The sequence below is a fragment of the Sus scrofa genome, chromosome 8 (genome assembly GCF_000003025.6).
Source record: "Sus scrofa isolate TJ Tabasco breed Duroc chromosome 8, Sscrofa11.1, whole genome shotgun sequence".
Taxonomy (NCBI): Eukaryota; Metazoa; Chordata; class Mammalia; order Artiodactyla; family Suidae; genus Sus; species Sus scrofa.
This window is the reverse complement of record NC_010450.4, coordinates 132,027,146-132,300,267: the sequence shown is the minus strand read 5'-3', so window position 1 is coordinate 132,300,267 and position 273,122 is coordinate 132,027,146. Positions and strand designations below refer to the sequence as shown.

The 273,122-nt window shown below is 40.4% G+C and overlaps 2 protein-coding genes across 2 annotated transcripts; one reads left to right on the top strand and one right to left on the bottom strand.

The window, feature by feature from the left end:
- Positions 1,976–52,988, bottom strand: LOC106504776 (collagen alpha-1(I) chain-like). The gene is made up of 5 exons (XM_021100555.1): positions 52,968–52,988; positions 50,261–51,427; positions 45,368–45,442; positions 32,731–32,834; positions 1,976–2,301 (listed from the first exon to the last, which is right to left on the bottom strand). Exons 1-2 carry the CDS (start codon positions 52,986–52,988, stop codon positions 50,360–50,362), a joined length of 1,089 nt encoding a protein of 362 aa, XP_020956214.1. The 3' UTR covers positions 1,976–2,301; positions 32,731–32,834; positions 45,368–45,442; positions 50,261–50,359.
- Positions 99,843–265,098, top strand: PTPN13 (protein tyrosine phosphatase, non-receptor type 13). The gene is given in 49 exon segments (XM_013979051.2): positions 99,843–99,962; positions 120,038–120,216; positions 135,017–135,082; positions 137,242–137,427; positions 141,512–141,599; positions 155,101–155,664; positions 169,429–169,524; positions 169,910–170,003; positions 176,703–176,922; positions 182,485–182,559; positions 182,676–182,850; positions 184,218–184,313; positions 184,316–184,370; positions 184,610–184,748; positions 185,896–186,048; positions 189,928–190,110; positions 193,924–194,086; positions 198,668–199,085; positions 199,223–199,320; positions 201,216–201,272; positions 212,825–212,914; positions 213,716–213,823; positions 214,228–214,359; positions 215,929–216,392; positions 217,435–217,566; positions 218,794–218,887; positions 219,736–219,821; positions 220,493–220,655; positions 222,692–222,906; positions 223,019–223,117; positions 225,322–225,517; positions 225,520–225,685; positions 227,298–227,481; positions 228,862–229,020; positions 229,853–230,024; positions 230,122–230,332; positions 233,934–234,004; positions 235,833–235,894; positions 239,022–239,115; positions 239,816–239,953; positions 240,047–240,135; positions 245,814–245,869; positions 249,134–249,237; positions 251,460–251,608; positions 253,811–253,901; positions 256,813–257,150; positions 258,859–259,074; positions 260,304–260,366; positions 264,396–265,098. Coding segments are annotated over 49 exon segments (7,458 nt in total). The 5' UTR covers positions 99,843–99,847; the 3' UTR covers positions 264,492–265,098.

Here is a 273,122-nt window from a genome sequence, read left to right as displayed (position 1 = left end):
GATGGACTCCAAGCCACAGCTGTAACCTACACCACAGCTGCAGCAATGCCGGATCCTTAATCCACTGCACCAAGCTAGGGAGCGATCCCGCACTGCCACAAAGACAACACAAGATCCTAACCCACTGTGCCACCGCAGGGACTCTTCTTATATCCATGTCTTGCAACTTCCTCTGGGAATCTGCTTCCTCTTTTTACACACGTCTGAGTCCCTTGTGAGGACAAGTCCCCATACACCAGAGTGAAGGACAGCCCGAGACTCCCCACCATGTCTCAGGAGACTTCGAATTCTCAAGGCTCTAAAGAAAACAGAAGCCTTGGAGCCCTTAATTCTGAACAGTAAAAATCTACCACCCTTTTTTCTGTTCATCTTCATTTCTAATCTAAGGATGGAAAATAGAGTGGAAATGGACGGGGTAACCTTTTCTAAGAAAAACGTGGTCTTTTTAAAGGCGAAAAAGAGAAGTAAAATTTGAATGCAGAAAGGATACAAATAAGCACACTTGCAACCTTGGCAAGTACATTAAGGGGAGTGTAAAGGGAATTAGACTGCGTGGGAGTCAGGCTCAGTCCAAAGAAAACAGGCCCGGGAATGTTTCAAGACCGGATCTAAAGAGAACGAGTGAGTCACTAAGCAGAGAAAGGAAAAAACAGAAAACACCAGAAGATACCGTCATTCCAGTGAAAGAAACCCTATAGCCAGCAGTGAGGAAGTTTAAGGGGTAGAAACGTTGTTTAAAGACAAGCAAAGAGGGAGAAATAGCGATTTGTCTTTTTGCCAAATTCAGTGCTGCCAGTGGGGAGGAAAAAGAATGGGGAATGTGGGAGGGATTGAGGAATTCTAATAAGAAAGTTATCTCCCCCAAAGAATGCCGGAGAAGAGGTGGTTTTTTTGTTTTTGGGTTTTTTTTTTCCATGAGAGATTAAGTCATTATTCTTAAATAGCCCAAAAGGTCATGCCTTGCCTTTTTGGAGCTTATAATTGCTGAGTAGAAGAATTTTTTTCTAATATGAAGTAGGGAGCAAGAGGTTATACAGAAAGGATAAAGATCCCTAAATTAAAAATAAGAAGGCACTTAAACAGTTTATAGTTTAAAAAAATTTTATGTATGTGAAAAACTCCTGACTGCAGACAAGGCTGAGACTATGGACTGCATCACAGTTAGCTAACCGTGCCAATTATTCTTACTGAAAATGAAGGATGGGAAGCCGCAAATGTCTTCTAAATAGTCCTTTATCGTTCTCTCCTAAGTTACTTCAAGTCACAAATACAGTTTTAATTCAGTGAATCAACGCATCACCTACTTAACGTTCTCCACGTTCAATTCTATCATCAAAATTAGGGAGCAATGCAAGCTAATTTAATAAACAAAGAAAATACAAATAAAATAAAATGTAGCCACTTTGAGAGAACTATAGTTCCCTATTTTAAAAAAGCAAGCAAACAAACAAACAAAACTTCTATTTTGTTGCCAGTGGGGATTTCTGGTAGTGGGTTTATCTGATAAGCTTCAGAAACAACAGTTCTATTGAACTGCCAGAAAGGAAGTTGTTCTGACCAGATTGCTTCCTGTGGTGAACAAAGGGCTTTTGCTGACATGGCAACTTCATGGTTATAGAGACTAGCCTGCAAATTTCGTCCTTCCAAAGTGAAAGTTGTTGATGTTGTTGTTTAATTTCACTCTCTCAAGAGGTAACAAAATCTTTAGACTTGCTTCCTAAATAACAAATGTTACAAAGCCCAGGGGTATTTCATGTGAAGAATAAGAACACAGGGCAAAGCCGGCACAGCCAAGCATGCAGAGTTTTTGAAAAGTACCAGAATTTGTTTACCTGAAGACTTCTTAAGGTGCAGAACCGATGTTTCAGGTTAAAAGGCTGCGTCTTGAAAATGCAGGCATGAAAAAGCAGGATGCTGCTCTGTCCTGGCCTTCATCTCTCTCCCCTCGTGCTTGGCGTAGAAGGCATCACTGGTAAGACAGAAGAAAAGGGGCTGCTTGTGTGAGGCTCAAGGAAGTCCTGAAGCAGGTGGGCTCTCCTTTGGGCACTTTCTCCGCAAAGGAGACCCCTCTCTCTGAGTGGTTGAGGCCAGGATGAGAAGACCTCCGAGGAATTCCTACAATATCGTCGAGGTTGCTGTCCAGTGGCGCAGGGCAGGTGTGTGTGGTAGAGGAAGAGAAAGCAAGGACCCCTTGGGAGGAGGCCTCTAGATGAAAAGCTACAGGCTCGCTGCACTTCCCGTGGCGGGACATCGGGGAGAAGACACGAAGGTCAGGAAGGAGCTTAACGGCGCTGATGGACCCTAAGGAGAAGAGAGGTGGTTATGGGAAGAAGGAAAGCAGCTTAGCACTTCAAACCTTTGTTCCACTTCAACTCTGACGAGGGACGTTTTGCCTCGGTGCCTAAATATACCCAAATAGAAGAAGCACCAACTTCAGATTTAAAAAAAAGTCATACATCAGACATACATTAGAGAATACCTATATCCCTCTTCCTTTGAAAATAAAAGCAAACCGCTACAACAGAACTGGTTACATAATTTCCAGTGCAAAATGAAAATCCAGAGCTCAAAACTTATTAAGGATTTCAAAAAGTTATCATTGTGGCTCAGCAGGTTCAGAACCTGACACAGTGTCCTGTGGGTTCAATCCGGGCCTCTCTCGGTGGGGTGAGGTTGCCATAAATTGCAGCTCAGATCTGGTGTTGCTGTGGCTGTGGTGTAGACTGGCAGCCAAAGCTCCAACTGGACCCCTAGCCAAATTTCAAGAAGGCAACAGCAGACCAGTAAGCCCGGCAAGGGACCCTTCTGAGTCCTGGTCCTGTGTGACTGCCCAGGATACTCAGTCATCCACGAAGCTCTTGCTGGCTCGCAGTTAAGATCAGATTTGGGCGGGTTCAATAAAGCACTCAGTGGGGAGGAATCCCAGATGTAACTCTTACTGTAAAAATTCAAGAGGGAGCTTGATTACTGAAATCTGACCGGTTACCCTCCGCTTTTCTCTGAGCTATGACAGGGTCTAGATGCTACTTCCAATTCTAGTATTTTACTATCCCACCAGGACACAACCTGTACACTGTGAGTAATGAGAGCTCAGAAGGACATGATGTACACCTCTCAGAAATGGAAAAGACTGGATGGAGTTCCTGGCGTGGCTCAGTGGTAACAAACCCGACAAGGATCCATGAGGACACGGGTTTGATCCCCGGCCTTGCCTAGTGAGCTAAAGGATCCGGAATTGCCATGAGCTGTGGTGTAGGTGGCAGACACGGCTTGGATCCTGTGTTGCTGTGGCTCTGGCTGTGGCTGTAACCGGCAGCAGCAGCTCCAATTTGATCCCTAGCCTGGGAACTTGTATATGCCACACAAATGGCCCTAAAAAGCAAAAAAGAAAGAGAGAGAGAGAGAGAGAGAGAGAGAGAGAGAGAGAGAGAGAGAGAAAGAAAGAAAGAAAGAAAGAAAGAAAGAAAGAAAGAAAGAAAGAAAGAAAGAAAGAAAGAAAGAAAGAAAGAAAGAAAGGAAGGAAGGAAGGAAGGAAGGAAGGAAGGAAGGAAGAAAGGAAGGAAGGAAGGAAGGAAGAAATGGGAAAGGCTGAAAATATGTTCTGCACAGTTTTAGTTCTTTTTAAATACCTGTATATTCTTGTAACACGGTGAGGCCCAATGAAACTTATGCTTTCACTGTTATGGGTTAGTGATTTCGGTTCTAGAGCAAAGTGATAATACCACTGGTAATTCACTATGTCTTATTTCATATAAAACTAAAATACAAGTATAAATGCTAACGTTGTATTTGAAAATTTAAAAATCAGTGAAACTATATTTAATACATTTAAAATACAAGTTTATAAATATAAAAGATCAGATAAAAATAAAATTTATAATACAAATGTTAAACATTTATTATCATTGTGATAAAAATTTTCCATAGATAAAATTATTCAAAATATTTTAAGTGTACTAAACACTATGTTCAAATTAAGATAATTGATATAACCATGAAAAATCAGAAATGAAGCACACATTTTCAATAAAAGGCAGTATAAAACCAAAAGCATCAATTACATCATGATTAATCCTTGAGCAAAATTTTTTTCATTTTTTAAAAAAGTTTTATTGAAGTAGAGTTGATTGCAATGCTGTGATAATTTCTGCTGTGCAACAAAGTGATTCAGTTAATATATATAGACACATTCATTCTTTTTCAGATTCTTTTCCCACATAGATTATCACAGAACACCGGGGAGAGTTCCCTGTGCTACAGAGCAGGTCCCTGTTGGTCAGTCATTCCACACACCTCAGGGTGCATGTGCTGATCCCAAACCCCCCGTCCATCCCTCTCCCCACCATTCCCTTTGGTAATCATAAGCGTGTTTTCAAAGTCCGTGAGTCTTCCTGTTCTGCAAATAAGTTCTTTTGTATCCTTTTTCAGATTCTACAGACAAGTGATATCATAGGACGTTTGTCTTTCACTGTCTAACTTCATCAGGATGATAACCTCTAGGTCCATCCATGTTGCTGCAAATGGCACTCTTTCATCTTTCTCAATGGCTGAGTACTATTTCATAGTGTTGATGTACCACTTCTTCTAATCCATCCCTCTGTTGATGGCTATTGTAAATAATGCTGCAGCGAACATTGCAGAGTATGTATCTTTTCAAATTACGGTTTTCTACAGATAGATGCCCAGTTGTGGGATTGCTGGATCATATGGTGGTTCTAGTTTTAGTTGTTTTGAGGAAACTCCATACTGTTTTCCACAGTGGTTGCACCAGTTTATATTCCCACCAACAGCATAAGCGGGTTCCCTTATCTCCATACCCTCTCCAGCATTTATTATTTATAGACTTTTTGATGATGGCCAGTCTGGCTGGTGTAAGGTGGTACCTCAGAGTAGTTTTGATTTGTATTTCTCTAATAACTAATGATGTTGAGCATCTTTTCATGTGTTTTTTTGGCCATCTGTATGTCTTCTTTGGTGAAATGTCTATTTAGATCTTCTGCCTATTTTTTGATTGGCTTGTTTGTTTGTTCGACATTGAGCTGCATGAGTCTTTGGTGTATTTGGGAGATTAATCCCTTGTCAATCACTTCATTTGCAAATATTTTCTCCCATTCTGTGGCTTTCTTTTCATTTTTTGTTTGTTTGTTTGTTTGCTTTTATGGTTTCCTTTACTGTGCAAAAAACTTTTAAGTTTAATTAGGTCATATTTGTTTATTTTTTTTATTTTCAGTATTCTAGGAGGTGTACTGTTTATGTGGGAAGAGGAGTGTACAGTGCAGACACGGGCTGTACTCCAATAAATTCTATAACAACACAGCTCTTGATTTGTATCTAGTTATATGGCTACTTGAAATAAAAGCTACAGTTTTTATTTTTGTTTTTATCTTTTGAGGGCCACACCTGCGGCATAAGGAGGTTCCCAGGCTAGGGGTCTAATTGGAGCTGTTGCTGCCGGCTATACCACAGCCACGGCAATGCCAGATCAGAGCCGAGTCTGCCACCTACACCACAGCTCAAGGCAACGCCGAACTCTTAACCCACTGGGCGAGGCCAGGGATCGAACCCACAACCTCATGGTTGCTAGTCAGATCTGTTTCCCCTGCACCATGATGGGAACTCCTAAAAGCTCCATTTTTCAACCTCCCCTGTAATTAAGTACATGGTCTTCAAGTCACATGACTAAATTCTGACCAAAAGGATGTCGATAAAAGTAGTATACACGTTTCCAAGAAGTAACCTTAAAGGGAAAAGATGTACCTTCTCTTTCCTTGTCTTCCTCCCTGCCAGGGGGAATGCAGACTTGATGAACGGAGCTGCATCAGCTATTCTGGACTAAGAAGTGACCTTGTAAATGGCAGTCATGCAGAAGCAGCATGGTCTCTGACACTGTAAAGTATTATATCATTCCTGGGCCTCCTAACGCTAGACCTGTACTCTTTCATCCGGTACTCCTTAGCCATATGTGACTACCGAGCATTTGAAGTATAGATAGTCCTAACAGAGCTGTAAGTAGAAAATGCATATCAGGGAGTTCCCGTCGTGGCGCAGTGGTTAACGAATCTGACTAGGGACCATGAGGTTGCGGGTTTGATCCCTGGCCTTGTTCAGTCGGTTAAGGATCCGGCATTGCCGTGAGCTGTGGTGTAGGTGGCAGAGGAGGCTCGGATTTGGCATTGCTGTGGCTGGGGTGTAGGCCGGCGGCTACAGCTCCAATTAGACCCCTAGCCTGGGAACCTCCATATGCCACGAAAGCAACCCAAGAAAATGGCAAAAAGACGAAAAAAAGAAAATTCATATCAGACTTTGAAGACAGAATGCAAAAAAAAGAGTGTAATAAATTTATATTAATTACACGTCCAATTATAACATTTTGGATATGTTGAGTGAATAAAATATATTAAAATTAATTACAACTGGAGTTCCTGTCATGGCTCAGTGGTTAACGAACCCAACTAGCATCCATGAGGACGCAGGTTCAATCCCTGACCTTACTCAGTGGGTTAAGGATCCAGCATTACCGTGAGCTGTGGTGTAGACTGCAGACGAGGCTCAAATCCCGCATTGCTGTGGCTCTGGCGTAGGCCAGTGGCTACAGCTCAGATTGGATCCCTAGCCTGGGAACCTCCATATGCCACAGGTAGACAAAAAGACCAAAAAAAAAAAAAAATTAATTACATCTGATTCTTTTTACCTTTTTAAAATGGCTATGAGAAAATTTTAATTACCTACATGACTTGCATTGTATTTCTACTGGAGAGCCCAGTACTAAAATTTTACATAGGCAAAAAAGAAAAAAAAAGAAAAAAAAAAGGAGTTCCCATCATGGCTCAGTGCTTAACAAATCCAACTAGGTGCCATGAGGTTTCAGGTTCGATCCCTGGCCTCGCTCAGTGGGTTAAGGATCTGGCATTGCCGTGAGCTGTGGTGTAGGTCACAGACGTGGCTCGGATCCTGCATTGCTGTGGCTGTGGTGCAGGCTGGCGGCTACAGTTCCGATTAGACCCCTGGCCTGGGAACTTCCATATGCCATGGGTGCAGCCCTGGAAAAAGACAAAAAGACAAAAAAAAAATTTTTTTTTACATAGGAAAAATCTTCTTTCTTAAGCCCTTGTTATTTTGGATTTTCTATCACTCATGGTTGAACTTAATCTTAACAAATTATCTAAAAACACATTTTTAAAAATCCTATCTCAAGTCTCAGACCTCTCATCTGAATTCCAGCTATATATCCTCAAGTGTCTACTTAAAATTTCCCCTTAGCTATTTCAAAGGCATTTCGAACCTACAGGTCTCAGACTGACTTCACGATCTTTTCGTACATACACCCACAGTCAAGCAAGTTTCTCTTCCACCGTCACCTCAGTGAAGTCACTACCATCCATTAGGTCATGCCAGGGAACAGCCATCTTTCCTTCAGCCAGCCAACCCAGGCCACCGTGAAGTCCTCGAAACTGAATCAAATCCAAAGCACCTTTCTAGTAGCCTGCGTTACTCCACTACCAGGGCCACCGCTCTAGTCTTAGCTATCTTCCTTTCTCCTCTGGTCTGCCAAGCTGGTCTCATCCAGCCTGGCCTCCTTCCAACTTATTTTTCATGCTGCCACCAGAACGTTCTTTTCAAAAGCTTCATCTGGTCACATAAGCCTCAGGATTTAATTCTTTCGTCGGCGTCTTATTGGTCTTAAGCCCAAGCTCCATGAAAAGGACTAGAAAACTCTACATCGTCTGGACCACGCATCCCTTACTGTCTGTGTTCCTGCCGTGGGGAATGTGCCATGTCCCCTCACGTCAGGGGGCCTCTGCCTGTGCTGCTCTCCCCATCTCGAATCCCGTCTATGGGTGACTCCCGGTCACACTCTGGAAATCAGGAGAAATTTTTCTGACCTGCAGTACAGGTTAGTTTTCATTACATGGTCTCACAAAAATTATATTACTCTTAGACTTCAATTGCAGTTTATAACTATATAGTCACCTTATGTATTTACTCATGTCTGACTATGAAAATTGCAGTTGTGCCTGTTCTGGTTCTCCACTGCATCGTCAGTGCCTAGCACAATTTCTGGCCAAAAACAGATAATAAACATTGATGAAAAGAATTAATGCGTTTGTATTTATTATTTATTTATTCATTCATTTATTTGGTTTTGGTCTTTTTAGGGCCACAACCATGGCATGTGGAAGTTCCCAGGCTAGGAGCAAATTGGAGCTGCAGCTGCCAGCCTACACCACAGCCACAGCAACGTGGGATCCGAGCCGCGTCCACGACCTACACAACAGCTCATGGCAACACTGGATCCTTAACCTACTGAGCAAGGCCAGGGATTTGAACCTACATCCTCATGGATACTAGTCAGTCATTTCCACTGAGCCACAGCAGGAACTCTGAGTTCATATTTATTATTTTCATTTGTAAGTATTCTATTTGAAATATATGGGATATAATATGAATCGGAAGCAGTATATCATGGCACTTTAAGTTCATTTAAATAAAATACTTTCCTCGAAACCCATATCCTATCAAAGAAGAGCACATTAAAAGAAAGAAACATATATATATATTAGACATATTACACCCTAAAAGTCAGGCTTCTCAGAACTTCTCAGAGCAGAAAAGAAATAAACCCCACAAGTGATCCGTGAGCTCTCATGTGTCATTCCCAGCACCTTTCGACGCCAGCTTTCCAGTCACAACTTTACCACCATCTTCACGGACAAAAATTCCTCTCCATGTAATTAAGAGACATAGTCCTCACAAACATTCTGAGCTTGGGCCGAAAGTGAACTGGCTCATTCGGGCCTCAAGGACACACAGGTACCACTGAGTCTTAACCTCACGGTGAGATCAGTGGCATTGAAGAATGACGGCGCACGGTCTGCGGGCAGCCTGGGAGAAGGGCTTAGCCCCCCACTGCCCCAGGCATATAGAGGTTCCCCGGCGAGGGGTCGAATTAGAGTTACAGCTGCCGGCCTACACCACAGCCACAGCAACACAGGATCCCTGACCCGCTGAGCGAGGCCAGGGATGGAACCCCCATCCTCCTGGATACTAGTCAGATTTCTTTCTGCTGTGCCACAGTGGGAACTCCTAGATCTACAGGAGTCTTTTTTTTTTTTTTTTTTTTGTCGTTTTTTAGGGCCACACTCACAGCACATGGAGGTTCCCAGGGGTCAAGTCCGAGCTGTAGCTACTGGCCTACACCACAGCCACAGCAACACCAGATCCAAGCCACATCTGCCACCTATACCACAGCTCACAGCAATGCCAACTCCTTAACCCACTGAGCGAGGCCAGAGATCAAACCTGCGTCCTCATGGACACTAGTCGGGTTCGTTAACCACTGAGCCACAAGGGGAACTCCAGAGCTACAAGATTCTTACATCTATTGTTCACACTCATTTTAAAAGTCATTTATTAATTTAATAAGTTGATTCATTTTTATTGAATTATAGTTGATGTACAATATTATATTAGTCTCAAATGTACAATATAGTGATCCAATAGCTTTATAAATTATACTCTATTTAAAGTTATTATAAAACACTGGTTATATTCCCTGTGCTATAAGATATATCCCTGTAGCTTACTCACTTCATATGTGGTAGTTTGTATCTCTAAGCCCCTTACCTGTCTTGCACTTAGCCCCCTTCCTTCTCCCTAAAGGTAAAAACACTAGTTTATTCTCTTTATGAATTTGTTTTTGTTTTGTTATATTCCTTCATTTTATTGTTTTGAGTCCAGATTTAGATTTAAATATAGGTGAAAACTTATATTTGTTTTTCTCGGCCAATTTTATTATTTTACTAAGCATAATATGTTGTGATTTTAGAAACTGCCTGTATTCAATGCATAATTGTAATTAAGCTTATATCATAAACAGTAAGTGAAATTTTGTTTAAAAAAATTATTCCTGATTTTGAATTAGTATTCAAGTTGGCAAAATATCTACTTCAAAAATAGCATTCACAGGGAGTTCCCGTCATGGCACAGCAGAAACAAATCTGACTAGTATCCATGGGATGCAGGTTCCATCCCTGGCCTCGCTCAGCGGGTTAAGGATCCAGCATTGCCATGAGCTGTGGTGTAGGTCGCAGATGCGGCTTGGATCTGGTGTTGCTGTGGCTGTGGCGTAGGCCTTCAGCAGTAGCTCCAGTTTGACCCCTAGCCTGGGAACCTCCATATGCCGTGGGTGCGGCCCTAAAAAGAAAAAAAAAAAAAAATAGCATTCAAAAAATATTTCCCAAATATTCTCTTGCAACTCTTTGCTACAGTAACACTTTGGGCCTGAATTTTATTTTCAGAGGTTTAAAGACATATTTTTATTTCTGCTGAATTTTGTCCCTAGAGAAGACCTATTATTAAAAAATAATTTTAGGGGATTCAATTGTATCTTAAAAGCAAATAAACAGAAGAAAATAAAAAACACCAAAAGGGAGGGTTTAAGAGAGGGAGGAAGGAAAAAAATACTTAGAACCTGCTCATTGGGAAACAGTTCTCCATGGATGTCTCACATTTCAAGCAAGCAAAGGAAGTGACTTCTCACCCCCTCCTCCACCCCCCCACCCTCCCCCACATTATCTTTTCAAGGATATTTGTATAGAGAACAACCCTGAAAGACAGAAGGAGTACTACCTCTTTAGAGCAGAGGGCAGGTTTGTTTGCTGTTCAGCACAATTAAGATAATGTTTCCCTCCAGGGCAAAGGTTGGGCAGTTTGCTTGAGCCCCCTTATATGATTGGGGGTTCCTAAGCCCAGGGTCCCTCAGCTGTGATGCAAACCTACTGTTTGTGTAGCACTTACCCAGGCCACTGTACGTTACCTCCCTAAGATTTGTGGGGGACACAAATGACATCAACATGAAGCTCATGCTCCCTAACGTGCTACGAGTAATAAAGTCCTTTTCCCCTGACCTAGGAGTCTCGTGTCTTTTGCCAGCACTCACAAATGTGGCAGCTAACTTGACACACCTGGTGCAAGAATGGGATACGGACAGATACAGCTTTCTGGTAGAGAAAGGACAAGGGAGCCTAAGGACTGGACTATGGTTTAAGAGAAGACTCCCCAGGACCCGGTCAGCAGTGAAGCTCTTGCCCAAGCAGCAGACAAGGGCCGATGGGAGTCGGGGGGAGAAGTCTCCCACTGTCCTACTTGTTTGTGTTTACAGGCTAGGTGGCAAGAGGCCAAATTGAAATAAATCACCTAAATGTCACTCACCCTCCTCTGCGAGGGAAGAGAAAGGGTCTGAATCCCCAGAGGAACTCCCACTGTGGCTGACTAGGATCCATGAGGATGTGGGTTCGATCCCTGGCCTCGCTCAGTAGGTTAAGGATCCGGTGTTGCCGTGAGCTGTGGTGTAGGTCACAGACTCGGTCCAGGTCCCTCATGGCTGTGGCTGTGGCAGAGGCCGGGAGCCATAGCTCCAATTCAACCCTGTGGACTCAAGTTTGGCCCTTGCCATGGGCCTCTACATGGAGTAAAACAAGAGCCGCTGCAGCGGGCCGATCTGCAGCACCCCCTGAGTGGGGCTCAGGGTGGAGACCAGGAGTGAGGCCCTCTGTGCTCTGGGAAAACTGGAAGTACAGGCCTTCAGATAGTCAGATATTTTCAGGAGACTTTATGAGCCCAATTCTTGCATCTCCACATATCTAGAAAAACGCTAAAATACGTCAGTGATGACTAATGTCTGTGACCCAGCCTGAGAGCCTCCATACGCCAAGGGTGCAGTCCGAAAGAAAGAGAGAGAGAGAGAGAGAAAGAAAGAAAGAGAGAGAGAGAGAAAGAAAGAAAGGGGGGAGAGAAAAAGAGAAAGAAAAGAAAAGAAAAGAAAAGAAAGAAAGAAAGAGAGAGAGAGAAAGAAAGAAGGGAGGGAGGGAGGAAGGAAAGGAAGGAAGGAAGGAAGGAAGGAAGGAAGGAAGAAAGAAAGAAAGAAAGAAAGGAAGGAAGGAAGGGGGGAGAGAGAGAAAGAGAAAGAAAGAAGGAAGGAAGGAAGGAAAGAAAGAAAGAAAGAAAGAGAGAGAGAAAGAAAGAAAGAAAGAAAGGAGGAGGAGGGAGAAAGGAAGGAAGGAAGGAAGGAAGAAGGAAGAAAGAAAGAAAGAAAGAAAGAAGGGAGGGAGGGAGGAAGGAAAGGAAGGAAGAAAGAAAGAGAAAGAAAGAAGGAAAGGGGGGAGAGAGAAAGAGAAAGAAAGAAAGAGAGAGAGAAAGAAAAAGAAAGAAAGGAAGAGGGGGAGGGAGAGAGAAAAAGAAAGAGAGAGAAAGAAAAAGAAAGAAAGAAAGAAAGAAAGAAAGAAGGAAAGAAAGAAAGAAAGAAAGAAAAAGAAAGAAGGAAAGAGGGGGAGGGAGAGAGAAAAAGAAAGAGAGAGAAAGAAAAAGAAAGAAAGAGAAAAAGAAAGAAAGAAGGAAGGAAGGAAAAGAAAGAAAGAAAGAAGGAAGGAAAAGAAAGGGAGGAAGGGGTTGAAAATGAATGAGGGACACAGTCTTCAGTGCTGATGTTTCCACAGTTTCGTTTTTGGTGACTTTCCCTTCTACACTTTCAGGTATATGAGTTCATTCACATTCTAGAAGCTATTTTGTATGTTCATGGTTCCCAAGTCATATTTCCAGTTCCATTCTATCTTCAAGTTCTAGACCAGCTGTTTCAAACATTTGTCAAGTTGGCTATCCCACAGACACTTCAACTTATTAAAAAAAAAAAAAAACCCTGAAATGGGAGTTCCCTGGTGGCCTCCGAAGGATTCAGCACTGTTACTGCTGTGCTGTAAGTTTGGTCCTTGGCCCAGGAACGTCCACAACTGAAATATTTGCATCTTTTTCAATATTCCCTCCTTTCCCATCATGCTTAATAGAATCAACATCTTCAATCTCTCAAGTTAAAAAACTGCATCTGGAGTTCCTCTTCTTAACCGTCTCTATCCAAATCCCATCTACTTCCTCTCAGAAAAATATTCAAAGTATGGCCATTACTCCCCATTTCCACTGCCACTAATTAATTCAAGCTTTTCTGATTTCTACCCTAGGCTAGTGACACAGTGCCTGATCTGCGCTCTTCCCCATCAATCTCTCCTGCAACCATTTTACGCTCGTGCCGTAATTATCTTCTTAACAAACAAATATGATTATACCTTTCCCTTTGTTTAACCATTTCCCCAGAATTTCCACTAGTTGCTCTATAAAAGCCAGGTTCCTTTGGGTATGGTGCCTTTATGATGTAACCCCAATATACTGTTCCAATTTTATTTCCTTCCATGCTCTACCACAACCCCAAGCTCCAAACCACAGTGAACGTCTCACATGTCTTTTCAAAACTCTGTGCCTTTGTACATTTTGTTCTCTTTGCCTGAAATGCCCTTTCTTCCTCTTCTTTACCATAAACATACATGGCAACGTCCCATTCTGTCTTCAAGAGCATCAAGAGCTCCCCAACTCTACTGAGCCACCCCTGACAGCCCCAATACGTGCCACAGCACTTATGTCTGTGTATTCAATGTGTTTCCTCGTACGTTTGTCGCTTTCACTAGACTGAATTCTTTAAGAGCAAGGATCAGAGGTTTTTCATTTTTGAGTCCTGAATACCTAAGAAGAATGTCTTCAAAAGGGCTGAATAAATGCTTATTTATTGGCTTAATAATAATTTCTTATGTCACGCAAGCATCCAATGAATGCCTCAGCCTAGAATCAATTCTTGAGCAACCAAATGCTGGTATTTTCCATACTTTCCATACTCTCTGCAACATGCATTGTACTCTCTGAACTCTTCATTCCTTGACTACTTTCATTTAGGTTATTTACATAAACATAATAAACTATCACGTGGGGGAAGACACATTTAAATTGTAATTCCTTCTTAAAAGTTTAAGTATGACGAAGGAAAATACAGAAGCTATAAGTTAAATTCAAGAAGAGAAACATGTATGAATTATCCTTGTACCCCTTGGGGTCATGAAAAATCAAGACTATGATAATTTGACTAGATACAAATGTATTACTAATCACATCATGCCTTATAAAATCCAGACCTTCACTAATAAAAACAAAAGAGTTTAGGGAGTTCCCTTCATGGCTCAGTGGTTGACAAACCCAACTAGCATCCATGAGGATTTGGGTTCAATCCCTGGCCTCGTTCAGTGGGTTAAGGATCCGGTATTATCGTGAGCTGGGTAGAGGTTGCAGACGCGGCTTGAATCTGGCCTTGCTGTGGCTGTGGTGTAGGCCGGTGGCTACAGCTCTGATTTGACGATTCGACTCCTAGCCTGGGAACTTCCATATGCCGTGGGTGCGGCCCTAAAAAGCAAAATAAATAAATAAATAAATAAATAAATAAATAAAAATTACATTCTGTTCAGAGTGTGGATTGCATTTGTTGCATTTGTTTGGGCCGTAGCATTTTATAGTCTACTGTATTACATCTGGTCATTTTATCAAACTGATGAGACACATCCTGTGCTGCCTCTTGAGGACAGAGAGCTTTTGCTTATCCACCCTCCTCCTCCTCAGGTGAAACACTCTGAGTATGCCTTTGTTAAACTGTCTTAAATGGAATGCTTAGTTTTTCTTTACAAAGTCCTGGATGATATTCTAATAAACATTGTCCGATTGTCTAATGAAATATAACAGGCAGACATCGAAAAGAATAAAAAAGACTTGCTTTTACTCTTGCGTAATATGTAGCAAAAAAAACAGAGAAACATTTTTAGATACTCTTTGGGCAGAGGAATCTGCAAAGTAATTGCTGACTCAGTCATTGGAGATGAAAACAGCTTATTTCTGTCAACTAAAAGAGATAGTATGTAACAGGCCCAGGGAAAGGAGGAATATTTTTATTTCACAGAATACAGAACTGTGATTGCAAAAAGAATCAGATGCTGAGCCAAACAAAAATATGGTATTTCTTTATTACGGAGCCTTTTAAGTATCGAGACGCAAAAAAAAAATAATAATAACTAAACCGAAAGATAACTTGGACAATACCTCCTCATGTCTGAAAATCCTTGAAATTTTAAATTTAACAATGTGAAAATGAAAACCATTTTTGTTACACTAGCGAGAAAATCTAGTTATAAGCTGTCCTTACCATTTCATGCTCAGTCAGTACTCAGCTATAACCTCCATGACTTTTATTTTTTTCTAGTGGGCTGGGTAGTGAAACCCATAAGATTCGCCCTCTGGGACAGAGCCATTTTAAACACAGCACTTTGCCCACTTATCAGACACAAGACAGCACTGAATCATACATCTTCCAGCCAAAATTAAGCTGGTTAACTGCATAGCTATCAACCTTGACAGTTAATATTTACCTTCAAAATTTGGAATAAAGGATAAGTGTATATTAACAACAACAAAAAATTATATGAAGTGGACCATTAATGAAATTGCAACTGGAGAGAAACTAAATCTTTTTTTCCTTTTAATGGCAACAGTAAATGTTTTAAGATACACAACTTGTTTTCCAGTCTGTCTTTTTCCTGACCACAACCAGCATAGGATATAATAATTCTAAAATAACAACCTCCTAAGTTATGTTATTGTAGAGTAGTTTTACAGCCCAACCCAAAGCAAAATAAACATCAGTAATGAATTGTTCCCATGAGCTGGCCTAAGGAAAGACTGTCACTAAAAACTCATACTACATTTTTAAATGCCTAAGAAAGAGAGAACTCTGAGGTATAGCAGTTTCATTGCTAATTTATGTCATCCAAGATTCATCCAATTGAGAATTATTTAATTAGGAAATAATACCTCAAGAATCTATTGACTCTGGTTGTTATCATTTACAAACTACTGATAAACTTAGTGGTATTTCAAAGGGTGAAACTGTTCATTTACTTAGCACTACCTATTAGTTTACCAATTAGGTATGAGACACTATTTTGTTTCATCTAAAAGTAGGCAACAATTTTTTTCTCCTATTACAGAACATAGAGGTAACTGATTCATCACAGGGTTTTGTTTTCATGTTACTCATGTGGCATCTAAGAAACTCAACATGTGATGGGGAAGGGGGTACATAGGAGTCATATTTCTGAAAATAAAAATGCTATTTTCAAATTCTCTTTCTGTTGGTTCCTAAACTTGGGCATTTAGAGAAGAGTATTTCCTTTAAAGACTCTTCCTATTTCTGACTAAATGTCAGAATTTAATATTATTTTTATTCAAAGCTGAATCATTGTTACCTTGATGCTAAATGGTGGTTAACATTCAATGTTTCGTTCGTTCATGTATCCCCAAGAAGCTCTTCCAGATTTGGTCATTCTTGGGATTAGCTTATTGATGACATACAGAGGTAAAACAAAAAGCAAATGAAATATTGTTTAAAATTCTAACTGGCTAGGAGTTCCCGTTGTGGCTCAGTGGTTAATGAATCCGACTAGGAACCATGAGGTTGCGGGTTCGGTCCCTGCCCTTGCTCAGTGGGTTAAGGATCCGGTGTTGCCGTGAGCTGTGGTGTAGGTCGCAGACGTGGCTCGGATCCCGCGTTGCTGTGGCTCTGGCGTAGGCCAGTGGCTACAGCTCTGATTCGATCCCTAGCCTGGGAACCTCCATATGCTGCGGGTGCAGCCCAAGAAATGGCAAAAAGGCAAAAAATTAATTAATTAATAAAAATAAAAAAATAAAAATTCTAACTGGCTATAATAACTTTTTCCAAACTAGTATTCTCTTCAATTCTTTGCTTAGCCTAGGTTGAAAAATTAAATGTAGAACACCTAAATAAAACATACTTACGGGTCTACTCATAAATTCAAGTTACATAAATCTAGGAAAGTATATTCTTGTTTCAGAATTCTTATTTCAAAGTTCAGATACTTCAGAATTTTGTCAACAATAAATGCCTTTTGGAGTTCCCATTGTGGAAACGAATCCGACTAGGAACCATGAGGTTTCGGGTTCCATCCCTGGCCTTGCACAGTGGGTTAAAGATCCAGCATTGAGGCGAGTTGTGGGGTAGATCACAGACGCGGCTGGGATCCCCCATTGCTGCGGCTGTGGTGTAGGCCGGCGGCTACAGCTCCGATTTGACCCCTAGCCTGCGAACCTCCATATGCCGCGGGTGTGGCCCCCAAAAAACAAAAAAGACAAACAAAACAAAACAAAACAAAAAACAATAAATGCCTTTTAATTTCCATCAACTGCAAAACACTTAGTATATAGTGTCTTTCATCTTTGGCTTTTGAAACTCTTTATGGGCCTTAATTAATTCTCACCACACCCCTCTGAGACAGGTTGGTATTTTTACCCCTTTTATAGTTGAGAAAATGAAGACAAAAAGAGATTAGGATGAGATCTGCCCAGTGACACAGAATAAATCAGGGACTCAATTTAGTGCAACTACTATAAAACTCCTTACAGATAACCACGCTGTTGGCCTCTTCTTTTCTCCTCTAGCAGAATCAGTATCCAGGAGGTCCTCTTGTGGCTCAGTGGTTAATGAACCCAACTAGTATCCAGGAGGACTTGGGTTCAATCCCTGGCCTCCTGGACACTATTCCAGTGGGTTAAGGTTCTGGCATTGCTGTGAACTGTGGTGAAGGTTGCAGACATGGCTTGGATCCCTCGTGGCTGTGGCTGTGGTGTAGGCCAGCAGCTATAGCTCCGATTCAACTCCTAGCCTGAGAATTTCTATATGCCTCAGGTGCAGCCCTAAAAAAACAAAAGGCAAAAAACCAAAAAAAGAACCAATGTCCACAGAAAAAGTTTCTCACTCTGTAACACATTTACGTTGAATTACTTTCTCATTCTGAAAAATTTACATTGCATTTTTGAAGGTTTTATTTTATTGCTTTCTTTTTGCTATAAAATGTACTTTTGACATTTTACAACTAAATGCACAATGTACTCTGAGAAAATTATAGAGTATGCCTTACTTACAATGACTTAACAAAACTTTCAGGAAATGTCTAGCATACAGTTTGGATCACTTATAGGGATATTTTAGAGTCCACAGAGGCCATTCACCCAGAAATCTTTACGGTAATATTATTATGATACAACCTCACGAAGTGACTCACATTGGCTTGTTCAGGCTTGTGCTCTTTGTGAACTGAAGACCTGCCATAAACCCAGTCATGACTGGTTTTTCTGACTACTGCACGATGCCTCACACTGACCGTGAAGGGAAGTCTGGGTATCATTTCTCTAGTAGGGTCAGTGAAAAACGGGTGCTATTGAAGTGAAATGAAAAAAAAAAAAAAAAAAAAGAAACTTTTTTCCTTCCTTTTTTCTTGAGACATTCCAAAAATTTATTTTCAGGCTTAACCAAATCCAATAGCTTTTCTTTCTTTCTTTCTTCTTTTTTGCTTTTTTTAGGGCTGCACCAGCGGCATATGGAAGTTCCTAGGCTAGGGGTGGAATCGGAGCTACAGCTGCCCTCCTACACCACAGCCACAGCAACGCCAGATCGGAGTCTTGTCTGCGACCTACACCACAGCTCATGGCAACGCCAGATCCTTAACCTACTGAGCAAGGCCGGGATTTGAACCCACATCCTCACGGATACTAGTCAGATTTGTTTCCGCTGCACCACAACAGGAACTCCCAGCTTTGCTTTTCTATTGCTTACATGACTATAATCTCTTATTAAAGAGATAATGACCATCTTTAAAAAAAAAATGTTTTGTCTAGATGGAAATGCTCATTGGGAGATATCTCTATTATTAGATTTATTCCAAGTTTGGTTTGCCTATGCTGTGTGGTTTTCTTACAATGTCCTCCTACTCCGTTAAATCAGATCAGATCATGCTACCAACAAATGGTCTCCCTCTCTTCACATTCTTTCTGCTTTCCCCTGCTCTACATTGGATAATTTGTATAAAATACAATGTAATGATTTACTGTTGAGGAAAAAGTAAAGAAAGGAATGGCAAAAGCACACCATTTAAATTAGAAACTTTTGAAACTACACTATTCAAATATTTCATGCTTCACCTTTCATGCCTATTCACTTTCTTTGGATTAAACCACCAATGTTTAAGTTCAGGATATTCTTAGTCATATTATTACAGCAGTAAACTTTTTTTTTTTTTTTTTTTGTCTTTTTGCTTTTTCTAGGGTTGTTCCCGTGGCGTATGGAGGTTCCCAGGCTAGGGGTCAAATCAGAGCTGTAGCCACCGGCCTACACCACAGCCACAGCAATGCAGGATCTGAGCCGTGTCTCCAACCTACACCACAGCTCATGGCAATGACAGATCCTCAACCCACTGAGCAAGGCCAGGGATTGAACCTGCAACCTCGTGGTTCCTAGTCAGATTCATTAACCACTGTGCCACAACGAGAACTCCTGCAGCAGTAAACTTTTCATTTTAAAATTCTGCTATACTAAATTAAGTCACAGAAGTTACAGTTCACCATATTGGGAAAAGGAAAATAGCAAGAGTTTTCGATATGAATGAATAATTTACACCAAGGCTCAGGTTTGATAGAGCTCTACTGTTAGCAAATCTCAATTGCTGTATATTCGAAATGTTTTTTCAAATTCCACAGTGTGTGCCCATACAGTTTGGACATGTTATAAAATAAGAGTTTCCTCTTAAAATAGAAATATTTTCTATTTTCCTCAAATGGGGTCTTTCAAAAGAAGGACACATCTTCTTTCAATATTTATTGCAACTTATAATGGAATTCTTATTCTGAGGTTTGGATAGAATCAGTTATACGTACTTGTCATATACTCCCAAATATTTATTTTAGAGAAGAGTTGATAAATCTGCCTGCTCTATCTGGTAGTTTAACTAGGTCAATTTTACCATTTGGAGCTAAGCACCATTCATCACCCTTATCTCTCTAACAGCTAATCTGAAGGAGTTAAGTAGTAATATATTGGCATTCCTCTTTTTAACTGATGCAACAAGTATTACAAAACAGAAAAAAAAACAAAAGAACTGTGCAATAATCCTTACTGGTTTGCTGGTCGAAAGCCTGGTAAACTATTTTCAGAACAAAACAAAGAGACTTAAAAACATTTTCATACAGTGAGTGGATTCTTTCCTGGGCAGGACTGAGACATCTCAGAGTACATGTAATGAGCTATACAAGGAATGAGGCCTTTTGCTGTTACAGAGTTCAGGTCAGAAACAGAGCAAAGCACCTTAAATTCTTCTCCCACTTAGTAAAAGCTCTGCTCGATTGCCTAGGTGACTGTCTGTTGCTGTGTATCATGAATTTTTATGATATAATATGAATAATACAATGCCCATCAGGAGTGGTAGTCATATTGCTAATAATCATTCTATCATGCCTTTATAAACCAGACTCACATGTGCTCCAGGCATATGAGTTCAGTTTCAAAAGCTCTTTCATTTTTTGCTGAGAGCAATTCACCGAAACCTCCTCCCTCTTTTCAAGAATCAACTCTTCATTGTTGCTTCTCTTTTGATTCACAGTGGATGAAAAACTGTTCGAATATTACTGAGGTCTGTTTTTTATTAGAAAACTAACTGTGCTGAAAAAAACGTAGATAGATTAATTAGTAGCTTATGCAAAATAAAATTTCTTGAGAGTTGACAATATGACAGTGGATGAAGAAGACAATAAAGGAAGACATTTATTCTTCATAAAACATTTCTCTGTGTCAAACAATGCACTGGGCACTGGGGAGACAAGACACAGACACAATCCTTGCTCTCAGAAACGGACCATCTGGTGAGATGAAATAGAAATGGTTTCTGCCTTTGCAGTTCATGATGAGCCATTCATTTTTCCCTTATTCTTACATTTATTACCCTAGTTTGGACACTTTTCACTTCCTGCTTAGATCACTCTAATTGTCTTCTCTAAAAAGACGCTAAAATGACTCAGCCTCTGCTAAATCTCCCCATTTGATCCTTCCTGGATTGACTATTCATTCGACCTTCTATTTTGATTATATCCCTACAGGATTATGTAATCTTGCTCAGAAACCTTAAGAATTAATGCCTTTTGCATAGTTTTAATTTCTTAGTCTAGCCTCAATGCTTCTAAAATCAGATGCCAATCTACTCATCAGTTTTAACTACTGCAATATCCCCACGCATACTGCAAGTTAAACTATATATCAAATCCCATTCCCTATATGACACATACTTTCTCATATACCTTGGATAACACTGTTCCTTTGTTTAAATTCCCTCTGTTGAAATTCTAGCCATCTAAGGTCAAGTTCATGTGCCACTTCTTCCATAAAGCCTACCCAGAATTCCTCCAGCTGAACTACTCACACGCCCTTCCTCTCTCTCTCTCTCTCTCTCTCTCATTTAAATGTTTTCACTTCTTTAATTGCACCAGTCAAATACTTATGGCACCAGTCAAATACTATCTTGTATTGTTATGTTTACTTCTGCTTTCCTTACAAGCACATAACCCCCCCAACACATAACTCTCGGCATGTGTCATTCAGAGCGAGTGCTTAGTACATATGTGTGCGATGCTGAATGAACACAGTGGGAGGAACAAGTGTGCAGAGATGAGAGCAAATACACTGATGGAGATGAACGTCACAGAAAGCTCCGTAAAAATAAAAGAAGTGGAGCTTAGATTTAATGCTGAAAGTAATTTTACGCACAATTGTATGTTGATTTATAGTTACAAGAAACTTCCAATTTCGTTTTTGGTTTTGTTTGTTTGCTTGTTTTTTAGGGCCACACCTTCGACATATGGAAGTTCCCAGGCTAGGAGTTGAATCGGAGCTACAGCTGCCGACCACAGCATCAGGCACAGCAATGCAGGATGCAAACCACATCTATGACCTACACCACAGCTCACAGCAACGCTGGATCCTTAACCCACTGAGTGAGGCCAGGGATCAAACTTGCATCCTCATGGCTACTAGTTGGGTTCACTACCACTGAGCTACAATGAGAACTCCTTTTTTTTTTGAAACTTCCAATTTTTCACATGAACACTTTATTCATTTATAAAATATGGGGAGAGGGGCAAAAAAAAAAATGTTGAAGTCAATAGATAAAATCATTGTAAAAACTTCAGGAAAAAGAGGAAACTCAGAAAAATCTAAAAGAGAACTTGTTTAGGCAGTGGCATTACTGGTACTCAGGCAATTAAAAGACCAGATTTTATGTGCTAAAATAGCGATTTACTTTTTGTCCTCTATGTTTATGGTGTCCCTGCGGTAAGCAGGCCCATCTGGGCTGCGAGTATCTTTTCTGATTATTTGATACATACAACTGCTTCCTCTGGCTCACACAGCTTTAATGTGCACAGTCTCCTGATCACTGAAAGGTCCTGGATGCACAATGTTTTGAAAAAGACACACGAGGAGGAACAAGGAAAGGGACTGTGACTGTTGGAAGCAGGACGGGGGTCGCCTCCCCCCAGAGCAGCGTGCTTGCTTCTCCTTGGCAGCCTCTCTCCCTGTCTCCCTTAAAATGTAATACTGGATTCACAGGAACGCTAGCTGACCGCAGAAAGAAGAGTTCCTGTTGCGGCTTAGTGGGTTAAGAGCACGACTGGTATCCATGAGGCTATGGGTTCCATCCCTGGCCTCGCTCAGTGGAAGTGCTGAGATGCCACCAACTGCGTCGCACTCCCCCGGCCCCCTCTGCAGTGAAGAGACCTCTGCAGGCAGGAGCTGTGGGGCGGGACGCTGCCCCTCTCCCGCCACTTGGAAGGGGAACAGGCAAATGTTCTTCAGGCTGGATTTGGGCCACCAAGCTCTGAACAGGGTGAATTTCCAGTAGGGCAAGATAGGCTTGGGGAGGAATTCTTCATGCACTCAAGGTCAAACGACTCCGGAGGATAACAAGGGAGTATTCGCCTAGGCCTGCGGAACAATCTGCGCTTATTCAAGCCAGAGATAGTGGGCGAGGTTCAAGGGCCTCCCACACTGGAAAGTGTGCTTAATGATCTGGCACCCTGCGAACTGAGCCAGACTGGCGGGAGGAAGTCTACACCTACAAATGTGCTTCTGTGAGAACTCCTCTTACACTTCCCGCTCCTGTTAAGAATGCAACTGGCCTTACATGTGGCAACCACAAGGCTCCCAGTTCACTCAGAAGATGAGGTGGTGGCCAGAAGGGAAGATGGGTCAGCCTCCTACTGCACACCAACACCACACCGGTCAGCTCAAACGCCTCTATGCACAGCTTTGTCTTTTAATAACTCAGTGCAAATGTGTAGTGATGAAATCCAAAGTGTATTTTCAAATTATCACATATAACTCATTCCCCACTTTGCTCAGAAGAGCAAACCTATGTTAAAATACACTAAAAGGTTTAATTCCCAGCATTTCTATCACTCTGCAATGATATTAAAAGAGTGGACCAGATACAAAAATCTTAAATGTATACTAGAGAAATATTTCCTGGAGTTCCCATCACAGCTCAGCTGAAATGAATCTGACTAGTATCCATGAAGGTCTGGGTTCAATCCCTGGCCTCGCTCAGTGGGTTAAGGATCCAGCATGGCCATGAGCGGTGGTGGAGGTTGCAGATGAGGCTCAGATCTGGCGTTGCTGTGGCTGTTAGGTTCCCAGGCTTAGGTTCCATATGCCTCGGGTGCGGACCTAAAAAGACAAAAAAAAAAAAAAAAAAATTCCCTAACACTACGATATACTATAAAGATGCTCTCAGACATGCAGATTTTCTCTGAAAGCCAGCTTCCTTCAGCTCATCCACAACATCATAACTGATCCCCAAATGGAGGCATCGTTGAAGCACTGAAAGATCTTCAAGTTCCTTTTGAAACACTGGAGAGAAAATGCGTTCAGCATTTTGAAAACCAACTCTAAATAAAGCGCAATGAAACACAAATACACGGATGTAGCATTTGATGCAGTGCATACTGTGCAGCGCACGTGATCCCGTTTTCCGGGCTCGAGCCCAGGCGTAGATAGGATTCAGCTTGCTGACTTGTCACCTCTGCCACCCTCGTCTTCCTGTTCAAATCTCTCGGACATTAAACGTTCAAGCTCCTTCATTTGGTCTCTCTCCTCACATTCCTCCCTACGGTTTCAAATGCGTTCCGGCGACTTCCTTACTCAAAACTCCTGCTCCAGATAAACTGGTCCGTTTATTGCTTCCTGAGCACGTCACTCTCCGCCTTGGTGGATCTGCTCCAGCCCTTCCCCGCTGTGTTACCGCTTCTCCAGGGCCTTCCCTGAGCGTGCCGTTTAGGGGCCACCTCATCCAGAAACCCTTGCCGGCTCCTCTGCACCCTCAGACCCGCACAGACTCCGGCCCCGCGCAAGACCCCTGCCAGGCCTTCCTCCGACAAGGGCCCCCCGACCACCTTTCCGTCTGTACTTCATGCCCATCCATCGCTGTAACGCCTGTATTCATCCCTCTTCCCAAGGTCGAGGATCAGTCTTCCCTCCCTTCTTTTTAGGCCCCGCCCTGAGGCATATGCAAGTTCCAGGCTAGGGGTCGAATCGGAGCCACAGCCCAAGCCATGAATGAGACCGGCACCGGCGCCACAGCTCACGGCACCACCAGATCCTTAACCCACTCAGCGAGGCCAGGAACCAAACCCGCAACCTCATGGATACCAGTTACGTTCTTAACCCGCTGAGCCACAGAGGGAACCCTTTACCGTCTACTTCTATCCCTAGAAACGAAAGCTAAAGAGTACTCAGCAATGCTGTTGCTGATAATGTCGATGTGATGGTAACAGGTCTGTGGAAAACAGGGACTAGGGTAGAACCTCCTAGGAAACTGTTGGCCACAAAAACATGAAAACATCCTGTTCCTTTGCCAGATTCACCAGGTATAACAGCGACTCATACCACGTTTTTTCCAATAATCACCTATTTCCTCATTTCTTCATGGTAATTACATTCATTTTGGTATCCATCTTATGTTTTTATTTTTTATCTTTTATTTTTTTATTTTTATGTTTTGTCTTTTGTCTTTCGAGGGCCGCACTCGCGGCATATGGAGGTTCCCAGGCTAGGGGTCCAATCAGAGCTACAGCTGCCGGCCTGCACCACAGCCACAGCAATGCAGGATCTAGGGATTTTATTTAAATTGCAGTCAGATTTGTAATGTTTTTCCCCCTAAATAATTTCCTTAACTATACCAGCCCATGCAGGTTTATTTCACCTCTGAGTTTTCTGAAAATTGATCATTCTTAGAGTAGACAAGAGACATATATACCTGAGAATGTACTGTACTCCTTTGAAAACCTGCTATAGTGGAGAATTAGAATTCCTTAAGTCTAGTCGTGGCTCTACCGCCATGTCACTTTCCTATCAGTAAAACGGGAATAAGAACAGCAATTCTCTACTTATTGTATATTAGATAATAAATATGAGATCGCACACATGGCATCTAAAAGAAAGGATACAAAAGGAACTCACTTACCGAACAGAAAGACTTACAGGCTTTGAAAACAAATTTATGGTTACAAAAGCGGACAGGTGGTAGGGAGGGATGGACTGAGGGTTTGGAACTGAAATACGCACACTGAGGTCTATGGAATGACTGGCCTATGGGAGACCTGCTCTGTAGCGCAGGGATCTCTACCCAGTATTCTGTGATAACCTATGTGGGGAAAGAATCTGAAAGAGAATGGATGTGTGCATACGGAATCACTCTGTTGTATAGCAGAAATTATCACAACACTGTAAATCATATACTGTACTTCAATAAAACTTAAAGAAATAAAAAAATAATAAATTAAATGCATCCCATGTATGTAGACAGTAGGGGCTGTATACTTTCCATGTTACAGTGAAAATGATTTTAGCATGACTTTCCTATCCTTGATTAAATATATTTGATGATGGTTTAAAAAAAAGTTTGTGTGTTGAAAAAAATTGTACTCAATTATTATTATCTTATTTTGTCAATAAAAATCATTACAATTTGTTTTCTCTCTTATTATTTAAGTACCCATGTAATATCTTTGTATTTGCATCTTGGCCTGAAAACTTAAAATATTTACCAAGTGTAAATTTTAGAGAAAAAGTATGCAACTTGAATCAGAGCTGTAGTCACCAGCCTCCACCACAGCCATAGCAAATCGGGACCCCAGCCACATCTGTGACCAACACCACAGCTCACGGCAATGCTGTATCCTTAACCCACTGAACGAGGCCAGGGATTGAACCCACCTCTTCATGGATATCAGTCAGGTTCGTTAACATCTGAACACGACGGGAACTCCTCACTGTTCATTTTTTAAAGTTGCATTATTTTATACAAAATGTGTAAATAATTTTTTTAGTGGTAGAAGTTTGTAGAAAATAAAAGGAATTAAGTAAGTCTTTGCAGTGACATCCACATTTTAAACATTTATTTTCAGTAACAGACAGTGAATAGAACACATGCATATATTTATCCCTTCTCTCTCACAAAACACCACAAAAATAATGGCAGGGAAGGAATGTTTAAAGATATAAAACCTCAGGCGTTCCCATTGTGGCTCAGCAGAAACGAACCCAATTTGCATCCAGGACGACGCAGGTTTGATCCCTGGCCTCACTCAGTCGGTTAGGGATCCAGTGTTGCGGTGAGCTGTGGTGTAGGTCACAGATGCAGCTCAGATCTGGCATTGCGGTGGCTGTGGTGTAGGCCAGCGGCTACAGCTCCAATTGACCCCTAGCCTGGGAACCTCCATATGCCGTAGATGTGGCCCTAAAAAGACAAATACATATAAAACATCAAAGAAAAGAAAAGCTGAAGAGAAAACGGCAGAGCGAACTGTCAAAAATACGTTGGACTATGGAAAGCATAGACACAAGTAAGCAGTAAATGATTTCTTAGCTGACCAAGAGCAGCTGAAAGGTAAGCACCTGTAGCGGGGAACATGAAGAAGCAAACTCATTTCGCAAAACCTTGGAAGGTCTCAAAAACTGGTGGTGCCATCGGAGTCACAAATAGGACGTTTGGTTAAAAGCCTCAATAAGAAACAGGCCCTCCCCTCTACTCCCCAGCTCTCAAGAACCTCATGAAGCAAGGGGACCACCTTCCCCCACTCAACTGAAGATGAAAGGTTTTTTTTCTTTGAAGCTTTTGAACCAGAGGGACACTGATAATGGCTAGCGTGCCATGCCAAAAACAGGGGACTTAAATTAAAAACCTGTACTCTGAATATGAGAACTAACTTGTTCTCCCACTTAGCTCCGAGATCAATGTCCATAGCACTCTGAGATATCTGGATGCATATCTCCTGACAACCCTTCACTGAAACCCAACGAATGCTTTTTTGGTCATATAGCAAATGTATAATTTAAGTGCATAATTTTTTTTTTTTTTTTTTTTTTTTTTTTTTTTTGCTGCATCTGAGGCATGTGAAGATTCCTGGGCCAGGGATCCAATCCATGCCACAGCAACAACCCAAGCCATAGCAATGACAATGCCAGATTCTCAACCCACTCAGCCACCAGGGAACTCCTCTTCTTCCATTCTTTCCTGGTTCAGGGTTGCTATGTCCTAAGGAATCTTCTGCTAAACAAAGGTCACAAGGATTTTCTATGAAGTTTTTTCTAGGAATTTTGAAAGGTTTCACATTTTGGCCTACGACCCATTGCAAGGTAGTCTTTTTTTTTTTTTTTTTTTTTGCTTTTTAGGGCCTACCTGAGGCCTATGGAAGTTCCCAAGCTGGGGGTCAAATTGGAGCTGCAGCTGCCGGTCTATACCACAGCCATAGCAATGCCAGACCTGAGTCACATCTGTGACCTACACCACAGCTCACAGCAACAATGGATGCTTAAACCCACTGAGCAAGGCCTGGAATCAAACCTGCATCCTCAGGGATACTAGCTGGGTTTGTTAACCACTGAGCCACAATAGGAACTCCCAAGGTAATTTTTTTATATAGTGGAGGTTAAGTTTTAGGTTCTGTTTTTTGCATGCAATGTTCAATTGTTCAGCACCATTTTTTTTTGTGAATGATTTTTATTTTTTCCATTATAGTTGGTTTATAGTGTTCTGTCAATTTTCTACTGTACAGCAAAGTGACCCAGTCACACACACATACATTCTCTTTCTCACATTATCCTCCATCATGTTCCATCACAAATGACTAGACATAGTTCTCAGTGCTATATAGCAGGATCTCATTGTTTATCCATTCCAAAGGCAATAGTTTGCAACTATTAACCCCAAATTCCCAGTCCATCCTACTCCCTCCCCCTCCCCCTTGGCAACCACAAATCTATTCTCCAAGTCCATGAGTTTCTTTTCTGTGGAAAGGTTCATTTGTGCCATATATTAGATCCTGGATATAAGTGACGTCATATGGTATTTGTCTTTCTCTTTCTACTTACTTCACTTAGTATGAAAGTCTCTAGTTCCATCCAGGTTGCTGCAAATGGCATTATTTTGTTCATTTTTATGGCTGAGTAGTATTCCATTGTGTATATATATCACATCTTCTTAATCCATTCATCTGTTGATGGACATTTAGGTTGTTTCCATGTCTTGGCTATTGTGAATACTGTTGCAATGAACATATGGGTGCATGTGTCTTTTTCAAGAAAAGTTCTGTCCATATATACACTCAAGAGTGGTCATATGGGAGTTCTATATTTAGTTTTCCGAGGTACCTTCATACTGATTTCCATAGTGGTTGTACCAATTGACATTCCCACCAACAGTGTAGGAGGGTTCCCTTTTCTCCACACTCTCTCCAGCATTTGTAATTTGTGGACTTAGTGATGGCCATTCTGACAGGTGTGAGGTGGTACCTCATAGTGGTTTTGATTTGCATTTGTCTAATAATCAGTGATGTTGAGGAATTTTTCATGTACTTGTTGGCCATTCAGCACCATTTGCAGAAGTGTTTCTGCACCATGAAATTACCCTGTCATCTTTATTGAAAACTATTTGACCATGGATATGTGGGCATCTTAATGTGCTTGCTTTATTTGTATGTCTATCCTTAAACCACACTGTCTTGAACACTGTGGTTTTAAGTCTTGAAATCAGGTAGTATGAAACTTTCCACTTTGCTTTTCTGTTTCAAAATAATTTTGCTTTGCATTTCCAAATAAATTTTGGATTATGCCTGACAATTACTACCCAAAAAGTTGCCTCGATTTTTATTTGAATTGGATCAAGTCTACAGACAAACCTGAGATGAATTTACATCTTAAAAAGACCAAGTCTTTAAATCCATGAACATGGTTTACCTCTCCACGTATTAGGTCTTCTTTCAGTTTTCTCACCAATGTTTTACACTTTTCAGTGTATATGTCTTCCACAATTTTCTTAGATTTATCTATAATATCCATATTTTGATGCTGTCGTGATATTTTTTAATGATCTGATTTCTAATCGGTCATGCAAATATACAGAAATATAATTGATTTTGTATCCTGTAACTCAGCTAAACACATTCATTAATTTTATTTATTTTTTTTTTATTTTTGTCTTTTTGTCCTTTTCAGGGCCACACCTGTGCCATATGGAGGTTCCCAGGCTAGGGGGTGAATCGGAACTACAGCTGCCGGCCTACACCAAAGCCACAGCAACGCCAGATCCAAGCCATGTCTGTGACCTACACCACAGCTCAAGGCAACGCCAGATCCTTAATCCACTGAGCAAGGCCCGCTCAAGGGATGGAACCTGCAACCTCATGGTTCCTAGTCGGATTCATTTCCACTGCGCCATAATGGGAACGCCAGCATTCATTAATTTTAGATTTTTCTGTGACTTTTTGTGTTTGGGGAGAGACAATAATACCCTCTGAAAATAACAACATTTTTTTTTGTTTTTTGGGGTTTTTTTGTGTGTGTTTTTGCCATTTCTTGGGCCGCTCCCGTGGCATATGGAGGTTCCCAGGCTAGGGGTCTAATCAGAGCTGTAGCTGCCGGCGTATGCCACAGCCACAGCAATGTGGGATCCGAGCCGCATCTGCGACCTACACCACAGCTCACGGCAATGTCGGATCCTTAACCCACTGAGCAAGGCCAGGGATCGAACCCGAAACCTCATGGATTTCCTAACTGGATTCTTTAACTACTGCGCCATGACGGGAACTCCAATAACGATAGTTTTATTTCTTCCTTTCTATTCTGTATGCCTTTTATCTATTTTCTTGCCTTACCGCTCTGACCAGCATACAATACTTAACAAAAATATCTGAGCATACACTTTCTCTTAGTTCCTGATCTTAGGAGGAAGTAAACATCTTTCCCCATTAAGTATGATGCTAGCTCTATTTTTTCCTAGTTTATTAAGTTGAGAACATTATCTTCATAACTTGTTAAGTGTTTTTATTTTTAAATCATGAATGGATGTTACATTTTCTCAAGCTCTATTTCATATAATAAGATGATCATATGGGTTTTCTTTTTGTCTGTTAACAAGATGAATTACATTGATTGCTTTTCAAATTGCAAGCCAACTATGCATTTTTGGAATAATCCCCACTTGATTATGATGTAGTAATTCACTCTTAAACATAAAAGGATAGATGAGGAACACAAAACTTCTTTTTTCTTTTTTTTCTTTTTTCTTTTTTTAGGGCTGCACCAGTGGCATACCGAAGTTCCCAGGCTAGAAGTCGAACTGGAGCTACAGCTGCCAACCTACACTGCAGCCACTGTAACTCAGGATCCAAGTTATGTCTGCAACCTACACCAAAGCTCACAGCAACACTGGATTCCCAACCTACTGAGTGACGCCAGGGATTGAACCTGTATCCTCATGGATACTAGTTGGATTCGTTTCCACTGAGCCATGTCAGGAACTCCAGGCTCATAAGACACATGAGGGGGCTCTAATGTGAAAAACAAGAGCAAAATAAATGGGGAAAAGGACACTTGGAGGAAAGAGTGTAAAAACGAACAGAGAAAATATTCAAAAGTATCACTAGGACCTTCTGAGAGATGAGAAAATACCCTAGGAAAAATAACATTACACTGTATTTTTTTAAAGAAGTTTTCAAAGAACTAAGGGATCCTATAGTTAAAAATGAAAAACAAAAGGGAGTTCTCTCGTGGTGCAGCAGCTTAAGGATCAGCATTGTCGCTGCACTGGTTTGGGTCAATGCTGTGAGACAGGTTCGATCCCTGACCTGGGAACTTCCACATGCCATGGGTGTAGCCAAAAAAAATTTTTTTAATTTTTTAATTAAAAACATAAAAGGAATTAAATGCAGGAGTTCCTTGGTGGCTCAGTGGGTTAAGGATCTGGTATTGTCATTGCTGCGGCTCAGGTCACTGCTGTGGCTTGAGTTTGATCCCTGCTCTGGGAACTTCTGCATGCCATAGGCATATTCCCCACCCCCACCCCTATTTTTTTAAAGTAAATAAATTTTAAAAAAAAGAAGAAATGGTACTGAAATTTTTTCCAGAAAACAGAAGAAAAAAGAGAAAGAGAAAAATATTAAGGGCGAGGAGGACAGGGGAGAACATTAGAAAATTAGAGGTCCAGGAGTTCCCACCGTGGCGCAGGGGTTAACGAATCTGACTAGGAACCATGAGGTTGTGGGTTCCATCCCTGGCCTCACTCAGTGGGTTAAGGATCTGGTGTTGCCATGAGCTGTGGTGTAGGTTGTAGATGTGGCTTGGATCCCACACTGCTGTGGCTCTGGTTGTCGGCCGGCAGCTACAGCTCCGAGTCGACGCCTAGGCTGGGAACCTCCATATGCCGCAGGTGCAGCCCTGGAAAAGGCATAAAACAAAACCGTAGGAGAAAACTAGAGGTCCAGCAGGTGACTGATGACAACTCCACAAAGAGAGAGCAGAGATATTGAGGGGTCAGGGAAAGAGGCAGAGATATTAATGGAGTTACGTTACAAGAAAATTTCCCAAACTAAAAAGCCTGAATTTCCAGTATCATCATTCCAATAATAATGAGGTTAAAAGACCTATATTATGTGGTCACTGTGAAATTTCAGAGAACTATGGACAAAATTGACAAAAAATCCCAAATGGTCTGCTGAAGAGAAACAACTCACATACAAAGACTCCAAGACTGGAACAACCTCAAACTTTACAACTACACCCCCGAGAGTTCAGAGACAATGGAACAACGCCTTTAACATTCTGGGAGGAAATAATTTCCAACATTACATTTAGAATGAATACATTTTTAGACATTCACAGGGTCTACTGGAGAATATATTCCATTAAATCAAAACAGTAAACTAGAAAGAAAAAGGCAAAAGATCCAGAAATAGGGGATCGAATCCACCATAAAGATAAGAGGTATCTGAAGACAATGAAACCGCACTGCTATCTACACAGCAGGTCTAGAGAGAAGAACATCCACACTGGAGCCGGAGAACAGAAAGCTCCGGGAAGAATGTTTTCGAAGGGGCGGAATTTTTTTTTTTTTTTTTTAATTTGAAGGTAACCTGAGTTTTATTGTAGAAAATGAACAACAATTCATAGATAATGTAAAATTACTTTAAGTTTTAAAATAATGAACGATTTGTCATTCCTGGAGTTTCCGTTGTGCCTTAGCGGTTACAAACCGACTGGGGTACATGAGGGCCGTGAGCTGTGGTGTAGGTCTCACACGCGGCTCGGATCTCCTGTGGCTGTGGCTGTGGTGCTGACCGGCAGCTGCAGCTCCGATTCGACCCCTAGCTTGTGAATTTCCATAGGCCATGGGTGTGGCCCTAAAAAGCAAAACACCGAAAAAACCAATTTGTCATCCATTGAGGCCAGACATACTAAATAACTTATGTTTTAAATTACGACCATCTTTAAAAAAACAAAATGTCTTGAAATAGTTGTCACAAGGCATTAATTAGCACATGCAGGGATTATAAGATAAAGTGTGAAATTAACCAAGCAACTTTTAAAGTTGTTCTATCAATTAGAAATTAAAATCTTTAGCGTGTTTCATTTTCATCTCTCACCATCATTGTTGCATAGTCCTTGTAATGAACCGAATTCGATGCTGGATCAATGGCAGCAGAATTCTTCCACTTCCTTTCAGTCATATACTTGGATCAGTTCTTCCCTAGAAATAAACCCACATTTAACCAGATCCAGTATCTCAAAAGCTTGAAGAAGACTAACTTCTGGAATCGGCCTGTGTCCCCTTTCCCATAACAGAACTTCAGTTACCACTGGCCCAATTTTTCAAATCAAATGAATCCAGTGGGTCGCCCTTAACCTCTGCCTTCTTTTACCTCTGAGTCAGATCACGTCACTCTCCACAAAATTTGTCAATTTGCCAAATGTGTCTAACTTTATTAACAGCAAATTTAATAGACAGTTTAGGGAAATTCAGCTACATAGAATACTGACCAGAAAAACAAACAACAAAAAAGGAGTTCCTGTTGCGGCGCAGCGGAAACGAATCCTACTAGGATCCATGAGGTTTCGGGTTTGATCCCTGGCTTTGCTCAGTGGGTTAAGGATCCGGTGTTGCCTTGAGCTGTGGTGTAGGTCACAGACACGGCTTGGATTCTGCGTTGCTGTGGCTGTGGTGTAGGCCGGCAGCTGAGTTCCAATTCACCCCCTAGCCTGGGAACCTCCATATGCTGCAAGTGCAGCCCTAAAAAGCAAAAAAAAAAAAAAAAAGAGGCATTTACTCTAGGAAGAAAAGAAAATAGTACAAGAAAATGAATATACTGAATTTAAAATATACTAATACACTTTGTGGCTCAGTTTTCAGCGATCACATGGTCATAACCATTATAAAGGTTGAATATTGAATATTGCCATAAACAGAAATTATAATAATTACAGGGAAAATGGGAGGAATGGAAGTCCAAAGAAAGACGAAAAATTTTAATGTAATTGCATTTATTTAGCAAATGTTTAGAGAATACTTCCTATATGCTAGGTAGTAAATGCGTCACAAATGCTAGTCATTCAATCCTCAAATTGGCTCTAGAAGTTGGTACTGTTATTAATTCCAATTTGCTGGTGAAGGAATGAAGTCACAGAAAACTTAGCTAACTTCCCCAAGATCTGCGGCTCTCAACTGGAGATGATTTTGTCCCTTCAGGGGAAAATGCTTGAAGACATTTTTAGTTGTTACAGGTAGGGTAGAGGTGCTACTAGCATCTTATGGGTGGAGACAGGGATACTGCTACACATCCTACAATGCACAGAAGCGCTCCCCACAACAAAAAATTATCTGGCACAAAATGTCAATTATACCTTTAAAAATACCACCCCAGGTGAACAGAAATGGTGAGTGGTGGAGCTGGAATTTGAATCCTAGCAGCTCTTGCCACCTTACTACACTGCCTGTCAGTAGTAGCCCAAGGATGTTATTTAGAAACACGAAGGTTAATATCAGAAGAAAGAGCTGGAAAAGTTGAAAGTAGCTGCCTCTATGGAGAGATAACCTGGGGTAGGGAATAAAGGCCAGTAGAATATTTTTAGTGTGGAGTTTGTTGTTGGTTTTGGTTCTTGCTGGGTTTTTTTGTTTTTTGTTTTTGTCTTTTTTTTTTTTTTTTTTTTTTTTTGCCATTTCTTGGGCCGCTCCCACGGCACATGGAGGTTCCCAAGCTACGGGGTCTAATCGGAGCTGTAGCCACCAGCCTACGCCAGAGCCACAGCAACGCAGGATCCGAGCCTCGTCTGTGACCTACACCACAGCTCACAGCAACACCAGATCCTTAACCCACTGAGCGAGGCCAGGGACCGAACCCTCAATCACATGGTTCTTAGTCGGATTCGTTAACCACTGCACCACGACGGGAATTCCGGTTGTTCTTTTAAAAGACCTAAGCTACTTGGACTATATTTATTTTTAAATGTTAAACACATTATGAACATTCAAATCACAGACTAACTTTAGCTTAATAATTGTTTCTTATGTTTTGGAAGTGTTTAGTAATAAGCAGTTTATGAGTTGTCTCAATAAATTTTTGTTGAATGAATGAAAAGGAGGAAAAATATATTCATGAAGGACAGAATATATACAGAAAGAGAATTTTCATCTTAACTGACATCTTACATATCAAGTTCCAGCTTGCAACATAATGAAACATTTCAAACAGAAAATCCTGAAGGTCCAGATTCCTAATGGAAAAGCTATTTCAAACCTTATTATAAGCAAACAAGAAAAAATAGCTTTACTAGATAATGATAGATTATCGACTCTATCATTACATATACAAAGCATCCACAATAGAGGAACAATGAAGTTATTAAAAACAAAACAAAACAAAACACTGAAAGCAAGTGAAATAAGGATGACACTGCTATTCTTTGCCTTTTGTCTTTTTAGGGCCACACCCACGGCACATGGAGGTTCCCAGGCTAGGGGTCTAATCCCAACTGTAGCCACCAGCCTACGCCACAGCCATGCCAGATCCGAACCATGTCTGTGACCTACACCACAGCTCATGGCAACGTCGGATCCTTAACCCACTGAGTGAGGCCAGGGATCGAACCTTCGTCCTCATGGATGCTAGTCAGGTTCGTTAACCACTGATACACAACGGGAACTCCAAGGAAAATATTTTTAAAGTCGAATATACACTTTCTATGTTTTTAGGATTTTTTTTTTTTTTTTTTTGGCCATGAGCACAGCATGTGAAAAGTTCCTAGGCCAGGGATCAAGCCCATGCCACAGCTGCGACCCAAACCACAGCAGTGACAACACCAGATCCCTAACCCACTGCGCCACCAGGGATTTCCTAGAATGGTTTTAAAAGTTACTAGTTAAGACAATTCAATGAAAATATGTACTTTAACAAATGGTATGTTTGGAAACAAAGTCATAATGAGATCTAACAATATTCCTTCTATAAAAGTAAAAACAAATCAGTGGTTTTAAATTGGCTAAATTTTATATATCACTTTCTTTACAGCTAAGTAGTCATTACGTAAAATTTCAATAATACTATGCTTTATCAAAGATTTTAATTTCTAACATTAAAAAATTATTCTGGGTATAGTCAAAGATCAAAAAACAAATGCTAAAAAAAAAAACAAAAACAAATGCTAAAAGCTTAAGTTAAGCACACAGAAAGCAAATCTTTTTCAATAGGATTTTAATGGGAAGCTAAAGAGCTTAGAATTGTGTAAATAAATCCTTCCACCACTCTTTCCACCATCTATCTCCCATCCCCAACCACATGCGACCCGAACAGCCCAGCAGGAAACGTAGTTCTTGGAGTGGCACGCCGAATGGGGACTCGGTGAAGGACAGAAAGGAAAACACGGTACGTGACAACCACCCAGCACGAAACGCAGAAATATCCTCCGTTCACACTGCTTTTCACAGGCTCATCCAGCCTGGAACTGGGAAACCCAAGGAGAGAGTTTCTCTGTGGCTCTTCTAAGTCTTCCCAAGAGCAAAGACTATTCTGTATTCACAGGAAAACCACTATTCTCTGGTCAATGGTATGTGAATGAATGGTTTTCTATTCCAATACAAATTAATTATGTTTGTATACCACATATGCTAAATTCATTGGCCCCTTTTATTTCAAGTGAGAAAAGAAACTTTTGAACATAGAGAGATGACCTAGCAGACAGTGAGATGTCGCTGCACTAGGTCTGAATTTCTTAAGGCACATGGATATACTCTTGTCTCAAAAGTGTACAGAAAGAGGGGAAGATGAGCTACACGACTCAAAAAGGGGAAAGAAAAGACTTCAACACATGTAAAATAATTAGAAGAAATAAGTATGTATTGAATAAATATTATAAACAAAGAATTTGCCCCTTCCCACTTTCCAGAGGTTAAAAAATAATAATGGGTTATCAAAAACATGAAAAAAATGTCAAATATAGATTATATCAGCTCTCTAGTTAAGGAGTTCTGTTGTGGCTCAGCGGGAAGGAACCCGACCAGCATCCATGAGGACCTGGATACAATCCCTGGCCTCGCTCAGTGGGTTAAGTATCAGGTGTTGAGGTTGACATGAGCTGTGGTGTAGGTCACAGAGGCGGCTAGGATCCAGTATTGCTGCAGCATAGGCCACAGCTGCAGCTCCAATTCAACCCCCAGCCTGGGAACTTCCGAATGCTGCATGTGTGGCCCTAAAAAAAAGGAAAAAAAAGAAAAGTAAATTAAGATTCTTCCATGAAAATTATGTATATTTATGAACAGGAAATTTGAAAAAAGCAAAGAGAAAATGTACTTTATCAAAACTCCATCAATCATATCCAATTCCCCAAGTAGGTGTTCTTTCTGAACAAATGTGTACATTCATCTTGCTCAGTTTTGCACAGCCAATTTATCTTTCTTTGGGTTGTCATTTGTGTATGTGTGCTTTTAGGTGAAGATGAGATGTAAGAATTCGAAATTCTTTATACAATCTATATCCATGTATCTTTGAAAAGTCTATCAACTTTTATTTATTTTTATTTACTTTTTTCACAGCCACACCCGTCGCATATGGAAGTTCCCAGGCTAGGAGCTGAACTGAAGTTGCAACTGCTGGCCCACCCCACAGCCACAGCCACAGCCACACCTGATCCAGGCCCATCTGCAACCTATGCTGCAGTTTGTGGCAATGCTCGATCCTTAACCCACTGAGCGAGGCCAGGGATAGAACCCACATCCTCATGGACACTATGTCAGGTCCTTAACTTGCTGAGACACCACAGGAACCCCTCAATTTTTAAAAACATTATTAATAGGAATAAAAGCACAGCATAACAGTTGAACTGAATGTTCTTGTATGTTATTAGTTGGCACTGATGGGTTCTAGAAATTATGAAATATGGTTAAGTCACTCACTGAAGTAGCATGTGAACCAAATGACTGGCAGAACTGATGCCCAAATAAGAATTTATTTTCTGGAGTTCCCGTTGTAACGCAGTGGAAACGAATCCGACTAGGAACCATGGAGTTGCGGGTCTGATCCCTGGCCTTGCTAGTGGGTTAAGGATCCAATGTTGCCATGAGCTGTGGTGTAGGTCAAAGATGCGGCGTGAATCTGGTGTTGCTGTGGCTCTGCCATAGGCCGGCAGCGACAGCTCCGATTAGGCCCCTGGCCTGGGAACCTCCATATGCTTCGGGTGCGGCCCCAAGAAGACAAAAAAGACAAAATAAAAAAATAGAATTTATTTTCTGTTAAAATATGATTAATCAGGAGTCTAGTATAATAGGAATCCTCAGGAGCATCATCTTAAATCAGCAGATTTTTTTTCCTTTCTCTTCAAAAATACAAGAAACACTTATCATCTGTGAAAATTCAATAGTAAACATCAAATCCATTTATGAAAAAACAGAAAAGATAAGCCAAAAGTAATCTCTAGGTCTTTTTTTTTTTTTTTTCTTTTTAGGGCCACACCATTGGCATATGGAAGTTATCAGACTAGGTGCCAAATCAGAGCTGCAACTGCTGGCCTACACCGCAGCCAGAGCAACGAGGGATCCAAGCCACGTCTGCGACCTACACCACAGCTCACGGCAACACCAGATCCTTAACCCACTGAGTGGGGCCAGGGATCTAACCTGAATCCTCATGGATGTAGTCGGATTCTTTTCAACGGAGCCACAACGGGCACTCCCTAGCTCTTTTAAAAGCCAAAAACAATCTCTTTTAGGAAGAAGAAACTTAAATGTCCATAGCAAAATAGCTCATACCTATTTATTTATGTTATTGGAATTGTAAAATTGTCTTTTCTTTCTTCCTTTCTTCCTTTCTTCCTTCCTTCCTTCCTTTCTTTCTTTGCTTTTTAGGGCCACATCCACTGCATATAGGAGGTCCCCAGGCTAGGGGTTGAATCGAAGCTACAGCTGCCAGCCTACACCACAGCCACAGCAACGCAGGATCTGAGCCACGTCTGCAGCAGATACCACAGCTCATACATGAGGATCCAGCAACACTGGATCCTTAACCCACTGAGGGAAGCCAGGGATGGAACCTGACACCTCATGGTTCCTAGTCAGATTGGTTTCTGTTGCACCACAACGAGAACTCCAAAATTATGTTATTTTCAAGGGCTGGATGCCATATTATAATAGAAATATATGATTTTCAGAGAAAATTATAATAGTAGAATGAAACATACAAAATTAAGCAACACCTTTGCACATACAATGTAAATATCATTAAGACTTCGGTTTTACCAAAACTATAAAACCTTAATTTCATTCATGATCAGATCAAATTAATTACCCTGGCTCTTTGTTTTCCACTCCCAAATGGGCCTTTTGTGCCTTAAAGCTGTTATGTTTTACTTGGCTTAATCTATAACTAGAGCCAAACTGAAATAATCATCTGTGTCATCTAAAAAAAAAAAATTCTACAACATTGTGGGGAAGAGAGAGGCAGTGGCCTGGCACTGATAACCACCACCAGAAATTGGAAACTAAACCAGTGGACCCTGAAAGGCAGTAATTTGATAGACATTTTCTATAGAAACTGAGAAACCAAGAATACTATACATAAAATTTAATCTCTTTCATAGAATTTTTGCATTTTAGTTGATAACTTACATTTATATTTTGATTCTACTACTGGGGTTGTAATCGGCATGTTATTAATACAATTGTTGAGCTGGTATAAAAATTAATATATTATTTTATGAAAATATTACTATAATACAAATAATTCATTTAAAATTTGCTTTAAATTGAAGTAGCTCAGAAAGTTTTGCTTATTCACTTTAAGATTCATGGAAAAACTCATTGTTACTACATTTCCACGACTTGTTCGCCCTACTCTCACCACCCACTGAGCACTAACTCTGCCTGTGGTACCTCCATGCTGGGGATGCTAAAGCAGCAGACACTGATGGCTGCCTTCATAAACCAATATCCATCTCCAAACCCTGTTTCCCACACTTGTCTTCTCTGGAGGCTAGAAAAGCTTGGTTCTCGCTTCCCGTTTTCTTTGTGTAAGGAGGACACAAGATCTTGCCCGTAATACATAGATGAAAGAGTACTAGAGCAAAGTCTTTTGGGAAAAGATTTTAATATTCTGTGTGTGTGTGTGTGTGTGTGTGTGTGTGTGTGTGTGTGCGTGCAAAAGGAAAAAGCAAAGGCTGGCCCCACTCTTTTCCATCCTTCTTTTGGTCTTTAACGAGGATCATAGTCCGGAGTTGCGGCAGTCCTCTTAGGACCAGAAGAGGAAAGCCAAGAGAATGGCAGTGACGCTGGCGTAGACAGCAGAAGCAGTTGCTTACCACCTGGTTTCTCATGTGAGAAAAAGAACCTGTTTTGTTGTTGTTGTTGTTGCTGTTTTGCGTTGTTTTGTTTTGTTTTTTTAGGGCTGCACCCACGGCATATGGAGGTTCCCAGGCTTGGGGTCTAATTGGAGCTATAGCCTCCAGCCTACACCACAGCCACAGAAACACGGGATCCAGCTAGCTCCAACCTACACCACAGCTCACAGCAACATTGGATCCTTTACCCACTGAGCGAGGCCAGGGATCAAACCTACATCCTCATGGATACTAGTTGGGCTTGTTACTGCTGAGCCATGTCAGGAACTCCAAAAATAACCCAGTTTGTTGAAGTCACTTCTTATCAGATAGTCTATTACTTGGAGATGATAGCCTTTTTGATGCGTTGCCCTCAAAGAGTTCACATTTTACTAAGAAACAGCATGTCAGATGCCCAAAATAAGTAAGTGTGCTTTAACTATGAGATATCTCCCCCTTATCTTAATTCAAGAGAATGATGCTGATGCTCACTGCATTGTCCTGCGAAAGTCTGACTTTCAGAGTCTGGATGTTTGCTGGTGGCCTCTCCGAGCACCTATCTGAAGAGTTTAGCGCACACGTGCCTCTCCTTTTGGCTGAAGGGAAGGAGCAGTGTTGTGTGAGTGCATGGATGCGCAGGGTGATGACAGCTCAGAGAAAGGCACGGCGCGATGACGACACCCCTTCACTTCCATCCCCATAACATAGTTAATTTCATCACAGACACTGTGATATAAAGAATACCAACAGTGCTGCTTCAAGAACCAGGTGACAAAATCTAGCACAGAGGTGGCCTTGCTTCTGCAGTTGAGCCAGCCCAGTTCTGCTTATTGGTGGGCAGCTTCAGGAGCACTGAGAGACAGTCCTTTTGACACCAGCACCGATTCCCTTACCAAGAATTTCTGCAAGAGTGGAGGGACAAGCTCCCTGCTGCAAGGGATGTAAGAGTTCGACTTGCAGGAGGTTTGGGGACAAGAACAAAGACAAACCTTACGGAGCACTTATGAACTACCCCGCAGAGAATCCTACAAATATGGGAAGTAGATGAGAGTTTTTAGGAGTCTGGGGGCCCAGTGAGAGCAGAAGGGGCTAAATTTGTACCATTAACATCATAGGAATCCAATCCATAGCCCAAGCTGGTGAGAGGTTTTTTTTCCGCTGGCCTGGGCCACAGCCACAGCAACACCAGATCCGAGCTGCGTCTGCTACCTACACCACAGCTCATGGCAGTGCTGGCTCCTCAACCCACTGAGTGAGGCCAGGAGTCGAACCCTCATTCTCATGGTTCCTAGTCGGGTTTGTTAACCGCTGAGCCACTATGGGAACTCCTGGTAAGAGTTTTAAAGACTGATTTTGGCAAACAGGTTTTAGCTAACAGACAACTTTTCGAAAGCTTTGTGATTTGGAGTATATCTCTGATCGAAGGCAAAAAAGTTCATTCTTCTTTGAGTTCATATTAATGGCAGAGTTTTGTACTTGTCTTGAAAGAGTAAAAAAGCTTATTTTCCTCTCCATACTCCAAGATTACATGAGCAATATGAACACATATCTATTCTATTTGCCGTCCCATTTCGCTTTCCTTCCCTCAGTAGCGGAGAATAAAGACATCAACCAACACTCAAAAAAGACTCATATTTTCTGAACGCTGTTGCAAGAGAATACTGTGCTAAGCACTATGTGGGGATTTTTGAAAATAAAACGCAAGTACTGTTAAGTGACCTGCACTTGGTCAAACCACGAGATTAACTAATGCTGCTCCACTTCGTCTATAAAACACATAGACTGATGCTCGGACCTTTTAATGCTTACTCATGGGCTATACCATAGCCCAGCTCTGTACATTTATCCTTCCTGCTGCTGAGTTCTCATCACCAAGAGCCATTCATTCCCTCATTAGGAGTGTCTGAATGCCTTCAATGGGATAAGCACCATTCTAAGAGCCAGGGGCACAGCAGTGAATAAAGCAGACAGAAATCCCGCCCTTATGAGGCTTACATAAAAAGCAATTGTTCTCATTTTCTAAACTCTTAATACAAGTTATTCTTGCTAGTGTACTTAGGTAATTTTTGTTTGTTTGTTTGTTCTGAGGTAGACCAACAGCTTTATTGAAAGGTCAGAGCAAAGGTCCCACCCCCACACCCTACCCCAGTCCTGGCAGCGTCGGCGTCAGGCTCTGAGCATCCAGGCCTCCTGTAGGCCCTAATTTAATTTTTATATACTTTATTAAGTATAAGTGTAAAAAATATTTCCCCATTGAAAATAAAGTTGAAATTTTTATAACATTAATATTTATCACTTTACATGAATACTGTACTGAAAGCCCAATGAAGCTGAAATTTTGAAATGGTCAAAGTGGTAAATTTTATGTGATGTATATTTTATCACAATTTAAAAAAAAAATGAGTTGAATGGGGAGCTCCCATCGTGGCGCAGTGGTTAACAAATCTGACTAGGAACCATGAGGTTGCAGGTTCGATCCCTGGCCTTGCTCCATGGGTTAAGGATCTGGCGTTGCCATGAGCTGTGGTGTAGGTCGCAGACGTGGTTGGATCCGAGTTGCTGTGGCTCTGGTGCAGGCCGGTGGCTATAGCTCCAATTCGGTCCCTAGCCTGGGAACTTCCATATGCTGAGGGAGCGGCCCTAGAAAAGGCAAAAAGACCAAAAAAAAAAGAGTTGAATGCTACAGAAAGACAAATTACTGCCATAAATTACCAGAAGCAAGAAAACTGGATTATACAAATATAGAAAGACTCCAAAGTCACATTATTTCACAAGAGTCCTCAGGTTCTATGTTTCTTTAATAAAAAAGAAAACAGAAAATTATAGATTTTGCATATGGGAAGGATTTACATTAAAAAAAAAAAAAAAAAAAGATAACCTAGAACTCTAATATTCATGGCCAGAAAGGCCTTGGCCCAGCATCAAAGGATTTGCTAATGAAAGTGTAGTCCAAAGTCTTTAGTAAAAGCTAGATGCTTGGAGTTCCTGTCGTGGCTCAGTGGCTAACGAATCCAACTAGGAACCATGAGGTTGCAGGTTCGGTCCCTGCCCTTGCTCAGTGGGTTAAGGATCCGGCGTTGCCGTGAGCTGTGGTGTAGGTTGCAGACGCGGCTTGGATCCTGAGTTGCTGTGGCTCTGGCGTAGGCCGGTGGCTACAGCTCTGATTAGACCCCTGGCCTGGGAACCTCTATATGCCGCAGGAGTGGCCCAAGAAATTGCAAAAAGAAAAAAAAAAAAAGCTAGATGCTTAAGTTATGTATATATAATTTTTTAGAGTTCCCTACTTTAACTTTTTAGATGAACTAAAGGATCTCTCAGCTTCAACTTTCCTCTTTTCATGTGGTTGTGAAGCGGGGCAGGCTCAAGGCTTCTCCCATTTTTATAAGTCTGGATTTGGCCCTAAACTGATAATCCATTAATAGGACTATTTTCCTCCTAAGTTTGCTATGAGACTTCACAGGGGAAAATGAAAAATCAACACCGTCAACTTTTCTAAGAAACGTTTTACAAAGTGATGCTTTGCTTTATTAAACATTCCAATTCCACCTAACAAAGCCTGTAATGATCAACCTTCTTGCACAGCAGTTCACGCTCATCAGTGTGAAATCGCCCTCTTTAGAACAGAACATAAACGAGAAAACTTAACTTCTTATTTGGTTTCCATTTCTGGGAACACTTAAAAAAAAAAATCGAGATTAACAGTCATGAACCCTTAAGGCACGTCCTTAGGGGTCAGATTTAGATGACAGCATATTCACATTAAATTACCTTGTGTATGTTCAGACATGGCTAAGTTTCAAAAAAGCAGGAGGATTGTGGTTATTTGCCATACTCCCTTCAACCAAAGGGAAGCGGCAGTTACATAACTTGCCAGGACAGGTAGCAGAAATGAGTCAGAGACAGGACCAGCCCCAGTAAAAATTGTGAATTAGGCGGTTTGACTGCAGGGCCACACCCCTGCAGTACCACAAACGCTTCTCTGGTCCCCTCCCTTGGTATCAGCAGCCCGGAGGGTCAGCCTCACGCCACATACCTCTTCCCCACCAAATTCCAGTCTCTGTCTCCGTCTCCTCCACTCACACCGAAACTAGCTCCCCTTCATTCCTCCGCCTCCTTCGTTAATTAAAATTTACCTCTCCAGTATCTCTCAGCCTCAGGGTTTACAGTGACAGCTACCTAATCTGATAAATCAATCACGCTAATGGGCAAAGAGGGAAAGCTGGAAGGGAAAACGAATTCAACTTCAGCCTTCTAAAGTTACCACCCTGCAGTTTAACTCATTAGTGACCGAGAGATGCGGCATTCGGGGGAGAGAAATATCGGGGGTCAGGGAGAGCCATAAAAGCTCCTGGCAAATCAAGCAGGCGTCCACGAAGGCTTAGAGCCTAGCATGGTGCCAGCCCTAATCAGAGCAACGCATGAGCCCTGGTCGGCTTGGAGGCAGAAGGCAGACGTGGAAAACAGCTGGCAGAATCTGGTTGGCAAAGGAACATAGAAGTTACAGGAGCACCACAATTAAATTTTTCTGACTTAATCTTTTGCAGGATTAGCTAGCCCCTGGTACCAAATAAATATTTCCTGAAGTTTCTCTTCAGAATGAAAGAGATTATTTAAAATTTCTTTCTCATTAAGTCTAAAACACGAATTCCAAAAATCCATACAGTTCTTGTTGCTGCTGTTGTTTGACTTTTTAAAATAGTGCTTTAAAGTTTACAAATAGTTTCCATTTGCATATTTCATTTAATCATATTGAATAGTGAACAGATATTACGGGTTATTATGTGTGGAACATATTAGCTCTTATTTCTTTCTTGTTTTTTGTCATTTCTAGGGCCACGCCCGCGGCATAGGGAGGTTCCCAGGCTAGGGGTCGAATTGGAGCTACAGCTGCCGGCCTACACCAGAGCCACAGCAACACGGGATCCGAGCCGTGTCTGCGACCTACACCACAGCTCACGGCAACGCCAGATCCTTAACCCACTGAGCGAGGCCAAGGATCGAACCCGCAACCTCATGGTTCTTAGTCAGATTTGTTAACCACTGAGCCACAACGGGAACTCCTCTTGTTATTTCTTTCAAACCTCTTCGGAAAATGAGGCTCACAGAAATTAGGAGACTTGCCAGATTTGTACTTAGGTCTCCTCACTGTACTGAGCTACCAGGATGCCTCTCAACGTTTAGAGTTATCTTTGCCACTGCTGCCATGTAACTCTCCATCCCAAGGGAACTCTCACATTTTAAAGAGAATTCAGCTACTGCCAAAAGAAAATAACCTGCTTATTTAACGGACCTGAGGTTAACTGTGGTCCCGTCTGGTTTCTCTCGCCACATTTTTCCCTAGCTAATTCTTGATTCACTTGGAAGTGTTAGTACTACCTCGCAAAGTCTTCCTTCAGCACCGTCAAGAATTTGTGCTCCAATTACCTGCTCATGTTTTGGTAGATTACTCATCTTGCTTCTGCTTCTCAGCTGGGCAAAGTTCCCATCACAGTCCTTACTCTGTAAGCAAGAAAGGATAATATGTTTCTGGGCTTAAAGGGGGGAAAAACACGAACATAGTTGATACAAGCCAAAACACACATATTTCAAATTGAGATGAACACAAGAAGCCAGCTGGGAAAACACTGCTATTTACAGGTTTAGATTAGCCTAGAATTCATTTCAACCTCTGAGGTAAAAAGTGGTATTTCAAAATCGCTGGCATTTAAAGGACACAAGGTCAATATTTTGGAGGAATATAAACCCCTTTCTGAATTTATTGAAACATATAGATGCTTTCTGCAGAAAAATGCACAAAACACACATACTTGGAATATAGTCTCAAGGAGACTGTGATGGGGTGATCCAAAGTTTCCACAAAGAAAATTCCTTAGAGTGGGACACAAGGATGTTCCCAAAGTGATGAACACTTTGAAGCACAAGGGCCATGTGGAAACCCAGGTAAATTTCTATACGGTCAGCTGTCTGGTCTCTCTCTTGTCAGCAGTGATAATCTATGCTGAACTTTTTGTTTGTTTTTTTTAATAGAAGCTAGCAAAAGAGAAATAATTTTTAGTCTTTAAGAGAAAAACCACCTATGCTAGTCTCTGAATTAGCACTGTCCAATAGGACTGTCCACAGGACGTTCTACCAGATGTAAATGTTCCATATCTGTGCAGCTCCAATGGGGAGCCACCAGCCACGTGTGGGAAGTGAGCCTTGAAATGTGGCTAGTGGGGCTGAGGAAGTGAATTTAAAATAATTAAAAGTTAATGAACACACAAATTTTTTTTCTCGGGATGAAAACTTTTAGGATCTACTCTCTCAGCAACTTGCAAATACACAATAGAGTATTATTAACCATAGTCCCTATGCTGTATGTTACATTTACTTTATAGCTGGAACTCTTGTCTTTTTTAACCCCCTTGGCCTTTTATACAAAAGCAATGATGTGCTTGTTGTAAAGATTTTAAATAAAAACATTTCAGAAACGCAATGTTTTCTTTATTTCTAATCCTCAGAGAAACCACTGTTAACACCATAAATATTAACATATCATCATACATAGATATATATGTACTTTTGAACAGAAATCAGATCAATATGTGCGGCCACCTGATTTTATGCTAGCTAATATATGTGGATGACCATACTTCATTTAATCATCCTACCATTATGGACATTTGTTTTTATTTTTATGACTACCAACAATACTGCAAAGAATATTCTTTTTTTTTTTTTTTGGTCTTTTTAGAGCCACATCTGCAGCATATGGAAGTTTCCAGGCTAGGGGTTGAATCAGAGCTGTAGCTGCCGGCCACAGCCACAGCCACGCCAGATTGCAGCCACATCTGTGAACCGCACCTCAGCTCAGAGCAATGCCGGATCCTTAGCACACTGAAGAAGGCCAGGCATCAAACCCGAGTCTTCATGGATACTAGTTGGGTTCGTTACCTCTGAGCCACCACAGGAACTACAAGAATATTCTTAATTATGTGTGTAAAATTCTATAAATTTTACAAAGTGGATAAATGTCCAAAATGGAATAACTGCAAGGGTATAAACATTAGTAAATTATGAAAGACACTGCAACTGTATTCCCAAATGGAATAAGCCAACCAATAATCCCACCAACAATGATGAAACCATATCTATTTCACATATTTTCACCAATATCAGATAACATCTTTAAAAATATTTTTCCAATAGCTATAAGTAACTCATTTTTATTTTTTTCTTTATATAGTACTTTTACTTCAAATATTCGTTGCTTGAAATCATCACAACATCGCAAATCAACTATACTTCAATAAAACTTTAAAAAATGAAAACAATTCATTGCTTTTCTGCACTTCTTTTATTTTTATTTCTCTATAGATGATTCACTGATATTTCACTGATATTTTTATTCTCTACAGATCATTTGCATTTTGTGTAGTAAAAATTTACAAAAATTCTTGGAGTTCCCATCATGACTCGGCAGTTAATGAACCTGACTAGTATCCATGAGGACATGGGTTTGATCTCTGGCCTTGCTCAGTGTGTTAAGGATCCAGCGTTGTGGTGGTTGCAGTGAGCTGTGATATAGGTTGAAGACTCGGCTTGGATCCCAGGTTGCTGTGGCTGTGGTGTAAGCCGGCAGCTACAGCTCCGATTCAACCCCTATCCTGAGATCCTCCATATGCCAAGGGTGTGGATCTAAAAAAAGAAAAAAAAAAAAAATTTACAAATTCTTTTAAGGTTTTTAGGAGACAAATGGGTAGCTGCTGCTACTACCGAAATAAGTCCCATATGGATCAAAGAATGAAATGTGAAAGCCATAAAAGTTCCAGAGGAAAACATGGGATAATATTTTTGCTAACAGAAAATAGAATGGCTTGGAAGCACACACAAAAAGCTGCTCGTAAGAGAATGTAAACTATACCTGTAATGTGATAGCATTTCATATCTATTAGATCAAAAAAGTTTGATGTTGTGTTGGTGAGGGTGTAAAGAAACAATGCATTATCGGAGTTCCCATCCTGGTGCAGCGGAAATGAATCTGACTAGGAACCATGAGGTTGTGGGTTCGATCCCTGGCCTTGCTCTGGGTTAAGGATCCCGCATTGCTGTGCCTGTGGCGTAGGCCAGCGGCTACAGCTCTGATTAGACCCCTGGCCTGGGAACCTCCATACCCTGCAGGTCCAGCCCTGAAAAGACAAAAAGAAAGAAGAAACAATGCATTATTAAACTTTCCATCTGTATTAGGATAACTGTACCTTGTATTACTTTGCAGTTTTGTGTATCAAAATGTAAAATGCTACTCTAACTCATCTTTTATTGCTTCTAAATTGCTTTTTTGATTGATCTTTGGAGTTTTTATATAATTGCAAACAAATGACAATTCTGACACTTTCAGCATTTAATTTCTTATCTCTACTCCATACCTAATTCCACTGGCTATCATTTCCTTACATGGTATAATGGTGGGCAATTATGGCTTTGTTCCCCACTCAGAATAATTATCGTCTTTCATTATACAGCAAGTTTCTGGCTTTGATATAAAATATGCGTTTTAAAAAGTTTTTTATTAAGGAATTAAAGTTTATTAAAATGGTGGATTTTACAAAACCCTTTTCAGTATCAACAGAGACACTGACACAGTTTTTCTCCAACTATATGAATAAATTTTCTATTATTAAATCATTCTAATATGCCTGGCATAATTCCTCTTAACTTTGGCATATCATTTGTAGTGCAGTACTAAGTTCTATTTGTTCACATTGTATTTTAATTTTATATTATATCCTAAAGGAGATTAACCTGTAGATTCTCTTCTGTGCACTTTTTATCAGGTTTTGTTATCGAAGCCGTTTATTTAAAAACCAGCCTTTCAACTCATACAAAACAGAAAGATTTCTGGGGAAAAAGCCTTGAGGGCAACCACCTAAAATAACCTTAATGCAAAACAAAACAAAACAGCTCACCACTCTGTGGTTTGTCTACTTTGGTAAAAACTTCCAACACTATACTCTGTATCATCTGTCTGACATGAATTCACAAGTTATTCCAAATATCCTATGTGTTGCTTTTCTTTCTGATAAATATAGGGAAATTTCTTTCAGTGGCAAACAGAGGCAGATGTTTCATGAAGGTTTTTATTCTCATAAAACTACCTCTCCCTCTCTACCTCACTACTCTGATACTTGAACCAGAACATTTAAAAACTGCTATTTCAGAAAATGGGGGAAGAACTGGGGAAAATGCCCCAATCCTTCACGTCCATCTCTAGTTCAACTGGACTGGTCTTCTCACTGTTATGTCCATTCACCACTCTATTCCTGCTGCTGCACTTCGGTTTTCTGTCCTTTCCTTCAGATGCCTTTCCTCATCTTCGCTTCATTCATCCCACTCCCTACCCCTCAAAGCCCACTTGAAATTCCTTTCCTCCTTAATCTGCCGAATCCAGCCCATTTTACATACCCCAGATTTGCTCGCACGGACTATTACGTGCCAGTGTTTGGCTGTACATTCTAGCTATAATCTCAAATTGTTTCAAGAACTTTCTTTCTTAGGCTCTGTGGTTATCGCCTGGAGGTCAGGGCCCTTCAAATTCTGCTGAGCATTTTCTATTGTATTTAGCGCTGTAAGGAATCACACTTGTGCATGTCTGCAGGTCATATTTGACTGAACACATCCACCAAGTCATTCATTTAGTAAATGAGATGATGAAAATTCAAGTGCTGGCCAAAGGTAAATCACTACTATCAATTCCCTCACTCATCACATAGGCACAGCAGCTTCAGGGGCTGGGGGACCTAGAATTGCAGTTCTAACTTTGCCTCAGATCGCTACCTTTTGGAACCTGCCATGAAGTTTAGAATCACCTAGGGCTCAAAACCAGGGGTCCAGGACTAAATTAACCCCCAGGCCTTTGTACCAGGTTTATCTTACACTTTTGAGGAAAAAAACCTCAAACTTTGGAGACTCACATGAGTTTCCATTTGGTAATTTCCAAGATACCATTTGCTCGTGGATTCAGTAAGACCTCCTTGTAAATTGTGGAAACCCCAATCTTTGAGCTTGCAGGAGGGTCATCGCTGCTAGGACACACCTTTGCCAAGCGGTCACTGCAGTCCTATATGGAAAAATGGAGGTTCTTCGTTTTATTCCACTATGTCAAACCTTTCGCTTAAATCTTTAACTTTAGGATTACCCTAACTTGACAAGTAAAACCACCAGACTTTACCCACTTTTTTCAAAAATATGAGAGTGTGAGTTTTTCCGAGGGCATGTGGGGCTGACCCAGTGCTGCCACCCCATCTTTGAAGATCGCTTTACAAGGGTGGGAAGACTTACCGAGCTGTTTTCGTTGACCCCGCCATTTCCAAGCTACTACACTGCTGCAGGGAGCTGGCACGGCCCTGCTCCTTCCCTCCCATTCTTCTCCTCTCCCTTTCAGAGCCCAAATCCGCCCGGTGAGAACAGGGAAACGAGGCTGGAGGCAAGGCAGGGCACGGGGGGAGGGCCATGCGGACTGACCGAGGAAGGGCGAGAGGGAGTTTTTCCTCTCTGCCTCGCACGCCCCAGGGCCCTCAACTTCTGTTTCTGAAGTTGCAAGTGCGGCGGCGGTCGGGGGGCGTTTTCCCCTCCGCCTAAAATCAGGAGTCCACCCCGCCGGGGCAGGAACGCTGCTGCGTGGCGGTCAACCTGAGCGCCCGGCAAGCCTGAAGAACGCGAAAAGCCAGGCCCCAGGCACCCGTTGTCATGGGAACCCGGGCGCCCGTCTCCCGGGCGACCTCGTTCCTCGTGAGGGGCCGGGGCTGCAGGGCCGTCGGGCCAATGAGGCGGAGCGGCCGGAGATCCTCGGTCTCCCCAGGCGTCCCGGGAGGGTTGATGGACAGGAATTGGGGCGGGGCCTGCGCGGCGGCCTGAGGTGGAGCCCGAGAGGGGCGAGGAGCTGCGGCCGCCGCGGCGCGGCGAGGGTGACACACCATGGTTGCGGCCCCGAGAGACGGTCGTGCCGGTGAGCAGTCCCTGGCTCCCCGGTCTGCCTCGGCCGCCTCGGCAGCGCACGGGGCCGGCTGCAGGAGCTGAGCCGCCCGCGCCGGCGGGCTTTGGCGAAGCCTTTGGGGACGCGCAGAGCCGCGGAGGGCGGAGAGGTTGCGCGAGCGCACGCGGGTCGGGCGGTCCGCCGGGGTCGCGGCTGGAGGGGCGTTTCGGAGGCGTGGACGAGGAGGAGATGCTGCTCCTCTTCTCCCCCTCCCCAGGCTCCTTCTCCAGCTCCTTCGGCCCACGCCCGCAGCCGCTTGGGGAAGAAGAGGTGGTGGCTCCCCGCGCCCGCGGCCCGCCCCGACGCCGCGTCCCCGCAGCCCTCGCCCCGCGCCCCCGTAGCAGGACCGGCTCTCCGGACCAGCGGGTAAGGACGGGAGCTGCCCTGGGCTCCGGGCTGGGTGTGCAGAAAAGTGCAAAGCAAAGTACACCGCGCCCGCTCTCTTCCTCCCCTCTTTGCTTTTGCTCGAGCCCCTAACGTCGACTCCGCTCTTGCTCTTGTGGAAGGAACTTTTCTGGGGTTTGAGTGTTTTGTTGGGGTGGGATGGGGTGGGGCGGCCGGGGCGGGGAGGGATGCGATGAAGTTGGATTGCGAATTCCGCGGAGGAAAGCCGGATTCTTGGGAATTAAACCCCAGAGGAGGACTGAGAGATTGCGGGGTAATGAGAGTGACATTGCCCCATCGTGCTACTGCAGATCTGCTCTGTGCGTGCTTAGGGAAGGGCTCCCGGAGTCTGTTTCTAATTTCTGTAAATGATTGTGGACATGGTGTGGTTAGAGGCCGCCCAGAAGAATGTGTATATGTAAGGGCTCGGAGAAGAGGGGGTGGGGGGGTGGGGAAGAGGGCAGGCAGAGACACTGCCTGATGCAAGCTCTTTCATTGCTTTTTTTCTGCGTGCTGGAGTTAACCACCCCTCGCCTTCGCTCATTACACAATACTGTAGCTCGGAAAGCTGAAGTTTGGTAAAGGCAAAAAAGTTTTCACTAAAGTTTCATTTCTCCCCGTCGTCTCTGTATTGGAGAAAGGGAGCGGGAACAGATATTACCACTAAAATATTACGTTTTCATTGGCCGTACACGTTTGATCGACACCTCCACACGCTTCCAGCTAATCTCTTCCACAGCCTTGTGTCATTTTCGTTTAATTGCATCTTAGAAATAAACGCGGTGACTTCATTGGGAACTGCCTGGAGCCGAGTTTACCTCTCAGAAAATGGGGCAATCGGGTTTGTTTTCAAGGCGGGGACCTAAACAAAATGTAGGACACCTGATCTGTGGGTCGAAGGGCGCAGGTAACTAGTTAGACATTTTAAAATTGAGCTTTCCAGAGTTTACTAAAGGATGGGAGGGGGGATAGAATTAGAAGTCCTTGTTTTATGAAACAGGCTTTGGTATTTTCCCAACGTCTTGGTTACTGGGTTGGCAGGGTCAGCGTGAAAACATGCTTTATGCTCATTGGCTGCTTGCATTGGTGCTAGGCTACAAATTATTTCTTCTGTTAATATCATTAGGAGTATTATTTATTAAGTTCATGCATGTGTTGATTCAGTAAATTCCTACAGAGGCAAATCATCTGCTTTGTGGCCCAATCCTAATTTCATTATACTTTTTTCAGAATAACTTTGTGTTCTAACTTTGATGTTCTAGAGGCTTTGTGGGAGTATGTGGGGGAGAGATGGTAGGATGGAAACTAGAATTAAAAATAGAAAAATAACTAGGATTAGTTATTAAGAAAAGGAACTAATCTGTAGTGTCTTTCACTTTTGTAAGTGTTTTTTTTTTTTTACAGTATTATGTAAATTTGTCTTTGAATTTACATTTTTCCCACCAAAACTTTTACTTGCTTGTAAAGCCTGCTTACTTTTTGGGGAGTGATTACCAACGTCTAAAAATATTTGTAAACAGCTTCAACTTTTCATGTCACAAGTAACATATGTATACAAACCCTTAAAACCATGGCAGTCTAAAGCATGGATTTTGATACTCTGATGAGGTCAAAAGTTGTAAAACTTACTTTGTGTTTTTCTGGAGGCATGCCTCCTATGCAGGAAGTAAACAGACTTGCTTAATCAGTTGTTTTTGGTAGATAATAGGTATCAATCTTGAAATGAGTATTTTTTAATTATTAAAAAACGGTCTAATCTTTGCCTTATTGTACTTTTAATAGGTTAAGGAGTGGATGAGAGGCCTTGCAGCTTCTCCTCTATCAGTTGAGGTTTTTGGTTTTGGTTTTGGTTTTGGTTTTTTTTTTTTTTTGGCTGCACCCACCTGAGGCATATGGGAGTTCCTGGGCCAGGGAACTCATCTGAGCCAGCAGCTGTGACCTGCACCACAGCTGTGGCAATGATGGATGCTTCTTAACCCGCTGTGCCAGGTCGGGATCGCATCCGTGCTGCTAAAGAGACCATGCCGGATTCTTAACATGCTGTACCACAGCAGGAACTCCAAGCATGTCTTTTTCTAGCTCATCTTATTGTCCAGCCCAAACGTATAGAGAAGGGGACTCCTGGGGACAAGCCCTGCTTCTGCTTCCTCTTTTTTTTTTGACAGGAGTTGGTAATTTTTAAATAATCTACAAGACTTCTCTGTGGTATAATAAATTGTGATTAATACCAGTTGAAATAGAAAGGAAATGCTACCATGCTCCAAGCCAGTGCATTTAAGAGATATTCCTGTTGAAGTTCCCATTGTGGCTCAGTGGAAACAAATCTAACTGGCATCCATGAGGACGCAGGTTCAATCCCTGGCCTCGTTCAGTGAGTTAGGGATCCAGCGTTGTTGCCGTGAGCTGTGACGAAGGTCACAGATGTGGCTCGGATCTGGTGTTGCTGTGGCTACAGCTCCGATTCAACCCCTAGCCTGGGAACCTCCACATGCCACAGGTGTGGCCCTAAAAAGACACACACACGCAGAGGTATTCCTGTCAACATGGTCCTGTTTTGGAATATGCTTTGGGAGAAGTCTGTGCCGTGAATTAGTACAGTGAGTTTTCTGCTGTCAGGCCTCTGATGTAACCAGGTGTGACTCATTTGAGTGTATGTCCCTTTAAAATGTCAGGCACCTGAAAAAGGAGAAGGCTGCTGGGTCTCAGGATAGAAGGATTAGCACTGATGGGAAGGGTCAGGGTCTGTTGCTCTGAATTTCCCTTTTTTTCCTCTGAGAACTTTCCTTAATTTGAAAATTAAGATGGGTTGAACGAGCCAATGGATTGAAAAAGCTTTGAATGAGTAAATTCATATAGAGCATTCCATGGTCTACGTTAAAGTTAGATGGTCACTGTAAATAGGTCACATCAAAACCGTGGTCCGTAAACTCTTCCGGGAAGAGGAATTCCAGTAATCTTGTGAGTCTAGGGGGCAAAATAAAAACATCTTTAAGACCCCTGTCTTATTCCTCTTTAGTGTCAGGCTCTGTGAATAAGCATCCTGTTCTGTCCTGTCCAAAGAATGTATGACTATAGCTAACAGATTGTGAGGCGGTAAGAGACCAATTGTTTAACTTGGGATAGAAAGGCAGCAACTCTTAAATGCTCTAGTGTAGAGGCTGGTATGGATTTTGAACCACAGACATGTTTTTCTCAGGGTTTGCTCTCAGGTGCTCAGGAAATACAGGAACAGGAACTGGTTTAAGCACCTGTTGAAGCGTGTTTGCCATGTCCTGTGCTCCACCACCGAATCTTGCTTTTTCTTTATTTTTCTTTCTTTGATTCCAGTGTGAAAATTGCCTGAAACAAACTTCCTCAGAAAGAATTCTGTTGGATTATAAAGAATGTGGACTTCACTGTCTGAGAAACATGTGTCCAAATTCTAGAGAATGTCTTTAAATTTACTTTCCACATCCGTAAATAATTTAATAGTATTCAACTCCCGAGGTATTTTGAGGATGAAATTAAATAATAGACACAATAGTGGCAGGGGCAAGCTGATACGCAGTATTTGGGGTATTTCCTTCCTTTCTAATCTCTTTGACATAATTCAATGACATTCAATAAGAGCAAAAAATAATGGTTGGACCCCCAAATCATTCCTGAATGTTCAGAGCATGTAACTCACAATAGCCCTCAGGAGTTTGGGCTTGAATCTGGGTTGTTGCAAGGCCGTCTTTGCCTAACAGCAAAGGAGTGTCCTTGGTGGCGTACTGCATCTATCCTTAATACACAGTTTCTTATTTTCTTTCTAATTTAGTGATACTCTGACTGCGTGTTAGAATCACCTGGGTAGCTTTTAAAAATCTTTATGCTGGGAGTCGATTCAGACCAGTTAAACCAGAATCTTGGGCAGTGAGACCCAGACACCCATGTTTTTAGAAGCTCCCTAAGAAATGACAACATAGAGCCAACTTGTCTGCCGATATTCTAGTCCTCTCTAGAAGGCGAGTATGGAAAATTTGATCCCACAATTGCCACAACATTTTTTTTGCTTTTTGGGGCCACAACCATGGCATATGAACATTCCCAAGCCAGGGGTTGAATTGGAGCTTCGGCTGCTGGCCTACACCACAGCCACAGCAATGCCAGATCTTAACCCACTGAGCAAGGCCAGAGATCAAACCCAGGTCCTCATGGATGCTAGTCGGATGCAGTTTCTGCTGCACCGCAACGGGAATTTCCTGCAGAAATACTTTTACGTTGTACTATGTATGGTCCTTTCCTCTACATAAATCATAAGACTTTTTAAAAAATAAACTTAGGTCTCCGAAGCACCTAAGTATGTGCCCATCTAAGGGTTTTCACTATTCGAATCAGAATTTCAGGTATAAATATTTCCCTCCAGTTCTTGAGAGCCCCACTCATGGTTAAATTTAAATTAATTGCATGAGCTACAGCTTAAAATTCAGATCCTTATTCTCACCACCCACATTTTAAGTGCTCAGTAACCGCTTGTGGCTAGTAGCTACTGTATCAAACAGCTGGGATATAGAACATTTTTCTCATCATGGAGAGTTCTGTTTTACCTAGAGTTTTGAATTTTCTATTCCAATTTCTCATCCTCTAAAATGATACATATATATATATATGATATATCATTTCCTTCAGATTTATTATTTAAAATATATAATAGTTATTTTGATAGGTTTTTGTTTTGTCTTGTCGGCCCCGCCCATGGCATCGAACCTGTGCCAACAGCAGTTTAAGTGAAGAGAAATACCACATTTTTTATGCCTGTGTTACCACTTTCCACAAAGTCTTATACCTTGTTGTGAAATTTTCCTTTTCAGAGCTGAGAGTGGCCTAATGTGTATTATTTATATCAGTATGCTCTGAATCTAATCACCAGCTCAGTTGCCCTTGTGTGGTACCACAGTTTCAGGAAATAGGGCAAGTTGTCATTTCAGTTTAAGTATTGGAATTTGATTCAAGGTTTTTCTATCTGGGGAAGGTTTTTTTTTTTTTTTTTTTTTTTGTCCTTCCTTTCTTTTACAAATGGAGACTTTGTTGTCATGTGATATGATTGAATTTTCCAACCAAAAACCATCTTGCTAATTTTAACGTGAACATAGAGATGCATGAGCGAATTCATTTTTTCCCCACAAGAAAGCATCTCTTTCAACAAAAATGAGGTTCTTAAACAGTTTGAGATAGTTGAAAGCTACCACTATGTCATGAATTTTTCTGATGTTTGTCTTATTAACTATTTGTCAACTAGTGATGCACAGCTTTGAAGAAACCATGCAAGCAGTTAGCCATGCACCTTAGCCTGTACCATTCAGCATGTCTAAAAAAAAAAAAAAAATCAGAGTTTTCTTTTTTTTTTTTTTTTTTTTTTTTTCTGGCTGCCCCATGGCCTATGGGACTCCTGGGCCAGGGATCAGATCCAAGCTGCAGGCTCGACCTAAGTGACAGCTGCAGCAACGCTGGATCCTTAACTCACTGCGCTGGACCTGGGATCGATCCTGCATCCGAGATCCCAAGACACTGACATCCCATTGCACCGCAGCAGGAATTCCAAATCAGGGTTTTTTGGTATTGGTTTAATGTGTTCTGAGTAGAAAAACACTAAAATAGGTAGAAACAGAAACAGTATTTTTTATTTATTTATTTGTTTTTTATGACCGTACCTGCGGCATGTGGAATTTCCCAGGCTAGGGGTTGAACTGGAACTGCAGCTGCCAGCCTACACCACAGCCACAGCAACATGGGATCTGAGCTGCGTCTGTGACCTACAGCAACACTGGATCCTTAACCCACTGAGCAGGCAGGGATCAAACCCGCAGCCTAACGGATCCTAGTCCGGCTCACTACCCATGAGCCATGACGCAATTCCCTCTACAAATTATTTTTATTTTTTTATTATTTTTTTTCACAAATTATTTTAATTAAAAGTATTCCAGGAGTTCCCGTCGTGGTACAGCAGAAACGAATCCGACTAGGAACCATGAGGTTGCGGGTTCGATCCCTGGCCTCACTCAGTGGGTTAAGGATCCAGCATTGCTGTGGCTGTGGTGTAGGCCGACAGCTGTAGCTCCAATTAGACCCCTAACCTGGGAACCTCCAAGTGCTGCGGGTGCAGCCCTAAAAGGACAAAAGACAAAAAAAAAAAGTATTCCTGCTTTATTTTTTCTTGTTGGTAGATGGTGCATTTCTTTTTGTATAAGCACATGCTTTTCTACCTACAGTTCAGACACATGTGCATCCAGAATGTTGAGAGTTATTTTATTGAAAGGGTATCTGATAAATGTTTTGTATATAGTATCATTTTCATCTTTTAATTTATTTCTTCTCATGTACATATGGAACAAAATTGAAACATTCTTGTCAAATAATTTTTTTGTATGTTAAAGTACATTTGATTTACAATGTTGTGCCAATTTCTTCTGTACAACAAAGTGACTCAGTCATATGTATATATGAGTATATATATAAATATATATATTTATATATTCTTTTTTTTTTTTTTTTTTTTTTTTTTAGCTTTTTAGGGCTGTACGCACAGCATATGGAAGTTCCCAGGCTAGGGGTTAAATCAAAGCTGTAGCTGCTGGCTTACACCACAGCCACAGCAATGCCAGATCCAAGCTGTGTCTGAGACCTTCACCACAGCTCATGGCAACACCAGATCCTTAACCCACTGAGCGAGGCCAGGGATTGAACCCACAAGCTCATGGTTCCTAGTCGGATTCATTTCTGCTGCGCCACAACAGGAACTCCCATTCTTTTTCTCATATTATCTTCCCTCATGTTCTATCCCAGAAATTATTCATGTTAGAGTGATTATTTAATCTGAAAATGTGTTTAAAATATTTAATTTTTTTTTTTTTGGAAGAAAGACAAAGCCTGGGAATTTTTTTAAAAAAGAGAACCCTTTTAAGAAACTTAGCTTTATTTAAGTATTACTTAAGCACTTTTTCCAGAAAAGTGTAATTTTTAAAATAGACATTTAAACTAAGGGATTATTTATTTTAGGTCTTAGTGTAGTCAAGTATCTCTTCTGAAAACTATATGTTGAAGTGAAAAGAAATAATCAGTATTTTGACACAGAAGTTCCCCTTATTGTAAGGGTTTGATTGATAAGTTCATTCCCTCAGTGTCTTTCATATTCTTGGGTTGTGCTGAGATGTAATATGATGGGGTTATTTTGAGCATAATGTTGATTAAATTCATTCTTCATACAGTCTGTTTTGATTTTACTCTGATGCGAGTTTCTGCTCTGCTGGTTTCTACACATAAAGGGATGAGCCTTAGGCAGTGATTCACCTGTAATATACGTCGTGTTCTAAGTACCATATGAAAATTTACAAAAGGTAAAATGTATTTTCATAGCTGGACCTCATGAAAGCTAAATAGATGTTTTATTAAAAAAAAACTGATCAATGATATATCAATTCAAAATAAGAACCTCTTAGATAAAAAAGCAACTGAAAGTTTTAAAAACATATAATACATATAATTTAGTTTAGAAATATTGCATTATCAAATCTAAACTAGCTAATACTGTGATGTGGTTATATGCCATTCAGTTTAGTTGAGTCAGAACTTTGAAGTTCTGGCACTACTGTGTATAGAAGTAGGTATATAGAAATGAATAGTAAGTAGGACATGTGCTATTATATAGTACCTGACAGTATTGCTATTCCAGTTATAATTCAACATACCCTTCACTGTTCATGGTTATGTAATTCTTATTGTTACAATGAAAAAAATCTACACTATATTATTTTCCATTATTAAAATTTAATGGGAATTTCCTTCAGTTTTTCTTTTTATTAATAATTCCTTCAGTTTTTAAATGAAGGAAATGTCTTAATGTGATCACAGACTATATCACAGTTATTGTGTAACTGAAAACCAGAGCTTTATTTTTAAAATAAGATTTCATCTGAATCTTTCTCTATGTTTGTTAGTATATCAAGATCTCATGTAACTTCAAAGGTGCTATAAGATAGTATTGAGACACTGGAATTTAATTGAAAATGGATGATAACTATTATTCCACCTATAGGGATATTAAAGAATCACTATTGGTGAACCAAGCCAGTTGAGTGTTTTTCTTGTAGCTGTGATGATGAATGTGGGCTGACCTAACCACATTCTGATGCCAGCCCCCTTTTTAATTGCTCTTTATTCAGTCAGTGTACTTTGAATTCCTGTCCTCTGCCAGGCACTCTACTAGACACCGGTGATACACAGGGCATATTTCCAAGAGGGCAGATAAATGGAATAGTCTGTGGCCGCATATCTTTAATCATCTGAGCTCATGTCAAGTAAATTAATCCATTGACAGGATATATAGACACAGACTATAGGTAAAAAATAATCTGTAGAAAATTTACAAACACTTGGATAATGATCTGAATATGTATGAATTGTTTTTGAAATGAAAAATGACTATAAAGGGAGTGATTTTTAAAATATAATTGTAAATGTAATTAGAAAGGAGAGTCTCAGAAATGTCTTTGCTAATACTTGGTTTGAGGACCAGAATATGTATCTCCCCAAAGTGTCTATTTTGAAAGTTAGCACTCTCATGGGAGTTCCTGTTGTGGCGCAGCGGAAACGAATCCGACTAGAACCACGAGGTTGAGGGTTCAATCCCTGGCCTTGCTCAGTGGGTTAAGGATCTGGCGTTGCTGTGAGCTGTGGTGTAGGTCAAAGACTCGGCTCGGATCCTGCATTGCTGTGGCTCTGGCGTAGGCCGGTGGCTACAGCTCTGATTTGACCCCTAGCCTGGAAACCTCCATATGCCGCAGGTACAGCCCTAAAAATACAAAAGACCAAAAAAAAAAAAAAAAAAAAAAAAAAAGAAAGAAAGCACTCTCAGATACACAAATTCTAGTACATTTAAATGTACATGTTCACAGTGTCACAGAGATATTACTTAATATTTGTGAGTCTTATGTTGCCATGCCTCTAGGAGTGTTTTGTAACATAACCTAAAATCTTTAGTAAGTACTTGTCCACATTTATTCTTATATTGTACACACTTGTAGAACCTTTAAATATACTAATAGACCTTGTGAATCTCCAAGATGATAATGTATACACTTATCCCTCGTATTCTCCAGAGGATTGGTTCCAGGACCTCTGTGGATGTAAAATGCATGCATACTCAAGTCCTTATATAAAATGATGCCGTATTTGCCTGTTACCTACCCACATCCTCCCACATACTTTAAATCATCTCTAGGTTACTTATAATATCTAATACAATGTAAATACTATGTAAATAGTTATAAATGCAGTGTAACTGCCATGTAAATAGTTGCCAGCATGCAGCAAATTCAATTCTTGCTTTTTACGTACTTTCTGGAATTTTTTTTCCCCACTATTTTCCATCCAAGCTTGGTTACAGAGGGCCAGCTATCTATCATTTCCATTTATTTGACAATTTAACTTCAGAATTTATAGTATATCTCTTCGCATCTCTCGTAACGGGGCACTGATCTGGGAAATAAGCTTGGTGCTTGTCCTCTCCACGACCACTGCAATGAATTATTTGCTTTGCTTCTTCCAATTAGAAATTGCACTGGGCTGTTAGGAAAAGAGACCTAGCATAATTATGACCTAAAGAAGATAAGGACTTACTTTTCTCTAACATAAAGTCCAGGCATACTACTCCAGAGGTTGTATGGCTGTTTCCAGACATGGCAATGAACCCAGACGTCTTTTTTTCTTCTTCACCTTTTGCTTCATGGCTTTCATCCTGAGATGGTCTCATCGGTGTGAAGTGGCTGCTAGCATTCTATTGAAAATTGTCCTTCAAGTCAGACAGAACATGGGAGAGGTGGGGGTGATGGCAAAAAAGGAAGTGCCTTCCCACTGAGTCAGATCTTTTTAAAGAATTTTCTTGAAAGCCTTATCTGGTGAGTTTATATTGGTAAACCATATGTTAAGGAATGCTGGGAATTGTAATTTTTTGCTGGGCACTTGGCTGTCCCCAAACTAGCTGAACACTGTAGATACTGAGCTCCAGTTACTGTTTTTGTAGACCTCCTAACATCTGGTCTCTGTTTCCAGTTTAATGGAAATTTTTTCCCTTTCATCTTGTACTTTATTTTTTCAGTTAATTTTTTTTAATTTTTTTTTACATTTTTAATTTTATTTTTGTCTTTTTAGGGCCACACCCATAGCATATGGAGGTTCCATGCTAGGGGTTGAAACATTTTTGAAATTAAAGTACAGTTGTGCCAATTTCTGCTGCATAGCAAAATGACCCAGTCATACACACACACACACACACACACACACACACACACACACACACATTTCTTTTTCTTATATCATCTTCCATCATGGTCTGTTCCAAGAGACTGGATATAGTTCCCTGTGCTATACAGTGGGACCTCATTGCTTATCCATTGTAAAAGTAATAACTTATATTTACTAACCCCAAACACCCAGTCCATCCCACTCTCTCCCTCAGTTGAATAGAATTTGGGTGCAGTACATATGGATAAATTATAGAACCTATGCTAGGCTTTGGAGGGCGAAGGGGAGCTTGGTTTTATTGACTTACCACTTGATAGCTAAACACATAAGTTATGCTAATTAAAGTGCCTTGACATAGAAGATAATTAAGAAACTGGACTTAAGGAATTCCTGTCATGGCTCAGCAGAAACAAATCCGACTGGTATCCATAAGGATGCAGGTTTGCTCCCTGGCCTTGCTCAGTGGGTTAAAGATCTGGCGCTGCTGTGAGCTGTGGTGTAGGTTGCAGACTCAGCTCAGATCTGGTGTTGCTGTGGCTATGACATAGGCTGGCAGCTATAGCTCCAATTTGACCCCTAGCCTGGGAACCTCGATATGCTGCGGGTATGGCCCTAAAAAAAGAAAAGAAAGAAAGAAAAAAGAAACTGGACTTTCTCTCTGTGGAGTCTGGTTCACAGCCATTAAGATTATTTAGTACTGTGACAGTCAACTGATCTATGACAAAGGAGGTAGGAATATATAATGGACAAAAGACAGCCCCTTCAATGAGTGGTGCTGGAAAAACTGGACAGCTACATGTAAAAGAATGAAATTAGAACACTTCCTAACACCATACACAAACATAAACTCAAAATGGAGTAAAGACCTAAATATAAAACCAGATACTATAAAACTCTTAGAGGAAAACATAGGCCAATCACTCTCTGACATAGACCACAGCAGCATCTTCTCAGATCTGCCTCCTAGAGTAATGACAGTAAAACCAAAAATAAACAAATGGGACTTAGTTAAACTTAAAAGTTTCTGCACAGCACAGGAAACTGTAAACAAAACAAAAAGACAACCCACAGAGTGGGAGAAAATATTTGCAAATGAAGTGACTGAGAAGGGATTAATCTCCAACATTTATGAACACCTTCTGCAGCTCAATAACAACAACAAAAAAACCATCAAAAAATGGGCAGAAGATCTAAGCAGACATTTCTCCAAACAAGACATACAGATGGCCAAAAAACATATGAAAAGATGTTCAACGTCACTCATTATTAGAGAAATGCACATCATAACCACTATGAGGTACCACCTTACACCAGCCAGAATGGCCATCATCCTAAAGTCTACAAACGATCAGTGCTGGAGAGGGTGTGGTGAAAAAGGAACACTAGTACACTGTTGGTGGGATTGTAAATGGGTGCAACCATTTGGAAAGCAGTATGGCGATTCCTCAGAAAACTAAACATAGAACTACCATTTGATCCAGCAATCCCACTCCTGGGCATCTATCCAGAGAAAACCATGACTCGCAAAGATGCCTGTACTCCAGTGTTCATTGCAGCACTATTTGCAATAGCCAAGACATGGAAACGACCTAAATGTCCATCGACAGAGGAGTGGATCAAGAAGATGTGGTACATATACACAATGGAATATTACTCAGCCATTAAAAGGAAAGAAATAATGGCATTTTTAGCAACACGGATGGACCTAGAAATTATGCTAAGTGAAGTCAGATGGTGAGACACCAACATCAAATGCTATCACTTACATGTAGAATCTAAAAAAAGGGCACAATGAACTTCTTTGCAGAGCAGATACTGACTCACAGACTTTGAAAAACTTAATTTCCAAATGAGACAGGTTGGGGGGTGGGGGGATGCTCTGGGGGTTTGGGATGGAAATGCTATAAAATTTGGTTGTGATGATCATTGTACAACTAAATGTATAAATGTAATAAAATTCATCGAGTAATAAATAATACCATTAAAAAGATTATTTAGTACTTTGCATTGTTTGATACTTAAGTCCTTGTAATAAATATGTATCATTCATAAAATTTAAAGAATTTGACCTACCATTGAAATATTGAGTTATTGTCAATCTTTGAAAAGACAAGAAAAAGTGGTATACTTATGTCCTTGCTTAAGTGTTTTGCTTTTATGAAAACTAAATCTAGGCGTGTCATGGTTTGTTATTCACATTGAAATAAATCTGTACTCGGGAGTTCCCCTTGTGGCTCAGTGGTTAACGAATCTGACTAGGAACCATAAGGTTGCAGGTTGGATCCCTGGCCTCGCTCAGTGGGTTAAGGATATGGCCGTTGCCATGAGCTGTGGTGTAGGTCGCAGATGTGGCTCTGATCCCAAGTTGCTGGGGCTCTGGCGTAGGCCGGCGGCTACAGCTCTGATTCTACCCCTAGCCTGGGATCCTTCATATGCTGCAGGTACCCTGGAAAAAGACAAAAAAAAAGAAAGAAAGAAATCTGGACTCAATGCAGTAAGTCGAAAGAGCACAGATCTTAAATTGAGATAGTCTTTAGTTTACATTTTAGCTCTTTTGTTAATTAGAGTCTTACTGGATAAGTAATTGAATCTCTGTGTCTGATATGTAAGTGGAAATAATAATATCTAATTCGTAAGGTTCCATGAGCTTTATTCCTGTGTCATTACACATATAAAATGCTTGGGCACAGTCCATGGGTTCAGTTTGTAAGAATTCTGTACCTTTCACTTTCCTTTTCATCTATGTAAATTGGGCAACGTAGCAACCTAAGAAATATTAATTATACTGAGAAAAAAGCTTGGCTTATCTTTTTATTCACCCAGATTTTAGCCTATCTAGTGTATTATTTATTTATTTATTTATGTCAGGGTTTGAACCCGCAACCTCGCGGTTCCTAGTCGGATTCGTTCCCATTGTGCCACCGCGGGAACTCCCAAGCCTATCGAGTATGTTGTTTTGATTATTCACTGATGATGCTTTGGTTATCAGATATTTTATGTGTAAGATCTTTTTAGACATAGTAGCTATAAGTAGATTACTTTAAAACTAAAATGGTTGACATCTTAAAGGAAATAAAGTGGACAGCTCTGCCATGCCTCCTTGAATATGTGAAAAATATGGAAATTTGTAGAAAAAAACCCTACATATTTAATTGACTATAGTTAAACTAGCAACAATTAAACATATTTTACAAGTAATATAAGTTAATTTTTGTTGTGATGTCTTTTATTTCTCATCTAAGCAAAGTTACAGTATAAAGTGTTTGACTGCTCTATGTTGAGAATTCTTTTGTGTATATTGAGAAATACTAAAAAATAAAAGGAAAATGGTTCCTACCCAAAAACCTTAAAATCTGGAGTTCCCATTGTAGCTCAGCAGGTTAAGAACCTGACGTAGTGTCCGTGAGGATCTAGGTTCAACCCCTGGGCTTGCTCAGTGGATTGAGGACCTGGCATTACAGCAAGCTGCAGCATAAGTCATAAATGTGGCTTGGTTCTGGCGTTGCTGTGGCTGTGGTGTAGGTCTGTGGCTCCACTTCAACCCCTAGCCTGAAAACTTCCATATGCTGCAGGTGTGACCTTAAAAGGGGGGGGGTAGAGGAGAAAACATCTTAAAATCTAGGTTTAAAAGAAAATGCAAATAAGAAAGTTAGGAAACCATTATATGTTACAAAACAATGAATAAGGAGTTCCCTTGTGGTTCAGTGGGTTAAGGATTTAGCATTGTCACTGCTATGGCACAGTTTCAGTCCCTGTCGCAGGAACTCCTGCCTGCTTCAGGCATGGCCAAGAAAATAAAATATTAGGAGTTCCTATTGTTACTCAGCAGGTTAAGAACCTGACTAGTATCTGTGAGGATGTGGGTTCAATCCCTGGCCTCTCTCAGTGGGTTAAAGGATCTGGTGGTGCCTCAAGCTGCAGTGTAGGTCACAGCCGTGGCTTGGATCCTGAGTTGCTGTGGGCTGTGGTTTATTTTCCAAAACTTTAGAAAAGAAACAGTAAATGCAGTAAAAGTTTTAAGGAAGAAAATGTGGCTTAATCAAAGGATTCAGTTGGGGAGAGCTTGAACTATCTTGAAGACATTATGAGATGTCCAGAAACAAGCATGGTGTATCACAGAGCAGAGTAAAAGGTAGAGTGAGTCAGTCAATTCAGGAGAAAGGAGGTGGTAAAAGAAGTGCTGGAGATGCCTGTGAGAGTGAGAAGAATGGGGGGGACAGAGAAGGAAGTGTCAAAAGAATGAAAGAGCTACGAAAGTGTGATGTCAAAGACAGTGCATCAGGAGAGTTTGTCAAGGGTGTGTCGCCAATAGCTGCAGATGCCTCGGGAGCCCCAGCAAGATGCTGAAAGAGCAGAAGAAAAAGGACCGTGTGATCACTAGAATGTTAATGCCTTCAAAACAACCATCTTACTATACTGATGAGAAAAATGGGAATGGAAGTGGTGGGTGGTATTTGGTGTCAAAATTGGTGAAATTTCGGGAGATTTGGATGATCTGGGAGATTTTATCGGTCAGAAAAAAATGTCTTTGTAAGATTGAAAATGGCAAAAGAAAAGATTCTATGAGATTAAGAGGTTTAAAATTCCAGAAGGAGTGAAAGAGAGTCATTTTTTATGAGGCTCTGGCTGGATGGAAAGGAATGAGCCCTAGGTAGAGTGTTAGCTTTAGTCAGGAAGAGAACAGCTGTTTCTGTAAAATTGAAGGGAATGTTACAAAGGTAGATGTAGACCCGTTGATGAATAGAAGTGAAAATAGGGTTCTGTAAGAGAATTTATACTTAACGCAGTTATCTTCAGAAAGTGTTGTCAGAAGAGGCAAGCTTATCTGCTTTTCAGTATGATTTGGTAGTGCTGAGAAGTGGAAGTATGAAGAGAAATGTAAATGCTAGAAATAAATCGTTGTTGGGAATGTGATGGGAGATGGATGGAGGATGTATAGGCCTTATCACCTTGAAGTTGAAAATGAAGTGTAGGGTATAGGGGCCGTTAGAATCTTCAGGAGTCAAATAAAACATGGGGCGTAGAGTAATGAAGAACTCAGAGCAAGGCTGGGAAGATTGGTTGAACTAGGAAGTGATTTTACTCAGCATTTTCTGAATTTGCTCAAGAAGCCAACTTTTGATGGAATCAAAGATATTTATCATTTGCCACTGTCTGCCGCTTGTTCGAACAAGCTGACTCTGGGCAAAGTGTGTGTGGTGTTCGTTCTGTTCAAAGTGCTATGTGAATTAGTTACTGCTTGGTCTACAGATTAGTCACTGAATCTGGAATTGGGGATTGTATTTAAAGGAGCCATCTAAACTATAAATACAGAAGAAGCGTTTAAAAAATCTCATCCTGTTGTTCAATATTGTGTCATACTAGTGGGGTTTTTTGTTACTTAGTGTGACTTTACTGTCAGCCTTTATACTTATTTTATTGTCATGCTATCACTAGGATTCAAAATTACAAAGTAAATGGGAATCTCTTTTGTAAATTGCCCTGGCATTATACTTGGCAGATATCAACCCCTAAAATTTTTTGAAACTCTAATTTCCATCTTTAATGCAAATGTTTTATCTACTTTACCACGTGTGATGTAACAAGTAGAATTCAAAAATATGTTTAATATTTTACCAATTCCCGCCTTTATTTATTTAGTGAAATTTTTTTTGGCTGTGCCTGAGGCATGTGGAAGTTTCCAGGCCAGAGATCGAACCCAGGCCACAGCAGCAACCTGACAGTCATGGATTCTTAACCCACTGTGCCACAAGGGAGCTCCTTGATTTATTTTTAATTCTCAAAATAGCATATTACAAAACTTCTCATCTATCTGCACATACTTGGTTGATGGCCTAAAGTCACCTGATTGTTAGGTAATAGCAAAATTCAGTGTAGGCCTCTAAAACTAGTGTCTTAGCTGGCCAGATCATCTAAAGGATTAATTACCATTGCCTTAATTAGTAAACTATACACAATGGTGGCTGGTATGTTTTCCTTTTCTGCTTTTTATATTACCAAATAGTTCTAAGAAAAAGAAGTCTGGTGGAAATAATGTTACTGTAGCTTATAAACTATTCCTGGTTTGCTTGGATAGCACCTTTTAAATATATTTGACCTTCTAATCATGTGAAGAACACTTAAGAATTTCTTAACTGTCTCAAAAGAAAGCGTCAATGGTATATGCTGTAAGTAGCAAAATTCATGTTTATGATACCTTTAAAACTATTAAATATATATTTTTTCTCTTTTTTGGCCACCCCATGGTATATTCCGGGCCAGGAATCAGATCTGAGCTGTATTCATGACCTAAGCTGCAGCTGCGGCAATGCCGGATCCTTAACCCACTGTGTGGGGATCGAACTTGGGACCCTGTGCTCCTATTGCACCATAGCAGAAACTCCGAAACAATTAATATTTTAGAAAGCTATTTAAATCCTCATTTACTGTCCTAATGAGGGACATCAAAAGGGTTTTCATATCTCCATGTTGTGACAGCTCATTAGACTGAACAGTATTTTAAAAGCTAGTTATATGATGCAACAGTTTGTAAATATGTACCTGTGGCCTCGTAAGCTATAGATAAAGGCAATAATTTAAACACAAACCACACATATGTGTTTACGGTCTCTTTCAAATACCTAAAGGAATAGTGAAAATGGTTGTAATAACAAGATGCTGTTTGTATATTTACTGTGTGCGAGGTACTGTTTTAAGAATGTAAACTAGAAAATTATTTCTCTTTACAATCTGTGAGATAGACGTTATTTTACAGATGGGAAAACTGAGGCTCAGAGAGGCTTAATGAGTTGCCGTAGGTCACACCACTGGTTGGCGATGAAGCAGGAATTTTGAATCCAGGTCTGACTCCAAAGTCAATTATCTTAACCATAACTTCTCATATGAGGAGTATCTTTTAAAACAAGCACTTTCGAGGAGAAGCAGGAAATCGCTTCAGCTTGCATAGAAAATACGAGAGAAAACTCGGGAGTCTGCACTGGCTTCTGAGTTGAGGAAGTTGGATCTGAGCTTTGACCCCATTCTCCTAACGCAGTGCATGTGCTCTGCAGCCGCCCGCCCCGCCCCAGGCCTCCTCCCACTCTCCTGTGGTTTTCCAGCATCCAAGTTCCTACAGACTGTTGAGTAAAGACAAAGAAGTATCCTTTTGGAAATCTTTTAAGAATGTTTAAATGCTCATCACTGCCTGGTTTGTAACGGTATAAAATCGGAAACAACAGTTTACAGGGGAGGAATGCTTTAAGGTTTTCTAAATCCTTATGATGGAATTTTGTGACCATCAAAAATTAGGTTGACAAGAGGTTGTTTTATAACATGAAAATAGAATGTTTAATAGGAAAAAGATAAAGCTTGGTAAACAAAGCATGATAATAGCCATAGTTTTTGTTTTGCCTTGCTTTTTATAAAAACTTTTAATGTTAAAAAGCCCAGAAAAAAACCTAAAAATGCCTCAAGTGATATATGAGGAAAAACAACGTGTTTTAGGAGTAGAAGTATTAGATTGTAAAGAATTCATGAATTCTTCTAACGTGTAGAATTTATTCTGTTGAGAAATAGATTATGATGTTTTGCCTGAAGGTTTTTGTTTTTTGTTTTTGTTTGTTTGTTTGTTTTTTAGTAAGGAAGGGGCTTACTGATTGTAATACACTAAATTATTTTATCCAATGCTTTTTTTTCTTCTTCTTCTTTTTAGGGCTGCACCCATGGCATCTGGAAGTTCCCAGGCTAGGGGTTGAATCGGAGCTACAGCTGCCAGCCTATGCCACAGCCCCAGCAATGCAGGATCCAAGCCGTGTCTGTGACCTACACCACAGATCACGGCAATGCCAGATCTTCATGGCCAGGGGCTGAACCTGCATCCTCGTGATTACTAGTCGGGTTTGTGACCACTGAGCCACAAGGGGAACTCCTTTTAGCCGGTGCTTTAGAAAACCTAGAGCATGTAGTTGAGGTTGGGTTACTTTTCACAGGGATGTTTAATATCGATAATGCACACTTACAAAATGTTCTGTTTAGTAAAAAATTAATTCCTCAAAACTGCTTTAAGGTAGATACTAATCTCCATTTTTTTCAAATAAGGAAACCGAGATTAATTTGCCCAAAGTAATTATAGATAATTAATTGGAAGAGCCAGCATTTTGAATCTAAGTAATCTGATCCCAGTGCCTATGTACTTAATTGTTACACACTAGATAATTTTTTTTTCACGCTAGATAATTTTAATGGTGAAAATCATTTGTAGCTTTAGTTCAAGGTTAGAAGAAATGATCTTATTAAGGTATGGTCATTAAGAATAGTTTATGATCAACTCTCCATTCTATTCGTAGTGCATTTAAAAATTGTCCTTTGGTTTGGTTGGCAGCTGTATTTACAGAGCCCCGACTTGTTGGTAACTGCCAACAAAGTTTCTTTTATTCTCCTTTGAATCCACTCTTTCAGTGGGCTGCATGCTTTGTATGTGGTGGTATAAAAGTCGGAGAAGAGTATCCCCGAAAGCTTCTAAATTTTAGTTGATCGTACGGTTTTAAAATTTCTAAATTCACTCACAATATAAATTGGTTGGCATTTGTTCTTAGTTGGGGAAGTGGAATTTATGTCCTTGAATATTTTGAAACAAAACCTCTGTTACCCTTTCCCCTTAACCATCCTCACGTCCTTTTTTTTTCCCCCCCCCTTAAGACTATACCATTCTCATGCAAATGGTTAGGTGATCATGAAGTTCTTTCATCAAGTAAACAGTTTCATTGCCCATTGACTTAAATTATGATAGCAGGTAAAGGTTGTTTTATTATTTTTAAGTATCTTAATTTTTAGAAGAGGTAAAACATCTCTGTTGCACAGGATTGAAAAGTACAAAAATTGAAAGGCAAGTCCTTCCTCTCTTCCTATCTCTGGGTCCCCTCCTGGGGGCTCTTCTTAGCCTTCATTTTCAGTGATGTCACCAGAGGCAGGTCAAAATATTAATAAATGATGTGCCAGACTGATGTTTTAGTATTCCCTAATGGGAAGCTTGACATGTTAGTCTCTTAGTATGCTCAAAAGTTCTTTGCTTTCGGAAATAATTTACACAAAGTCTTCTTGTTCTCTATATTAAATAATACATCTTTATTTTTCTGGCTTTCTCCCCCACCCCAGTTCAAATCACCTCATTGGTCAAACATTTCTCACACTTTTGACCTGTTAAACTCCATTGTTTTATTACTGTTAGAAATCTGTCAGTAGTAAAAGGAAACTTAAATGTCTTACCATTAATATAGGGTTTTGTTTGTTGAGAATTTTCTTTTAACTGAGGTTGATAAATATTCAGTACAGCTGAAGCTGGATCATTTGACACTTGGAAGGGGAACTTAGATCTATTTCTCTTCTCCTATTGAGCGCTGAGTTAGAAAGAAACCCCAATATATAGAAATTTTTGGTATATAGAAACTTCGTGCATAGCAACTTTTTTAGGTTTTTTTATTTTTTTCTATTATAGTTGATTTACATTGTTCTGTCAGTTTCTGTTGTACAGCAAAGTGACCCAGTCATACACACACACACACACACACATTATTTTTCTCACATTATCTTCCATCGCATTCCATCACAAGTAACTAGATATAGTTCACAATAATTTTTTTTAACAGGCTTGCTCTTCTGGTGTTCTTGGTTTAAGCGTGAAAACTAAAGACTAAATATGGAATTACTCTTACTGTATACCAAAAGTTCATATTTTTTTTAACTGCTTAAGTGAGTGCATTGGGAGGAAAAGTGTGTCAGAGCATAATTTTCTAATAACACCGTTTTAGCTCTCTGTAATTATGTCTCCTTATATGTGAACCTTTTGAAACATAGGCAGAGGTAGGGTAGATTGTAGTTTCCAAATGTGAGCTGTCTTTGGATTATCTATGAATTGGTTAAAAAGAAACCTTTTGAGATACTTTCTGGACCCCTAGGAATCTATAGTTTTATTTTTTATTTGTCTTTTTAGGGACGCAGCCACGGCATATGGAGGTTCCCAAGCTAGGGGTCGAATCAGATCTGTAGCCGCCGGCTTATGCTGGAGCCATAGCAGCACGGGATCTGAGCCACCTCTGCCACCCACACAGCTCAGGGCAATGCCAGATCCTTAACCCCCTGAGCGAGGCCAGGGATCAGACCCACATCCTCATGGATGCTAGTCAGGTTCGTTAACCACTGAGCCATGATGGGAACTCCAGGAATCTATAGTTTTAAAATGTGGCCCCACATACAGCTTTCCTACAACTGGTAGAAAATAATACACTTTTCATTGTATCTTTCTAGCAATCTGCTACCCACTTTCAGTGCTGCTATAGCTCCTGTTTTCACAAGATTTTCGTATGAAATCTCTCCAATTTGTGAATCTTTCAAATTTCTAAATACCGGCCACAAATTCACACTTTTGTGTGGGGAAAAAAAAAAAAAAAAGGCACGTGGGCCATTCCTCTGTGGGCCAAACACAACATGTCTGCAGGACATGTAAAGCCCATGGGCCACCAGTATGCAGCCTGTTTATCTTAACTACCTTGATTATCTTAACTACCTCACCTTGACTAATGTGCCATATTTTGTTTATTAAGGAGCAATAATGAAGGAGTTCCCCTTGTGGCACAGTGGTTAAAGAATCCGATTAGGAACCGTGAGGTTGCAGGTTTGATCCCTGGCCTGTCCCAGTGGGTTAAGGATCCGGTGTGGCTGTGAGCTGTGGTGTAGGTCGCAGACTCAGCTTGGATCTGGCATTGCTGTGGCTCTGGTGTAGGCCAACAGCTGTAGCTCCGGTTAGACCCATAGCCTGGGAACCTCCATATGCCATGGGTGCAGCCCTAAAAAGACAAAAAAAAAAAAAAAAAAAAAAAAGGAATAATAATGATGAAAATGTTTCCAGCTGTCTGCCTTGATTAGTATTTCACTTTAGCATATCAATTGGATGATAAGGATTTTTGTGTAGGAATAAAGGAAAGAACAACACTATTCCTAAAATACGTAGAAGACAATGTCTGCTGTGAAAATGTATCAGACATGGTTTCCATGATTTTTTTTAGCAAAATTTTACTCTTATTGCATTTATTTCTTTCTCAAAGTCTATCGTTCTTTCTATTTCCCATCTGCACATTCAGTATCTCCACACTACCCCCATGAATGTTCTTTTCATTTGCAAAAGTTATCAAAGAAAAATCCTTCATATAAAAACTGTGTAGAATGAAAATCACATGACTTACTTAGCTGCGCAAACTTCTAGACATTCTTCCCCGTAGCCTTAAACTTCCTTAGCCTCAGTACTATTTCATTCAAATGCGCTTTTTACACAGAAGAATGACTGCCTTTAAGGCAGTTAGTGAAAAGACTCACACAGAAATAATCAAAAGGACAGCCTCATAACCATGTAAGATTTGACCCCAGTGCATCAGAGGGATGAGAGAACTGAGATGCCATTTACAGTGGCTCATTGCAGAGAAGTAAACATGATAAACTAGTGAAACTTCCTCTTCTGGCCAAATGGATAACAGAGACGAGATTTATCCCTCAGTCCGCAATAACGAAAAAACAGACAAATATTGGAAACACCAGTTAAGACAGTGGACAGCAGGCCCTGAAAAACAGTGATGTCCCTGAGAGACGGAACAAGGTGAACCTCATGACTCTCAGCTGACTGACTTGCGAGATTTCTGGGCTGTGAGGCAAGGTATGGGAAACCAGGTGGCAAGTGGTAGACACCCTGAATTCAGGACGTAGTGCCGAAAATCTAGGGAGACTAAGTAAGGCAGCTGGAGGTAATAGGCAGAGTGGTGGAGACGTGAGAGTTGCAGAGAGAGAGAACCTGGAGATTCTCGGGTCCACTCTGAGTATTCAGCTGGGTTCTCAATGTGTGTGAGGAAACCTCCTGAGCTGGAGAGGAACCATACCAAAGGATTAGAGGGAACAGTACTTGGGTATTTCAGGAGAGCTGGGAAGAGTGCCTGTTCCCACAGACTGGGGTGGAAAACCGCAAGATTCACAGGCTATTAGGTAGAGTACACAGAAGACTCTTCCCCCCAGTGAGCTCTGGACTGAGCATGGGTCTGCGCCAGGCTACCAAAAGCTACACCTGAGGGATCAGACTAAAAGTTCTCAAATAATTTAATTTGACCCCTAAACAAAACTCAGTGTTTATAAACATATTCAGCATCCAACAAGATAAAATGTAGAATACATGGCATCCAATCAAAAATTTCCAGGCACGCAAGGAAGCAGGGAATTTGACCTAGAACGAGAAGGTAAATCAACCCGACTGACTCAGAACTGACCCAGAGGTTAGAATTAGCAGAGAAGTACATTAAATAGTTTGTATAACTATATTCCATATGCACAAAAAGTTAGTAGGAATACATTGAATTTTAAATATGAAAACTGTAACTCTGAAATGAATACATGGGATGGGATTAATGGCAGATTAATCATTAAGGAAGAAAATATTAGTAAGCTTGAAGATGTACCAATATAAATTATTCAAAATGAAACACAAAGAAAAATCATTTTAAAAAGTGAACAGAGCATCAGTGAAATGGGAGATAACTTCAGGTAGCCTAATATACATGAAATTTGAATTCCTAAAGGAGAGGAAAAAGAAGGCAATGATGAAAAAAGATTTGAATAAATAATGGCTGAAGTTTTCCCAACTTTGATGGAAACTATAAACACATACTTCAGAATCTTAATGAGCCCCAAGTGTAAGGACCACAAAGAAAATTACACCAAGGCACATCATATTCAAACGGTTCAAAACCTGTGATGAAGAGAAGACCTTTTTTCTTTTTTGGCCGCAGCATATTGAGTCCCAGGCCAGGGATCAGATCCCAGCCGCAGATGCAACCCCTAACCCACTGTGCCAGGCTGGGGATGCAACCTGCATCCTGGCACTGCAAAGATGCCACCCATCTCATTGTGCCCCACAGTGGGAACTCCTAAAGACGACAATCTTAAGGCAACCAAAGAAATAAAAGGAATAAAAATAAGGATGACGGTATATTTGTCTTGAAACAATGCGAACAAGAAGATGGTCAGCAACATCTTTAAATCACTGAAAGAAACTGTCAACCGAGAATTCTGCACCCAATAAAAACCTTCTAAAAAATGAAACGAAATGAAGACTTTTTCAGAGAGAACAATAGCAGAAAGAGTTCAGCAGCAGCAGACCAAGAAATGATGAAGCCCTTCAGGCCGAAGGGAAATGATACCAAATGGGAGGCTAACGACGGTGCTAAATATATATGGTATTTCGCCTTCCTCCCGCCCTCCTTTCCTTCCTCCCTCTCCCTCTCCCCTCTTTACCACAGCATATGCCACGGCTTAATGTGAGATCTCAGTTCCAGACCAGGGTTCAACCCAGCCACAGCGGTGAAAGTGCCACATCCCAACCTCTACATCACCAGGGAACTCCTTATATATTTTGGTTAATATTTAAATGTCTTTTAAAAAGTAACACAGAAAAGGCTGAGAGAAGTAGTTTAGTAGGCCCACTCTGTAAGCATCCCCAAATGCAGTTATGAAATAATATCTAACGTTTTGACCACTTACCCTGGGTAAGGAGTTTACCTACATCATTTCATTTAATCCATCCAACCTTTTAATTACCATTCTTTTCCTGTTACAGATGAGGAGGGGAAGCTATAGGAGGGGAAAATAACTTGTCCAAGATGATTGAGCTGTTAAATGGAGGAGCAGTGACTTACGCTCATTCTGATTCTGAAGCTCAGGTGCTTGACCATTCTTCTATGCTGCCTTCCCAGGGGAGGCGCAGATGGTATAGAACGGGGGATCACAGGACAGAGGGTCGAGGAAAGAATAAAGAGGAGCTGGCAGACTGCTTGGCAGATATCATTAATGCCTTATGTCTTTTTTTTTTTTTTTTTTTTTTTTTGTCTTTGCCATTTCTTGGGCCGCTCCCAGAGGTTCCCAGGCTAGGGGTCGAATTGGAGCTGTAGCCACTGGCCTGCACCACAGCCACAGCAACGCGGGATCTGAGCCGCGTCTGCAACCTACACCACAGCTCGCGCAACACCGGATCGTTAACCCACTGAGCAAGGGTAGGGATCGAACCCGCAAGGTCATGGTTCCTAGTCTGAGTCGTTAACCACTGCGCCACGATGGGCACTCCCCTTATGTCTTTATCACAGATTATTTCTAGTTGGATGGTCAAGGTCACTTAAGGTGACCTATTAACTCTTAATTTTTTTTTTTAAATGTAAAGTTTACACAGATCTGGGAGCCAGTGAGTTCAGATGTCTGTTTTTTGCTTCCCACAGTTCAGGATATGCCCTCTGGAGGTAGGGAAGAGAAAACACATGCTTGTCTGTCCAGAGGCAGTGAAACGCTCAGTTCAGAGAGCCCCTCTTATGTCACCTCAGCTCGGTCTCTAACCAACCAGTTGGAATACAGCCTTAAGTTATTTAATGATTTTTCTCGTTCATTTTAAAATAATAGTCATAATATTTTACTTACAAGACCAGGCAACCGGAAGAAAAAGTGATTTGACTTGTACTAATATCAGTAATGTTGACATCCCATGAGAATGGTTTAAAAAGACCTGTGGGTAGAGATTGGTACTTCGGGAGTTCGTATTGTGGTTCAGCAGGTTAGGAACCCAACATAGTCTCCCATGAGGATGAGGGTTCAATCACTGGCCTCAGTCATTGGGTTAAGGATTTGGCATTGCCATGAGCTGCAGCATAGGTCACGGATGTGGCTCACATCCAGTGTGGCTCTGGCTGTGGCCTCAGCTGCAGCTCCATGTCAGTCTCTACTCAGGATCTTCCATATGCTGTAGGTGCAGCCATAGAAAGAAAAAGGAAAAAAAAAAAAGATGGTTACTTTTTAATGTGCTTATATTTTCTTATGTGCAAAAACTTCCTTTTTTTTTTTTAAATAATGATTGTTATTTTTTCCATTATAGCTAGTTTACAGTGTTCTGTCAGTTATCTACTGCACAGCAAGGCGACCCAGTCACACATACATATATACATTCTTTTTTCTCATGTTTTCATTAAGTGACTAGATATACTTCCCAGTGCCATACAGCAGGATCTCATTGCTAATCCATTCCAAAGGCAATAGTTTGCATCTACTAACCCCAATTCCCAGTCCATCCCACTCCCTCCCCCTTGGCAACCACAGGTCATTTCTCCAAGCCCATGAATTTCTTTTCTGTGGAAAGGTTCCTTTGTGTTGTATATTAGATTCTAGATATAAGTGATATTGTATGGTATTTGTCTTTCTCTTTCTGACTGACTTAGTATGAGCATCTCTAGTTCCATACATGTTGCTCCAAATGGTATTATTTTGTTCTTGTTTATGGCTGAGTAATATCCCATTGTGTATATGTACCACGTCGTCTTAATCCATTCGTCTGTTGATGGACATTAGGTTGTTTCCAAGTCTTGACTATCGTGAACAGTGCTGCATTGAACATGCGGGGTGCATGTGTCTTTTTCAAGGAAAGCTTTGTCCGATATATTCCCAAGAGTGGGATTGCTGGGTCATATGTGTATAGTTTTCTAAGGCACCTCCATACTGTTTTCCATAGTGATTATACCAATTTACATTCCTACCAACAGAGCAGGAGGGTTCCCTTTTCTCCACACCTTCTCCAGCATTTGTTATTGTGACTTATTAATGATGGCCATTCTGACTGGTGTGAAGTGCTACCTTGCAGTAGTTTTCATTTGCATTTCTCTAATAATCAGTGATGTTGGGCATTTTTTCCTGTGTTCGTTGGCAACTGTTTATCTTCTTTGGAGAAATGACTGTTCAGGTCTTTTGCCCATTTTCAATTGGGTTGTTGGCTTTTTTGCTGTTGAGTTGTATAAGTTGCTTGTATGTTTTAGAGATTAAGCCCTTGCATCTTTTGAAACTACTTTCTCCCACTCTGTAAGTTGTCTTTGTTTTGTTTGTTTGTTTGTTTTGTTTCCTTGCTGTGTAAAAGCTTGTCAGTTTGATTAGGTCGATTGGTTTATTTTTGCTTTTATTTCTGTTGCTTTGGGAGACAGACCTAAGAAAATTTGTAAGGTTGATGTCAGAGAATGTTTTGCCCATGTTCTCTTCCAAGAGTTTGATGGTATCTTGTCTTAGGTTTAGGTCTTTCAGCCATTTTGAGTTTATTTTTGTGCATGGTATGAGGGTGTGTTCTAGTTTCATTGATTTACATGTGGCTGTCCAATTTTCCCAACACCATTGCTAAAAAGACTGTCTTTTTCTCATTTTATATTCTTGCCTCCTTTGTCGAAGATGAATTGACCATAGGTGTCTGGGTTTATTTCTGGATTCTCTATTCTGTTCCATTGGTCTCTGTCTGTTTTGGTACCAGTACCACACTGTCTTCATTACTGTGGCTTTGTAACGTTGCCTGAAGTCTGGGAGAGTTATGGCTCCTGCTTGGGTTTTGTTCCTCTGGATTGCTTTGGCAATTCTGGGTGTTTTATGGTGCCGTACAAATGTTTGGATTGTTTGTTCTAGTTCTGTGACTTTTTCTTTTTTAAAAAATAATTTTAAACAAAACTAAAATATAGTATGAAAATTGTAACACATAAAAATAAAGTGCATGCCATTGGCACAGAGATTAGGAGGGGAGAAATGTAAGTACAGATGACCCTTGACAACTCAGATTTAAACTGCATAGCTCTACTTATATGCAGATTTTTTCAACAGCAAGTGCTATAGCGCTGTATGATCTGTGATTGATTGAATTCATGGATATAGGAGAACCACAAATATGGAGGGCTAACTCTGAATTATACACAGATTTTCAACTGCACAGAAGGTCAGTGCCCCTAAATTCTGTGTTGATCAAGGGGCAACTGTATACAATTGTGGGTTTTTTGGGGTTTTTTTTAGGACGGGCCCTCAGCATATGGAGGTTCCCAAGCTAGGGGTCAATCAGACTATGGCTGCCGGCCTACGTCACAGCCACAGTAACAGGATCCGAGGTACATCTGCGACCTACACCACAGCTCATGGCAATGCCAGATCCTTAGCCCACTGAGCAAGGCCAGGGATCGAACCTACAACCTCACGGTTCTTAGTTGGATTCGTTTCCTCTGTACCGTGATGGAAACCCCTACAATTGTGGGTTCTTATATGAAATGATGTAATATTATGTGAAGATAGACTGTGATAAGTTAAAAAGATATGTTCTATAATTTTATAGCAATGTTTAAAATAACAAAAAGAGTTATAATTGAAAGTTAACAAAAGAAATAAGCGAATCATAAAGTATTGTAATCCAAAGACAGGAAAAGAAAAGAAAAAGGGAAGAGGATAAACAGATGAGACAAATAAAAAACAAATAGCAAAACAATAAATTGAACTTTACCAGTAACCACATTTAATGTAAATGGCTTCAGTTCCCCCAATTAAAAGCCAGAGCTTGTCAGATTGGATTAAAAACTCAAGACCAGGAGTTCCCTGGTGGCCTAGTGGGTTATAGATACAGCGTTTCGTACTATATCTCGGGTTACTGCTATGGCGTGGGTTTGATCCATGGCCCAGGAACTTCCACATGCTGTAGGCTTCCCCCCCCCCCAACAATCAAACCAAACAATATGCAGTCTCGGTTAAAAGTGAAAGGGTAGAAAAGACAAGCCACATTAACACTGATTGGAAGAAAACTGACTAGGGAGTTCCCCACTGGGCACATCAGAAACGAATCTGACTAGGAGCCATGAGGATGCAGGTTTGATCCCTGGCCTCACTCAGTGGGTTAAGGATCCGGTGTGGCTGTGAGCTGTGGTGTAGGTCACAGACACAGCTTGGATCCCACACTGCTGTGGCTGTGATGTAGGCTGGCAGCTATAGCTCCGATTAGACCACTAGCCTGGGAACCTTCGTATGCTGTGGGTGCAGCCCTCAGAAGCAAAAAACAAAAAATAGTTTAGACAAAACTCTTGTGTGAAAATAAAATTGCAATATTACAATAAAGAGCAATTTCTTTTTTTTAATATGATTTTTATTTTTTTACATTTTAGCTGGTTTGCAGTGTTCCGTCAATTTTCTACTGTACAGCAAGGCGACCCTGTTACACATACATGTATACATTCTTTTTTCTCACATTATCAGGCTCCATCATAAGTGACTTGACATTTTGTGTGTTTGTGTCTTTTTTTAGTGCTGCACCTGTGGCGTATGCTATTGAGTTGATTTTGTCTTCCTTAACTGAATACTTTAAAGTTATGACTTTACTGACTTCCTAATAGTACAGATACAGAAATTAAATAGTAACTAGGCTAAGAAAGTCTGGCAAGTCTTTTTTTTTTTTTTTTTTTTTTTTTTTTTTTGTCTTTTTGCTATTTCTTGGGCCGCTCCCGCAGCATATGGAGGTGCCCAGGCTAGGAGTCGAATCAGAGCTGTAGCCACTGGCCTCGCCAGAGCCAGAGCAATGCGGGATCCGAGCCGCATCTGCAACCTACACCGCAGCTCACGGCAACGCCGGATCCTTAACCCACTGAGTGGTGCCAGGGATCGAACCTGCAATCTCATGGTTCCTAGTCGGATTTGTTAACCACTGTGCCACCACGGGAACTCCTGAAGTGTTTTTAATTATTCAGTAGAGTCTCTGTGTAGCTCTCCTTTGATTGTCATTTTCATTCTTTGCTATCAACCTTGAGACTTACTACTTGTAACAAGCAGGAACCAACTTGTCAGAAAATGACACATGTATTAACTTGTCTTCATTATCGCATTTTATAGACAATATAATGTTAGATTTGGACAACATGTTAAGATCACCCAAGGCCATCCTGTGCACCTGACACTGGAAAATCCGACACACCTGCATATAGTTATTTCCTTCTGCTTGACCACCTGAGGACATTACCTCAAGAGTTTTTCTATATTGTTAGAAAGTCTGGATTCTGAGCTGAAGACTACCTGATTTTAACCCATTGGTCTCAATTCTGCATTCTGGTAGGTATGCTATAAAAAGATTGCTCCTTCCAGATGGCAGATGTCCTTACATCAGAAGACAGGCATGCTCTATACTCCTACTCAGATCTCTAAGAGAAGTATTCCTGGCTATTTCAGTTAAAGGCATAGACTCAAAATTTTAAGATTTAAGGAACTCTAAGGATTATTCTTGTGCTGATCTGATTTATAAGGTCTAGGCTGCTGTCTGTTTGAATTCTCCAGGTTGTCTCATAGTGCCTTTGAAATAATGAGCACTAAATATTATATAAATATGAGATGGTAAATAGAATTGTTTATTCAGTTATTTAATAAATATTAATAAGGCCCTACTTTGAGGAGTTCCTGCTGTGGCACAGTGTGTTAAGAATCAGACTGTAGTGGCTTTGGTCACTGCAGAGGTGTGGGTTCGAATGCCAGCCCTGCACAGTGGATTAAAGGATCTGGCATTGTCACAGCTGCAGCTTGGATTCAGTCCCTGGCCTCAGAACTTCCATATCTCCCAAGTGCGGCCATAAAAATCTGCTTCAAGCCAGGCACCATTCTAGACATTTGGGAATACACCAGTTAACAAAAGAGACCAGAATTTCTGTCCTCATGAAAGAGGCTGTGAGAGACGTTCAATAAAAATTAAGTATATAATATATTTTCAATTACTGTAAATGCTGTGAAGTCTTATAAAACTGGGTAAGGATGTGAGAGAAAGGGACTGGGTGGTCAAGAGAGCCTTTCTGTGAGGTAAAAAAATTGGCCAAGAGCTGAATAAAGAGAGGAGGCTTAGCCGTGTGGATATTTGAGGCAGGAATGGTGTAGACATATATGCGAGGGCTTGAGTCGCTGTGGCTGGAGTTGAGCGGGTCGGGCTGAAAGGAAGCGTGCACAGTTGAGGTGTCCACAGGGGAAACTATAGGGACCTGTCAGCCTGAGTAGGGGTCTGAGATTTCATTGCAGGTGATGATGCAAAACCATGCACAGAGGAGTGGCAGATGAGATCTGCATTTTAGGATGCGATAGCGACTGTATTGGGAATAGACTACAAGGGGGCAAGACAGGAAGCCAAAGACCCGTTACAAACCTAGCCGGGATTTCCAGACTTCCACTGTCCACCGTTACATGTGACCATTTAAATTAATTAAAATAAAATTTTAAAATTCTGGTTCCTCTCTTGCACTAGCCACATTTCAAGGACCCAGTGGCTATTGACTTTACTGTACTGGACGCACACATGTAAGATCCATCCATCACGACAGAAAGTTCTGTTGGAGAGCGCTGTTCTAGACAATATAGAGTGGCCAGGAGAGGTCTCAAAACGTAAAAGTCAGGTGTATTGAAAAAGACTTTAAAACAGAGTAACTTGTTTATTATGAAATTCAACTTTAGCTGCAGAAATGAGCTCTCACCACCAGCATTCCTCTTTGAAAAGCTCCACCTTAAGCTGAATGTAATAATCAGAGATGTTAGAAGAGGCATTTAGAAATACGGAAACGTGATACAGTGATAAGATTTGAATTTTGGGTCTCTTCCCGCTGCTCCTTTTCCACTCGTAAGAAATGAAAGGGCCTCAGGATATGGATGGCTTCCAGAATTGTCTCTCTTCCCTGTTTGGATTTTAATGCAGTTTCAGCATGTTTGCTTTTAAAAACAGCATGTGGTGCCTTTTCCTCTTTTAAGTTAAAATTTTCCTTTGTGGGAGTTCCCATCATGGCGCAGTGGTTAACGAATCCGACTAGGAACCATGAGGTTGCGGGTTCGGTCCCTGCCCTTGCTCAGTGGGTTAAGGATCCGGCGTTGCCGTGAGCCGTGGTGTAGGTTGCAGACGCGGCTCGATCCTGCGTTGCTGTGGCTCTGACGTAGGCTGGTGGCTACAGCTCCGATTGGACCCCTAGCTTGGGAACCTCCATATGCCGGGAGCGCTGCCCAAGAAATAGCAAAAAAAAAAAGACAAAAAAAAATTTTTTTTTCCTTTGTATTAGGTATTTAAAAGGTCAAAGAGCTTGAATTTTCTTTCCTCCTCTCTGGAGAAATGCAGCCTATATTCTCCTTTTTTCTTTATTGAATTTCCATCTCTAAGCTGCCAGAAAGACTGAAAAATACAGTTCATTTTTGTATTTCTTCTTTGAAATCTCTCACTGATCTAATTTTAAATAGTTTTCATTTATTAAGCAGTTATTATGTACCAGGCACACATTCAAAGCCTATTGCATGTATTAACTCTGCAGTCCTCACTGTTCGATGAATAAATTCACAGTTCTTGGGTTCACATCCCAACTCCACAATTTACTCGCTGTATTATCTCAGGCAGTCTGTCTAATCTGTGTGCCTCAGCTCCTCATTTGTAACATGGAATAATCATGAATTGGGGAGCTAATATAGTATTTCTTAGGCTACTCAATAGAATTCTTCAAGAGCTAAGTGACTCAGTATATCACAGTCTGTAAAGTCCTCACAACAAGTCTGAAAGCAAGAGATCGTTCTATCCTGTTTTTGAAGATACTGAAAAAGTTTCTTTACTGGTCATTTTGACAAGTTCCTTATTTTGTAAAGCAATGACTAGAAAGAACCAAAATCTAGTGATGGTTTTCTTATGAGTTTGTAATATTTGAGATTTGAGTTGATGTCAATAATTTAGTGTGTATTCTTAGAGAAACCGTTACACAAAATTCTATTTATCCAAAGCCCAGTTTCAAATGAAGTGTTCAGAAATTAAGAACTTTAAGAAGAAGAGAACAGTACCTCTTGAGCCCTATAGTGGAACGATCTCCTGTGGTATTTATGTGGTACCCCTAATTTAAAAGTTAACTTTTTTTTTTCTCTTTTTGTCTTTTCTAAGGCTGCACCCGTGCCACATGGAGGTTCCCAGGCTAGGGGTCTAATCGGAGCCACAGCTGCCAGCCTACACCAGAGCCACAGCAAGCTGCATCCTTAATCCACTGAGCAAGGCCAGGGATCAAACCCGCAACCTCATGGTTCCTAGTTGGATTCGTTAACCACTGAGCCACAACAGGAACTGCAAAGGTTAACTTTTTAAAAAATGAAAATGGAGCTGTTCCAGGAGGGTACTGAAAGCTGAGGACATAACCAGACATTTCATCCATTTAGATATGCGAAATCTTTTTTTTTCTCCTTATTTTTAGGGCCGCACCCACGGCATATGGAGGTTCCTAGGCTAGGGGTCAAATCGGAGCTACAGCTGCTGGCCTACACCACAGCCACAGCAACACGGGATCTGAGCCATGTCTGTGACCTACACCACAGCTCACAGTAGCACTGGATCCTTAACCTACTGAGCAAGGCCAGAGATTGACCGCTTCCTCGTAGATCCTCGTCGGGTTCACTCCCGCAGAGCCACAGCAGGAGCTCTTTCATTTACACAATTACTGCATGGTGTTTCTGAGGATGTTCTATCCATACAGGCTATAATGTCACAAACATTACATATGATGCAGTATAATGTCAAATGACAGAAAACAGAAGATGCTATGCATGATATTCTGTTTCATAGCGTTCATATCTACTGGGTCCCATTCTTAAATAATGAGCACCTAACATAATTAACTCACCACCGTGTGCATCCGTCAGATGCCAGGGCTCGAGTCTTGTTAGTGCAAAACCCAGATCACTGGAGCGCTAGGCATCTGCACTTACTCGTGGATGTTTCGCAAATAAATAACCTCTGCTCTGGAGGTCATTGTAGAAATCAATGTCGAAAAGAAAGAAAGGAAAAAAAAAGAGGGAAGGAAATGCCACATAACTATTACCTACCTTGCAGTTCCAGCTCTGTTTTCTCTCCCGTTACCTGAGTGTTACGGTGAATTGCTTACTGCAGAGATGACCTGCTTTGTGTTTAGGTGTCAGTTGTCCCTGCCTCTCCTGTATTTCTCTGGAATCCTTTCCTGTTTCCCCCTAAACACAGATTTACAATGTAACCCTGTCACAGAGGCTGTGCTCTCTCTGCCTGGATCTTGTGTTTCCAGTTTCTCGCTGGCTGATTGAATTCCTCACACAAGGTGTGGGCTGGAGAACGCATGTGAGGTTCACGTTACAAGCCATGAACATACTCAAAAAGTGCTTTCGGGTGTGGCTACTCTAATAATTCATGGGTCGAAACCTTTTATGTTCACAGTAGAATATAATATTCGTGACTATAAGAAGGGAATATTTTAAATAATTTTATTTATTTATTTATTTTTGTCCTTTTTCAGGGCTGCTCCCACGCATATGGGTTCCCAGGGGTCTAATCGGCGCTGTAGCCACCGGCCTACACCACAGCCACAGCAACAGGGATCCGAGCCGCGTCTGTGACCTACACCACAGCTCACGGCACCACCGGATCCTTAACCCACTGAGCCAGGGATCGAACCCGCAAGGTCATGGTTCCTAGTCGGGTTCGTTAACCACTGAGCCACAACGGGAACTCCTACTTAAAAAAATTTTAATCTCTGTTTTCATAAAGTAGCCCTTAAAGATAATCTTGACTTTATCATATAAATTTTAATTGGTGACACCTATGGTCAATTAATCTTTGACAAGGGAGGCAAGAACATAAAATGGGAAAAAGAAAGTCTATTCAGCAAGCATTGCTGGGAAACCTGGACAGCGGCATGCAAAGCAATGAAACTAGAACACACCCTCACACCATGCACCAAAATAAACTCCAAATGGCTGAAAGACTTAAATATACGACAGGACACCATCAAACTCCTAGAAGAGAACACAGGCAGAACACTCTCTGACATCAACATCATGAATATTTTCTCAGGTCAGTCTCCCAAAGCAATAGAAATTAGAGCAAAAATAAACCCATGGGACCTCATCAAACTGAAAAGCTTTTGCACAGCAAAGGAAACCCAAAAGAAAACAAAAAGACAACTTTCAGAATGGGAGAAAATAGTTTCAAATGATGCAACCGACAAGGGCTTAATCTCTAGAATATATAAACAACGTATACAACCCAACAGCAAAAAAGCCAATCAATCAATGGAAAAATGGGCAAAAGACCTGAATAGACATTTCTCCAAAGAAGATATACAGATGGCCAGCAAACACATGAAAAAATGCTCAACATCGCTGATTATAAGAGAAATGCAAATCAAAACTACCATGAGATACCACCTCACACCAGTCAGAATGGCCATCATTAATAAATCCACAAATAACAAGTGCTGGAGGGGCTGTGGAGAAAAGGGAACCCTCCTGCACTGTTGGTGGGAATGTCAGCTGGTACAGCCACTATGGAGAACAGTCTGGAGGTACCTTAGAAATCTATACATAGACCTTCCATATGACCCCACAATCCCACTCTTGGGCATCTATCCGGACAAAACTCTACTTAAAAGAGACACATGCACCCGCATGTTCATGGCAGCACTATTCACAATAGCCAGGACATGGAAACAACCCAAATGTCCATCGACAGATGATTGGATTTGGAAGATGTGGTACATATACACAATGGAATACTACTCAGCCATAAAAAAGAATGACATCATGCCATTTGCAGCAACATGGATGGAACTAGAGACTCTCATCCTGAGTGAAATGAGCCAGAAAGACAAAGACAAATACCATATGCTATCACTTATAACTGGAATCTAACATCCAGCACAAATGAATATCTCCTCAGAAAAGAAAATCATGGACTTGGAGAAAAGACTTGTGGCTGCCTGATGGGAGGGGGAGGGAGTGGGAGGGATCGGGAGCTTGGGCTTATCAGACACAACTTAGAATAGATTTACAAGGAGATCCTGCTGAGTAGCATTGAGAACTTTGTCTAGATACTCATGTTGCAACAGAACAAAGGGTGGGGGAAAAAATGTAATGTATACATGTAAGGATAACTTGATCCCCTTGCTGTACAGTGGGAAAATAAAAAAATAAATAAATTTTAATTGGGTTCAGTGCCACCCTCATGTCCCTTGATTATGCCAAAGTGCTCCCAAAGATGATAGAATTTCTTATAAAGCTAGTGCGCCCCTTTAATGAAACATATGTTCACAGTGCCTTAACTGCAATTCTGGAATCCAGAAAGATCTGAAAAAGAAAAAGGTGTTCTGTAACTCATTTGAGGGCACACCTGACCTGAGCTTTTTTGGTGAAAAAACCTGACCTGAAGTGACCTGAGATTAAAGTTTTTGCTTATCCCACTGAGTGTGAATGTTGGTAAGTTTGTTGCAGAAATGTTATTGTGTTGGCTTACTGGATGCTCATCCAGACCTTTAGTGCAAGTGTTTTATAATATACAGTATAAGTGCTGCGTTGCTTTTCCAAAATCTGAGAAACTCCCTGTTGAAACACAGCTGGTCCAGAGTTTCTCACAATTGCTTGGGAACCTACATATAAATAAAAGTATACATAAGAGATAAAGTGAAGCTAGATTTTTTTTTTTCTTTTCCTCATTCTCTTGCTGCTGCTCCTTTGCAGTTCATCTCTCCCCTGCACTTCTCCGTCCCCTCTTCCTCCTCCTCTCTAACTATCAGTAGCTATAACCCAACTAGCAGTATCAGATGGGCTAGGAGCTTTGTCCTTCAAACATTGTAATTGACCCAAGTAGGTTCTGTAGTTCATTACTTAGAATAGAATCCATAACAGACAGAACCTTAAATAAACCCTGTTCTTTCTTAAAATCCTTTCTGCTTTGTGTCTCCAAAAGGTCATTTGTGTTAATATTGCAACCTTGTCGTTCGCTCATTTTATTTTCTCTCTTCACATTGCACAGTGGGTAGTTGCCACGCAGCTCAGTAAAATTCAACTGAATTTATCTTCCTACTGGTACAGTATGGAAAATAGGGCTATTATCTTATTCCATGCCCTATGGACCAGTCTGAACATAAATGCTGAGTTTTACTTTTTATCATTATTTCAGCTTTCATTTGTCTCCTGGTGCTAATAAAGGCTAATTCTTCAAAAATATATTGTAGTTTCGAAAGTGATAATTATAGAATGCAAGAGGTACACTTATAGAGTTTGTTAGTAACTAAATACCTAAAATCTTTTTGAAAGCAAATGAAGGCTAGAAAAACCTTACCTATTTGCTGTGCATTAACTCACCTGTTTCTAATGATGGGCATCTAAGGTTTAAATGAGAGAGCGCAGTGGACTCCTCCATCCAGCTGTCTCCCTGACATCGTCACCGCTTTGTCTCAGCAGCACTGTAAACTTAACGTGTACCAGTGACCTCTGAAACTTCCTCCAAGCCGACTCCTCGCACAGTCCTCTCCATCTTAGTTATAACCACTCCATCCTGCCCTTTTTGTTTTGTTTTGTCTTTTGTCTTTTTTAGGGCTGCACCCAGGGCATATGGAGGTTCCCAGGCTAGGGGTCTAATTGGAGCTACAGCTGCTGGCCCCAGCAAAACAGGATCTGAGCTGTGTCTGTGACCTACACCACAGCTCACAGCAACACTGGATCCTTAACCCACTGAGCGAGGCCAGGGATCGAACCCACAACTTCATGGTTCCTAGTCGGATTCAGTTCCGCTGCACCAGGACAGGAACTCCTACCTGCTCTGAATTTTAAATGGAGATGCCTTCTAGGACTCTGTACTTGACTCTTTTTCTTCATGTGCTCTTCCTGAGTGACTTTATCCAAACCCATGACTTTGTCCATCCTTTATATACAAATCATTTCCACGTCTGTAGTTCAAGGCCTCTGTTGGATCTACTCTGTAATCGAAGTGATCCTTTCATAATTCAAATTTGATCTTTTTACACCTTGCCCTGAAATGTGTCAATGCCTTGTCCTAGGTTTCAGGATAAAAATCAAACCGCTTAACAAATCCCACAAAAACACCGCACAGGATCTGGCTCCTCTTACTTTCTGCTCTAGCCTCATCTCTTGTCTCCCCTCCTCCTCTAGATAATCTGCACAATTTGAACACCTTCCGCGGTTTTATATCTCTGTCATCAGGTTTATGGGATACTTCCTTTGCCTGGAAGACCTTAACTCTGACTCTTTTGTATTCTCTTCATCTGCCTTCCTCTCATTTATTCCTCCACCTTGACCCAGAAGTCACCCTCCCCATCCCAACACCGGAATTGTTTCTAGTATGTGTCACAATCATTGGTTTGTTCTCTTACCTACAGTTGTTGAGGGGTTTTTTTGGTTTTGGGTTTTTGGTTTTTTGGTTTGTGTTTTTTTAATGCCAGGCACCATGCTTTACTCAATTTTTTTATTCCAAAAAAAAAAAATTACTCAATTTTTATTTTTTATTTAATTATGCCACGTGTTGGCGTATAATCACTTTGTCTGTGTTGGTATAATCGCTTTGAAAGGCTACTTGGCTTTATACAAATGAAAAAGGTGTGCATAATATATGGCCCAGAATTTCTGCACAACTGTCATATATACAGGTACACAAATTTGCAGCATTATTAGCAAAAAACTATAAACACTCCAAATTACAACAATAGAATCTTAATCAGTAGTGAAAGTAAATAGGCAACACAGATGAGCATGGATGAATTTAATGAAATAATTTGGGGTGAAAAAAGTCAGCCACAGATTAGTATTTCAGAATAATCACTTTTTAAAAAGCCTCAAAAAGATGTATATATACAAAACGAGGGGAAAGACTAGATGGTAGAGAAAATGAGACTCGAAAGATTAATTTGAGAGAGATTAAGAACAAATAAGCAACGGTTCTCAGTGATAAGACTAGGCTGAAAGGGAGGGAAAAAGAAGACGAAGAGGACTTTGAGCTGGTATCTTGAGGAAGAGTGGTTCCATTGATCTTTTTGGAGTAGTGAGAGTGGCTGATTTGGAGGAAAAGATTGTTTTGGGTTTAAGATGGATTGAATTTGATACACAGGGACAGTATCTATCCAGGTGACAATGTACAATACTTAGTTAAATCTAAACACCTAGAATTTGGGAGTTCCCATCGTGGCTTAGTGGTTAACGAACCCCACTAGCATCCACGAGGACACCGGTGTGATCCCTGGCCTTGCTCAGTGGGTAAGGACCCGATGTCACCATGAGGTGTGGTGTAGGTCACAGATGTGGCTTGGATTCTGCATTGCTGTGGATGTAGCCCAGACCAGCTGCTGCAGCTCCGATTGAACCCCTAGCCTGGGAATCTCCATATGCCATGGGTGCAGCCCTACAAAGACAAACAAAATAAAAAATAAAAAGACAAGAATAAGCTGCAGTTTGGAACAAGGCTGTCTGTAGGCTGGAGACAGATTTAGAAGGAATCTGGCCTAAGGTGATTAGGTGAAGTCTTGGCAGCAGATATATTCTCCTGTAAGACTAGATATAGAGAACACTACTAGCTTTATGAGACTAGGTAGAGATTACAGGAGTAAAAATTAATTTTAATACTGAGTGGCTTTGATTAGAGTTAAAAGACAGATGATAATGATGTAATCAGAAATTAAAGTGAGAATTTTGACAGGTGATTTGTAGAGAGGAGTACATTACGCCAGTTGTTCTAATCTGTAATTCGCTAATACTCAATTTGAATTATTTATCCAAAGTGATTACCATTATTTGTCTATAAGCCATAACTCCTTTATCTTCTCATGTGAAAAGGGCTTCTTCGCTTTTGCATATTAGTCATTCTTACTTAGGACAGTTTCACAAGAGTACTGTGTAGTTACCCAAAGTAAAAATTAGATATGAAAAATAGGTCCTGAGAAACACATCTGTAAAGAGTTAGGTGGATTGCTGCAGAAAAAGGGAGTAGCCCAAACCACATGTTTACGATTGGGTTCATGAGTTACTGCAAATCATGTCAGAATTTATATTACAAGCAATAATCTGATTTAGTTGTCACAATCAGATAAAATAAAAATGTTTTATACAACATTTCAATTTTTAAAATATTTCACCAAGGAAATTAGTAATGTCAAAACCATGTTTAGAATGGAGCAGTTTGAGTAGACGTTTGACTATCTCCAGATATCGGGTTGAAATGACTGGAGTATGCTTAGGTTTATTATGTGTCATCTGTGACTCGTGAAGTTATTCGGATTAGACTCTTTACATCGAGTTTATCTTGAATCAGAGTTAACTGGTCCATGTTAATACAAAATGACACCTATACCTTATTTTACTACAGTTTAAGTTTACTCCAACCTTTTTTAACTTAGTAGCTTTGTCAGAAAGGACAAGAAGAGAAGGCATTTTCACCTTCAGTATTTGCCAAGTAGGTGGTGTGTCTTGCCATCTGCCTTCGAACGCCTCTCATGGCTGGCTTCTGGCTTCTCGGGGAGATGGGACTGTGGAAGTATCGCCTGATCTTGAGAATATGCTAAATGGTGGAAAATCAGGAAAGCAGCAGGAGCCGCCTTAATAGACCGTCACTGTTTGTCTTGCTTATGTTGGTTACTTCACGTTTCAGGCGAGGGAGCTTCTGTCAACCTTTCTGGACCATCTGACGTTACATCTCAAACAGTATATGTTAAAGACACCTCAGTGCAAACTGCTTTGTCAGTTGAAACATGAAGTAATAGATGTGTAAAAAAAAAAAAAAAAAAAAAAAAAAAACTCTAGAAAGACAAGATTAATTTACTTAATAGCAGGTTCCCTGTCTGGTGAGAGCAGTTTTAATGGTCTGAAAACATTATCCAAAAGCCTCGGAAGTAGAAGACGACGACTGACTTTGTTATGTTTTCTTCAACATCTGCGGACCTGGTTGCATTGGTTTTCTATTGTACAACAGATTCCCGCAGGGTCAGTCACTCCAGACAACACATTTATGATCTGACAGTTCCCGTGGTTCGGAGGTCCAGGTGGAGGTTAACTGTGTCCTCTGCTCATGGCCACACGGGCTGAAATCTCATCTGAGGCTGGGGGTCGTCTTCTAAGCTCACTAGCTGTTAGGATGCAATTCCTTGCGCTAAAGGTCTCAATCCATCATTTTCTTGCTGGCTGTCTGCTGGGACCTGCTCTCACCTCAGCAGCGTTACCATCAGGTCCTTGCCGTGTGACTCCCTCCATAGGCAGGTCACAGCCTTGCTGCTGGCTCCGTTAAGGCCAGCAAGGGCAATCTCCCTGTTTTTCAATCTCTTTCTAGTCTGTTCCAAAAGTCTTCTACAACACAACTGAATCGACTGAGCTGCTATCCCTTGACATGCTAGGGAAGACAATTGTACACATCTGCTATGCGGGGGTGCGGGAGGGCAGGAATTTGGGGAGTCATCTCAGAATTCTACCTACCATAGTCTTTTCTCTGGCTCTGTTATTTATGCCCTCTGGCCCCATACACACACACATAAGCGAAATATATCCCCTCCCATGACTCCCATCCTATTAAAGCATCAGCTCAGAGTCCAAAAGCACACCTTAAGTCACATAAGTTAGGTATAGATGAGGCTCCTATGTGTCATGTATCTGTGAACCTGTAAATTAAAGAGACTGTCCCAGCATTCCCAACATGCAATAGTGGGACAAGCGTGGGATGACTGCTAGGGCCATGCTGGTTCAGAGGGGAAGGGCAGGATGGAAAAGCCCAAGAGGAGTCACTAGGTCCGCCACAGTCCCGAGATTCAGGTTGGCAGACTCTCACTGGAGGTTTTTGGTTAGGATTCAAAGTCTGGGAATAATCCTTCACGGCTCTCAACTCTGCCCTCTGAGTCCTGGTTCTGCCTTCTGAATCATTCCTCCTTTTTCTAGGATGGCAGCATGCATTTGCAGCTGGGTCTTCTACCAGCCTTATTGAGGATGGGTCCACAGCCTTTTTCCGTTTTAGATTCTTTCTCTTTTAGTCCAGCCTGGCAGTGTTTAGGCTGAAACAGTTTTCTCAGAAACTCTGGTTTTCGTGTGGATTTCGCAGGGATTCGCCACCCGAGACAAAACTACACCTGCAAATTTTTTTTTTTCAAAATAATCCTTTTCCTGTCTTTGCCTCCTGCCAAAAGGCTAAGGGACAACTTTCACGCTTACCAGGGCCCTTAAAATCTTGAAAAGGCCCTTCATGTGACCAAATCCTCTCATCTTTTGATCTTTCTGAAATTTTAGCAGAAGGTCATTGTTTTGTCTATTTTTGGCAACCATTTCTGATTTTTAGCATCTTTTACTCTCTGGAGAGGCTAGGAATTTTCAGGCATCTACTCCCATGTCCTTTCTCTTTTAGAGCACCTTCCTCAGCTTACCTCTTTTGCATTTTACTGTAAGGAGCAAGAGGAAACGAGAGCCAGCACCTTGAGCACTCACTTGGAAATCTCCTTAGTTTTACCACTTGTAAGCTCTGCTTTCCGTGTCACTGCAGGACACCATGTGACCAAACCTTCTGCCACTGCATAATAAGCATCTTCCTCCTCCAGCCTTGAGTCACACATTGCTTGTTTCCTCCTGAGCCCTCACCAACACTATTTAGATTCAAGTCCAGATATGTAGTAAATTTGTTCAAAGCAAGTTAGGCTTTCTCAAAATTCTTCCCGTTTCTGCTCACTACCCAACTTCAAAGCTGCGCCCACATTTTTAATTACTGTTATGGCAGAATCCCACTTTCAGTTACCACAAATTTAGTGCCTTAAAGCAAAACACATTTATTCTCTTGCCTTTCTTGTTTGTCAGGATTCTGGGCACCGATGATCTGGTCCCCTTGTCAGGATTTCACCAGACTGAAATCTAGGTGTCAGTGGGAACATGATATCATCTTAGGCTCAGAGTCCCGTGCCAAGTTCCCAAGATCACCGACTGTTGGTGGCATTCAGTGCCGGGTTGTTGTAGGACCACTTTCTTGTTGATTGTTGGCTGGGATGCACCCTCAGCTTCTAGAGGCCACCCTCCACAGGCCGCTCACCACGTGAAGGGAACGGTAAGGGCAAGCGCAGATTTCTGCCTGCCACATTCATGTGGTTATTACAATAGAAAGGACAAGTAGGATTTTTTTTTTCTTGGACTTTGTTGTTTCACACATATTTGTTTCCTTTGGTGCCTGCTTACTGTGAGGCATTTTAAGGCTGCATTTCTTGGAGAAAACCTACCAGCAGGTATTCTAAAACGATGACCTTAAAAGTCAGTGGATGGGGAAGAGGGCGATGTAGAAAGGCGATACTTGAGACCAGGGTTCTGCCATGGCATTGCTCTCTGTTTGTTCCTCCCTGTTGGTGAGGAAAGTATAACGCATGTGAAAGTAAGGATTTTCCCGCTTCATTTTACTTTTCTCCATAGTTTAAATGATACAGAAAGATTAACGATGTCCAGATTTTTTCTCCTGGTTTTTTGAAGCAGTCCTTTGAAAAGCAGGGAGGCATATCTGATTTCTTTTTAGATAAGTAGTTGACAGGAGCCAGAGACCCAGAAAGGCAATTGCGACTTGTGTTTGTTTTAAGTTTCTTTTCTCACTGGGATAGTATAATGGAAAAGTTGACAAATACTAAGCATCGCTCCAACTTCAATAAAAAATATTTGGACACATACTGTTTTCTACCTTGGGGCAACGTCCAATTAAAACTTCACTGACTTATCTCCTTTTCTTCTTAAAACTCCCATTTGGTTCTTAGGCTTTTCTAACTTCATTAGGCAATAATATTTTTTCTCTACTACATGATCTATACCTACCCCTGAATGGAAAGAAATATTAATTTTTGGGGGGGGAGATTAGCTTTTAGTTTGAAGAGTTCTAACAGTGCTTCTCTTGTTTCCACCTTATATACATCTGTCTTAGTGTTGACCATGTTTGGATCAACAGGTAAAAGATAGAAATAATTTCATATTATTTAAAATGTCCTGTAATTATTATAATGATCTTTTCAGGTTTAAATGTTTTAGGAAGTTAGAAGTTGAGAGAAAAATGAGATTGTTATCTTGAATGATTTTTTTTACAAAAATGTATTATTACTTCACACGTTCTAACTTTATTTTTTACTTATTTTTTGCTTTTTAGGGCCTCACCCACGGCATATGGAGGGTTCCCAGGCTACAGGTCTAATCGGAGCTACACCTGCCAGCCTACACCACAGCTCACAGCAACGCCAGATCCTTAGCCCACCGAGTGAGGCCAGGGATCAAACCTGAACCCACAACCTCCTGGTTCCTAGTTGGATTCATTTCCACTGTACCATGACGGGAACTCCACATTCTAACTTTAAAGATATGTGGCCTCCTAAATATGCTTCAACTGTTTAAAGAGGGAAGATATCAGATCTTAGCCTGGAGTTTGATTTCTTCAGTCTTAATAGATTTATTTTAATGGGAGAAACTTTTAATTTTTTTGCTTTTTAGCCCCCCCCCGTGGCACATGGAGGTTCCCAGGCTAGTAATTGAATCGGAGCTGTAGCTGCAGGCCTACACCACAGCCACAGCAACTCGGAATCTGAGCCTCATCTGCAAACTACACCACAGCTCATGGCAACACCAGTTCCTTAACCCACTGAACGAGGCCAGGGATGGAACCTGCAAACCTCATGGTTCCTAGTTGGATTCATTTCCGCTGCACCACGATGGGAACTCCGACTTTTGACAATTCTTTATATATCCCAGATATAAATCCTTTGTCAGTTATGTGATCTATAAATATTTTCCTTCTATTTATGGCTTTTCTGATGAATGAAGACTTACAAGTATGCTAAGACTTAAGTTCTGTTATATGTTTGAGTGGAATTTTACACAAGCCTAAACTCAGTTTCTCAATTCATTATTTAAGTTGGAATCACAAGGCAAATCTGTTATTCTGGCATATTTCTCTTAGACATTATGGATAGCTAAAATACCAAATAGGTACAGAAATGCTAACATGTGGGCTTGCTTCTCAAACTTTTATAAATTTCATTATAACTCTTACTAGGTTTAAAGATGCTTGTAATTTTGAGGATTGCTTTCTCAACCCACTATGATTTCTTAATGACCAGAGAAATCCTTAAGGAATTCCCGTTGTGGCTCAACAGTAGCAAACCTGACTAGTATCCATGAGGATGCAGGTTCGATCCTTGGCCTTGCTCAGTGAGTTAAGGATCTGGTGTGGCCATGACCTGTGGTGTAGGTCACAGATGCTGCTCAGATCTGGCCGTTGCTGTGACTATGGAGTAGGTTGTCAGCTACAGCTCCAGTTTGACCCCTAGCCTAGGAACTTCCATATGCCAAGTTGTGGCCCTAAAGAGACAAGAAAGAAAGAGAGAGAGAAGAAACGAAAAGAAAAGAAAAGAAATCCTTAGGATAATGGATATGTCTTTGCCCCAAACTAGGGGCACACACAGAGCTCTCTCTACCTTATAGTTGCTTTATTCTTAAGATAGGGTATTCTTATCATCCTGTTTCTTTAGAATCTAAACACATTCCTAATTCATGAGTCTATTCCCAGGCAGGTTATCAAATCACTTGATTGGATTCAGTTAATCTGTTTACTGTATCATGCTTTTTGGAGTCTTTTTTATGTGCTTCCTCTTTGTGAGTGCCACAAATGCTTCAGGATTAGAATGACATCGGTTAGAATCCCTTTGGTGGCTTGATCTGACTCTGTGGGCACAGTGTTAAGGTCTTGATGATAATACCTACGTTAACCAAAAACATAGTGGTTCTGGTTATGCAATATAATTATTCTTATTTGAAAGTCTTTCCAAAAACACAGTTATCATGTAGCCGACTACTTTCAAGGAAATAAAAGTGAATAATATGGTTGTTTACTATAAAGCGGGATCTTTTTGATGGTAAAATAATACCAGTCATATATCCGCACTCCGGTGGCTAAAGGAAACAGTGGAAGTAATAAACTCTTAAGAATTTTCCCGGAGTTTCTTGGTGATTCAGTGGGTTAAGGACTGGCATTGTCACTGCTGTGGCTCTGGCCGCTGCTGTGGCTCCAGTTCAGTCCCTGGCCTGGGAATCTCTGCCTGCTGCATGAGTAGCCAAAAAAAAAAAAAAAAAAAAAAAAGAATTTTTCTCTTTTTCTCATCTGTTCGTTGACTTCAGTTTATGTGTGTGTTCATTTTCTCTACTTTTGTTTCTTTTTGTTGCATCCCCTTCCACATCTGCCTTTCTTCCATTCTCTCTCTCAGGGCCACGGCTATGGAGAGCTGTAGTAAAGGCGAATAAAATATCACAGAGAGAGACCATGATAGGCAGCTGCCACACTTGTTGATGGCAGGCAGTTTATAAGCTCTCGGTATGTTTGATTTTTAGAAAGCTGCTTTAACGTCACATTATCTTGAGACTAGAGGGTTGAGGCAATTTTTAAAAATCTTAAACCTCTTTTCTAGCCAAGTTAAACATTTAAAATATCTATCTCTGTTAGCTTTAAAAAAACAAGGGTTCCTTCTGTGTTTTGGTGATCTAACAGATTCCAACCAGAGATTCATAAAGATCCTACACTAAATAGGCAAGAATTTTTAAAAGAAAAATTAAGAGTATCAGTAAAATATAATTCAGACCTGACCGAATTAAGCAATAGAGGTGTGATTAGTAATCTTTTGCAGACAGAAGATTCAAGTGCTGAGAAAATTCTGGTGTATCAAGAAGTTACTTTTTCACTTTATTAGTTATAGGAAAAATTGTTTTTAAAACCACTTTCTGTAAAAATAAGTAAAACCCGTTTGATGCGCTGTAAAACCGTGTGCGAATGTCCTTTGCTTCACAGTAGGTCATGTTTGCCCATCACTTTCTCCTTCTGCCCTCCTTTCTTCCTTTCTTCTCTTTTCCCTTCTTTCTCCTTCATGAGGGGAAGTTGTTTCTCAAGCCCATGATTCTCTTATCCTTTGACAATAATAACCAGCCACTTACATTGAAAATACAGTGTCAGTTCTGAAATTAAGTGCCTCTTTTCAGGCTTCATTCAAAGCCGAAACGATTCCATCCCCCAGCTAGGATTAGCTGTGAGGAGGCAGAGGGCTGGCTTCTCCTTTTTGTTGCTTATTTGCGCATCTGTTTGCACGTTGCAGTATCTGACCCTATCAGGATTTAAACTGGGGGCAGGTAGAAAGGTAGAGAGGCAAACAGTTTTTTACCTGACTCTTGTAAAATGGCTTCCCTCTCTTTGAACTTGTCAGGTGCTTGAGGCGGACCCTTTGCTGTGTGGGTTCTTCAGAGTCCCTCACTGGAACTGTGCTTCCTGTGACATACACAAAACTTTTCCTCCTACTGGCCAAAACCTACTTCTTCCTCCTCTTCCCTCTCTCTCCCCTCATACGTCCTCTTCCTCCCCCTCCCCCTCTCCTCACTTCATCCTTCTGGTAAGAGTAACTCTGGCAACCTCAGGTGGTATTCTAGGCAGAAATATTTTAACAGCTCTATTGAGATATAATTGACCTTCCACAAAATATGGTAGGACACCCTTTTAAATATACCCCCAGTGGTTTTAATATAGGCACAGAGTTCTGCAACCATTACCATGGTCTAAACTTGGGGACATTTTCATCACCTGGGTGGGACTTCGTTAGCTCCAGGCTGGGGGGCCCTGCTGTTTGCCTACCTTCCCCTCTACCCCTGCCCAGCAAAGGGGAGACTAGCTAGGTCCTGAGAGCAGGCTTCCTCACTCCAGCTCTCTGTGTGCCCTGCAGAGGGACTGCCAAAGCCTTTAGATTCCTAAAATATCAAGCCCCAGTCCGTGGCCTCCTCCCTAACTCCAGGGAACACAACCAAGCACGGCTAAGGGCACCCGCTCACACCCCTTCCACTTTAGAGGAGGCATGAAAACCAGAACAACTCTCTTCAAAGAAATTCTCCGTATTTAATTTTCTCTCTACTCTTTATACCGTGTGGTGTGTGTGTGTGTGTGTGTGTGTCTGTGTGTGTGTGTGTGTGTCTGTGTTGGGCTTTCGAGCCGTCTAACTGTGCTCATTCATAGTCCTTTGGAAGTTTGCTACAGAGTAGTTCTCACAAATCACATTGGTATCTGGTTGCTAATAGTATCATCTGTTGAAACTTCCGATTTAATATAGTGTTTTACTTAGAAGATTACTCAGATATCTTTTACAAGGGACTGAAGCTTCTATTTTTTCCCTTTAATAACTGTGCTATTACTAAATAAAGTACATGAGAAACCTAGAGAGCTGGAGTGGGGAAGGGACTAAATAAATAATCCCTTGCAACAAATGAAACAAAAACTTTTTTGGTTTTTTCAAGACAATGTCTTAATCTTCCCTTTTAACTACCGCATTGTGCATTTAAGTAGACACCCCACAAGCAGACTCGAGGATAAAGTGCTGTAGTAAACTTTGAAAAGGAAAGTAACTGGACAAAGCTGGCCTCATTTGTAAAGCTATAGGTTTTTTTTTTTTTTTTTTTTTCCCCAGTCTGGGTTAAAGTGTCATAAACGTAAATCAAATAAAATATTAGCTTTTCTTGTTAGCTGAGTAAACAGATGTTTTTATAGGATAATTTAAAAATTAATCAAGTATATTACAGAAAATGAGTATTTAACTTACTAGCTTATTCCCTCTAGTTTCTTTTCCAAACCTGTCTGCTTTTTCCTATCAATAGATACACAGTTTGCTTAAATTGGTTTGGTTAGAGTAGAAATCTTAGGGATCACTACAAAAAGCAATTTTCTTTTCAAGGAGCATCAGTTTAGGAAAATTTGTGTAGGAGGATTTTGACTAGCTGCATTTCCTTTTTCCAGAGTGAAAATAGGATTATTGCGCCCCATAGAAAATCTTAAATGTTGTCAGTGGATCACCTCCTTAATTCCAAATGCCTTTGAAAAAATTGACCCTACAAAAATGGTAATTTTCTTATTAATTCAACTTCTCTATAGAATCTTAGATTAGAAAGCATGTTTATAGGCATAAGTTCTCCCTTGTCATGGCCACTTGAAAATGACAGTAGTAGTAGTAGTATTACTCCCGTGTCACAGCTAGGAAACTGAAGTTTAGAGGTGGCATGACTTTCCCAGGGGCAAATGGTAAGTTGGCAGCAAAGCTGGGTCTAGAAATTTAAGTTCATTCAGTGCAGGATTTATGGTTATAGCATATATATTAGAAATGCAGTAATCAGTTCGTAAATGGAAAACTGTGTTCCATCTTATCCCCAGCTTCTGCCACCGTGGCTGTAGGGTCTCCTCTCCATCTGCTGTTTTTACCTGGGACGAATGGAATGAAACCTGGACCCTCAGAATTAATCTGGGCTTTGATTTAATTACCGGAACCTTGGTGCCTCTGGTACCCCGAGGTCTCTGTCTTCTCCCGTGAAGTAGTCACCACCTCTGCTCTCTGGTTCTGTCTCTGAGCTTGACCCTGCTGGACCAGGGCAGGTGGTGGTTTTGAGACTCTTCCTCCAGCTCCTTTACACGCTGACTGTAAGCTGTAGGACTGCTTATATCACAATCGAAGGTCGTATGAGAACTTAGTGGACAGGACCTCATGGTCTTGCCCCTGATGTAGAACTTTCACTGCTGCAAGTGTAGTAAAGTGACTGGAGACCATCTGTTCCCTTTGTTCTTAGGTAATATGCACGTGTCACTAGCCGAGGCCCTGGAAGTTCGGGGTGGACCACTGCAGGAGGAGGAAATATGGGCTGTATTAAATCAAAGTGCCGAAAGTCTCCAAGAATTATTCAGAAAAGGTAAGTCTTTTTTTGAAGTAGAGGGTAGCTGGAAAGCAGATAGGGTGGCAAATGATAGGAAAGAATGCTTTCTTTTCTCTCTTTAGGGCTGAAAAAGCAGCTCTTGCATTGGAACATCTATATGCCTGATACTGTGCTAAGCAGCACTAAAAGTTTAATGGTGACCAAAAGTAAAAATATTCCTGTCTCTCTGAAACTTTCAGTCCAGTGTGGAAAATAGCTATTTATAAAATATTTATATCAACAACTGTAAAAATGCAATCATAGGAGTTCCCATTGTGGCTCAGCAGGTTAGGAACCCTACTCATATCCATGAGGATGTGGGTTCGATCCCTGGCCTTGCTCAGTGGGTTAAGGATCTGGCGTTGAGTAGGCCAGCAGCTGCAATTTGACCCCTGGCCTGGGAGCTTCTATATGCTCCACATGCAGCCCCTTAAAAAAAAAATCACGACAAGGACTCTCAGGGAGGGGAACCAGCTGACTCTGTGAGAACCCAGAGTAGGAGGATGTAACCTGGTCGAGAGGAAGAAGCGGAAGGCTTTCTTCTGTGTCAGCCCTGAGCCATGACCTGACAGAAGAGGAGACGTTAACCAGGTGAAAGGGCGGGAAAGGTTCCTGGCAGAGAGAAGAGTATGTGCCTCCCGGGGTAAGGTAGACCGAGTAACAAGTTCGATGCCTCTCTGTGGAGGCAGATGGTTGTTTGGCATTTTGGAGCTGGAAAAGTTAGGAAGTTTTAAAATCGATAGCTCTCCTAAAGAGCATGCCAACAGAATGTTTAAAAAACCTATATTCTAAATGTCAAAAGTGACATCCCTTTCGATTTTACAGATGATAAAGGAAAATAATAAGGGAAAATTATGAACAAAGTTCTTGGAAAAAATTCAACAATTTACATAAAATGGACACTTTAGAACAGTCAAACTACCAAAGCTCTTTCGAGAAAAAGTGGACAATCTAAATTGCCCTATTATATTCATTAGGATAATTGAACATGTGTTTTAAATATCCCACAAAGACCATTTCAGTCCCATATTGCTTCACTAGAGAATTCTAAAAATTTAGGGAAGGTATAATAGCAATACTATTATTAAACACTTAAAGAAAATTAAAGAGGAGGAAAGACTTCCCAACTCATTCTATGAAGCCAAAATTACTATAATATCAAAACCAGACAAAGACACTAGAGAAAGTGAAACCATAAACCAGTATACCTTATGAACATAGATGCAAAAGTGTTCGTTTGGAGTTTTTTTAAGATGTAAAAATTCCTAACAAAATTTTAACAAATTTGTGTCCAACAGTATATAAAAATGTTAATACATCATGATCAAGTAAATCCCCCAAATACAAGATTGGTTAAAATTCAGAAATCCACCAGTGTAGTTCACCACATTTATACACTAGAGAAAAAAACCACACATTCATTTCAGGAGGCAGAAAATAAGTTTGATTCCTTAAAAATTCTGGAAGAGGGCACAGGAGACAATAATTGTGACCCTGAGTTAGGCAAGGATTTCTTAGATACGATATCCAGTGCATAATTCATAAAAGAAACAACAATGAAGTGGTCTTGATCACAGTTTACAGCACCTACTACTCTTAATACATTATTAAGCGAATGAAAGAAGTCACCGCTGGGAGAAGGTATTTGCAAATCATGTAACTGATAAAAGTCTTGTATCCAAAATAGGTAAAGAATTCTCAAAACTCAGTAGTAAGAAACAGTCCCCCAAAATGGGCAAAAGATACACAGATTTTGGGTTTCAAATAAGGCCATGAAATTAGTAGTCTTCAGGGAAATACAAAAGTCTCAACATCATTAGTTATCAGAAAGATGCAAATTAAAACCACAAAGAGATAATACTGCACATCCATTAGAAAGTTTAAAATTTAAAAGATGAACTATACCAAGAGTTGGCAAGGGACTGGAGGCAACTGGAGCTTTCATACACTTCATTCTAGTGGGAAAGTAGAATGATACAGTTTTGCATTTTGGAAACTGCTCAGTAGTTCCTTAAGAAATTAAATACAGGAGTTCCCATTGTGGTGCAGCAGAAACAAATCCGACTAGGAACCATGAGGTTGCGGGTTTGATCCCTGGCCTTGCTTAATGGGTTAAGGATCTGGCGTTGCCATGAGCTGTGGTGTAGATCACAGATGTGGCTCAGATCCTGCATTGCTGTGCCTGTGGCATAGGCTGGCAGCTGTAGCTCTGATTTGACCCCTAGCCTCGGAACCTCCACATGCTGCGGGTGGGGCCCTAAAAAAAATATATATGTATATATATATAAATAAAATGAAAGGACCTTTTCAAAAAAAAAGAAATTAAATACATACCTTCCTTATACACTGCTAGATACTTACCCTAAGTAAATGAAAGCGTATATCCATACAAAGACTTGTACCTAAATGTTCATAGCAGCTTTATTTGCATTGCCAAAAGCTGGAAATAAATATCTATCAATAGGTGAATGGATAAACAAATTATAGTACATCCATACAATAAAACAGTCCATAGCAGTAAAAGGAAGTGAAGTGTTGATACCTGCAGCAACATGGAATAATTTCAGAATAATTATGCTCAGTGAAGAAATTGGACCAAGAAAGAGACATTCTGTATGACACTAATCTAAAATGAAAGAGATACAAATGATCTTAATAAAACAGATCAGTGGTTGCTTGGGGATGGGAGGTACAAGAAAGGCTAGAAAGCAAGGATTACAGAAGTGCATGAGCAAACCTTGGGAGTGATGGATGTATTTTGTTGATTGTGGTAATAGTTTCCCAAATATATTCATATGTCAGAGTTTCAAATTGTGCTCTTACTATGTGCAGTTATTGTGGATCAAATACACCTAATAAAGCTCTTTTAAAAAATGTATCACATGTTTCTAATTGTTTAGTTTTTAATTTTAGAGCATGACCTTTTTCCTTCTTAATTGGAAGCTCTGTGTTTTAAAGGAAATGTTTTTCTTTTCTTTCTTTTTTTTTTGTTTCCTTTTCTTTTTTAGGGCTGCTCCCACAGCATATGGAGGTTCCCAGGCTAGGGGTTGAAGTGGAGCTGAAGATACTGGCCTACACCACAGCCACAGCAACATGGGATCTGAGCCACATCTGCGACCTACACCACAGCTCACAGCAGTTCTGGATCCCTGACCCACTGAGCCCACTGAGGGAGGTCAGGGATCAAACCCATATCCTCATGGATACTAGTTGGATTTGTTTCCACTGCGCCACAACAGGAACTCCCGGAAATGTTTCTCAGTCAAATGCTAAATCTGAGTTTCTTGGGCCAGAGGTTCTTTTTTTTCTTTATTTATCAAACAGCAGAATTAGATTCCCCACCTTTAAAAATATCATCTAACCTAATAATTGAATCATCTAGTAAGTATATTTAAATTAGTATATTGATCTTAATATATTAAAATGATTAGAGATACAGAAAAAGAGAAAAGATCAAAACACTGGAAAATCCCTTCTCCTTCAGATTCTTTTCCCACATCACAGAATACCGGTGGAGTTCTCTGTGCTATACCACGGCCCCGTTGGCCAATCATTAAAAGTTTTTTTGTAAAAGGCAGTGTTATAGGCTGTATTCTGTTCTCCCAAAAGTCATATGCTTAAGTCCTAACTCCCAGTACCCTGGAATATGATTGGATTTGATCGGGTCTTTCAAGAGGTAATTAAGTTAAAATGAGGCTATTATTAGAGTTGGCCCTGATTCAGGCCCTGTCCTTACATGAAGAGGAAATAAGAACACACACGGGGGGGGGGGGGCACGGGGGCGGGGGGACCATGTCAAGACACAGGGAGAAGATAGCCATCTCTCTACAAGGCAAGGAGAAAGGCCCTAGAAGAAACCAGCCCTGCTGGCATCTTGCTCTTGGACTGCTGACTCCAGAATTGTGAGAAAATTAATTTCTGTTGTTCAAGTGCCTGGTCTGTGATATTTGTAAGGCAGCCTTAGCAAATTAATACAGAAAGCATGAAAAAAAATTAATCAAAACATCTAGAAATAAAATACATAGTAACTATGTTTATATCCACAATGGCGGTTTTTTGGTTTTTTGCTTTTTAGGGTCTCAGATGCAGCATATGGTAGTTCCCAGGCTAGGGATCAAATTAGAGCTATAGCTGCCAGCCTACACCGCAGCCACATTAAGGCAGGATCTGAGCCCGTCTGTGACCTACACCACAGCTCACGGCAACGCCAGATCCATGACCCGCTGAGTGAGGACAGGGATTGAACCTGCATCCTCAGTTAGATTTGTTTCCACTGCATCAAAACAGGAACTCCGCACAGTGGTGATTTTAAACAACAGATTATATAGATTTTCAAAGAGAAATGAATGAACTGGACACTAGTGCTGAGATCACCTGAGTAATAAAAATGTAAGGGAGGCGTTCCCTCTGGTGGCTCAGCAGGTTAAGAACCCAGTTAGTGTCCATGAGGATGCAGGTTTGATCCCCAGCCTCCCTCAGCAGGTTAAGGATCCAGAATTGCTGTGAGCTGTGGTGTAGGTCGAAGACACGCAGCTCAGATCTGGCATGGCTGTGGCTGTGGCATGGGCTGGTAGCTGCAGCTCTGATAAAATAAAAAATATAAGGGAGTTCAGATTCATGGAGAATTGAATGAGAGGGTCCAAAATACCTCTGATAGGAGTTCCTGAAGGAAAACTAGAGAGAAAAGGGAAGCAGAACAATTAATGAAATATAGAGAGTTTTTGAGAATTGATGAAATACCCAGATCCTCGTATTCTAAAAGCTTAAGTCACAATCAAAATTAAAAATACAGGAGTTCCTGTCGTGGCTCAGTCATAATGAACCCAACTAGTAGCCATGAGGACTCGGGTTCAATCCCTGGCCCCGCTCAGTGGGCTAAAGATCTGGTGTTGCCATGAACTGTGGCATGGGCTGGCAGCTGCCGCTCTGATTCGACCCCCTAGCCTGGAAACCTCCTTGTGCTGCAGGTGCAGTCCTAAAGCCAAATAAAATAAATTAAAAAAAAATATATATATATTCACACTTAGACTCATGAACTTAGAAGTACATAATAAATGGAAGATTTTTAAAGCAATCAGAAAAAGAAAAATGGATTACTTACAAAGAGAAAACAATTAAGCTAATAGCAGACCTCTTTTTTTTTTTTTTTTTTTTTTTTGCTTTTTATGGCCATACCTGAGGCATGCGGAAGTTCCCAGGCTAGGGGTCAAATTGGAGCTGCAGCTGCTGGCCTACACCACAGCCACAGCAACTCAGGATCTGAGCTGTGTCTGTGACCTACACCACGGCAACCCCAGATCCTTAACCTCCTGAGCGAGACCAGGGATCAAACCCACATCCTCATGGACACTAGTCAGGTTCATCACCCACTGAACCACAACACAACAAGAACTCCTAATAGCAGACTTCTTAACAGCAACAGTGGAATCAGAGTTTGATAGAATATCAACTTAAAACTGTTAGGAGAATATTTCATAATTATTTTTAAAATAAAATAATTACTAAAGGCTATAGTTCCACCTAGAACAATACTATCTAATGGAAATACAATTTACATAATATATATAGTTTGAAAGAGTAATCACAAAGCAAAGAAGAGAAAATATAAAACTTCTAATGTAGAACTAAGAGCAAGTAGCTCAGTGCATGAAAAAGGAGACAGAGCACTCAGCTTCAAATTGACTTCCTGGTTGGTTGGGTTTTTTAAGCCTTTATAAGAAATATAGAAAATTTTTGTGGATTAAAAGCTTTTGAGTAAATCTTTGTGTAGTCTATAGCTTTTAAAAGATCAAATCCTAACTAGTTTCTTTGTTAACATTCCTAATTATTTACAATCATAATTTTCTAGATGAACAGGGTGTATTAGTAAGTCTTTGACATGCTCCATCTTGCCATGCCTTCCTAAGGCCAGAATTAACAGGTCCTTCAAGTTAAATGTGTTTGAACCAGATAAAATTACCCCATATGTTCCCTGGAAACAAACCATAAAACGAAACTAATGTAATAGGTAAAAATGAATTCTTGGAGTTCCCGTCGTGGTTCAGCAGTTACGAACCAACTAGTATCCATGAGGATGCGGGTTGGATCCTTGGCCCCACTCAGTGGGTTAAGGATCTGGTGTTGCCATGAGCTGTGGTGTAGGTACAGCTTGGATCCGCCATGGCTGTGGCTGTGGTATAAGCCAGAAGCTGCAGCTCTGATTAGACCCCTACCCTGGGAACTTACATATGCCTTGGGTAAGGCCCTCAAAAGACAAAAAAAAAAAAAAAAAAAGAAAAAAAAAAGCTTAAAACAAATAAAGTGGGTGGTTTAATATATATATGGAGCATTGTTAAACCACCCCTCCCCCACAACTATTGTCAATATAATTCATTTTGATTTGAAGTTGTTTTGTCTCTAGATGTGACACACAAGCCATTTGATTAAAGAGTTACATTTAGAAGGGTAAGTTGCCACAGGTCATGCTCTCTAGCCCCGTTTTTGCTGACATGTTATTTCACTATATTTGTTTTAATTTAGTACTGGGATTTTAAAAAGGCATAATGTATAGAGTAAAGAGCATTATTCTTAACTGTGCTGCCTGGTAAATTTTATACATGTGCGCACTCACATAACCACTGCCCCATCATTTCTAGCACCCAGGAACGCTCCCCTCCTGCTTCCTCCTAATCAGGAGTAATCATTATATGACATAGCACATAGAAAAGTTTTTAAACAACCTGATTTTAAACATCGTATAAATAGGATCATACAATGTGAACGCTTTTTGTGTCTGACTTGTTTTACTAAACATCGTGAGAGTTTTCCACATTAAGTAACTAAGCTTTTTAAAGAAAACATTTTGTAATTACTTGTCAAATTTCTTTTCTCAAATACGGAAATTAGAAGAGGGCTTTATGCTTTATGTTATTTAGTAACAGTTTAGGTTTTCTTTCTTGGAATAATGTGTATCAGTCATGGTTGACATTTTTACAAGAAATATTTCTTAGTATTTCTTTTTGAAGAGTAGAATAGTTTACAGTTCAAGTAAGCCTCTCCACCTCCCCCCATGCCTCCCTTCACCCCGTTTTCTATTTGAGAGTGAAAATTTCTTTAAAGTGTAAATAGGAGGGTGATAATGTGAAAAGCAGCAGAGAATAATAGCATTAGTGAGCACAGAAATACTTCTTTACAAGCAGGTACAGATCATGGTTATATGTGGAATCAAGTCACTGTAGATAAAGTCAGTTCCCCTCTGGAACGATATGAACTTCCTTTCTCTTCATTAACCTTTCCATCAAAAATGAGAGAAATGACAGCTGGCTTTGATATTACTTGATTTTTCTGTCTTCGTATAAATTCTGGATCCTTCACAGTAAAGAGAACTTGCTGAGTTTGTTTGTTTGTTCTTGGACTGCCCGGGCTTAGGGCGTTCCTGGACCAGGGATCAGATCTGAGCCACACTTGGGACCCACCCACAGCCAGGGCAATGCCCGATCCTTAACCTGCTGTGCTGGGCCAGGGATGGAACTTGCTTCCTGGAGTTGCAGAGACACCGCTGTTCCCATTGTGCCACAGTGGGAACTCCATTGCTTATTTTTCAAACATTTTCTTTTCTCCTGGCTTTATGCAGATAGCAAGGGTGGAAGGTGGTCTCCTTTAACCTGAAACTTTGGGGTTTTTTGGGGGGAACCCCCACTTTATAAAGAGCCTTTACCATAAAACTTATTTCTGTTGCTAATTACCTCAGTTATAGTTTATTTTGTGTGGCAGTTGTGTGACCTGAAGTTGTTAGGTGACAACAGAAATGCCAGTGGTTTAAGAAGCTTAGCATTTTGTTCCAGGATTGCTTAGACAAAATTGTTAAACTGGCAATAAAATAAAGTTTTTAAGTTTTTATCATTCAAGATTAACATTTTTACAGCTGCTTGAATAGAATAGTCAAGCAAAAGAATGATTTGTATATTTTGAGAAAGAAACCAGCTTCAGAGAAATTTGTCTATTAGATAATCAGCAGCCAAAAATATTATAGACCTAAGAAATAGCTTTGCTCTCAAAGTTCAGACCCTCTTTAGGGAAATACCAATTGGTCTTAATCCCAGGATCTTTTCTGCCTCCCAGTTGTATGCTTTGTGTCCCATTCACCTATCAGATGGGGTAGATGAGATCACAGGTGCTCACCCCCAGGCTCGAAGAAGAGGTACAATGATACTGGATTTGAGGAAGTGGCGCGAAAGAATTGACATGCATCACAAGTTCATTGTAGTTTGCTTTAGTTTGGAAACAAGATTTAAAAAAGCCAAATAAAGATGGTTTTATTAGTTTGATAAGACCATTTATTTCTCAGGGCACAGTGGCATCCTCAGTTTGGTGCCATTTATTCTTCCTTATAAATAGAGAAGAGCTATTTAGGTCTCACTTCTAGTCTAAAATTATTTCTGATTGTCATTTTGCATTTAATACAAATGGACTTTGTTATAATTTGGATAAAATAGTTACTGTAACACTTTCTGGCTTGTCATATCTCTTATAAAATGTTTCATTTGTGGCTTTTTACAGTGAAGAAATTTTTTTTCTTTTACAGCTACACCCACAGCATATGGAAAGTTCCCAGACCAGGGATTGAATCCAAGCTTCAGCTGCAACCTGCGCTGCAGCTGTAGCAACATTGGAGCCTTTAACCCACTGAGCCGGGCCAGGGGTCAAACCCTGGCCTCAGCAGTGACCTGAGTTGCTGCAATCAGTGGCTTCACATACGGTGCCACAGGAGCAAACGCCATTTAAAAATTTTTTTAAGCATTAGAGAAGGCTATGAAGTCATACACACTTCATCTCATAACACCCTTCGATTCAGTTAATTGCCGTAGAAATAAGCATGTGTAAGGTCAAGATCCAGCTTACCTGAGCTGTGATACCGTTGAGCCGCTAATAAGGGCATTGTTCTTATTTATGTGTCCAGTAGATTGGTTCCCATCTGAATCCCCTGGAAGCTTTTAGAAAGTACTGTGTAGAATCCTGTGCCCTGTCTCCAGAATTTACACGAAGCCCCTCTGAGTTAGGGGACAGGAGGGCTCTGGGCTTTGCTCATTACCCCTAAGCCCTCAAAGTCAGATACTTTGAAATAGCTTTGCCTCAGTATTCAGATTAACAAAGCCGACATTTCCTTTGAATCATACCTGAAAATGTAAATACAAACAATAAGAAGATGGGAGAAGAAAATGAAGACCCAGAGTATCGGCTCAATGAATAATTCTTTGTGGGAGTTCCCTTCGTGGCTTAGTGGTTAATGAATCCAACTGGGAACCCTGAGGTTATGGGTTCGATCCCTGACCTCGCTCAGTGGGTCAGGGATCTGGTGTCGCCATGAGCTGTCGTGTAGGTCACGGACAAGGCTCAGATCCCGCGTTGCTGTGGCTGTGGTGGAGGCTGGCAGTTGTAGCTCCAATTAGACCCCTAGCCTGGGAACCTCCATGTGCCAAGGGTGCGGCTCCAGAGAAGACAAAAAAAAAAAAAAAATCCTTGTGTTTGAAAGTTGAAAGAAAAAACTTGTTCTTCATAACAGAGATTCAAAATCACCCTTTTTTGTCACCAGCAAAATATAAATTGATAAATTATTGTCATAAAGCAGGACAGAAGGACACCCTTTGCAAGATGCGGACCAATGGTTGAGGGAATCGTAAAAAAAAAAAAAAATTCATTTTTTTCAAGTATTACAATTACGTTATTGTAGTGGTGGTGTACCTGATCTTTTGGAAATTCGTAGTTGCTAATCTTAAACAAACCACTTAAATCCTTTAAGGAATGTGTGGAAACAGAGTTGCAAGAGCATTTTGTTTGGTATTTTGGCATGTAACTTTTGGAGGTGCAGTTTTTATTGATGACGATAAAGAAGGTTGGTATTGGGAAAGGTGAACACCAAAGAAAAGTCAGGAGGAACTTAATATTTAAAGGAACAAGTGGATAGTTTCTTCAGAATATGGTAAGAATTCAAGGAGGTTTGCTGAAAAGGAGGGCACATTCTTAGACACCTGTTGCCCTCTGTCAACACTGGCCAGCCCTTTTAACCCTTTTGCTTTTAATAGTCATAACCAATTTAATTTTACTAATATAGATTACGTATGTAAATCACATTTCTTAAACTCAGATCTCATGAGCATTTTGTTACCAAGATGCATGGTTTGGAATTACCTCAAAAGTCTTGCAAGTACATAACAAAACAAAATTACTAAAAACCTAACTGATAAGTAGCCATACATGATTCCAGTGGTCGTGGTTCGGGTAGGCAGCTTGCATGTGTTTATGTTTTTAAAAAAAGAAAAAGAATGTGTGTGTGTGTTTGCGTCAGTAAATGTCATCAGTAAGAGATAAAAATATCTTTTCTCTCCTGTTCTAGTGAAGAGAAGCTCATATATATCAATTTGGAGTGGCAAGTTTGCATAATTTTGTGTTATCAGAATGCTGTAAACTCCATGACATAAAAATTTCTAAAATTCTATCCTGATACTGAGGTTGATATGTATACATTCAAATATATTTCTTCTTCCTCTAATAATTCATGGTATACCTAAAGATAATGATTAAAGTAAAGCCAATTTCACATGTTAGTTACTCAATAAATATAGACTCCCTTGATTGTAAAATTTTCTTTTTTTTTTTTGGGTTGTAAAACTTTCAACTAATTTTTCTAAATTTGGGGTCTATGCTAACTAGAAATTCCATGCAATAAATAGAACACTTACAGAAGGTATATTCCCAAATTATTTAAAGAAAAAATTCGTGTTTTAGGATATTCTGTACTTTGAGTCATCTATATTTCTGATATAACTTTTTGGTTAAGAACTGCCCCCCCAATTCCAAAACATCTAAAATAGAGCAATTTGAGAAGTTGATCTATTATTCTGAAACAGTACTTGTTATATGTGTTATGTTCCTTGTCTTCCATTGGGAGGAAAAAAAAAAACTAAATAGGTGATGAAGATGAACTTAAGTAGAGACTTTTCTTAGATGTGTTTTTTACGTGTATTTTCCGAGAAAAAGTTTTATTAGATAATAGTAGCTACTACTTTTGTATTGTACTTACTGTGTGCCAGAAGCAGTTCTAAGTGCTTTTTTTCCCATTAATCCTCAGAACAACCTTATGTATTCAGATGAGAAGACTGAGGCACAGAGATGCTAAGAAACATAAGATTGCAATATACTCTCCAAATGTCAAACCTAGGGTCTGAGCCCGGGGGTTCTGGCTTCAGTTTGTACCCCTACCTTATACCTTGCTGCTCTCTTAATTAGATGAAATTACATACGACATTAATGAAGACAGATAGTGAAAGGAATGACGTGAGGCTGACACCTTGTCTGGTATCATTGCAGATCCCCTGGGTGAGTTTAGAGATTTGGATGCTTAGCCAAGTCTGAGATCTACCACATCAGAATATAGGTTCTTGGGGACCAGAGACTTGCAGGAGTTTATTAAACACTGTTGAATGATTGGCTGCATCGAGAAAATTTACATGATGTAAAATGTCTTTAAAGAGACTTTATCACTCTCAGTTTATATTATACAGATGTCTTAATTCCAGTTATACACAAGTTTATCTTTAAAAGGGGATTGCTATTTGCTCATACTAAAAAAACTGACGTTTTAGAAATTAGTAACAAAATTTATGAGGAAATAATAAATATTTAATTGGGAATCAATTTGGAGCATAGACTATAATTTCCAGAGGATCTTGGAGTTTATCACAAAGCTTTACTCTCAAGAAAATGTTAAAATATAGGGGAAATAGTCTAAACCATATTTTTTTTTCTGTCTGTGCATTGTTATACCAGGTGATTGATTTAACATTGTGTGTGTGTGTGTGTGTGTGTTTTGGCCACAGCGTGCAGCAGCTTAGTGTGGGATCTCAGTTCCCAGGCCAGGGATTGAACCCAGGTTGCTGTGGTGAAAGACCAAGATGGAACTCTTTTTTTTTTTCTTTTTTTTTTTTAATGCACATAGGGACTGAATTTTTGAGAGAATCTTGTGTTATAGAATGACTTGATCAGATCCTTCAGAAATTGAAACAGTGGCCTCGGCGTAGATTTTTGCCAGGCGCTGTGATAGCACATCTGTGTGAGGAAGTAGGCAAAGGGGCTTTTGGGGTCACAGTGGTTTCACTGTTGTTCTTAGTCTTTGGATGATTTCCTGATACTTTATTTAGGTAGTTTTGCCTTATACTGTTACCCAGTTAAGATCATTTCTTTAATGTTTATACCATAACTGGAAGGCCAAAAGATGAAACGAAGACAATCTAAAGGCAATGATGAAATCCCTCGGGGTGCAGGGGAATGTGTAGGTGTGGGTCTTAGTCTAAGGGAACACTGGAAAGAAGCTCTAAGATGTTTCTCTACAGATCAAGTTTCTGCTTATTTCTGACTTTGCCTGTAACTGCTGGAAATTTTGATGAAGCTGCTTTTTTCTGTGTAATGTTGGTAAAAGGCTATAAATAGAATCATTTGATTACTGGAATCAGTTCAGTTCACATCAGATTTATTCTTTCACAATGAGAGCATTCTTTTTTTTTCACCTTGATGAATTTTATTACATTTACGGTTGTATAACGATCATCAGAACCCAATATTAGCATTCCTAAGGCCAGTCATCACACAGCTAGAACGTTACGGGACACCAAATTACAAGTTTCTGGAATTCCATTTTTAAACAGTAATGTTAGCATTCTTTGGAGGATTTTGAATACGTTTGCTTTGAATTCCTTCCATTTAGTTAGGCAAGGAGGGTGAATTAGACTGATTCTAGCCATGACTCTAAATTTCCTCACTTGAAGGTTTGCATAACCCTTTGCAGTTAGTGAAAAGTATATTTTGTGGTTTGTTTTCTAAATAATGTAGTGCTTAAATGTCATTGTGTGTGTTTCAGGAATTTGACAGCAGTGTAGTTTGTTGTCACAGCTGCTTTAGTTTTATTCAAGACATTTAAAAATCAAATTTGAAAACAACAAAAATATATATGTATGTGTATGGTTTTTCATTTTTGTCTTTTTAGGGCAGCACCCATGGCATATGGAGTTTCCAGGCTAGGGGTCGAATGGGAGCTGTAGCTGCTGGCCTACACCACAGCCACAGCAATGCGAGATCTGAGCCACATTTTCAGCCTACACAACAGCTCACGGCAACGCCGGATCCTTAACCCACTGAGCGAGGCCAGGAATCGAACCTGCATACTCATGGATACTAGTCAGGTTCGTAAACCCCTGAGCCATGACGGAACTACTGTGTGTGTGTTTTTTAACAAGCAAAAATATGACCCATCCTGGTAACTCAGTTTCTCACTGCTCTCTCCCATTCCTCTGCTCCAAATTCTTGCTGTTCCTTGTACAAACTCAGTCATTTCCTGATTGCATACCTTTGCTTTGGCTGTTTCTTGTCTTTGGAATCTCCCCCTTAACCATGGTTACATCTTACCCATCTTAAAGGGCCACATATTGACAGAAGAAATTAATTTTCTCTTCATTGTAACTGAAATAGTTTTGCTTTCCTCTAAATCTGTTTATAGTCTCCTTTTTCTCTCTTAGATAATCTTATTTATTTATTTATTTATTTATTGGCTATGCCAACAGTATGTGGAAGTTCCTGGACCAAGGATCAAACCCTAGCTACATCAGTAATGCCAGCCACAGCAGTGACAGTGTTGAATCCTTAACTGCTAGGCCACCAGGGAACTCCTCTCTTAGATACCTTCTACTTTCGGTCTTGTATCCATTTGTGAATATAGTTTATCTCCCCAGTAGTACTATGGACTCTGAGCAAATGGCATAACTTTGAGATTATGTTTAAATATATATAGTGATAAAAATAATGGTGTATTTTAGATGTTCAGTAAAAAAACAAAATCCTTTTTTTTTCTTTTTTTCTTTTTTTGTCTTTTTGCCATTTCCTGGACCACTCCCGCAGCACATGGAGTTCCCAGGCTAGGGGTCCAATCAGAGCAGCAGCCACAGCCTACACCAGAGCCACAGCAACTCGGGATCCGAGCCTCGTCTGCAACCTACACCACAGCTCATGGCAACGCCGGATCGTTAACCCACTGAGCGAGGCCAGGATCGAACCTACAACCTCATGGTTCCTAGTCAGACTTGTCAACCACTGCGCCATGACGGAACACCAAAACAAACAAAATCCTATTGTGTAAAATTAAAGTTGAAAGTACAGTTCTTGCTGACCTTGGTTGTGGTGACAAGTGAACAGGCCTCTTAGTTTCAAAGTGAGAAGCAGTTATGGAGTACTCTTGCCTCCAGCAGTTTCTCTTCTGTTCTGCCCTGTCAAGGGAGGGGTAGGGTCACTCTGGGGAGGAGGAGGAGTGTGCAGCAAGGTCTTCTCAGGTCTGAGTGGATAGCAGCACCGAAAATGGCAGGACAGGACATACCGTTGAGACTTTTGGGTGGCACCATGCTTCTATGTTAGCTGTGATCCCTGATAATCTGTAAAGGCAAATGGTAGCAGGTATACCAGAAATCATAGTTTCGTCCCAGATAAGGCCTTCAGGGATTAGGCATGGAGTTAGAATCCCAGCCTCACAGCAAGAGAAAAGCAGAATGTTACCTACAAGGGAACCCCCATAAGATTATCAGCTGATTTCTCTACAGAAACACTACAGGCCAGAAGGGAATGGCAAGAGATATTTAAAGTGCTCAAAGGAAAAAATATGCAACCTAGAATACACTATCCAGCAAGAATATCATTTAAAATAGAAGGGGAAATAAAAATTTTTTCCAACAAACAAAAACTTAAAGCAATACAGCAACACAAAACCCAGGTTAAAGGAAATATTGAAAGGGCTTCTCTAAACCAAAAAGGAAGAAAGGGAAGAAAAAAGAAAAGAAAAAAAAAAAAAAGAAGAAGAGGAAGAACTAGACTGAGGAAACCGCAATCAGAGAGCAGTCACTCAAATAAGCCAGCATACAGATTTAATCATGAACATGCTTCAAACAAAATTAAAAAGAAAAAAATAAAAGAGTCATCAAAACCATAAAATGTGGGCAAGGGATGTTAGGAAGTAAATAACCCTTTTTGTTTGTTTGTATGTTTCTCTTCTTAATTTTAATATAGTAATGAAGTGTTTGAACTTACAGGACCATCAGGCTAAAATACACAATTATGGGAAGGGGTTAGCATACTTAAAAAACAGGGCAACCACAAGCCAAAACCAAATATTGCATTTGCAAAAAATGAAAAAAAAAATACACTCAAGCAGATAACAACAGGAGACCATCCAACCAAAAAAAAGAATGGAGAACCATAGAATCAACTGGAACACGAGGTTCAAAATGGCAATAAATAATCATCTATCAATTATCACCTTAAATGTCAATGGACTGAATGCCCCAATCAAAAGACACAGAGTGGCTGAGTGGATAAAAAGGCAAAAACCTTCAATATGCTGCCTACAATAAACTCACCTTAGGACAAAAGATACATATAGATTGAAAGTGAAAGGGTGGGGAAAAATATTTCACGCCAATAGACACGACAGAAAAGCAGGAGTCACAACGCTCATATCAGACAAAATAGACTTTAAAACAAAAGACATAAAGAAAGACAAAGAAGGACACTACTTAATGATTAAGGGATCCATCCAAGGAGAGGATGTTACTATCGTCAACATATATGTCCCAAATATAGGAGCACCCAGATACATACATTAAATATTAACAGACATAAAGGGAGATATTGATGAGAATACAGTCATAGTAGGAGACCTTAATACCCCCCTCACATCAATGGACAGATCCTCTAGACAGAAAACCAATAAAGCAACAGAGATCCTAAAGGAAACAATAGAAAAGTTAGACTTAATTGATATCTTCAGGACACTACATCGAAAAAAGTCAGAATACACATTCTTCTCAAATGCTCATGGAACATTCTCAAGAATCGACCACATATTGGGACACAAAGCTAATCTCAATAAATTTAGGAGCGTAGAAATTATCTCAAGTATCTTCTCTGACCACAATGCCATGAAATTAGAAACCAACCATGGGAAAAGGAAAGAGAAAAAACCTACTACATGGAGACTAAACAACATGCTACTAAAAAACCAATGGGTCAGTGAGGAAATCAAGAAGGAAATTAAAAACTACCTTGAAACAAATGATAATGAAGACACAACCTCTCAAAATCTATGGGATGCTGCGAAAGCAGTGCTCAGAGGGAAATTTATAGCAATACAGGCCTTTCTCAAAAAAGAAGAAAGATCCCAAATTGACAACTTAACCCTCCACCTAAATGAATTAGAAAAAGAAAAACAAAAAAGTCCTAAAGCCAGCAGAAGGAAGGAAATTATAAAGATCAAAGAAGAAATCAATAAAATAGAGACTCAAAAAACAATAGAGAAAATTAATAAAACCAAGAGCTGGTTCTTTGAAAAGGTGAACAAAATTGACAAACCCCTGGCCAGACTCACTAAAAAGAGAGAAAGAACCCAATAACCAAAATTATAAATGAAAAAGGAGAAATCACAACGGATACAGCAGAAATACAAAAAACCATAAGAGAATACTATGAACAACTGTATGACAACAAGTTTGACAATCTGGAAGAAATGGACAATTTTCTAGAATCTTACAGCCTGCCAAAACTGAATCAAGTAGAAACAGACTAACTGAACAGACCAATCACTGAAATGAAATTGAAGAGGTCATAAAATCACTCCCTACAAATAAAAGTCCAGGACCAGATGGCTTCACAGGTGAATTTTATCAAACATATAAAGAGGAATTGGTGCCCATCCTCCTTAAACTCGTTCAAAAGGTTGAAGAAGAAGGAATACTCCCAAAGACATTCTATGAGGCCACCATCACCCTCATTCCAAAACCAGACAGAGATACCACCAAAAAAGAAAACTATCGGCCAATATCATTGATGAATATAGATACAAAAATTCTCAACAAAATCTTAGCCAACCAAATCCAACAACATATCAAAAAAATTATACACCATGACCAGGTTGGGTTTATCCCAGGTTCACAAGGATGGTTCAACATACCAAATCAATCAGCATCATACACCACATTAACAAAAAAAAGTCAAAAATATCATAATGAGGATTCATCTCAATAGATGCAGAAAAAAGCATTTGACAAAGTCCAACATGCCATTCATGATCAAGACCCCTCGCCCAAAGTGGGGTATAGAGGGAACATTCCCTGAATATAATCCAGAAGCCCATTTATGATAAACCCACAGCAAATATAATCTCAATGGGGAAAAACTGAAAGCCTTCTCACTCAAATCTGGAACAAGACAGGGATGCCCACTCTCACCGCTGCTCTTCAACATAGTTTTGGAAGTCCTAGCCACAGCAATTAGACAAACAAAAGAAATAAAAGGCATCCATATAGGAAGAGAAGAGATCAAACTGTCGCTATATGCAGATGACATGATACTATACATAGAAAACCCTAAGGACTCCACCCCAAAACTACTTGAACTGATTAATAAATTCAGCAAAGTAGCAGGATATAAGATTAACATTCAGAAGTCAGTTGCATTTCTGTATACCAGCAATGAAACATTAGAAAAGGAATACAAAATACATACTTTTAAAATGCACCTCACAAAATCAAATACCTCGAATACACCTGACCAAGGAGGTAAAGGACCTATATGCCGAGAACTATAAAACTTTAATCAAAGAAATCAAAGAAGATGTAAAGAAATGGAAAGATATTCCATGTTCCTGGATTGGAAAAAATCAATATTGTAAAAATAGCTATCCTACCCAAAGCAATCTACAGATTCAATGCAATCCCTATCAAATTACCCATGACATTTTTCACAGAACTAGAACAAACAATCCAAACATTTATATGGAACGCAAAAGACCCAGAATCGCCAAAGCAATCCTGAGAAACAAACAAAGCAGGAGGCACAACTCTCCAGACTTCAAGAAATACTACAAAGCCACAGTCATCAAAACAGTGTGGTACTGGTATCAAAACAGACAGACAGACCAATGCACAGAATAGAGAACCCGGAAATAAACCCTGACACCTATGGTCAATTAATCTTTGACAAGGGAGGCAAGAACATAAAATGGGAAAAGAAAGTCTATTCAGCAAGCATTGCTGGGAAACCTGGACAGCTGCATGCAAAGCAATGAAACTAGAACACACCCTCACACCATGCACAAAATAAACTCCAAATGGCTGAAAGACTGAAATATACGACAGGACACCATCAAACTCCTAGAAGAAAACATAGGCAAAACACTCTCTGACATCAATATCATGAATATTTTCTCAGGTCAGTCTCCCAAAGCAATAGAAATGAGAGCAAAAATAAACCCATGGGACCTCATCAAACTGAAAAGCTTTTGCACAGCAAAGGAAACCCAAAAGAAAACAAAAAGACAACTTACAGAATGGGAGAAAATAGTTTCAATGATGCAACGGACAAGGGCTTAATCTCTAGAATATATAAACAACGTATACAACCCAACACCAAAAAAGCCAATCAATCAATGGAAAAATGGGCAAAAGACCTGAATAGACATTTCTCCAAAGAAGATATACAGATGCAGCAAACAAAAAAAAACATCTGATTATAAGAAAATGCAAATAAAACATAATACATCACAAAGAATGCATCATTAAAATACAATGGACTGAGAGGAACCTGCACTGGTAATGTCACTGTACAGACATGGAGAACATATATACCTAGAAATCATACATAGAATATGGCATCTATCCGACAAAATCTACTTAAAAAGACACTGAAGCATGCAGATAACAATAGCAGACATAAAAAAAATCACAAATGATAAAGATATATAATAAAAATAATATAAACAAAATAATCAGCCATCAAAAAGAATCATCATTGCAGCAACATGGATGAACTAGAGACTCCATCTGATGAAAAGAAAAGACAAATACCATATGAATCATTATAATGGAATCTAATATCCAGCACAAATGCACATCTTCAGGACTTGGAGAAGAGACTTGTGGCTGCCTGATGGGAGGGGGAGGGAGTGGGAGGGATCGGGAGCTTGGACTTATCAGCACAACTTAGAATAGATTTACAAGGAGATCCTGCTGATAGCATTGAGAACTATGTCTAGATACTCATGTTGCAACAGAAGAAAGGGTGGGGGAAAAAATGTAATTGTAATGTATACATGTAAGGATAACCTGACCTCCTCGCTGTACACTGGGAAAATAAAAAAATATATAAAAAAAAAAAAAAGAATCCCAGCCTCAGATACTTGAGAACTAGATATGGAAAGCCTAATTTAAAAAATAGCTAAAATAGTGAGGTGGCGATTGGCAGTGGCACGGGAAGGAAGTGGGAGAGGGAGCCTGCAGCACCATGCTTGTGTGGATGACCCAGAAAAGACTGGTGACCTGGAGTAAACCTCTGAGAAGGAGTGGTTGGTCTTGATGTTGGATGCCCAGGGCTCAGTCCTTGTCCTTGAGTTTTCTTTCTATCTAGTCTCACATTTTGGTCATCTCTCAGGCTAGGGGTTGAATCGAAGCTGCATCCCAGTCTAAACCACAGCCACAGCCACCACCAGAACCAAGCCATGTCTGCAGCCTACATGGCAACACCAGATCCTTGACCCATTGAGCGAGGCCAGGGATTGAACCCACATCTTCATGGGTATTGGTCATGTTTGCCACAATGGGAACTCCCAGGTTTCTCAGCCATAGTTTTCACCAAATCCTCAAAGGATTCCATGATCCCCAACCCTAAAAAAATGTAAGAACTGTTGATCCTTATTAGTATCTCTATATCATGTGGTGAAGTATTGGAACCAAGTTTAATTCTTATGACTGACAAGGAAAGCCCTCTACTTCTAGATCTACCGTCTCAGTTATGAAAGATAAGCCAAATCAAGACATTGTTAATAATGCTAGCAGTAGCAGGTGTATGAAACCCACTCTTTTTGTTGCAGCTTTTTTGGTGTAACTGCGTATTACCATATTTTGAATATGCTAGAGTATTCATTTAAGCGATCTCTAATTCCTCTGATTAGAATTTTAAGTAGCTGTCTTTCTTTTTTCCTTTTATTCTCTTTGGTTACAAACCAGTAAGCATAGCTGATCCTGCTGCCCTTGGCTTCATCATTTCTCCGTGGTCCCTGCTGCTGCTGCCATCTGGTAGCGTGTCATTTACAGATGAAAATATTTCCAACCAGGATCTTCGCGCATTCACGGCACCAGAGGTTCTTCAAAATCAGTCACTCACGTCTCTCTCTGACGTCGAAAAGGTAACATTAAGTCTTTTGGGGCTTGATTTTGTGTTTCATGTTGGTGGGGGTAAGAATAGTAGGCTACCCTACCTCAACCTTCTGGAGAAAAAAAAAAACCCACCATGAACTTAAAATGATCAGGTAATCATTTGTATGTGGAATCTAAAAAAACACAACAAACAAGTGAATTAACAAAAAAGCAGACTTAGAGATAGAGCAAACTAGTGGTTTCAGCGTGGAGGGGAAAGTGGGGAGGGGCATGCCAAGGGTAGAGGATCAAGAGGTACAAGATATTAGGTATCAGCTACAAGTATATTCTGCAACATGGGGAATAAAGCCAAACACTTACTTTATAATAACTGCATGCAGAATATAACCTGTAACAATTGTGAATCACTGTATTGTACAACTGTAACTTTACTATGATAAGCATCTATACTTCACTTTAAAAATTACGGACTTCCTGTTGTGGCGCCTCAGATCAGACTAGTATCCCTGAGGGTGAGGGTTTGATCCCTGGCCTCGCTCCGTGGGTCAGCGTTGCCGTGAGCGGTGGTGTAGGTCACAGATGCAGCTCAGATCCCTGAGTGGCTGTGGCCAGCAGCTACAACCTCGATTCGACCCCTAGCCTGGGAACTTCCATATGCCCCAAGTGCAGCCCTAAAAAAGCAAAAAAAAAAAAAAAAAAAAAAAAAAAAAAAAATTAATGAAAAAAGTTAAATAGATAAAATGATTGTATATTCCAAGTTCATATTTGTTTTAAGTATTCAAGTAATTTTAGAACCTTTTTGGATCTAAGAAAAAAGTGAACCATTATTAGTTCATATTTTAAATGTTTATTAAATGCCGACTGTGTATAGAACCCTGTGCCTATGAGGAAGATACAAAGTCACTAAAAAACTGAACTTGATCAATCTATATAGAACAATCTATAACATGAGGCAGATGGAAATAAATGCTACATAGAGGGATAAAATATTTGGGAAGTTTGAAGAAGAGCAGTTTTTAGTTTAGAGAATATCTCAGAGAAGGTCACATTTGCGTTGGGTTGTGAAGAGTGAGTAAAATTTAGAAAATTGAGAATAATGACATTTAGAATGGATACGCAGTGAGGCCCCAGGGAACTGTATCCAGCCTCTTGGCATAGCCTGTGATGGAAGATAATGTGAGGAAGGTCTGCATATGTGTGACTGGGTCACTTTGCTACACAGCCAAAATTGGCATAACATTGTAAACTGTAATAAAAATTTCAAAAGGGAAAGAAAATTGAAAATAGGTAATGGGCCTTCCACCTAGAGCTGTTGCGACGTGCACTGCTAAGAGGCAGCAAACTGTCCGCTGTCATCGGGGATGTTTGGTCAGATGGTTAGGCTGATACATTGGTTATCAGGCCTAACTAATGGTGAGGCCATGGTAAAGTGAGCTGAGAGGATGAAGAAGACTTTGAGGCCAAAACTTGAGACTTTGTTTTCAGGCATATTTTTAGGAGACCGATATGATGTGGTTTGTTAATTCAGAGGGCAAGTTTGATAAAAGTGGATAATGAGGTGAGATGCATAGGAATCTAATTGGGGCATTTTAATGATCTGGAGGAAAGAATAAAAATTGTGACAAAGCTGACAAAGCCTGACAATTAATTTGATGGAACAGTGAAGAAGGAACAGTCTGAGGACAAGAGAAGATCTAATTTCATTGTCTAGGCTAGGAAAACCATTTTTGTAACAAATACATACAGTGTCGCAAGCTGTGACAATTTAGATATGGAACTTTGGAGGATTCAGAATTGGCTATGACTAATATTTCCCAGAGTGTGAAAATTAACCTAATAATTTACTAACAGTAAAATTGTAAAAGTATAATAGTAAAAATGCTGAAAGTATGTTACAACTACAGATGTGATAAATTCATTTGAGTAATAAATTAAAAATAAAAAAATACTAAAAGTATGTGCATTTAAAATTCCGACATATAGTTGGCCCTTGAACAGCACCAGTTTGAACTGCAGAACCCACGTATCTGCACATGACGACACGATCCTCGGTTAGTGAATCTGCAGATACGGAGAACAAACGTCACTTTTCTGCAGATTTTCTAATGTGAGGCAGGTCAGTGCTTCTAACCCCTGCTTTGTTCTTGGTCAGCTGTACTTGGCCTAATTGCCATCTAAAGATATTGGACTAATGTAGCCTTCTACTGACAGTGAATAAGAATGCTTGGAGTTTTCGTCTTGGCTCCTCAGAAACATATCTAACTAGTATCTGTGAGGATGCAGGTTCAACCGCTGGCCTCACTCAGTGGGTTAAAGATCCATGTGCCATGAGCTGTGGTCGAAGATGCATCTCGGATCTTGGGTTGCTGTGGCTGTGGCATAGGCCTGCAGCTATAGCTCGGATCGACCCCTAGCCTGGGAACCTCCATATGCCTTGGGTGTGGTCCTAAAAAGCAAAAAAAATAAAAAATAAAAAAATAAAAGAATGCTTCTATCTTCAGAAAGGGGAGAGTGAGGAAGCGAAGTGTGTGTGTGTATTGATTAAGCCAAAAGAAGGCAGCTTGATTTGAGCTGCTAATTGTGTATGTGAAAGAAGACTGACAAGCATCCTAGAGAATCCAGGTTTATCTGCCTTTTTAAAAATTCCATGAGCAGCTTAAGAATTTTGAAAGGTATAAGCAAAGCAGCCCCTGGAGAGAGACAATAGCCATAAGGTAGAGGTAAGTCTTAAGGCATTTGCCCTAAGAAATTTCCCATTGCCTGAGATGAAGTATTTTAAAAGGACTTTGTGTGATATAGAGTATATACCATGTTGGTAGCTGTTACATATTTTGAAGGAATTTATACTGGCAGTGTTTATTAAGTGGATAGCATATATATGGCTATTCATTTTTATTATTTAAACAGTAGACATTCATTCTGTATACTCCATATGATTCATGTAATAAGCTTTTAAAGGATAGAGGGTAATTGGAAATGGGCATGGTGGCGTGCAAATTATTTAACCGCTGAGATTCCTGGATCTTAATTGAGCTCCAGGATGTCTACAAACCAATGAAACAATGTACTAACCTGTGTGTGTCCGAGCATTTGGGGAGCAGGATGTCCCTAACTTTATCAGTCTCTCAAGTGAGTCTGGTGACCTAGGAAAAACTAAAAATAGATAAAGCCACAGATGTCTTAGTTTTGAGAACTACAGAATTATAAATGAGTTTTCTCTAGTTAAGAAAAATTTTGCACAAATATTTATGAATGCTTTCTGCAAGGCATTTAAAATCCAGAATACAAAAAAAAAAAAAAAAGAGGGAGTTCCCCTTGTGGGTGAGCAGAAACAAATCTGACTAGTATTTATGAGGATGCAGGTTCAATCCCTGGCTTTGCTCAATGGGTTAAGGATCCAGCATTGCAGTAAGCTGTGGTGTGGATTGCAGATGTGCTTCGGATCTAGCGTTGCTGTGAATGTGGTACCAGTAGGCCAGCAGCTACACCTCTGATTCAACCCCTAGCCTGGGAACTTCCATATGCTGTAGGTGTGGCCCTAAAAAAAACAAAAGAAAAAATGCTTAGTAGAAATTTCGGGTGCATAGTGCCTTTCTGATTTGCTGAGGGCTTTCCTAATTTCCGCAGTGTCAGGATACCCAAACAAGTAAACGTCCCTGTATTTAGGTACAGCTCTTAGATCACATATTTGGGAAAGTGATTGAAGCCTCCTTATTATTAGGCTAAGTGTTTAGAAACAAATGTTGTGGGGTACCGTGGGCACTGTTGCCATTACTATGTTCAAGTTGATTTCTTTGTGCATCTAATTGAACTTCTAGATTACCTCTTGCCTTTGCAATTCTAAATACAAAGAAAATCAAAAACAAGTTTTTGATCCCATTACAGAAAGCAAGGTCAGAGGAATAGCCATATATCTTATACCTTACATTTTGAGAAAGAATAATAACTGCACTTCCTGATTTTCATGAGTTAAGATACACCATTAAAAGAGATCCTAAAGGACACAATAGAAAAGTTAGACTTAATCGACACTTTCAGGACATTACATCCAAAAAAATTCAGAATATTCATTCTTCTCAAGTGCACATGGAACATTCTCAAGAATTGATCACATACTGGGGCACAAAGCTAGCCTCAACAAATTTAAGAATATAGGAATTATTTCAGGTATCTTTGACCACAATGGCATGAAACTAGAAATCAACCACAGGAAAAGAAATGAGAAAAAACTGACTACATGGAGACTAAACAAGATGCTACTAAAAAACCAATGGGTCAATGAGGAAATCAAGTCGGAAATTAAAAAATACCTTGAGACAAATGATAATGAAGACAAAACCACTGAAAATCTATGGGATGCCATAAAAGCAGTGCTCAGAGGGTAATTCATAGCAATATAGGCCTTCCTCAAAAAAAGAAGAAAAATCTCAAATCGACAACTTAACCCACCACCTAAATGAATTAGAAGAAGAAGAACAAACAAAACCTAAAGTCAGCAGAAGGAAGATAATCATAAAGATCAAAGAGGAAATCAATAAAATAGAGATTAAAAAAAGCAATAGAAGAAATCATAAACCAAAGGTGGTTCTTTGAAAAGGTAAACAAAATTGACAAAACTTTGGCTAGACTCAGCAAGAAGAGGAGAGAAAAAACCCAAATTAACAAAATCAGAAACGAAAAAGGAGAAGTCACAACAGATACTACAGAAATACAAAATCCATGAGAGAATACATGAACAATTGTATGCCAACAAATTTGACAACCTAGAAGAAATGGACAACTTTCTAGAGACTGACAGCCTGCAAAAACTGAATCAAGAAGAAACAGATAGATTGATCACTAGAAATGAAATTGAATGTGTCATAAAAACACTCCCTACAAATAGAAGTCCAGGACCAGATGGCTTCACAGGTGAATTCTACCAAACATACAAAGAGGAACTTATACCCATCCTCCTTAAAGTTTTTCAAAAGGTTGAAGAAGAAGAACACTCCCAAAGACATTCTGTGACGCCACTATCACCCTAATTCCAAAACCAGACAATGATACCACCAAAAAAAAAAAACTGTAGGCCAATATTTTTGATAAATATAAGCACAAAAATTCTCAACAAAATTTTAGCTATCCAAATCCAACAACATATCAAAAAGATCATATACCACGACCAGGTGGGATTCATTCCAGGTGCACAAGGATGATTCAACATACGCAAATCAATCAGCATCATACACCACATTAACAAAAGTCAAAAACCACATGATCATCTCAATAGATGCAGAAAAAGCATTTGACAAAGTCCACCATCCATTCATGATAAAAACTCTTACCAAAGTGGGTATAGAGGGAACATACCTTAACATAATCAAAGCCATTTATGACAAACCCACAGCAAATATAACACTCAATGGAGAAAAACTGAAAGCCTTCCTACTAAAATCTGGAACAAGACAAGGATGCCCACTCTCACTACTATTATTCAACATAGTACTGGAAATCCTAGCCACAGCAATCAGACAAACGAAAGAAATAAAAGGTATCCAAATAGGAAGAGAAAAGGTAAAATTGTCACTGACATGATACTTTATATAGAAAACCCCAAGGACTCAATCCAAAAACTACATGAACTGATCAACAAATTCGGCAAAGTAGCGGAATATAAGCTTTAACATTCAGAAATCAGTCACATTTCTGTATACTAACAATGAAATATTAGAAAAGGAATACAAAAATACAATACCTTTTAAAATTGTACCCCAAAAAATCAGATACCTGGGAATACACCTGACCAAGGAGGTAAGAGACTTATATGCTGAGAACTCTAAACCATGAATCAAGGAATTAAAGAAGATGTAAAGAAATGGAAAGATATTCCATGCTCCTGGGTTGGAAAAGTTAATATTGTAAAAATGGCCATACTACCCAAAGCAATCTACAGATTCAATGTAATCCCTATCAAATTCCCCATGACATTTTTCACAGAACTAGAACAAACAATCCAAAAATGTATATGGAACCACAAAAGACCCAGGATTGCCAAAGCAATTCTGAGGAACAAAAACCAAGCAGGAGGCATAACTCTCCAAGACTTCAGGCAATATTACAAAGTCATCGAGACAGTGTGGTACTGGTACTAAAACAGACATGCAGACCAATGAAACAGAATAGAGCACCCAGAAATAAACCCAGACCCACCTATCGTCAGTTAATCTTTGACAAAGGAGGCAAGAACATAAAATGGGAAAATGACAGTCTATTCAGCAAGTATTGCTGGGAAACCTGGACAGCTGCATGCAAATCCATGAAACTAGAACATACCCTCACACCATGCACAAAAATAAACTCCAAATGGCTGAAAGACTTAAACCTAAGACAAGATACCATCAAACTCCTGGAAGAGAACATGGGCAAAACATTCTCTGATATCAACCTTACCAATGTTTTCTTAGGTCAGTCTCCCAAAGCCACAGAAATAAAAGCAAAAATAGACCAATGGGACCTAATCAAACGGACAAGCTTTTGCACAGCAAAGGAAACCAAAAAGACAACTTACAGAATGGGAAAAAATCGTTTCAAATGATGCAACTGACAAGGGCTTAATCTCTAAAATATACAAGCAATTTATACAACTTAACAGCAAAAAAGCCCACAACCCAATTGAAAAATGGGCAAAAGACCTGAAGAGACATTTCTCCAAGGAAGATGTACAGATGGCCAACAAGCACATGAAAAAATGCTCAACATCCTTGATTATTAGAGAAATACAAATCAAAACTATCACGAGATACCACCTCACACCAGTCAGAATGGACATGTTTAATAAGTCCACAAATAACAATGCTGGAGGGAGTGTGGAGAAAAGGAATCTTCCTGCACTGTTGGTGGGAATATAAGCTGGTACAACCACTATGGAGATCAGTATGGAGATACCTTAGAAATCTATACATAGAACTACCATATACCCGCAATCCACTCTTGGGCATCTCTCTGGACAAAACTTTCCTTAAAAAAGACACATGCACCCACATGTTCATTGCAGCTCTATTCACAATAGCCAAGACATGGAAACAACCCAAATGACCATCAACAGACAATTGGATTAGGAAGATGTGGTACATATACACAATGGAATACTATCAGCCATAAAAAAGAATGACATAATACCATTTGCAGCAACATGGATGGGACTAGAGACTCTCATCATGAGTGAAGTAAGTCAGAAAGAGAAAGACAAATACCATATGATATCACTTATATCTGGAATCTAATATATGGCACAAATGAAGTATTCCACAGCAAAGAAAATCATGGACTTGGAGAATAGACTTGTAGTTGCCAAGGGGGAGGGAGTGGGGTAGATTGGGAGCTTGGGGTTTATAGACAAAGACAATTGCCTTTGGAATGGATAAGCAATGAGATCCTGCTGTGTAGCACTGGGAACTATGTCTAGTTACTTATGACGGAGCCTGATAATGTGAGAAAAAAAAGTGTATGCATATATGTGTAACTGGGTCACCATGCTGTACAGTAGAAAAAAAAATTGTATTGTGGAAATAGCAATTTTTTAAAAATAAAACTTTTACTTAATAAATGCTTGCTTTTGATATATAAAACCATATATATAATATTTATTTTGTTTTTTATTATATATATATTTATTTTGTTTTTTATTAATATATATGATATTATATCATATATATGGTTTTATATATATTATATATATATAACTACTCAATGCCTAGCATAGAATTGTGAATAATAGTATTCTTAAGATCTTGACATGTTTGGTGAACTGTACATATATAGTTCTATGGAAAAAAAATTTACCTTACTACCAGTGTATAAGTAGACACTTTCATTTATTTGTCTTAAAATTGCACTTTTCAAGATAGTGTTCCCCTTTAAATAACTAGACAAGTTTATACAGGTCACCACAGGCTCTTTTATGCTCCAGCTTCTCTCTTTACTGAGTAATTGTTTACTTCCTGCTTAGTTGGCACATGATTCATTTGGCACTTCCTTTGAAATCGGTTAATGGATTGGAACTTGAATCAAATTCTCATTGTTTTTATTTGAGAATATTGGTGTGTACCAGGGATCTGTACTATTCCAGATAAACTAAGGGAACCTTATTTTAAGGGTTCAGTGCCTCAAATTTGTAGTATAATATCAGGAATCGTGGTTCCTACCATATCTAGGCTTCTTAAAATCAATGTTCATCTTAGAAGCACAGTACTAGTATATCTACTTCACCAACCTTAGCAGAAGCTTTAGCTTGAACTTGTTTTAAAAAAAGACCAGGAGTTCCCATCATGACGCAGTGGAATGAATCTGACTAGGGACCTTGAGGTTGTGGGTTTGATCCCTGGTCTCACTCAGTGGGTTAAGGATCCCGTGTTGCTGTGAGCTGTGGTGTAGGTCACAGGCGTGGCTCAGATCCCACGTTGCTGTGGCTGTGGTGTAGGCTAGCAGCTGTAGCTCCAATTAGACCCCAAGCCTGGGAACCTCCATATGCCATGGGTGCAGCCCCCCACCCCCAAAAAAGACCAAATGGTTTTAACCACACTATACTGTACTTACTCTGTGTAAAATCTTACTATCCATCTTTTCTCCCTCCTTCCCATTTGTTTCTTTCTTTATCCATAAATTTGACGTGTAGGGAGTTCCTGTCGTGGCGCAGTGGTAAACAAATCCGACTAGGAACCATGAGGTTGCGGGTTCGGTCCCTGCCCTTGCTCAGTGGGTTAATGATCCGGCGTTGCCGTGAGCTGTGGTGTAGGTTTCAGACGCCACGGATCCTGCGTTGCTGTGGCTGTGATGTAGGCCAGTGGCTACAGCTCCGATTCAACCCCTAGCCTGGGAACCTCCATATGCTCGGGAGCGGCCCAAAGAAATAGCAAAAAGACAAAAAAAAAATAATAATAAATTTGACATGTATACACCAGGCACTTGTTATAGGCTAGGCACAATGTGAGTTACTAAAGAAGAAACTCCAGGACTCTGTATTCTAAAACAGAGTCCAACGTGTAATAACGAAATTAAATTGAAAAATTTAAATGCTGGGGTGGTAGAGAGACCACCTCACACCCATTTGCTGTATCCAGATAATCAGAAGTCATCTTGCCTTAGCACAGATTTAGCACTTCTACTTTGTTTACTGGATGGATACATATATATTCATATATCTTTCCTCTTAGACTTTTAATTCTAGGAAAGATAACACAGGTTAAAGCCGTGGGTTTTAAGCAGAGGCAGTTCTACCTCAAAGGGGACATTTGGCAATGTCTGGATGCATTTTTAGTTGTCATAACTGTCAGGAGAGTGGAAGGCGGGGGCGAGGTAGGTGGTCCTCCTGGCATCTAGTGAGTAGAGGCCAGGGATGCTGCTGTTATCCTACGCAGAATAAATACCTTCAGGATGTCTCTCCACAGCACAGATCCCAAATGTCAGTGGGACTGAGGGTTATAAACCCTGGGCTGGGGGTGAGCGTATGGCTCTGGAGCCTGAATTTGGATCCTGCTTCCAGGACTTAGCTAGTTATGTGACCTGGACGAGTTAGTTTCCATCTGTATGGTACTGAATGAGCGAAAGCGTATAGTGTAAGCCCGGCACACAGTTAACACTGTGCACTGCTTGCTATTCATATTCTTACACATTCGTGTATGATAGTGTTGTCACTGATACCAAGATGAGCTCTCTGTGTCTTAGCATAGTCCCTAGCTTAGTGACTTTCAGAAAATGTTGAACGACTGAAATAGTTAGTGAACTTGTGTCAATACTGTCTCCTGTCTGTTCTTGTAACTCTGTGTGGGAATCACCGTCACAAGCAGCCCCTTTGACGGGAAACCATCCTGACCTGCTCTGCTGCTCTATGGAGAGCGGAGAGTAGATTTCCTCTCTGCTACCCGTCAGGAACGAACAGGTCCCAAGATCTCTGATGCAGATGGGACCTAGGCAAAGACCACAAAACCAGAAATTCCCTTAGAAGGTAACTACATATGCGGGGGAAGTGAAAGGAAATCAAAAACCTTAAAAAAAAATTCTAAGCCTGATTTCTTTTACTCCCTGGGCTTGCTGATCTTACCAGGAGGGATTTGCTGTTAGACAGTGTAGGCCATTGTATTCTCCTTCTTTTTCTAATTAAATAAAAAGTGAAGAAAATGATGAAGGCCAAATACTTGCTTATTTTTGAATAATCATTCCTTGTATGACCTTCTTTTGTGCAGTGTCTGTAACTGAACTATAACCCATTCGTTGCTGTTTATCAACCAGATCAACTAAGCACTCTTGGTGATACGGCAGTGTTACTGTATTAACTTATACTTTGGTACCACTAATCTTTCTGCCTGTGGGTTTTTTTGTTTGTTTTTGGGGTTTTTCTTCTCTTTCTTTTTTTTTAGGGCCGCACCTGCGACATACAGAGGTCCCCAGGTTAGTGGTCGAATCAGAGCTATAGCCGCCATCCTACGCCAGAGCCACAGCAACGCCGGATCCTTAACCCACTGAGCAAGGGCAGGGATCGAACCCTCAACCTCATGGTTCCTAGTGGAATTGTTCCCATTGCGCCACTACAGGAACTCCATGCCATGTCTTTTTAAACTGCACCAAAACTCTTAGCTTATGAATAATGTGTGTAGAAATATTATCCACATTTACTTTTTATTATTTTGGAATAAATATGAAAGTAAAACATTTTTCTTTGTATTCTGTGAGAACTTTTTCTCAAATGCCAACAATATTTCTCTAGGATTAGGTATCAGATATTACTAGACATTATTTTAATAAAAATCTTATATACCTAGAATTATTGCTTTAAAATTTTTAAATAATTTTGAAAGTGTTAAAAGCTTCAATCCCATTGAGCACTGTCCTTAGAAAAGAGCAGTTGTCATTTTTGCATATTCTTTTACCTAGATATTTCATGTCTCTATGTATTTAAACAGGGGTCTCCAGAGAAAGGATCAAGAGGACATGTGTGGGGGGGGAGGAGTGTGTATAAGGAGAAATTTATTAGCTTGCGTCATGATGGAGGCTGCTAAGTCCCAAGATGTGCAGGGTGCGTGGGCGAGCTGGAGACCCAGCAGAGGCGGCGGTGTAGGTCTCATCACCAGGAGACTTGACGGTGTTGTTCCAGTCTGAAGGCCAGCAGGCTCAGGATCCAGGAAGAGCTGCTATTTGGGACCCAGTCCAAAGGAAACAAAGAACTGATGTCCTAGTTCGAAGGCAGTCAGGCAGAAAGAATTCTTTCCTACTCAGGGGTGGTAAGCGTGTGCTCTGTTCAGGCCTCACATGATTGGATCAGGACACATGATTGGATCAGGACCCCCTGCCCTAGGGAGAGCACTCCGCTTGCTGAGTTTACCGATTTAAATGTCCCTGTCGGCCACAGTCCCTCTCACAGAAACACCCAGATGAATGTTTGACCGAATACCTAGGCATGCCATGTTCCAGCCAGGTGGATGCCTAGAAGTAGTCATTATAGTTTATGCATAGATGATCAGCAAATGTGTAATTTTATAACCTAATTTGAAGAGTGATGTTATTAATTTTGTGTAGTCCTGAATAAAAGTTATTAGAATATAGTAACTCGCTTAGCATACTGAAAAGTAAATGTAGCAAAAAGTCCTAAGATGCTGCCAGCATCTCAAAGGTTCACAAATCAAAGTTAATATATTAGGAGAAGTATATTTGAATGTGCATTTCGTCATTTTTGCTAAAGGTATGGGAAATGTTTTTCATATATGACGCTCTTTGAAAAGGTGTTCCCATTGAGGTTCTTCGAATTTTAAGCGGAAATATACAAATAGCCTGCCCCATGCTGCCTTGAACTTCATGCACATGTCATTGAATTCAGCAGGCATGTATTGAATACCCTGTGCAAGTTCCGTATTGGTGCTAAGAGGGATATTAAGATATATAAAAAAGGCTCTCTTAAGGAAGACAAACAGGGACATAACTATATTACAGGTAGTATTAGTTGTTTCATTAGCGACACAAATGAAATAACCACCACCATAGAAGAGGGAACGCTTTATCCTGTTTGAGAAGATCTGTGCAGCACACATAATAGATAACACCGTTTCTGGGCTGCCAATAATGGGTAGAAGTTTTGTTGAGAGATGCAGAAAGAAATTCGTGGTAGGAAGCACTGCTCAAGAAAAGCCGGGAAAGAGAAAAACTTATTTTGCCAACAGAGAATTGTCTAGTAGTTCTGAAGTGTTTAGATATGACAGGGGAGGGAGCGATAATTGAAGGAAAACATAAAAATCTGTCTGGAAAATGGAGGAAGTGGCAGGTCAGAGTGAGCCTTACTTCCCATAAAGAATTTGGATTTTTGAAAATTGGGAGCCTCGAAAATATTTGAAAACTACAGCTTTTTCTAATCTGTAATTTAGGAATAATTTCGGAGGCAGCGTTAGGAATAAAATGCTGTGAGATCATAAGGACACTCCATTCTATTTGTGTCCCTTCCCCTCTAGCTAAAGAGGATTTGAGACAGTTTATAGGTTTCAAAAACACAGGAGAGAAAATAGAAGCAAAGTGCAAATACGTACAAGAAAATAAGATGACACTGGAATAAGATTGGTGCAAAAAATGCACATGGTTAATTAAGATGATGCAGTGTTGACCGAGATGGGCTCAAAGTCTACCTCCGAATCTCTTAACAGAACTAGAAAATGATTACTCATCAGAACTGTCCTGACTTTTAGCATATATTCTTGCAGCCTTTGTCACAGGAAAACAAAAGTGGGAGCCGTCAGTAAGGACTTTTCCCAGGTCCCATGCCCCATGACCCAAGTAAATTTTCACATAGCTTCCTTACTTCAGAAGAACTGCCCGTGCTGCTCTGCAAAGCCAACTCCTTCATTTGTGCCTTAGCTTCCCCTTCCTCCCACTTACTCAGCAGCGTTCTCCTGACTGTCTCCTCTGGCTCCTGCAGTTCCAGTTTTCCTTCTTGAATCATTCCTACCAGTAAAAATAGGTGTCATTTCCCCAGTCTTGAAGCAGCACGCACATGCGCTTGGATCCATGTTGCTGTGGCTGTGGCGTAGGCCGGCAGCTGTAGCTCCCCAATTTGACCCCTAGCCTGGGAACCTCTATATGCTGTGGGTGTGGCCCTAAAAAAGACCCCCCTCCAAAAAAATAAGAAAACAAACAATGAAAAAGGAATCTTTTCTGATCCTACTTCACCATCCTTTTTTTTTCTTTCTTTTTTTTCTTTTAGGGCACATTAAGGAAGTTCCCTAGGCTAAGGGTTGAATCAGAGCTGCAGCTGCTGGCCTGTGCCACAGACAGCAGCCCCGGACCTGAGCTGCAGCTCTCGGCAGTGCCAGATCCTTTAACCCACTGAGCAAGGCCAGGGATCAAACCTGCATACTCATGGATATTATTCAGATTCTTAACCCATTGAGCCACAACGTAACTCCTACTCATCCATTCTTAGCAAGAAAAATACCAATCAAAAAACTGAAATAAGATTTTTTTTTCTTTTCATTTGGCAAAAATCCAAATCTTCATAAGACATTCTATGGATAAGGCTTGTGAAAAGACCTCTCATGTGTAGCTGGTAGAAATGTAAGGTGATACAGCTCTTTGGAAGGGAAGCTGACAAAATGTACCAAAGCTACAGATGGTGTATTCTTTTATTCATAGTCTCAGAAAGTCAGTTCAAGAGGAATAGCCGCATGTACAAAATGATACATCACAAGGCTGTCTGCTTTATATACATTATTTATAGTAGCAAAACTTCAGAAAAACTCTAATTCATAACGCATCAGTCAAGTCAGCAGTACTACAGCCACAAAATGGAGTTCTCTGCAACAGTGAAAGAATGAATAGAATTCTAAGCATTAATATGGAAGTACCTGTCTTATTAAATTAAAATGGCAAGATGCTGAGTAGTTTTTTAAATTTCTGCCCTTTTGTAAAAGAAGGAGGAATGAAACTTCATATTGGTTGAGTTTGCATGAAGAAATTTTAAATAAGAACCAGTAGAAATGATTACTCATAGTAGACAGGCTGGGGAATTGGAAAAACGGGGTTTTTTTAAGTCTGTTCTGGAACAGATTTCAAACCCAGTCTTTGGGGTTTTTTTCAGTCTGTTCCGAAACAGATTTCAAGGCAGTCTTTTGGTTACCGCAGGTAAAGGTGTTGAGGGGAGGAAGGGTGCGGAGAGTAGGAAGAACACATACCCACTACTGTGGAAAACGGATGCTTGAGGAGAACCTGCTCTGCAGCACAAGAAAACCTCGTCCACCGTTTGTGACAAGCTGCGTGGGAAGGGAACGGGCATACTTACCTGTATGACTGATTCACTGGCTGCACCCCTGAAACTAATATAGCATTGTTCATCAACTATACTCCAATAAAATAAAATCAAAAATATAGAAAAATCAGACACCAAAGAGGATCTTTTATCTGATTGTAGTTATATAGTGTTCTGGAAAGGCAAAGCCGTGGGAATGGAAATCAGATCAGTGGCGTTGGGAGAAGGTTGACTCCAGATGGAAAAACTTTTGGGGGTGAAGAAAACATCCTCTAGATAGTAATGGTGCTGAAACGACTGTATACCTTTGTCACACTCAAAAACGGGACGTCTCAAAGCTGAATTTTACTCTATCTAAAACATGCCTTAATAAACATAACAGTTACCCAAAAACACCTGTTCTGATAATTTCCAGTATTTTCTGTTTTATACTTTTATGCAAAATATGAAATGATGATTTTCTCAAATCATGTGTTATACCTATTTTGGAGCAAAATGTCATGAATATATAGTATTTGCTAAATTAAATTTTTACCATAAATAATTTTTAAAAATTTTATTCCTAGATCCATATTTATTCTCTTGGAATGACATTGTATTGGGGGGCTGATCATGAAGTACCTCAGAGCCAAGTAAGTCAAATGGTCACATTCGGAAACTTTACACTTTCTAAGAAGCTCTTTCTTGTGTTTACATGTGTTCTATAGCATGTTGTCAGGCACACCAGCATTTCTATACAGTTAAAATAATATGAGATAATAAAGCACTAATGAAATTGTCTTAGAGTGTTCTTAGAATTATGGTGGTCACTACCTGTGTTTCAACAATTCAGTCTGTGAAATGTAGTAGCCTTTTCAAAATTATAGCAAGAGACAGAGTTCCCTGGTGGCTCAGTGGGTTGAGGATTCAGCATCGTCACTGCTCTGGCTGAGGTTACTTCTGTGCTGGCCCAGGAACTTCCATATGCTGTGGGTGCAGCCAAAAGCAAAAACAAAACCCAACAAAATCTAGCAAGAGAAATGAGAATCTACTTTATTTCTTTTGATTTACTGACTGATAGGAAGGGTTGTAAATGTCTTTGTTGATTCTTTCTTGAGCAGAATATGATAACCTTTTTTGATGCAAAACTGTAGGAAGAGTAGCTCTATGGCGCAGTAGAGTTTAAACTTGTCACTTGAAATTACTTTACCCCTGCAGCAGGGTTATTAAAGTAACACTTTGTGGTGTCTTAGGCTCTGATGACCACTGGACTGCCTGTAGTCTTTATTTTTCTAAAATAACTGATTCCTAAGACGCAATATACACATAGTAGTAAAGGTATAGAAAAATTTTAAATAACTATATTTCATCAAAGATATAACTAAAGATTGTTTTATTTTACGCATTTAGAACTTAAAAGTAATTAAGTGTGTATGTTTTTAATCAAATTAAAAAGCAACAAGCATTTTAGGCTTTTATTTTAAAATTCAGACATCTCAAGATCCATGAAATATGAGTAATAGTCTTCCCCTTAGTTTCGTTTTATTTTTCATCATGAAAAATACTGTGTATTTTCTTTCTCTCAAGTTTCAGTTTTATAAATGTAAATGAGAAAGTTAAACTATTACTAGAGATAACGGTGTCATATTTTATACACCTAACTTACATGCAAAATGTGGTATATCCTATAGTTAACACTTTCCCTTTCTGGTAACTGAAAATAGAGTCTAGAATGAATAAATTGGAAGGGAAGTATAGACTTTTACTTCTGTTTTAATATTGGAAATCATAATTGGGGAATATGTAATATTAATTCAAAAGTATTTATTAAGCCACCTACCTTATGTCAGACATTAGGAATAAAATGTCTAAAGCCTATGAAGTCCGTTCATGGCTACAGACAACCAAATAACCAATTACAACACAATATGATGAATGCTGTGTTAGGGAAAGTGCAGGATGCTATGGAAAACATAACGTAGTTAGAATTGGAGCCTCCTACACGACTTGGAGGGGTAGGATAGGTTTGTTGAAGGACATTGCATCTAAGCTGACCTCCAAAGGATGATGTATAATACCCAAATGGATGAGAAGTGGAGGGGAAGGTTCAGGGGGAAAGCATATGATTAAACCAAAGCGTAGATATACCAGTTCAAATTCTCATCAGCAGTGTTCTTCTTACCACTACTTCACATCATCAATCTTTATTCTCTTGAGTGTATAGTGGCTTCTTTTTGTGGTTTTAATTTGCATTTCTTGGTATGCTTTTTGGACATTTGGACATAATATTCAACAAATTTGTGTCAACCAATTAAAAGAAAAATATCTCTATTTTGGCCTCTTTCAGCAGCATAATGAGAACTTATACCTAAATGACCTTGAGCCATTGCAATATTTGAAATCTCTTCTAAGTTAGCGTGAGGACATCAAAGTATATTTAATATATATCAAGTATATTATTTTTATGGAATGTTAGGAAATTGTTTATTCCCCCCAAATAGTGTGTAAGTATAGACTGCTTAGCAAAACACTCGCATAACCAAAACATTCCGTTTCTTTATCATAGCAAAAAACCCCAGAGTTTTTCTATAATACTTCATATCTTAGGAGATACATGTTAGCCATCTAATGCTAAAAATTTTTTTGGCTTATGAAAAGGTAAAATGCAGTCACATATGCTACTAGACAAGGAGTTCATTTCTCCAAGTATTTGAAGGCTGGGGTGGTTCCTGTGACTCTCGGAATGGTTTGTCTCATTTTAGTAAGATTTACTCGCACTTACCAGCCTGACCTTTTCTTCCTTTGTGTTCAGCCTATCAGGCTCGGAGATCATCTCAACAGTATCCTGCTTGGAATGTGCGAGGACGTCATTTACGCTCGGGTTTCTGTGCGGACTGTCCTGGACGCTTGCAGTGCCCACATTAGGAACAGCAACTGTGCACCTTCGTTTTCCTACGTGAAGCAGTTGGTAAAACTGGTTCTGGGAAATCTTTCTGGGGTAAGCCACAGTGCCAGTTGGTACACGTTGTCATATTTTAAAATTTAGCAGCACTTCACAAAATTGTCTTTAGAGCTCCATGGATTTACTCCTTTACTACTCTTTTCTCGTGAAGACTAGGAACAGGAGGTGAAATTCTTGTTCTGATGTTGTTTATTGGAAACAGTACTTAAACATTTAGAAGCCCAGCAGTTCCCGTCGTGGCTCAGCAGAAGGAATCTGACTAGTACGCCTGAGGACGCTGGTTTGATCCCTCGCCTTGCTTAGTGGGTTAAGGATCTGGCGTTGCCTTGAGCTGTTGTGTAGGCTGAAGCTGTAGCTCTGATTTGACCCCTATCTTCGGAGCCTCCATGTGCCACAGGGATGGCCCTAAAAAGACAAGAAAAAAAATTTTTGTAGAAGTCCAGGGCAATAATTTAGTCTCCTAGATTTTACAAGAATTAGTTGTTTGGTTTGTTTAGAACTTTATTCTAGCAAGTATCATAGAATCACAGCATGTCAGAGCTAAAAATATCTTCTTATCTCATTTCTTAACATCCCTCCCGTGAAGCATTCAGTAAGTGGGTCTGCTGTGAAAGTTGTGTGGACATGCAAAATGGGTTTTAGAATTATTTAAATTTCTTTTGCTTTATACTCTTTCTTGCCCACTTACTGGTCTGGACCTCTTGGGTATTCCCCAGACCCTCCCTGCCTTCTTCGGACATTGGCACCTACTGTGTAAGTTGCATGCATGCTTGTGTCCCTGCTAGGTTGTCCTAAGACTGGGACTCCGTCATTTTCTCTTTTGTCTTAGACGTGAAGAATCCCAAGACTGAAAGCTCTATATCCAACAGTCCCTCACCTGCATTTCTCAAGCCGTCTTCTATCCTGTTTGCCCTAGTTTGAACGCTCCTTGGATTTTGATATCTGATCGAGATCTAAACTTTATCTGCTCTTACCCTTTAGGTTATGGTGCCCAAGTCCCTCTCCTTGTGTAGACTTTGGGTAGATTTGCTACTGGCACACAGTGTCCTTGTTGGCTTCCTCTTAATGCGTCACCCCTAGGGATTTAGGTCTGCCATTTTAACCGGGATATCCTATGGTCGGCAGGAATATATCCAAATTTCACATGCTCTGCCACTATATAAGAAACAGGCTCATAGAGTCTTCTAGGTTAAGTGGTTTGTAAACTCTATCCCGTGGAGCCTTTGCGATTCTTTAGTAAGAATAGTGCAGGTAGTAGAGGCCAGTGAAGAGAATTCTTGTGCTTATTTCCCCTCCTCACCTAGAGCTGCTCCACTTTTATTTGATTTCTTTATATTCCTGTATGATTTTTATTTTGAACACAGGTAAAGATGCTAAAAACTTACGAAAGCCCTCTATTCAGACCAAAAGTTTCCTACATATTCTCAAATATGTCTTTGGATATTTTCACTGCAGCACTTCTCAGAGCCTTTAATATACTAGATTGTATGAATAACCTTCCAGAGGGACAGACATATGCATGAAACATTTCCCAAACTTTTCAGATATGCTCATAATACCAGTGTTTTGTAAAAACTCTCTCCGAGGAATGTTGTTCTCTACTGACTCCTTCACTTTATAATATATATATATAATTTCTTAAAGAAATTGAGATTCACAAAGCTTATAGGATTATATTTTCTGTTAATCAGTCAGGATTTAAAAGCTGTAAAGGTTGAGAATGCAAGGAATGACTACATTGAAAAATAGCACATTAAAATAGATCTTATAGACTAGACAGAAGGGAAGGGTAATCCAGGCAGAGTGAAGTAAACTTGGATAAATGCTGTGAAATGGGAAAGAGCAAGATGCTTGAGGAAGTGATAGGTCTGATACGGGATGTGTTGTGGGCTCTTTAGTGTGGAGAGAGGAATAGAGGGTCCGTTGGAATCAACATATAGAGAGCCCACCTTTCCATAGGTCAATTTCTAAGTAGAATTAATAGCCTTCTCCTCGTCTTTCCTTTGCTCTTGCTAGTCTCCCGGACATCACCAGATGTCTTTCTTTAGGTATTTGCTTTGTGCCCAGCACTGTGCTGAATGGCTTACGTGCTTGTTCACATTTATTCAGCGTAACAGTCCCAGGTTATAAGGGATAATTTCATCCTCATTTAGAGATAATGAAACTGAGGCTTAAAAGGATTAAATAACTTGCCCCTGGCCACACATATGGTAAATGACAGAGGTAGAATTAGAACTCGGATTTCTGACCCTAAGGCCATGCTGTTGGCCATTATGCTCCCTCTGAAGCTGCTGTTGCCTCCAGTAGCTGATAGAATAAATTAGTCTTTCACTCAGTGTGAAATTCATTTTAAGGGACCGTAATCCTGATTTACTTAAAATTAATTTGCATACAGCAAAAGTCAGTAGGCCAGTTTACTTGTCCTGGTTCTTCCACTGATTTAATCTTATAACACTTTTGACCTTAATTTTACTTATCTGTAAAGCAGGAATAATAGTACATCATGCACCCATGTTACTAAATAGCTATGAAGATAGTTATTCCAATGCTGATGAGCTGCTTCAAGGTCCTTAGAATTTTGCTTGCTATTTCTCCCTTTATTGTAATATGAGTATAATATATACCACATGAGGTTTTCTGAGATTAAATAACAAAGTACATAAAGCAGTTAACATAGCGCCTGCCTTATAGTAATTGCTCAGTAAGTGACAGGGTTTTTTATTTTTATTTTTTTGTCTTCTTAGGACTGCTCCCATGGCATATGGAGGTTCCCAGGCTCAGAGTCATATCAGAGCTGTAGCCTCTGGCCTACACCACAGCCACATCAACACCGCATCCTTAACCACTGAGCGAGGCCAGGGATCCAACCCTCATCCTCATGGATGCTAGTCAGATCCGTTTCCACTGAGCCACGATGGGAACTCTGGCAGCTGTTATTAATCGTGTCTTCTATAGATAGGAAGCATATATATACTCAAATACACTACCCTAAATGGATTTTAAATTCATGCTTAACCAAGTTTTACTAAAGGGGGAATATTAAAGAGTATGTGTCTGTGTGTTTATATAAATAGATATGTCTGCATGCGCTCAGTGCCAGATTTAAGTAACTTCTCCATTCTCTCTCCTTACATTTATTTCCTTACAATTATTCTGACTAATCATCTGAATAAACTCAGTGTTCTAATATTTCACCTCTTGTAATATTGATTTTGATCTAATTTGACATGATTTATTTATTTGTTTGTCTGTCTTTTTAGGGCCACTCTCATGGCATGTGAAAATTCCCAGGCTTGGGGTCCAATCAGCTACAGCTGCTGGCCTACCCCACAGCCACAGCCACGCCAGATCTGAACCACATCTGTGACCTACCCCACAGCTCACAGCAACGCCACTTGACCCACAGAACAGGGCCAGGGATCAAACCTGCATCCTCATAGATACTAGTTGGGTTCGTACTACTGAGCCATGACAGGAACTCGTGACATGCTTTATTTTAAATAAGTATCCTTGGTTGAAGTTATTAAAATTTAAGATTACTTAAACATTTTGTTCCAAAGAAGTCCCAAAAGAACACATTGATTTAAATTTAATTATCATCCCTCCATATGTCCATTTAGTTAAAGCATTTCTCAAATACAATTTCTGACAGGCAAAATCTAGAAAATTATTTTTAAAAATAATTTAAGTCAGTACCCTCAATGAATAGTTACTATCAGGAGAAAGCTTTATCATGCCAGAACCAATATAGTTTTAAAATTATACTCATACTTGAGAAATGAAAGTAGTTATCAGTTTGGAAAAAATACCACTTCAAGTTTATTGTTTTGAAATGGAACTCATTTTAACTACTTGAATTTGCTAATTTTGCTCCCTAGTTAGCAGATTACTCTTTGACAACTGTTTTCCTGCATTGCATTTCCAAAAGATGAAGTGGCCAGAACTAAGCTACATAAGTCTTATCCAAGGAATCTATATTAACAATAGCAACCATGGAGTGTTTTCTCTTGAAGATTACACTTCCCAAAAATTACCTACCTAGTGTCATTCTGTAGATAATTTCCATGAAAACAAAAGGGAGATTCTCTTGCCAACTTGACTTTTGATTACCTGTGTACAGACGGATCAGCTTTCCCGTAACAATGAACAGAAGCCTGATCGAAGCCAGGCTCTCCGAGACCGGCTGAGAGGAAAAGGATTACCCACAGGTAAGAAACATGAATAAGAAATGTTTAGGCTTTAACCTGTTGTTTCCTTTACAAAATCATACTTACCTCGCTTGGAGATCTGGTCATTGTAACAACAGTCATAACATGAGTGCGGAAACGGGAGGTGCTGAACAGCCGGGAGCTCTGGGCGTATTTATGTATAAATTCACAATAGCGATGCAGAACAGTGTTAATAATACAGTCACAACTTCCTCAGTAAATCATTTCTTTTGATGCTTAGTAAATCAAAACGGGTGAAGAGTTTTTCTATTTGCCAAGAGCATTACGTAGGTTTTATATAGTTATTGAGTTTTCAAGAAACAGAATAGAAATTCCAAACACATGAAATGAAGAAAAAATAAATTTTTACATGAAAACTTGTATTCGGCGTTCCCATCATGGCTCAGCAGAAGCGAATCTGACTAGCACCTGTGAGGATGCAGGTTTAATCCTGACCTTCCTCAGTGGGTTAAGGCTCCAGCATTGCCATGAGCTGTGGTGTAGATCACAGACACAGCTCAGATCTGGCGCGGCCAGTGGCTAGAGCTCCGATTCAGCCCTTAGCCTAGGAACCTCCATATGCCACAGGTACAGCCCTAAAAAGACTGAAAAAAAAAAGTGGTATTTCAGTGTTAATTTTCAAGTTATTTACTTATTTACTTGTTTATTTTTCTTTCATTTTTTTAATTTTTAAAAAATGTATTGGGGTATAGTTGACTCTTGGGGTTGTATTAGTTTCCGGTGTACAGCAAAGTGAATTGGTTATACATGTAGATATATCCATTCTTTTTCCCCTTATAGGTTATTACAGATTATCGAGTAGATTTCCCTGAGCTATACAGGAGGTTCTTACTAATAATCTGTTTTACACAGTAGTGTGTACGGGTTATTTCTCTTCTCCCAGTTCTCTCTTCCCCCTCCACGGTTTCCCCCATGGTAACCTAAAGATTGCTTTTGAAATCTGTTTCTTCTCTGTCCATATAAGTTCTTTTGTATCATTTTTTATTGGATTCTACCTATAAGTGATGTCATATGGTATTTGTCTTTGACTGACTTCAGTCAGTATGATAAATGCTAGGTCCATCCATATGGCTGCAAATGGCATTATTTCATTCTTGTCATGGCTGAGTAATATTCATTGTATGTGTATACCACAACTTCTTTAACGGTTCCTCTGTTGATGGACATTTAGGTTGTTACCATGTCTTGGCTGTTGTAAATAGTGCGGCAGTAAACATTGGGGTGCATGTATCTTTCCGAGTCAAGGTTTTCTCTGGATGTATGCTCAGGAATGGGATTGCTGGATCATATAGCAGTTCTATATTTATTTTTAAGGAACCTCCATACTGTTCTCTGCAGCGATTGTGCCAATACATTCCCACCAATAGTGGAGGAGGGCTCTCTTTTCTCCACGCCCTCTCCAGCATTTATTGTTTTTAGTCTCCTTCAGGATGGCCATTCTGACAGGTGCCCAGTGTGGGGTGACCCCTCGTCATTTGAGAATTGTTCCTCACATCGTTGGGAATCCCTCGTTATTATTTCTCTAATAATGATGAGTGAGTTGAGCACCATTTTATGTGTTTTATGGCTATCTGTCTGTCTTCTTTGGAGAAATATCTATGTAGATCTCCTGCCCATTTTTTGATTGGGTTGTATGATTTTTTGGTTATAAAGCTGCATGAAATGTTTGTATGCTTTGGAGATTAATACTTTGTCAGTTGCTGCATTTGCAAGTGTTTTCTCCCATTCTGTGTGTTATCTTTTCATTTTGTTTATGGATTCCTTTGCTCTGCAAAAGCTTTTAAGTTTAATTAGGTCCCATTGGTTAATTTTTTTTTTTTTTACATTATTCTAGGAGATGGATCAAACAAGATATTGCTAGAATTTATGTCAAAGAATGTTTCTGCCTTTGTTTTCCTCTAGGAGTTTTATAGTGTCTGGCCTTACATTTCCTGAAGCCATTTTGAGTTTATTTTTGTGTATGGTGTTGAGAATGCTCTGATTTCATTCTTTTTCAAGTAGCTGTCCAGCTGTCCCAGCACCACTTATTCAAGAGACTCCCTCCTGCATTGCATATTCTCACCTCTCTTGTCATAGATTAATTCACCATAGGCGCTTGGGTTCAAGCTTGGCTTATTTATAAAATGAACTTTCATTTTTGCTTATTTCTATTCTCTTTAGTTCTTATCAATTAATATTGATAATTATGCTATCTAAACATTAACAAAAATACTTTTGGGGTGAAATATTTTATTGTCTTTAATTTTACAGCTGGGGATAAGTAAATGTAAATACTGCTTAAACATTCTAATAGAGCATTCTAATTGATATAGTCAGGTTAAAAAATTTAAATGCTTAACTATTTAGACAATCAGAGCACAGCTATGTTCTTTAAAAACCTTTGAAAAATTCTCATGGTGAAAACTCAATACAGACATTTGATTCTCTGGACCAAACATTTTGCAGAATTCAGAACTCTCTTGTCTGAGAGGGAAAAATGTGCTCTAAGCTCGTGTACTGCTTAACTTAAGAAGTCAAGGAAAGCAATAAAGATTCTGCTGTGTAGCACAGGGAACTCTATCTGATTACTTGTGATGGAACATGATGGAGGATAATGTGAGATAGAGAATGTCTGTGGATGTATGGCTGGTCGCTTTGCTGCGCAGCAGAAATGGACAGAACATTGGAAGTCAACTATAATAAAAAAAAAAAAAAAAAAAAAAAAAAAAAAAAAAAAAAAAAAAAAAAAAAAAAAAAAAATTTTAAAAGAGAAGCAATAAAGTTGTTTCTAATGGAGTGATTCTGTACCAGTGCAGTTAAGTGTCTGTTTTTGGTACTTTGATTTTACTTACTGTGAATGAGGATTATTTTTCTAAAAAGGAAACTTAGTTTTCATATCACCAGTGTAATCAGTATGGACAGTCTCCAATTCAGTAGCAATTTTCTGTACACTTCATATGGTGGGACTGAGAGGGAAGGGGAAGAATGGGAAGAGGCCATAGAGCCCATACCAGAACTAATATATTTATTATTAGTTGATACGCGGATCCAAAAAAAAGGAAGAAGGCAGACTTTGTTTAACTTAGTTTTTTCAGTGCCTCAATGGCAATTTAAAAAATATCTTTAACCCTTTCTTGTTTCCTTGCTGTACTTATATCCTCATACATGTAGATACACCTTCCTCTCACAAGTAAGAATCTGTCTCATCTTAAAATGATACTAAGATATGATACGGTGTGAATCTTGGTGCCAAGCGTAGTTAACACTTTGTTAATCCATCACATTTTTAGTCCATCCCTCGCTTTAGAACTGAATGAGTCTTTTTTAAGGAGACACAATGAATACTTTAATACGTAAACATTAGATTTAAAGGAAGTGATTTCTGCTTCTCTTATTTATCATCTTTCTATTTCTGCCTCCTCCTTCTCTCTCCTTTTATCTTCCTCTCTTCCTTATTCTCTTTCCTGTTCTGTTTTCATAGTTCCCTTCTGTCATCTCCTGCTGTCATTAGGTGGCCGTGTGATGAAATTACTTGTTACTTGTTAACTTAGTAAATATAAGGTATAGTATTGAATTTTTTTTGTCTTTTTTGACTTTTTTTTAGGGCCACACCCGCAGCATGTGGAAGTTCCCAGGCTAGGAGTCTAATTGAGCTGTAGCTGCCAGCCTACACCACAGTCACAGCAACACCAGATCCGAGCTGCCTCTACAACCTACACCACAGCTCATGGCAGAGCCAGATCCTTAACCTACTGAGCGAGGCCAGGAATCGAACCCACAACCTCATGGTTCCTAGTTGGATTCGTTTCCACTGTGCCACGACGGGAACTCCTGGTTATTAATTTTTAAAGATCGTTTTCTTTAAAAATAAAAAATGTTCCTCTGTATATGAGACCCCCACTCTATCCCTATTCATCATGAATCTATAGAATCTAAAGAAAAAGATCACTCTGCTATATTTAGTTTTATCAATTTTTTTTTTTTTTTTTTTTTTTTGTCTTTCTAGGGCCATACCTACAGCACATGAAGGTTCCCAGGCTAGGGGTCGAATCAGAGCTATAGCCACCAGCCTACACCACAGCCACAGCCACAGCCAATGCCAGATCTGAGCCGTGTCTGTGACCTACACTGCAACTCATAGCAAAGCCGGATCCTTAACCCACTGATCAAGGCCAGGGATCGGACCTGCATCCTCGTGGATACTAGTCAGGTTCGTTAACTACTGAGCCATGATGGAAACTCCAGTTTACAAATTTTAAAGACTAGTAAGTGTTACTTGGTTTAGATTGTATTTCTTTCTTACTGTAACAGACATGAATTTTACATAACATTTTAGAGGTAGCAGCAGAGATGGAACTGAATGTATACCAACTCTATAACATACTTTAAATAGCAGGTTATTTACTTATAATTTACATACATACTTTTTTTGTTTTGCTTTATTTTTATTTATATATATTTTTAAGCCATATACAAATTAAGCTTTCTGGACACGTAGGGGACATACAGAGTTTTCCCCATCCTAGAATAGGGAAAACCTATTGTATTGAATAATCACATTAGTTTTTGTAGGTTTTAATGGGTGTTTGTTGATTGAATGGGTATGAAAAAAGTTATATAAAAGTACTACATTTAATAATGTTTGTAATACAATTTTAATTTTTCTAAAAAGAAATATGTGAGACTCCATGATTTTTTTTTTGATAACCTATTTTAATTGTAAGTTTTGTGTAAAGTAAAACAAATAAACTGTAGTTCATCATCTTGGCTCATATTATTAGACTGTTTTCTTATTACAGCGACAAATAGAAGTTTTAAACCAAATTGTTAATGACTTTTATTTGTGACTTTGTTTTTATAGCATTAAGACTTAGTATTGTTGTCTGATAGTGCTGCAGAATTCTTGACTAATAGACTGTCCAAATGCAGATAATCTAGAGTGACTGTAGTAACTTAAGAAAATTAACAGGAGTTTTTAAATAGACTGTCCCTTGGTTTTCTTCTCTAGTCACCCTTTCTTTATGGGAGAATCAGGTTTACCCAGTATCTAAACTCAACAGAATTTGTAAGGTATTAGAATTTATCACTCGAGTAAACCTAAATTAGTTTCTCTAATTTGAGGTCGAATTAGAGGTCCTTAACTTGGGGATCAAACATAATGGAAGAGGATTCCTCTCTCACCCCAGTTGTACTAAAAGGCTCTTTTCATTTGTCTTTAGCAAGTTTAAAAAAACCCAGCTCACGGCCAGAATTAAGATGCAGACTATTTACAGACATGACCAGACAGAAGCAATTAGGAGCATACGTTAATATATGTCAGTGGCATACATTAATATAAATATAAATATTAATTAATAGTATTAATATTAATTAATATAAATATAAATATAAATAATATAAATATAAATAATTAAAACAATTACCTTCTGAGAAGAAATTTCTTCTAGGACACTGGTGTCACTTTGGAGCAGGGCCAGTTCTTAACTGTCAGTGGTCACTTACAGCAAAGCAACATTGTCATACTACCTTAGTAATAAAGCATTTGATACAGACCAACCTAAAACCTTTATGTGTGATAGCTTTAGTTCATTTAGGCTCCTGAGCAGTTTTCAATAAGTAAAATATCTAGATGAGCAGTGAGATACAGAATTAGATTGAAAGAAGTAAGCAACTTTAGGAATCATGCCTTTATCTAAGTGATTTGATTCTGCACCTAAAACTTAATAAAATTTTTTTCTATGAATAAATGACCTTAAAATGTCTCTTCTTGTGTCTTACCTCTGAGATCTGTTGTAGAAACTAAGGCCTAAACTAGCGGGCTGCGTGCCCCAACTCTGTCATTTAATGCTGCAAATGCTGATGAAATGGCTTGGCTGAGCAGAGAGGAATCAAACATTTCCTGCCAGGCTTAAGGTGGAAACCTACACCGTGACCAGATCGGTATGATAGTGCTTTAGAACTGGGCATGTTGATAATATCCTGTTTCTTTTGTCACATGCTTGAACACATGTGTGACGACAGACGGGGAATTGAGGAGCCTGTAATACTGAAATGTCTGTTTTTGAAGCCAGCTTCTGTGGTGCATTTTTGTGTCTGGGGGGAAGATGAAGATACACCATGAAGGATAATGTTAATCACAAACAACAAAAGTAGTTAAAACAATGCGCTTTACAGGAAGGTTTTTTCAGTTTAATGTAATAAATGGAATGTGTTCTATTGCGAAGACGCTTTGTGGTCTTAAAATCTTTTATTTATAGCTCTTCACAGTTTGTTTATTGCTCACCATTTACTTTCTTCTTCTTCTTTTTAGGGCTGCACCCAAGGCATATGAAAATTCCCAGGCTGAGCTTGATTTGGAGCTGCAGCTGCTGGTCTATGCCACAGCCACAGCAGCAACAATACCAGATCCTAGCCACATCTGCAACCTATACTGCAGCCCACAGCAACCCCAGATCCTTAACCCACTGAGCGGGCCAGGGATTGAACCTGCATCCTCATGGATACTAGTCGGGTTTGCAGCCGCTGTGCCACAATGAGAACTCTGCCATTTACTTTTTAGAAAACTGTGCTCTCTCCAAAAGGAAAGCGTTTATAGTTTCATTTTAAATTTGAATACTTTTTGTGTGTAATCTAATGTTTTCTATAAATTGTCTCTGAACTCAAAACATCCTCAAAAGGTGGAAAATCTACCAATAGTCACTGCTTATTCTCTTTGGAATAATTTGATTTTTTAAATTATAGAATCTAAAACTTTTGTAGGTGATGTTTTGATTTCTGGTTTTGTTATTTTTCTCTCAAAAGAACTTAATTTCTCCCTCAGTAGATAATCCTATACTGAGGAAAATAAAGCAGAAAAAAAAAAGAACTAAAATTTCCCACTTTTCGTTGCCCTTATTGAGAAGAACTCATAATAGTCCATATAGGTTAGTTCATCTCTAAGAAGAGGGCGTAACCAATTATAGTCACACTTTTGTAGATAAAGGAAGTGAAAAACAGAAATTAACTGGCTTGCCCAAGCTCTTGGATTGAATGATAAAGCTAGACTTAAAACCTGTTTTTTGACAGTAATCTTTCTGGTAGATTTTTCTGCCTAAATTGACTTTAAAAAGTTTCAAAAGTTATGTAAAAGTTCCCATCATGGCTCAGTGGTTAATGAACCCTACTAGTATCCATGAGGACGTGGATTTGATCCCTGGCCTCGATCAGTGGGTTAAGAATATGGCGTTGCCGTAAGCTGTGGTGTAGGTTGCAGACACAGCTCGGATCTGGTGTGGCTGTGGCTGTGGCATAGGCTGGCAGCTGTAGCTCCGATTCGACTCCTAGCCTGGAAACCTCCATATGCTGCAGGTGTGGGCCTAAAAAGACAAAAGACCAAAAAAGTTATGTGACCAATTGATTCTATAAGCATTTGCATTCTTTTGGAATCTCTTTAATTAGGAACTGGAAATATAAAAACAAGTAAGACATGGTCCCTCTGTCATTGTTCCAGTTGGAGGTAGGGCTAGGAATGAGGAGATGAGTAGGAGTGATGACAGATACATAATATAATGGATAATTTTAATTTAGGGAGATGTCTTCACAGAGGTCCAGCAGCTCTATGAGTTTAAGTGAAGGAGCCTAACTCTTTCAGGATGGGGGAATATTCGTGGAAGGCTCCACCTGAAATCTCTTAAAGAGTAGCTCCAGTGGCATTGCTTTCAGAAATACTAGTAGTTTATTTTCTTGTGATCAAAATGAGGAGTGAGCATAGCTATTAGATATACTTAATTAAAGAGTTCAGTGCTGTTTATTGCCTGTTTGATAAAGTAATTATAATAACCTGGGCATACATTTAGAAAGATTTGGAGAGCAGTTGAAGAAACTATATTTTGTCTAGTCTCAAATATGGTTATAGCTGGGTGGCACTGGCATGAACAGTCCATGGTTTTCACTGGTCTATGAGACTTTACACATGTAATAAATGGGCCTGGAATTCCATGTTTCTCCTCATCATATAGCCACATTCTCTATTTGAATTCTCATTTCGAGTTCCCAGATGAGTAAAAAAATTGTTCCTAGTGCTTTACCAACATAAAGCAACCCTGATACTATGTTGCTATGTATGAGGCCATCTGTGTTTTATCAGCCTGTGAAGTGTTAGGCAATTATTTATTTCGTTGCATAGTTGGCATCAGAGAACATCACTGACTTGACAAAATACATTGCGACTCCTGCCAGGTAGGAATATGTGATTTAGGAATAGTATGTTTGTAATGAACTGAAATCCACCTCTCTGTGTCCCTGCCTAAAGACGTGTCTCCTTTTTCCTCCAAAACGCAAACAAATGCAGGCCAGAAGATCCACTGGAGAAGGCCCGTAGCCCAAAGCATCTCTTTCCCTCCATTTCCTTTGTCTTCCTTCAAAAAGTCATCCACACTCAGTTTCCCCTTGTAAAGATTTTGTGTTTTGTGGCTCTTTCGATTTTACCTTAGCTCAGCTTTGACAAGTACATACTTATCACGCTAAATCTTGTTTCGCACCTCAGCAACTTTTTATTCCTTCCCATTTTCCTGAAGAGTATTTCTGCCACCTCTCCCAGCTCCCCATTTTTTACTCCTCTTCCTACGTCACCATTCCTTTCTTTATCCTGTTTGCTACTAGAAGAGACCTTATTGTGGTTCAAAATGATCCTTTATCAGTAATAGTCAGGAAATTTTGTTAGCTATCATAATGTGCTTTTCAAACATATAGAGCAAGCTGAGCCATAGGTAAATGTGGCATATCTTGTAGAAACAAGGAAGTTAGCGCAATTTTTTTTTTTTTTTTTTTTTTTTTTTTTTTTTTTGCTTTTTAGGGCCACACCTGCAGCATATGGAAGTTCCCAGGCTAGGGGTCAAATCAGAGCTGCAGCTGCTGGCCTGTGCCACAGCCACAGTAACACAGGACCCAAACTGTGAGTTCATGGCAACACCGGATGGCAACCCACTGAGCCAGGCCAAGGATTGAACCTGCATCCTCATGGATACTGATTGGATTCATTTCCACTGTGCCACAGCAGGAACTCCAGTGCAAACTTTTAAATTATTTTTATTACAATTTTGTACTATCCTACAGAATTTAAAGTATGATAACTTTCTGTACTTTTAATAAACATGAACTGAAATATTTTTACATTACTAATTTGCATAAAGATCACAAAAACCTAGCATTTATAACCAGTAGTTATCTAAGAGCTATCTTATTAGCAGCTAGTTTTAAGCTTCATATGGCTAGTGAGAAGATACGGCTCTTTTAGGATACGAGGGCTCATTAACATATTGCTAGTATGTACTAATGACCTAAAAGAGAATGATAATTTACCTGTTACAAATAGAATAGAATCATGAGACTTTTGGAAATTGATCTGTTTCAATAGTGATTTCAGGGTAGACTTCACTGCAGAAGCCATATTTAAAATAAAACCGTAAGGAGCTGTTTCTCAGGGCTGAGATGCTGTCTCCTGGGCTGAAGTTCTAATTTCACCCAAATAAAACTTAACTCTCAAAAAATATAAAAATAATAAAATAAAACTATAGAATAAGAAACAACGAATCATGAGAAGGTCTAGAATAGACCATTTAGGGCAGAGAAAATAGTATGTTCGTGGGCTCTAACACATAAGCGACCTTAACAAAGAAACGTATGTGGCCATCCCAAGGGGAGCAGAGATGAGACCAGAAAGGACTCAAGGGGAACACCCCCAAGGAGGCTCGGTTTGACTCAGAGTGCAACAGTGTGCCTTTGAGACTCGTTAAGCAGGGTGGTGCATCCTCGAATGTGTTTTTAGAAGATAGTTCTGGCTGCTGAGTGAGGATGGTCGGATAAGGAAAGAGAAGGAGGGAGGCCGTTGCAGTTGTCGAGTCAAGTGACGGTGTTGATCAGGAAAGAGTGCTGCCGGGGGAACTGACTAACGTATCTTTGAGCATGTGATAGCCAGCACTCTCTGATGCATTAGATCTAAGGAATAAGGAAGACGAAGATTTTAGGCGGGTGCCCATATTTCTGTTTTAAGCAATCGGTTAGCTCATGTGCCGCTTACTCAAGTTAGAAAGACTGGGGTAAAATAGACATCTCTGGGTGTGGGCGGCAGAAGATAGGTTTTAAGCAGTTTGAGGTGCTTCTGAGATATATTAGTAGAAGTTCCAATGGCTTCAGACTGGAACTCCCAGAAGAGGTCAGTGCCAAGAATATAAACTTTGGAGTTGTCAGTATGTAATAATATTTAAAGCCTTGTGGGTGTTTTTGTTTGTTTGTTTGTTTTTGTCTTTTTGTTGTTCTGTTGTTTTAGGGTCGCACCAGCGGCACATGGGTTTCCTAGACTTGGGATCCTTCGGAACTGTAACCACTGGCCTAGCCACAGCTGCAGCAATGTGGGATCCAAGCCCTTCTGCGACCCACACCACAGCTCACAGCAACACTGGATCCTTAACCCACTGAGCAGGGCCAGCGATCGAACCCTCGTCCTCATGGATGCTCGTCTGGTTCGTTGACCACTGAGCCACAGGGGAACTCCTTAAAGCCTTGTTAGTAGATGAAATTATATAAGGAAAGGGTGAAAGCATAGGGTTCTAAAACTGATAGCTGAGTTTCAGAGAGAGGAGGAAAAAGAAAAAACTTAGAATGAGCATCTAATGAAATAGGAGGAAACCAGGCTTGTAAAGAGAGGAAAGTGGTTCATGAGGGGATTGTCATCGCTGTTTGTTGCTGAGAGGTAAGTAAGATCTGGATACAGAAGTGTCCATTGGATTTGGGAGCGTGGATATCATAAGTGATACGTGATGAGAGTTGCCAATGTGTAGAGGAGAGTTGCAAGTTGACTAAAGTGAGTAGGATATTGAATGGGAAGTGAGACCTGGAGATAACTGTAGTTGGAGGGAAATGTGAAAACAGGGGAGAGATTTTGTTTAGTTTGGTTTTATTTTGGAGCTGTTAGAGCACATTTGTACGCTAATGGGAATGACTCAGTAGACATGGGGAATACTGAAGATGGAAGCAGAGGGCGGAAGTTAACCAAAGAAGGAAAATCTTCGATAAAGTACAAAGAGGGAAGAATTGAACACATTGAGAATTGGCCTGCAACTGGTAGGAAATTTCATTTTTTGAGACAATAAAGATTGCAGACACAGGTAGATGTGTAGATTAGTCATGGGAAAATGAGAAACTCTCTTTGGACCGTACTGTTTTCTTGGTGGACTGTGAGACAAGATTGTCGATAAAGAGAGGAGAGCGTTAAGGTAGGAAATTTGAAGAATGAGGAAAAGTGAAGCAGTTATTGTGGACAGTGAATGAACTTATTAACCCAGGATGTTGAGTGTCCTAAGTGGTTGACTCTGAATTTATGATGTTGCCACGCTACCCACTTGTTTGACTTGTTAGTAGTCAGGGTAGTAAAAGAGGTGGATTGTTGAGTTTATCTATGGTTATATGATCCTTAAATCCTTTTGATTATTGCTTTTTATCTATTCTATCAATTTTCTTTTTTTTTTTTTTTCCTTGTCTCTTTGCCTTTTTCTAGGGCCGCTCCCGTGGCATATGGAGGTTCCCAGGCTAGGGGTCTAATCGAGCTGTAGCCGCCGGCCTACCCAGAGCCACAGCAACATGGGATCCGAGCTGCGTCTGCGACCGCAGCTCACAGCAATGCCGGATCCTTAACCGACTGAGCAAGGGATCAGAACCTGCAACCTCATGGTTCCTAGTCGGATTCGTAAACCACTGTGCCACGATGGGAACTCCCTCTATTCTATCAATTTTCAAGACTATCTTTGCTCTCTGCATTTTGATATAATTAATGCCTCAATATGTGGTTTAGAATGTAATTCACCACTAAAATACTGTAACATAGGAATATATTTATCACTTTTAAATTATTTTATATTAAAGCTAACATCTGTGGCAATCTATGTCTAGATGTCGTGTGATATATTTCTCAATATTCTATAGATGATGTGCCCCAAAGATTGGTTATCCTTATTTGCATTCAGGTTCAGGGGAAGATCAGTTACAAGAAAAGCAGAACATTTGAGTCTAATTATCAAGCCTTTATGTGTTGCCATTCTGAAATTCAATTCATTTTTCTATGATTTTTAAAGTAAAATTTGTGGTCAGGGAATTAAAGCTTATAGTTGTTACCCCGAAGAGGCAGTTGGCTTCTTCAAATGAGGCAATAAGCTATTTATTATATGACGAAGGCTTTAGTCATTGTTTCGTATTGTATTCATAGCAAATAGGCTATCAAGGAGGGGTCACAGAAGGTCACCCAGGACGTCTTCAGTGTTTATGAGCTATTGGGTTAGTAACTCTATAAAGTATTTTCCTACATTTCTCTTTTTAATAGTGGCACCATATGCATGTGTGTTTTATTGTTGAATCTGTGGACTCCAAAAATTAATTTCTGGTTAGACATTTTTGCTCCGTCTCAATGCATTTATAGACTGCTACCTTTGAAAAAATTAGAATGGCTTACTGGTTTTAACTACATCAAGGACCAAAGCATAAATAAGGATGGGTACTTTTATTCTAGCTGACTAATATTGATACATTATGTTCAAGAGGAAAAACTATTTCAGTATATGATGGTCTGCCATGGAAAAACTAATTTTCTTACATAATTTAAACACAATCACAGTGTCTGGATTTCAAACACTATCAAATTTTCTGAAAACATATCTAATCATAATAAAACTTAGATACTTAAGAATTCCAAATACTGCAATCTTTTTCCCAACCAGTATATAGCAAGAATTCTTTGTTTCTTCTTTGAATATATTTATGTAAATGACCAGAAAATGGCAGGGCAGAAAATTGATGTAATGTATATTTGAATTATATCTTTAGAAGTTAAAGGAGTATCCTATATATTCTATTATTTCCCCAAATCATTTTATGAATAATGAATATTCTACCAAGCTGGATAGTATGAGAAATTTATATTTTTCTTTTTTTTTTTTTTTTTTTTTTTCTTTTTGTCTTTTGAGGGCCACACCCACAGCATATGGAGGTTTAATCAGAGCTGTAGCTGCTGGCCCACAGCCACAGCAATGCCAGATCCGAGCCACATCTGCAACCTACACTACAAGCTCTTGGCAATGCCGGATCCTCAACCCACTGAGTAAGGCCAGGGATTGAACCCAAAACCTCATGGTTCCTAGTCGGATTCGTTTCCACTGCACCACGGTGGGAACTCCAAATTTATCTATTTTTAAAAAACAAATAATTCATCTTTGAATATAAATCATGCTACTTTCAGAAGTAAATTCAATGTATTACTGATATCATTAGAGAAGATATATTGGACTATGAAAGTTATGCAATCATGGCATGTCTTTCCATGCCACTGTCATCACCACCACCACCTCGTCTCATCTCTGCTCTTCCATTTGGAGAATTAGGAAATTGCCACCGCTTTCACGGTCAGTAGTAAGGTTACATTCCAGTTAATTTTCTAAAAATTCTTTGCATACATGATAGATTCTTATCATTCCAGGAAGAAGCTCTCCTTCTGATGTGCTAGACACATACAAGTCTCCATTCCCTCATCAGACCTTTCTTAACAAAGGGCTTAGTAAATCTATGGGATTTCTGTCCATCAGAGACACACACGATGAGGACGATTATTTCAAGGACATGCCATCAGATAATAATTCTGGACATGAAGATTCCGAAAAGTCCTGCTCCCCTTTCCAGTTCAAAGCTAGTGGCCCCGAAAAGAAAGCTCTCCCCGGCCTGGATGTGCTCCCCAAGAAGAAGATTTGGGCTTCATCCATGGACTTGCTTTGCACAGCTGACAGGGACGTCCCCGGCGAGGCTGCCAGATACCGGCACTGTCTCCCCGAGGCAGTGACAGTGCGGACTTCAACTGCTCCTAGGAGAAAGGAGGCAAGATACTCAGATGGAAGCCTAGCCTTGGATATCTTTGGGCCTCAGAAAATGGACCCAATGTTTCACACACGAGAAGTGCCCACCTCCACGGCGATATCATGTGCTTTGGACCGAATCCGAGAAAGACAAAAGAAACTTCAGGTTCTGAGAGAAGCCATGAATGTAGAAGGTTAGTACTTTTGGGTATATTTGAGAGAGAATTGAACTGAAATATTTACAATTGTGTTTTGAAATAAAGAAGGGTTCTTAAACTATTCCACACGTCTTATTTCCACTGCCAAACCTTTGTACCCAGGTTAGGCTCTTATTTCTTTGTGAATTTCTGTTCTTCCTTCCACAGAAGTCCTAAGCAAAGTGTACTGCTTCCACAAGGTCAGCCCTACCAAACACCCCAGTCCAGCCACCTTATAGTCTCTCCGTATTTTAGGTAGCATGTTTTTAGATTGTAAGCTTCTCCAGGGCAGGAGCTGGGTTTTCTCCTTGTTTTTAATCCTTCATAGCATCATTTGTCATGCACTGTCTTGTGGGAGGCTTCTGTAAAGGACTGGTTCATGGAAAAGAGATGCAGTTAATCAAAACTCAGGGAGGCAGAATGGTTTGGTGATAGTGCAGTGGTTCCCAAAGATCTAAGATAGATAGATAGATAGATAGATAGATAGACAGACAGACAGACAGATTTAATCTGTATTTTTAAAATCATAGCATTTAGGTTTATAGATTAGAGTTAGACAGTCTAGGTTTGAATTATTTACTCCACTCAGTAGCTATATGAGCCTTACTTCAACAGTTGGGCTTAATCACTCCAAGTCTTTGACTCTGTGTAAAATGGGCTTAATAAAAATAAATTAATTGAGAGTTCCCTCGTGGCTCAGCAGGCTAAGGATCTGCATTTTCACTGCTATGGCTTGTGTCACTGCTGTGGCGTGGGTCAGTTCCCATGCCAGGAACCGCCACGTGCTATGGGAATGGCCAAACAAACAAAAATAAATTGAGTAATGAACGTAAAGTGCTTAGTGAGTCAAAAGCATTCCATTATTAGTATGGGAGCGTAAAGTAACTTTGTAAATGATCAATTTTTAATATTTTCAGGGGAAAGCTATGTTTCAAAAACACACAATTCATACACAAAGCACAGTATGTTGAATAGAATAAAATTATGTTCTAGACGTGGATACAGGCTATTTTTAGTAGAGATGGATGGAAGAGAAAGCAGAATACTGAGTTTTCAATCTAATCCTCTGCCTTTTTGAAGGTTAAAGTTTTGTAACTGCCCCTTGACTACTAGAGGACATAGCTGATTAAAGGGAGCTTTAAGGTGTTTCTGTTTCAGTGAGAGTAGTAACATATTCAAGGTCAAGTTCATTTTTAAGGTGGTTGTCCCAGTTGAACATTTTTGATTCATAGATTGCCTTTAAAGTACTCTGCTGAGATTTGTTTCGTTACTTAAGTTTTAAGCATAGTTCTGGAACTGAAAATACACTCCACATTGTGCTTCTTATGAATTAAATTTAGCATTTTTTTTCATTTCATGAATTGCACATTAGTAAGGAATTTGAAATTATGGAGGAAATTATTGAACACTTACTTGATATGGATTTATATCTATATGCTTTTTGTTTGCTTGCTTTTTAGGGTCATACCCGCGGCATATGGAAGTTCCCAGGCTAGGGGTCGAATGGAGCTGTAGCCGCTGGCCTACACCACAGCCACAGCCACAGCAATGCCAGATCCGAGCCTGTCTACGACCCACATCCAGCAATGCCGGATCCTTAACCAACTGAGCAAGGTTTGGTTTTGTTTTAGATAGTGTTTTGATGGAATTTACTATGATAGGACCTGTAAGATGGGTATCCTATACCTGATGAGATAAGGGAGTAAACTATCAAAAAGCAGTGGTTGGTATTGAGTGCTCTGATTTCTTTGGGAACAGAGTAAGAAAGGAACAAAAAAGACCCCAAGAAAGAAATGGTACTTGACGTTTAAAAATTATAAAAATTAAATTATTACTGTGATTATTAATACTTTACCTATCAAATAGTTATCTACATTCATAAAGCAGTAGGGGCGGGGAAGGAGGAAACAGTTTCTCTCATGGAAACTAGTTTTAATTTTTTTTGCTTTTTAGGGCTGCCCCCGCGGCATATGGAGGTTCCCAGGCTAGGAATTGAACCAGAACTGTAGCGGCCAGCCTACACCACAGCTCACAGCAACACTGGATCCTTAACCCACTGAGCGAGGCCAGGGATGGAACCTGTGTCCTCATGGATGCTAGTCACATTGGTTAACTGCTGAACCACGACAGGAACGCCTTAGTTTTAAAATTTGATGTCATTTCCTTCTTTTGCTTTATTCTTTTCATTTTACTCTTTTCCCCTCAGCCTAGGACTGTCCTGTTCTACTCTTGTCCTTTCTTCCTTGTTCCCAGTATTTTCCTTTCCACATCTCTACTCCATCTCGAGACCTGAGAAATAGTCTTCTAATGAGAGTATCTGTCGCCGTGTCACTTGTGGTGTAATTACTGCACACTCCCTGTCCATTCTCAGTGGATTGGCAGCACATTCCTGATTATGAGAGACTGACTTGGAACCAGTACTGTGAGTATAGTATGAACAGCACTCCACACCCTGGGTGGGGACCGTGAAGAGCTTTTTGCTTCCAGCAGTCAAAACTCCTCTGCATTCTGTGTAATTCTAGGAGGGACAGTGTGAAGAATGGATATAATTAAATTCTGCAAAAGTGACCATGGCTAAATATTACTTATTTGAGGAATTTAAGGTCAATCTACTTTATGTCTAAATTAAGTATTGTTTCCTTTCTTTCACTGCAGTGGCCTCTGGTCTAGGCTAGTTTGGCTGTTCGGTGACTGCTCTGTGACTACAGCTTAAGCCCTCTGTTGTGCAACTTAGAGTATGCAAACACTCAAGTATGTGAACCTGTTCTCATCATTGAGGCACCTTAATGTTTCATTTCCGTTCACATTCATTCCATCGAATTTGAAAGTACATGTATTTTTATAGTTACATTGCAGAAAAGTAAGAGAGTGGAGTCATAAATGTTGCCCTCCCTCCCATGGGATGCTCCTAATGACATTTTATGGAGGAAGGAATTAAAAAGAAAAAAACTTTTTTGTAAAATCCAAAACTGGTAAAGATGAACTAATCAGTTTTTATTTCTTCACCTAATTTCCCTTTGAATAGCAGCCCCCCAAAAAAAAATTTTTGTGATTTGGATCACTCCATGAACTAAAATAAGTCCCTTTGAGTTCTACAGAAGTGAATGTGGCTAAGTAGGGATTTTATGTGATATTGGTCAAATATCATATGTATTTAAGTATTGATGATTTGTTGTACTACTAAGCTGCATATGTTTTGTACCTCTGAGAAGCACTCTCTTGAGGGGTTTCAGCGTCTTATCCAGCAAGAATCAGGTGCCTATCATGTCTAGGACTGAAATTAACAAGGCTGATATTTTAGGTCTGCATTGGCCAATAGAACTTCTTCAATGGAGGAAATGCCCTGTCGCTACCAAGTCCACTCAGTAGTTACAAGACATGGGATTATTGATTACCTGCATTGTAGCTAGTGCAGCCAAGGAACTGAATATTTTATTTAAATTTACATAGCCGCGGGGAGTTCCCTCGTGGCTCAGCTGGTTAAGGATCTGGAGTCAAAACTGTGGTTCTGATTACAGCTGTGACATGTTCAATCCCTGGCCCGGGATTTTCTGCATGCCATAGGGTAGCCAAATTTATAGCCATATAGTACAGCTTTAGACCATTCTTATATAGACTTAGTCCAATATAAAATACCAGCGTTCACTGGAGGAAAGATTTAAGAAATATTTGAGAAGAGGTATGCAGTAAGTCATTTTTAGTTTAAAAACAGCTGAGAATAGGAGTTCCTGTCACTGCTCAGTAGTTGATGAATCCGACTATGAACCACAAGGTTGTGGGTTCGATCCCTGGCCTCACTCAGTGGGTTAAGGATCTGGCGTTGCCATGAGCTGTGGTGTAGGTCACAGATGTGGCTCAGATCCCGAGTTGCTGTGGCTGTGGTGTAGGCTGGCAGGTGTAGCTCCGATTAGACCCCTAGCCTGGGAACCTCCGTATGCCATGGGTGCAGCCCTAGAAAGACAAAAAGACAAAAAAAAAAAATAAAATAAAATAAAAACAGCTGAGAATAGATATTACTTTCCGATTTATCCAAGTAAAAAAAATGAAGTTGTATTTTTACACAGGAGAGTTAAAGGTGAAACCAAAACTAACTTTCCAGTGGAATTCCCTGGTGGCACAGTGGGTTAGGGATCCAGCATTATCACTGCTGTGGCTCAGGTCCCTGCTATGGCATGCATTTGATCCCTGGCCCAGAAACTTCTGCATGCTGCAAGGCAGGGCCAAAAAGGAAAAAAAAAAAAAATGTAATTTTCCAGTGTCCATAGTCATAGTAACATAATACTGATTTTGGAATTCACAGAAATCATAGGCTACTTTATCAGAAATTAGGGACCTAATTAAAGTCTAACTCATACATAGTTAACATAGACCCAGTATGACTTTGACATAGAAGCCTTCTGAAAAGCAAAGATTGGTATGTTCTAAGAAAGATTTAAAATGGATCTTACTGGTAACGCATATCGTAAGTTTTATTTTTTTATTATTTTAAAAAAATTTTTTATGATTATTTTTATTTCCACATTACATTTTTTTTCTGCTATACAGCATGATGACCCAGTTACACATACATGTATACATCCTTTTTTCTCACATTATCAGGCTCCATCATAAGTGACCATAGTTCCCAGTGCTACATAGCAGGATCTCATTGCTTATCCATTCAAAGGCAATAGTCTGCATCTGTTAATCCCAAGCTCCCACTCTCTCCCTTTCCCCCTTGGCAACCACAAGTCTATTCTCCAATTCCATAATTTTCTTTTCTGTGGAAAGGTTCATTTGTGCCACATGTTAGATTCCAGATATAAGTGATATCATATGGTATTTGTCTTTCTCTTTCTGACTTACTTCACTCAGGATGAGAGTCTGTATTTCCATGCTTGTTGCTGCAAATGGCATTATTTCATTCTTTTTTATGGCTGAGTAGTATTCCATTGTGTATATGTACCACATCTTCCTAATCCAATTGTCTGTTGATGGTCATTTGGGTTGTTTCCATGTCTTGGCTATTGTGAACAGTGCTGTAATGAACATGCGAGTGCATGTGTCTTCTTTAAGGAAAGTTTTGTCTGGATAGATGCCCAAGAGTGGGATTGCTCTATGTATAGATTTCTAAGGTACCTCCATACTGTTTTCCTTAGCGGTTGTACCAGCTTACATTCCCACCAACAGTGCAGGAGGATTCCCTTTTCTCCACACTCCCTCCAGCACTTGTTATCTGACTGGTGTGAGGTGGTATTTCGTGATAGTTTTGATTTGCATTTCTCTAATAATCAAGGATGTTGAGCGTTTTTTCATGTGCTTGTTGGCCATCTGTATATCTTCCTTGGAGAAATGTCTCTTCAGGTCTTTTGCCCATTTTTCCATTGGGTTGTGGGCTTTTTTGCTGTTGAATTGTATAAGTTGTTTGTATATTTTAGAGATTAAGCCCTTGTCAGTTGCATCATTTGAAACGATTTTTTTCCCATTCTGTAAGTTGTCTTTTTGGTTTCCTTTGCTGTGCAAAAGCTTGTCCGTTTGATTAGGTCCCATTGGTCTATTTTTGCTTTTATTTCTGTGGCTTTGGGAGACTGATCTGAGAAAACATTTGTAAGGTTGATGTCAGAGAATGTTTTGCCTATGTCCCTTCCAGGAGTTTGATGGTGTCTTGTCTTAGGTTTAAGTCCTTCAGCCATTTGGAGTTTATTTTTGTGCATGGTGTGAGGCTGTGTTCTAGTTTCATGGATTTGCATGCAGCTGTCCAGGTTTCCTAGCAATACTTGCTGAAAAGACTGTCATTTTCCCATTTTATGTTCTTGCCTCCTTTGTCAAAGATTAACTGACGATAGGTGGGTCTGGGTTTATTTCTGGGTGCTCTATTCTGTTTCATTGATTTGTATGTCTGTTTTGGTACCAGTCCCACACTGTCTTGATGACTGTGGCTTTGTAATATTGCCTGAAGTCTTGGAGAGTTATGCCTCCAACTTGGTTTTTGTTCCTCAGAATTGCTTTGGCAATCCTGGGTCTTTTGTGGTTCCATATACATTTTTGGATTGTTTGTTCTAGTTCTGTGAAAAATGTCATGGGGAATTTGATAGGGATTGCATTGAATCTGTAGATTGCTTTACCAAAGTGGGTATAAAGGGAACATACCTTAACATAATCAAAGCCATTTATGACAAACCCACAGCAAATATAATACTCAGTGGAGAAAAACTGAAAGCCTTCCCACTAAAATCTGGAACAAGACAAGGATGCCCACTCTCACTACTGTTATTCAACATAGTGCTGGACGTCTTAGCCACAGCAATCAGACAAACAAAAGAAATAAAAGGCATCCAAATAGGAAGAGAAGAGGTAAAATTGTCACTGTATGCAGATGACATGATACTATATATAGAAAACCCCAAGGACTCAACCCAAAAACTACTTGAACGGATCACCAAATTCAGCAAAGTAGCAGAATATAAGATTAACATTCAGAAATCAGTCACATTTCTGTATACTAATAATGAAATATTAGAAAAGGAATACAAAAATACAATACCTTTTAAAATTGCGCCCCGAAAAATCAGATACCTGGGAATACACCTGACCAAGGAGGTAAGAGACTTATATGCTGAGAACTCTAAACCATGAATCAAGGAGATTAAAGAAGATGTAAAGAAATGGAAAGATATTCCATGCTCCTGGGTTGGAAAAGTTAATACTGTAAAAATGGCCGTACTATCCAAAGCATATCATAAGTTTTAAGATCTAGCAGTTTTAATCTTCAGAATATTTCTTCTTTCCATCCTCGTCTCTCAGTTCCTTCTGTTGCCCGCGGACTGTGGAAATAGCTTCCTAAGTTGATCTCTCAGCTACAGTTTGTCCTCCTTTTCCCTGCCATGCAAATTTGAATATATTTCCTCTGCCTTCAGCTGTTTAATACCTTTTTATCAGCTGAGCAGGATAAAATTCAGGCCCCTCGGATCATGGTGTTTAAGCCTTTCGGTTATTGTATCTCCCATCCTTTCGCACTTCCCATCTGACCTGTCACGCCAACACCGTGTGTGTTCATGCTCCCCCACGCCCTTCCCTTTCCCTTCCACGCTCCTTTTCTCTGTGCAGGCCATTTCTTATTTCCACGCTTTTATTTACGCAGCTTTCTGCCTTAGACCATCCAAGCTTTGCCTCATCCCCCATGTCCGCATGGTGGTCTGTATTTTTCATTGGGATTTTTTGAGACGCTGGCTTCTCTTCTTGTAGATAATCAGATAGTGGCCTGGTCTAACTCATAGCTATATCCTTAGCACCTACCACTATGACTGACATATAATAGCTACTCAATAAGTGTTTATGAATCTAAACTGAATATTACAACATGGCTATTAATATTAACTGCTTAGTATAGTCGTGCTGTGTCTCTGATGAAGTATACTATACAGTGAGGAGAAATCCCACCTCCTCCTTCCTCTAAGAGAAAATTACGTATTTATCAGTCACAGCCTGACCAACCAAGAGCAAATGTCGTCAGTTTCCTCTCGAACGCTGTACTGTTTGAAAGTTTTAGAAGGGGCAGTTGACGTCATAACAACAAAGGGTTCTGAAGGATGCTAGAAGAGTGGCGCCCGGGGCCAGATTTGTGACTGCTTCATTACACAAGACCCTTACAGAGGGACGTTCACTCTTGCTGCAGTTCCTACTCTGTACAAATTTTGCTCCTACAAAGTGAGTCATAGTTCACAGAGTATTTCTCCCTATAGCCTTCCTCATCGACACAGATTTATACCTGCATGAGTTCTTTTCCTCCGGGTTAAAAATGTTTTTGATCACATCTGACTCTCAAAGGATTTTAGTATAATGTTCCATTCATGTATCAGGCAGCATGTGCATACAGTGGAAGAATATACAATCTCTAATCTCTAGAACTTAACACCCCCCAAAAAAGAAAGCCAAGGGAAAAACACTTCATACACGAATATGTAATGTTAGTACTTTGTTTCTCTGCTTTATTTGAAGATTGAAATATTTTGTGTAGGGCCCATAATTATAAAAATGCAGAGTTTAAAAAAAAACTTGTGATTCTGAGCTACAAAACCAGTCATTTTCGTGCACTTCTTTTTGAAAGTTTTATCTGTAATTTGGGTCATGAATTAAAAGTCAAGAAATGCCAGCTGAAAGTGGTTATTTAATTCCTGATGTTGTAACTGCCTAAGTTTCAGTTTCTCCATGTTACTTGTCTGAGCTTGAATATGTGTCATTTGTAAATGATGTGGTTAGATTACAGTTTGTTCTGGCTTAAATTCATTTTAATGTGAAGATTGTAGATTCGAACATTTCATCTAAATTAGCTTTATGTAAACTCAGAATGTCATGCAAGTCTCCATAATCCCTGTGCCTTAAAAGTATAGTGTTCATGGAAGTTCTCTTGTGGCACAGAGGGCTCCAGCATTGCCACAGCTGTAGCGCAGGCCACAACTGCAGTGCAGGTTCAGTGCCTGGCCTGGAAACATCCACGTGCCACGCCTGCAGGCCGAAAAAAAAAAAAAATATATATATATATATATACATATATATATATATGTGTATGTATATATATATATAGTGTGTGTGTGTGTATATATAGTGTGTGTGTGTGTATATATATAGAGTTCATGACCACATATCACAGCTTTGTGTGTTAAAAGTATTCAGTGGTTAAGTCTTGGTGGACATTGTACTTATGAGTTTTCAAGAATTTATGACAAACACTAGCCTGTTGAAAAGCTGCTTTTTAGTGTTGCTATAAAAGTGGAGTCAGTACCCTGTTAGAGTTGGATTGAATTTTGTTTAGAAGATCAGATTACAGTTAAGGATAATAAATATACCTTGTGTTCTGACCAAAAAAATAGTACACTCTTAATCATGGTAAAATAATACTAGAAATTAAAAGATACCTTTAATTGTCAGCATATGTATGAGTACAGAATCTCTATAATTAGACTTCTATCCAGATGTCAATTCTTGAAACATTAGTCATTCTTCTTCTAGCCGTTCTGGCCATCTTCTCGTTCTCTCACCACTGTTCTGCAAAATGTTTTGGGGAGACTGTATTCCTGTGTGCTTTATGTGTTTAGACACATAGACTCATGTGCTCAATTTGGTTCTGCTTTTTTTGGTGACACGTATTCAGGCTAATTTTACTCTCCCATTTTTTCTTTTGCACTCATTACTGTTTCTATGCTAAAATTGTTAACTACAACTTCATTTTCCATGAAATGGAAACTGCTTATAGGAAACTACTTTCTGAAAACTACTTGTTGGAAGTCGAAGCGAAGGAAACCATCTAGTGAAATGACGAATAATCACGATCCTAAATGAACTCTCATACATTGATTTATACAATGTAGGTTGAATTTCAGTATTTACTAGCTGAGAAAAGAAAATTTCAAAGCCACAAATTAGATACTGAGTCTGATTTTTTCCCACAGGAAGCAAATAAATTCAGTTTTCTAGTTGTAGTGGGGACAGTTTAAAATATTACTATTGCAGTTTTAACACTGCAGTGGAAGTGGTCTCGTGTATTTTATAAAATGTGTTATGAGTATTCTTAATAGGTCCATTACACATGATACAAGAATTCTGGCACTCAGAAAACGTTGTCATATTCTATAAATACTTAGAAGCATCTCTGGGTTTTTTGTTTTGTAAATCTGACCCTTTTTTTTTTTTTTCTGGTCTTTTTAGAGCCACACCATTGGCATATGAACGTTCTCAGCCTAGGGGTCAAATCAAAGCTATAGACGCTGTCCTGCACCAAAGCCACAGCAATGCTGGATTTGAGCCGCATCTGCGACCTACACCTCAGCTCATAGCAACACCGGAGCCTTAACCCACTGAGCGAGGCCAGGGATCGAACCTGCGTCCTCATGGATGCCAGTCAGATTCATTTCCTCTGAGCCCCTACTTGAACACCTAAAAGTCTGACACTTTCTATTTAAAATAGTCATTAGGGTTTGTCGATGCTGGGAGATGAGTATATATAAGGACTTAGTGTACTTGCATTTTCATGTCTATTTAGAAGGTTTCATAGTAAAAAGTTGTGTATTTTTTTTAATCATCAAATTAATACCGCATTCCTGAATTCTGGACCCAATCTAAAGTGGTAATATTGTACATTTAAATATAGATAGAAAATGTATCTATGTTACCTGGATCTTCCCCCAAAAAAGTTGTTAATAATGGTAGAATACCTTGTAGAAAATTAGAGATTTCCTTCCTTTTGTAGACCAGGACAAAAAAAGACACTATCTAGTTGGTGTCTGCTGAGTGCCTTTCATGTAGGTCATCTCGGAGGCCAAGAAGTCTTTCTACCCAGATGATCTGTCAGCATGAAGAATGTGCCTCTCCGTATGCTCCAGCGCAGATGCTCCTGATAAAGGACATGTAATTTTATAATAATTTCTGAAAATGTTACATTATTATTTAATTCAGAAATAGAAAGCTTACAAGGGCTAACCAACCTTTCTTATAAGCACCACTGAGTAGTACATTTTGGCTGAGAACTTTCATTTGATTAAAACCGTCTTATGTGCATGACTGAGTAGTAAATATCGCCTGGGAACTTTAACCTGGTATTATCTGCCATGGCGTTACATGAAAGGACCATAGCTAACAACATTTTATTTTATTTATTTTATTTATTTATTTATTTTTTGTCTTTTTGCCTTTTCTAGGGCCCCTCCCACAGCATATGGAGGTTCCCAGGCTAGGGGTCGAATTGGAGCCGTAGCCACCAGCCTACACCAGAGACACAGCAACGCGGGATCCGAGCCTGCGTCTGCAACCTACACCACAGCTCACGGCAACGCTGGATCCTTAACCCACTGAGCAAGGCCAGGGACCGAACCCGCAACCTCACGATTCCCAGTCACATTCGTTAACCACTGAGCCGCAATGGGAACTCCTTATGGTTATATTTTTAAAAGGGGTTTGTCAAGGTGACATTCATTTGTCTTACAGAGGAACCCACAGATTGAAAAACGTTTACTAGGGTTGTCAGAGTAAAGGAAACAAGGGGGAAAAGGATACAAGGACAAGCAGACGACGGAGAATATGGACCTCTGAAATAATATAAGAATTATAAAGCACCATAACGGACTGGAAATTTTAAAAAGTTATTTATGCTCTTAAAGCCACTTTGTGGAACTAGTTATGAAACGGTTCATTTCATCTGGAGCATGAAACTGTTACTGCCTGGCATAACATCCAAGTAACCAAAGTTCTCTGTCTAATGAGTACGTTTATTGCCACATCCCAATTTTCTTTGTGAGATAACACCATATAACCCCATATCGCCTCTGTACATTTGAGTCTTCTCCTTGGCCTAGTTGCTTTTACTGCCTTGTAGGTTACAAAGCCAGGTTTGTCGTTTGATCAAGTTACCTTGGGAAAATCCCTCAAAACTGCAGCATGGAGGGTGTATGAATAAAACAAAAAGTTCTTCGGGATCACTTGAAAATATCAGTTCTTACATAGCCGTTTATCTATGTTCATTAAATTTAAGTAATATTAAGTAAAACTGCTGGACAAAAAGAGGAATCTTCTGTATTATGCCTCCTTCTCCAAGTAAACCTTTCCTCTCCATTGAGTTCACGGCCAGTCCTTTATCTTTCCACACTTCCTGCCATGGTGCCTATCTTTTGCCTTAGCCCATCATGTCCATCCAGGTTCTCCAAGCCTGGTTTCTGTGGTGCTATTTCACTATTTCTTCATTCTTCTCTCTCTCTCTCTTTTTTTTTTTTTAGGTCCACTCCTGTGGCATATGGAAGTTCACAGGCTAAAGGTCAAAGGGGAGCTGCAGCTGCTGGCCTACCAGCCCATCAACATAGGATCCGAGTCACATCTGTGAACTACACACAGCTCGTGGCAACACTGGATCTTAACCCACTGAGCAAGGCCAGGGATCAAACCCACGTCCTCATGGATACTGGTGGGGTTTATCATTACCACTTGAGCCACAATGGGAATTTCTTCATTCATCTCTTTTCTCTCAACAATCTCTATTAAACACCTTCTAGCGCAAGGGAATAATTCATTTAGTGAAGTACCTGTCCTCAAGTTGGCAAATCAGTAAAAAGAAACCCTCACATACCCTGGTTATCTGCTAACCATACATCCCATGCCAGTCCTCGGTTCTAAGAATTTTCCATAGTCTGCTTTCTCTAATGCCAAGAAAAAAGCCACAAAACCATTATAGAAGTTTCCAATAAAATTCATGCATTCTAGCCTAATCAAAACTCTTAAAGGCTACATAAAAGCTTGCATGGGCTTTTTTTGCTGACTCTTACCACATTCTTCACAAGAAGAGTAAAGAGAATTTCTTTACTCTTCTTGGGAGGCGATACACTTTTTATTACCGGAAGTAAGGCAACTTTCTGATATCAGTATCTTGGGACTCCCTCTGTATTTTCACACTTTGCTTTGTTCATCATTCCTTTCTTGTAAGGAAAAAGAAAAAGGATTCAGAGGTAAAGAGGAACAGCAATGCTACCTGGGAGAATATCATTCAGGAAAGAATCTCTTTATATACTCTTGGTTATCTGTAGATTCAGTATAACACGAGTACAGAATTGGGGGAAGTGGTTGGCGATGATGCTGTGGAACAAAGGTCTTACCAGGAGTGGGTTTTTGGAAATTCTGTTTCAGTGTTTATGTATCCATGTGTTTTGAAGGGTGGGAGGGAGAGAGCTGTCCTTCTCATTTGATTCTAACAAGCAAGAACATATGACTCCACAACATGAAGAGCCACCGCTATAAATGTATTCAGGGACCAGCTTATGAAAGTCTGTGAATACTAAGCTAAGGAGTGTCTAAACTGTATCTTGAAAACTCAAGTTTGCAGAAGTTTAAGAAATACAGCAATATGCGCAGATTTCCATTTCCTGAAAGATTCTCTGTAATGTGAATTATGACGCTAGCAAGCCTGCACGAAGGGGAATCTAGGACACATGCAGTAGTCCAGACATGAGATGAAGAGTCCGCTATGATAGCGATCATGAGTTTGAAGAAGAGGGGGGGAGTCAGAAACGCTCAAGGTAGACCTCAGATTTTAGTGGGGTTCTGCCCCATCACACAGCACACACAGGGCAACCCTCCGCCCCCACTCCCAGTGTTTACTCATCTCATTCTGGTGGGACTACATGTCCACCTTAGGTGTTTTGTGCTTCTGCATTTTAAGTTGAGTTTGGGCTTGCGTCTTTGAATTTCCTGTCCCTCACACAGAGAATGATGTTTATATAGCATCCACTCTGTTCTAAGAGCTTTGCTTAGATAATTTCATTTAATGCTCACAACAGCCTGTGAGATGCACACAGTTAGCGTACCCTCTCTTCAGCTGAAGAAGCTGAGTCACAGCAAGGCTGCAGTCCTGCACCCCGCAGGTAGGGGAGCTGAGATTCAAACCCAAGCAATCTGGCTCCAGAGTCCTGGCTCTTAACCAATACGCCAAACCACCTGAAAATTGAAGTCGCATTTTTGAACACCAGCTGGCAATTAGTGAATGTAAAGCAGTATATAAAATGTTCTAGTCTCGCAAGAATAAATGTAGTACTTTGATTTTTTTAAACTGTCATTACGAATATAAAATAACCTGTTAACAGTCAGGATGTTCTGAAGCCCTGGCACTGAACTTCTGTGACCAGATAGTAACTTTTGATTTCCAGGAGCATAATGTTCTAGTCTCACAAGAATAAATGTAGTGCTTTATTTGGTTTGTGTGGCTTGTGAGTTTGCTTTCTCATGTTTTTATTTTAATCCTTTTAGAACCGGTCCGAAGATACAAAACTTCCCACAGTGATATCTTCAGTACCTCCAGTGAAAGTCCATCTATTGTTTCCTCTGAATCAGACTTCAGACAAGGTGAGAGGCATCTGAACAAAATCTTAAGAAACCGTGATTGTTCGTCTCTTTCAGTAGTGTTGCAAATAAGGTGTCGAAAGAATCGTTCCTTACAGAATTTTAAAATTATAAAAAGCTGCCAGTTACTCATTTTAGTAGTATTCTGAGAGCTTGATAGCAGTTTCATCAAATAGCAGTGTGGTCATTTTCATGGTAGAGGCAACAATTCATTGTTTTCAAAAATAACATGATTCACCTCTAAAGACTTTAATGATTTATGTCAATAATTTGGTTACATGAATATGATTTGCAAAAATTATCTTATGTGTCTGCTAAATGCTTGAGTTTTAAATAAGATTACTCACATTTTAATCCCTTGCGCTGTCCCTTTTTCATTCACAATCAGTGAGAAAAAGTGAAGCTTCCAAGAGATTCGAGTCCAACAGTGGTCTCCCAGGGGTGGAGGAAACCTCAGGTCAGGGCCAGTCACAGAGACCAAGGTATGGAACGTGGAAAATGGTATCATATTTCCAGTGGTGGGTGTCCTTCCTCTTTGTTGGAGTCACGAAAAAAACTCCATTCTCTTTCCTCTATCATCTCCATTTTCCTCTTCCTTTCCTTTTTAAAGCTCTTGCATTCATTCAATTATGCAAAAGATGTTATAGTTTGAGCTATTGGAATCTTTTAAAATTAGAAATGGCCCTGATTATTGATAGCTTGTGCTTGATTTTTTTAAATTTCATTTTATTTTATTTTTGCTTTTTAGGGCCACACCCATGGCATATGAAAGTTCCCAGCCTAGGAGTCAAATTGGAGCCACAGTTGCTGGCCTACACCACAGCCACAGCAACGTGGGATCCAAGCCAAGTCTGCGACCTACACCATAGCTCGAAGCAACGCCAGATCCCTGACCCACTGAGCAAAGCCAGGGATCGAACCTGCATCCTCATGGATCCTAGTCTGATTCATTTCCGCTGAGCCAGGAAGGGAACTCCTGTGCTTGATTTTTTTAAACTGTCAGTATAAATATAAAATAACTTGTTAACAGGATGTTCTGAAGCCCTGGCATTAAACATCTATGACCAGATAGTAACTTTTGATTTCCAGGAGCATAATGTTTCTTTCAAAAGGTTGAATGGGTTCAACAAGCAGGCTTTCAGTGAGTATTGTTTGTGGAAGGAATAACTGGTAGATTACTCCTAAGTCACCTATTATATAAAAAGTTAATTTTTCACTACATCTTTCCTGGCTTAAAAGAAGTTACCTTGATTTTTTTTTTTTTTTTTTTAAGCCCAATGTGGGCTGTTTAGAGTTTATTTTCTTATCGAAATACTCAGCCTTCCTATGAGGTGCTGGGTGTTATTCTTGTGCTAGGGTTAGGAGGGTGGTATTATAGCTGTGGCTTGACTTTGAACTGAAAAGTGTCAAATCAGTAGTGAATATACCGATGTGTATCTTTTTCATGTTTGTACAGGTACCTTCTGTGAACAAAAACATGTTGTTAATGTTAAACATTAATTTGAAAATGCAATGTGATGTTAGAGAACCAGAGACTGCTTCAGAATTTACTCGCGAACTGCAGGAATCCCCCCCCCCCCCGTTTTTTAAACAGCCTCACCTGGAGCACATGGACGTTCCCCCGCCAGGGACTGACTCCAAGCTACAGCTGTGGCACCGCAGGCTCCTTTAACCCACTGCACCGGGCTAGGGACAGAACCGACACCTCTTCAACTACCCGAGCCACTGCATTCGGATTCTTAACCCACCTGCCACAGCAGGAACTCCCTACAGGAATCCTTTTAAATTTGATTATCTCAGTTCACTTAATTCAAATGCCACTATGTACAAAAGAATCATTTGGAGATTAACAAAAACTTGCCTCACAGCTGATTAACTCTGGCAGCCACTTTTGAACACCCATAAACTGTTAGTAGATCAGGTAACCCTGGCCATGTGATCACGACAGATGGTTTATCCAGGGTTTAGACTCCAAGTAGTTAAATACATTGCACTGAAATTATTTCGTAATGTTCCAGTTTTTAATTAAATTTATATGTCTTTTTCTTCTCTCTAGTTCCTTTTAAAATAGTCCATGGTACTTTCTTTGAGGAAAGCTCCAGTAAATAGTCATTTGTCTAAACTAAATGTTTTCTTTGCATAATAGTATTTTATATTATCTGACCCTATTATGTAATAGTAATGACCCTGTTTTGCTAATTTTGACCATAGAAGTAAGAGACAAAGACAGGGCTATACTTGACTTTACATAGGTCTGTTAAAGAAACAAAACTGTTCGGGGATGACCAGCAGTAAGAAGCAAATGTTGAACGGCCTTAGGCTCTGTGTCGAATTGCAGAAGTTATTCTTCTCCGAATATGTAATTTGGAGAAAACCTGTAAATAGTTCATACGGATGTCCTTTTAGCTTAGTCCAGAGCAGGAGTAGAGATAACAGATGGAAGAATTATTGCGACTGGCCATTAAAACTGATTGATTTTATAGTGAGTTTGCTAGTTATTTTAAAAACCGTATTTCTCCAAACCAAAGTAAATCATTGTCTTATTTCAATTTTATTGATAAAGTACTTTAAAAATGTCAGCATTATAATAGAACCTTAGTTTTGATTATTTCCAAGTTTATTTTAGGAAACTTGGCTCAACACGTTGTGATTTAGTAATAAACCACCTTTTGTTTCACACCTTAAGAGGTAAAAAAAATACAGCATGGTGTTCATAACATCTTCACTAGATAAAAGTATAGGAAAGAACATATTTCAAGGAGAAGTAGATTGCTGGGTCTGTGTATTTATTACATTTAACGTAAGACGCTAAACTCTACTTCTTTTAAACTATCACCTCTTCTTTCTGCCCAAGGAAAAGCACATTAACTAAAGTGTTGTCTAAATTCCTTATTCAAGGAGTTCCAACCCAGCTAGTATCCATGGGAACTCGAGTTTGATCCCTGGCCTTGCTCAGTGGGTTAAAGATCTGGCATTGCCATGGGCTGTGGTGTGGGTCTCAGATGCAGCTGGGATCCAGTGTGGCTGCAGCGTAGGATCCATTTGACCCCTACCCTGGGGACTTCCATGTGCTACCGGTGCAGCCCTGAAAAGACAATAAATTAGTTATTAATTAACTAATTCCTTATTCAAGTGCAGAGTTTTCTGAATGTGTGCACAGGCTTCTGATAGCATCCTTAACATGCCGGTACACAAGCAAGAGGGTCTGTTTGTTCTTTAAGTAAGGTACTTATGAGGTCTATAAATAGTTCTGCATTTAGACATATCGCATGCTTTATAAAAATTTCCATCCCCTTTAGCTAAAATGAAATGGAAAAACAGATCCAGACAGTGCTATTGACTTGTATCATAGTGGGTGGGGGGAGATTAACAGGAAATTATGAGTCAGATCCAGCAGAATGAGTAATTTTTGGATTTTGAGCTATCAAAAGTGTCTTTCAGTGACCAAAAAAGATATTCAAAGCTGTTTTCCAAAGAGCATCTCTAAGGTTTTTTTGTGTTAACTTTTGAAGTACAATTTATACGCAATTTCAATTCCCACTGTTTCTGTGCCTGCTTGATGAGGCAACCTTTTTTTTCCTCACTCAAAAGAACCTATTTATTTATTCCTAAATCATCTAGATTTTTATAAGTTTTGTTCATTAGTTTGTTTTCGTGTTTTTTGTCTCACAAACTTTTCAGTCTTAATAGGAACTTCTACCAGATATAGTATTGGGACAGATAAAATGATGATAAGTCATTTTTGCTACCTGTTTGTAGCTCCAGCATAAAATACTTTGAGGAGTTCCCTGGTGGCACAGGGGGTAAAGGATCCAGTGTTGTCACTGCTATGGCTCAGATCGCTGCTGTGGCATGGCCTTGATCCCTGGCCTGGGAACTTCTGCATGCCATAGGTATGGCCAAAATAAATAAATAAATAAATAATAAACATAATTTAAGGAGGAAAGCTAATATATTTGATGAAAATGACAGATGTGAGTTAAAATGCATAGTTTCAAATTCTTATCACTCTCCTTGACCCCAGTTAAATGTGAGTGATCCATAAAATTATGTTCAGTCATTTGCTCAACAAATGGTTACTGAAAACCTGCCATGTACTGGGTGCTTCTAGGTACTAGAGATACAGTCATTAGCAAGACCCTCAAGGGAATTTCTAGGGCTGAGGGACAGTGACTAAAAGGCTAAAAAATAAAAGTACATCATGCACCATCAGACAGTGATGGGGCTTTTGAAAGAATGGGAAGCCATCGGATGGTTGAAAGCATAGAGAGCCCTGATCTAGTTTACGCTTTAATGGGATTACTCTGGTGTGTTCTGAGAAGAACAGATTGCAGCAGTAAAACACCAGTTAGGAGACAGTCATGGTACTCCACTGGAGACACGTGCAGCACAGACTAGATTGCTCGTGATAGACAAGCGTTAGATATAAATATCTTCAAGGTTGTGCCTTCAGGACTTGCTTCTCATTCATATGTGGGATTTATTTTATTTTATTATTTTTTAATAGTTATTTCTCCAATACAATTTTTTTTTCTACTGTACAGCATGGTGACCCAGTTACACATACATGTACACATTCTATTTTCACACATTATCAGGCTCCATTATAAGTGACTAGACATAGTTCCCAGTGCTACATAGCAGGATCTCGTTGCTAATTCATTCCAAAGGCAATAGTTTGTATCTACGAACCCCAAGCTCCCCAACCACCCCACTCACTCCCCCTCCCCCTCCCCTTTGGCAAACACAAGTCTGTTCTCTATGTCCATGAGTTTCTTTTCTGTGGGAAGGTTCATTGTGCCTTATATTAGATTCCAGATATAAGTGATACATATGGTATTTGTCTTCCTCTTTCTGACTTACTTCACTTAGTATGAGAGTCTCTAGTTCCATGCATATTGCTGCAAATGGCATTATTTTGTTCTTTTTTATGGCTGAGTAGTATTCCATTGTGTATATATACCACATCTTCCTAACCCATTCGTCTATCAATGGACATTTGGGTTGTTTCCATATCTTGGCTATTGTAACAGAGCCGCAGTGAATATGTGGGTGCATGTGTCTTTTTTAAGGAAAGTTTTGTCTGGATATATGCCCAAGAGTGGGATTGCTGGGTCATATGGTAGTTCTATGTATAGATTTCTAAGGTACCTCCATACTGTTCTCCATACAGCTTACATTCCCACCAACAGTGCAGGAGGGTTCCTTTTTCTACACACCTCTCCAGCATTTGTTACTTGTGGACTTATTAATGATGGCCATTCTGACTGGTGTGAGGTGGTATCTCGTGGTAGTTTTGATCATATGTGGGATTTTAAGAAAGAGGAATGAAGAATGACTCCAAGTTATATCCTAAGCAACTCGTGAATGATTGAGGAAGGGTTGCGCTTAAGGAACACATATCAAGAATTTGGTTTTGACAAGTTAGGCTAAAGATGGATCTTAACATCCAAATAGAATACTCACCTCATCAGGTGAGTAGAATTAGAATTCAGGGGAAAGCCTGGAGTTAGGGGAATATATATATAATTAAGGCCATGTGACTACATCAGGTCGGGTAGGTATGGAGTGTATATGGAGACAAGAAAAACCTGGAGGTCTGGGCACTGTTGTGGTCCAACATTAAGAGACAGAAAAGAAGAGGATCCAGCAAGCACCTAAGAAGCAGGAGCCAGTAAAGTAGAAGGAAAATAGAAAGAGCATGGTTTCCAGATGTTTAAGAAGAGAAAGGATTGAGCAGCTATGTTACATGATGCTCTGAGGTCAAGTAAAATGAAAATTGAGAATTATCCTTTGACTTTGGTAACACAGAGGGCAGTCATTTTCGTGACCTGTTTTGGTGGAATAGTAGGGACTCAAACTATTGGTTTGAGTCTGAGAGAGTGGGAGATGGCATGGAAGGAAAATTAAAGACAGTTTAGAAGTGACTTACTCTAAAAGACAGCAGAAAAATGGTATGGAATGTAAAAGGATTTTTTTGTTGTTCTAAGTAGAAACTAGTACAGCTCGTTTGTATCTAATACGAATAAGCAAATGCACGGAATAATTGATAGATGTGAGAGGTAATTGCAGGAACCGGGTCTTGGGGAAGAGAGGGGAGGGGAGGAATCCCATGCACAGGAGAGGTTTGGGACCTGTATGAGTGTGCAGGAGATCCGTCCGTTGTAACAGAAAAGACAGCAGAGCACTTGGAAGTGGATTTGGAAAGTCTGGCCATAGAGGTTAAGGAAGTTATTTCCTGATCGCTGCTTATTTCACCAAGAACATTGAGAACAAGTCATCAGTTGGGAGAGGATGAGGTGGAAAGTATTGGAGCTTTGAAAAGAAAAGAGAAGGAAGAAAATATGAAATAATTCTCTCAGCTTGGTTCTGAAGTTTCATGAGAGTTGAGGTCATATGCAGAGGAGTGGTTTTTAATGATGGCCTTAGAATTCAAGCAATGCAAGGACAGAAGATTAATAGCGTAGAGTCGAAGAGTTTTTTGACGGAGAGTGTTAGAGGAGTGAGCTAGGACAAAGAAGATTAGGTAGGGTATTGGAAGATAGAAATGGGAAGTTTTGGCGGTGGCGCATTTGCTGTTAGCAGCCTGTCTGACCATGGGAGTAAATTGCTGGCTGACGTGGGGCAGGCCAGGGTGCTGGAGGACTCCTCAGTCTCTGTAGCACCACGGTGAGTGACGACAGCAGCGGTGATGCAGAAGAAGACTGAGTCAGGCATTTGTATTTTTAAAGCACACAGGAGACCTGACCGGGAGGACAATGTCTAGAGCAAAGCAGAGCAGTGAATATGGTAGATTTCATAACATGCACTTCAGGGAAGCTGAGGGCTACTGGAGGAGGGGCCAGCAATGATCCGGAAGCTGAAATAAAAATTCAGAGGAAGGTGCAGGATTATGAGGATAAAAGAGCCCCTGTCAGAGGACTGTAGGGGAAGCAGTTTTCAGAAGATGCTGGGATGTTCAAAGCAGAGCTGGAGGATATAGATCCTACCCCCTGAAAATAGGAGGCCATACTATATTAATACATTAAAAATGGGACCGAAATGTTACTACAAGGCTTCTGCTGAGATGAAAAATTAAAATGTTTTAATTCTTGATATCTTAACATGTTTTTTTTTCTTGATTAGACTTAAAATAATCGTTTTCTTCCCAACTCTTTTTTTTTTTCTTTTCTATATGGCAGACAGTATGAAACACCCCTTGAAGGCAGCTTAATTAATCAAGAGATCATGCTAAAGCGGCAAGAAGAAGAAATGATACAGCTGCAAGCCAGAATGGCCCTTAGACAGTCTCGGTTGAGTCTGTATCCTGGAGACACAATCAAAGCTTCCATGCTTGATATCACCAGAGATCCCTTAAGAGAAATAGCCCTAGAAACAGCAATGACCCAAAGAAAACTGAGAGTAAGTTGATTCTCAGGTTATAGCATCTAAACTTGGTTTCACAGTGAAATGTTATATAAAGTACTTTTTAAAAAATTCTTTAGGTATCCTGAAGTTTCCTATAGTTGAAACTGAAATCTCATATTAATTTCTACTGGTGTTAAATGTCTTTTTTTAAAATGATACTCTAGGAGTTCCCGTCGTGGCTCAGTGGTTAACGAATCCTACTAGGAACCATGAGGTTGCAGGTTCGATCCCTGCCCTTGCTCAGTGGGTTAAGGATTCGGCGTTGCTGTGAGCTGTGGTGTAGTTTGCAGACGTGGCTCAGATCCTACGTTGCTGTGGCTCTGGAGTAGGCCAGCAGCTATGGCTCCGATTCGACCCCTAGCCTTGGGCAGGAGCGGCCCAAGAAATGGCAAAAAGACAAAAAATTTAAAAAAATAAAATGATACTCTATAATTTTTGAAGGAATTTTACATTTTTGAAGAAAGTTAAAAATTAAAATAGGATTTAAGGTTATCAAGAAATGTGTGTTACATGGTGTTAAAATATCTTGGTTGATATTAAAATAAATATTTAGCTGTTCTCATGATTTCATTTTTAAAATAACGTTAGATAGATTTAGACTATATTAACTGTATATTTTTAAAGTATATTCATGATCCTTAAAGTAAACTGGCTTTATTTAATATTATGGGGGATTATTTTTTAATATTCGGAAATTTATTACCCTACAAACCAAGATCAGAGATAGAGTTCAAGATTGGTTCAGAAGCTCAAGAATGCTGTCAAGTGCGTTCTATCTTTCTGCTCTGCCATTCTCGGGATTTTGACAGTGGTTCTTTTTATGTTAAAAGATGACTGCCTTAACTCCAGACGTCATATCTCCGTTACAGAATATCCAAAAACAGGGAGCAAATCTACACCCTGTGTCTGTGGGGCATTTTTCTTTCATGTGTTTTGTTGGTTAATTTTTCTTTCAGCATATATCCTCTATGTTTTTGTAAACATGAGCTCAAAATGAATGTAGTCTTTTCTCATGTAAAATATCCTGAATATTCCACCCCTTTTATGATATCGCTGTCAAGGTCTGTTAAGTACTCCGTTATGTGACTTGCCCTGCACCGTGATTTCCTTTATCGGTTTCCAATCACCGGACACTTGAAAGTTTCTAATTTGTTGTGGCTCTTGCAAGCAGTGCTCTGATGAACCTCCTTCTAGCTAAATCTTCACAGGTAACTTCCTCCAGGTAGAATAGTCAAGGCGAATACCTTTTAAGACATTTGATATGTATTGTCAAATTCCCTTTAAAAGTTGTTCCAGGAGTTCCCGTTATGGCATAGTGAAAATGATCCAGCTGGTACCCATGAGGATGCAGATTCAGTCACTGTCCTTCATCAGTGGATTAAGGATTCAGTGTTGCCATGAGCTGTGGTGTAGGTCGTAGACGTGGCTCAGATCCCGCGTTGCTGTGGCTGTGGCATAGGCTGGGGCCTATGCCAATTCGACCCCTAGCCTGGGAACTTCTATATGTCATACCTGCAGGCCTAAAAAGCAAAAAAAAAAAGAAAGAAAAAGAAAACGTTCCAATTTATTTTTCCTGTGGTCATACCTGTTTCACCATATTCTTACCAACGCTAACATTGTCATTGCTTTTTTTATCATCACCAATTTGATACATGAGGCAGTATTTATTTGTATTTTTTATTTGTATTGTTCCTTTACAGATAATTCTTCAAAAGCAAAATAAATATTAGTAAAAATGATAAAATCTAGAATGAATTTTTCCTTTTTAGTTCCACACTAAGAAAGTATATTATCCTATTCTGTTTTGGGGTTTATTGCTTATTTCAAAGACTTATCTTAAAAGCATTTCTCTCATAGTTTTATAAGAAGAAACAGTATTGCATGGTGAAAAATTAACACTGAACTACAAATTAGAAGACTTGGATTCAATTTCTAATAATTTCTAACAACATGACTTTCATGTACATATCATTAGATACACATCTCATGCTTTTTTTTTTTTTTTTTTTTTTTTTTGCTCTTTTTAGGGCTGCACCCATGGCATATGGAAGTTTCCAGGCTAGAGATAGAATCAGAGCTGAAGCTGCCAGCCTATACCACAAAGCCACAGCAACTCGGGATCCAAGCCTTGTCTGCAACCTACACCACAGCTTACGGCAACGCTGGGTCCTTAACCCACTGAGCAAAGCCAGGGATCAAACCTGCATCTTCGTGGATACTAGTTGGGTTCATATTACTGCTGAGCCACGATGGGAACTATTCATGCTAATTTTTAAAATGTGGTATTGGGTAGTGATTTATAAGACAGTGTTCAACTTTAAAGTTATTAGATTCCAATAAAATATAACTTATTTTAAGCTGAAAAGAAGAAATTCAGTAAAGCTTCATTAGTTTATCATTTAACCAATTTTATCAAAATTAAATAATAGGATATACAAAAAAGCATGGGCCTCCAACAATAAAAGGCACATATAAAGCATAAAGGGCACACACACATATCTTTTTCCTAAACTATAGTTTCAGTGAACTAACGCAGAACTTTGGCTCGTTAGAGAATCATAAGTGGTAGTCTTTACCTTTATAGTTTGCCAATGTTATTGTTTGTCACTTAAAAACCTGTGTTTTCTTTCAGTTAGCAGTTTCTGGCTGTTTTTAAAACATTCTTTTTTCACCAGAGGCATGCCGTGTATATATATATATATATATATATATATATATACACACACACACACACACACACACATTCTCTCTCTCTCTCTCTCTCTTTGTATATATATATATATATATATATACATTCACATTCTGTACACACACACACACACATTCTCTATATAACTAGAGAGTTTAACTATTAGTCATTTTGACCACATGGTATTTTTTCCTAAAAAGAACAACATGGATATATATATATGTGTGTGTGCATGTATGTATATATATACTTTCTTTTTCTTTTGTCTTTTAAGGGCCACAGCCACGGCGTATGGAGGTTCCCAGGCTAGGGGTCTAATTGGAGCTACAGCTGCCAGCCTACACCAGAGCCACAACAACACCAGGTCTGAGCCACATTTGCGAACTGCACCACAGCTGACCGCAACGCCAGATCCTTAACCCACTGAGCGAGGCCAGGGATCAAACCCACAACCTCATTGTTACTAGTCGGATTCGTTTCCACTGCACCACGATGGGAACTCCAAGATGGATATTTTTTTTTATTATTACTCAATGAATTTATTACATTTATAGTTGTACAGTGATCATCACAATCCAGTTTTATAGAATTTCCCTCATCGCATCCCCCACCCCCCAAACTGTCTCCTTTGGAAACCACAAGTTTCTCAAAGTCTGTGAGTCAGCCTCTCTTCTGCAAAGAAGTTCAATCTGTCCTTTTTTCAGATTCCACATGTCAGAGATAGCATTGGATGTCGGTGTCTCATTGCCTGACTGACTTCACTTAGCATGATAATATCTAGGTCCATCCATGTTGCTAAACATGCTGGTATTTCATTCCTTTTAATGGCTGAGTAATACTCCATTGTGTATATGTACCACATCTTCTGGATCCACTCCTCTGTTGATGGACATTTAGATTGTTTCCATGTCTTGGCTATTGCAAATAATGCTGGCAATGGACATTGGGACACATGTGTCTTTGCGAGTCATGCTTTTGCTCTGGATAGATGCCCAGGAGTGGGATTGCTGGATCAAATAATAGTTCTATTTTTAGTTTTCTGAGGAATCTCCATACTGTTTTCCACAGTGGTCACACCAATTTACAATCCCACCAAGAGTGTACGAGGGTTCCTTTTTCTCCACCCCCTCTCCAGCACTTATTGTTTGTAGACTTTTGGATGATGGCCATTCTGGCTGGTGTAAGGTGGTACCTCATGGTGGTTTTGATGTGCATCTCTCTAATGATGAGTGATGTTGAACATCTTTTCATGTGTTTTTGGGCCACCTGTATGTCTTCTTTGGAGAACTGTCTGTTTAGATCTTCTGCCCATTTTTTGATGGGGATGTTTATTTTTTTGGTACGGAGCTGCAGAGGGTGTTTGTAAATTTTGGAGAGTAATCTTTGTCAGTCGATTCATTTGCAAATATTTTCTCTTATTCTGTGGGTTAAGATGATATATTTTTGAGGCTGAAAAAGAGTACTGCTATTTGGAGGAACAGCTTCACAGTTGAATTCTTTCTCCAAACATAAATTTTTAGTTAATTTCTTTGCTGTATTATTTATGGTACAGACCCATTTTAATGTTCACACTCTGTTGCCTTAGTTGATCTGGATCAGATTCTATGTTTCCCATAGCAGGCCATTTCATTGCTTCTATTCTGTTTCTCTTCTCATTTAAAACGTGTCCTGTTGGCTTGTTGAATATTAACAAATGCTTGATGTTAAACTTTTACTTAAATGGTATCTGTCACATGTTTCACACCTGGTTGATTGGATAGAATTCCCACATCAAGCGACCAAATGAAATGAAATGAAAATTCATTTCAACAAAAATAAACTCCATTAACCCCCCCCATTAGTTTAAACACGTGCATGCACGAGAGTACACCCCCATCACAGACACCACCCACCTTTGGCCCCAAGATTAGCCCTGTGTTCGTTCTACTTTTTGCCCATTGGGACATATCCTTTCCGTCTGTTCTGAATGCTGCCCCTTCCCCTGGAGTCTGACGTGTTTTAAGTTACCTCACCAGTTCTTCCATCTGGGCCGAAAGCCCTGGCTATAGAAGAGGTAAAGGCAAAGAGTAGACAGAGAAGCAGTAAATGCAGAGTGTTCCCCAGCTCCTGAGATACTCTTTTCTTGCTAGAGGCAACAATGGGAGATAACCTGTGCTATCCCTGGTTGTCACTAGTTAGAACAAAAAACTATAGCATTCCAAGAACTTGATTACAGGTGGATGTGTCTTTTGTAATCACAAAGTAGATGTTGTCCATCAGCTGACTTGTTTTAAGGCAAATTGAATATCCCTCTCCAAAATAATGAGATTCTGTTCAGTCACTTTACACATTAGCAGTGTTAGACCAACCCTTCTATGAGTTTGATAAGTCTGTATTACTTCAGTAATTGAGACTGCGTTTTTTTTTTAACATTTGAGAATCTGAGTCACCCTGGAGTCCCCAAAATGAAAACTTTATAAAATGATCTAAAGCACCGCTTTATATTTCACATCAATGGTAAAAAACAGAGCTAAGGTAAAACTTAGTGTTAAGATATATGTTCCATTCCTGTTCTTGATCAATTCCACTTTTTTTTTTTTTTTTTTTTTTTTTTTTTGCTGTGCCCTAGGCATACAGGAGTTCCTGGGCCAGGGATGGAACCTGAACCTCAACAGTGACAATGCCAGATTCTTAACCAACTGAGCCACCAGGGAACTCCATCTACCATACTTCTTCTTTATTGAGAGTTTTTACATTTGTTTCAGATCACCTAGTTCTAGTATGGTGGCTTTACATGTGGTTTGTTGTTGTTATTACATTATTTTTCTTTCAAGGAATGAGCTTGAATAAATGGTAAAGACTATTGATTCTGCTTATGTGATTCACAGAATTTCTTTGGCCCTGAGTTTGTGAAAATGACAATTGAGCCATTTATATCTTTGGATTTGCCACGATCTATCCTTGTAAGTAATAAAACCCCTGTGTGCCACATTGAGAAAGTAAAATTCAGCAGTGATTTTTCTAAAGAGTTAAAATTTAATGTTTCCATTAAGAGCTGCTCTTCATTTTTCAATTGTAGACCAAAAGAGGGAAGAATGAGGATAACCGAAGAAAAGTCAACATTATGCTTCTGAGTGGACAGAGGCTGGAACTGACTTGTGACACCAAAACTATCTGTAAAGATGTCTTTGATATGGTCGTGGCCCACATTGGCTTAGTGGAGCATCATCTGTTTGCTTTAGCTACCCTCAAAGGTACCGAGACACTGCAAATTCAGGGTACAGTGTGGAACCTTGACAGCAAAACGACTTCGTATGCCTGTTGTGCCTGACCTTGTTTTGGGAAATATTAACCACACGGGTGTGTCAGCCCCGAGAAGTGGGAGTTAGCAGCTCCCTTCCTTTTCCTAACTGCTACATTGTTTTAATAGCCGTGTCTTTTTCATTTCTTCTGCCCCTGACCGTGAAGATTTTTCTTTGGCATTGGCTACATAAAAATAGATTTTAATCATTCTCTTTTGGGGACTATTATTTTGCCTACACGTGTACTCTAGAAATTAGTATTCTGCTCATAGGAATTTGAATACATAGCAGGACTCTATCTCTGACTCTCTAGATCAGTTTCTTCAGCGGACGATCCTAGAAACATACAGTATCTTTTTAAAATGTCAGTGGATGACTGAAAACAAGTCCTTCCGCATGTTTTTGAAGCATTACGTCGACTAACCTGTGTGACATTCACACCCACAGTGGTCTCCGGGCACAGCTTCAGCAGAAGCTGCTACTGTTTATCAGTTAGAATTGCCATAGCCACAGGGAACCCTTTGGATTTGGGTTTTAATAACTATTTCTTTAATAAATTAGTATGTTTCTAAGTTACTCTTCACTATTTCAGATACCTATAACAAATAATAGCTAGTATTCATTGTGCCATGTGCTTGTAACTACTGAGTGTTTTACATCCGTCATATCATTTGATCTCCTAAAACAACCCTAAAAAACACAAATTAACATGATCCTCATTTTTCTTTTTTTTTCTTTTCTTTTTTCTTTTTGGCTTTTGGCTTTTGTCTTTTCTAGGACTGCACCCGAGCATATGGAGGTTCTCAGGCTAGGGGTCCAATCAGAGCTGTAGCCACCAGCCTACTCCAGAGCCACAGCAACTCGGAATCCAAGCCGAGTCTGCAACCTACACCGCAGCTCACGACAACGCCGGATCCTTAACCCCGAGTGAGTCAAGGAATCAAACCCGCAACCTCATGGTTACTAGTTGGGTTCGATAACCACTGAGCCATGACAGGAACTCCCTATTCTGGTTTTACAAACAACAAAATTGATGTCTAGAAAGGTTAGATAATTTATTCATTATCACTCAGATGGTAGATGATGTGGCCAGGAATTTAGTCCAGGTCTGTCTGTCCCCTGAGCGCTCATTTTAAAGAGACTGAGCCATATTGCCTCCCATCCATATACAGTGCCTCAGAATTCCCTGCCATGGTTCTTAACAATCCTGTTTTATTCTGGTGTGAAAATATTTTGTGCAAGTCTGACTTTAAAAAAATGAAGAAATTAAAACATGAAAGTATTTTTATTTCATCTCAGTGTTTCTCATTCTGTTTTAGACAATGAATATTTCTTTGTTGATCCTGATCTAAAATTAACCAAAGTGGCCCCAGAGGGATGGAAAGAAGAACCAAAGAAAAAGAGCAAAGCCTCCATTAATTTACTTTGTTTTTCCGAATTAAATTTTTCATGGATGACGTTAGTCTGATACAGTGAGTACACAAGAGTTTCTGTGTTTCTTTTTTTGGCTCCTGGTCTTTTGACCCTTTTGTTTACTGATACTGAAATGTTTGATTATCAGTGGTAGTGTCTTCTTTATTATAAAAGAAGTATTTCTTTCAACCTAGTTATACATCTTGGCAACTAAATTTATATGCCAATAATAAAAATCACCCCAAGATTCAAGGTCAAAAGCCAAGATGTTTTGGGTGTGTTTTATTTATTTTCCCAGACATACTCTGACCTGTCACCAGTATTATCTTCAGCTACGAAAAGATATCTTGGAGGAGAGGATGCACTGTGATGATGAGACTTCTTTATTGCTGGCATCCTTGGCTCTCCAAGCTGAGTATGGAGATTACCAGCCAGAGGTAGGATTTATTTTGTTTTCTCTAGGACCAGTTTTTCATTGGCATTCTTACCCTCAGCATAGTTGAAGACTGAACCTGGAGTTCCTGTTGTGCCGCAGTAGAAATGGATCCAACTAGGAACCTTGAGTTTGGGGGTTCGATCCCTGGCCTCGCTCAGTGGGTTAATGATTCGCACTGCTGTGCGCTGTGGTGTAGGTCGCAGATGCAGCTCGGATCCGGTGTTGCTGTGGCTGTGGTGTAGGCCGGCAGCTGTAGCTCTGATTAGACCCCTAGCCTGGGAACCTCCAAATGCTGTGGGTGTGGCCCTAAAAAGACTGAATCTGGTTGAGGTGTTTGCTGCTTAGATCTAGAGATTTCTGAAACTAGTTTGGTGTCTCAAAATGACCAAGTTCCCCATGTATGTTGGTTATTTAAAATCATACAGTGTGGGATTTCTTTTTTTTCTGTTTAAAAACTATGCTGTTCCAGAGTTTGGGGACACCTAGCACTTGCCCTTCCTTCTCCTCATTTCTAACTAATAGCTATCAGACATGAGCGTTATCAGCCAAATCTGGATGAAAGGGGTCTTCCATCTTCCACATAGACCCACGCAGTGATGGGCCGTGAATCTAGCAGAGCTCACTGCATCAAGAACAGGTGTTTGAGGCCAAATGTCCCTGAATATCGGTGAACCTAAGAGAAATCAAGAAGCAAGAGAGACTGTGCACCTGAAGCAGCACCCTTCACAACATGAAGCTTTGACCGTGCTGACATTTGCCCTTTGATGCCAGTCTTCCCTCAGATTTGCCCATCAGTTCAGTCATTCTGCCTTCCTGAAAGAGAAAGACTGATGCATCTCCTCTAACACTCACTCCTCAGAGAGAAGCAGAAGTACTTGTCTCTTGGCAGAGGCAAGAACTTTAAGATAGGACAGAGAGGGATAAACAGGGTGCTGCTGGGTAGCACGGGGAAGTACATTCGGTATCCTCTGATGAACCGTAATGTAAAACTGTATGGGAACGAATACATGTATGTATAACTGAATCACTTTGCTGTGGAGCAGAAATTAACACAATATTGTAAATCAACTATATTTGAATAAAATGATTTTTTTAAAAAAGGAGGATGAGGAAAAATTAGAATTGCTTATAAAAACTCTCCTTTCTAGGTTCATGGTGTGTCTTATTTTAGACTGGAGCATTATTTGCCTCCCAGAGTAATGGAGAAACTTGATTTATCCTATATCAAAGAAGAGCTACCCAAATTGCATAATACCTATGCAGGAGCTTCTGAAAAGGAGACAGAGTTGGAATTTTTAAAGGTAAGCCTGCAAGATTACAAATGACAAATCGTGTCTTTTTTCAAAGTAAGCCAGAAGTGGAGTTCCCGTCGTGGCTCAGCGGTAACGAATCCTACTAGGAACCATGAGGTTGTGGCTTTGATCCCTGGCACCTTGCTCAGTCCAAGATCTGGCATTGCCGTGAGCTGTGGTGTGGGTCGCAGACGCGGCTCAGATCCCGCATTGCTGTGGCTGTGGTATAGGCTGGTGGCTACAGCTCCGATTCAACCCCTAGCCTGAGAACCTCCATATACCATGGGTGCAGCCCTAGAAAAAGGCAAAAAGACAAAAAAAAAAAAAAAAAAAAAAAACAAGCAAGAGGTGTTGGGAGAACATGCATCCAAAAGCTTAGGTGCCAATAACTGATGCTATATGCATTATCTCATCTCATTTATTCCTGACTAAAACTGTGGTGTTTATTCTCATTTTGTAAAAGAGGGACCTGAAGCTCAGAGAGGAAATGTAATATTCCCAAATCAATGACTGGTATGTGCAACAAAATTGTGATTTTGGAGTTCCCGTCGTGGCACAGTGGTTAACGAATCCGACTAGGAACCATGAGGTTGCGGGTTCGGTCCCTGGCCTTACTCAGTGGGTTAAGGATCCGGCCTTGCCGTGAGCTGTGGTGTAGGGTGCAGATGTGGCTCGGATCCCGAGTTGCTATGGCTCTGGCGTAGGCCGGCGGCTACAGCTCTGATTGGACCCCTAGCCTGGGAACCTCCATATGCCGTGGGAGCGGCCCAAGAAATAGCAAAAAGACAAAAAAAAAAAAAAAAAAATTGTGGTTTGAACCTATATCTATTTAGCAATGGATTATATGCTTTTATCCTATTTCATAGTCTCAAAATTAAGATACATTATAAAGAAGAAAAATTGGATTTTGCGACTGGCTGGATAACAGAGGCAAATTCAGACTGATTCTAGAATTGTTTTTCTTAAAAAGTTTAAAATTCAAATATATATATATATACACACACATATATATATATATTTTTTCCCCCATTTTAGGGCCGTACCTGCAGCGGCGTATGGAAGTTTCCAGGCTAGGGGCTGAATCAGCTGTAGCTGCCAGCCATAGTCACAGCCACAGCCACAGCAATGCGGATCTCAGCCATGTCTGTGACCTACACCACAGCTCATGACAACCCTGGATCCTTAACCCACTGAGTGAGGCCACAGGTTGAACCCACGTCCTCATGGATACTAGTTGGGTTCTTTACCACTGAGCCACAAGGGGAACTCCTTCTATAACCTCTTCTAAAATAGTCTTTTCGCTAACACTAACTCACATAGTGGGACGGGGGGTCAGGAAAATGGTTTATATTTCTAGTTCTGCCACCAGCTTCCCATGAGATCTCAGATACATACATAAAAGTGCATTTATGATCAGAAAAGATAGTACCATGTAAACTTCCAATGTGTATAGCAAATATAACGTTCTCTTGAGAAAACCTTGAGATGGAGAACATTCTCCTCGTTCAGCTCCCCAGGATGTCTGCCTTAAATTTGCTCATAGAAAGGGAGCCAAGTTTCCCAGCCCTCTGAGTATCCATGAAGGGGTTTCATTCACAGACTTAAAGCACCTTGAATTTAGGATTCATGGTAAGAAAGACAAGGTACTTGGTTTGTTTAAGTTTAATATCTTTAAATATATGTTTAAAGATATTAAATTAGGCATTCCCATTTGGTGCCGCAGAAACAAATCTGACTAGTATTCATGAGGATGCAGGTTCAATCCCTGGCCTTGCTTAGTGGGTTAAGGATCTGGCATTGCCATGAGCTGTGGTATAGGTCAGAGATGCAGCTCACGGAGTTCCCATCATGGCGCAGTGGTTAACGAATCTGACTAGGAACCATGTGGTTGCAGGTTTGATCCCTGGCCTTGCTCAGTGGGTTAAGGATCCGGAGTTGCCATGAGCTGTGGTGTACGTTGCAGATGCAGCTGGGATCCCGCATTGCTGTGGCTCTGGTGTAGGCCAGTGGCTACAGCTGCGACTTGACCCCTAGCCTGGGAAGCTCCATATGCTGTGGGAGCGGCCCAAGAAATAGTAAAAAAAAAAAAAAGACAATAGAAAAAAAAAAAAAAAGATGCAGCTCGGATCAGGTGTTGCTGTGGCTGTGGTGTAGGCCAGCAGCTGCAACTCCAATTCAACCCCTAGCCTGGGAACCTCCTTTTGCCGTGGGTGCAGCCCTAAAAAAAAGACAAAAATAAAGACATTTGGAGTTCCCATCATGGCGCAGTGGAAACAAACCCAGCTAGGAACCATTAGGTTGCAGGTTCAATCCCTGGCCTCGCTCAATGGGTTAAGGATCCGGCATTACCATGAGCTGTGGTATAGCTGCAGATGCGGCTCAGATCTGGCATGGCTGTGGCTGTGGCATAGGCTAGTGGCAACAGCTCCAATTGGACCCCTAGCCTAGGAACCTCCATATGCTGCAGGTGTGGCCCTAAAGACAAAAGACATGAAAAAAAAAAAAAAAGACATTAAATTATGTATTTTTTTCCTGTTGTTCCATTTTTATACTTGTAGGAAGTAAATATCAAGTTATATTTTTTTTCTTAATAAAGGCAAAAGGCAGATTAGCACAGTGCAAAGAATTTGCATAGGGATTTTTCAGTCTTGCATTGGAATTCTTTTTTTTTTTTTTAGGGCCACACCTGCAGCATATGGAAGTTCCTAGGCTAGGGGTTGAATCCAAGCTGTAGCTGACGACCTTCACCACGGCCACAGCAACTCGGGATCTGAGCTGCATCTGTGACCTACACAGCAACACCAGATCCTTAACCCACTGAGCACGGCCAGGGATCGAACCCGCAACCTCATGGTTCCTAGTCAGATTTGTTTCTGCTGCACCATGACGGGAACTCCAACAACACTTTAGGTTTTTTCACTTTACCTATTGAAATATGTTAGTACTTCATTGTGGTTTTAATTTGTAGTTCCCTAATTACTGTTATTTTGAACATCTTTTCATGTATTTGTCTTTCATATAACTTCTTTGTTGAAGTGCAACTTTTTTCCTTTTTTATTTTCGCCATGTCCATGGCACATGGAAGTTCCTGGGCCGGGGCTTGAATCTGAGCTACTGCAGTGGCCTGAGCCACTGCAATGACAACACTAGATCCTTACCCGACTGTGCCACAGTGGGAACTCCTTTTGCCCTTTTTTGAATTAGGTTACGGGCTCCTTTTTGTTGAGAAGTATTTGTTCTTTATATATTCTAGACACATTTCCTTTATCAGATAATAGATGTAGATGTAGATATATATAAATATTTATCTCCCAGTCTCTGGTTTGCCTTTATGTTTTCCAGTCATTGACTTTTGAAGAACAAACATTACTAATGTTAATGAAGTTTCATTTTACCAATTTTTTCTTTTGTGGATCATGCTTTTTATATCCCATCAAAGAAAAAAATTTGGTGGGTTTTTGTTTTTGTTTGGCTATTTTTTAGGGCCACACCTGTGGCATATGGAAGTTCTCAGGCTAAGGGTTGAATCACAGATGCAGCTGCTGGCCTACACCACAGCCAAATCCACAGCAACACAGCAGGATCCAAGCCGTGTCTGCGACCTACCACCACAGCTCACGGCAATGCCAGGTCCTTAATCCACTGAGCTAGGCCAGGGATCGAACCTGCAACCTGATGGTTCCTAGTCGGATTCATTTCCGATGCACCGAGGTAGGAACTCCATGTAGCACAGTTTCAACCCCTGACCTGGGAAGTTCCACATGCCATGGATGCAGCCGTAAATAAACAGACTGTCTTTTCCATATTAAACAATGTTGACCCAACTTCTGTATCTTTAAATCCCTTTACGCCAAGATGCATTGCTATGTAACGATAATATTCCAACAGGTGTGCCAAAGGCTGACGGAATATGGAGTTCATTTTCATCGGGTGCACCCTGAGAAAAAGTCCCAGACAGGAATACTGCTCGGAATCTGTTCTAAAGGTGTCCTTGTGTTTGAGGCTCACAATGGAGTTCGCACCTTGGTCCTTCGCTTTCCCTGGAGGGAAACCAAGAAGATTTCTTTCTCCGTATGTCCGTTTTAACTTCTCTCGGTCCTGTGTTTAAGTAGGCATTGTCACTTTCAAAGGTAACCTATGAATTGACTTTCCTCAAGTGAACTTGAGACCCTAGCATTTAGTAAGGCTTCTGCGTCTTAGTACTGTTTAGGAGTAAGGAGTATTGAGATTCTGTTTGTTTCGGGTTTTCTCAGGAAGTGATTTTTAAAAAGAATTCTTCGCTAGTTATATGCTCAATTAACTTTAGTTAAATTGCAATCACGTTGACTTCTCTGTTAATTCTGAACTTACTCTAGGGTGCTGATACTTCTCTCATAGAGAAACCCGCTAATGTATTTAAGATTGATAATTATCTTAACCACAGTGAGCTTCGTCTGGCCCAGAAGTAGGTCCCTCACAGCAATTGTATTTGAAGCTCAGTGGTCAAGAGATTTATTGGATTTTATGAATTAGCCCCAGGACTTTCTACGGTTTTCAGTTTTAGTGTATACTCTCTGGAGATAAAGTTAGGAAAGTAATTTTTAGAAAATCATGTTTATGAAAGATAGCGAACTATTTAAAGGCATATTTTGATTTTGGATGTGGTTGGAAAATCTGAACATTGACGTGCAGTTAGCAAACCATAGAGGTAAAAATCTGTTCAGGTATTTGTTTTTCTAATGGTATTCAGGCATTACCGCCACCTTTAGCTTATATTTAGGCTGAAATATGGTCTCACCAGACCAGTGTTTATAGGATGTACTATCAAGGCCCCAACTAACTCTGAATAATCTTTAATCTAGAGACCTTTGAAGTCAGTTCTAGACTTGATGGTTAGTTGGTTGTTTCCTTTGAAACACAGCGGTACCGCAAAGATTATCAGACAATTATGTTTTCTCTCTGGAAAGCCCAGACCCTCCTTATCTTCCCAAGATTGTCATGACCAGGAAATAACCTAGGTTTAACTTACTTCACCAGTGGAAATGCTGGCCGAGCCCCTGCCTAGAGGAAGCTTTAATTAAATACAAACCTAATTTGGACCAGCTTTGAAAAGGCAACAAATCAAATAATCATCCAACATTCAGCTCTTTGTCATGTGCCAGCTATCACATCAGCTCTGTAATAAAGAATAGAACTAGGTATGATTAGCTCATTTTTAAATATCTCCAGTAATGAAGCATAGACATTTCCCTGCAAACTTCCTGTGCTTAACAGTGCCTGTTTATCCTGACTTCTTTCTCTAACACAGAACTCTTTTTTAACTCTCCTTTTTTCATTCCACTAGCCTCGGGGAGATGAAGAAGTCTCCCTGCACCCTTCTCATCTCTTCCAACTTAATTCCCTTAGGCACATTTCTTGCCCAGTCCACATCCTTGGGAATTACTTGATAGTGGTTAAGTGCAATGTTTATTAGGGGAAAATAAATTCCTCAACAATTTGAAGATTTTTTTTCTTTTTAGGCCTACACCCGTGGCATACGGAGGTTGCAAGGCTAGGGGTCAAATCAGAACTGTAGCCACCCACCTCATCACAGCAATACTGGATCCAAGCCATGTGTGCAACTTACACCATAGCTCACAGCAACACCGGATCCTTAACCCACCAAGCAGGGCCAGGGATCGAACCTGTATCCTCATTGATATTGGTCAGATTCATTTCTGCTGTGCCACAGTGGGAACTCCAACAATTTGAAGAATTAACAGGTATACGACTGGTAGTCAAAATACTACTATGGTGGAGTTCCTGTCTTGGCTCAGTGGTTAATGAATCCGACTAGGAACCATGAGGTTGTGGGTTCAATCCCTGCCCTTGCTCAGTGGGTTAAAGGTCCGGCGTTGCCGTGAGCTGTAGTGTAGGTTGCAGACGTGGCTTGGATCCCGTGTTCCTGTGGCTTTGGCGTAGTCCAGTGGCTACAGCTCCAATTTAGCCTCTAGCCTGGGAATCTCCATATGCTGCAGGAGCGGCCCTAGAAAAGGCAAAAAGACAAAAAAAAAAAAAAAAAACTACTATGGTGCTACTATATCTTTAATTCCTCTCTAATACTTGCTGATTTCCTTTTTTTTTTTTAGCAAAGAGAGAACAGAGTCCCTGAGATTTCATTGGTAGCAACATCTAGCTAGAATTTAATAGTCTTATTTTGTTTTTAAGATCAGGAATTATGAAGATGGCAGTGGCATGAATGAAATTTGAGTAGTACTTGGTAATTATATCTTCTGTGAGCCTACCAAATTTGACTTATCTGTGCCAATGTCTGCCTTTGACATAAAGACCAGGGACATGAAAGAGAGGGCATGGTAGGCGTAGTAGACAAGCCAAGAGCTAACTGAGCTGAAGCAGGTCTCCAGGCGCATGAGTCTTAGATCCCTGACAATTGAATGTGGTCTTTTAAGGCATGTGGATCACTACAAGCCTTACCAAAGAGGCTGCAATATTTCAGGATGTCCTCTTGCATAAGAAGTGTCTGATTTCATGACTGGAGAAGAGACTGTGGTTGCCTGATGGGAGGGGAGGGGGAGGGATCGGAGCTTGGCTTATCAGACACAACTAGAATAGATTTACAAGGAGATCCTGCTGAATAGCATTGAGAACTATGTCTAGATACTCATGTTGCAACAGAAGAAAGGTGGGGAAAACTGTAATTGCAATTATACATGTAAGGAAACCTGACCCTGCTGTACAGTGGAAAATAAAAAAAAAATTTTAAAAAGTGTCTGATTTTTAAGAAACAGGGAGATAAAGTTGATTTACGGTTCCTTTCCTGAATTTGGCAGGAATCACTGTCGCTAAGCATCGGTGTGTTTCATCTCACAGCCCCGCCGTCCCGTTATTCAGCGCTCCCACATCCCAGGGTTTTCCTTCACGTTGCACATCTTCCATCCCAGGCTTCATGCCGCCAAGACTTTTCTTGGCTGAATCACAGCTCTTCTTAGTCCATGTTAATATCAGATTTCGGTGAACTTCGTTTTCTTTATCTGAAGGAAGAGAACATGTATTTCTTGCAATTTCTTTCCAACCGTTTTGGTGATTGTTACCCTTGCAGCAACTCAAATTATCAGTGATCTCATTAAAGGAAACTGTTTTCCTTGCTGGCGGCTGGTATATAGTCCGCACAGTCTGATTTAGGCTACAGTTTCTTAAAGTGGCAAATAATACTAATTTCATATATTTTCTGAATTTTTAGTCATACAGGGTTATGTTTTTTATACTTATATGATATAGATCAAGGAATATTCACACCTAATAATGTGAATTAAAAATAGCACCTCTTGGGGTTCCTTTCGAGGCTCAGCAGTAACAAACCAGACTGGTACCCATGCGGACGAGGGTTCGAGCCCTGGCCTCACTCAGTGGGTTAAGGATGGGGCGTTGCCGTGAGCTTTGGTGTAGGTCGCAGACTCAGCTCGGATCTTGGGTTGCTGTGGCTGCGTCATAGGTCGGTGGCTATGGCTTCAATTTGACCCCTAGCCTGGGAACTTCCATGTGCTGTGGGTGCAGTCCTAAACAGCAAAAAAAAAATATATATATATATATAGTATCTCTACTTTCTGGAGTTCCTACCATAGTGCAGTCTATTAAGAATTCCAACTGCAATGGCTTAGGTCACTGTGGTGGTATGGGTTCAATCCCCAGCCCGGCACAATGGGTTAAAGGATCCGGCATTGCCACAGGTGCTGCTTGGGTTGCAGTTGCAGCTCGGATTCAGTCTCTGGGCCGGTATCTTCCATATGCCACAAATGGAGCCATTAAAAAAAAAAGTATCCTAGATATTAATTATCGTTTCTAGAATTTGGTAATAAAGTGATAAGGAAAATATCCTAATTTTAATATGCTTGGTTAATATTTTAGAAGAAGAAAATCACACTGCAGAATACGTCAGATGGAATAAAACATGCCTTCCAGACAGACAACAGTAAGATATGCCAGTACCTGCTGCACCTCTGCTCTTCCCAGCACAAGTTCCAGCTGCAGATGAGGGCAAGGCAGAGCAACCAAGATGCCCAAGATATTGGTAAGGAAAAACAGACTGTCAGATGCCTCCAGGGTAAATGCATGATTTTTGTGGCAAACTTTAAAAGAACGTTAATGTTTTTAGGATGAAAGCGACAGGGTGGGTGATGTTAAATGACTCCGCCAAGCAGTCACATTCATAAAGGGGTCATAAATGAAGCCGAGGTGGCGGACTTCACGCTCAGTCTGAAAGCAACACCCTGGGTCCGTCAGGGAGTACGCTTTGAACTATTGCGTGCTCATTGCTAGGCTAGATGAAGTAAATGTTATAAAAGTTTTAGTCATACACTGTACCCGTGGTAAACATACACACTGGAGAGACCAGACCAACATACGTGACACAATAACACGCAGTAGAGGGTCGGGTTTAGTACCATCTCTGTGATCGACACTCAGGGAAGGGGCGTTCAGAAGACGGAGTAGGCGAGTGGCGGCACTTGGATTGGAATCTGAAGGACAAAAATAATGAAGGAGGTTGCGGAGAAATGGAAGGGCTTTCTGGATGGAGGAGAGAAAACAGGAAACAAGACAGGGCGGAGAAGTATGCACCTAGGACGCAGAAGTTACCTGCCACACGTGGGGTGACGGATTTCAGTTTTACTCAGGTGCATCCCTGTACTGAGACTGACAGGCGTAACCACAGTGCCCCATGTAAGTCCTCAGGAGAGCGGTTTCAGCTCCTTTTGAAAAGGAGCCAACACAGGAAATTTAGCTCCGAAAATATCTCAGTCAGAACTGAGATATTTAAAGCTTATTCTGCAAGACCACAGGTACAGATTACAGTTAGAGAATCTATTCTGCTTAGTAAATTCTTAGAGACTTCAGTCAAACATTCCTATGTTTTCAAAAATTAAATGGAATCGCACTGATGGCCTTTGCAGTAGCGTCCTACGAATTCTTCATCTGAGCTCTCTCACGTCCTAAAATCTTATGCAAAATACGTTCCCTGTAGGTTCAGACTGGGGTGATGGCAGCCTATGAGTAGATGTTTCTCAGCCTTTTAGAATCAAGATGGCCGGGGCTGTACGCTTATTAAAAATGAAGATTCCAGAACCCTACCAAAGACTGCGTGAGTCACAGTCTTTGGGCATTAGGTCCCTGGAAACTGCATTTTTAACAGACTTTCCTCAGTAATGATTTTTATGCACACTAAAATAGGATAACAGTTGTTGTAAAATGATCTCATTATTTCTTTTCTTTCCCTGCTTTGCTCTGCTAAAAGATGTGTATGCTCTTACGTATTTTCAAAGTGGAGTGAAGCATCGAACTTACGCAAGCTCTCTGTATTCCTCCTTGGACTAATATTCTACTCAGTACCAACCGGCGTTGACCAGTGGAAGTTTACGTCCTCAGGGACGGGGTAACAGTGTAAGAGTTTTCGTCCTCATAGAGGTGCTGCAGTGTAGGAGTCCCAGGGCGAAACCGTGAGGCCAGCCTTCCCCCCTCAACATTTCGAATCATACCTTGTGGTAGTCAACAGCATGAACCGTGGGGCAAGGCTGCCCGTGTTCAGACCTCGCTCTATTCCTTGCAAGCTCTGGAACCATGGACAGGCTGCTCAAACTCTCTACCTTAGTTCTCCATCTGTAAAGTGGTTATAATAATGATCATACTGACGTGGTTATTGTGAAGGTGGAATGAATTCCTACCTGTTCAAGTGCCTGGCATGGAATTACTGTAGAATCAATATTCATTACCCCATCATCGTCGCCATCATCAACCTTGTTTTAGCACTGCTACCGTGGTCGTAGTCGCAGGAGCAGTAGAATAACCTGAAAAAAGTCATTGATTTTTGGAGTCTCACTTTCTTCATCTGTGCAGTAGGAATGTTCTACCCTCTCTCACTTTTGCCCCTAGGAGCAGAGCAACTGTGTATCATTAAACTCATACGTGGGAGGACTTTCTGATGGTATTTTCTGCATCTGTCCCCTGATTTTGTTAATAAGCCTTCTAAGGAATTATTTTCTACTTGGAATCAGCTTAGAAGTAATTACCTGCCTACTTAACTTTCTGTAGTAGACAAGTGAAAATAACTGTGTTATCTGTTGGAGGTTGATGATTAACAAGTGTATGTTGCTTCTTTAGAGTCATAGAACGTGAGGGCTAGAAAGAACCTTAGAGGCTGTTAAGTCCAAAATTTGACTGATGAGGAAATAGGTTCAGAGGAAAGAGTATCTTACTTAACTTCATACTTAGAGATTAGAGGAGGCTGGAACCTGACCTCTTAATTTCCATCTAGAACTCTTTCTATCGCTCAGTTTCCAAAAAACTAATTTGCAAGGAGTTAAGATTAATAATCATTTACTGAGCACTTATTACTTGTAAGACACTATACACTAGGTGCCATGGATTAACAAAAATAAATGAAGCCCCTGTCCTCAAAAGAGCATCCAATTAAGTTGATATAAGGAAATCCAGAGCAAGTGCAAGGACCGAACAGTAGCACCGTGTGGATTACAGACTTGAGTGTTGAACTAGCAAGCCTCTGAGTTCAAATGTGAAACACTAATCATAGGATGTGATTTCATTCCAATGTCCTTTCCCATCCAGGCGGTCCATGTTGGCATCCACTCCAGGTGAAAGGTGGTAGGATTTAAGTTCTCTCCGGGAATAAGCTGTGTATGGATTTGAAAAGCATAACCCTTTGTGTTTACAAAACAGATACAGCTTAAACTGAACCAGCTGTCCCTGTTCCTGCCAAAGTTTGGTCTACATTTTCCTTCAGGGTGAAGAAATCTACTAGGTGTGAAGGCATTTCCTGGTAACTCAATCTGTGTTAGACTCAGTTTTGTGTCTTTGAATAAAGTCTGCTCTCGGAGTTCCCGTCGTGGCTCAGTGGTTAACAAATCCGACTAGGAACCGTGAGGTTGACGGTTCAATCCCTGGCCTCCCTCAGTGGGTTAAGGATCCAGCGTTGCCGTGAGCTGTGACGTAGGTCACAGACGAGGCTCAGATTTGGCTGTGGCTGTGGCGTAGGCCGGTGGCTGCAGCTCCGATTCGACCCCTAGCCTGGGAACCTCCATATGCCACAGGTGCAGCCCTAGAAAAAGGCAAAAAGACAAAAAAAAAAGAGAGAATAAAGTCTGCTCTCAAAGTGAAAAAGTAGAATGACTGTTGTCTGCTCTATTAAAAACTCTAATTTTAAGCTAAATATTCTAGGAATTTTAAAACCAGAGCCTATTATTATTATTATTATTATTATTATTATCCTGTTTTAACCTGGTGTCTACTTCTCCCTCAGAGACAGAATGTTGAATTTTCCTGGTGGCAGTGAGACATGTTTATTCTTCACTCGGATGCATAAACACTAAGGAGCTTCAGTGTTTTCCTCTCTGTTTATGCCTGAGATGAAATTTGGTCATTAATCTTCCTAGGAATTAGAAGATAAATGAAACAGAATCTGTAAAGATCTAAATGAGCAACATTTGCCATTCTCTTTAAAAACAAGGTTTTGCGGCTGTTTTCCTAGTGGTCAGGCTGTATTCCCTGTTCCCTGCAGAGTGCGACGCAGGCTGCTACTTTCTGTGGGGAGAGGGAGCTGGGGCCTTGTGAGGTGGATGCTAATGCATGAACAGCTAGCCCATTTGAAAGTCTGTGCTTTTGGTCCTTTATGTACATGAAGGGATTTTTAGTGCCCAAATTCTGGGATGTGGTGCTTTCCTTTACAGCCTCCATTGTTCAGAGACTGACATGACATTGTTTCTCACAAGCAGTCACTTGTTATAAAGTATCTCTAAATTTAGCCCCCCCCAAAAAAGACTTTGGATGTGTATTTAGGGGAACCCCAGCTCTTTAGTCATATTAATTAGCAAAAGAGATAAGGCAGGTGGTATGTGATTCTCCCAGGGCTCCTGTGCCTCAGTTCGATCATGAAAAGTCAGCAAGATGGGAAGGCGGTTGTGGCATAGCAATGAAATGACAAAATTTGCCGTGGAAGGTTTGGGTTTGGTTTGGGGGGATGCTAATAGTTTCACTGAGACATAATTCACATACCACACAATTTATCCACTTAACGTACACAGTTGAGTGACTTTTAGCACATCCACCTTGTTAACAGAGTTATACAAACATCACCACAGTCTGCCATAAGCTTTTAGAAATATAATAACTTTTTCTTTGGGCAAAGCGCTCCTCTGCTGAGCTTTTTTCAGGCGTGATCTCACCTGTCCAGATTTCATCTCTCCCTCTCCCCATCCTTGGTTTGCTGGTATGTTAGCAGAGACACTACTGAGGTCGAAATTTTCTCTGTGAAATGTCTTTCTCCTTTCTAACTGAAAACTGTAATTGGGAATTTGGGGTCAGCAAGCCTAAGTGGAGTCTGAACATTATTAGATCCAGGAAAAACAGCTGATGAGGTGGAGATGCTGACCAGCCCTGGCTGAGAGAAAGCCGCAAGGATGGAGAGATGGTAGGAAAACCAGGATCTTCCAACCTCCTGGATTCCACCCTCTGAAAGCTTCCTACTTATGCTGGCAATCAAAATGGTTCAAAACTGCATGCTGTTTTTTACTTATTAAAATAGCTCTTCTCATAAAGGTTCTACGGTGTTTCCATCGTGTAAAGCAATCCTATTTCCTTGTAGAGAGAGCTTCGTTTAGGAGCCTGAATCTCCAAGCAGAGTCCGTTAGAGGATTTAATATGGGACGAGCAATCAGCACTGGTAGTCTGGCCAGCAGCACCCTGAACAAACTTGCCGTTCGACCTCTGTCAGTGCAAGCTGAGATTCTGAAGAGGCTCTCCTGCTCAGAGCTGTCGCTTTACCAGCCATTGCAAAACAGTGCAAAAGAGAAGAGTGACAAAGCTTCCTGGGAGGAAAAGCCTAGAGGGATGAGTAAATCATACCACGATCTCAGTCAGGCCTCTCTCTATCCGCATCGGAAAAATGTCAGTGTTAACTCGGAATCCCCACCACACACCCTTGCGGAGTTGGTAGGAAAACCGTTTCACCAGATGGCGAGATCTGATACAGAATCTTTGGCAGGATTCGCAAAACTTAATAAGTAAGACTATCATTAATCCAAACTACGTATTTGTAAATTCTACATTTCGTCCTTGTGTTTTTGTTGTGACGTTTTATTATTTTCACCGTGTTTTTTACATTGACGCTTCCCCTCCTACCTTCCTTTTCCCTCTTCAGTTCAAAGTCTATTGCAAGTGTAAATAGAAGTCCTGAGAGGAGGAAGCCTGAATCCGAATCCTCATCCTTTGAAGACCCTGGTCACGCATGTGCTCTAGGTCAGCATAAGCATGCTTACCTTCTTCCCCACACCTCATGCCCATGAGGAAGTGAAGGCGGTAACGTCCATCGCCAGGAAATTATTTTTGGGTCTGTGCTCTCATTGCCCAAACTCTTTGTGAGTGTCAATGTTTAGGCCACTTAACGTGTCCCGGGGCACATCCAAAATTGATTTAACAAGTGATTGCCTCAGGACTCCAATTATTACTCAGCTTTCTCTTGGTCACAGTTAAAAGCCACGACAGCTCTACCAGAGAACCCAGACAGTCTGGTGCTACGTTTTGTAAGGAAAAGTTTATTTAGTGTTCTTTCAGAATGGCGCCGTCTCTAGAAAGAGAGTTTTATGAAACATGTGCCCTGGTTGTCAGGTAGGAATTGTTAGTTGATTTAAGCTGTCTCAACTTCTCCCACCTAGCCGGGGCCTGTGAACTCTTTTTTAAGTAGAGCTAGACATTGTGTGCGTGTGGAAACACTCACTACCATATAATTAAACAGTTGATTCCTGTTTTTTTCTGCATCACGGGAATCTTTTAGAAGAGTAGCTACTTAAGTGCCATGGTTTGAAGGATTACTGAAAATGAGGATCAGCTGAGACAAGAAGTTAACAAGGATACCAAACAATACTAATCAGCTCGCCCTTAGAACTAGGTTTGATCATTTAACCCCAGTTACACAAAGTTAAAAACTTAGATTTTGCTATCAATCATTGATTAAATTCAGTTGGCTAAAAAGAACTTGAAGCAGATGAAAGACTTTTTTATCCCTGGGTGTTGAAAATAGTCTGAAAAGACTAATTCAACCTTTTAGAAAATAATTTGCAAAATGTATTCATATATAATGGGATCTCTTATAGAGTCTCAGCTATTTTTATTAGGAAGACTGTTCTACATAAAAATTCATCAAAGGAGTTCCCGTCGTGGCGCAGTGGTTAACGGATCCGACTAGGAACCATGAGGTTGCGGGTTCAATCCCTCGCCTGGCTCAGTGGGTTAAGGATCCGGCGTTGCCATGAGCTGTGGTGTAGATCACAGGTGTGGTTCAGATCCCGCGTGGCTGTGGCCCTGGCGTAGGCCGGTGGCTACAGCTCTGATTGGACCCCTAGCCTGGGAACCTCCATATGCTGAGGGAGCGGCCCTAGAAAAAGGCAAAAAAAAAAAAGAAAGAAAAGAAAAAATCATCACATATCAGATGTAGAATAGTAAATATCCCATAGAAAAATACAAATAAAATAAAACTCAACCACGAGGGAAATTTTATTTTCTGTGTTTTTGATAGGTTATTCATTCTTCCTAAATATTGAACTTCTTTTAACATTTAAACAAAAATGCTTTAAAAAAAATTTTTTTTTTTTAATCTTTTTAGGTCCATAGCTGCAGCATATGGAGGTTCCCAGGCTAGGGATCCAATCAGAGCTGTAGCCACTGGCCTGCACCAGAGCATAGTAACACAGGATCCAAGCCAAGTCTGCAACCTACACCACAGCTCACGGCAACCAGATCCTTAACCCACTGAGCAAGGCCAGGGATCGAACCCGCAACCTCATGGATACTAGTCAGGTTCATTAACCACTGGGCCACGACAGGAACTCCAAAACGCATTTTAATTTCATCATTTCCTCTAGGACATATCAAAATATCTTTGCCAGAAACAGTACATTAGTGTTTAAATTTATTCAGCAAAACAAGTTGGTATGCTTAACTTGCACATTAAAAGTAGTTTAAAAAAAAGAAAAAAAAGTCCATTGTGGGAAGACATGTTTTTCTGATTTTAAATAAAAGAAAATGTTACTGCCTTAATGTTTTATTGATTTTTATGAATTTAGCAGAAGAAATTTCTTCTATATCCAGTATCTGACCATTTTTTAAACTGTCTAATAATTTAATTTATACCACAGGAGTGACTTTGCATAGTTCTGGAAATTCTTCAGCCCAAGTACCCTTAAAAGAAAATGGTAGGTTTGCAAAATGTTTTTCGCCTCATTTCCGTTGTATTTTTTCTCTTGTACCTCATAAGATAGTCTTGGGCCTACTAATGAAGAGCTTTTAATTCCAGGCCAAGGATTTTAGGCCTTACGGTGGAGTCACAGGAGAGGTGTGTTTTTCATCATCCTGGTGATGTGATGGGACCTGCAATTTAGACTAATGTTGATGAACTGGAGAACGACACAGTTGAGATAAGCACGCTCGTTGGAGAGCTGAGGTAGTTGAGGTGGGAGACAGTATGGACCAGAGAGAGTTTTAACTGAGGAAGTTATTTTAAAGGGATGCTTGAGCTGAATCCTGAGATACAGGAGTGTTTATTCGGAGAGAGTGGTGTGGATAAGTATCCAGACCAAGGGCATCGTGCGATCAGAGACGTGCAGACACGTGAGAGGACAACAGACTCAGCATCTCAGTATATGGAGACGTCAGGGTCAAGCTCAAGCCCTAAATGGGGACCAGCTCTGAGTCCTATCAGAAGTCTTTCAGGAAGAACTTGAAGACTTTAAATGTCGAGATTAGAGTTTGAAAGAATCTAAGAGGAAAGGAAATTGTAGGAAAAACTAAATTCAGTGATTTGCAAGTGGGTGGATTCAAACTAGAATTTCACATACGTCATCGTCTTTGACTTTTCTGACAACTTTCACGAGTAGAAAGAGTGTTACTGTCACTGTGTATATGCTGCTTTCCTCCGAAAATGTTTTACATTTTACCCTCAAATTCTTAAAATTTGAAGTCATCCTGATGAGGAAGAAGTAAATCTGCTAATAAAAAAGTGTTGGTATGTAGTTAATTTGACGAAGCTTTAAGTTTAGTTTTCATTTTCCTGAGAGCCAAGGCAAAGGTGAAGGCATGAAATTTGGTTGAACCATATGAAACTGTTGTTTCTGGTCAACTGTCAAACACCAGAGTGCTATTTTGTATAGTTCTTATTCTCTCATAGCAATTTACACACCAATTTTTCAAAAGAGGAAAATTTGTCTTGGAAGCAAAATTGTGTAAAAAAGTACATTTTTGGACTTTTACAATATACTCGTAGCAAATGATTTTTTTTTATCTCATTTTTTTCTTAATGTGTCAACCCTCAAAAAATCTGAGGGCCCAGCATTAAAGACAAAGCCGGTCATCTTGGGTCTAAGTTACCTAAGACTCTGGTGTGCAGCTTATGATGACCAAAGGTCTGCTGTGGAATAGGAATACCTCTGTACTAAAAATAGCTCAGTTATTAACCTGTCCCTAATGGTAGTACTTACTGGCTAACAGTTATTGAGCACTTACTATGTGCCAAACACTGTGTCTTTATGTCTCACTCAATCCCCACCACAGTCCTGCAAGCCGGAGCACATGTCATTTCCTTTTCACAAATGAGAAGCCAAAGCATGGAGAGGTTGAGCTGTGCGTCGTCCTGGAGCTGGCCAATGCTGGCGCCGTGGTTTGAGTGCAGGCTGTCTGTTTCCAGGGCCCATGCTCTCATCCACCCTTTCGACTGTCTCCTGGCATAAAAAAGCCTAATTGTTCAGAGGTGTTATTTCTTCCTGCTAAACTTCTGAAATAAACTGGTTAATAACCCCTTCCAGGATGCGAGCCTGAAATGTGTCTAGGTTCTAATGGACACAATGCAAATTTACTTTGCCAGATGAGCAGCATGTGCAGGGGAGTGTCTGTGTTTAAACCTGCTCTCTGCACGGGCCACCCCCGCCCCCCGCTCCCCGTGGTGGTATCATTGCTTAGTTGTCTTGCAGACAAGTTTATGGTTTTTTTTGAAATTCTCTCTGGATATGTCCAAGTAGCTGTGAGTTAGGGCTCTGTGGATCATTAGTTTTTGACATCCTAGAGGAAGGATGGCAAACACAATTTTCCAAAAAAGGTAGCTAAGGATCAGAAAGGTAAGATACTTGCCCATTGGTCAAACATAGGACTTTTTACTCTAATTTCACTGTTTCTCCTTGCTGGTCAAGATCGTAAATTAGAAATGAACATTAATTAATATTTAATTATTATCACTTAAAACAAGGACTGGAGTTCCCATCGTGGCGCAGTGGAAACAGTCCGACTAGGAACCATGAGATTGTGGGTTCCATCCCTGGCCTCGCTCAGTGGGTTAAGGATCCGGCGTTACCACGAGCTGTGGTGTGGGTGGCAGACTCGGCTTGGATCCTGTGTTGCTGTGGCTCTGGCATAGGCCGGCAGCTATAGCTCCGATTAGACCCCTAGCCTGAGAACCTCCATGTGCCATGGGAGTGGCCCTAGAAAAGACAAAAAAAAAAAAAAGGACAAATGAGTAAAATCCAATTTATCCTTTTAACAACTTTCAGAGACCCGTAAAGAGTGTGAAACTTAAAAGATCAAAGAAAAAAAGCAGGAGTCTTCCAACCTCATGAAACAGAGAACTGAAAAGGATTCTAGTCCATGATTAGTTGTAATTTCAAAAAAAAGCTTTTTTTTTAACCTTTGGGGGAATAGGGCACATTTTATAACAGTCTTCCTTTTTTTTCTTTCTTTTTTTTGTTTTTTGAAAGCCAAACCATGGCATATGGAGGTTCCCAAGCTAGGGGTCAAATTGGCCTACACCACAGAAACTCGTGATCCAAACCACACCTGTGACCTACACCACAGCTCATGGCAACACTGGTTCCTTAACCCATTGAGTGAGGCCGGAAATCCAACCTGCATCCTCATGGATGCTAGTCAGATTTGTTTCTGCTGAACCACAATGGGAACTCCATTTTTTTTCTTAATTTTAAAGTATAGATGATTTATAATATTATTTCCCGTATACAACATAGTGAATCAGTATTTTATACTCCATTAAAAATTATTACAAAACAATGGCTATAATTCCTTGTATTATACGATGTATCCTTGTTGCTTATCTGTTTCATACATGGCAGTTTGTATCTTTTAATCGCATATTTGGCTCTCCCCACAGGTAACCCCTAGTTTGTTCTCTGTATCCATGAGTCTTTCTGTTTTGCTGTATACATTCGTTTTATGTTTTAGATTCCACGTATAACTTATACGTAGTATTTCTATTTTCAGACTATTTCATAAGCATAATTTCTAGGTCCATCCACACTGCTGCAAGTGGCAGAATTTCATTCTTTTCTATGGCTGAACAGTATTTTAGTGTGTGTGTGTGTCGATAGATACACACATACGTAGCACTTTTATGTATACACCACGTCTTTATCCTTTTTGTCTTGTTGCCAAACCCTTCAACATGGACTGCTTCCATATCTTGATATTGTAAATGGTATTGCTATGAACTTTGGGGTGAACTTTGAATTAGTATTTTTTTTTTCTGGATGCATACCCAGGAGTGGAATTGCTCAGTCATATGGTAACTCTGTTTTTAGTTTTTTGAGAAACATCCGTATTGTTTTCCATAATGGCTATACTATTTTACATTCCCACAACAGTGTACAAGAATTCTCTTTTCTCCATACCCTTGATAACACTTGTTATTTGTAGACTTTCTGATGGTAGCCATTCTGACAGGTGTGAGGTAATAGCTCATTGTGGTTTTAATTTGCTATTACTGATGATTACTGATTTTGAACATCTTTTCGAGGGCCTATTGGTCATTTGTATGTATGGAAAAATGTCTATTCAGGACTTCTGCCCATTTTTTAATTTGGTTGATTTTTTTTTAATATATGGAGTTTTGTGAGTTACTTATATATTTTGGATATTACCCCTTGTCAGTCATAACATATGCAAATATTTTCCCCCTTTCAGTGAGTTGGTTGTCTTTTCGTTTTGTCAGAAGTTTCCTTTGGAAAAAAGAAGTTTCATTAGATCCTAATTCTTTTTTTCTTTTTTTTTTTTTTCTTTTTTTTTTGTCTTTTGCCATTTTAGGGCCACACCCGCGGCATATGGAGGTTCCCATGCCAGGGGTCTAATCGGAGTTGTAGCTGCCAGCCTGTGCCAGAGCCACAGCAATACCAGATCCGAGCCACATCTGCGACTTACACCACCAGCTCACAGCAACGCCAGATCCTTAACCCACTGAGCGAGGCCAGGGATCGAACCCGCAGCCTCATTTGTTTCTGCTGGGCCATAACGGGAACTCCAGATCCTAATTCTTTATTTTTGCTTTTATTTCTTTTTCCTTAGACAGATCCAGAAAAATACTGCCATGGTTTATGTCAAAGAGTATTCTGCCTGTGTTCTCATCTAGGAGTTTTATAGTTTCAGGTCTTACTCTTAGGTCTTTAATCCATTTCGGGTTTATTTTTGTACATGGTATGAGGGAACGTTCTCATCTCATTCTTTTATGTGTCCAGCTTTCCCAACACTACTTGCTTATCTCTGTTGTGTATTCTCCTCTCCCTTGTCGAAGATTGTAGTTGTGTGGGTTTATTTCTGGGCCCTCCATTCTGTTCCATTAATCTCTGTGTCTGCTTTTGTGCCAGTACCATGATGTTTCGACTACTGTAGCTTTGTAGTGTGTGTAGTCTATAGTCAGAGAAGGTGGTTACTCCAGCTTTGTTCTTTTTCTCAAAATTGTTTGGGCAATTGAGGGTCTTTTGTGGCTCCATATAAATTATAAGATTATTTCTTCTATTTCTGTGAAAAATGTTATTAGTACTTTGATAGAGGTTGCATTAAATCTATAAATTGCTTTGGAAGTGTGACTATTTTAATAGTATTCTTCTAATCCAAGAACATGGAATATCTTTCTATTCGTATTATCTTCAGTTTCCTTTATCAGTGTTTTATAGCTTTCAGACTATAGGTCTTTCACCTCCTTGGTTAAATTTGTTCCTAGGTATTTTATTCTTTTTTGGTGCAATTTTAAACAGGATTTTTTGTTTTTACTTCCTCTTTCTAATGGTTCATTGTCAGTGTATAGAGAAAATATCAGATTTCTATATATTGGTCTTATGTCCTGCAACTTTACTGAATTCATTTATTGATGCTAATAGTTTCTCGGTAGAGATTTCAGGGTTTTCTATATAAAGTATTGTGTCATCTGCAAATAGTGATAGTTTTAGTTCTTCCAAATTAGATGCCTTTTGTTTCTTTTTCTTATCTAAATGTTGTGGGTAGGACTTCCAGTACTGTGTTGAATAGAAGTGGTAAAAGTGGACATCCTTGTCTTGTTTCTGAATTTAGAGAAAAGGCTTTCAGTTTTTCACTGTTGACTACAGTGTTAGCTGTGGGTGTGTCATAAATGGCCTTTGTTATGTTGAGATATGTTCACTCTATGCCAGCTTTAATGAGAGTTTTATCATGAATGGATGTTGAATTTTGTCAAATGCTGTTCCTGTATCTGTTGAGATGATCATGTGATTTTCGTTAATGTGGTGTATCGCATTGATTGATTTGCAAAAGGTGCACCATTCCTCCATCCCTGTGTCCCTGGAATAAATCCAACTTGATAATGATATATAATCCTTTTTATACATTCTTACATTGGTTTGCTGATGTTTTGTTGTGAAATTTTTACATCTATATGCACCGAAGATAATGGCCTGAAATTTTCTTTTTTTACAGTGTCTTTGTCTGGTTTTCATACCAGAGTAATGGATGGTGGCCTCTTAGGAATTTGGGAGTGTTCTCTTCCCTTCAGTTTTGAGAAATAGTTTGAAAAGGATAGGTATAAGTTCTTCTTTGTGTGTTTAGTAGAATTCCCCTGTGAACTAACTGATCCTGGACTTGCTTGCTGGGAGGTTTTCTGTTGTAAATTCAGTTTTACTGCTAATGATCTGTTTAAGTTGTCCATTTCCTCTTGACTCAGTTTTGGCAGGCTGTATGTTTCTAGCAATTTGTCCATTTCTTCTAGGTTGACCAGTTTGTCCAATCATACGAAACTGTAATAGCCTCATATAATTTTTTGTATCTCTGTGGTATTGGTTCTTATTTCTTCTCTTTCATGTCTTATTTTTGTTTATTGGGTCTTCTCTTCTTGGTGAGCCTGGTGAAAGGTTTATTGATTTTGTTTGTTTCTCAGAAAAGTAGCTCTTGGTTTTATTGATCGTTCTTTCTTTTCTTTTTTCTTTTTCTTTTTTTTTGGACTCTCTTTTATTTATTTCCTCTCCTCTCTGATCTTTATTATTTCCTTCCCTCACCTGACTTTTGAGCTTCGTTCTTGTTCTTTTTTTTTTTTCCCTTAGTAGGTAGGTTAGGTTGTTTGAGGTTTTTCTTGTACTTGAGGAAGGCCTGTATCACTACAGACTTCCCTCTTAGAACTGCTTTTGTTATATCTCATAATTTAGGAGAATCGTATTTCCATTTTCACCTGTCTCCAGTAATTTCTGAGTTCCTCTTTGATTTCTTTGTTGATCCATTGGTTCTTTTAGGAGCATGTTATTTAGTCTCCACATGTTTGTTCCTTTCCCATTTTTCTTTCTGTTGTTTCTAGTTTCATACCATTGTGATAGGAAAAAAAATGCTTGATATAATTTCTAGCCTCTGAAATTTGCTGAGACTTGTTTTATGACACAGCATATGATCTACCCTGGAGAATGTCCCATGCATACTTGAAAAAGAAAGTATTTTGCTGTTTGGGGACATTAGGTCCTTTAGATAATCTATTAAATCCAACTAGTCTGCTGTATCATTTCAGACTGTGGTGGCCTCATTGACTTCCTCTCTGGATGATCTGTCCATTCATGTCCCTGTGTGTTGAAGTCTTCAATAACCCAAGGGGCTTGTCTCCCCTTTGTCAGACCCCAGGACTGGAGCACCCCGTCTGTGGGTCTCACCACTTATTCCCCAAGGCTATTCTCTGCCCATGTCACCTTCCTTCCTGTTCAAACCAAAAAATGAGGTCAAATACCAGACTCTTATCAAAATGCCAAAACGCATGTGAAAAAGCTTCTTCTGGTGCAAAGTAACTTGGAACAGACAGTTAAACAAACCTTTTCCCCAGTATTAAAACTGATTATTATCTTTATGAGCATTCTGAATTCCTAGTAATAAAATGTTGTGCAGAAGCTTTTAAAAAGTGCCTTGTTTAGTCAGATGTCAGGGACCAAAGTAATTTTAAGTGCTAGTTTTTTTTCTTCACCTAAGATTTCATTAGAATACATACAAAATTGTAATGAAAATTATAACATTTGAAAATTGTAATAAAAAATAAAGTCCAAAGTGCTCACAAGCGATTCCACAGATATATGGGCATTAATCAGTAACGAAAGATAGAATCAAACAGAGAACTAAATCAAGCCTTTGCATTCTATGAATGTGTTAAATGAGTCCCAGAAACATTATATGGCCCCAGTGCACTGAACTACTTCACGGTGGCACAGAAACAAAACACCAAAGTTTCCATCATTATCCTCCTCGTCTAAACTGGAAGCAGTTAGTATATTGGTTCATAGAACAGGGGAAAATACCTCTCTTTGTTTTTATACCGGTGGGGTGTCACTGACCTGTCATCCCCAGCATTTGAAATGGGTCTTTTCCCCTAGGTGAGTGAGGAATTAATCCCGAGCATCTTTTACCTGTAGCCCAGTTCTCAGAATCAGCAGCTTGGAGCTGCCTGATGGCTGACAAGGGTTTATATCTGTAACCAAGAAAATTAGTTGCTCTTACAAAAAGAATTGTTGACTCACTTAAATTGAGGATATGGCTTTGATCTTATGAGAAATATGCTTTTACTAGGAAATTCAAATAGTTTACTCATCGATACAGCTATCATTAGTATCCACAGTTATTCTAGTTGGGAGCTAAATAGGTCCATATGAACCTTAAGCAAGATGAGAAAGGCAGCATTAGAACAGACGTCTCTAATACAGAGAGGGTATACTTTAATTTCTAAAGTATACATTTAGCAATTATTCTTAGGCTATTTCCCAGGTAAGCATTACTGGGAATGACACCAGTGTGTATTGCTTAAATGCTGGAAAGTTCGATTTAAGCCTCTTTTTCATGTTAAAATATTGGCAAAATCAGCTGTGGTCATAAAGAAGTAATGAGAAAAGAAAATTAAAGATGTAAAAATATGTATTCCTTGAATATTAATGCTTGTTTCCAAATAGTAATTAAAATAACTCAGAAATGTCTTGGTGCTTGAAATATCTAACTCCTCACTTTCACGGATTCATAAATTTTATTTAATCCTCATTGAATTCTCTATCTTTAAGTTTACTTGGGTTCTTGTGTGCTGCATACCCTCAGATTCTTCCTCCCCACCCCCTTTTTTAACTAATGGAAAATAATTTGAGCGGCTGTGTAAAAAGAAGACAAGAAAAATAGAAACTCAGCATTTGCCCATTGCTCTACACCAGCCTTCCTTCCTCTGTCCCCACCTTTATAATTCATTTTATATTGGGGGGGGGTGCCCTGTTGAAAAGAGTAGGTTAGCAAAGCTCCGCTTTCCAAAACAGTAATCAACTCCACCCTACCCAGATCTGGTTCTCTAGCCAGGACATTTTCCTAGAACCTTTCCTGCCTTGTTTTCTGTCTCAGCTTTTGTTAATGCCTTACTTGTTGTGTATAGCCATCTCCATAATCCACTTTTTAAAACTCCGCCTTGTGTCCTCGAAGTCTTCTTTATTTTTGGGCAGAAAGAAGACCTCTCCTCTCTTACAGATCCAATTCATGCCTTCATAATACAGCTGTTTCTTTGAAGTCTTAACGTTCTATTTAGTGGTCAGACTATCTTTGCTCTTTTAGCCTGATCTGATTCAGCTCACATTTATTGTGCTTTCATATACATTATCTCTTTATTTTCCCCAGTTGCCTAGGGAGGGACTTTCAAAGGAACATTTTTCAGAAAACATTTGAAACATGAAATTTTAATTGAATTAATGTTTAACCCTCAACCTTTCAAACATTTGAAAGATGAAATTTTAATTGAATTAATGTTCAAACCTCACTGACGAATCCTTGGATAAAGAGCTTTATCTATCGTGTCTAGTTAGGGAAATGACACAAAAATATTGCACATTTAGAGTGTGTGTGTGTGTGTGTGTGTGTCTGTACATACATATATTCCAATATTGTTTACCTGGAAAATGTTTTAATACATACACGCACATACCATTTTTTAGCCAAATAGGTAACATAAATAGTCAGTCTTGTTAGTATGTATGTTGGAAATGAAAGTAAAGAAATAGCATTTTTACTGTTTAAATCAGTACCTTTGACTTCTAGCAAATACCACCTAGGAACATTCAGAATATTGATCACTTTTATAATTGAAGGCAGAAACACTCTGTATAAAGCAAATGGACTCTGTCTTCACAATAGTGATAAAAGTTTACATTTAATATCTAACGTGAGCTCATTCCTATTTGTTTTATGGGGTTTTTTTTGGTGTTGTGTGTGTGTGTGTGTCTTTTTGTCATTTCTTGGGCCGTTCCCGCGGCATATGGAGGTTCCCAGGCTAGGGGTCCAATCGGAGCTGTAGCTGCCGGCCTACACCAGAGCCACAGCAACGCAGGATCCAAGCCGCGTCTTCGACCTACACCACAGCTCACGGCAACGCCAGATCCTTAACCCACTAAGCAAGGCCAGGGATCGAACCCACAACCTCATGGTTCCTAGTCGGATTCGTTAACCACTGTGCCACGACAGGAACTCCTATTTTATGGGTTTTATTCTGTTGTATTTTTTGTATTCAGTTCTAGCTGAAAACTAAAGTTAATTGTCTATTTTTGCTAAAAGTATCTTGGATTCTTAGCTCATATTAAGTTAGGCATTAACTAATGCATGAACTTTGTCCTAATTTGTATATGGCAGATATATAAAGCTCGTCACACTATCGTCCAGGGTGGAATATCATTAATTAGGAATACTGAAGTACTGCTCCTCATATTGATTATAATGAAGTTTGTCACTAAGTTTCAGTCAAAAAGAAACAACAACGTAGAGAGCCAGTTGGCAAACTTGCGCGAGAACTTGGTGTGTAAAGGGCAGGTTCGTTCCTCTGAGGAGCAGGTGGTTGTCGTTACTGTTTTGTGAAATCGAAGCCGTCTGTTTGTAAAGTGTAAAAGTATCATCTCCGCATCATGTAAGCATTAATACATGTTGCGTAACAGAGTCACTGTTCATAGCATTAATGCAGTTTTAAATCCAAGGGTAGTCATGTGTTGGCAGATAACCTCTAATTTTCAGAAAGCTTCAGTATGCTTAGGAACTGCGTAGAGATGAATTCGCAGGTTTAGTTTACACGTCTCTCTCTGAGCGTGTTGAACGCACGTGCCATGCCTTCTACCACCTCACACACAGACCAGTTTGAACTATTAAGTTATAGTTGATGTTCAGAAGCATTTGTCGCCAGAGCTGCCGTCACAAGGTCCCACATAATGGGCAGCTTAAACAACCCAAATGTCTGTTCTCAGAGCTCCGAAGGCTGGAAGTTTGAGATCAGGGTGTTGGCAGCATGGATTTTTTGGGGGGCCCTCTCTCCTTGGCTTCGTGGGTGCTGGTCTTTCCCTCTCTGCACATGGCCTTCCCTCGGAGCACACACAGACTCACACAGGTCTGTGTCCAAATTGCCGCCTCTTTTCTGAACACCGGTCATGTTGGATTAGGCCCTCCCTAAAGACCTCATTTTAATTTAATTATCTTTTTTAAAACCTGTCTCCAAATATGGTTAAATTCTGAAACATATGTATTTGGGGGAAAGGGAGGAAAGGCCCAGTTGAGCCCATAACAAGAAGGGTGTGGTCACATGCTGTGATTGTTAAATAAATGAAATAATTTTAATAACCCCACAACTAAGTGCCGTATTTACTGGTTTGATGTAGGAGATATTCGTGAATGATGAGCCTGCTTAAAAAAAAAAAAAAAAAAAAAAAGACTAAGTGGAAATTAGAAAAAGTAAATTCTATTTGTGCTGCCAGCGTTCACTCAGTGTATTTGAGTCACGTTTATCAAGTCCCTTGGGCATTCTGCTAGGCAGTGCTACTCACTGTAAGGATGAGTAAGTCAGGAACTATTTATTACTCCTCATTGGCAAAACAGTGATTAGAAGTCTCTTTACCTACCTCATGAGATCGTCCCACAAATAAAATAAGAAAGAGAAAGTCTTTTGGAATGGAAGTGTGCCAGCCGAGTCATTATTAGTGGGATTTAAAAGAATAATCCCCTTTCTTGTTGCTGTTTTACCCAAAAATTTACCGTGAATGTTTTAGTCATTATAAGTGCAAATGCCAACCACTTATAGTGGGAAATTCTTAGCATACTGAGCATTGTCAAATTCAGGAAGCCAACTGTGATGTAACAGAGAGACGTGGAGTCTGACAACTTAAGTTTAAGGTTCAGCTCTTGATTGCACTAGCAGAGTAAACCTGCTCAAATCATTTAACCTCTTAGGATTGATTTACTCATTTGTGACTGAAATATCCTTATTTCCCAGGAAACCATTTATAAGGAATACATGTGATAACAGTCATTTGGTAAACTGTAAATCCCTATCAAAATATAAGATGATGACATTATATTATTTAAAATGTATTTTTCAAGCGACCAAGCAATCTATTAATGAGCTTTGTTAGCATTTAAATTGGAAGACACAGACAGCGCCTAAGCGTGTTTATGTTATCTTCAACTTGTGTGTTTCCAACAGATGTGCTGCACAAAAGATGGAGCATAGTGTCTTCACCAGAAAGAGAGATCACCCTGGTTAACCTGAAAAAAGATGCAAAGTATGGCTTAGGTGAGTCACTGAGATTCTTCAAGGCCTGTGAGAGTTCAGAGTCAAAGTCAGTTGCAGAGCAGTGGCGCTGGGGTACCAGCCCACCTGCATCGCCTTCACCCAGCATGGCACCTGCATCGCTGTCACCCAGCATGGCAGAAATGAGAAAGATGAAGTGCTTGCAATCAGTACTTCCACCAAATTTAAGTCCCATCCCACATGGGTAACCTATCAGATCATATTTGCTCTGCATCTCTACATGTCTGTGTGTCACACAGACTAATCATTAGTCCTTGAAAGCACCAGTGTCTGTCATGAATATTTATTTTCTTATTGAGGTGTCGTTGATATACAGTATTATATAAATTGCAGATGTACAATGTAGGGATTCACAGTTTTTGCAGGTTATATTCTATTTATCATTATAAAATATTGGCTATAGTCCTGTGCTGTGTAGTTTGTTTTTTTTTTTGTTGTTTTGGTTTTTTGTGGTTTTTTTTTTTTTTTTTTTTTTTGGTCTTTTGAGGGCCCCACCCTCAGCATATGGAGGTTCCCAGGCTAGGGATCTAATTGGAGCTGTAGCCTCTGGCCTACACCACAGCTCACAGCAACATCAAATCATTAACCCACTGAGCGAGGCCAGGGATTGAACCTGTAACCTCATGGTTCCTAGTTGCATTCGTTTCTACTGCGCCACAACAGGAACTCCTGTAGTATATTCTTACAGCTTTTGTATCTTATACATGGTATTTTATAACCTCTTAGTCCTCTACCCCTAACTTGCCGCTCCCTAAGATCTTTTTAAAATGTGCTGTTTCCCAGGATTTCAAATTATTGGTGGAGAAAAGATGGGAAGACTGGATCTAGGTGTTTTTATTAGCTCAGTTACTCCTGGAGGACCTGCTGACTTGGATGGATGCCTAAAGCCAGGTGTGTTACATTTACATTTAGTTACATTTAGGTCTTTTTTTTTTTTTTTTTTGCTCTTTAGGGCCGCATTCACGGCATATGGAAGTTCCCAGGCTAGGGGCTAAATTGGAGCTACAGCTGCCGTCCTACACCACAGTTCACGGCAACTCCAGATCCTTAACCCACTGAGCGAGGCCAGGGATCAAACCTGTATCCTCATGGATACTAGTCGGATGCATTTCTGCTATGCCACCATGGGAACTTCCTGGGTAATTTCTTAAGTACTTACTGACAGGCATGGATTTGCACAGATGACAAAAGTAAAAATTGGGCAAAACAAAAAAAATTAGGGGAAGGTGACATTTCTAAGATACAGCATGAATTTCTGTTTGTTGTTGAAAATACCTGATTGTCTATTTTTGCAGGAGATCGTCTGATATCTGTGAATAGTGTGAGTCTGGAGGGGGTCAGCCACCATGCTGCAATTGAAATTTTGCAAAATGCACCTGAAGATGTGACACTTGTTATCTCTCAGCCAAAAGAAAAGATATCCAAAGGTAACGTCGTGAATGTCTCTTAAGCCGTCTGTTCTGTTTTACTTTCCGCAAGGACTTCAACGCCTTGAACAGTAAATTGGGTTTAAGCTTCTTAGTTCCTTTCTGATATGTGTAGTTCCAACTGCTTTACTTTTATGCATCAGTATAACTTTCACTCATCACTTCTAAGATTTTCTATCTCATTCCTCTTTAGAAATATATGCATAAAAATGGATTTATTCTGCAAACTCAGTGTCACTTAAGTAAATTCTGAGTACTTGCTGTTTTATCACTTCCTAAGCCAAATGAGAAATAAAATTCTTAATAATTGCTTAATTAATGTAGTTATGTAACAGTTAGCTATGAAGTCCTGATTGAACCCAATTATGAAAGGAAAAGGGTACCAATATACCAGAAGTGTAAAAGCAAGACCTATAATAGGACAAAGCATTTTGTCCTATAATCCCTGCCATTTGCATGTTGTGGCATAAAAGCACAAGAGATCAGATGACTTCAGTTCGAGCCGTGACTGGGCCACTTATTAGCTGTGTGACTTAGGCCCTCCTGAGCTATGGTTGTTTTTCTTTCTCTAACGAGGGTACGACGACCTGGGCCCTGCCTTGCCTGTCTTGCATGGAGTTGTTGGGAGGATCAAGTAGAGGAGAGTGTTTGAAGGATGCACACCCGGGTACATGCCCTGCAGTGGGCGGTGAGCAGGATCAGAGTCCATCTTGCTGCTAAACACAGTATACGTCCCTGTTGACTTTTAGGAACACTTCGTATATTATTTAAGTTTCTCTTGGTTTCACTTGCCACGTGAAAATTTTCATGTCTAATAAATTTGCATCCGTAATTCTTTTACATATGTCGCCTGTTCTTTGTCTCTTAGGAAAGCTTTCGTAACAGCCTTTTTCTTTTCTTCTTTATAGGACTGCACCCGTCACATATGGAAGTTCCCAGGATAGGGGTCGAATGAGAGTTGCAGCTGCCGGCCTACACCACAGCCACGGCAGTGCCGGTTCCTTAACCCACTGAGCGGGGCCAGGGATCAAACCCGCATGGATACTAATCGAGTTTGTTACCACGGCTGAGCCACAACAGGAACTCTCCTAAATGGCTTTTTTAAAAGAACTGTGTGTGTAAGGAAGTTAGAGTTGCCTTCCTTGGTAATTACCTGAGGTCTGAAAAATGCAGTCGGATAGGGCAATATAAAACAAGTAACCATTAAAAAGGATCAAGGGTTTTTGGAGACTCAAATTATCTCTAGTTAGGGAATTAAAAGTCTTCAGAGGGGAGACTCACTTGAATTAAGTCTCAGAGAGCAGAAATGGGAGTTAAGATAAAAGGGGATTGCATTTCAATAGACGTTGCAGAAAGAATGACCCAAAGAGGAAGCAAAGGAAGCAGAAAAGCACCTGTTCCATTTGTGAGGTCCTTGTGATGGCTCGAGGCCCCAGGTCTGGGGTTGTGCACGTGGTCGCCGGTATAAAATCCTCCCAACAATCGCCAGGGAGCATTGTTCGTTCGTGTGTGGAAGCACAGGTGTGTGTCACTGCCTGTTATTCTCACTGATGCATTTTGACTTTCTAGTGCCTTCCACTCCTGTGCACATTGCCAATGGCATGAAAAACTACATGAAGAAACCTTCCTACCTGCAAGACAGTGCTGTAAATCCTTCTGAGGATCACTGCTGGCCACGTGGCACCCCAAGACACATCTCAGAGAGCTCGCTTGGGCTGTCTGGGGGCCTGCGGGAAGGAAGCCTGAGTTCTCAAGATTCCAGGACTGAGAGCGCCAGCTTGTCCCAGAGTCAGGTCAATGGTTTCTTTGCCAGCCATGTAGGTGACCGAAGCTGGCAGGAATCTCAGCATGGCAGCCCATCCCCATCTGTGATATCCAAAGCCACTGAGAAAAGGTGGACTTCGACTGACAGTAACCGAAGCAAAGCTAAAAAAACAGGCGTTTCTGATACAACAGATTACTCTGACCAAGGAGATTCAGACATGGATGAAGCCACTTACTCCAGCAGTCGGGATCATCAAACACCAAAAAAGGCATCATTTCACTTGAATCTTTGTCTTTTTCACTTAAAAAAGCAAAAAAAAATAGCCAATATATTACAGAGCAAAATAATCTGCTCTGAACTGAGCACATTATTCTGGAAAGGAAGAATAATTTATATATTATGCTACTAACTGCTACTGCATTTGATGCTAGCTTTCAGAGAAATTAGCAGCTTCGAATACTAACTCCAAAATGGCTATTGTTCTGGGAACTTGCTACGTGATGACTGACACAAAGGAATGAATAGTCAGATTGTACTTGTTTTCCACAAGTTGTTAATCTCTTGCCTGCTTTATATTAATAAGAGAATTTAATATCCGGAAAAAAAAATTGTTCCCATGTAATTCATATAATGGGCAGTTGACTCTTTTGATAGCCTAAATTATTCTGAAGTTCTGAATGTATGATAATAAGAACAACAACATAGAGTATGGCTCATTTCCTGGAAATTTTAGAAATGATATGAATTTAAGCTCACATTCACAAGCGGACCCAGAAAATAACCTTAAGCCATTGTTTCACTGAAAAGCCAATATCCCTCATAAGACAGCTGTGCTCTTATAAACTGGGCTCGGCTCTTGTGCCTATGTTTACGTTGAACTTGTAAACATTAGCAAAGTAAATGTGAAGCCCGCTCATCGTAAAGGCCCAAGTTAAAAGCCACTGCTTGATGTGTATTGATTTTTAAAGGAAATGGGAATACTTTCTAAATTGGGGTGTATGAAAAGCATTGGATGAGAATTATGTAAAAGCCAGGTTTGAACTGGGTTCTGGGCTTCCCCGACCCGTGTCTGTTTGACCTGAAGCACGCCCTTAAATCTCTAGCCCCCGATTTCCTCAACCGTAAACTATGAAAGCATTGGATCCGATGATCCCTAAGCCCTCTTCCAACCCTCATGATCTTTGACTCCCCTCTGACCCTTAATATCTGGCTTTTTCTTAATTTTTCCCAAAAAGACATTTATTGATTGTCCTTTAATAATTCAGTGTGACTCTAACAAGAAATCCTTTTGTTTGTCTTTCTTTCTTAAGGAATCTTCCTCCTCAATGAATACATCCAACAAAATGAATTTTAAAACTTTTCCTTCATCGCCTCCTAAACCTGGAGATATCTTTGAGGTTGAACTGGCTAAAAATGATAACAGCTTGGGAATAAGTGTCACGGTACTGTTTGACAAGGTTTTCAAATATTTTCTCTTCTCCATTTCCAGCAGCCTATTGTATGCCAGTTTATCAATTGAATTCTTCTGCTTCAAAAGGGAAACTTGTGAAATATTTCCCAAATTAAACATTTAATTATATCTTAAAACGTTTTTAAAAACTTGAGCGTACTAGTCACTTTTTCCTGTGATATAAAAGAAATCAGACGAATGCAGTTTTTCCCCCGTAGATTTCATACTTGCTTAATCTGAATTATAAGATTTCAAAAATATAAAATTAATAAATATGCTTTATATACATTTGACAGCTTCTGCATCAGCATAGAATAATACATCTTAACCTACATCATAAAGTCTATTATGTATTTATATGCCTTTCTCTTCGTAATACATCTTAACATGTAAATATGATTAAAATCTTAATATTAGAAGTTCCCAAGAGTATATATGTACCTTTAAAGCAGTTAAAATATGAGCATATTTGATGAAATTACTTTAGAATTCTGCTAATGAATATACCCTAAAGCATAACATTATCATTTTTGACATTTGAAGGATATTGTTAGTTGTGAAAAGTCATTTAGAAGTAAAATTAAAATAGCACTCTTTGCATATAGAGATCAAAAAGAAAACATAATTTTCTAGCAGTTTTAAAAATATTATAACCCTTTTTCTCTTGTCTGTAACTTCTTTAGAATTTTATTATCTTCCTATTATGAAGGAGTATAAAAGCTAAATAACCACAAGAGATGGAGAATCTACTCCGTAGATCTCATTTACACTGTAATAAAACTTCTATCCCAGAACCTTTTAAAATGTAAAGAAAATTTTTCCTTGACTTCTGAGATTTCACATTAGCAAATATCATCTCAAGTACGATTCCAAGTGCTGTTCTAGCAGTTACATTCTCACACTCATTTTGCAAAGTTGGATTTTCCTTTCTGCTCGTGCATAATGCATGGCATAGACCTTTAAAAGGAGGAGCGGCTCCTCATACAGTCAAGAACTAGCATGCTGTTATTTTCTCAATAAAATTTTTTTCTGAAAAGTAACTGCTTTCATATTCGGGAAACTTAGCTAAAAAGATTCTTGGGTATTGAAGTAATTGCCTGTGCTCATGAGATGCTGCTTCTTTGGCTGATGAGTTGAATGCTTTCTAGGTCTCAGATTTGTAAGACAGAGTGTAAAATTTTTCATATTACAGAATGTTATTTTCGCTGTTTCCACTTAGGGAGGTGTGAATACCAGCGTCAGACATGGTGGCATTTATGTGAAAGGCGTTATTCCCAAGGGAGCGGCAGAGTCTGATGGCAGAATTCACAAAGGTACAGTGTGTGTGCTGGGAATACATAGAGGGTTATCACTCTAACACATGCAGGAGAGACTAGGACGTTAATACAGACCTTCAAATTATTCATTGTATAAAATAAGAACATACCAATTCTTTTAAGACATTCCAAAAACCTTATTTCCAACTTATCCTCTAGTATCAGAAAATACCTTAGGGCTCCTATTGTGGCGCAGTGGTAACGAAACCCACTAGTCTCCAGGAGGATGTGGGTTTGATCCCTGGCCTCGCTCAGTGGGTCAGGGATCCAGTGTTGCCGTGAGCTGTGGCGTAGGTCACAGATGCGGCTCAGATCCCCAGTGGCTGTGGCTGTGGTGTAGGCTGGCAGTAGTAGGTCCAATTCGACCCCTAGCCTGGGAACTTCCACATGCCACGGGTGCAGCCCTAAAAAAGCAAAGAAAAAAAAGAAAAGCAAATATCTCAACAGTGTTTTAGTTCATGTTTTGTGCTTCCTAAAAAGCAAGATGCCCGAGAATGGGAAAGGGATAACGCCCTTGCAAAAACACTGACATCTGCATTTCTAGTAAGAACTAACTAGATTAGTTCCCTCCAATCTCTCTGTATTCGTAGTTCAGTTTATCTTTTCCCATAATTTAAATTGACTTGCTAATAGAGATACAGTATCTTGTTCTAAAATGAAACCAAGATTAGCCATCGAATTGGGAAAGGGATTAAATACATGTTAAAGAAACTGTGACAGTTTTGTCCAGAGGTTTGTCTGTGTCTCTTCTCAAGCAAATTAGTACCAAACAAGACCCCAGAATCTTAAAGAACATGTAGAATCTTTGTGATTTGCATCTTTCACTGTTACTGCCTGATGTGTAGGTGATCGAGTCCTAGCTGTCAATGGACTTAGTCTGGAAGGAGCTACCCATAAGGAAGCTGTGGAGACACTGAGAAATACAGGACAGGTAACAGATGCTTCTGTCAACGCTTTTTAGATACTTTAAAAGAACATAAATGTATGTGAATAATACCAGTTCCACTGGGATTGCCAGATGTGTTACTCAAGAAACAAAGCCTGATTCATGTAAACACTCTCAGATATTTTTTTCTTCCAATTTGGGCAGCAAGTGTTATGATGAGAATTTTTCTTGAGCAAGCTGGCTTTCTATAGCATTTGTAGACCTAATATTGCCGGAGATCTGCCGGGAGGAAGGGGAGTGATTGCGTGTAAAATGTCTTCATAAATATCTAGTGTTTTTCACTTATAGTCATCCTTCAGCCCAAAGGCTGAATTCAACATTGCTCTAATACATTTTGAGTCTGGGAGTTTACCAAATTATTTATAATGATCATTAGTTTATTAGGATGGTGGTGATTTTATTCTAAGAATACCTGAATTGTCCATGACATATTTGTCATTTTTATAATAGAATGTTTTTCAACAGAAAATAATAAAAACTTGGTTTTGAAAGTTTCAACCCCTAGCTTTTGTCCCTCTATTTTTTTCTGCCTCTGCCTGTATTTTGGTGGACCAGGTAGTTTTAAATGACTTTCTACAGTTAACTATGCAAAGTTCTGAAATCTTATCTAGTTTCTTTCAATTCTTCTTAGTTAAAGTGCCCTTCTGTTTGTCCAGGTGGTACATCTATTGTTAGAAAAGGGACAGTCTCCAGCATCCAGAGAACATGTCCCTGTAACCCCACAGTGTACCCTTTCAGATCCAGATGCCCAAGGTCAAGCCCCAGAAAAAGTCATGAAGAAAGTGACTCTTGTCAAGGACTACAGCTTCGTTACTGAAGGTCAGGCCTTGGGAGACTGTCATCTCACCTTAAACTTAAACCTGGATTATTCAGTATTTGATTTTTTTTTTTTTTTTTTGGGTCTTTTTGCTATTTCTTGGGCCGCTCCCACGGCATATGGAGGTTCCCAGGCTAGGGGTCGAATCGGAGCTGTAGCCACCAGCCTACGCCAGAGCCACAGCAACTCGGGATCCGAGCCGCGTCTGCAACCTACACCACAGCTCACGGCAACGCCGGATCCTTAACCCACTGAGCAAGGCCAGGGACCGAACCCACAACCTCATGGTTCCTAGTCGGATTCGTTAACCACTGCGCCACGACGGGAACTCCCAGTATTTGATTTTTGCATGTTGGATCACAATTCATTCCCGGGTCACTGGAACTGCTCTTGTCAAATGTAAATTATAATCTCATGCAGTGCTATATTGAACTAAAAAAAAAAAAAAGACACGTATTTGTAGTAAAGTCTAAAAGGCTTTGGGTAATGAAATCATGCATGAAACAGATTATGGTCATTTCATAGTGCCATCAATAGTTGTACAATTCAAAATAAAATTTATAAGGGCAAAAATATAAATAATTGCTGAGAACGGCTTCAACCTCTTATGAAACCTTGACTCTTACATTTTTCTGTATTTCTGTTAAATTTTGTGGACTTGTGACACTAACCCTGGGCAGAAATCCACCTAATAGTTCGCAGACACCGGTCTTACAAATTTTGCCGGTCTTCGGACATACCGCTAATTGGTGGTAAAATAAGGAAATAAAGATTGATGGCGTAGTGAGTTTTTCATGAGGCTAAATGTGTTCGTCATGCAGAATGCCCTCTATTCTGAGGGTCCTTCTTTCTTCCCTTTGAGGGTACAGGTGTCCTTTACTTTATAAATGGTGGTGCTGGTGTGTAGTCATTGTCTTGTCTTTATTTTACATTTTTCTTTGATTATACAAATGCCAGCAACTCTGAATTAGTACCCCAAGTAAGGAGGAAATATAGCCCAGCCTATATGATTTTTTCCTGATTATGAAAATAAAATCAGCATATCTACCTTATCTTCGTTTCTTCCACCACTTTTTTTGCTTTTTAGGGCCACATCTGAGGCATGTGGGAGTTCCCAGGCTAGGGGTCGAATCGTGGCTGCAGCTGCCGGCCTATACCACAGCCACGGCAACACCAATCCTTAAACCACTGAACGAGACCAGGGATTGAACCCGCGTCCTCTGGATCTTAGTTGGGTTTGCTGCTGCTGAGCCACAATGGAAACTCCCCCACCACTCTTTCTTTAAATATGTTCTCTCATGCTTTCCTGGTTATTGTTCTTTTAATTTCTTTTGTTGATGAGAACATTATCTTAATGCCTTGCCGTTTACTGAATTAAATTGTACCTCACCTGAACATTAGATGGTCACCTCACTTCCGCGTAACCTTTCCCTGTTATTTGTTCATTCTTCTCTCCATCTCTCTCCCACTGTGCACCTGAATTTCTCTCCTCCGTCCCTGGATTTTCCACTCTTCTCCTCTGTCATTCTACAGTCTTTTAAAATATTCAGAGTTAAAGCATAGTTTCATTTTTCAGAGCCCTTTTCTCAGAACCCACTTTTCTGATCAGGCAGCTTAGTAAATTTTCAGTAAATTGAATTTTCTTAATTATAATGTGAAATAGGACTAAAATATAGAATATGGTACAGTAAGTGCATATACAACTGTAAAAATGGTTGAGATGAGCCTTTTAAAATATATCTTAGGGCGTTCCTGTCCTGGCTCAGCGGTTACCAGCCTGACTAGTATCCATGAGGATGCAGGTTTGATCCCCGGCCCTGCTCAATGAATGAAGGATCCCGTGTTACTGTGAGCTGTGGCATAGGTCACAGATGCGGCCCAGATCTGTGCTGCTATGGCTGTGGGGTAGGCTGGCAGGTGTGGCTCTAAAAAGCAAAAATAAAATAAATCTTAAAGTATGCATGTTTATAATGTTCGTATGTATACACAGCATGTTAAGGATACTGAAATTTTTTTTTTGATATCTTTCTCTCTCCAGAGAATACATTTGAGGTGAAATTGCTTAAAAATAGCTCAGGCCTAGGATTCAGTTTTTCTCGAGAAGATAATCTCATACCCGAGCAAATGAATACCAGCATAGTTAGGGTTAAAAAGCTCTTTCCTGGACAGCCAGCTGCAGAAAGTGGAAAAATTGACGTGGGTGATGTTATCTTGAAAGTGAATGGCGCTCCTCTGAAAGGACTGTCTCAGCAGGTGAGCCCCTGGCTTGTGGCAAATAGTTTTCAGTGAGATGGGTTGGCCTTGCAGATTGATTTCATAATGCTGGTTTAACTGTGTCTTCTTTTGTCATTCTTGGTACTCCCAGGAAGTCATATCCGCTCTCAGGGGAACATCTCCAGAAGTATCCTTGCTTCTCTGTAGACCTCCTCCTGGTGTGCTACCGGAAATCGACCCTGCTCTTTTGGTGAGCTTGATGGAGTAGTAGTTGAGTGATGTAGTAGCTGTACTGGTTTCATCATTGCTCAATCCTCTTGGGTTTCATCCCGGTTACTTTCTTTTTTTAACTAAGCATAGTTGGTTTACAATGTTGTGTTAATTTTTGCTGTATAGCAAAGTAATTCAGGGATACATATGTACATTCTTTTTCATATTCTTTTCCATTATGGTTTATCACTGGAGATTGAATCCAGTTCCCTGTGCTCTACAGTAGGACCGTGTTGTTTATCCATTTGTCTATAATAACTTGCATCTTTTAATCTCAAACTCTCATTCTGTCCCCTCACCCACCCTTGACCAAGTCTATTGTGCATTTCTGTGGGTCTATTTCTGTTTCATAGATAAGTGCATTTGTGTCATGTTTTAGATTCCATGCATAAGTATTACCATATGGCATCTGTCTGATTGACTTAATATGTTCATCTCTAGGTCCATCCATGTTGCTGCAAACGGCATTATTCCATTCTTTTTTAGGCAGAGTAGTATCCATTGTGTATATGTACCACATCTTCTTTATCCGTTCATCTGTCAGTGGACATTTGGGTTGTTTGCATGTCTTGACTGTTGTGAATAGTGCTCCTGTGAACATAGGGGTGCATGTGTCTTTCTTAATTATGCTTTTTTCCAGATATATGCCCAAGAGTGGGATTGCTGAATCATATAGCAACTTGGTTTTTAGTTTTTTGAGTCACTGCGTACTGTTTTCCATAGTGGCTCTACCAGTTTACATTCCTACCACTCCCTGGTTACTTTTTTAGCAGGAGTGTTATCTTGCATGGGTCACATAACCTCTGAGTGAATTCTTTATTTGTGATATAAAGTAATTTAATTCTCTTTCTGATTTTCTCTTCCAATTCTAGAATTCTAGGATTTTAGGAATTTATTTTCCAAACACGAATAGAAGAAGACATAAAGCAATAGTTACTAAAACTTTCCATCCATTTCTTCATTAAACCAAACTTGGAAATGTAATCCTCACTCTGACTAGTTTAAATGAAAATGAGAATTACTTAAGGTTTTTTTGCTATAATTTTTAATGCTAGAAGTCGCATCGTAAGCAATATGTTTGTCCATTTCTCTTTCTTATGTTAAGGAATAGCTAAAGGATCCAAAATCTATTTTGAATATTGTTGGTTATTTATAAGTTGTTTACTGAATCCATACAAAGAAGCGTAATAATCTAATCGAAAGACCGCCTTTGGCTTTTCTACTTAAAATAGTATTCCGTTACTAATGATGGTGATTGTGCAAGGCAGAAGTGTCTGGTCCAAGAAACTCCTACATGGGGGCAGGGATGGAGGGAGAGGGTGAATATTGTAAGTGTTAAAAATATCATTTAAAAACGCTACATTGATTTGGGGCACTAGATAGGAAAAACTGAGTGGAACCCTCTTGATGAGTATATAAATGGATACAGTCCTTCTGGAGCAATCTGGAAATATTTAACAAGGCCTTTAAAAATATCCTATGTGCTAATTAAAGAAAATTCTATTTCTGTTATAGAAAATTATAAGAAAATAATGAGACACTCAGGTGAAAATCTATATACAAAGAGTTCTAGATTTCTATTAATAGTGAAAGGGCCGAAACAACCCTGTTTAATAAAAGGATAATTCTGAAATAAGGATTAGCCATATGTAAGATTATTATACAGTTTAATGCAATTGTTTCCACAGTATTTCACAGAATACTCATGGTAAAAACTTAAAAGCTGGATACAGAATACAGTATATTCTGTGACTCTGATTCTCAAAGTATAAGCTGTACAATCTTAGCAGTTGTTACTTTTATATACGATTCTTTTCTCTAATTTTTGGGGGGTCTTTTTAGGGCTGTACCTGCTGTATATGGAAGTTCCCAGGCTAGGGGTCAAATCAGAACTGCAGCTGCCGGCCTACATCACAGCCACAGCAACATGGGACCTTAGCCGCGTCTGCAACCTACACCACAGCTCACGACAACGCTGGGTCCTTAACCCACCGAGCGAGCCAAGATGAACACTAGTCAGGTTCGTTACCACTGAGCCACGGTGGAAAGTCCTCTCTAACTTTTTTATTACCAAAAAATTAATTGAGTATTTTAATGGGAGGCACTGTTAACATGTGCATTTTCAATTCAGTGTTCTAAAGCTAAGTTGTCGCCCTCTGATCTCTTTAAATGTGTGCACTACAGACCCCACTGCACTCTCCAGCACAAGTACCTCCAAACAACAGTAAAGACCCTCCTCCACCGGCCTGCGTGGAGCAAGGCACAAGCTCAGATGAAAATGAGATACCCGACAAAAGCCAGAACCCATGCACATCCCCAGCCCGGAGAGACAGTTACAGTGACAGCAGTGGGAGTGGAGAAGACGACTCAGTGAAAGCTCCGCAAAGATACCAAACATGAGCTGGAGTTCAGCTTTGCATCAGACTTTAAGCAGCATGGTGTCACAGGCACAAGGTCAACGCAACACACTTAGGAGTCAAGAAGATACCATTTGTACCATGTTTTACTACCCTCAGAAGATACCTAGCAAACCCGAACTTGAGGACAGGTACTGTCAATATTACGACGGAGAGCCCCAAAGCAACTGGTTGCTCTTAGTAACAAGAGCAACGGTCTGCATTTATCTAAGAATGAAATGTGTCTCTGTGTGAACTTCGCAGTCTTTAGGCAGAAGATGTCTCTGTTTGATATCTAGCTGTTGTAGTGAGCAAACCCCGGTACATACTCTAGCTGTTTGACCTGAGCCTTGCTGCCCGCTTGAGCATATTACTAGTAATTAGGAAAGTGTTTTGTATTTCACCATTATACTTACCAGAAAGAGGAGACCCGTGTTCCCTCGTGGCACAGGAGGTTAAGGATTTGGTCTTGTCACTGCAGCGGTTTGAGTTGCTACTATGGCTTGGGTTCAAACCCTGGCCCAGGAACTTCTGTCATGGACGAACCCAAAGCAAATTAATTAATTAAAAAAGAGAGAGAGGAGACCTATTTAGGTAGTGATGGGATGGAAGAGTAGGGAGTAGACATACAAAGGGAAGCCGTAGGAAGAAAGGAGGCAGAGCGTTTGCGGACGGTGGGGCACAAATGAGCACAGAAGAAGTGATTGAAAGCCTACAGGAATGCAAAGGAGAAGACGCCATCTGCGCCTGTGACAGTTACCCAGGCATTTATGATTTAGTTACAATCTATGTGTATTCAGGAGTTCCCGTCATGGTGCAGTGGTTAACGAATCCGACCGGGAACCATGAGGTTGCGGGTTCGATCCCTGCCCTTGCTTAGTGGGTTAAGGATCCGGTGTTGCCGTGAGCTGTGGTGTAGGTTGCAGACGCGGCTCGGATCCTGCATTGCTGTGACTCTGGCGTGGGCCGGTGGCTGCAGCTCTGATTAGACCCCTAGCCTGGGAACCTCCATATGCCGCGGGAGCAGCCCAAGAAATGGCAAAAAGACAAAAAAAAAAAAAAAAAAGCAACTCTGTGTGTATTCAGATCCAACTATATTTGTCAAGGTTTTTGGGGTTTTTTTTTGGGGGGGGGTCTTTTTAGGGCCACACTTGTGGCATATGGAGGTTCCCAGGCTAAGGGTCAAATCAGAGTTACCTGCCAGCCTACACCACAGCCACTGCAACGCCAGATCCCAGCCGTGTCTGCAACCTCTGCCACAGCTCACGGCAGTGCTGGATTCTTAACCCACCGAGTGAGGCCAGGGATCGAACCTGTGTCCTTATGGATACTCGTCAAATTCGTTTCCACTAAGCCACAACAGGAACTCTTTTTTTTTTTTTTTTTTTTTTTTTTCCCTATTGTATCATCCAGAATAACTAGAGGAGCAAGACCTGCTCTTGGCTTATTTCTTCTTTTTTCTTATGTGAAACACAGTTTAGCCTTCTGATAACATTAGCTTCAGCCTTGAATGAGCAAATAGGAGTCAAAAGTATATCTGACTTTTACTGATTTATGTAGCTTGAAGAACTGGATAGAAAATAAACATCAGTAATGTTAGCATATAAAGGGGTGAAATAAATTCATAGTCCAGAATCAGACAGAAAGTAGTTAGGATGTCAATCAAAAGCAGACATGAATATTTGGTAAGCATTTTCTGTTTGTGTCACAAACTTACTATATTGTCACTGTAGTAGCGTATTTGAACATTTTTTGTCTCTTTAGTAACCCACCTTCCCCTCGACCCCCGGATGTAACTCCTGGGCAGAATTGTCAACCTCAGTCGGAGTCTGCGTCCACTGATGCAATGGATAAACATCATATAGGTCACCATTCTGGACCAACCAGACAAGAAAGCCTGACGTCTTTGAAAAATGACTTGGAAAACCACCTGGAAGACTTTGAGCTGGTGAGTTATTACTGCCTTTGTACGAGTAAATCCCGTATTTTCTCTAGTAATCTGTAGTTGCCCACAGTTTCCCTTGAGGGAAACGGCTGTCTTTTGGATCAGCCTCATATCTGTCCAGGAAGTAGATAACATGTCTGGTATGTTTTTCTGCTAAGAATTAGTAGAAAAGGCAAAAAGACCCGGGAACAAATCCTCACTCTCCCACCGACTTGCTGCAATTTGGCAGATGGCTGTGGACAATCACTTAATTCTGAGTCTTGGTAGGTTTCTTTCTTTTTTTTTTTTTTTTTTTTTTTTGCCACGCCTGCGGCATGCAGACGTTTCCAGACCAGGAATCCAACCTGAACCACAGCAGGGACAATGCTGGATTCTTAACCACTAGGCCACCAGGGAACTCCTGAGTCTTAGCAGTTTTAGCTATAAAATGGGGCTAGTAACTTCATGGTATTGGGTGAGGATTGAGTGAAATAACATATGTAGAGCACCTCCTGCAGGACCTGCTGTTTCCCAAGTTCTGACAAGTTCCCTTTTTCGTTTGTAATCACACTTGAATGTAATTTTGTTCTCTTCCACACTTTTTGGTGGATGTCTACATGGAATCTTTTTCATCATACTACTAGCCCTATAACTTCTAAACCTACAAGTTTGTTTTGGAAGTCTAGTTTCCAAGAATAATATTCTTACACTGATTGAAAGTCACCCTTTTTCAATACTATTTTTATTGTCTAAGTAATTAGTATTTATTGTAGGAAAGTTAGAAAACAAAGAAAAAGATTAAAAGCACCTATAGTCTCACCACCCAAAGACCATTCATATTTTGGAGTTAATCTTTCCACATAGTTCGTTTCCCTGTGTTGTGTGTGTGTGTGTGTGTGTGAGTCAGAGAGATCTGCATCTTCAGTTTTACTCTCAGCAGTAGAATGAAAATCATCTTTGAATGATTCTCTTAGAAATCTGTCATCACTCCTGTAACTGTAAGCAACCTTAGGTCACAGTAGAAATCTTAAGAATTATATTTTTTTACAGAAATACATCGAGTTGTGGTGTTTAATCACCCAGACTTCATGTTTTTGCCACCCCAAAAAACTTTCTTTTGTTACTCTTGGCGTGGATGTTTGTCCTGGTTGGTTCTGAAAACACAGAAATGAAGCATGAGCAAGTTTGGTGTCAGCTGTCGCTAGATCCATGTAGCATTTATATGGGCGGGGGGCACCTTCTGTCCAGAGTTGGGTACACCTGGCTGATTCACTTGGGCAAGTTAGGGAACCTTTTAAGGTCTAGTAGCCTCCTCTGTCAATCAATGCAGCTGATGGTTGTCTTTCTCTTTGCCTACACAGCAAAGTAGACGCCCCAGAAGAGTTAACTGTTTTCTTCCTTTAGGAGGTAGAGCTCCTCATCACCCTCATCAAATCTGAAAAAGGAAGCCTGGGTTTCACAGTAACCAAAGGCAGTCAGAGTGTCGGTTGTTACGTTCATGACGTCATTCAGGATCCAGCCAAAAGTGATGGACGGCTAAAGCCTGGGGACCGGCTCATAAAGGTGAGACATTCAGCAGAGCGTATTTGTGCAAATGTGTCCGGGGATCACGCCAGGGCTGAAGAGGGAAACGCAAGAAGATTGAGTTAATAGATAGACACTGTTTCTCTGTTTGGTTTACGTTTTCTTTCTCTACCTCTTAGAAGTAAAAGGCCTTTATGTAATTAATAGTTTGGAAGATGCTTAATCTCAGTTAAGGCATTAACAAGCCATCTTGGGTCTCAGGCGCAGAAAGTTTTTTTTTAATTTTTATTGAAATATAGTTGATCTACAGTGTTGTGCACAAAGTTTCTGAAATTGGCGTTCCCGTCATGGCTCAGTGGTTAACAAACCCAACTAGTATCCATGAGGATGCGGGTTTGATCCCTGGCCTTACTCAGTGGGTCAAGGATCTGGGGTTGCCACGAGCTGTGGTGTAGGTCCAGACACAGTTCAGATCCCGCTTGGCTGTGGCTGTGGTGTAGGCTGGAGGCTGCAGTTCCAGTTCAACCCCTAGCCTGGGAACCTCCATATGCCACGGGCACAGCCCTAAAAGGACAAAAAGGCCAAAGAAAAAAGAAGTTTCTGAAATTGCCGTAAGAATAAATCTTCTATATTAGCAAAATAATGCCATTTGTTAGGTGTTTTACATTATTATTTCATTTATAGCTACTTAGTAATCGTGCTCATGATTCCCACACAGTAGAGGGAATTACCAGCAAACTAGAGGCCCCTCTTTATTATGCATCTCCTATCAGCCAATATAAATTATCTAAAAAGCTAGGGAAATTACTCTCTTTTCTTGGCATCTTCTTGTGTTCCAGAAATTATCTTTGCCCCTTTCTCATTTCTGTAGGTTAATGATACAGATGTTACAAACATGACTCACACAGATGCAGTGAACCTACTCCGAGCTGCACCCAAGACAGTCAGATTGGTTCTTGGCCGAGTTCTAGAGCTACCCAGAATGCCGGTGCTGCCCCATTTGCTACCTGACATCACATTAGCCTGTGACAAAGAGGAGCTGGGTAATGCAGATGCAACCTTGTGCAGTGTGATTTTTCTCGGCTGGATTAGGAGTAAGTCCTCTTCAGACTAAGGAAATGTGTGTTCTGTTCCCTGAAGGTTTCTCCTTATCTGGAGGTCACGACAGCCTTCACCAGGTGGTATATGTTAGTGACATCAATCCGAAGTCAGTTGCCGCCACAGAAGGTCATCTCCAGCTCTTAGACATTATCCACTATGTGAACGGGGTCAGCACTCAAGGAATGACTCTGGAAGAAGTTAAGAGAGCATTGGACATGTCTGTTTCTTCAGTGGTGCTGAAAGCAACAAGGTACTGTGCAAGTGTTCGTGGCGGTTGTCTGCGTGGGCACAGACATTTTAGGGTGTTAAAAGATAGAAAGTTCTCTTGGAAGGATATTCCTGAGTTGGCAATGCACAGACTAAACGGGCAGGGGTTAGTAAAGTTTGTGTGTTTGCTGCAGGACAGTCAGATGGCTGTGTCAGTTTCACAGCCTCACCCCTGCCTCCCCTACCGTGCAGAGCAGTCTTCCAACCAAAGTTTGGCACATCACCATGCTAAAGCATGGACCGTGTGCCGAGTGCCTTAGACTTCAGTTAAGGCCAGTTCTGACGAGGCGAAGGGATAAGAATGTGTTGATTGGCCTAGGGCAGTCCTGGCCCATTGCCAGAGCTCGGACAAGGTCAGTGTCACCTGAACCTCAGGTACAGCCATTGAGGCACAGACTGTCACATCCACTACACTCACGACCACTTCACATTACACGAAATGCTCGTGGCAAGTTCTCTTTCACTTACTAATGAAGAGAAATGTATTAGTTTCCTACTGCTATCCAATTACTGTAAGTTTAGTGGCTTAAAACAACACAAGTTTGTTGTCTTACTGTTCTGGAAGTCAGAAATACGAAATGGTCTCTTTGGGCTAAAATCAAGGTGTTGGCGGGGCCTCATCCCTCCTGTAGGCGCCAGGAGAAAATCCGCTTCCTTGCCTTTTCCACCTCCTACCAACTGCCTGTGCACCTTGCCTCATAGCCCAACTCCATCTTCAAAGCCAGCAGTCACAGCACTCTTTGCCTTTGTCTTCACGTCTTTTTTTTTTTTTTCCTTCACTTTGGTCTTTTTGGAGGCCACATTCACAGCACATGAAGGTTCCCAGGCTAGGGGTCCAATCGGAGCTGCAACTGCCAGCCTACACCACAGCCACAGCAACATGGGATCCAAGCCACATCTGCAACCCACACCACAGCTCATGGCAACACTGGATCCTTCACCCACTGAGCGAGACCAGGGATCAAACCCTCCACCTCATAGATGCTAGTTGGGTTCGCTAACTGCTGAAGCACAGTGGGAACTCCTCCTCACGTCTTTCTGACTCTGACATTCATACCCCCTGTTTCACTTATAAGGACCCCCGTGATGACAATGAGCCCAGCCAGATGATCGAGGGTAATCTCGTCATTTCTAGATCCTTAATCACTCACATCTGCAAAATACCTTTTGCCATGCAAGGTAATGATTTGAAGGTTCTAAGGATTAGAACGTAGACATCTTTCAGGGTCATTGCTCTGCCTGCCACATGTGCATGAACACAGGCTTTCTAGAGTTCCTGAAAACTTCACATCTGTATCTGAAATACCTGGTGAGTTTTAGTATGTCTTCCAAAATACAGGAACTGTTAATTAAACCATTTGATCATAAACCTATTTTTCCTTGTGAGCCTTGAAGTTAGATTGTATATTTTTTCCCTTGAGTGTAGTCCATGACCTGTTTCTCCCAATATTTCTATAACTTGGGGAGTTCCTGTCGTGGCTCAGTGGTTAACGAATCCGATTAGGAGCCATGAGGTTGTGGGTTTGATCCCTGGCCTTACTCAGTGGGTTAAGGATCCGGCACTGCTGTGAGCTGTGGCGTAGGTCGCAGATGCGGCTCGGATCCTGTGTTGCTGTAGCTGTGGTGTGGGCTGCTAGCTACAGCTCTGATTAGACCCCTAGTGTGGGAACCCCCATATGCTGCAGGTACGACCCTAGAAAAGACAAAAAAAGAAAAAAAAGACAAAAAGACAGAAAATATATATATATTTCTGTGACTTGGATTGGCATACAGTTATTTTCATAGGTGTAATTGAATGCTAATTAGCGGATGTGGAAAGTGTTCAGATAACCTGGAGGAAAGTGTTTTTGTGAAAATTACCATCTCTGCTAACGACAGATCTCATTGAATATTTTGCCTCCACATCACTGGAGCACCCTTTGCTCTCAGCCTCAAATCCCTTTCTTTTGTCTTTCTGCCTTTATCTTTGCTGAAGTCGTCAAAGATACAGTAATAGTAGCCACCATCATTTTCCCCTTCATTCTTCTTTCAGCTCGCTCTCCACTGTTGTTTATGTCTGCCGTCTTTAAGGTCCATGGGGTTAGAGCTCTCCTGTGGCACAGCGGGTTAAGGACCCAGCGTTGTCACGGGAGCAGCGTGAGTCTCTGCTGTGGCATGGATTCGATCCCCAGCCCCAGAATTTTCACATGCTGCCAGCTCAGCCAAAAAATAAATAAGGTCCACGGGGTATCAGTAAAGGAGCAGTGTATTTTTGTGAGAATTATCTACCAAGAACTGTAGTGTCTGTAATTTTATTCTGCAAGCTAGTAAACGAGCCAGTTACTGTTTTGTGAATGCTGGTAGAAGATATGACAACTCCTGGGTCAGGGGCAAAAGACTGTATCACTGAAGCCAGAGAAGCAGCGTGAGCGTGGTGTTGGTTTCAGTTCCCGTATCTCCTAAGTCCCGTGGAGATGACATATGGGCCTAGTGGGTTTCTGAACATGCAGTGGGTTGGAGCACAGGAGAAGAGCAGGGTAAGAAAGCTTGCTTTTTGTTGGGAGGAAGAGGTTACAGAATCCAAGCTTATTCAGCACAAACATAACCTTGAGAATTAGCCCAGATAAAAAGTGGCCAGGGCCTTGCATTTCTGGCGTACCTTGCAAGCACACACAGAGATGCTTAGTACCCACAGCTGACAGCCTCTCCCAGTCCTGTACACCTTAGGCAACCTCCCTTTTCTTTCACGCATTAGCAACAATAAAATCGCATACAGGAGTTCCCGTCGTGGCACAGTGGTTAACGAATTCGACTAGGAACCATGAGGTTGCGGGTTCGGTCCCTGCCCTTGCTCAGCGGGTTAACAATCCGGCGTTGCCGTGAGCTGTGGTGTAGGTTGCAGACGCGGCTCGGATCCCGCGTTGCTGTGGCTCTGGCGTAGGCCGGTGGCTGCAGCTCCGATTAGACCTCTAGCCTGGGAACCTCCATATGCCGCAGGAGCAGCCCAAGAAATAGCAACAACAACAACAACAACAAAAGACAAAAAAAAAAAAAAAAAAAATCACATACAGATCCTCTTCCAGTGTGCTGTCTTTTGACTGTTGTTCATATTGGGTGGCACTGTTCTTCTTATAATCTTTTGACCATATACATTTTATATATTTTATCTAAGTTTTTTACTTTAGATAATTTAAAAGAAACATATCAAGGGCTTTAGCAATATAAAACTTAGTGATTTCTATGATTTTTTTCATTTTTTAAAGTTTTCTTGAAGTGGAGTTCCCATGTGGCGCAGTAGTTAACAAATCCGACTAGGAACCATGAGGTTGCGGGTTCGATTCCTGGCCTCGCTCAGTGGATTAAGGATGGGGTGTTGCTGTGAGCTGTGGTGTAGGCCGGCGGCTACAGCTCCCATTCGACTCCTCACCTGGAGACCTCCATATGCCTCAGGTGCAGCCCTAGGGGAAAAAAAAAAAAAAGACAAGAAGAAAAATAAAACTCCCAAGGCTGAATAGTTAACAGATGGTTTGAAGGATATTTAAGCAAATATCTTAAATAATTTGCAGTTGCATTTTCTGTTGTTGTTTTTTTTCTGTACAACACAGAGATGGTCATCCAGTGGTTCCCAGTTCTAAAAGGTCTGCTGTTTCAGCTCCAGCGCCAGTTAAAGCCAATGGTAAGGAGACTCTCATTTTATGGCACAGGTACTTACGGAGAGGTAACTATTTTTTTCCCAAAAGCAAGTTTGGATACTGTCACTAAAATGTTTTTATTGCCCTTTCAGACTGTTTTGTAGGGTCTAAGTGAAAAAAATTGCACTTATATCGCTAAAATTCAGTGTATAGTAGAAAATACTAGATAACTCTTAGGTTATCAGGCAGTAGTATCTAAATACCAGAATAGCTGAAAGAAATCTGACAGTTGCAGTGGTGGTTTGGTCATCTTCTCAGAGCTAAAGCGTGTCCATCTCCTCCTCTGTTCTCATCTTGAGTGCCTTAGGAGCCCTTCCTGCTGCCCTCGGAGTTCTGGTTCACATTAGAGGCAGACTATCTCACAGAACAATCAGAGCATTTTTCTAGTGTCCTCTGGGAAGTCTCCTATTTGTAACTTTCAAGGCTGTGGAGAGTAGCTGTGCCCTGCCCCCCACCTTGTAGAAAATGCCCAGTAATCTGTCTTTATGGGATCCTCATTCTTTATAAGTTCTAAAAATCATACCATTTTCAATAATAGGAACTCTTTCTCCCGTCGTGGCGCAGTGGTTAACGAATCCGACTAGGAACCATGAGGTTGCGGGTTCGATCCCTGGCCTTGCGCAGTGGGTTAAGGATCCGGCGTTGCCGTGAGCTGTGGTGTAGGTTGCAGACTCGGCTTAGATCCCACGTTGCTGTGGCTCTGGCGTCGGCCGGTGGCCACAGCTCCAATTCGACCCCTAGCCTGGGAACCTCCATATGCCACAGGAAGCGGCTCTAGAAAAGGCAAAAAGACCAAAAGATAAAAATAATAATAATAATAATAATAGGAACTCTTTCATAATGATGAAGATGTAAAATGGTACCACCATTTTGGAAATTTGACAGCTTCTCAAAAACATAAACCCATGCCTACCGTATGATCCAGCCATTCCACTCTTACTTGTTTACATAAGACCAAAAAAATGTACATATATAATATATATATTTTTAATATATATATAATATAATGTGGATCTTCTTTCGTGATATATATATCCATATACAGAAACTTGCAGGAATGAATTTTTTCTTTTTTGTCCTTTTAGGGCCTCACCCACAGCATATGGAACTTCCCAGGCTAGGGGTCAAATCAGAGCTACATCTGCCGGCCTACACCACAGCCAGAGCAACGCCAGATCCAAGCCGAGACTGTGACTACACCACAGCTCACGGCAACACTGGATCCTTTAACCCACTGGTCGAGGTCAGGGATCGAAACCGCATCCCAGATTCTAGTCGGGCTCATTACCACTGAGCCACAACAGAACCTTCCTCATTTTTAATATACATATTGAATTTTTGTGCTGATGGCTAATAGTTAAAAATCATCATTTGGGTTTAGAAATATTCTGAAAGTCCTTTCCAGTTGTAGCCACACTTATTTTCCTGTATTAAATTGATAGTCTTTGTGAAATGAGATAAAGGGTTTCTTTCTTTCCTTAAAAAGTCCAGTGACTATAGTTTGGCACCTAAAGGTCTCTCCCATTTAGCTGGGAAAATCTGTATTCAGTATCTCACACTACAAGCATTCAGCCCAAACTGAGCTTTTATGCAGAGTGTTTTGTTTTAAGAAATTGGCTTTGTCCTTCGAGTAAACCCTTCTCGAACATTTCATGCTGTTTCTTAGTCAGTTTTAAATCACTTCGTGATATGACGTCTTTTAAAGTACTGGTAAAAATAAGAACTTGCACCGAAATGTGGGTCTTCTTTTGTGATTTTGTTGTCCCTCCTGTGGTTCTGAGTGGCTCAGCTTGTCTGTGTTCTTCCTGTCAGGTCATCACGTTGTGGAGCCTTGTGGCAAACCTGCATTCACACCTCAGAATTCCTTCTCCAAGGTAAGCGAAAAGCCACCTTCGTCCACCTGCTTCTTCATCTAAATGACTAACTTGTTTGTATTTTGAACCAAACTGATTTCACAGTTAAGTATTTGCCTCTTTTAGATACACGTGTTGAGTTTTGATACATGTGCTCAGCAAACTAATAGGACTTAGGAACACACACAACACAAAGCCCACACACAAGTAACGCTACATCGTCAGACACACATTCAGCTCTCAAAGAGGCCGATTACATACAGAGATAGCTGTAGTGCTGGGCATTGTTAATTGATGCACAGTTGTTTGGGTTGTCTCTCAGATACGCAGAAGAGAAGAATGTTAATTAGGAATGGGAGAGCCTTGACCAGCAGTGACTCTCAGTGACAGATCTCTGCCCCTAGAGAGGCAAAACAGTGGTGGCCAAGGAATAGGCTTATTTGCTTTTTCAAAGACATAGAAAATGCTTTCCCATGTAATAGTATGAAAGAACCTAAGTGGTTTAAGATTAGCAAAGAGAAGTCTGGAGGTGATTTAACAAAGCTTTTTGGTTTTGGTTTTGGTTTTTATGGCCGCACCTGCAGCACGTGGGAGTTCCCAGGCCAGGGATTGAATCCAGGCTTCAGCCACAGCTTTGGCACAGCTTTGGCAATGCCAGATCCTTTAACCCACTCCGCTGGGCCAGGGATCAAACCTATGTCTCCCCAGCAACCCGAGCCACAGCAGTCAGATTCTTGACCCACTGTGCCACAGCAGAAACTCCAAAACTGTTTTAATACGTACATAACTAAATCCATTTCAGGCTTTTTATTTAAGACTACGCATGTGCTCAGTTGTTTGGCTAACATTTCGTTTTACTTTTTGTCATGTAAAGTATACACAGCTCACAGCTGGATCTTCATTTCATGGAATTGTTTTATCTCCCACTTACTCCATGCAGGCTATTCTGAACCTCACTATTTGAATATCTTTCCATGTCAAATCCAGAGCTGAGGCATTTCCCTCCCAACAATCTTATCAGCTCAGCAAGATTTATGGACATGAGCTGGGTTTAGTATAGGACGAGAAAATGAGTTTGGTGACCAGAAGCCCCCAACTTCTGTTCCTTTCATCTCACTGTGTTATCTTAAACTCGTGACATGGTTTATTTATCATGTCTTGAAAAGATACTGCAACAGAATTATAAGCCAAAAATGATGGGACACAAAAATAAAAATTTGGCATCTATGTGTTCGTGGATAGAGATACAGCTGCCCTCACTGTTTTGTTCTGTTTATTCAGAAGATCTCCAATTTCACATAGCCGAAGCAACTGAATTTCCGTCTATTTCTAGTGCTAGTCATGCTACGTAGTGCTTATTTTCTTTGTAAGTATCGCCGTGTTGTTGAAAGAGAGAACATGGTTTCTGTTTAAATTAACATGAAACCCTAGAAATTAGAACTTTGGTTATTCATAGTTGCAGACATTTTTTTTTTGGAATTAAAATCTTCCAGGAAGTCTTCTAAACAATATTCTGTCCTTGAGTACTAATGTCTGTGGTATCAATACCTCATGAAAAAGAGAGTTTTACAACCCATGGAAATTTTTTGACATTATGTAACCACTGTTTATGATGAAATAATTGCATTGCATCTGCTGTCTCTACTTTTTTTCTTAATAAAAAAGTAAAATCTCGGGAGTTCCCGTTGTGGCTCAGTGGTTAACAAATCCGACTAGGAACCATGAGGTTGTGGGTTCGATCCCTGGCCTTGCTCAGTGGGTTAAGGATCCGGCATTGCCGTGAGCTGTGGTGTAGGCTGCAGACACGGCTCAGATCCTGCATTGCTGTGGCTCTGGTGTAGGCCAGGGGCTACAGCTCCAATTCAGCTCCCAGCCTGGGAACCTCCATATGCCTCAGGAAGCAGCCCAAGAAATGACAAAAAGACACACACACACAAAAAAAAAGTAAAATCTTTAGAGCAAAGTACCTTTTATTTGTGTAAAATAATTTATTCTAATCATTTAATTTTGCATTTTTGCCCAAATCATCTTTCTTTTAATAGGCTCTATGCCATGAAGTGCTTCACAATCAACCATCAGATTAAAAATTACATTCCAGAGTTCCTGCCATGGCTCAGGGGGTTAAGAATCCAACTGTAGCAGCTGGGATCGCTGCAGAGGCGCAAGTTTGATCTCTGGCTTGGCATAGTGGGTTAAAGGACCCAGCACTGTGCCGGCGTAGGTCACAGCTGCAGCTTGGATTCAGTTCCTGATCCAGGAACTCCCATAGGCTACACATGCAGCCATTACCAAAAAATTGTTTAAAGTTACATTCCATTCAGTAATTGCTTTATAGTTACGAATCCATTGTTATTTCTCTTAAACTGAGATTTAGACTAGATTTGAAAATCTTTATGGCTAACAGTGGATCGGGTTACTAAACTGAAGACTGTATAAAACTTCGCTAATAATCAAAGATTGATTTTTTTCCCCTCTCCCTCAACCTCTAAGTTTGGTAGTCCTATTTAACTTTTCTAAAAAGTTTTGTAGCACACACTTCCCATAAAATATGCCTTCAAAAGAAATTTTTAAGGAGTTCCCTTTGTGGCTCAGTGGTAGAAAACCTGACTAGTATCCATGAGGACGTGGGTTTGATCCCTGGCCTCGCTCTGTGGGTTGAGAATCTGGCATTGCCATGAGCTATGGTGTAGGTCGCAGATGCAGCTCGGATCCTGAGTGGCTGTGGCTGTAGCACCCATTCGACCTCTAGCCTGGGAACCTTCATAGGCTGTGGGTGTGGTCCTAAAAAGACCCCCCCCCAAAAAAGAAATTTTTAAGTAGGAAATACTACATAATACACTTCTCTTTTGACAATTCAAAATTTATGTTAGTAAGCATTGTGAGAATTCTTGGGATAAAAATATTGATTTCATGTTGTTTAATCTCGTGTTTCCAGACATACTTGATGGTGGAAGGTCCCATCACCCTTTGCACATTTAACTGCACTGGTGTTTCCCAGAAACACTGGTCCAGGGAGGGGAGGTATAAAATGGATTTTGTACTGAGAAAGAAGAGGAGAAGGACATGGAGGGGCAACATGCAGTCCCTTCCTAATCCTGGAAGTTAGTAAAATACCAAACTAACGATTTGCTTCGGTTTTATACTCTAGGTTAATGGGGAAGAAATAATTGAAGTTTTGTACCCTGAAGGAAAATGCTCTGCCTGTCCGATGAAGGAATCCACAAAGCTGATTCTGTCCAAAGGTAGTTTCCCAAATCAGACATCCCGTTATTCTAAATGCCCTAATAATTCAGGTGATAAAGAAATATTGGTCGCCTTTCTTATTTGCCTTACAGCAATATTCCTGTAGCTTTAAAAGGAAAGACCGTTGTTCAGAGAAATAAAAGAACAGCATAAAATTACTGTCCCTAGCTGTATTATAATACAGATATCCAGTGTCCGTGCTCATGTCTAAGGCTGAAACTGTTTTTAGAAGATTGAAGAAACAGCTGTTTTATTTGATAATGTTTCTTGTGTTCTTTGAAGCAGCAATTCATAGGCTACCTCTTAAATGAGAAATTTTTTCTTGGGGTTGTTTGGGCTGCCCTATTTTATCCTTAATTTTTGTAACAGCTTCTTTAGTTTCTTTGATAATAAGTAGTTTGGGATTAATCTAGGGAATTAAGCATCAAATTATTAATGTCTCATGGAACCATGTCTCACAGACGTTGATTTTGGTTTATTCACTTGCATTCGCGTGGTCTTCTGTTCGAGCAGCCGCAGTCGTTCTAGGGCTCAAAGCACTTGGGTCCCGTTAGCTTCAGCTGCTTTTCCAGTCACGGCTGCCTTTTCAAGGAGATGCTCCGGATTTGGAAGACCTGGCGATTTATATTAGACACCTGGTCTCTTTCTCAAGTAAATATTTCTGAAAGTAAGTCCCCATGTAAATGACCGTTTTTCAAGAATCCGATGCGCAGGAAGATGATGCTTATGACGATCCTCAAGAGGCCGAAGTTATCCAGTCTCTGCTGGACGTTGTGGATGAGGAGGCTCAGAATCTGCTAAACCACAGTAATGCAGCCGGAGACGCCTCCGCTCCAGGTAGTGAAGCAGAATGAGCGCCTGGATACTCTCAGGGAGGGTGAGAAAGCGCTGCAGAGCAGTTTCATTCCTCTCGGCCTGTGTCTTTCCCAGGCGCGTTGAAAACCAACGAGAAGTTATCTGAAGAGAGAGCAGAAGATACAGACGGTGATGGTTCACCTTTGCCGGAAGATTTTATGGAGGTAAGGCTAATACCTACGTAAACACTCCAGGGTGCTGTATCTTGTTGGAATTAGATATCTCCCTGTTTAAGCTTGCTTTCTCTGATGAGGCGTTACCTCTCCCTACTTCTCAGTTTACCCTCTAAATATTAAAGATCATATCCCAGTGGCTGGTTAGTAACTTCAGTAAGGATTAGAACTGATTTCCTGTGTTCATTTTGGAGAAAGAACTTGCCTTTAAATCATTTAACCTCTTCTGGTAAAGATTTCCGTTCAGGAAAAGAGTGCCCAAAAATGGGGGCGGGGGGTGTCTTCAGTATTATTACACCAAATAAACTTTGGGAATTCCAAGATTGCATTCCAGTTAATAGCTCCTAACCTGAGTAGATTTTTATCCTTGAATGCTTGCTCCCTCCTGCCCTTCATGGACCCTTGATTGGTCTTAATTACCGTGGAAATGTCTCATTCTTTCAGTTATTCCAAGGCTTTTGCTGTGATAGCGCCGCAATTTCAGTTGAGACATGTTTTTTTTGTTTTGTTTTGTTTTTGGTCTTTTTGCCATTTCTTGGGCCTCTCCTACGGCATATGGAGGTTCCCAGGCTAGGGGTCTAATTGGAGCTGTAGCCACTGGCCTACACCAGAGCCACAGCAACGCAGGATCCAAGCAGCGTCTGCAACCTACACCACAGCTCACAGCAACACCGGCTCCTTAACCCACTGAGTGAGACCAGGGTTCAAACCCGCAACCTCATGGTTCCTAGTCAGATTCGTTAACCACTGCACCATGACAGGAACTCCAGTTGAGACATGTTTTAAAAGATGTGGACAGCTGTACAGGAATTAGTCTCGATATATATTATATAAACTTGTTAAAATCTTAAAAAAAAAACAACCCAAAAGTTGGAACCATCTGAGTTTATTGCTTATTTTACTGAAACTGCCTATGCCAATAACATTCAGTATTTATTACCGTATCTTTGTAACATGCGCTAATATCTGATGGGCAAGACCTACTTTTTATTCTACTTTTTCCAAGTCGACTTAGCTATTTATGGACTTTACTCCTCTCTATGAGTTTATCATGTTTCTTAAAATTTTTCAATTAAAATTTTGATTGGGTTTGTATTGAACTTACAGCTTAATTTGGGAAATTAATATTTTTGTAATATTGAGTTATCTCACCCCAAAGCATAGAATGTCTTCTCATTTGTTCAGTTCTTCCTCTATGCCCTCTATTGCAGTTTTAGTTTTTTTGGGGGGGATGGGGGGGCACCCTGTGTCATATGGAGCTCCTGGGCCAGGGATCAGATCCAGGCTACAGTTGCCACTCAAGTCACAGCTGTGGCAATGCCAGATCCTTAACGGACTGTGTCAGGCCAGGGATTGAACCTGTGTCCCAGGGCTCCTAAGACGCCACTGAGCTCGTTGTGATTGCCTTCTTTTTTTTTTTTTTTTTTTTTTTTGCAATTTTAAGGGCCGCACCTGTGACATACGGAAGGTCCCAGGCTAGGAGTCGAATTGGAGCTGTAGCTGCCGGCCTACACCACAGCCACAGCAGCAAGGGATCAAAGCCATGTCTGCCACCTGTGCTGCAACTCACGGCAACACCAGATCCTTAACTCACTGAGCAAGGTCAGAGATCGAACCTGCATCCTCATGGATGCTAGTCAGGTTCTTAACCCACTGAGCCACAATGGGAACTCCACCAAATTTGTTCTTAACTCTACAACTTTGAAAGTTTTATCATGTGACACAAGTTAAGCTTCTAATAACCATTGGTATTATAAAGAGTATAGGAATGTCCTTCTTAAAAGAAAGACTGTCCCTCTGATAGCTACTGTGCAACTCCTTATATTTGTCCCCTTGTCCCCTCTACACTTGACTACAAGTCCCCAAGCCCCCATCCCCCATCCGCAGTTTCATTTTCCAAAGTTTCAGTTGGAAAATATTAAATGGAAAATTCCAGAAATAAACAGTTCATAAGTTCTGGACTTGCCTGCCGTTCTCATTAGTGAGATGAAAGCTTGTGTCTCTCTCTCGGTCCCATCCATGACGTCGATCCATCCCTTCGTCCAGCGTATCTTCCCCGTTGGCCACTCTGTAGCCATCTTGGTTATCAGATCGACCGCTGGTACCGACGTGTTTGTGTTCAAGTAATCCTTATTTTTCTTAATAATGACCCCGAAGTGCACGAGTAGTGATGCTGGCAATTCAGTATGTGCCAAAGAGCAGCCCCAAGGGCTTCAAGTGAAAACGTGGAAGTTCATAAAGAGGGAAAAAAAATCATATGCTGAGGTTAGTTGCTAAGATCTACAGTGAGAACAAATCTTCTGTCTGTGAAACTGTGAAAAAGGAAAAGGAAATGTGTGTTCGTTTTGCACTTGCACCTCACACTGTGCAAGTCATGGCCACAGTGCATGAGACGGGCCTGGTTAAGACAGAACAGGCGCTCCATTTGCGAGTGGAAGACGTGAAGAGAAAACACGGCTGAGCACTGACTGTGGCTTCGGGTTTCACTGGAGGTCTGGGAATATCCCCCCCTCAGATAAGGAGGGGCCACTACTGTGCCTCCTTGTGAATGTCTGTGTCTTATTTATGAAAGAATGGATGCAAGGCATACACATAATGGTACATTATTATCTAAAATTTCAAAACTCTTCACTTAAGGAGTTCCTGTCATGGCTTAGTGGAGACAGATCTGACTAGGATCCATGAGGTTGTGGGTTCGATTCCTGGCCTTGCTCAGTGGGTTAAGGATCCAGCGTTGCCTTGAGCTGTGGTGTAGGTCGCAGATGCGGCTCAGATCTGGCATCGCTGTGACTGTGTTATAGGCCAGCGGCTACAGCTCTGATTAACCCCTAGCCTGGGAATTTCCACATGCTGCAGGTGTGGCCCTAAAAAAAAAAAAAAAAAAAACACTCTTCACTTAGCTGTTATCGAACCTGTTTGACTCCAATTACTTTGAGAATAACAGTAAGAAGGGATGTCAGGGCTTCTGTCCCAAATTGGCTTATACCATCTAGTGGTCAATTTGGGAGACATGCAAATAAGTAAAGTTTCTTCCTCCCCAGAAGTTCCAGTTTTGCGCAAATAAATTGAAATTAATATCAGAGTAACTTAATTATACCTTCAACTCTACAAAAAGTTACAGTAAAAACATTTCCTGCTAAATGTTTACTCGGAATTCGGAGAAGCTTATAAAGAATTAGGGAATGCTAGGGGCTACACAGGGTATGGTTACTAAAGCTTCCTAGAGATTAGCATTTTAACGATTCTGATAGGTGAGATAGACTTTGCCTACTAAGGAGCTTCTCAGCAAAGGTACAGAGGTCTGGATCAGCCTGGAACATTCAGGGCACTGAGTCATTGCATATAGGGTATCTCATGATGTCTTGAAAGCTAAGGCTGAAGAGATGGACAGGAATGAGTTTGTGAAGTGACTCATAAGCCATGGCAAAGAAACAATCTGTACTTTCATTCGGCACTGAGCACTATGAATTATGTAGCTGGTCTTGGGTATAAGAGATAGCGCCTCTACTCTTCAAGTTGCAGGATCTAGATTCTTTGAGCAGTAGGAATATAAATTAGCCTGCAGATGGGCTGGCCATGATGAAAATCTTAAATCCTCCCCTTGAGGCCATGCTACAGCTGTGTTCTCTTTCAAATAGCCTGCAATCTAGAAGAGAGACTGGCCCAAGCCTAAAGCATACGCAGGTGAACTTTGCAAAAAAGACTGAGAAATTGGTTAATACAAGGATCACTATAGGGAGTTCCCATTGTGGCTCAGTGGAAATGAATCTGACTAGCATCCATGAAGATGCAGGTTTGATCCCTGGCCTCACTCAGTGGGTTCAGGATCTGGCATTGCCATGAGCTGTGGTATAGGTTGGAGAAGTGGCTCGGATATGGCATTGCTGTGGCTGTGGTGTAGGCTGGCAGCTACAGTTCTGATTTTACCCCAGCCTGGGAACTTCCATATGCCACGGGTATGGCCCTGAAAATCCCCCCCCCCAAAAAATCACTATACTGTATTTCCAATTGAGCTTTATCTCACTATTTTAATGTTAATAATAGTACTTTACTCTTAGAAAAGGCCTTACACTTTGCGGAATGATTGCACACGTGGTAGGTTCCTAGACCAGGATTATGATGGGGAGTAAGACATCCAAGTGACTTTCCTTGGAAAAACGTAAACCGGCCTACAATTATCAACCTCTGAAAACAGTAAGGTCGAAGAAGCTTTGGCTTTTAGCTGTCAATGAATAAAAGCAATGTGCTTTTTTTCTTCCTCCATATAAGTTCTCCTCTTCCCCCAAATAAATTGAAACTGATACCAAGGTGACTTCGTTATAGATACTTTTTAACGCTATAAAGTCTGTAACTAAAAGATCAGATAAGCAGGCAAGTAAACATGTAATTACAAGTTGCGATAAGGTCTATGGAGTCTTGTTTTTTGGGTTTTTTTTTTGTTTTTTTAAGGGCTACCAAAGAGCATAGCCGAGGAAGACCTGCTTCTAGACAGGGTGGTTAGGAAACATCCTCAGAAGGAAAAGATTCTCAGATCAAGGAAGGTGAACGTGAAAACAGGGAAGGCAGTTTTGAAAAGCTAAATGAAAGGCCTGTCCGGTCGAAGCCTAGTTAGCAAAGGGGAGAGTAAAACCAGATGGATTGTAGAGGTAGACAGAGGCCAGATAATGCAGGGTCTTGAAAGGAATTTCCCGTTTAAGATAATTTGTCCTGGTGAAGATTGAAATGTAAGATTAACCGCATAAGAATGCAACTTGCTATCTCCTTCTGATTGCAGCAAACTGCTTCTGCAGGTCTGGGGTCTCTGGGACACCACACTGGTTAAAGTGCAGGCTAATTGATCTCAGGTTCCCAGGAAGACACCTGTCACTTGGAAAATAAAAGGGCAAATGTGATACTGCTTATATTTGGAATGTAAAATATAATACAAGTAAATTTATTTACAAAACAGTAACAGAGAGTTCCTGTTAGGGCACAGTCTGACCAGGAACCATGAGGATGCAGGTTTGATCCCTGGCCTCACTCAGTGGGTTAAGGATCTGGCATTGCTGTGACTGTGGTGTAGGCCGGCGGCTACAGCTCCGGTTCGACCCCTAGCCTGGGAACCTCCATATGCTGCAGAGGTTAAAAAAAAAAAAAAAAAAAAAAAAGTTAAAAATTTAAATAAAAGGGCAAGATGATTTAACACATTGTAAATTTTAGATTTTAAAATTGAAGTAGCATTTTTTATTACTCAATGAATTTTATTAGATTTATAGTTATACAATCATATCCCAATTTTTATAGCAAAATTTAAAAAAATAAAATAAAATTGAAGTAGTATAACAACGTATGCCATGTATACACATCTAAATACTCATTGCTTTAGATTTTTGCTCTGCTTTTTCTTACCTCTATACATTCACATCCCTTATATAAGAAATGAAAAGCCAAGATGAGAGCGAGGTTGAGTAAGTGAAACCAGCAAAAAATCTTGGGCCGCTGAGATGCCTCAGCCACAGTTTGGCGTGTGTTAATCGAACGTCATGTGTGTCTTTCCAACCACACATGATGAAGGATGGACAATAACAGTGAATATAGGAAATGACAGAAAAGAAGTGAACTTTGTATATAGGATGGATTTTTTTATATATATAATGTGCTGATTTAATTTTGATTTCTCTTTACTGTAGTCCATCAAAATGAATGGCTGTGAAGAATGTTGTGAAGAAAAAGTAAAAAGTGAAAGGTAAGAAAATAACTTTTCAAATATTTATAACGATTTCATTCTTTTTTTAGAGGTGCTCTCAAAGGTCCATTTAGATGCTGCTTTTTAAATTAATGTATCTTTTCCAATAAAATGAGACTTGTTGACTAAATTACCGAACCGTGGTTGACTATTAAGAATGTTTTCACAATAGTTTTATGAGGAGGTTCTAAGTGACTTGTGACAATGTGTTATAACATTGCTCAAAAAAAGCAGTGTTTCTCTTCACCATCAGAAAAAGTACAGGAAAAGTCTAGAAAGAAATGTGCCATCAGATGTGGTGATAGTATCTTCTCCTGGCACAATTATAGGTAACTTATTTTTCCGTTTTTCTATTTTTCTGTATTCACAAATTTTATCCTTTAATAAGAAAATAAACCTAAGAAGATAAGAAACATTTTAAACCACCGCAAATGTTTTTCTTTTTGAAAAGTTCCTAATATAAAGTAAGACTTTGTAGCACTACACGACCTATCAGGAAGAGGATATATTGTTGGGCAACAAAGGGGTTGTACACGAATTTTGCTTCATATGAAGTGATAACCAAACATCTGAAGGGAGCTGCCTGCATTTTCCTGGAAAAGAAAATTGACAGTGAATTTTTTCACTAAGTTAGACAGGGGGTACATATTATTAATGTAGAAATGCATAGTTTTATACTTAAAAGATTGGCAAATATCTGGGCCAGATACCAATGATTATAAAACATAGGTGCTTTCTTGTTGGGTAGAGGAAGTGGAGGAAGGGTAAATTAATGTAATTTCTTCCAGGTGGCAGTTGAGACCACTATTATCATAATAGATTTTATTAATATGTTACTGATTCTTAGATACACTTTTTAAAAAGGTTAACATCTCTGAAATCATGAAGGGTCATACAGTTACAGTCATCAGTATTGTTTCTTTTGTTTGTTTGTTTGTTTTTGTTTTGTTTTTTTAGGGCCGCTTCCCGCGGCATATGGAGGTTCCCAGGCTAGGGGTCTAATTGAAGCTGAGGCCGCTGGCCAACACCAGAGCCACAGCAGCACTGTATCTGAGCCGTGCCTGTGACCTACACCACAGCTCACGGCAATGCCGGATCCTTAACCCACTGAGCAAGGCCAGGAATCGAACCTGAAACCTCATGGTTCCTAGTCGTTAATCACTGCGCCACGACGGAAACTCCCAATATTGTTTCTTTGTTGGAATTCCCATTGTGGCTCAGCAGGATAAGAACCAGTTACAGTCTCCAGGAGGATGCAGGTTCGATCCCTGGCCCTGCTCAGTAGGTTAAGGATTCTATGTTGCCAAAAGCTGTGGCATAAGGTCACAGATAGAGCTTGGATCCAGCCTTGCTTTGGCCGTGGCTTAGGCCTCAGCTGCAGCTTTGATTCAACCCCTAGCCTGGGAATTTCCATATGCCACAGGCAGACCCTTAAAAAAAAAAAAAAAAAAGGATAAAAATTATTTCTTTCTTAATGTAAAGAAAGTAAATAAGGGAGTTTCCTAGTGGCTCAGTGGGTAAAAGATCCAGCATTGCCACTCATGTGGTTTGGGTTACTGGTGTGGCACAGGTTTAGTCCCTGGCCTGGGAACTTCCGCAGGTGGAGGGCAAAGCCAAAAAAAAAAGTATAAGTGTATCTTACAGTGATGGGTGTCATAAGTTCAAAGAACTGTGTTGTGGTACATTCCCTGGCAATTTTATTTCTAAGAATTGGTCCCACTACCATCTGTATACAAAGAAATTTCTATAGGAACAATCACTGCAATGTTGTTTATAGTAGTAAAAATCCATGATAGACACAAAATAAAGTAGGGTATACTCATACAATGAAATAGTAGGCAGCTATTGAAAAGAATGAGAGGAGTTCCCGTCGTGGCGCAGTGGTTAACGAACTCAACTAGGAACCACGAGGTTGCGGGTTGGATCCCTGGCCTTGCTCAGTGGGTTAACGATCAGGCGTTGCCGTGAGCTGTGGTGTAGGTTGCAGACGCGGCTCGGATCCCGCGTTGCTGTGGCTCTGGCGTAAGCCAGTAGCTACAGCTCCGATTGGACCCCTAGCCTGGGAACCTCCATATGCTGAGGGAGCGGCCCAAGAAATTGCAAAAAAAAAAAAAAATAGAAAAAGAAAAGAATGAGAAAGAAGAGAATGAATGCCTGATGGAAGATCTCCAAAACATGTCTGTCCAGACAAAGTGTACCTACCAGAAGACCAAAAAGACCTTTTGGATGCAGAACTTGCAAATGACATGTTAATTGTGATGTACAGTGAGTTGGAGCAGAGGAAAATATTCACCATAAAAGCAGCATAATTGCTGCCTGTTATGTTTTGGGAGCATTAGTATATGTCTTGCTTTCATGGTATATGCTGATGTCATCACACAAATATACTCAGCTTTATTCCCCTGAATATAAGAAAGTGAAAAAATGTGTTCAGGCCTTGGTGTTATCCTTTTTCATCTCCTCTCATCACTAAACATTATTCTCCCACCAGGTGTCTCTTTTCTAGCGACCCGTCTTACCAGGGAAATGGCATCTGCTATGCACCCCTAGAAAAATGAGAGCTTGTACTGCGTTTTTTGCATTAAATGAGCGCCCAGGTACTGGAGTGTCCTTCTAGCCCCAGTTGTAGCAAAAGGCTGAAGTCCCTCAGAGGGACTTCTGGAACTAAGAGTCGTCATACTGCCACTCGTAGGCAGAGCCGCGCAGTTGCAGTCCTTCATCCTTACGAAGTGTGGAAACAAACCACCACCTTCTCCATCCCCAGGAGGACCCCGTCCCTGTAAGACTCAGCGGACAAAATTGAACCTATATGAAACAATTCTGTACCTTGGTTTAGTCTACATCTACCAATAAATTTTAAGAATTGTGGATTTGGCTTTTTTAAATCAGATAATCTTTTTTTTTTTTTTTGGCTTTTTTTTTTTTATGGCCACACCCACAGCATATGGAGGTTCCCAGGCTAGGGGTCTAGTCGGAGCTGCAGCTGCTGCCTTACGCCACAGCCACAGCCACATCAGATCCGAGAGCCATGTCTGCGACCTACACCACAGCTCACAGCAACGCCGGATCCTTAACCCACTGAGCGAGGCCAGGGATCAAACCCAGCAACCTCCTGGTTCCTAGTCCATGACGGGAACTCCAGATAATCTGTTTTTAAATGCCGTAATAATTACAGTGGAAATATGTGGTTGAAGGACATAATATTTAAATTTATTTTGGAGATCAAACTGAAGAAAATATTATAAATGTATTTTGTTGTCATAGATTAATTGAAAAGTCAGAAGAGAAGACGACTGACGACGATGAAATAACGTGGGGAAGTGATGAACTGCCGATAGAAGCAGCAGACCACAGCGATTCCAATAAAGGCAAGAAATGTATTAGCAACTTTTAAAATCAAAAAAAATGAGTGTTTCAAAATTCTAGTTTGCGGAATATATGGCTATGTTATTTCACCTTATGTCTACATTATTAGGTTCTATCCATAAAGTTAAAGCACATAGCAAACATCAACATTCATTTATACAACCAGGTATTTGCATGGTTGAGCTAAAATTCTCAGAGACTTGGAGTAAAATGTGTAAATATGTAAACACTAAATGGAAACACAGTCATAATTTTTCCATCTTGGAATAAGAAATTGAGCACATTATTTGTAGTAAAATTGGGAGAACAGTTCAAATATAGGAAATTATTTGCTTTGAACCTCAGTCTCTTTTTTTTTTTTTTTTTTTTTTTTTTTTGGTCTTTTTAGGGCTGCACCTGCAGTATATGGAGGTTCCCAGGCTAAGGGTCTAGTCAGAGCTGTAGCCGCCAGCCTACACCGCAGCTCATGGCAACGCCAGATCCTTCACCCACTGAGCAAAGCTGGGGATCGAACCCACAACTTCATGGTTCCTAGTCTGATTTGTTTCCATAGCGCCACGACAGGAGCTCCAGTGAACCTCAGTCTCATTTTTAAGACGAAGAGTCACTTATCTGTCCTCACTCTTAACTGCCTCTTTTATACTGAGCCAGTAGAGAAACAGAATTCTATCCAGTGTTTCACTTCTCTTTTTTCTTATAAGGAAATGTTATACTAATGCAATGAAAGAAAGTAGTGTTGTGATTTGAAGTCTTAGTTGATGAAAGAAAGTAAAGAAGTCAATCAAATGAACACCTTGTTTGAGGTAGACTGTTGATGCCGGTGACAGTGCTCTTATCAAATTCTGTAGCCCAGGCTCAGCTCTCCAGCCTCTGAGCTCCTGTTGCATTCACACTCAGTTCTCTAAATTTTTCGCATAACTGAATTCTGTATACACAACTAGCCTTCGTCCCAGAAGGACCTTAAGCTTCTCAAGCGCCCCCCACAGTGCCCAGCATCGCTGTTGCCTGCATAGTAGCTCCATCATCAGAATGTGCTGATAGGCTGGTCGACGTAATTAAAGCTACACTAGTGCAGACTATAGCAAGAAGTCTCTCCTACTTTTTTTCCAGGATAACAGTTGCCTTCTTTTATCAGCACTTTCTGTAGATAGAGCAGGTACTAAATTAAACACATATCTCTTCTCAGACACTGATATCCCTTGTTTGAAAAACTTCTGAAGACCCTAAGGATTTCGTTTGCATGGAGAAAACTGTCAAATGCCAGAGATAGTGGCACTGGTACCAAGGGTGGGTGGAGGGGAGAAAGTCTTTTCTCCATGTGCTTGGAAGCTAATTTAAATGCAGAGTGAAAACAGGACTTAAAACATTTTCATGAAGTCAACAGTGCCATTGGAGCAAAAAGAAACAATTTAAACACCTTTAGAAACCCCTTTAGTACATTGCAAAACAACTATAATATAAAAAGAAGAAAAGAAACTAAATGTAATTGAGAGTGAAGAGACTTAAGAACAGTCACTGTGGTGTTCAGTTGGGTAGGAGTTCCCAGAAGGTTAGGAGCCCAACACAGTGTCCATGAGGATGCGGGTTCAGTCCCTGGCCTTGCTCAATGGGTTTAAGGATCCGGTATTGCCATGGCTGTGGCATAAGCCGGCAGCTGCAGACCCCAAGCCCGAGTACTTTGATATGCCGCAGATGCGGCTGTAAAAAGAAGAAAAAAAAAAGGATTGTGAGGGCCTTGCTATAGCCAGGGTTTTGGGGAGGGGGGTTGGTTTTGTTTTTTTGGTCTTTTTGACATTTCTAGGGCTGCTCCCACAGCATGTGGAGGTTCCCAGGCTAGGGGTCCAATCGGAGCTGTAGCCGCCAGCCTGCACCACAGCCACAGCAACGCCAGATCCCAGCCACGTCTGCAACCTACACCACAGCTCACGGCAACGCCAGATCCTTAACCCACTGAGCAAGGCCAGGGATCGAACCTGCAACCTCATGGTTTCTAGTCAGATTCGTTAACCACTGAGCCACGACGGGAACTCCTAGCCAGGGTTTTTCTATGCCATTGTAGTTGTATGCTTACCTCTTAATTCTACTGTCTTGTTAATTCAAGGACTCACTTTTGTAATAAGAAAAAAAAGATGAAGTAAGAATAGGGTAAACGTAGTTCTCTCATTGGCTAAATCAGTTCTAGGGGAGATTTTCTCCTTTTAATCAATTGCCGTCTTCTTGTTAGATCATTCCTTCCTGACAGACGAGGAGCTCACCGCGCTGCCCGTCGTCAAAGTGCTTCCCTCCGGTAAATACACTGGTACTGAGTTGAAGTCAGTGATTCGAATGTTACGGGGTTTACTAGATCAAGGAATTCCATCTAAGGAGCTGGAGGTAAGAGGTTTCTGACAATGGTTTTTTTTCCTCAAAGCTTTGTGCAAGATTAGGAGAAATTTTGAAAATGCCTATTACAACTTTATTTCCAACTATAAAAGCACTGTCTCTTTATTTCTAGCAGTAAATTAATTTTTCTAATGAGAAGGCTAGTAGTATGGATTTCAAGGGATCTCTTTAGCCACTTTGGAGCTTGCTAAATCTCCCTAAAGATTAACCTCATACGTAAGGATAAAGAGCTTTGTTGTTTTTTTTTAAGTGAAGTAAGAATTCCAGCCATCCACTAAACTTCATAATTAATACACTATAGATGTGATTCATCATTAGCAACAGCTTTTCATTTAATACAGCTCCACGGATGTGCCCCCCCCCAGCCCCCATTCAAAGCAGCAGTGGTTCAGAGGCCTGGCTCCTCTGGTCTTTCTCCATCCGTTATTTACCGCGAGGCCAGAGAGTAACGTGGCATCATGGTGGTTTGGGGTCCACTCTGCCCATCTTCCTCACACCATCTGCTAACCTCCTACTTCCTAGGCTTTCCACAGCCCCTGAAGTGAAAGGAGATGACTTCTAAGGAGAACTTCTCTAATGTGCTAGATGCTTTGTATTTAATGCACAGAGTATTGAAATCCCCACTCTACAGATTTGGAAACAAGCTCACAATAGTTAGGGTATACTCTTCCTCTCCATTTGCATAAATGATTTCTTCTTCTTTGAGGTTTTAAGTTTAAATCTTTCCATCTTAGAGACCTTCCATCCCAACCCTTTATAAACCAGATGTTTATTCTTCTGTATCACAGCAGTTTGTTGATTTCTTCAAAGCATATATCACAATATTGATTGGTTTGCTTCTTTACTGCCTCTTTCTCCTAGGAAGCTGTAATCTCCACAAGAGCCCAAATCACCTCTAATACGTTCTCTAGTATATTCCCAGCACTTATTACGGTGCCTTGTATACAGTAGGCATTTTCAGTCCATAGTTGTTGATTTGGATGGATGGTTGAATTAACGAGTGAATGAAAAGTGAGAAACTGTTAGAATTTAGGACTCCCTAACCACAACTCTACCACATGGAATATTCTGTGACTCCAGAAACAATATTATTAAGAAATTTTGCTGCAGTTCATTAAATCAGATTTGTTTTCATTAAGTTGTGTTTTTTTTTTCCTAAAATGAAATCATAGACATCTTTAATCTGAAATTTAAAATTAAGGTTACCAAGTGCTGCCTCACAAAGTTAGTTAACTTCAACACGTTAAAGACATTTGCAACAGCAGAATTCCCTGGTGGTGTAGTAGCTAAGGATCCAGCATTGTCACTGCTGCGGCTCAGGTTTGATCCCTGGCCCAGGAACTTCCACATGCCACAGGTCCAGCCAAAAATTTTTGTTTTGGGGTGGGGTTTTTTTTGGTCTTTTTAGGCCTGCACCCACAGCATGTGGAAGTTCCCAGGCTAGGGGTCAAATTGGAGCTGTAGCTGCCAGCCTACACCACAGCCACAGCAACACCAGATCCGAGCCCCATCTGTGACCTACACCACAGCTCACAGCAACACCAGATCCTTCACACACTGAGTGAGGCCAGGAGTCAAACCCACATCCTTATAGATACTAGTCGGGTTCATTACCATTGAGTCACGATGGGAACTCCTCAAATTTTTTTTTTTTTTTTTTTTTTGTCTTTTTGTCTTTTTGCCTTTTCTAGGGCCACTTCTGTGGCACATGGAGGTTCCCAGGCTAGGGGTCCAATCGGAGCTGTAGCTGATGGCCTACTCCAGAGCCACAGCAACACGGGATCCAAGCTGCATCTGCAACCTACACCACAGCTCACGGCAACGCCGGATCCTTAACCCACTGAGCAAGGGCAGGGACTGAACCCACAACCTCATGATTCCTGGTCAGATTCGTTAACCACTGTGCCACGACGGGAACTCCGGAAACTCCTCAAAAATTTTTTAAAAAAATAAAAAAAAAAAGATATCTGCAGCAAAGTACTTCAATAACTGGCATATTGAATTAATATTGGGATTTTAGACTTCTTTATCTTGACAGGTCATGTCTATTTCTTAACACTCACAGTTGGCCCTGATCAGTTTTGTAACCTGCACATTTAAAGCATTTGCAGTCTTTATTGAATTTGCAGTCTGAATTACTGCTTCTCTCAACAAATTTAATTTTATTTATTTATTTTTTTTTTTTGCTTACAGAATCTTCAAGAATTGAAACCTCTGGATCAGTGTCTGATTGGACAGACTAAGGAAAATAGAAGGAAGAACCGATACAAAAACATACTTCCCTGTAAGTTCCTAATGTGGCTTCAAATCAGATGTATGTTTAATATAATTTAAACTGGTTTTTAAAAACTTAGGCACGAGTTTACCTTATCTGTCTCTCACATAAGTGTGCACCCACACACACACACACACACACCCATTCAGAGAATTACATTGGTAACAATTTCATATTTACAGTGCGAATTCTTTTAAAATTTTCTGTATATTCTGGAAGTTGAGTAGAGGAATCTTAAACATTTCTTCAGACATTCATGAATTTTTTTTTTTTGTCTTTTTGTCTTTTTAGGGCTGCACCTGCGGCATATGGAGGTTCCCAGGCTAGGGGTCCAGTCAGAGCTACAGCTGCCAGCTTATGCCAGAGCCACAGCAATGCGGGATCCGAGCCGTGTCTATGACCTACACCACAGCTCACGGCAGTGCCAGATCTTTAACCCACTGAGAGTGGCCAAGGATCGAACCTACGTCCTCACGGATGCTATTCAGGTTTGTTAACCACTGAGCCATGACGGGAACTCCAAAGACATTCATGAATTTTTTTACGTCTTTTTAAAAATACGAATTGAGGGAGTTCTCTAGTGGCCTAGCAGTTAAGGATTCAGTGTTGTCACTGCTGTTACTAGTTTCAATCCCTGGCCCAGAAATTTTCACATGCTAAAAGCATGGCCCAAAATAGCAGTTATTATTATATAAATGTGTGTGTGTGTGTAGGTACATATCTATGTATGTATAGGTGTGTGTGTGTATATATGAATTGGCTTCTAGATAAGCAGTGTCTTAGTTCCTATGTCACAGTCAAGTTATTCCACCATTTTTAGCTTAGAGAAATGTCCTTGGTACCTAATAGCTATATATGTGCATGTGGCCACCATGGCAGTGCCAAGCTGCATTGTACTTTGAATTGTTCCAGATACCAGAAGGGAAAAAAAGCAATTCTTTTTATTCATGTTTTACCCATTTCACCAATCAACATGTGATTTTTAAAAAATATATGTGAATATATGTATATAGCCAAAATATTAACATCTAGCAATTTCTTATAATAATCACAAACTATATTTATATGTACTAGCCTATTGAATTACACCATATGACACACTGACCTTGTCTTTGCCAGGAAGTCAAAATTCAAAGATAAATAACAAAGGAGTTCCAGTCGTGACTTAGCAGTAATGAACTCAACTAGTATCTATGAGGACGCGGGTTTGATCCCTGGCCTCAGATCATTGGGTTAAGGATCTGGAGTGGCAATGGTGTAGGCCAGCAGCTGCAGCTCTGATTCAGCTTCTAGCCTAGCAACCTCCATATGCCACAGTTGCAGCCCTAAAAAGACCAAAAAACAAAAAAGATAAATAATAGAAGCACTAGTGAAAAATCATGTAATAAATATTAGTGCAATTGAATTTTTTCATTCAAGGTAGAAGACCCAAAATTCATTTTGGAAAACTCCCTTTAAGAATTGAATCTTAGGGAGTTGCCTTGTGGGCAGTGATTTAAGGATCCAGCATTGTCACTACAGCAGCTTGAGTTGCTGCTCTGGCTCAGGTTCGATCCCTAGCTCAGTAACTTCTACATGCCATGGGTGCAGCCAAAAAAAAAAAAAAAAGATAGCATCTTAGGTAGGATTTCAAAAATAGAATAGATTATGGTTCAACATACAGTAGGTGGTAATTGTTTCAGGCCAAAAAAATGGCCAGATAAGTGTCTCAGAGCAGAATGGGATAAGCCCTAAATCCGTAACTACTGAGTAGATTTGTTTCCATTGACCAAGAGATAGAAGTCAGTAGTAGAAGGGCAACTGACGAGGATTTTTAAATCTATTACTAAATGTCATAATTTGGTAATCACAGAAATAAAAATGACATCTAATGTGTAAGTACATACAAATTAATTTGCTTGGATAAGATGGCTCATATATACATTTATGTTTTGACCATACGAAGTTACAGTGGCTAGAGAATAAGCTACTTTTTACTGTATTGTGTTGGTTTATTGTTTTGGCTGCTTATTTAAAAGAATATAATTTAATTAGATAAGCAAGAATTAATTGTGCCACATATATTTTTAATAAGTAATAGTTTCACTATAATACTAATTTTTGTTTTATGAAATAATTTTTGGAATTTTTATTCATATTAAATTCACTAAGTGTCATTGTTAAAATAACCGTGAAATAGCAAAAGTGTATTTCTCTAGTTAAGAAGTTCTAAATGCACTAATTAATTTTAATTTAACCATGTCTATGTGAGTAATACCTAATCTTGTCACAAACTTACTGAGTTGACATCTTTTTTTCTTTAGATTCCACATGTAAGTGATAGCATTTTTTTAACCTTTTATTATTTTTTTTCTACTGTACAGCATACGTGAATACATGAATACATTCTTTTTCTCACATTACATGTTCCATCATAAGTGAGTCGACATCTTAAATGTACCTGTACAGTGAAGAAAGTGAGCAATATGATTTGACTGTACTACAGTTAGAAAATACCCCTTTATTAAAATGTGTTTGTGACTTCATCTGTGGTTATGAGGAAATTCTCATAACTTTTTTTTTTTTTTTTTTTTTTGTCTTTTTGCCATTTCTAGAGCCGCTCCCATGGCATATGGAGGTTCCCAGGCTAGGGGTCCAATAGGAGGTGTAGCTGCCGGCCTACGCCACAGCCACAGCAACGCGGGTTCCCAGCCGCATCTTCGACCTACACCGCAGCTCACGGCAACGCCAGATCCTTAACCCACTGAGCAAGGCCAGGGATCCAACCCGCAACCTCATGGCTCCTAGTCCGATTCGTTAACCACTGAGCCACGACAGGAACTCCCGAAATTCTCTTAACTTTTGACTCACCTTGTTTCTAAGGCTCCTGTTTAAAGATGGGTGATATAGACGGCTCTGTTTTGTGGTGGGAAATTCACAGATGACGCAACAAGGGTGCCCCTGGGAGATGAAGGTGGATACATCAACGCCAGCTTCATTAAGATACCAGTGGGGAGAGAAGAGTTCGTCTACATTGCCTGCCAAGGACCTCTCCCGACAACCGTTGGAGATTTCTGGCAGATGATCTGGGAGCAGAAATCGACAGTGATAGCCATGATGACCCAAGAAGTAGAAGGGGAAAAAATCAAATGCCAGCGCTACTGGCCCAACATTCTAGGCAAAACAACCATGGTCGGCGACCGGCTTCGACTGGCTCTTGTGAGAATGCAGCAGCTGAAGGGCTTTGTAGTAAGAGCAATGACCCTAGAAGATATTCAGGTATGTGGATTACCTTGGCCCACGGTTGACTCAACACGTGTCTGAATAAAAGCCCGTGGTTTCCAGTGGTTCTTGGCTCCCACTTCAGTGGAACTAATTCCGTCTATGGTTTTTCATCTACTACAAGTTTAAATGTGGCCCTCTTCATGAATTCTTCCAGTTTCCTCCAGCAGGCACTATAGTAAAATGAAAACGAGAACCTAGGCCGTGTACAGGATCAGTCGTCATCCTCTGCTTAGTGATAGCACAGAAAGGCTCAGAAGCTGTGTACTAGAAACTGATTGTTTGAAGGTCAAACCTCTAGGTAGACTCAATCAAACTATTTCAACAATCTCTAGGAGTTCCCTAGTGGCCAAGCAGGTAAGGATCTAGTGTTATCACTGCTGTGGTGAGGCTTCAGTCCCTGGCCCAGGAACTTCATGCCGTGAGCATGGCCAAAAAAAAAAAAAAAACTGTTTAAAAATATTCCCCTATAAAGACAGCATATTTGGTAATACCTGGACAATTGTAGCATGAGTGTTTGTTATTCAGGGAATTCCTGTTGCAGCCACCCAAGCCCTGAATAAAGGCAGCTTGAATTAGGTAGGTGGGTGTACCTTAAGCAAAGCTGCTGCTGTTCCCTCACCTCCACACCCCCTCCCTTAATCTCCTTCCTCTACCCAGTAATACCATCTCAGCGTGAGTAACGTGTTTCCTGTTGGGGTTTTGATTTTGTTAAAGAAACAGGGTAATTTTACTTTCATAGAAATAAACTACATTGACTCCGTTTTATTGGTGGCATGTCAACATAGCAGGAGAATTTCCTTCAAGATTTTTTTTTTTTGGCCACACCTGCGGCATATGGAAGTTCCCAGGCCGGGGGCTGAATTGGAGCTGCACCCTACACCACAGCCACAGCAATGCCAGTTCTGAGCCTCATCTCTGACCTACACTGCAGCTTGCAGCAACACCAGATCCTTAACCCACTGAGAGAGACCAGGGATTGAACCTGCATCCTCACAGACACCCTCAGGTTCTTAACCCACTGAGCCACAGCGGAACTCCTTAGATTATTTATTTATTTACTTAATCAACATGTTTACAGAGCTTGGGCCCTGTTATGGAATCTAGGGGTTCAGCAGTTAATGATACAAAAGGAAACCCCTGATCTCATGGAGCTTACTTTCTAATGAAAAGACAGTGGCGTTATTGATGCTATGGAAACAGTCGTGAAGGAATTGAGGGAGCCGTAGGGATATCTGAGGGTAGAGAAGCATTTCAGTCAGAAAAAGCAAGTGCAAAGGCCCTGAGACCACACTACACCTAGTGTTTCTAAAGAACCACAGAGAGGTCCTTACGGCTGGAGTGACGTGGCCAGAGGAGGAGGTTAGGGCCTGATCACGTAGGGCTTTTAAGCCAATGAAATGACTGTGGCTTTTATTAGAGGTGCATTTGAAATGGGATCATTAAAACAAGGTTGTTATTCACACATTAAAATGTTGTTTTCTATTAGGGTTTCCCAAAAGTAGTTTGCTACCAATAGCGAAGTGTCGATCTAATGCCCCCCTCTTAAAGGCCCTCCGTGTATTGCTCGATGGCGTCTGTCTCCTCCACTTTTCCTTAGATCTAATCCAATGGGCACGTAAAAATTTTAAAGGACAAAATAGTATCAATTACTTGTGAGCAGCATAGTTCACCTTTACCTACTTACTCTACTGTATGATTTCAGACGGGAGAGGTGCGACATATTTCTCATCTGAATTTCACGGCCTGGCCAGACCACGACACACCTTCTCAGCCGGACGACTTGCTCACTTTCATCTCCTACATGAGACACGTTCACAGATCAGGCCCGATCATCACGCACTGCAGTGCTGGCATTGGCCGCTCGGGGACCCTGATATGCATCGATGTGGTTCTAGGATTAATCAGTCAGGATCTCGAAGTGAGTGCAAGATGTAGGCTGAACGAGCGTTTGACCAGAAATAACGATGGAGTTCAATCATGTGCGGTCATCTCCAGATTTTTTTATTTATCAGTGTATAGGAATGGCCTGATTTTCTTACTACGTAAAATTGTATTTTAGTAAACATTCAAATATTCCTAGGCCATTACCAAGCAGAAAAAATACTTCAAACATGCATTTGTTTTACTGGGTTTTTTAACCGTGAGTTCAAAGCCCCCTATGCAGTTATTACATTTTACTCTCTGCAGTCTTAGACTCGTGTGAGATAGTTATTTTGTTATCATACTTTTAGGCATAGAAATATTGAGGCACAAAATATAGCCTATTTTTGAAATGAAAAAACTTAAATTCTTTTTTTGTTATTGTTACCATAGGTGGGAAATACACTTTGTCATTTTTAACAAAATATAAACAATCTATCTCAATAATTAATCCCAATTTTAAAATTTTATTACTAAATAAACTGCTAATAAAAGTAAAATCTCACTTAAAATGTTAAACTATCTTACTATACATAATATATAATTAAAATCACTGACTCTTGAAGAATTTGTTGAAAAACAATTCTGTCTTGCTTTTCACACTGTATTAATTATATCTTCCATGATAATTTAAATAGGACCCAAAAAAAGTCTGTTTCGCTCTTGTGAAAATAAAAAGATCAGAAATTTTATTCTGGGAGTTTCCATCGTGACTCAGCAGTAACGAACCTGACTAACAACCATGAGGATAAAGGTTCAATCCTTGGCCTTGATCCGTGGGTTAGGGAACCGGCGTTGCTGTGGCTGTGGTGTAGGCTGTGGTCAGCTACGGCTCCAACTAGGCCCTCAGCCTGGGAACTTCCATATGCAATGGGTGTGGCCCTAAAAAGCAAAAAAAAAAAAAGAAAGAAAGAAAGAAAGAAACTTTATTCTGAACAGCAAAATGTAGAAAAATATTTTGCATTTTCTAATGGAAATATTAGAGATTCGTCAGGTTTCAGAGGGAAGACAATTTCTGTTGGGAATTTTCAAATAGAATAACCTTGCTAATTCTTAGAAAGATCATAAATAAATTTATCAAATGATGGCAAAGTCAGTTGACCAATTTCATTTTGTCTGGAACAGTTTCTCAAGACTGTTAGAAGGGAGGATTGGGGTGCAGACATCTGGGTGAATCTCTGGCGTTAGCGTTTGTATGTAACATGCAGATTCTCTTTCCTCCTGCAGTTTGGCATCTCTGATGTAGTGCGCTGCATGAGACTGCAAAGACACGGAATGGTTCAGACGGAGGTGAGTTTTGGCGGGTGCCTTCTAATGAGGATTTTTGTGAAAATACTCCCAGGCTCTCTCTTTATCTTTCTTTTTTTTTTTTTTTTCTTTCCATGGCTGCCCCCTCAGCATGCAGAAGTCTCCAGGCCTGGGGTCAAATTGGAGCTGTAGCCGCTGGCCTACACCACAGCCACAGCAACGCCAGATCCGAGCCGCATCTGCAACCTATAGCCACAGCTCGTGGCAACGCTGGATTCTTAACCCACTGAGCAAGGGATCGAACCTGCATCCTCATGGATGCCAGTCAGATTTGTTTCTGCTGAGCCATGACGGGAACTCCCAGGCTCTCTTTTTTAAATGTTGCCTTTTAGTTTAAAAGGCGAGGAAATGCAATATCTAAAATGAATAGATTACAGAGAATAGAGTAGCATATCTGGTGCAAAAAATGGGTGTTGCAGAAAATAGCATGTATTTAGTGGCACTCCTTTCCCATTTCTAACGTAAAAAAGAGATAGAAGGTTATGGTCTTGCTATAGAAATTTCCAGAGAGGGAATGGATTCAACAGCATTGACCAGAAGGCAGGAAGGGAGACTAAAGTTGCCTCGCTTGAATAGGAGAAGAGTTCATTTATCCTCTTTTGATCATTTTCATTTCTCTCCCCTGAAGTCAGAACTTGAGTTTTCTTACCCCCTGACCTGCAGACTCAGGTCCTTCACAGGGACTGCGTTGCTTAGAGTAAAAGTCGGCGTAGTTCCACCATCCTTTTTGTTTGTACGGAGGGAGCAGTGTGGAAGCTATTTTCATATATCTGTGAATTCATATTTCTCTATCTCTTGAAGAATATGTACGTTTACTGTCTTTAAAATTAGAATTTGCCCACTTTCCCCTTATAGCCATTTTAATTCAAATTAAGTCTTCTAATTAATCTAATTCAGAGTCTTATTTTTAGGTAAAGAAAATATTGATCTGTACAAGCAGTTCCTTAGACCTAAGAAGTTCACTGGTTCAACAGTTAATTATTAAGTGCCTGTTGGAGTCCCCGTCATGGCTCAGTGGTTAGCAAATCCGACTAGGAACCATGAGGTTGTGGGTTTGATCCCTGGTCTTGCTCAGTGGGTTGATGATCCAGCGTTGCCATGAGCTGTGGTGTAGGTCACAGATGTGGCTCGGATCCCGAGTTGCTGTGACCCTGGTGTGGACTGGCAGCTACAGCTCTGATTCGACCCTTAGCCTGAGAACCTCCATATGCCGCAGGAGCAGCCCAAGAAATGGCAAAAAGACAAACAAACAAAAAAAATTAAGTGCCTATTGTGTGCCAGGTACCCCTCTAGGTACTTGGAGCACATCAGTGCTCCAATAAATCAGATGAAGATCCCTGCTAAAATAAAAATTCTACTGGATGGTGATGAGAAAGGCAGATAATAAAGCCATTGACTAGGTAATGCCATAGGATCTTTGAAAGTGATGTTAAATTTTTCGTTTTTATTTTTTACTTTTTATCTTTTGTTTTTTGTCTTTTTGTCTTTTTAATTTTTTTAATGATACAAATGAACTTATTTACAAAACAGAAACAGACTCGCAGTCTTGGAAAACAAACTTAGGGGTACGAAAGGGGACAGACTGGGGGAAGGGTGGCTTGGGGGCTTGGGGTCAGCATGTCCGCACTATTGTACATGAAGTGGATGGTCAACGGGGACCTGTCGTGTGGCACAAGGAACACTGCTCAACAGTCTGTGATAACCAAATGGGAAACAAATATGAAACGAATGGATACGTGTATAACTGACTCACTTTGCTCTACTGCAGAAATTAACACAACACTGCATGTAAATCAACTCTCCTTCAATGAAATTTTTAAAAATGAAATAAAATATTTTAAAAAATTTTTAAAGAAAGGGGTAAATGCTTTCCGGGGGAAAGAGTAGGGTAAAGATTAGGGTGCTATCTTAAGTAGAGTGGCACCACTAAGAAAGGACCCCTTGCGCAGACATTGGAAGAACGTGGAGGGGGCGTCATGCAGGCGGCTGCGAACAAGAGCCGTCCAGGCAGACGCTCCATCCCAGGTGGGCGTGGGCCGTGTGGGTTCCAGAAGAGCCGCGGCCAGCGTCGCCGCGGGAGAGGGGCGAGAGGGGGTGACGAGGCCGGGACTTGGGCGGTGCTCTGGGTGCAGTGGAGCCGCCACGGGGCTGTGCGTGGGAACGACCACCTCAAACTCCTCCCACTTTAAAGGAGCGCTGTGGCTGCTGTGTCAAAACACGACCTGATTTGGGAACGAGGGTGCGGGGTTAGACCCAGAGAGCTTGGAGTTCCCGTCATGACTCGGCGAAAACGAATCTGACTCTCATCCATGAGAACACAGGTTCCATCCCTGGCCTTGCTCAGTGGGTTAAGGATCCTGCGTGGCTGTGGCTGGGGTGCCCGCCGGCAGCTGCAGTTCCCGTTCCACCCCTGGCCTGCGAACCTCCATGTGCCGCGGGGGTGGCCCTAAAAAGACAAACAGAAAACCTCAGCCAGCTTGGTCAGGTGGCAAGCACTGGTGACCCAGAGTAGAGTGGGTTTGGTTGTAGGAAGATGTGGTGTGAGGAGTTTGTGGCACGAGAGAAAGTCAGGGATAAATGTGGGCACGTTAACGTCAGATACGCACCCAAAGGAAGTAAAGGGTCGTCCCTCTAGGGCCCTGTTCTTCAGAGCTGTGAACATCTCAGGTGACATTCCTAACATTCTTTAGGGGTCTGTGTGTGTGTGTGTGTGTGTTCACATGCACACAACTTTTTTTTTCAGTTTTATTGAAGGATAGTTTATATACAAGGCTGTGGTAATTTCTGCTGTACAGCAAAGTGACCCAGTCATACATACACACATACCCACTCTCTCTCAGAGTCTTTCCCCCCATAGGGATTATCCCAGAATACTGTGCGGAGTTCTCTGTGCTACACAGCGTCCCCTTGGGCCGGTCATTCCACATACCTGTGCGCACACAACTGTTTTAAATGAGGTTCAACTATAGTTGTTGTTTTGTTACTTTCCACTTAGTATGTTGTGAATTTTTCTTTTTTTGTAAGCCTCATAATTCCTTTCCAAATAACAAGAAAACTCAGATCTCTGCACTATTAACTTAATAGTTAATTTCACAAAAAAGCAAATTTTTAAAAAACATTTCATTTTTCAAATCAAAAATATTATTTTCTTCCAAAATATTTAAAGATTTTTTTTTTCCCCCTTTGTGGAATATGGAGTTCCTGGGCCAGGGGTCGGATCTGAGCTGCAATTTCGACCTATGCCAGATTGTCAACCCACTGTGCCGGTCCAGGAATCAAACCTGTGTCCCAGTGCTCCAGAGACACCACCAGTCCTGTTGCACCACAGTGGGAACTCCAAAAGACAATTATTCTGTGTAGCTTCTTGGGTATTAATTTCTTGACATTTCAGGAAATCAAAATGAGTTAAGTCTAGAAGAACTTTTTTTTTTTTTTTTTTTTTTTTTTGGTCTTTTGTCTTTTTTTTGTCTTTTGTTGTTGTTGTTGTTGTTGCTATTTCTTGGGCCGCTCCCGCGGCATATGGAGGTTCCCAGGCTAGGGGTTGAATCGGAGCTGTAGCCACCGGCCTACGCCAGAGCCACAGCAAACACAGGATCCGAGCCGCGTCTGCAACCTACACCACAGCTCACGGCAACGCTGGATCATTAACCCACTGAGCAAGGGCAGGGACCGAACCCGCAACCTCATGGTTCCTAGTCGGATTCGTTAACCACTGCGCTACGACGGGAACTCCATCTAGAAGAACTTTTGTAGCAAGTTTATTTTTCCATTATAAAAGCAAATCATAAATATCACCAAGGCACAAAAAATAGAAGTGACCCACTAATCAGAGAGCAATTCAGTTGGCACTCACCCCCACAGCCCCAAGGCTTTTTCCCTCCTCATTTCACTTCCAGTAGTGGCGAAGCTAAATGTGTGTGTGTGTGTGTGTGTGTGTGTGTGTGTAATCACATTACACATCTAAAATCTTCTTTCTCTTTTTCCTTTTTTTTTTTTTCTTTTTGGCTATAGGATCAATATATTTTCTGCTATCAAGTCATCCTTTATGTCCTGACACGTCTTCAAGCTGAGGAAGAGCAAAAAGAGCAGCCCCTGCCTGTGCAGTGACGTGAAAAGAACAGGCTTCCAGATGTCTGTCCGTTTCAGTCCTCACTCCCAGCAGACGCGCCTGTTCTCTGTTTAAAATAAAGATCCCAGGGCAGCAAGTTCACACAATATCCTTAGGCTTATTCTCCTCTACCTTAGAGGGGCCATTCGCAATAGCAATAAACAATGGTGAAATGCTGTATTTTTACAGCTACTTTAACCTGTGAGAACAAAGATTTTTTTAACACTAACTGAATAACGCAGATCTTAGGGATGATTGAGGCAGCATTTGATTATAGTCGACGCTGTTACAGGGACACATCGAGTCTATTTTTAATGCACCAATCTTGTTTATAGCAAAATTATTTTCCAGTATTTTAATAAACTAGAGTTATTTTATAGGGGATACTTGAAACCAGTATTTAAGCTTTAAACGACGGTAATACTGGCATAGAAAAAAAGTAGCAAACGTTTACTGTATCAATTTCTAATGTTTACTATCTAGAACTTCCTGTAATATATTTATATACTTTTTCATGAAAATGGAGATATCAAATGTTTGTAACTGCATTGTCTGTTATACATCATCTCACTTTGTAAATAAAAATACACCTTAAAACATAAACAAGCCGAAAGTGTGTGCAGACAAGCCAGACATTTTCAGTTTGCTTTTTCTGTTTTATTTTGTTTTTGGCTTCTTAGGGCCATACCCTCAGCATATGGAAATTCCCAGGCTAGGGGCCCAATCGGAGCTGCAACTGCCAGCCTGCACCACAGCCACAGCAACACAGGATTGGAGCCTCATCTGTGACCTACACCACAGCTCACGGCAACACTGGATCCTTAACCCACTGAGCGAGGCCAGAGATCGAACCCATGTCCTCACGATTACTGGTTGGGTTTGTTGTGAGCCACAGGGGGAACTCCTCAGTGTGCTGTTTTTAACAACATCCAGGGCCCTGGGAAGAAGGCAGGAACTTCTGGAGCCCGGCTTCCCATCTGCCCACTTGGTCCCAGGCGTGTGAGCCCCGGGACCTGGGACTGTTGTTAGAAGCCCTGGTAAGTCTTCCCCAGTGATGGGAGGGTCCGTACTAACCGGGGGAAGGAATTCGGTCTCCCTTCCTGGGGCCTCCCTGTGAGCCTTACCCCTGCACAAGTCAGATTCTCAAATCCCAGCTGCTGGGAAACTCAGACTGTCTTGCTACCTGCACGGTGTGCATTAGATTCCGCCTGTGGGGAAGGAGACCAGCTTCAAATAAGCTGCTTCTGATCCTCGGGACTGGACACGCTTCACCAGCTCCTCATTCTGACGGCATCTGCACGCAGCTGTGAGTGTCCCCATTCCGAGACCCGGGAAACCGCTTGGTTCATCCTCGGGGAACTGACTGCTGTTGAGCCACTTGACCGGCATTTCTGCTCTTACCCAAGTGCAGTGGTTTGCTGGGCGCTCCTGCTGACTGGCCGGGGCTACTGAAGGGCAGAAGACAGCAGCAGGAAGGAGCACCACAGTGACGTGTGTGGCTCCTCCCCCAGTAGCGGGTTTGGATCCCACCTCAGGAATCCCATCTCATGATCCCACTCACTCAGGAGAGGCTCTGCATCTGGAAAGAGAAGTCGCACCACCATCGTTCCCACGCTGATCGGAACAGTTTTTTTAGGTTGGCTTGTAGCTGAAGATTTCATTTGAAAAAAGGTTTCAATTGCTTTAAAAGGTGTTCCCGTCGTGGCGCAGTGGTAAACGAATCCGACTAGGAACCATGAGGTTGCAGGTTCGGTCCCTGCCCTTGCTCAGTGGGTTAAGGATCCGGCGTTGCCGTGAGCTGTGGTGTAGGTCGCAGTCACTGCTCGGATCCAGCGTTGCTGTGGCTCTGGCGTAGGCCGGTGGCTACAGCTCTGATTCGACCCCTAGCCTGGGAACCTCCAGATGCCGCGGGAGCGGCCCAATAAATAGCAAAAAAGACAAAAAAAAAAAAAAATTGCTTTAAAAGTTACTTAGAAACTCCCAAGTGAGTGGGGATCATGAGCCCTTGTTTTCCTGTCATAAGCACAGGACACTGGGCCAGCAGGGCTCCAGGAGCCAGTACAGCTGGAGGAGATTAGCTCCTGTCTGAAGTCAACAGAGATGGGAGGGGAAGCTGGAGAAGGATGCTTTTTCTGGAAAGAATGTAGCTCGGAAATGGAAACGGGAGAAAGTGCAGGTTTCAGTTTACAAACTCTGAATGGAAGAGTCATCACAGTAAACACGCTCCCGCCCCTGTTCCAGTCATCTGGAGCATGACTCCGCTACCACGGAATGGGGTGAGCCACTGGCGAGGTCGCAGAGCCCGTGTGGCACGTGGGGGCACTCAGGTAGCCAATGAATCAGTGCAGACAGCTTGGCTCCTAACACGCGTGAGAGAGCTAATGAAATACTGTGAAACACACCCACACACACCGTGGTGGACCTCCAGTTCATCTAACAGTTCTGGGCAGGAGGACAGCTCAGCAGGGCGGCTCTGGAGCCCAGACTGATGACAGTTCTGTAGTCACCTCCCTTCCAAGATCATTCTAGGAATTGGCTCTATTCCCCCTGCCAGAAACGGGGTAAACGCATGGAGGGCCACCTGTGGGGGACTTTTGAGCTGGCGGGCCTGGAAGCAAAGCACATCACGGCCATTCATTCTGTCAGCAAGAACTGGTCACACGGTGCCCCTGAGCAGAAGGAAGCTGGGAAATGGGGTGGCTGAGCAGCTGTTTCCCAGTGGCAGACCACTCTACGCTGTGGGAGGGGAAGCACGAGTTGTGATGGAATCTATTCATAAAACTGCACTAAAATTGTTACTGTTTGGGGTTTTTTGTTTGTTTTGGCCACACCCATGGCATGTGGGGATCCCTGGGCCAGGGAGCAAACCCAGGCCACAGCAGTGACAACACCAGATCCCTTAACTGCTGGGCCACCAGGGAATTCCTAAAGTTGTGTATTCTAAAAAGCTGTATCTTAGCACAGGCCTGAGCACAGCAGGATTGGATACATCATTTTGTGCCCAACCAAACCTTGGGTGCTGTCACTAGTAGAAATATTTCTAAGTTATGATTAAAAGGAGAGAAATGGCTGTTAAGAAAAGATTAGGTGTTCACATCTGTGGATCCAGATAGCCTGCTATAGCTCTTGGTTTTAAAATGACTAGTTACCTAAATGCAAAATGATACATCCAAGAAATTGCAACTCACCGACACTATCCTACAGTCAGATATCTTGACAGTGAGAGAATGGATTCCCATTTTACACAATGCAAGGTACCTTGTTACGGTGGAAATAAATTTAGTCAATCATTCATTGACCTGCATATTTTAAGACCAATCTAAATTTTAATTCATCAATTTGGAATTACATTTGACTACAAGTAACCAAAAACTAACCTAATAGGTTACACAAATTAGAGATTTCTTTCTTTAAGAAAACGAGTTCAGAAGTAGACAGTTGCTGGGATGATTCTACAGTTCAAGAATATTGGAAATAGTCCCATTTCTTTTTTTTTTTTTTTTGTCTTTTTAGGAGGTTCCCATATGGAGGTTCCCAGGCTAGGGGTCCAGTAGGAGCTGTAGCCACCAGCCTACACCACAGCCACAGCAACATGGGATCCGAGCCCCATCTGCAACCTACTCCACAGCTCACAATGCTGGATCCTTAACCCACTGAGCAAGGCCAGGGATGGAACCTACATCCTCATGGATGCTAGTCAGGTTCATTAACCAGTGAGCCACGATGGGAACTCCCACTTGTTTATTTTTGCTTTAGTTTTCCTTTCCTAAAGAGACATATCCAAAATAATACTATAAGACCCATGTTCAAGAGCATACCACCTATGGTATCTTTTTAGAATTTTCATTGTTTTCAGTCTTATATTTAAGTCTTTAATCCATCTTGAATTTATTTTTGTATATAGTGATTCTTTTGCATGTAGCTGTCTGGTTTTCCCAACACCATTTATTGAAGAGGCTGTCTTTCCCCTTTGTGTATTCTTGACTCCTTTGTCATAGATTTATGGCACATATAAGTCTGGGTTCATTTAAGGGAGCTCTCTATTCTATTTTATTGCTCTATGTCTGTTTTGTGAAAATACCATACTGTTTTGATTACCGTAGATTTGTAGTATAGTTTAAAATCAAGGAGTGTGATACCATCACCTTTGTTGTGCTTAAAACTTTTGGCTATTTGGGGTTTTTTGAGTTTCAATACAAATTTTAGAATTATTTGTTCTAGTTCAGTAAAAAATGGCATGGGTATTTTGATAGGAATTTCCTTGGGTAGTACAGTCATTTTAACAATATTAATTCTTCCAATGTATGAGTATAGTATATCTTTCCATTTGCTTTTGTCATCATCACTTTCCTTCATCAGTGTCTTCTGGTGTTCAGAGTTACAGGCTTTTACCTCCTTGGATGTATTCCCACGTGTCTTATTCTTTTTGATGTGATTGTAAATAGGATTGTTTTCTTAACTTCTCTGATAGTTTGTTGTTGGTGTGTACAAACAACAGATTTCTATATAGTAATTTTGTATCCTGCAACTTTACCAAATTCATTGATGAGTTCTAGTAGTTTTTTCGTGATTATTTTTAGGGTTTTCTATGTATAGTTTCATATCATCTATAAATAGTTAGTTTTACTTCTTCCTTTCCAAGTTGGATTTGTTTTATCTCTTGTCTGATTGCTATGGCTAGGACTTCCAATATTGAATAACATCATTCCAGTGTTGAATAAAAGTGACAAGAGTGGGCCGCTCTTGTCTTGCTCCTGATCTTAGAGGAAATACTTTCACCTTTTTACTATTGAGGATTATGTTAGCTGTGCGTTTTTTATATTTGACCTTTATTATGTTGCGATATGTCCCCTCTATACCCATTTTCTTGAGCTTTTTTTTTTTTTTTTGCTATTTCTTGGGCCGCTCCCACAGCATATGGAGGTTCCCAGGCTAGGGGTCGAATAGGAGCTGTAGCTGCCGGCCTACACCAGAGCCACAGCAACGCAGGATCCGAGCCGCGTCTGCAACCTACACCACAGCTCACGGCAACACTGGGTCATTAACCCACTGAGCAAGGGCAGGGACCAAACCCGCAACCTCATGGTTCCTAGTCAGATTCGCTAACCACTGCACCACGACGGGAACTCCCTGGAGAGCTTTTATTACAAACATATGTTAAATTTTGTCAAGATCTTTTCCTGCATCTACTGAAATGATCATATGATTTTTATTTCAGTGTAGTTTATTGCATTGGTTGATTTGTAGATATTGAACCATCCTTGCATCCGTGGAATAAATCCTACTTAATCATGGTGTATGACCTTTTAATGTATTGTTGAATTTGGTTGAGGATTTTTGCATCTATGGTCATCAGTGATAATGGCCTGTAATTTTCGTGTGTGTGTGTGTGTGAGAGAGAGAGATACCTTTGGTTTTAGTACAAGGTGATGCTGGCCTCATAGAATTAGTTCAGAAGTATTCTTTCCCCTGTACTTTTTAGACTGGTTTGAGGAGGATATGTATTAACTCTTCTTTAAATGTTTAGTAGAACTCACCTGTGAAGCTATCTGGTTCTGAACTTTGTTGAGATTTTTAAAATACTGATTCATTTTCATTATTGATAATTGGTATGCTTATATTTTCTATTTCTTCCTGGGACATTGTGCATTTCCAGCCTTTGTCTATTTCTACTTCTTCTTCTTCATTTTTTTGTTGTTGTTGTTGCTGCATGCAGAAGTTCCTGGGCCAAAGTTCTATTTCTTCCTGGGACATTGTGCATTTCCAGCCTTTGTCTATTTCTACTTCTTCTTCATTTTTTTTTTGTTGTTGTTGCTGCACGCAGAAGTTCCTGGGCCAAAGATCAAACCATGCCACAGCAGTAATCAGAGGAAACACTGGATCCCTAACCCATTGAGCCACCAGGGACCTTCCTAGGTTGTCCATTTTATTGGTGGATAATTATTCTTAGTAATCTCTTATTCTCTGTATGTAGTGTTGATTGTAACTTTTTTTTTCTTCTTTTTCCCCTTTTAGGCCACAGGTGTGGCATATGGAAATTCCCAGGCTAGGGGTCAAATTAGAGCTACAGGTGCCAGCCTACACCACAGCCACAGCAAGGACAGATCCAAGATGCATCTGCAAGCTACACCACAGCTCATGGCAATGCTGGATCCTTAAGCCACTGAGCAAGGCCAGGGATCAAACCTGCATCCTTATGGATACTGGTCAGGTTTGTTACTGCTGAGCCACAATAGACACTCCAGATGTAACTTCTTTTTTTCATCTCTGATTTTATTTGGGGATTTTTTTCTTGATGAATATGGCTAAAGTTTGTTTTGGTTTTTTTGATATTTGTTTGTTTGCTTTTTAGGGGCACACCAAAGCATATGGAGGTTCCCAGGCTAGGGGTCAAATCAGAGCTACAGCTGCCAGCCACAGACACAGCCACAGCAACACAGGATCCGAGCCACATTTGCAACCTACACCACAGCTCATGGCAATACCAGATCCTTAACCTACTGAGTGAGGCCAGGGATCAAACCCGCAACCTCATGGTTCCTAGTTGGATTCATTTCTGCTGTGCCACAATGGGAACTCCAAATATGGCTAAAGTTTTATCAATTTTGTTTATCTTTTCAAAGAACCAGCTCTTAGTTTCACTGATCTTTTTCTTTTTTGCCTCTATTTCACTTACTTCTGCTCTAATCTTTATTATTTCCTTCCTTCTACTAACTTTGAGTTTGGTTTGGTCTTCCTTTTTTATTCCTTTGGTGTAAAATTAGGCTATTTGATATTTTTCTTCTTTCCTGAAGTAGGCTTGTATCACCATAAATTTCCCTCTTAGAACTGCTTTTGCTGCATCCCATAGATTTTGAATCATTGTGTAATGTTTGTCTCCAGGTTTATTCAGTGACCCATTGGTTATTTAGCAGCATGTTGTTTAATCTCCACATTTGTGGGTTTTGCAGTTATTTTACTTATATTTGATTTCTAGTCTCATAGCATCATGATCAGAAAAGATGCTTTATATGATTTCATTCTTCTTAAATTTACTGAGACTTGTTGTGTGGCCTAGTAATTGACTATCATAGAGAATGCTCCATATGCCCTTGAAAAGAATCTATATCCTCCTATCTTTGGATGAGATGTTCTATTTATACAGTAAGTTAATCTTACCTAATGTGTGTGTGTGGTATATATTCTATGTAAGATACTAAGTCCAGGAGTTCCTGTTATGGCACAGCGGAAAGGAATCCAACTAGTATCCATAAGGATTTGGGTTCAATTCCTGGCCTCACTCATTGGGTCAGGGATCCAGCGTTACTGTGAGCTGCGGTGTAGGTCACAGATGCAGCTTGGATCCTGAGTTGTTGTGGCTATGGCTGTGGCATGGGCCAGCAGCTGCAGCTCCTATTCGACCCCTAGCCTGGGAACTTCTATATGCCACGGATGTGGCCCTAGAAAGAAAAAAAAAGAAAAAGATACTAAGTCCATCTTATCTAATACATCATTTAAAACCAGTGTTTCCTTACTGATTTTCCATCTGCATGATCTATCCCTTGATATGTTGGGTGTTGAAGCCCACTACTATCATGTAACTGTCAATTCCTCCCTTAATGTATATTAATATTTGTTGTAGGAGTTCCCTGGTGGCCTAGTGGGTTAAGATCTAGCATTGTCACTGCTGTGGCCTGGGTCACTGCTATGGTGCAGGTTCAATCCCTGGCCCAGGAATTTCTGCCTGCCAAAAATATATTTGTTGCCAAAAAAAATATTTGTTGTATTTAGGTGCTTCTACGTTGGGTGCAAATATATATTTACAGTTGTTACATCTTCTTATCAGATTGATCCCTTTGTCATTGGGTAATTTCCTTCTTCTCTCTAGTTACAATTTTTAGCGAGTTTGTTTTTTTTTTTTTTTTTGGTCTTTTGTCTTTTTTGTTGTTGTTGCTATTTCTTGGGCCGCTCCTGCGGCATATGGAGGTTCCCAGGCTAGGGGTCGAATCGGAGCTGTAGGCACCGGCCTACGCCAGAGCCACAGCAACACAGGATCCGAGCCGCGTCTGCAACCTACACCACAGCTCACGGCAACGCCGGATCGTTAACCCACTGAGCAAGGGCAGGGACTGAACCCGCAACCTCATGGTTCCTAGTCAGATTCGTTAACCACTGTGCCACGACGGGAACTCCTCTAGTTACAATTTTAAAGTCTGTCTTGTCTGCTATAAGTATTGTTACCCTGGCTTTCTTTTGTTTTCCATTTGCATGGAATACCTTTTTTTGGTCCCCTCACTTTCAGCCTATGTGTGTCTTTAGATCTGAAGTGAGTCTTTTGTAGATAGTCTATCTGTGTGTATGTGTGTTTTTTAATCCATCCAGCCCCACTTTGTCTTTTAATTGGGGCAGTCTATTTATAAAGTAATTATTAATAGGTATATACTTATTGCCATTTTGTTCATTTTTTTCCAGGTTGTTTCTGAAGCTCTTTTTTCTTCCTTTCTTCTTCTGTTGCTCTCTTCCCTTGTGATGTGATGATTATCTTTAGCGCTATATTTGAACTCCTTTCTCTTTTGTGTGTGCATATGTATTACGGATTTTTGATTTGTTGTTACCTTGAGGTTTATATATGACAAACCATACACACACGC

Coding starts and splice junctions, on each gene's coding strand:
- LOC106504776 (XM_021100555.1), bottom strand. CDS start 52,988: ATGCCTCCAGAAAAACACAAA. Junction 51,428..52,967: donor TGCCTCCAGAAAAACACAAA/GTAAGTTTTACA, acceptor AGTCGACGTTAG/GGGCTCGAGCAAAAGCAAAG.